General features: G+C 36.2%; 6 protein-coding genes across 6 annotated transcripts; 4 read left to right on the forward strand and 2 right to left on the reverse strand.

The window, feature by feature from the left end:
* The first annotated feature begins 50,965 nt into the window (after positions 1-50,965).
* On the forward strand, positions 50,966-201,266 carry LOC128214672 (exportin-2-like). Its single transcript, XM_052921266.1, has 27 exons — positions 50,966-51,027; positions 51,230-51,320; positions 60,793-60,938; positions 61,411-61,512; positions 68,682-68,827; positions 87,226-87,316; positions 91,712-91,819; positions 92,279-92,371; positions 97,404-97,571; positions 101,517-101,646; positions 115,056-115,121; positions 115,536-115,645; positions 125,268-125,360; positions 133,904-133,988; positions 136,148-136,209; positions 142,093-142,229; positions 147,619-147,722; positions 150,948-151,045; positions 167,731-167,881; positions 168,167-168,366; positions 177,901-177,998; positions 181,592-181,677; positions 183,856-183,937; positions 197,296-197,439; positions 197,574-197,671; positions 198,965-199,098; positions 199,525-201,266. Exons 2-27 carry the CDS (start codon positions 51,236-51,238, stop codon positions 199,612-199,614), a joined length of 2,907 nt encoding a protein of 968 aa, XP_052777226.1. The 5' UTR covers positions 50,966-51,027; positions 51,230-51,235; the 3' UTR covers positions 199,615-201,266.
* A 14,436-nt stretch (positions 201,267-215,702) lies between these two features.
* Positions 215,703-218,457, forward strand: LOC128215307 (innexin-10-like). Its single transcript, XM_052922007.1, has 3 exons — positions 215,703-215,984; positions 217,474-217,658; positions 218,217-218,457. Exons 1-3 carry the CDS (start codon positions 215,703-215,705, stop codon positions 218,455-218,457), a joined length of 708 nt encoding a protein of 235 aa, XP_052777967.1.
* Positions 218,458-228,961: 10,504 nt separating this feature from the next.
* LOC128215308 (uncharacterized) lies at positions 228,962-230,536 on the forward strand. The gene is made up of 3 exons (XM_052922008.1): positions 228,962-228,969; positions 229,147-229,246; positions 229,881-230,536. The coding sequence occupies exons 1-3, from the start codon at positions 228,962-228,964 to the stop codon at positions 230,421-230,423; spliced, it is 651 nt and encodes a 216-aa protein (XP_052777968.1). The 3' UTR covers positions 230,424-230,536.
* Positions 230,537-234,748: 4,212 nt separating this feature from the next.
* On the reverse strand, positions 234,749-239,062 carry LOC128215309 (uncharacterized). The gene is made up of 2 exons (XM_052922009.1): positions 238,950-239,062; positions 234,749-237,523 (listed from the first exon to the last, which is right to left on the reverse strand). The coding sequence occupies exons 1-2, from the start codon at positions 238,950-238,952 to the stop codon at positions 234,749-234,751; spliced, it is 2,778 nt and encodes a 925-aa protein (XP_052777969.1). The 5' UTR covers positions 238,953-239,062.
* Positions 239,063-246,119: 7,057 nt separating this feature from the next.
* LOC128215310 (uncharacterized) lies at positions 246,120-247,931 on the forward strand. The gene has a single exon (XM_052922011.1). The coding sequence runs from the start codon at positions 246,120-246,122 to the stop codon at positions 247,929-247,931; it is 1,812 nt and encodes a 603-aa protein (XP_052777971.1).
* Positions 247,932-252,142: 4,211 nt separating this feature from the next.
* On the reverse strand, positions 252,143-254,221 carry LOC128212798 (uncharacterized). The gene is made up of 3 exons (XM_052918116.1): positions 254,110-254,221; positions 253,433-253,532; positions 252,143-252,798 (listed from the first exon to the last, which is right to left on the reverse strand). Exons 1-3 carry the CDS (start codon positions 254,157-254,159, stop codon positions 252,256-252,258), a joined length of 693 nt encoding a protein of 230 aa, XP_052774076.1. The 5' UTR covers positions 254,160-254,221; the 3' UTR covers positions 252,143-252,255.
* Positions 254,222-259,602: the final 5,381 nt, after the last annotated feature.

Consider the following 259,602-nt stretch of genomic DNA (forward strand, 5'->3'; position numbering starts at 1 on the left):
TTATGAACGCATCTCCGCCGCCTACAGCGGACCGTTACATGACCTTCGCCTCCGAAAAGACTCGTCCCCGAGTCTTGGTCTGGAAATCTTATGAGTAAGGCAACTTCGTTCCGGCAGTTGTATGTATGTATGTACGTTTGTATGTATGTATGTATGTATGTATGTATGTATGTATGTATGTATGTATGTATGTATGTATGTATGTATGTATGTATGTATGTATGTATGTATGTATGTACCTATGGATGGATGGATTGATAGATGGAAATATGTAAGTATGTGCGTATGTGTGACTGTATGTATGTGTGGATGTTTGTATGTATGTCTGGATGGATGTGTGTATGTATGGATGTGTGTATGTACGGATGGATGGATGGATGAACGTATGACCGTATGTTTGGATGTTTATATGTATGACTTTATGACTATATGTATGAATGGATGGATGTTTGTATGTGTGTATGTGTGTATGTATGTATTGCAATTTGCGACGCCAATTAAAAACCTGATAGCCGAGCTTTCTTGCTTAATGAAACACCAACAGATCCCTTCAGGGAAAAGCATGCTCGACCCTGAAGTGGTCCACTGGTCTTTATATACATTAACCTCTCTATTCTCACATCGCCCTGGCTTTGCTAATTTGCATATTACGAACCAAGTTTACATCCGGTATGAACGTACTTCCTTTTTATACGGAATATTATTATGAACGCATCTCGGCCGCTGTAGACCTCCGCCGAGTACAGCTGACCGTTAAAATTCAACGAACAGGAAAGCAGAGCTTTCTCTGAAAGACTGTTGCAGTTCCAACTTACTATATCTCACGGTATAGCTGAGCTTTCTAGGAAGATCATAGAAATGGAGACTATGAACGCATATACGCCGCCTACAGCGGACCGTTACATTACTTTCCCCTCCGAGAAGACGTGTGGAAAACTCAAGGGTAAGGCAACTCCGTTCCGGCAATTGTCAATATCACACTGCAGCCACTATTTGTAACGTGCGACGTCAATGAAACACCAGATTGTCGAGCTTTCTGGCGTAATGAAACACCAGCAGATCTCTTCAGGAAAAAGTATGCTCGACCCTGAAGTGGTCCACTGGTCTTTATATACATTAACTTCTCTATTCTCACATAGCCCGGGCTTTGCTAATTTGCATATTAGGAACCAAGTTTACATCCGGTATGAACGCATTTCCGTTTTATACGGAATATTATTATGAACGCACCTAATCCGCCTACAGCGGACCGTTACATCACTTTCCCCTCCGAAAAGACTCGTCCCGAGTCTTAATCTGAAAATCTAATGAGTAAGGCAACTTCGTTCCGGCAGTTGTATGTATGTATGTATGATTGTATACATGTATGTATGTACGTATGTATGTATGTACTTATGGATACACTATAAGCGGAGCGTTATATTACTTTCCCCTCCGTCTACAGCGGAGCGTTATATTACTTTCCCCTCCGAAAAGACTCGTCCCGAGTCTTGGTCAGGGAATCTTATGAGAAAGGCAACTCCGTCCCGGCAGTTGTATGTATGCATGTATGAATGTGTTGATGTTTCTATGTATGTATGGATGGATGTGTGTATGTATGTATGGATTGATGGATGGATGGATGGAAGAACGTATGACCGAATGTTTGGATGTTTATATGTATGACTGTATGACTATGTGTATGAATGGATGGATGTTTGTATGTGTGTATGTATGTATGTATGTATGTATGTATGTATGTATTGTAATTTGCGACTCCAAATAAAAACCTGATAGCCGAGCTTTCTTGCTTAATGAAACACCAACAGATCCCTTTATGGAAAAGCTTGCTCGACCCTGAAGTGGTCCAATGGTCTTTATATACATTAACCTCTCTATTCTCACATAGCCCGGGCTTTGCTAATTTGCATATTACGAATCAAGTTTACATCCGGTATGAACGTACTTCCGGTTTATACGGAATATTATTTTGAACGCACCTCGGCCGCTGTAAGACCTCCGCCGAGTACAGCGGACCGTTAGACTTCAACGAACAGGAAAAGCAGAGCTTTATCTAAAAGATTGTTGTAGTTCCAACTTACTTATGCCTCACAGGATAGCTGAGCATTCTAGGATGATGATAGAAATGGAGACTATGAACGCATATCCGCCGCCTACAGCGGACCGTTACATTACTATCCCCTCCGAGAAGACTTCTGGAAAACTCAAACGTAAGGCAACTCCGTTCCGGCAGTTGTCAATATCCCACCGCTGCCACCATTTGTAACGTGCGACGTCAATGAAACACCAGATAGCCGAGCTTTCTGGCTTAATGAAACACCAACAGATCCCTTTAGGGAAAAGCATGCTCGACCCTGAAGTCTTCACTTGTCTTCATATACATTAACTTCTCTATTGTCACATAGCCCGGGCTTTGCTAATTAGCATATTACGAACCAAGTTTACATCCGGTATGAACGCACTTCCGTTTTATGCGGAATATTAATATGAACGCACCTAAGCCGCCCACAGCGGACCTTTAAACTAATCCGCCGCATACAGCGGACCGTTACATTACTTTCCCTTCCGAAAAGACTCGTTCCAAGTTTTGGTCTAGGAATCTTATGGGTAAGGCAACTCCGTTCCGGCAGTTCTCAATATCCCACCGGTGCCACGATTTTTAACGTGCGACGTGAATGAAACACCAGTTAGCCGAGCTTTCTGGCGTAATGAAACACCAGCAGATCCCTTCAGGGAAAAGCATGCTCGATCCTGAAGGGGTCCACTAGTCTTTATATACACTAACTTCAGTATTTTCACATAGCCCGGGCTTTGATAATTTGCATATTTCCAACCAAGTTTACATCCGGTATGAACGTACTTGCGTTTAATACGGAATATTATTATGAACGCATCTCCGCCGCCTTCAGCGGAGCGTTACATTACTTTCCCCTCCGAAAAGACTCGTCCCTAGTCTTGGTCTGGAAATCTTATTAGAAAGGCAACTCCGTCCCGGCAGTTGTATGTATGTAAGTATGTACGTTTGTATGTATGTATGTATGTATGTATATATGTATGAATGTATGTACTTATGGATGGATGGATGGATGGATTGATAGATGAAAGGATGTACGTATGTGCGTATGTATGACTGTATGTATGTGTGGATATTTCTATGTATGTATGGATGGATGTGTGTGTGTATGTATGGATGGATGAATGTATGACCGTATGTTTGGATATTTTATTTTTATGTATGACTGTATGACTATATGTATGAATGGATGGATGTTTGTATGTGTGTGTGTGTGTATGTATGTATGTATGCATGCATGTATGTATGTATGTATGTATTTATGTATGTATGTATGTATGTATTGTAATTTGCGACTCCAAATAAAAACCTGATAGCCGAGCTTTCTTGCTTAATGAAACACCAGCAGATCCCTTCAGGGAAAGCATGCTCGACCCTGAAGGGGTCCACTGGTCTTTGTTTACACTAACTTCACTATTTTCACATAGCCCGGGCTTTGAGAATTTGCTTATTTCCAACCAAGTTTACATCCGGTATAAACGTACTTCCGTTTTATACGGAATATTATTATGATCGCATCTCCGCCGCCTACAGCAGACCGTTACACTAATCCGCCGCCTACAGCGGAGCGTTACATTACTTTCTTCTCCGAAAAGACTCGTCCCGAGTCTTGGTCTGGGAATCTTATGAGAAAGGCAACTCCGTCCCGGCAGTTGTATGTATGTATGTATGAATGTGTGGATGTTTCTATGTATGTATGGATGGATGTGTGCATGTATGGATGGATGGATGGATGGATGAACGTATGACCGTATGTTTGGATGTTTATATGTATGACTGTATGACTATATGTATGAATGGATGGATGTTTGTATCTGTGTATGTATGTATGTATGTACGTTTGTATGTATGTATGTACTTATGGATGGATGGATGGATGTTTGTATGTGTGTATGTGTGTATGTATGTATGTATGTATTTATTTTTGTATGTATGTATGTATGTTTTGTAATTTGCGACTCCAAATAAAAACCTGATAGCCGAGCTTTCTTGCTTAATGAAACAACAACAGATCCCTTTAGGGAAAAGCATGCTCGACCTTGAAGTGGTCCACTGGTCTTTATATACATTAACCTCTCTATTCTCACATAGCCCGGGCTTTGCTTATTTGCATATTACGAACCAAGTTTACATCCGGTATGAACGCATTTCCGTTTTATACGGAATATTATTATGAACGCACATCGGCCGCTGTAAGACCTCCGCCGAGTACAGCGGACCGTTAGACTTCAACGAACAGGAAAAGCAGAGCTTTATCTAAAAGATTGTTGTAGTTCCAACTTACTTATGCCTCACAGGATAGCTGAGCATTCTAGGATGATGATAGAAATGGAAACTATGAACGCATATCCGCCGCCTACAGCGGACCGTTACATTACTATCCCCTCCGAGAAGACTTCTGGAAAACTCAAACGTAAGGCAACTCCGTTCCGGCAGTTGTCAATATCCCACCGCTGCCACCATTTGTAACGTGCGACGTCAATGAAACACCAGATAGCCGAGCTTTCTGGCTTAATGAAACACCAACAGATCCCTTTAGGGAAAAGCATGCTCGACCCTGAAGTGGTCCACTTGTCTTCATATACATTAACTTCTCTATTGTCACATAGCCCGGGCTTTGCTAATTAGCATATTACGAACCAAGTTTACATCCGGTATGAACGCACTTCCGTTTTATGCGGAATATTATTATGAACGCACCTAAGCCGCCTACAGCGGACCGTTACACTAATCCAACGCCTACAGCGGAGCGGTACATAACTTCACCCTCCGAAAAGATTCGTCCCGAGTCTTGGTCTGGGAATCTTATGGGTAAGGCAACTCCGTTCCGGCAGTTGTCAATATCCCACCGCTGCCACCATTTGTAACGTGCCATATCAATGAAACACCAGATAGCCGAGCTTTCTGGCGTAATGAAACACCAGCAGATCCCTTCAGGGAAAAGCATGCTCGACCCTGAAAAGGGCCAATGGTCTTTATATACACTTACTTCTCTATTCTCACTTAGCCCGGGCTTTGCTAATTTGCATCTTTCCATCAAAGTTTACATCCGGTATGAACGTATTTCCGTTTTATAGAGAATAATATTATGAACGCGCCTTCGCTGCCTACAGCAGACTGTTACACTAATCCAGCGACTACAGCGGACCGTTACATTACTTTCCCCTCCGAAAAGACTCTTCCCTAGTCTTGGTCTGGAAATCTTAAGGGTAAGGCAACTCCGTTCCGGCAGTTGTCATTATCCCACCGCTGCCATCATTTGTAACGCCAAATAAACACCAGATAGCCGAGGTTTCTGGCGTAATGAAACACCAACAGATCCCTTCAGGGAAGAGAATGCTTTTCTCTAAAGGTATCTGTTGGTGTTTATTTCATTTGCTCGCACGTTATAATATGTATGTCATGTATGACTGTATGTATGCATGTATTATGTATGTTTGTATGTATGTATGTATTGTAACGTGCGACGCCAAATAAGCAACAGATAGCCGAGCTTTCTGGCGTAATGAAACACCAACAGATCACTTCAGTGAAAAGCTTGCTCGACCCTGAAGGGGTCCACTGGTCTTATATACACTTTCATCTCTATTCTCAAATAGCCCGGCCTTTGCTAATTTGCATATTACCAACCAAGTTTACATCCGGTATAAACGTACTTCCGTTTTATACGGAATATTATTATGAACGCTACTCAGCCGCTGTAGACCTCCGTCGCCTACAGCGGACTGTTACACTTTCTCTGAAAGACTGCTAAAGTTCCAACTTACAGGATCCTAACAGGATAGCTGAGCTTTTTAGCAAGATCATAGAAGTGGAGATTATGAACGCACATCCGCCTCCTACAGCGGACCGTTACATTACTTTCCCCTCCGAGAAGACGTCTGGAAAACTCAAGGGTTAGGCAACTCCGTGCCGGCAATTGTCAATATCACACTGCATTCACTATTTGTAACGTGCGACGTCAATGAAACACCAGATAGCCGAACTTGCTGTCGTAATGAAACACCAGCAGATCTCTTCAGAAAAAAACATGCTCGACCCTGAAGTAGTCCACTAATCTTTATATACATTAACTTCTCTATTCTCACATAGACCGGAATTTGCTAATTTGTATATTACGAACCAAGTTTACATCCGGTATGAACCTACTTCCGTTTTATACGGAATATTATTATGAACGCACCTCTGCCGCCTACAGCGGACCGTTACACTAATCCGCCGCCAACAGCGGACCGTTACATTACTTTCCCCTCCGAGAAGACGTCTGGAAAACTCAAGGGTTAGGCAACTCCGTTCCGGCAATTGTCAATATCACACTGCATTCACTATTTGTAACGTGCGACGTCAATGAAACACCAGATAGTCGAGCTTGCTGTCGTAATGAAACACCAGCAGATCTCTTCAGAAAAAAACATGCTCGACCCTGAAGTAGTCCACTAATCTTTATATACATTAACTTCTCTATTCTCACATAGACCGGGATTTGCTAATTTGTATATTACGAACCAAGTTTACATCCGGTATGAACCTACTTCCGTTTTATACGGAATATTATTATGAACGCACCTCTGCCGCCTACAGCGGACCGTTACACTAATCCGCCGCCAACAGCGGACCGTTAGATTACTTTCCCTTCCGAAAAGACTCGTTCCGAGTTTTGGTCTAGGAATCTTACGGGTAAGGCATGTATGTATGTATGTATGTATGTATGTATGTATGTATGTATGTATGTATGTATGTATGTATGTATTGTAATTTGCGACGACAAGTAAACACCTGATAGCCGAGCTTTCTGGCGTAATGAAACACCAACAGATCCCTTAAGGGAAAAGCATGCTCGACCCTGAAGTGGTCCACTGGTCTTTATATACATTAACTTCTCTATTCTCACATAGCCCGGGCTTTGCTTATTTTCATATTACGAACCAATGGTAGCATCAAACGAGATTGTCCTAATGCAAACGCAAAGACGGATGTTTTTTAAACCAGGACATAACAGCGGTGAAAGTGCAAGTCTTCTTTTGCATTCTGGATCCATACGTACATACATAACGGAACGATTGGCAAAGATATTGGGACTGTAATTTGAACAAGACCAAGACATTAAACTTGTAACTTTTGGCAAAGCTAAACCCAAAATAAAGTCAACACAAATTCAAATCAAGTTGATAAATGGAGATACCATGACAGTGACTGCTAACATTTTTCCGACAATTAGTGGTAAATACCAATCAGTTGTCTCCTGAAATATCAAGTCAAACATCTAGTCAAAAGTGTACACCTTGCGGATTCAATTCCTGTTGAAAGAGAAATATCAACCATTGATATACTGATAGAAAGCGACTATTATTTATTATTATTTACTATTAATGGCCCAGAAAATAGAAGATAAGCCGGGATTGTATCTATTGAGTTCAAAATTGGGATGGATACTAAGTGGAAGAACATTTCACATGTGATGATGAAAATGAATCGGATACAAATATGCTGATTCTTACAGATGGTTCAAACATTTTAGAAAATCAAGTTTATGCAAGTGTTGATAGTGCCATTCAGAAAAAAACCTGACTTGACCTATTTTTGGAATAATTAATCTATTGGAATCACTGATAAGGTAAATACACCCGACGACGAGGTTGCCTTAAAAAGATTTAACGAAACAACCAAGAACGTAAATGGAAGATATGAAGTAGCATGGCCATGGAAAGAAGAAAATCCAAATTTACCTGAAAATCGAGCTCTTGCATACGGCAGATTGAAATCATGTGTGTGTAAACTACAAGATCATCCTGATGTATTGAAAAGGTATGATTCGGTGATTCAGGAGCAACTCAAAAAAGGTATTATTGAGAGGGTAGATGATACGATGGATTGTGGCCAACGGCACTATATTCCAGATTCCTATAACACCAGAGTTTTATCTACGTGTAGTGCTTCGACCAAGATGAAAAAGGAATAGAAATCGTTAAATGAGTGTTTGTTCAAGGGCCCTGTAATGCTGCATGATCTTTGTGGTTTACTGATCCGATTTAGAATTAATGAATGTGTTGCATTGATAGCTAATATTGAAAAGGCATTTTTGCAAGTTGGGCTCAAACCGGAAGAAAGAAATGTGACCAGATTTATGCGGATTAAATCTTGTGAGATACTGTCAACGGATTATGGAAACATACAGGAGTACAGATTTTGCAGGATTCCGTTCGGTGTTATTTCAAGTCCGTTCTTGCTTGGAGCTACTATTGAGACATTTAGATTTATACAATTCAGACATTTCCAACAAAGTGAAAAAATTATATAAACGTAGACAACCTTGTTACAGGGACAGATGACATTAAGAAAGCCATTGCCTTGTACAAAGAAACAAAGAAATGTTTTAGCAGCGCCTCCATGAATTTGAGAGAGTGGGAATCAAATTGTGATGAATTTAACAAAGCAATATCCCAAAACGACCTAGCATCTTCTGGTGAAACAAACGTTCTTGGACACCGATGGAACAACACAAGTGACACGTTGTCAATTAAAGTAACGGCATTGAATACAAATAATGACAATTTCACGAACAGATCAATGCTTAGAGTGATTGCGTTGAAGATATTGAGGTTATTTCAAAGTGGATAAAGATACGTTATAAGTTAGGTGAAATTGAAAAGTGTAATGTACAAAGGTGTTTTGCAATAACTGAGTGTAGTGAGGTGAATATGATCTATTGTGTTTTTGCGCCGCATCTACGTTAGCTTATGCAGCTTCCGTATACTTGCTCCAATACGATGAAAGAAATTTTCGAACGGATATCATATTTGCAAAAACTCGCCTTGCACCAACGAAAAGTTTGTCTATTCCTAGACAGGAACTAATGAATGTAGTGATTGGTTTAAAGTGTTTGAAATTTGTGAAGGAACAGTGCAAACTACCTCTCAAAAAGTTGTACTTATGGACATAGAGATGTGTGTACTTCGTTGGTTAAAATCAGAATAGAACCTACCAGTATTTGTGAAAAACAAGATTAAGGAAATCAAGAGCCATAGCGATGTTATCATTGATTATGTTAGATCTAACCAAAATCCCGCAGACATTGCCACTCGTAGTATGAATACATCAGATCTGTGTCCGAATACGCTTTGGTGGAGTGGTCCAAAGTATATCAAAGAAAGATATGTGGCCAACAATAAGTGACAACGAACGAGTGTGTTGAAAGATCTTCGGAAATAAAGAAATTAAGTTGTGAACTGCAATGTCATGTGGAGTGTGACGGTGAAATAGAAAGATCGCTGTCGAGCGTAGAACTAATCACCACGAACATTATCCCGCCTAAACCGCCAACCAATAGCCATTGGTCACCTGACTTTTACACCCGATTAAACCGCGCACTAATATTTGCGCGCCAAATGAACTACGTAAAGCACAGAACTAGTTATTATGCCTAGGGAGATTTATTGCACAAAGAGGTACTCCGAGAGAAATAATAGTGATAATGCTTCACAATTTAAATCTGCAACTAACACAATAAGTCGGTACATAGACTTTCGTCACACAGAAATTGAGGCCGGTAGATGGCACAAACCTAAACCTATTTCTGAATTTGAAAGGAAATGTCAAGTTTGCCATAAAATAGTAGATGAGTTTCATTTCCTATTTGAATGTACTTTATTTAGTTATTGAAGAAGACAATACAATGCATACATAAAAGCTATTTAAATAGACCAAATATAACCAAATTTGTTGAACTTTTACAAATACCAATACAACTATTCAAAGGAAATTAGCAATGTTTATCCACAAAACTTTTTAATTTAGAGTCCCTGTTGTACTTATAATGATGCTAGTTAACTCATTTAAATGATATTTGTATTCACTGTCACCTCACTTTGGTTATATTATATTGTGCAGAGGCCGTTTGGTTCGCGTTGGTAATGCTAAAAATAGCACTATAATGAAGAAATCACATGACCGGTCATATGATTTAGAAAAGGTCAAGGTCATCGGAAACGGATGCGGTGCATTCTCTCGAATGTTCCAAGGGAAAACCCCAAATTTTTCTCAACATTGCAAAAAGACTGTTTTCAAAGCGCTCTGCTTGTTCTTGTCATAACGTTTCGATTGCCGATTGATCTTTATAAATACTTAATCCTTCGTTACGCATTAAAAGTTTTGTGACGCTCTCCTTTTTTGAAGTCTGTCAATTCAGTACTAAAAGTCTTGTATTTTCGCGATCGAATCTAGATTTTTGAATTTCTCCGCGTGCTGTTTGCTGATATTAAAATCAAATTATATCCGTACACTTTGCAAAATTGCTGTTTAGTTTATTTTAAGCTTATCATGGAAGGTGTTTTGGTGGCTGGTGACTCCAATGTCTACAGACTCCGAGATTCGAGCAACACTCGGCTTGGCAACGTGAATATTTCATTCCTGGCCGTCTCAGGTAAGTTTCATTATACAATATACTGACAGTAAGCTAGCAGCCAATAACAGCAGCCAATAAGTACAGCAACCAGTAAGGGACTTAGCAGCCAATAAGTACTTTTACCACTAAACACGAAATATGAAAGGAATCTACTATTTTCTAGCAGCCAATGAAATCACCTGCCACACAACAACAATGTTTCAATGAAAATATCATTAACGCAAATGGTTTATATAAATAAAACACGATGAAACATAATCAAAAAGAACCAGTACAAACAAAAGTAAACCATAAAATGAATATGTATAACAGTACTCAGTAGAGGCTACCCGCGGCTAAATAGTATCCGGGATAACCAGCTAATATGTTGATAACACATGGGAAAATAATTTAAATTGGATTTATTTTTGGCCCCAGATAACATAAACATTTAAAATATTACATCAGCTTTTTAAAATATTATTACTGGCACAGTTAACCCCCTTCCCCCAGTAATTACTTTACTTGATAATATTTGGTATTTGGTTTTTAATCCGAAACACCCGCAATATTAAGTAAAATATGAATAGTGTTCTCGTAAAATTTGGTATCAAAATATTTTAGCAACGTTCTTCAAACGTTTTACCATGAGTTGCGTTCTGGTTGTGTATTCAGTATTTATATAAGAGCCATGCGATTGTTTACCCTCGCAATCAAGTGAAATCATGTCCACGAGCACGGTTTAATCTACTTGTTAAATATTCTATTTGTACCACAAATACCTGAACATCGCGGTTTAGCCGAATCACGGCGATATGCCACGCGCATGTATACGGAATTAAGTCGTAAGCAGTAACAGCAGATGATTGCGGTGATGACGCGCACCACCGCGTTGGCTGCCGTGGAAATATCGCCGCGATATTCCGTGATGACGCATTCTCTCCCGCGGTGGCAACGCGTTTTTTTAAAGAAAAAATCCCTGCTTGGTTGATAGTGTGATTAATCTTAGATTCATGCTGATCAAATAAAGACTCCAGAAGACAGGATAAGCATACGCCACAGACCCATTTCAAAAGACTATTCCCTGTACTCATTTAAAAAGCGTAGTACTGGGGTTAGGAAGACCATATGTATCCTCCAAGACGGGGTCAGTGCATGGCAAAGGGTATTGGCAATGGCTATGAACTGGCACCTACAAATGACTTCCATCTTAGGGTCAGCTTGAATAAATTGACCCCAACCTCTTGGGCCCTTTTGATTGAGTTAAACCAACACATTAAACTACTTTGGGTTGATGGTACGACCAAAAGGAGGCGATGTGACGCCCTAAGACAGGTAACTGGCATAAAATGGACATCTGGGCTATCACCTAGCACTGCCGCATGACTTCCATCTTGGATTGTTTAAACACAATTGACTTAAACGTAAGGGAAACTCATACTAGTATTTGGTTAAAACAAGCACACTGACCTACGTTGGGTTGCTGGTACGACCAGAAGGAGGCGATGAGACGCCCCAAGACCGGGTACTGACACGAAGGTGACATCCAGGGCTATCACCTAGTACCGCTCAATAACTTCCATCTTGGGGTGAGCTTGACCAAAATCGACCCCAAACGTCCAGGACCCCCTATTTTGGTAAAACAAGCACACTGACCTACTTTGGGTGGCTGCACCGACCAGATGGAGGCAATGTGACGCCCCAAGACCGAGTACTGGCATGAAGGTGACATACAGGGCTATCACCTAGCGCCGCCCAACAACTTCCATCTTGGGGTAAGCTTGACCAAAATCGACCCCCAACGTCCAGGACCCCCTATTTGGGTAAAAACAAGCACATTGACCTACTTTGGGTTGATAAAACGACCAGAAGGAGGCGATGTGACGGCCAAAGACCGGGTACTGAGATGAAGGTGACATCCAGGGCAATCATCCAGCACCGCTCAATAACTTCCATCTTGGGGTGAGCTTGACCAAAATCGACCCCTAACGTCCAGGACCAACGATTTGGGTAAAACAAGCACACTGATCAACTTTGGGTTGCTGGAACGACCAGAAGGAGGCGATATGACGCCCCAAGACAGAGTATTGGCATGAAGGGGACATCCAGGGCTATCACCTAGCACCACTCAATAACTTGCATCTTGGGGAAAGCTTGACCAAAATCGACACGCAACGTCCAGGACCCCCTATTTGGGTAAAACAAGCACATTGACCTACTTTGGGTGGCTGTTACGACCAGAAGGAGGCGATGTGACGCCCCAAGACCGGGTACTGGCATGTAGGGGACATCCAGGGCTATCACCTAGCACCGCCCAATAACTTCCATCTTGGGGTGAGCTTGCCAAAATCGACCCCCAACGTCCAGGACCCCATATTTGGATAAAACAAGCAAGCACACTGACCTACTTTGGTTTGATGTAACGACCAGAAGGAGGCGTTGTGACGCCCAAAGACCGAGTACTGACATGAAGGTGACATTCAGGGCCATCACCTAGCACCGCCCAATAACTTCCATCTTGGGGTGAGCTTGACCAAAATCGACCCCCAACTTCCAGGACCCCTTATTTGGGTAAAACAAGCACACTGACCAACTTTGGGTTGCTGAAACGACCAGAAGGAGGCGATGTGACGCCCCAAGACGGAGTACAGGCATGAAGGGAATATCCAGGGCTATCACCAAGCACCGCTCAATAACTTCCATCTTGGGGTGAGCTTGACAAAAATCGACCCCCAACGTCCAGGACCCCCTATTTGGGTAAAACAAGCACATTTACCTACTTTGGGTGACTGTTACGACCAGAAGGAGGCGAAGTGACGCCCCAAGACCGGGTACTTGCATGTAGGGGACATCCAGGGCTATCACCTAGCACCGCCCAATAACTTCCATCTTGGGGTGAGCTTGACCAAAATCGACACCCAACGTCCAGGACCCCCTATTTGGGTAAAACAAGCACATTGACCTATTTTGGGTGGCTGTTACGACCAGAAGAAGGCGATGTGAAGCCCAAGACCGGGTACTTGCATGTAGGGGACATCCAGGGCTATCACCTAGCACCGCCCAATGACTTCCATCTTAGGGTGAGAATGCCAAAATCAACCCCCAACGTCCAGGACCCCATATTTGGATAAAACAAGCACACTGACCTACTTTGGGTTGTTGGTACGACCAGAAAGAGGCGAAGTGACGCCCCAAGATCGGGTACTGACATAAAGGTGACATCCAGGGCTATCACCTAGCACCGCCCAATAACTTCCATCAGGGGGTCCTGGACGTTTGAGATCGATTTTGGTCAAGCTCACCCCAAGATGGAAGTTATTGGGCGGTGCTAGGTGATAGTCCTGGATGTCCCCTACATGCAAGTACCCGGTCTTGGGGCGTCACATCGCCTCCTTCTGGTCGTAACAGCCACCCAAAGTAGGTCAATGTGCTTGTTTTACCCAAATTAACTGTCACTAGTGTCAGTACATCAATACCACAACTAACTGCACTAGTGTCAGTACATCAATACCACAACTAACTGTCACTAGTGTCAGTACATCAATACCACAACTAACTGTCAGTAGTGTCAGTACATCAATACCACAACTAACTGTCAGTACATCAATACCACAACTAACTGTCACTAGTGTCAGTACATCAATACCACAACTAACTGTCACTAGTGTCAGTACATCAATACCACAACTAACTGTCACTAGTGTCTGTACATCAATACCACAACTAACTGTCACTAGTGTCTGTACATCAATACCACAACTAACTGTCACTAGTGTCAGTACATCAATACCACAACTAACTGTCACTAGTGTCAGTACATCAATACCACAACTAACTGTCACTAGTGTCTGTACATCAAACCACAACTAACTGTCACTAGTGTCAGTACATCAATACCACAACTAACTGTCACTAGTGTCAGTACATCAATACCACAACTAACTGTCACTAGTGTCAGTACATCAATACCACAACTAACTGTCACTAGTGTCAGTACATCAATACCACAACTAACTGTCACTAGTGTCAGTACATCAATACCACAACTAACTGTCACTAGTGTCAGTACATCATACCACAACTAACTGTCACTAGTGTCTGTACATCAATACCACAACTAACTGTCACTAGTGACAGTACACAATACCACAACTAACTGTCACTAGTGTCAGTACATCAATACCACAACTAACTGTCACTAGTGTCAGTACATCAATACCACAACTAACTGTCCTAGTGTCTGTACATCAATACCACAACTAACTGTCACTAGTGTCAGTACATCAATACCACAACTAACTGTCACTAGTGTCAGTACATCATCATACCACAACTAACTGTCACTAGTGTCTGTACATCAATACCACAACTAACTGTCACTAGTGTCAGTACATCAATACCACAACTAACTGTCACTAGTGTCTGTACATCAATACCACAACTAACTGTCACTAGTGTCAGTACATCAATACCACAACTAACTGTCACTAGTGTCAGTACATCAATACCACAACTAACTGTCACTAGTGTCTGTACATCAATACCACAACTAACTGTCACTAGTGTCAGTACATCAATACCACAAATAACTGTCACTAGTGTCAGTACATCAATACAACAACTAACTGTCACTAGTGTCTGTACATCAATACCACAACTAACTGTCAGTACATCAATAGCAAAACTTACTGTCACTAGTGTCTGTACATCAATACCACAACTAACTGTCAGTACATCAATAGCAAAACTTACTGTCACTAGTGTCTGTACATCAATACCACAACTAACTGTCACTAGTGTCTGTACATCAATACCACAACTAACTGTCAGTACATCAATACCACAACTTACTGTCACTAGTGTCTGTACATCAATACCACAACTAACTGTCACTAGTGTCTGTACATCAATACCACAACTAACTGTCACTAGTGTCAGTACATCAATACCACAACTTACTGTCACTAGTGTCAGTACATCAATACCACAACTAACTGTCACTAGTGTCTGTACATCAATACCACAACTAACTGGTAGTATATCAATACCACAACTTACTGTCACTAGTGTCTGTACATCAATACCACAACTAACTGTCACTAGTGTCAGTACATCAATACCACAACTAACTGTCACCAGTGTCAGTACATCAATACCACAACTAACTGTCACTAGTGTCAGTACATCAATACCACAACAAACTGTCACTAGTGTCAGTACGTCAATACCACAACTAACTGTCACTAGTGTCAGTACGTCAATACCACAACTAACTGTCACTAGTGTCAGTACATCAATACCACAACTAACTGTCACTAGTGTCAGTACATCAATACCACAACTTACTGTCACTAGTGTCAGTACATCAATACCACAACTTACTGTCACTAGTGTCAGTACATCAATACCACAACTTACTGTCACTAGTGTCAGTACATCAATACCACAACTAACTGTCACTAGTGTCAGTACATCAATACCACAACTAACTGTCACCAGTGTCAGTACATCAATACCACAACTAACTGTCACCAGTGTCAGTACATCAATACCACAACTAACTGTCACCAGTGTCAGTACATCAATACCACAACTAACTGTCACTAGTGTCTGTACATCAATACCACAACTAACTGTCACCAGTGTCAGTACATCAATACACAACTAACTGTCACCAGTGTCAGTACATCAATACCACAACTAACTGTCACCAGTGTCAGTACATCAATACCACAACTAACTGTCACCAGTGTTGTACATCAATACCACAACTAACTGCCACCAGTGTCAGTACATCAATACCACAACTAACTGTCACCAGTGTCTGTACATCAATACCACAACTAACTGTCACTAGTGTCTGTACATCAATACCACAACTAACTGTCACTAGTGTCTGTACATCAATACCACAACTAACTGTCACTAGTGTCTGTACATCAATACCACAACTAACTGTCACTAGTGTCAGTACATCAATACCACAACTTACTGTCACTAGTGTCTGTACATCAATACCACAACTAACTGTCACTAGTGTCAGTACATCAATACCACAAATAACTGTCACTAGTGTCAGTACATCAATACAACAACTAACTGTCACTAGTGTCTGTACATCAATACCACAACTAACTGTCAGTACATCAATAGCAAAACTTACTGTCACTAGTGTCTGTACATCAATACCACAACTAACTGTCAGTACATCAATAGCAAAACTTACTGTCACTAGTGTCAGTACATCAATACCACAACTAACTGTCACTAGTGTCTGTACATCAATACCACAACTAACTGTATATATCATACCACAACTACTGTCACTAGTGTCTGTACATCAATACCACAACTAACTGTCACTAGTGTCAGTACATCAATACCACAACTAACTGTCACTAGTGTCAGTACATCAATACCACAACTAACTGTCACTAGTGTCTGTACATCAATACCACAACTAACTGTCACTAGTGTCTGTACATCAATACCACAACTAACTGTCACTAGTGTCAGTACATCAATACCACAACTTACTGTCACTAGTGTCAGTACATCAATACCACAACTAACTGTCACTAGTGTCTGTACATCAATACCACAACTAACTGTCAGTACATCAATACCACAACTAACTGTCACTAGTGTCTGTACATCAATACCACAACTAACTGTCACTGGTGTCTGTACATCAATACCACAACTAACTGTCACTAGTGTCAGTACATCAATACCACAACTTACTGTCACTAGTGTCAGTACATCAATACCACAACTTACTGTCACTAGTGTCTGTACATCAATACCACAAATTACTGTCACTAGTGTCTTTACATCAATACCACAACTAACTGTCAGTACATCAATAGCACAACTAACTGTCACTAGTGTCAGTACATCAATACCACAACTTACTGTCACTAGTGTCTGTACATCAATACCACAACTAACTGTCACTAGTGTCTGTACATCAATACCACAACTAACTGTCAGTACATCAATACCACAACTTACTGTTACTAGTGTCTGTACATCAATACCACAACTAACTGTCACTAGTGTCAGTACATCAATACCACAACTTACTGTCACTAGTGTCAGTACATCAATACCACAACTAACTGTCACTAGTGTCTGTACATCAATACCACAACTAAATGTCACTAGTGTCTGTACATCAATACCACAACTAACTGTCACTAGTGTCTGTACATCAATACCACAACTAACTGTCACTAGTGTCTGTACATCAATACCACAACTAACTGTCACTAGTTTCTGTACATCAATACCACAACTAACTGTCACTAGTGTCAGTACATCAACACCACAACTAACTGTCAGTACATCAATACCACAACTAACTGTCACTAGTGTCAGTACATCAATACCACAACTTACTGTCACTAGTGTCTGTACATCAATACCACAACTAACTGTCACTAGTGTCTGTACATCAATACCACAACTAACTGTCACTAGTGTCAGTACATCAATACCACAACTAATTGTCAGTACATCAATACCACAACTAACTGTCACTAGTGTCAGTACATCAATACCACAACTAACTGTCAGTACATCAATACCACAACTTACTGTCACTAGTGTCTGTACATCAATACCACAACTAACTGTCACTAGTGTCTGTACATCAATACCACAACTAACTGTCACTAGTGTCATTACATCAATACCACAACTAACTGTCAGTACATAAATACCACAACTAACTGCCACTAGTGTCAGTACATCAATACCACAACTTACTGTCACTAGTGTCTGTACATCAATACCACTACTAACTGTCACTAGTGTCAGTACATCAATACCACAACTAACTGTCAGTAGTGTCAGTACATCAATATCACAACTAACTGCCACTAGTGTCAGTACATCAATACCACAACTAACTGCCACTAGTGTCAGTACATCAATACCACAACTAACTGTCACTAGTGTCAGTACATCAATACCACAACTAACTGCCACTAGTGTCAGTACATCAATACCACAACTAACTGTCACTAGTGTCAGTACATCAATACCACAACTAACTGTCAGTAGTGTCAGTACATCAATACCACAACTAACTGTCACTAGTGTCAGTACATCAATACCACAACTAACTGTCACTAGTGTCAGTACATCAATACCACAACTAACTGTCACTAGTGTCAGTACATCAATACCACAACTAACTGTCACTAGTGTCTGTACATCAATACCACAACTAACTGTCACTAGTGTCTACATCAATACCACAACTAACTGTCACTAGTGTCAGTACATCAATACCACAACTAACTGTCACTAGTGTCAGTACATCAATACCACAACTAACTGTCACTAGTGTCTGTACATCAATACCACAACTAACTGTCACTAGTGTCAGTACATCAATACCACAACTAACTGTCACTAGTGTCAGTAAATCAATACCACAACTAACTGTCACTAGTGTCAGTACATCAATAGCACAACTAACTGTCACTAGTGTATGTACATCAATACCACAACTAACTGTCACTAGTGTCAGTACATCAATACCACAACTAACTGTCACTAGTGTCAGTACATCAATACCACACTAACTGTCACTAGTGTCTGTACATCAATACCACAACTAACTGTCACTAGTGTCAGTACATCAATACCACAACTAACTGTCACTAGTGTCAGTACATCAATACCACAACTAACTGTCACTAGTGTCTGTACATCAATACCACAACTAACTGTCACTAGTGTCTGTACATCAATACCACAACTAACTGTCACTAGTGTCAGTACATCAATAGCACAACTAACTGTCACTAGTGTCAGTACATCAATACCACAACTAACTGTCACTAGTGTCTGTACATCAATACCACAACTAACTGTCACTAGTGTCAGTACATCAATACCACAACTAACTGTCACTAGTGTCTGTACATCAATACCACAACTAACTGTCACTAGTGTCAGTACATCAATACCACAACTAACTGTCACTAGTGTCTGTACATCAATACCACAACTAACTGTCACTAGTGTCTGTACATCAATACCACAACTAACTGTCACTAGTGTCTGTACATCAATACCACAACTAACTGTCACTAGTGTCAGTACATCAATACCACAACTAACTGTCACTAGTGTATGTACATCAATACCACAACTAACTGTCACATGTGTCAGTACATCAATACCAAAACTAACTGTCACTAGTGTCAGTACATCAATACCACAACTAACTGTCACTAGTGTCTGTACATCAATACCACAACTAACTGTCACTAGTGTCAGTACATCAATACCACAACTAACTGTCACTGTCACTAGTGTCAGTACATCAATACCACAACTAACTGTCACTAGTGTCAGTACATCAATACCACAACTAACTGTCACTAGTGTCAGTACATCAATACCACAACTAACTGTCACTAGTGTCAGTACATCAATACCACAACTAACTGTCACTAGTGTCAGTACATCAATACCACAACTAACTGTCACTAGTGTCAGTACATCAATACCACAACTAACTGTCACTGTTGTCAGTACATCAATACCACAACTAACTGTCACTAGTGTCAGTACATCAATACCACAACTAACTGTCACTAGTGTCAGTACATCAATACCACAACTAACTGTCACTAGTGTCTGTACATCAATACCACAACTAACTGTCACTAGTGTCAGTACATCAATACCACAACTAACTGTCACTAGTGTCAGTACATCAATACCACAACTAACTGTCAGTACATCAATACCACAACTAGCTGTCACTAGTGTCTGTACATCAATACCACAACTAACTGTCAGTACATCAATACCACAACTAACTGTCACTAGTGTCTGTACATCAATACCACAACTAACTGTCACTAGTGTCAGTACATCAATACCACAACTAACTGTCACTAGTGTCAGTACATCAATACCACAACTAACTGTCACTAGTGTCAGTACATCAATACCACAACTAACTGTCAGTACATCAATACCACAACTAACTGCCACTAGTGTCAGTACATCAATACCACAACTAACTGTCACTAGTGTCAGTACATCAATACCACAACTAACTGTCACTAGTGTCAGTACATCAATACCACAACTAACTGTCACTAGTGTCAGTACATCAATACCACAACTAACTGTCACTAGTGTCAGTACATCAATACCACAACTAACTGTCACTAGTGTCTGTACATCAATACCACAACTAACTGTCACTAGTGTCTGTACATCAATACCATAACTAACTGTCACTAGTGTCAGTACATCAATACCACAACTAACTGTCACTAGTGTCAGTACATCAATACCACAACTAACTGTCAGTACATCAATACCACAACTAACTGTCACTAGTGTCAGTACATCAATACCACAACTAACTGTCACTGGTGTCTGTACATCAATACCACAACTAACTGTCAGTAGTGTCAGTACATCAATACCACAACTAACTGTCAGTACATCAATACCACAACTAACTATCACTAGTGTCTGTACATCAATACCACAACTAACTGTCACTAGTGTCAGTACATCAATACCACAACTAACTGTCACTAGTGTCAGTACATCAATACCACAACTAACTGTCAGTACATCAATACCACAACTAACTGTCACTAGTGTCTGTACATCAATACCACAACTAACTGTCACTAGTGTCTGTACATCAATACCACAACTAACTGTCACTAGTGTCTGTACATCAATACCACAACTAACTGTCACTAGTGTCAGTACATCAATACCACAACTAACTGTCACTAGTGTCAGTACATCAATACCACAACTAACTGTCACTAGTGTCTGTACATCAATAGCACAACTAACTGTCACTAGTGTCAGTACATCAATAGCACAACTAACTGTCACTAGTGTCAGTACATCAATACCACAACTAACTGTCACTAGTGTCAGTACATCAATAGCACAACTAACTGTCACTAGTGTCAGTACATCAATACCACAACTAACTGTCACTAGTGTCAGTACATCAATACCACAACTAACTGTCACTAGTGTCAGTACATCAATACCACAACTAACTGTCACTAGTGTCAGTACATCAATAGCACAACTAACTGTCAGTACATCAATAGCACAACTAACTGTCACTAGTGTCAGTACATCAATACCACAACTAACTGTCAGTACATCAATACCACAACTAACTGTCAGTACATCAATACCACAACTAACTGTCAGTACATCAATACCACAACTAACTGTCACTAGTGTCAGTACATCAATACCACAACTAACTGTCACTAGTGTCAGTACATCAATACCACAACTAACTGTCACTAGTGTCAGTACATCAATAGCACAACTAACTGTCAGTACATCAATAGCACAACTAACTGCCACTAGTGTCAGTACATCAATACCACAACTAACTGTCAGTACATCAATACCACAACTAACTGTCAGTACATCAATACCACAACTAACTGTCACTAGTGTCAGTACATCAATAACACAACTAACTGTCACTAGTGTCAGTACATCAATAGCACAACTAACTGTCACTAGTGTCAGTACATCAATACCACAACTAATTGTCAGTACATCAATAGCAAAACATCAAGCAATAAAGCAAAAAACTTAAATAGTTGATTTCATGCAAAACTTTTTTAGTAACAATAGCATTCACTAATAAAAAAAACTTTACATATGTTTCGATATTATTCTTACCCGAATCAAATTCGGTTATGCCATACTAAAATAAATGACCAAAACATGCGGTACATATATATTTATCCGTTTTCAGTTATAAACTGATTGAAACAAGCGTGTTATAATCTCTAAGAAGTACGATTTTCTCAGGTAAGAGTTTCAACACATAATATATTGAAAATAACTGATATGTAACCATCGTTAAATAATTCCATTTATGATAAATAAATTAATTAACAAATATCAAGTAATCTCTATATGTGGTCATCTATACGAAAAGGAAATATAGATAGCATTAAAGAACAATTATTTAAATAATACGTAAATGATTAAGTGAGAATATTTTCGAATTAATTGTATTATTGATATTATTAAACACTTCGCATATAATTAACTTTACATCTTTGCGAAACTTACACATGCACTATTTGGTTAAATACACAATATCATATTAAGCAGCATAAATGTTAACTGATCTCATAAAAAGGCATTATATACAAAGATACTAAGTTTTCTTAACAGGTCTTCATTGTTAGATGTAACTAAATGTATAAACTTTTGCATATTTGGTCTCATTATATATATATATATATATATATATATATATATATATATATATTATATAAATATATATATAAATAAATTGGATCTACTTTTCTCCAACCTCAGATAAGTAGATCCATTAATTTAACCATGCTAGAAATTCTTATCTTGCCCACGGGCGAAGATAAAATGCCCGTATGGAACTTCTTTTAATGGTCACCACATTGTAATTACCTCCCTTGTTGAAGACTGTCGTCTGTAGCGCATCATGGAAACCTTGTCTGGTGGCAATATTTAGAACGCGAGTTAATTATTTCTCGCTTCAAATGTCACCAGAAAACAGTTTTCACGCACCTTTCAAGAAAGAATGCTTCACTCTTTATTAGAACGATTTAAAGACCGATCAGACCATTTACATACTCTGAATCACTGCGCGAATATCCATGACAACCACGAATTATTGCATATCCGTACGCAATTATTTTCACTAAGCACAAAAGAGTTCCGGCAAAAAATACATTTTTACTTAATTTTGTTTAACTGAGGTTGGAGAAAAAGCATCTACCATAGCCGCTCGTGTAAGATAGGTTCATCCCGACACTCGCGCAGGGTGTTTTGCGGAAACTCGGCAAGGTTTGTGTTACTACTTACAAACGTTTCTACTACTATTTCTACAATAGCTGATGCTAATATAGCTGCTTCTGCTACTACTACAACAACAAAAACAACAACAACAACAACAATAACAACAACTACAACTATTACTACCACTACTACTACTACTACTACTACTACTAGTAGTAGTAGTAGTAGTAGTAGTAGTAGTAGTAGTAGTGGTAGTGGTAGTGGTAGAAAACAATGAACACCATGCATTACTCTATGGCACGGTGTGTATCCATATCGGTACCCTCTTTGCGAAATCTACTTCGCAAAAAAATTAAGAGAGAGAGGTTACCTGTGGTATAAAAAAAATCAATAGCAAAGAGGTTACCCATGCCGCTGTGAAACCGAAAGTAGGGTGTTTTATTGAATTTTACTTATATTTTTGACAAATTATTGCAATTAGTATGAACATGATATATCGATGAATCCATGTAATATGGTGTGTACATAATCAAACCAGTGGTTCATTTAAGCCCGCAGAACATGCAGAGGCGGTGGGCGAGGCAAGGCATATCGATATTGTGTAGCTTATCGTGGAGTTGCAGTAATTGAAAAGTGGGCACATTACAAAAAAAGACATAACTATAACATTCTAGTGTTCCGTGGTATACTTCTTTTGCACATGACATACCTCCTTTTATCAGTAGAATGAACATTAACTGGATTGTTGTCCATCACCGATTTGTTTTCAGCCGAGAATGACCGGGGCATGTGCAAAAAGGGTACCGTTTCAGTAGATTTCGCAAAGAAGGTACCGATATGGATACGCACCGTGTGGGGGTCATTCGTTTTATATTGCACCGGCTAGAAGCGTAGCAGTTGTTTCGAGTAGTGGTAAATAAAGCTTACGTAAAAGGCAAAGGCAAACCTCTTATGTACCTGTTATGTCCATTTTAAGGCAATCCAAGGCAGTAGAAAAAAAACACGATCAAAATAGTTATTATTTATAACTAAACAGATGTTTAAAAATAATTACCCTTATTTATAACTAAACAGAAATATAAAAATAATTTACCTCTTTCCTGTTTTTGTTTCTCTACTTTCTACTTGCATGTCTTTTAAATAAGTATTCAGTTTTCCAATATTAAAGCTGGCACAATAACGCAACGTACACCCACCGAACTAGGAAATGTTGCTGATAATCCCACGTTTGGCGTGGAATAGGGAATAATTTAGTAATTGTTGTAACTTGGTATTAGATTTACTTTAAACCTCTGCAATTAATGCATACTATCTACACTCTTGCCATTTCCGTGTATTTGTTATGTTTCTCGGAATAGAGAAAACCAGACAAAAAAGTTATCTTCAATACCGTAGTCATAACAACCACAATTTGGGTCATTTATGGACGAAGAGAAGAAAACACTATAAAATATGTTGGTAATTTATATAAATTATTACACATGTCTTGATTTGTACAAGTGCACGGCACATAAATATAATGAATTATTTGTGGGAAGCAACTTTGCATTATCATATTAAAAATAGGCTTTTGTTGAGGAAATCCATAATCATATTGAATTGTCCAAAATATATGTCAAAACGTATAGATCGACGCATCCAGACAAATACGTATTACAGAAGTTGTCCATCACTCACCATGGTAAAAGTTCTGACAATTTGACAAGCACAATCTCATAATTCTAAGACCTATTTACCCAATATCAGTACTGGAAATCAGAATATGACCTACGTAATACGTAAAATTCAAAAAATAGCAGTAGGTGTTTTCAGCACTGGGACCAAGAAATGTTATTTTGATATTGACGCCTGGCCGAACGGCATTCACTAGTTAAGTGATAGTCAGGTCTAGCTAATGCAGATGGGAGCTAGTAGCGGACCGACTGTTAAAGCCTCAGCGCCACTTTGGATTAAATCATTAGAGAGAAGTAAAAGTAAGTATATAACTATGATAGAGTCTCATATATTGTCTGATTAATTCCCGAGGTCCACACGATGCTTTATTAAAAATAAATTCCAAACAAACTGGTCCACTGACTTACTATATGCTAATGAGGAAGATAAGTGGGGGAATACCATCAATGTTGTTTAACGAAAGATCGTAGATAGGTACTCGCTCATGTTTAGGTAAAATGCACTTTATGTGTATGCCGAAATAAAGTGTGGCAAATTATTAGGAGTGTTAAAACTAAGAAACTTAAAGCTGGAACTCTTCAGCAAATGCTGATATTTGCTCAACTATCGTCTTTGAAGACCACAATATTCAGGTATTCAGAAAGTCACGTGATATGCAAAGTTCGTTAAGACGACTTGCGTGCCAAATTAAGAGTATACTTGAAAAAAAAGTTTACATCACTAAAACATAATGGGACTTTAAGTGTCCTGAATGTGGCTGTCGAATTTCTTCAAAGCGAAAGCACAAAACAACGATCGAAATATTGATGCTTCTCCAAATATTGTATCGGTAATCCATATGCTCTATATTCAGTACCAACCTTGACACACGTTCCCTGATTGGCTTAGTTTAAATAATGTTTTGTGACGAAAAATATGTTAACTTTAAGGTTTATATAACTTTCTTCACAATATCACAATTCATAGTGGTTCCGTAAAACGTCGGATAATTTTGGTGTTTAACGTCGCGTGGCCAATTACAACATCATTTTACTACTCCATTTCAAATGAAAGAAAGTTCAGTCTATGACGCTTAAAGAGCCCCGCCTTCGTGTTATTACCTGTGTTTGATAAGGTGATTAATTTCATCAAGCACTTTGACAAACCTGAAGTATTCGATCAAAGTTAGATTACATCAAAGATGAGCTTATAGACTTTGACATTTTGTGTTTCACGGAGACACATCTTTCTTCTGATATTAATGATGATTTCCTACAACTTGATGATCATGAATTCCTGTTCCGAAAAGACAATTCTTTCCATTCGGGCGGTTTCTTAATTTATGTTTCGGCTTCCTTTAGACCTATGCGTAGACTAGACTTAGAATTATATCTTCCCGAATCGCTTTGGTTAGAAATTAGATACAAGACTGAATGTTTCCGTATATGCTTATTATATCGCAATCATCATCTTAGAATAGAATTTTGGGACCTGTTGATATTTGCCTTGAAAAGGCTTCTGACTTGTGTGAGAATATTATTCTTCTGGGTGATATTAACGAAGACCAGCTGAACCCCTCAAACCACAAATTTAAAGATACTATGCTACTTAATAATCTACATAATGTCATAAACACGCCGACTAGAGTAACGAATACTTCTCGTACTTTATTAGACCCCATCGAGGTATCAGAACATATTAGTGTCCTAAATTCAGAAGTTTCTGAAACTATTTAACACATAAGTGATCATTTTTCGACACACGCATTCATCAAAAGTAATTTCGTATCAAATTCTTCAATTAAAAGAAATGTATGGAACAATAAAAAAGCGGATTTTAACCAAACGAACGCTCTCATTTCAAGCACTGATTGGCGTATATTAAACGAGGGAAGTATTGACGAAGCCTCAAATGAGTTCACTAGTATTTTCATCAGAATAGCTAAAAGATGCATCCCAACATACTTTGCAACTATACGAAATTTGGATAAGCCTTGGTACAACTCAAAAATTAGAAAACTAACACACAAGCGTGAGAAGCTAAAGAAAAAGGCCACTTTATCGAACAAACCAGACGATTGGTCCGAATATAAGAACATAAGGAACAAAGTAACTAATATGATAAAACATGCATAGGAATTATTTTACAGTAACTTGGAAAATGGATACTCGCAAAAGTTATGCCTCTATTCAAAAAGACGATAGTACCTGTTTATCCAATTATAGACCTATATCTCTGATTAGTTGGGTAGGAAAGATACTGGAACGTATCGTTTACAAACACGCATACAACTATATGCATCATAAATAATCTTATTTTCAAAAATCAGTCAGGATTTATACCTGGCCATTCTACAACATATCAGCTTATTGATATCTACAATCAAATAAGCAAGTCATTCGATGATAAACTAGCAACTACCTTAGTTTTCTGTGAGATATCCAAGACATTTGATAAAGTTTGGCACCGCGGACTAATTTTTAAACTTAAAGAGTATGGAATTACCGGTAATGTAATCAACTGGATATCCCATTACTTACAAAATCGAAGTCAACGAGTGTTCATTGGCACATCCTTTTCCTATTTCAAACCCATTACTGCAGGTGTACCACAGGGCTCTGTATTGGGCCCTCTACTCTTTCTCATATACGTTAATGAGATACTGACGCACCACAAAGTACAACTATTAGGACACACACAAGCACTTAGGGGTTACTCTAAGTTCTGACGGAATCTGGCATCAACATATTGAAAACATAATTGCTTCTGCAAAAAAGGTTCTTGGTTCAATGCAAGCTCTAAAATTTAAACTTCGTCGAAATTCTCTCAATCAAATTTATCTTTCCTACTTAAGACCAATCCTTGAATATGCTTCAGTAGTATGGGATAAGTGTACTGAATATGAAAAAGAAACACCCGAGAAACTTCAATATCAGGCAGCTAGAATTGTTACAGGTCTTACACGGTCTGTGTCAATTGCAAACTTGATTAAAGAAATTGGTTGGATTTCCTTATCGGATAGGAGAACAATGCAAAAACTCATCCTAATCTATAAATATAAAAGTGGAGAACTACCATCTTATCTATCGCAGCTCTTCCCAGTGACAGTAAATGATTCTAACCCTTATAATCTACGAAACAGTGAAAATTTAGTAACACTTAATAGGAGATTAGAAATCTACGGTCGTTCAACAATTCCTTCTGCCATTTCATTGTGGAATAAATTCGATGTAGACACAAGACACTCGCCTTCACTCTCGTCTTTCAAGCGCAATTTACAACAAGGGTTAAAAGGGCCTGATGTTCCATCTTTATTTGTTTTTGGAGAACGTCGCTGGTCGGTTTATCATGCACGCATTAGAAATAACTGCAGTGATCTCAATTCAGACTTGTTTAATCAAAGTGCTGAAAGCACTGATGGACTAGGGCTTCATTTAGGGGAATGTTAATAACCATGTTCTAAGCATTAAACAAATCGGCTCACATCACAAGGGGTCACTGTTTAATGGGCTAGCTTAAACTTTAGACTAAAACTGCTTGCAAGCTGCAAAGGAAATTTTAAAAGTGTGGGTAGAGGGAGGGGGGGGGGGCTAAAGTGTTTAATCAGATAAGGTCATAGTTCTTTTGAAAACCTCAATGTCGTTATATCAGACCTAAACAAATTAATTTACGTGGTTGGCATATGTTAACCAAAGTACATATACTTGTTTAATTTGATTAAATCATTTTATATCAAAGGTTTGTTATTTGCAGTTTCAGAGAAGATTTTCAATGATGTAATTATATCCTATATACAAAACCTGTCACCTCTTTTTCAGGGGAGCTTTAAACCACAGAGCCATACTTTGGATAATATTTGTAAAAGACATCAATAAATGCAACAGTAGGCCATTCTTGTATTGTCCTCTGTCTCTGTCCTGATAGCTCCCTATTTCAATAGTTGCAAATGGTTGTAGGTTCATGATTCTCCTGGTCATTGGTCATACAGAAAGATGTTGAATGTAGAATCAAGAAGCTTTTATTTCAGGCATTCCGAATTGAATAGAACTGTAACATTTGGAGTGCCTAGAATTTTTAAGATTCCTAGGCAACATGTATCAGGTGTTGCAGTACATTTACTTTACTACAAATACTTTTACCCGTCCTTGTAAATCTAAAAAGCTTTCATTTCGCAAAAGTAGTTCATATATTAAACTATAATAAGGTTGCTAAATCAGAGTTTGAATAATTCTGATATCTAGATGTGCCTTTAATCGCAGCAATTTAATGTTCAACTCATGATGTCAATTGAGCTGGTTAAGCAATACTGCATTTCCTTGGTGTGGGGATTGCATTATATACTTGAATAAACAAACAGTTTTTGCGTTGGAAAGTACAATGTATTGACAATGTTACATGCAATTTTCTTGACCTTCTCCATCCAAGCCTTAAATCTTAGATCAACATGTACTTGGGGCTATGTGTTTTATCAATGAGAACTATAAATTATGTTCAATTTAGTGCCACTTATGATATATCATTCCGAATACAAAAACACTAGCATTTTCTTTAAAACCACTAGCATTAATATCCTATGTTATGATACAACCATTGCCAAGGTGGTAATTTGAAAACACTAGAAATTTTATCTGGTCAGGGTTTGACATAGTCTTTCTAGGCAGCTGGACTTGTTTTGCAGTTACTTTAAAAATCTTCAAAAGCTAAACTGATCAAGACTGGAGCAAAATCCTCACAATACCAAAATGGATTTTAAAGACTTACGAGATCATTCTCATATCACCAATACCATTATTTTTTATCTACAAACTTAAGTCAACATAAAAATGTTTTACATTAATATTGCAATGAATAAAACATATTGCAATAACATAGCAATCAAGCCTAAACATTATATTTCAACATTTTCCAGATAAACAATAAATAAGTTTACTTAATAATTTTCTCGATACTTACACAAGCTGGAAAATGGTCTCTTTTTGAATACTTCACATATTTCATGGCTTTCATCATTCAAACTTACATTTCGCTTGTTATTTCAATATTCAATGATTTGGTAAACATTCATAAATGATGGTTAAAATTAAAATTCATACTAATCATGCCTACCAAAAACACCTGACTGACCAATTAGAATCCAATTTCGGCATGGCTTATTGGTGGTTCAGTGAAATCAACCATGACCTCCCACAATCTGCACTGATCAACAGTAAATGCATTGTTTCCATCGTTCTTATTTTCATAAAGTTAGAAAACAACTGCAGTGAATAAAATTTATTCCTTATCACTGAGAGAAAGTTTAGAATGAACGAAGCCGACGGTTACATTTAGTGGGATATCAAATCCTACAAATGTATTCATCATTTTATGTAACCGTATTTAGTATAAATGTTAAAGTTTTGAAAGTCTAAAAAGTTTCAATTTTTGTATATTTTGTGCTTCATTTAATTTCATTGAAATTTGTTTTTCTTAGTGTTCAATCCCAAGCATACTTGTTCACATTTAAGTGCAAGAAAAGTCTCTAAATTATGATCTGAATAAATTTTTATATTAATGTTAGGTCACATAAAAGATAAACAATGTATTGTGCTTTTTAAAAATAACAGTTTTTCATCTGTTTAAAATTATTTCAAATGCTGTGCATTGAAATTTGATTATGAGTTTAAACTATGACAGGAATAATTCAAGGGAATGTTGTTGTTTTTTATTTCTAGCATTTAAATTGTCTGAATCGCATGAATATTTATAAATTACGTAAGGTACCGGGTATTCTCAAATTGGTCACACTTGTTGAACTTTGTACTGTCTTCTTTTTGTCTGTCTCAAATTTAATACAGCATTGGCTTCACCTGTTGTTTATTAAAGGGACTGTACACCAAAATGGCACCAAAAAGTTGGATTTTTTTCTTTAACGAATCTAAGGACAATTTTTTAATAAACTATTTTACTCTTTGATATCGTTATTGTAAATAAAATACCAAAATGTAAAAAAATTGCAGTGCAGTGTCGAATCCACTATGCTATGAAGACTGGGTGGAATTTCCAGATATATACCTAACTCGCTTAAATCACGTAATAACATCAACGGCAGATTAAGCATAAGGAATGAATTATACTCGGTAGACATACAATGTACTTAGTAATCTTTTTTAATGGAAAAACACGAAATTACTGCTATTAATAAATCATTTGTAAACTATGTGCATCATCAGTTAGTAAGTTTCAATGCATTAATTCGGTACACATCGATACCAAGTTAATGTCAGGTTTCTATAAAAAAGAAAGTTTTTTTTTCTTTTTCATTATTAACTGAGTACAGCCCATTTAAAATGTACCTTATAATGTCTGTGACTTATCAAATATTTAATAGTAATGGTCTGCAACCAAGATTTGTTTGAATTATCAAGGTTTCAAACTGCATTGTGTATGCGATTGGAAAGCTAATCTTGAAAGCTCCCTTAGTATATTTTTTTTTAAATAACATAGACCCTGCAAGGTACTCATATTTGGATGATTCATAAAGATTTGCACAGTTATTTATGTATAATTGCATTTATTGATACAGGTTACCTTTTTCAAATCTATGATTTAGATTGCAAAGTATAACTTATATAAATAAATATATATTCTTAACTTCTAATAAGTAATTAGTTAATTTGTCAACTGCGCACCAAAACACTGAATCTGTATGTATACGCAAGCTTATGCATCAGTCAATTAATTGTAACCATGCACCCCCCCCCCCCGGTCCAGGGAATAGCGGGGACTTTTACTTTCGGTCCAGCCAACCCAAGCTAAATCCCCGCCCTGCAGGGATGATCTGATGGCAAAGTCCCCACCAAATCCCCCCAGCACCCAAGGGACATTAGGTTAAGCCACATCCGCACTGTATTTTCCACGAAGACCCGATACTGCGGGGCCACCTGAAAGGTAAAAACACGGCCCATTTCCCCGGTATACCCCCGGATGTGGGGGCCCTGGTTACAATTGACTGGTGCATGCTGATCCATAGTAATCCAATCTCATGCCAAGACGATTTCTGGTCTGACATCTCCAGGTAAGTTATTATAAAGCATAAAAAAGCCTGGACAGCATTTGAGAAAGACTGTTGTGATGTTAAATCTGCATTACTTCACTATGCCACAACATTGGGTGATTACTGATTTTCATTCTTGGCGAGGAAACAAAAAGTGAGCTCAAAGCGTCTTCAGAAAAAGAACTTTATGCACCAGTCAAATGTAACCACGACCGCCCCCCCCCCCTCCAGGTCTGGGGAATACTTTGACTTTCAGTCTAACCAATCCCCTATAAAATCCCTGCCCTACCCTGCGGGAACGAACTGGTGGTAAAATCCCTGCCAAATAACATCGCACCCCAGGGATCTTAGGTAAGGGTAATTCCCCGCTATATTTTGCGGGAAGACAAAACCACCGCAATCATCAGGCACTGCGAGGACACCGCTGAAAGGTGAAAACACTGCCCTTTTCACTAGTATACCCCGAGGGGGTGGTAACAATTGACTGGTGCATAATAAGAGTAGAAATCAAAAGAAAGCAGGCAAATGGCGATGGTTTATCACACAATGTCATTGAACAAAATGTACTTACACTGAGAATGGCTCCAAGACATTTCTATGCACATAGGTAAACACTCATCATATTCATAAGCCAGATGATATGCACATAATTTATACATTTGGCTTCATTTAAAATGAAACTTTATAAATAAGTATGCGCATATTTGATATTTCTTTTTCTCCATTTTGCAAAATTGAAATCACATGATTTTATCAAACGAACTTGTATTGCTTGAAATTCTACGTGTCAAATTAAACATGCTATCCACGGTAAGATGACAATAAATCCGTTTGATGGTGGTAATCATTCAATAGCGACTTTATTGATAAATTTTTTCAATATAACACGTATAAAATTCACATCATCAGCATCCGGAAGTAATGATAACATACATGTCTGAATCATTCGGCCGCTCTAATCAGAGTAAAACAATCTTGCCTGCTCAATTTTGATTTCCTATCGTATAATGCACCAGTCAATTGTTACCACGGCCCTTTAGGGATATACCGGGTGATGGGGAAGTGCTGTGTTTAAACCTTACAGGTGTCCTCGTAGCTAAAGAACTTCAGCGAACACATTATATATTACCTTTTTGGACTTGTTGTAAACATAAAAAAATTAAACATCTACATTAAAGATATGGAAGCCTGAACTAGTGTCCTCGCAATGCCGGGAGATTGCGGTGGTTTTGTCTTCCCGCAAATTATATCAGGGAATTGCTCTTACCTTAGATCTCCGGGGTGCGGGGTTATTCACGGGAATTTACCACCAGTTCGTTCCCGCAGGGCAGGGATTTTACCGGGGACTGGCTGGACCGAAAGTCTAAAGTACCTGCAGTTCACCGTGGGGGGGGGGGGTACAATTGACTGATGCATACTTTACCAGTTCTTTTTCTGAAGACGCTTTGTGCTCACTTTTTGTTTTCTATCCAAGAATGAAAATCAATAATCAGTCAGAGATACACTATGGTGATACATTGTTGTTGATATATCAATATAAATTTGTGAAATATTTGAGGGAAAGGTATTTGGTTATATAATTTACAAGTGTAACTTTTGAGTTTTATTTAACTATGCCGTGCCGAATATTACGGAGATAGAATTGAATAAATTTTTATTAATAAGTTGACTTGTGGCGTTTAGGGAACAAATTAAAATCAAAATATTCAATAAAGTTCCATTATCACCCAATTATGTTGTGGTATAGTGAAGTAATGAAGATTTAACCTCACAACAGTCTTTCTCAAATACTGTCCAGGCTTTTTTATGCTTAAGAATAACTAACCTGGCAATGTTAGAACAGAAATCATCTTGGCATGAGATTGGATCACAAGGATCATTATGCACCAGTCAATTGAAACCACGGCTCCCACATCCGGGGGTTTACCGGGGATAGCCATGTTCTTACCTTTCAGTATGCCCCGCGGTGCCGGGTCTTCCCGGAAAATACAGTGTGGATGGGGCTTAACCTATTAACATAATGTCTCTTGGGTGCGGGTGCATTTGGTGGGGACTTAACCACCAGATTATCTCCGCAGGGCCGGGAATTCCCCGCTATTCCCGGACCGGGGGGGGGGGGTGCATGGTTACAATTGACTGATGCATTAGCTTGTGTATTCAGATTCAGGGTTTTGGTGCGCGGTTGAAAAATTAACTAATTGTCTAATTACATATTAAAATCTAAGAATATATATTTATTTATATAAGTTATACTTTATAATCCAAATCAAAGATACATTGTACTATCCAACGCAAGAAATGTTTGTTTATTAAAGTAAATAAACAATCCCCATACCAAGGAACTGCAGTATTGCTTAACCAGCTTAATCGACATTATGAGTTCAAATTACTGCAATTAAAGGCACATCTAGTTTTCAGAATTATTCAAACTCTGATTTAGCAACCTAAAAAAGTGGTGAAAGTATTTGCCAAATGTACTGCAACACCTGATACATGTTGCCTACGAATCCAACAAATTCTTTGCATTCCAAATGTCCAGTACTATTCAATTTGAAGTGCCTGAAAAGAAAGCTTCTTGATTCTACATTCAACATCTTCTTTCTGTATGACATATTGGGCCAGGGAATCATGAACCTACAACCTTTTGCAACTATTGAGATAGGGAACTATCAGGACAGTGACAGAGGACAATATATGAATGGTCAACTGCTGCATTTATTGAGTTATCTAATGCATACAAATTAAGACGGAGAAAATAATTCTCATTTTTTTCAAACTACTTCCTTAGCATCTTGTATGTAGTCTGACATGTAGTTGTCTTTTACAATGATTGTTCAAAGTTACAATGGCCCTGTTGGTTAAAGATGCTCTGTCCATGGGGTAACAGGTTTTGTACATAATAGGGTTATAAGTACTGCTTACAATGATTGTTCAAAGTTACAATGGCCCTGTGGGTTAAAGATGCTCTGTCCATGGGGTAACAGGTTTTGTACATAATAGGGTTATAAGTACTGCATACAATGATTGTTCAAAGTTACAATGGCCCTGTGGGTTAAAGATGCTCTGTCCATGGGGTAACAGGTTTTGTACATAATAGGGTTATAAGTACTGCAAACAATGATTGTTCAAAGTTACAATGGCCCTGTGGGTTAAAGATGCTCTGTCCATGGAGTAACAGGTTTTGTACATGATAGTGTAATATGTACTGCATGCAAACAATGATTGTTCAAAGTTACAATGGCCCTGTGGGTTAAAGATGCTCTGTCCATGGGGTTACAGGTTTTGTACATAATAGGGTTATAAGTACTGCATGCAAACAATGATTGTTCAAAGTTACAATGGCCCTGTGGGTTAAAGATGCTCTGTCCATGGGGTAACAGGTTTTGTATATAATAGGGTTATGAGTACTGCGTTTTGATCCAGGAGGTTGTATTCGACTCAAGTAGATTTTTGCAGATTCGGTTTTCACAAGGCACAGCCGAGTAAAATCAAAATCTACAAAAAAACTACCAGAATCGAATATGACATTCCGCCATATCCGGATCAAAACGCAGTACTAATAATCCTTTTATTATATACATTACTGATTAGATCACTTAGAAGCCACATCTTTGCATAATAAATTGCATTTTAAGGATGCACTCATTGGTCAATTTAATATTGCGCAACATACTTGTTATGACGTGACGTCACAAGAGTGGTATATGGCCGTAATACACTGGAGCGGAATATGGGTTAAAGTATTTTGTGATACGTATTGCATGTGGATTGATGATGGGTATATAATAAAGAATATGATTATGATTGGTATTCCATTCTCACTAGCAGTGTGATGAACTGCTGACACCATGTTATGAAATTTGATGGCCAATGTATATAATGAATATCGTTTATCAAGTATGAAATATTGAAATGTCTTTTAAATACATTGTATTTAAAAGACATTTCAATAGTTCATACTTGATAAACGATATTCATCTCATCTTAGTCTACTCAACTTGCTTTGTACAAAAGTCTGCAGCAGTAATAAGAATAGCATGAGACAGAAGGCAGTGCATAATATTTATCAACAGCACTAAGTTATCATGGTAACATTTTATATTAATTGAATACAAAGCACTAATAAAGAGGAAATAATTCTTCACTTTTCAAATAAAAACTACTTCCTAATAGCATTGTGCATGCAGTCTGACGTACGTGTACAATGTAGATGTCTTTTACAAAGAGTGTTCAAAGTATGGCCCTGTGGTTTAAAGCTGAAAAAGAGGTGACAGGTTTTCTATATAGTATATAATTACATCATTGAAAATCTTCTCTGAAACTGCAAATAACAGACCTTTGTTGTAAAAGAATTGACCAAATTAAAAAGTATGTGTACTTTGGTTAACATACGCCAAACACGTAAATTAATTTGTACAAGTCTGATTAAACGACTTTAAGAAGTTTAAAAGAACTATGACCTTATCTGATTTAACGCTTAAGCCCCCCCCCTCACTATACACACACTTAATGAGATTTTTCAAATTTCCTTTGCAGCTTGCAAGCAATTTAAGTCAAAAGTTTAAGTTAGCCCATTAAACAGTGACCCCTTGTGATGTGAGCCGATTTTTTAAATGCTTATAACATGGTTGTCAACATTCCCCTAAATGAGGCCCTAGTCCATCAGTGCTTTCAGCACTTTGATTATTGGATGTTTTCATTGTAATCAGTTCTTGTACTACTTTGATTATTCAAATTTGCTAACGGCAATCCAATCAAAATACAGCCTATGAATACATTACGTCAGTGAACCCCCAGATTCGGCTTGAAAATGCAGACATCGCGAATACGGCTATGAACTAGGCCACAAGTGCCCTAGTCCAAAAATCACCTTAGAGACTCTCCGTTATGTGGTCACTGTAATACTGAAGAAAATGCCGAACACTACTTCTTTAACTGCTCACTATTTATAGTCGAAAGGCAGAGACTTCTTCGTAACACTAGACAATTTCATCCTCTGAGTACTAACAAACTACTTTTCGGATCATCTAACCTCTCTAATGATGAAAATGTTGTAATATTTACGGAAGTGCAGCACTATATTAAGTAGAGTAATCGCTTCTTAGACACTCCACAGTAAGCACAAGGAGCACTCCACCTCTCCCTCCCATCTTTCATTTTTTTCTCTCTTGATATCTCTAGCTCTCTCTCTTCAATCTCATTTCTTACACTTAGCTAATCTTCTACTTTATATATTATTATTTATTGCATTACTCGATCTATTAATTAGAAATCATTTTTATCGTAGTAATTTGAAACATTATTCTAATTCCTATGTATATGAACATTACATAAATGCATGAAATATTACATTTGGTTTCATAGTTTATGTGACAACGTAATCTTTTTTGCTTTTCATGTGACATTATGGAAAGGGCCGTAACTGATGTTGGAAAAACTCGTGGCCCAATCCCTTTGCATGTCTTTTTTATATGAACGCAAGCTTTGTTACATTGCACTGTTTCTGTTTCCTTGTTGTTATCATCATCATATAATGTGTAAATGTATCGTCATGCAATAAAATATGTTTAAACTAAACTAGACAAACCTGTTTCCAAAGTAATGTTTGACAGTGTTTCGTCAGACGGCCGTATTATGAAAAGGTTTGTCGAAGAATTTTAAGAATCTACAATCTCAATCAAACGCTGGTAAAAGACCTAAGGCGGGGCTCTGTAAGCGGCGTAGACTGCGCTATGTTTTTTTAATGGCGCAATTTATCACGTGGTATACACACACTGTGTAGTGGCCCTTTACCAATATTGTTTAAATTATGTCCCTGGGTTCGAAGCCCGCCAAGCCTATATACTCTTGTAGTAAACACTTTCTAAATCGTTTTCTCTGAAACTGCAAGGCAAAGACTTTTGATTATTGGCTTGAAGCCTAAAGAAGTGGCTGTTTACAAAAAAAAATGTTTTAATTAGTCTCTGGGTCTCTGGGGTCAAAACTGGCACTGCCCCTGGGATCCCAGGTTTTCTATTGACTTAAAAGGTGAATAATGGGAATCTTCTTCTCTAAACCACAAGGTTAAGGCTTTTGTTAATTAGTTCGTAGCCTCGTGTAATGGTTGTTAACTAAAATTGTTAAAATTATGTCCCTGTGGTCAAAGCGTGCTTCGCCCTAGGGGTCCCAGGATTTCTATATACTTATGCGGTAAAAAAAACTTTGAAAATCTTCTCTGAAAGTGCAAGGCGCAGACTCTTGATATTTGATATGTTGTAGACTCATGTATTGGTCCATTACAAAGTTTGCTCAAATTATGTTTATGTAGTCCATACTGGCTCTGCCCCTGTGTTACCATCTTTTTTTATATAGTTATGTAGTATAATTTTGAAAATCTTCTCTGCTCCAGCCCATTGTAATTTTATATCTAGCCTCATGTAGTGGCTTTTACCAAAATTGCTCAACGAATGTCCATGGAGTCAAATCTGTCCACGCCCCTTGTCTGGCATTCATTAAAGATCTCCTTAAATTTCCATAGTCAAATTTAAAGTAAAACACAAGGGTTTTTAGCATGAAGGTATGCAAATGATACTAAAGAATCTAAGATAACACGTTTTTTTATAGATAGTCATTATCAATGTCGTTGTCGGACATAATATTTTATGGATGTGATTTAAACATTTGTTTTACTTCAAGTTTAATAAATTTTGCGAAGAAATGGTGACTTATAATAATAAAAGTCAGTTAAATGAATTAACAAAACTAAAAACACTTTTGGGTCGAAACTGGAATTGAAGACTTTGTACTCCTTTTTTCAGGCTTTGTCACACATTATTAAGTTAATTTATCATATGACCAGTGAGATACTTAACTTTAAAACGGACAAAAGTTAGGAAATGACTTAAGTTGTTTTATGAAAACCGGTCCAGAGGTTCCAGGTTTTCTATATACTAACATAGTTAAGTCTTTGAAAATCTTCTCTAAACCGCAAAGCTTTTTTCAAGACTTTTGATAATTAATCCATGATATTGGTATGTAGCCTCATGTAGTGCTTAGAAACTACCGAAATCCATAGCAAACAATGACTTTCTTATTAACTGTTTACTTAAACATTATATAATGATTTCTTTAGCAACCAATGACTTCCTTAGCAAACACTTTTTTCTTCAGGCTCCTTAGCAACCAAGGAAATCATAAGCAGACAATGAATTCCTTAGCAACAACTTTTTTAATAAAAAACCCCTAAGTAATCAATGACTTCCTCAGAAACCACTTTCTTCCTAAGCAACCATTTACCTCCTTAGCAACTACTTACCTCCAATTCAACCAATGACCTCCTTGGCAACCAATTGAATAATGAAGCGACTGCTTACTTCCTTAGCAACCATTGACTTCCTTAACAACCAATGACTTTCTAAGCAACTTCTTAATCACTTAGCAGATACATACTCACATAGCAACCAATCACTACCTTAGTAACAAATGATAATCTTGGAAACTATCTACAATTATTGAAACCAATGACTTCCTTAGCAACCAATGACTTCCTTAGCAACCGTATAATTCCCGACCACCCACTTACTTTCTTAGTAACCAATAAATTCCTTAGCAAGCAATGACTTCCTTAACAATCTTACTTTTTAGCAACCTAAGACCTATGACTTCCTTAGCAACATTTACTTCTAAGAAATTACCTAAATCGATAGAAACCAATTACCTCCTTAACAACCTTAGGGTTTTTTAGCGACAAATAACTCCCTTAGAAACCAATGACTTCCTAAGCAAGCAGTGACTTTCTAAGAAACCATATAATTCTCTAGCATCCACTATTTAATTAAAAAAGAGAGACTTCCTTAGCCACCAAAAACTTTTTTTTCTTGAGCAACCACTTTTTTTGCAACTACCTACATCCATATCAACCATTTACTTCCTTAGCAACCACTGACTTCCATATCAGTCGGCTTCCATTGCAATCACATACGTTGTCCCAGGGAACAATCAGCTGACAATGTATATTAGCAATATCAATATCAGCCATGACATTTCTCGGCAACCACTTATCTCCTAGGCAAGCTTAATAACCACTGAATTGTCGGTCATTTTTTTAATTAGGTGAGCGATATACATGTAGGGTCATTTCCGACCTTTTGTTTTTGTTATATTAAAGTTCTGCTGGCCTGACAAACATTATTTCACAAGCAGAATCGAACGTCGAACCAATGTTGAAATTCATGGATTATAAGTGTTATTTGCAAGTATTCATACTTGATGTAAGTCTAAAACTAAAGTTTAAGTAACTTTAAATTACACAACAAACCGTTGTTTAAACGTTGAAATCTCAACGTCTACAACAATTTTATGGAAATATAATTTGGGTACACTGAGTGCCATATGTGCTGCGTTGCAATCTAAGTATAAATGGAAATTTAATCCACAAAAAAAATGCTGTATCCACAATATTTCCCAATCCGCGAAGCTACAATAGACTCGCCGTTTTAAGAAATTTGACACCTTCAACCCAGGGTCTGTGCTACGAGTAGAAAGTACTGCCAGTGAATCTGATCGCCTCCGCACGAAGTTGAGGCTCATCACTGGGAAATATACGCTCCAAACAACTCGAAAGAATTTTAACCAATTCTGAATAGATACAACATGCCAGTTGTGTGGTGCAGGACCCGAAACAGAGCGCCATTTTGTCCTTAAGTGTTTGTCGCTGAACGTTGTTCGTGGTGCAATCCTATCAAGTATAGCCCTTCGTACTGATGTGAATTTGCAGATAATGGTCAACTGTTGGCCCGTGATTACTAAAAACATTAAACCTGTTATGCCTGAAGCAATACACATGTTTGAATCCGAAGCTGGACGTTTACTTTTAATCCTAGATAGGGCCAGACTCCTTATGCTTGGTAGTGCTACTCAGCGGTAACCCTATTGCAGTTTTATAAATATATAACTCAAAGTATTTGAGTGAACTTTTCTTTTAATCTGGACACATTTTTTATCACTGTGGAACTTTATTAACGACGGAAAGTGTATATACATATCCAACTGTATATATATATATTGTGTTGTGCCTGCTGGATCATTTATTAAAGTATGTATGTTGGCTCAGTATTTTATCCAGTCAATGTTTACATACTAGTATTATCGAAAATTTGAAATTCTGATGTTGCTATTTGAAACAAGGGTTTTGAGATTTTTACTTTAAAGGTAATATTAATTTCGCTTGTATTCAACAAACCATCGATTATAAAAGGCATTGCCGCATTCAGCACTCTCAGTGCTTTGATTTCTTAAGGCGGGGTCCCAGTTTATTGAAGCTCGCAGAGAATATACCGCATTCAAGCCAGCAAAGAGAATAATGATTAGTCATCAGCATTCGCTAAAATGAAATCAGCAGGGAATATGAAATGTTTTCTCTGCAATAAGGAAGTCACTTCGCCTGAGATTGCAAGGCAGAGAATGAAAAGCAGGCAGCAACAACGAGAAATGAGAGACATCGACCACACAGAGCTCTGCCACGTTTATGTCAGTCTTATTAGAAATGAAAATTGAAGATTGTCATATGAAGTCGGTCAGTTGGTAAACGGTACTGCTGATTAAGGGCTATGTACTGTGAATGTGTTAGACAGTACAGGGAGTGAGCCAATAGCTGTAAGACAAGAATTGGTCAATGAAGACAAGTATCTACTGAAAAAGTATGTCATGATCACCATAGACGGGACCGTCAAGATTGTACCAGAAGCTCGAATAAAAGTAAATACTGTTCCATTATGTCCAAATACTCATTACATAATGTCAAACAGGTTATAACTATTCATGTATAAATAAGCCCGCATGGTGATGGTCAAAGCATGCAGTTCTTATTGATAGTTGCACAACATAGCTAGTATTTCTATTTTAGATATATTGTGTTGTAATCTAATCGTCACTTGACTATATAAGTTCACAATCATCATTACAAATACTCTTTACTACAAATGGGAACTCGAGGTGATGGTTCCGAGGTCACTCATCCGTTACCTAGTTATCGGCAACGTGAAAAAGGTTAAAGATACACCTGATAAATCTTGTTCATCTGCAGCACAATGGCGAGAAACAAATTGATGGCGCTGTCGTCATCAGAGTACACGCACAGAAAGAAGAGAAATCGTCGCAACAACTCAACGTGCCAGTAGCGTCGGATGGCCACAAGACCGAGCTGGGTACAGATGAGCTGGTGCCAGGTCAAAACAAAGACCAATCTCACTAAAGAAGTTTTGGCAGTAGGCCAAAGAAAATGTCAAGTTTGCCACTAGACGTTAATTTATATCTGATACAAAAGGAAATATTGTACCGGGTGTTTAAAAGAGCTGGGGTCCAAATACCATGACCATGAAACAGATAGTTTCATAGTCATGATATTTGAACCCCACTTCCCATATCAATCACAGTAGAATCGCTATCTGAGTTACAGCACTGACCGATACACGCATTGAAGGAGAAATGGGGCTAGGTTTAAGTTCCAGAATTAAGAAATACCTACGAATACGTTCCTGATCTCCGCAACATCCATGAAGAAACCTGCTTTATAGCCAGGACGAGATCATTTAAGCAGGAAAACGCGCTCTGTTACGACAAAAAAAACCCAGACGAAGCAGTTTCGTTGTTCATGACAAAGGTATATTGCGACGGATAAACAACTCACTGCATATACAATGAAATGAAACATGTGGGATTACTGAGGTTACCTCGTTCAGGGTATGATAGGCCTTAAGCTTTTTGCCTTTAAGCAGAGTCTTTGCTATTGTTTTGGCAACTGCGCGTATCCCTGTAGTTTCATATAAATGTTAAATCCGGAAACAAGCATTTACTGTACTGATCAACGTTAGCGTAGTAATCCAAAAGTTTTCCGTCCGCAGCAGGATTCGACCGCAAGTTCTCTGGCACAAAGACTGATATCTGCACTAGCGGATCCAGCGCATCCAGGGGTGGGGTGCGTCCGCCCCCCCCCCAAAAAAAAAAGAATAAATAAAAAAAAATATCGTCAAGGTTTACTTTTTATGTCAATATCGGAAAGAAAATGCTCAATATGCACCATTTTTTTTGTAAGAAACTGTTAAAAAAAAATGGGGGAGTACCCAAAACCCCTCCCCTGACATCATTTTAAACTATTTAAATTTGGGTTCTGATGGAGGGGTACATAACAAAAGGTTGTGCCCCTAAGTTACGCCTCCTCTAATGTCAATTCCTGGACCCGCTCCTGATGTGCGTTAGGTTTCATATAATATATGAAAAACTTTCATAACTACGAGTGAGCTTGACATCATTGCAACGAAAATGTCAAAATGATATTTTCTTTTTATTGTATATTTTCATGATTTAGAACTAACTGATCGTTTTCTTTTAGGTAATTTGGTAATAAGAATCGTTTATTCAGTAAAATGGGTTTTGATAAAGGTAAACAGAATATTGAAATGATTATCTCGGTCTGTTCATTTCTATAATACAAAACAATGTGGTCGAACAAATGTGTCTCGTTCAGTCAAATATCAAAACCAACGATAAAGTTCGTCACACGGTGTAGTGGTGGAACCCGGGAATGTATAAGTACTTTCAGTATTCAGAGTAAAGAGTGACAGTGATAAGCTAAGTTAAAGAACAAATATGCATATGAACAAGTGTTAACAAATACATACAAACTGATTCAAGGTATGAAGTTTGCTTGATAGCAATGGGGCAATTTACAGAGTTTTTAAATCAGATACCGCAACATGTCCGTTAGCACTCGCCTATCACCTCTCGATCAACATCGTGCCAACGAGAGTGACTCAGCAAAAGTTAATATAACTTTCTTAAGTACACTTATATTAACGCACGCTTATTCTGATTCTGCAACGAACAAAAATCTGCATAAAACTACAACGCCAGATATAAAAGGGTGTTTAAACATACAAAATTGGCCGTATAGTGCCCAGGTTAAGCGCAAAAGCCGTCCAACAGAAAAGAATATATGCAAAACTCAATAAAAACAGCTAAAATGGGAACAAAAATGGTACACTTTCACTAAATACACAGTTTCAAGTCACGCAATTTTCTATTTTCACTTTGTGAACAAGCAATCGTTTTGCTTATACTTTCAATAACTTTTTTGTTAAAGTCTCTAGAAACGTCGGTTGAAAAAACGAGAAAAGCGTTTACGTCCGGCCTCCGGGTAGGCGTATTTATATTGCGATAAAAGTGATATACACTTACTTACCAGGTCAAAATATCCTCCTAAAACACCAAAATACTTTGACGAACTGCCATTTTGATCCGCATCTAACATCTCCCTCACTTAAATTTCCGCAAACATAAATTACGTTGGACCCCCTGTCTAGTAGATATTACTAAAATATTAAAGGAGTTAAAAGTGTTGAGAGTCAATAGTAGGTAATATGTTGACCGACTTAAAAGCCTTTTTGAAATAATCGAAAACCTCGATTCTGACAACGAAGAGAAAAGTCGTGAGGTCATATAGTGCTTAAAATGTGCATGCTAAGAAACTCAAAGCAGAGGAGGGAAACTTAATAAACCAATTTTATAATAAAATACTTTGGAACGACATTCAGAATGCTTCAATTAACTCCTTAATTTATTTTTTTGAAGGGGTCATTTAAAACCGCTCCAAATGCAGGATAGAATTTCCCTAATTCGAAAACTGACAAAGATTTAGAAAACCATTCGAATTGGACACATTTTAGTTTACTAAATATGGATTATAAAATAGCAACGAAAGCAATATCAAAGAGAACAAAACAAGTTTTGCCAAAAAGTATTGACCCTGAACAAACAGGTTTTATCAAGGGAAGATATATTGGTGAAAATGTTCGACTTATCATTGAGGTCATGCAATATCTTGACAAAAAAAACTATACCTAGGCTCTTATTCTTTCTAAACTTTCAAAATGCATTGATAACTATTTTATAACAGTCTTAAAGCGTTAAACTTTGGCATACATACAATGGACCAAACTATTCTTTAGCGATATACAAAGTATAATTACAAATAATGGTCATTTGTCGGAAGCATTCGAAATTAAAAAAGGAGTACGACAAGGTTGTGCACTTTCTTCAAATTATTTTATTTATGTCTACAAATACTGTCAAGCTTTATTAAGCAAAACCCTGATACCAAGAAAATCATGTAGATAATGCGGAAATTTAACAATCTCTTTTCGCCGATGAAGCTACTTATTTTAATGATATCTCAAAAACTTATTTCTAATCCTAGATAAAATCATAAATTATTCTCAAAATGTTCAGGTCTTTACCAAAATTAATATACCCATTTACCGTTTTATCGAATCCAAGTAAAAAATTGTTGAAAATATTATAAGAGCCATATTCAAATTCCCGTGGGATGGTAAGCCAGCTATAAAAAAAATATTGTACCAAAACTATGAAAAGGATGGAATAAAGCTTACAGATATTGCAGTTTTCCTTGCCTCTTTAAAAGCTGTTTAGGTTAAAAGGTACCTTGGTGACAATATAAAAGTAAATGGAAATCTTATTACTTATGGAAATAATATCATATTTGAAAGTGGAATGGGTAAGCGTTTCAGTATTAAGTGTCAGAAAACGCTCATTTTTAACTATGTTCTTGAATCATGAAACAAAATAAAAACAAACATACGACTCTAATAAAATATTTAAAAAACAACAACAAAAAAGTGATGTGGAATAATTGTTCGTATAACAGGAAACACTATATTCTATAAAAGTTGTATAAAAAGGGTTACAGTATGCGTTTTCGATTATAGAACAATTACATGTTTACAAATTTCAACAAATTGAATATATATACGGCATAAAGTGTTCATATTCCATAAGATACCAAACTCTCAGTTAATCAATCCCGGTGTAAACGAAGATACAGCTTACTAAAGATGGAATTAACCACACTAACAACACATCGTTAAAAGAAAAAGATGTACAATCGAAACAATGCTACAAGCTGTCTATACTTAATATTACTTCAAACAACATTAACGCCAACTTCAGAAATAAAACGGACAGAAACCTTTGTAAGCCCTTTGTAAGCGCAAATGAACAATTGGAATGGATACGGGTGTATGGTAATATATACAAATCAACAACGTAGCTTTTATTACAAGTTCCTTTGAGAATAATACCAACACATACATTACTTTTTAAGTTCAAACGCAAAGTATGTACATTCTGCCATTCAGGTGTTGAATCCATACAACATTTATATTGGGAGTGCTATGAAACACAACAGTTGTGGAACAAATTGAATATTGTTATTCAACAACAATATTAACATCGTAATCAATAAATGTGAGGCTTTATTTTGAATAGTATGTAAGAACAAATACAGTAATATTTGCAATTTCCTTATTGTTTTAATGAAATTTTATTTAAACTCTAACAATTGAAATAAAAGACATCTATCCTTACGAACTTTTAAGTTTAGGGGACATCGCTGTCGTGTGTGTGTTTGAGTGTGTGCGTGTGCGTGTATGTGCGTGTGTGTGTGCTTAACCATATGTATAAAAAACCATAGAAAATGTTACATTATTTAAAGATGAACATGTTTGTATTTATTTGTACTCAATGCTAAAAATAAATGAGAAAAAGCACACAATATAATACACATCTTGCTCAAAACAAACATCAACAGTTCTAACACATAGGTCATGTTAAGTATTTAAATTATTTCAAACGATACAATACACTATCACACACATTTTCCATTAAACCTACACTTCTTGCACATAACAAATATCAACAGTTCTAACACATAGGTCATGTTAAGTATTTAAATTATTTCAAACGATACAATACACTATCACACACATTTTCCATTAAACCTACACTTCTTGCACATAACAAATATCAACAGTTCTAACACACAGGTCATGTTAAGTATTCAAGCTATTTCAATTGATTTTAACCTCATCTCTTCAATGCTTTGCATCATCAAAACCAGTCTCGACAGCCACTGTAACATTTCCTCAGTCTCTTAGCACTTTCAGTTTTTAACTACACAACGTTGATTATCCAAGACATCATCAGCGTCTACGCAGCTTCTTGCACCTGTCGTCCTGCAGTTTTTCAAACGACGATCGCCGAAGGTTAGCTCTGCACATTGGTGACCATGAAGGGAATCGTTTGCTGCTGCAACACATACAAATGGAGTAAAATAATATACACCGTAGATGATATATACACTTGAAGACGAAATATACAATGCAGAGCTCGCCGAATGGGGCCTACCCGAATGCGAAGATAAATAAACGTACACCACCTAATAGTAAGTCTGAGCTAGTACTCGGCGTCAAACAAGTGTGATCGAGTCACTTTGTCATGTGAGTCTGATGGTCACCATGGTTACAACAAAGGCAATTAGTGGTTTCAGGGATCTCCTCTTATTCATTGCGATAGTGTTGGATTTCTGTGACAGAACTAACTGGTGTCCTTTCTAGCTTCCAACGCAGAAAACTTAAAAATATGTAGCGAATAAACTAAACAAATGCCGTAACTTTTCATGTACGCACCGTTTTTGACTGTTGTATACCATCCGAACTAAATCAACTGCACTGATATGATCTAGCAGGAACAGAAACACCAGTAGTGAAACAAACATTTTGAAATATCTTGGCTGGAAAACTATTCGCTCAAGAAGGAAAAAACAGCAGCAAATTGTGTTGTACAAAATAGTTCACCCGGAAGAAAATTTTCTCGCCAGGTCACGTCTAATGCTAAAAACTTAACATAACACCATTTCCAACAATACAAAGCGTCTACATACTTGTACAAGTTAAGCTTCTTCCCAAGAACCGTATTCGGATGGAATAAAATACTAGCCACAGGTGGCATCATTTAAATCGGGGCTCTCAAATATCACCCTTAGTACTAGGGACATTTTAGCCTAATATTGAAGCAAAATTAAATAAGAACTATGTCGGGAGGTATTACAAAATGTAGTTCCTAGGTAATGACAGGGAAATTGGACTTGTCATGTGCTCTGATGGTTAAAACGTAACTGGGTCAAATTGATCTCTTTTTATGCTCCCGAGGGTGGGCATATTAAAGAATGCACTTTCCGTCCATCCTTCCGTCCGTCTTTTTTCCATATTTGGGATGTAACTTTGTTATGCAGAGTGTGATTTTGAAATAACCTGGCACATATTATAGGCACGCGAAGGTGACAAGTTGAGAGCAATTCTCATAAGTAATCAATATGGAGTACATCATATGTGTACATAGATATTAGGCTGCCATGTCTAGGCTGAAACATTGTCATAAACAGGGGAATTTCGAATTATTTTGACACATACATTTTGCACGAACAGACGACGTGTCATGTGCAGGACCCACGTCCCTACTTCGAAGGCCAAGGTCACAGTATGAGGTTAATCATAATGAAGTGCTGCATATATGCACATACAGTAGAGGGTGCCGTGTTCGGTGTACCTTTAGTCATGTTTTTTTTTTAAAAATAACATGCCACAAGTGTTCGGCACATACAACTGATGTGTCGCCCACAAGACTTATGCCACTGCATTGAAGGTCAATGAGGTCACACAAATTCGTCTGCTGCAAATATGCACACACAGTATATGTGGTCATATCCGGGTTGAAACTTTTGAACTTTTGTAAGTTTTGAAATAACATTGCACAAGCGTTCGGAACATAAAGGCCACATGTCATGTGCAAGACCCACGTCCCTACCCCAAGGTCACACTTAGGGGTGATTGATTATCGAATGTTGAATATATATGCATTGACTAAAGAAAATCGTGTCTGGGTTTTACTGCTGAATATATAAACATAGAGTATAAAAATTAATGGTCTTGTCCGGGTTGTACATTTGTCACTCACGAGGTGAGTGTGAGATAACCTGGCACAGGTATTTGGCACAGTCTGTTGATGGGCAGTAAAACAGACGTGCCATGTGCAAGACCGACGTCCTTACCTCGAAGGTCAATGTCAAACTTTGAGGTTAATGATTATGGAATGTTGAATAACTGCGCATTGAGTAAAGTTGATCGTGTCTGGGTTTTAACTTTGTCATGCATGGTTGATTTTTAAAATAACATGGCACAGTTGTTCGGCACATAAAGGTGACGTGTCGTGTTCCTACCTCGTACACCAAGGTCTGACTAAGAGGTTAATAATTATGGAATTCTACATATATACACAAAGGTGGTCGTGTACGGGCTGTCACTTTGCCATGCGCATGGGCTTTCGAAGCAACAGTACACAGATGTTCGGCACATTAAGGGGACATACCATGTTCAAGACCCGCGCACAAAGTATTGTAAAAGTTGATAGTTTAACGTTCCATACTGATGTATTTAAAGTTTGATTTGTATTTTTCGTGCGTTAGCACATTTTTGAATTTTGCAAAATCACGCCCGAGCATTCATACTCTGCATAAATGGGGCAGTATGAAAAAAATACAAAACAATCCTTATAGTAACATTTATCTAGGTCATATAGGGATGGCAACGAGTACTCGAGTATTCGATCAATCATCCGAGTACCAAATCACTACTCCAGTACTCGAAAAAATATATTTGAGTCAGTTTTAAAGTCAATCAAAGCTCAACACGCATGTAATAGATAATATATGTGACAGCAGTGCACCGCTGAAATCAGAAGGGATTACACACAGTGATCCGAAAGCCAAAGCCACCATTTTAATCAACCAGTTCACGAATATATTTACGACAAAAGATAAGTCGTTTATTCCACCAATGCAGGATGAACATTGCCCGGACATACACAAGTTTACAGATTAAGTATGCCGGTACAGTATGTGACCCACATATCAAAACCAACATCAACCAGATTCAGGCTGTCCAACGGCGTCCTGCTGGTTTGCCATGGATGACTACAGGATAATTAGTAGCACCAGCCAGATGCTGAGTTATCTGGCCGGCAACATATCCAAAAACGTTGCTCACTTGTACGTTCTACCATCCTTCAATCATGAGCATCAGAGATCGCTCCCTGAACTCCCTTGTGCCCTTCTGCAGGTCGACTCCGTAGAGGCCTTCAAGAAAACCCGCTGATTTTATCACTATAGCCTGTATATACTTGTGTCAAACTTTTAAACGTGTACAATACACCAGAAGAAGAAGAAGAAGAAGAAGAAGAAGAAGAAGAAGAAGAAGAAGAAGAAGAAGAAGAAGAAGAAGAAGAAGAAAAAGAAGAAGAAGACGAAGAAGAAGAGGAAGAAACGGTTTATACATGTACAAAGAATATGAAATTATAAAAGAATAGTAAACTTCACAAAATGAGAAAAACGACCAACCAATATTATAAAATATCAGACCACCTCTCAAAATTAATGTAAAAGTGTGAATGTTAAAGCAACTGGAGCTGCCATGCAATTACTAGTGAGGCCAATACTTGAGTTTGCCAGTAGTACTGTACAGAATGGAACCCGTATACCCAAACCGATATGAACCAAATTAAGCCTGTTTAACGGCGTTCTGCACGGTTTGTCAATGGTGACTATATGACAACCAGAAGCATCAGACTTTGACCTACCATATGGGTAAAAAAATCGCCTGATGCCAGAAGAAGTGTCGAAATACAGATGCACCTCTAAATTTATAGTTTTCGAAGTTGTTGATGGGCTACAGGATTGACTTGTAAACACTCCTTGTACCTACAACATCCCTAAAGCGTTCTACCGACACAAATCCTGTCCTTCGGGTAAACGATTGTGGAACAGCCTACCAGAGCGCATCAACACAGGCGACTTCCTATAGTCCCTTCAAGGGAACGCTGGCCAATTCACTGTAGAGGCACGCAACGATTTAGCCTTGTAGTAGTAGCATACTCCAGAAGTGTTAGATAATGTCACCGATCGGAATTTTGTTCTGTAACGAAAGAACAAGAAGAAGACAATTTCAGAAATGAATAAAATTTATGCCAAGGAAATAAAACGGAAAGGAGTAAACTTAGAACACCGGATTTAATGTGCCGGTATGACTAATCACAACCTTTGCTATTTTCGCAAGGTATTTATTTTTACTTCACCGCCGTAAAGTGCGCCATCGCACTGTGCCTTTAATTTTTACTTAGGTATGCATCACTGTTAGGCGTATTACAATTGTTTGTCTTTATATGTGTTTATTAGTGTCCAGTAAATCGGTAACGGTTTTCAATGAATCATGTTTTTGTTATTTAATTCAAACATGCTATGTCTAAAATTGAGTTTTGTGAAATTGTTAAAAAAAGGAAGATCCGAATCGGGTGTGCGTTATAACCTTTTTTAATATTTCAGGTCAGAATGGAGGTTACAAACGAGAACCTAGCAACTCTTTCTAATTTTCTTCAACAAACGCTCTCGCCTGATCCAAATGTCAGAAAACCAGGTAAATCATTTGTCCTGTTTTCCATTCACAGAGCTTCAGATAGGACCGATTTCTTTTAGATATTTGATCAAAAATTGAATATAATGACGAAAAATATTTTTTTGTTTAATGAGTATTGATTTAGGTATCCTCGACTAACCATTGTTCCTGGATGTAATTAGCATGAACCATTGATTTTTTAAATATTTGAATATTTTAACGAAATTTTGCACACCTAAGATTCAAATTAAGAGAAGTTCAGAACAGTTTAAATTTCCAAAATTGACCAATAAATGAATTTTTAATGATTTTTATAAAATCGTTACCAACACTCAACAAAAAAACCCCCTTAGTTTTCAACCCGAAAACTGGTAAATTGGCCTAAAACAGCTGTAAGATGTTGTTAACCAGCTATATAACTGTTTTCTGCAACTCTTTTATGTAATAATGGTATTATAAATTCTATTCAACCATCTTTGGAAAAAACAATTGGAAGATATTTGTCTATGAAAAGCATTAAATGATACATTTTATATATAGAATATTGGTGAATTGTCAACTTGGAAATGAAAGTTACATGTAATTGCAGCTTGCATGGACTTTGCAATTTCGATCTTAAATGCAGGGTTGTCATTATGTTTTTCACAAACCGATTTTTTTTATAAATCTAACAGATCTGGCCAGGGGTCAAGGGGGCCGCCTAGGCCCCCTTGTTAGGTCCAGGGCAACGCCCTGGTCGGGGGTTCAGGAGACGAAAACGAATTTTAGACATTCCTGAGGGTCTAAAACCTGTTTCACTGAAAGCAAAATTGACTGTTTAGAAAACATTTATTCAGACTATTCTACTTTGAAAACAATATAAATGGGCCGGAATATCCAATTTTGGATTATGTGGCTACACATCTGGCTCTAGAATCTCTTGTTATCTCCTGCAAATCAAATTGTTCTAAATAGTAATCAGAGCTAGATGACTGATGATGTGGGTCTATTTTAGTTTGGCGAAACTATGGGCCCAGACTCAATCATTAATGGAATGGAAATAATTTACATTAACACTTAGATTCTTCATAGATTGAATAATAAATCGTTTGTCTTACCTTGATAACAGCTAACAACAGAATGAACTTGAAGCAATGAAATCACCTCCTACCCGGAGATCGCCGAGAAAAATAAAAAGTGGGAAGAATCTAGCTTAGCGGACCGCTGAAATCGCCGACCATAATATCTTACATTTTGTTTCAGAATGTTCGCTAGCTTTTCATAATGAGTAATCTTAGCGGGGGTTTGAAGGTATCAGCACCAGACATTATCAGAAACGACACATTGATTTTATCGCGATCCGCTAGACTAGATTTGTTCCGTAACAGAAAACAAACACATTTTATTCAACAAAATGGACATTTCAAGCAGGCGCCATGCATCGATCGTAACTTAAAAAGAACAACAAACAATGTGTTTCCAATTTGCATTTTCGTTCTCACCGGTTCTTTGTTGGAACCCAAAATTAAATAGACTTTTAAACTTTTTTGATTTCGGCTGCGCCATTGTGCATGTGTTGTTTGTTTTTTTGTATCGCGGCACATCATTGGTCGCTCAAAACTGGAGTAATCAATCAAACGCTGTGTTATTTTTTTCAAGCGTTTGTACTACAAGGAACGGTGTCGCTATACAGTGTTCATCGGCAATTAGTACGGCGATTTTCTTCGTCTTTTTCGGACATTTTTTTTCAATCTCAATTTTAAAATTCCTGAAAAAGCAACCGATTTTTTCACGATTTTAAAAGATGGATTCGATCGGCAATCGGTTCATAATGACAACCCTGTAAATGTTACTATATCTTGAACAAGAGAGAAGCAAACAAAAACAATTATTGGAATCACCTAATTTTTTTAATTTTCTGCTTGTAGTATGAATATAAATTGATATATGTCATTTTGAAATCTTAGCCACAATATTAGTATTACTTTACTAACCAAACTCTTCCTTTAAATACATTAAATGTTGATACCAGAATGATGCTATGAATAACACTTGATGAAAATTAAAGCATTAATGTAAGTTCCATTAATCTAAAATATTACCTTAATTAATTTTATTTAACTGAATTAGAATACCGGTTCTTTTAGAAAAAAAAACATTATCCATAAAATAAAAACATCATACATAATTATAGTTTTAACATAAAGCTTTTCATAATGTCACTTACAATATATAACAAAAATAATCAGCATCAAATTCAATCAAAACAAAGAAGATAAATTGAAACATCCCTTTAGCGCATGTATACGAGATAGGCCGACATAGCTCATTAGCAGATGTATACGCATCTGGCTGACCGTATCCATTACTGGATGTAAACGCATGGCCCGCATATTTCAATAGGGTCATTTCAATATTTCAATTTTGCATCTTTCTTTTTGTAAACAATATCACGGATGTTTATAAAATTAAACTTTAACCTTTTGTGTATTGATTTTCCCTTGAAAATAACGTCTGCTAAATTGAGAAGGTGTTTATACTCCCAATCGCAGGTGTGATATCCCATTGTGACGTAATAAGACCACGAGCTGAGTACTGTATGGAATTTCCCCCAAATTCATTGATGCGTAAATCATTAAATATATTACGTCAGTTCAGTTTACCATTAAAATCAATTGAGATTATATTTACTTAAAGGTAATATTTTGTTTACAAACAAAAGAAACAATTAGTAAATGAGAAAATGATGGGTAAATTTTCTGTGAAGCTGATATAATGTCCATCATAGTTTTGGCTGTTAAATAGGTCATGTGCAAGCGTTTTGTTTGATCTAGATCTTTTTATTCATACCGGAAAATCATTTATCGGCTTTCTTTTTTGTAAACAATTTTATGAGGGGGTAATAAAGTTAAACAGACACCTTGGACTGGATCTCTCGGCTGGATGACACCGGATATTCCTGACATATTTCTGTGTATTATACACAAGGACATAAATTGTCGGCTTTTTAATCCAGATGGGTCTTTTTTATGATAGGGGTAATAAAATTTAGATCGATCCCAGCATTTTATTACCCTTTGATTTAATGCAATTATGACATTTCAAAGAAATGTTACAATTCCATCTTGGAAATACATTCACAGCTGAAATAAAATAATTTAATATTTCATCATTGACACCATTTATTAGATAATTTAATTATCTATAAAATAATTTACAACAGCATTGTTATTTATTAGAATATGTGCACTAGATTGAAAGTTGACAAACAAAAGTCCCACATGTAGTCAAGAGTCATAACAGTGAAATTAACAACTGAAATAAAGAATACATACCAATTGACCTGAGTGCTTTCATATATCAGTTTATCACAAATCATCCAATAGTGGTATTGTCATGTTTCTAATCATAGTTCATATTCACCTGATCTAATGATCATTATTTTACTTCACTAATCCCTTTAATATTAATTTGTTTTAATTGGTGTAAATCCATTTATTAATTAAAACATCATCAATATTCTTTTAATGAAATTCCAACAAAATGGCTACCAGTAGCTTTGATTTGAAATTGGCTCCCTAAATTTGGTAGTCATTACAAGAAACTTAAGGAATAATAATTCTATAAATGTTGTAATTACATGCAATTGATTCTTGCCTATAAGTAAAATGTGTTCTTTTGATTACACAATAAATAAGAAATTATAATATATTTTTGAAATAATCTTTCTTTTTATTTCATTATTATGCCCCCCTTTGAAGAAGAGGGGTATATTGCTTTGCACAGGCATGTCGGTCGGTCGGTCCGTCGGTAGACCAAAGCTTGTCCGAGTGATAACTCAACAATGCCTAGACCTATCATATGGTAATCAAACTTGATATGGAAATTTGGGCCTGACCAGTAGCTGACCCCTATTGTTTTTGGGGCTCATCGGGTCAAAGGTCAAGTTCACAGTGACCTTGAATGGTAAAAGGTTGTCCGAGTGATAACTCAACAATGCCTGCACCCATGGCCCGCATAATTATGCCCCCCTTCGAAAAAGAGGGGTATATTGCTTTGCACAGGCATGTCGGTATGTTGGTCGGTTGGTCAGACGGTCCGTCGGTAAACCAAAGCTTGTCCGAGTGATAACTCAACAATTCCTGAACGTATGGTCATCAAACTTCACATGAAGGTTGGGCCTGACCAGTAGATGACCCGTATTGATTTTGGGGGTCATCGGATCAAAGGTCAAGGTCACAGTGACCTTGAATGGTAAAATAATTTTAAAGCTTGTCCGAGTGATAACTCAACAATGCCTGCACCCATGGCCCTCAAACTTGACATGGAGGTTGGGCCTGACCAATAGATGACCCCTATTGTTTTTGGGGGTCATCAGGCCAAAGGTCAAGGTCACAGTGACCTTGAATGGTAAAAGGTTGTCCGAGTGATAACGTGACAATGCCTGCACCCATGGTTCTCAAACTTGACTTGGAGGTTGGGCCTGACCAGTAGCTGACCCCTATTGTTTTTTGGGCTCAATGGGTCAAAGGTTAAGGTCACAGTGACCTTGAATGTTAAAAGGTTGTTCGAGTGATAACTCAACAATGCCTGCACCCATGGCCCTCAAACTTGACTTGGAGATTGGGCTTGACCAGTAGATGACCCCTATTGTTTTTGGGGGTCATTGGGCCAAAGGTCATGGTCACAGTGACCTTGAATGGTAAAAGGTTGTCCGATTGATAACTCAACAATGCCTGCACCCATGGCCCTCAAACTTGACTTGGAGAATTGGCCTGACCAGGAGATGACCCCTATGGTTTTTGGGGGTCATCTGGCCAAAGGTCAAGGTCACAGTGACCTGGAATGGCAAAAGGTTGTCCGAGTGATAACTCTACAATGCCTGCACCCATGGCCCTCAAACTTGACTTTGAGGTTGGGCCTGGCCAGAAGATGGTCCCTATTGATTTAAGGGGTCATTGGGCAAAAGGTCAAGGTCACAGTGACCTTGAATGATTAAAGGTTGTCCAAGTGATAACTTGACAATGCCTGCACCCATGGCCCTCAAACTTGACATGGCGGTTGGGCCTGACCAGTAGATGACCCCTATTGATTTTAGGGGTCAAAGGTCATGGTCACAGTGACCTTGAAAGCAAACTCGACAATTCTTGGACCTATGGTCATCAAACTTGACATGAAGGTTGGGCCTGCCCAGTAGATGACCCCTATCGACTTTGGGGGTCATCAGGCCAAGGTCAATGTCACAGTAGCCTTTAACACAAAAAGTTAACAAATCTTCCCCCACTGATATCTCAACAATGCCTGAACCTATGATCATTAAACTTGACATGGATGTTAAGCCTGACCAGTAGATCAGCCTTATTGATTTTAGGATTTATAGAGCCAAAGGTCAAGGTAACAGTGATCTTGAATGGTAAAAGGTTGTCTGAGTGATAACTCGACAATGCCTGCACCCATGGCCCTCATAATTGAATTGGAGGTTGGGCCTGACCAGTAGAAGACCCTTATTCTTTTTGGGGGGTCATCGGGCCAAAGGTCAAGGTCACAGTCACCTTGAATGGTTACAGGTTTTCCGTGTGATAACTTGACAATGCCTGCACCCATGGCCCCCAAACTTGACTTGGAGATTGGGCCTGACCAATACATGACCCCTATTGTTTTTTTGGGTCATCTGGCCAAAGGTCAAGGTCACAGTCACCTTGAATGGTAAGAGGTTTTCCGTGTGATAACTTGACAATGCCTGCACCCATGGCCCTCAAACTTGACTTGGAGATTGGGCCTGACCAGTACGTGACCCCTTATGTTTTGGGGGGTCATCAGGCCAAAGGTCAAGGTCACAGTGAACTTGAATGGTAAAAGGTTGTCCAAGTGATAACTTGACAATGCCTGCACCCATGGCCCTCAAACTTGACTTGGAGGTTGGGCCTGACCAGTAGATGACCCCTATTGTTTTTGGGGGTCATTGGACCAAAGGCCAAGGTCACATGTACCTTGAATGGTAAAAGGTTGTCCGAGTGATAACTCGACAATGCCTGCACCCATGGCCCTCAAACTTGACTTGGAGGTTGGGCCTGGCCAGAAGATGGTCCCTATTGATTTTACGGGTCATTGGGCCAAAGGTCAAGGTCACAGTGACCTTGAATGATAAAAGGTTGCCTGAGTGATAACTTGACATTGTATGGACAGATTTTAAAATAACTTGCCACATGTGTTCCACATACCAAGACGACGTGTCGCGTGCAAGACCCGTGTCCCTACCTCAAAGGTCAAGGTCACACTTAGTGTTATTCACAATGCAGTGCTGCATACAAGGACATAGGGTATAGGTTGTCGTGTCTGGGCTGTAACTTTCCCTTGTAAGGACAGATTTTTAAATAACTTGCTACATGTGTTCCACATACGAAGACGACGTGTCCTGTGCAAGACCCATGTCCCTACCTCTAAGGTGAAAGATACACTAAGTGTTTATTCACAAGGGAATTCTGAATATAAGGACATAACAGTGTAGGTTGTCAAGTATGGGTGGTATTTTTTTATGTTCAGAGGAAATTTAAAATAACTTGCCATATGTATTTGACACATAAAGGCAAGATCAACTTTTCATGTACTGACCTTGTTCGTAGGTCAATGTCACATTCGGGGGCATTCGTCACATACTGTGACAGCTCTTGTTCTTTCAAAAACAACGCCTTTAACTTTCCAAGGGATGTTACAATGGACACCAAACGGTCATTCACCATGACACTTGTGAAGCGAAATTACATACGTGTTCACATTTTGTCGGACTTCAATTTACTTTACATACCGGAATACAGTGGAAATCATATGAAAGTAAAACATAGGCTGTTACAAGTTTATTGAATATAAAATTTTACAAAACTTGGAAGAGCTTAACTGTAAACATGATTGAAATACTTATTTTAACGTCCATCGGTGTATGAACTACATTTGGGCTGTTCTATGTGGGTGGAGTCCGAAGGAATTCACTGACACTCTGGGCCGATTACCCTGATGGACATTAAAAATAATTACATAACATTTATATTTGAATATTCTGTTTTCTAAAAGAATTAAGTAAAGCCTTGAAATGTAGCATGAGCCCATCAATGTCCGAGGGTCAGTTAACAATGTAGCTGTGACGTTGCATGCATGGGACACTGTGTGTGAGTAACTTCGCGCCATCCTTGGTCAAACAATTAAAAACAATGACATAATGCGGGAAATTATCGTGAATATTCATTAATTGAATGAACTAAAACTGACGCTATCTGAAAATGATTGCCATCATGCGGTGAAGAACCTGTGTTCATCGAAGAAAAATGTATTGTAATGTAAATCTTTTTACATGTAAAACCACATGTTATTGAATGTTAAATTTGTTTAATTAATTTTTAAAATGTCCAGTTAAAATGATATAATGGTGTTTTTTTTAAATAATGTTCGGTTAATGATGTCCTGGATACACTGTATGGGTCTTTAACAAATCTTGATGAAACACAGACTGTTTTCCAGTTCTTGTATCACTGAAGAAGTATATCTGAAAAAAAGAAACAAAAAATCCTTACTGCCTGCCCGTCTTAAGACAAACAATGTCCCAGGGTTATTTCAACAGATTGTACATTTTAGATTGGTGGTGGAATCATGGACCAAATGATGTTATAGAATAAACTTAGCTTGTGAGAATGCAATGTTAATAATTTAAAATTAGATCCAGAACATGCAATACAAGTCTTTATCTTCTTATAAACAACATTCTAAAAACAGTACCTGTCAATTTATACAGAAGCCTGCTTCCACACATAATGATGTCAGGAAGAACGCTCTTGCCCTGACATCCATGGCCACTGGACTCTAGAATAGAATCGGTGTCCAACATTCAGCATCAACAATATTTTCTGAAAATTCACAATTTCAACAAATCAGCTGAAATCTGTAGATATTACATTAAGTTGGGTGTTATTTGTTACATATTAAGCCTACAAGTTTTGAAAGCCATGCCTATAATTATTTTTTGCAACTGTTTTTGTTCTTAGATGTAACACTAACTGGAAAGTTCTTCGACTGAAGTAACGATCTTAGTGTCAATGTTATGTCACAAATGAAACAGAAACTACTTGTTCAGATAGATTTAGAATTTATTTTAAATACTTATAACTGTAATGCTTCTAAAAGTTATTGCACATGAATGCGTATGAATTAAATGAAAATGCATATACATAGATGTTTTCTTGTTTATTATACCAGATGTAATGAAGACCACTAAATTTGCATCTTTATTTACCGTCAATGTTAAGTCTTTTAGCAATCTCAGATTTTTTATAAACATTTCTGTTGTTTTCATTTCAAATGATAATATGTTACAAGTGTTTATTTAATCAATTGTGTTTAGCACCAAAAATAGCATAAACCATCTCAAAAAACAAAGTATCATTTCTCGGTGTTCGATACGTAAATAAGACACAATAGGGAAAATGGGCTGTCCAACTTTCTTTAACAACAACACGAACTCAAATGATTTCATGAGCATGTCAACGGGTGAGAAATGTCCTAAAATGCACTCTTTTCCGCTAGAACACCAATTGTATCGGAATGGTGTAATAGTTTGTCTCATAAAACAACCTTTTTAACACTCAATCGATGCGTTCGAGACGTAACACGATGAAAATACTCGCACGTGTTTGTTTTGACAGTCCTCCATTTTTTTCCAAAAATAGCCGAAGTCTCGGAAGTGCCTCGATTTATGATGCTGATGTCATATGTAAATAGAATAACAACACTGGGAATCCCCCATCTGCGCGCACCTGCTAAATCTAAGCCTATACAGTGAAAGTTCAGTTACGTAACATTTTGACGGAAAACGCGCCTGCCGATTTCGGAATAAAAATAAGGATACACCTTTGTTTGAAAAAACACAACAAATACGTGTTTCCTGTTTATTACAAGACCTATGTTTTGATATTATTTCAATAAAATTAACCTTTTACGCACAACTGCTTGGTAACTTCGTCCAGGAAAGACGTAACCAAAATTGACACAAAATGTTACGTCATTATTTTCTGCTTGAAATTTAAGTTTTTTTTTATTAAAAACGACCAAATAATTATTTCTAGACACCTTTGTATTGTATAATGGACCATCTGTGATTAGTTTCTTGCTCCTGTTTGATGTTTATTGAATACATGCGTTTTTTGTTGCTGTGTGAAAAAGGCCTACATGAAAAAGTGCCTGGCAATTGTCCACAAAAATCGGACTTGTTCTTCGTTTTAAATATTAATCAAATTCAAGGAAATAAATGAAAAACTCGAGACTGTCTCCCACATAAATGATCTTTTTAAACATGCATATAAATAACATTTAATAAAACAAATAATAGGAGTAAATTTGGTTTGTTTGGGATGTAACAGGAATGTGCTGGACAGTGAATTTTTGCTCATATGTAAACAATTATAAATAATCATCAATGCCATGATTTATGTCACTACGTCTGTAATCTAAAATTTGGTTTCTTGTGCAGCTGAGAAGTTTCTGGAGTCTGTGGAGGTAAACCAAAACTACCCTCTCCTGCTACTGAACCTGCTAGACAAGCCCAATGTGGATCAACAGATCAGAGTCTCATCAGCTATCACATTTAAAAACTATGTCAAGCGGAACTGGAGAGTTGTGAGATCATTGTTTTCTTTTACTTATATATCCCTTGCCTTTAAACCTTTAATATAATGCAATTTTTGAGTGTTTTCCCAATATTTAACATCTACAGGCGGAATTTGCAATCTGACAGATAAAGGTCTTTACGAAAAGGCCCTAACAGACATGTTTAATAAAAGCCTTGGTTATCCTGCTGTGATCTCTTTCTTAGGGGCACTTAAGTTCAGAATTAAACCTGAAAGTAGGATTGAGGGCTTTTGACTATTGTTTTTTGTACATATATATTTTGCTTGGACATTTGCATCAAAAACAGAAGGAAGCTCCATGAAATGAATATTAATGACTTTGGAAACAATTTCAAAAAAGGGTTCTTAGAAGCCCCTATTACCCTGCTTTGGGAATGAATCCCTCATTCTCAAGCAGACTCATACTTTTTTCAGGATTGCAGTTATCAGCTGTTAGAATCCCTGTCTACAAATATTTTCAGATTGAAGACATGCCAGATAAAATACATGAACAGGACAGATTAACCATAAAACAGCTGATAGTTGGTTTGATGTTAAAGAGCCCAGAACAAATACAGAAACAGGTAAGAAGAACTATTAACATGATGCTATAGATTGCTGTAGATCAGTCCGGTTTTTCAAGCTGTTACTTGGTCATGGAAGGAGGGATTTTAAAATTACTTGGCACATGTGTTTGTAACATTAAGATGATTGATGTGTGGCATGCTAGATCCACATACCTACCTCAGAGGTCAAAGTTTATCATTATACAGGCTTTCAAGTGGACCCTTCTTTTCCTACTTTTCTAGTCTGATATGTCAGAGGAAAAGCACAAACAGTGCTCCAGAATCTTATTAATAGTCAGCCAACATCCAACCTGAACAATCACTTGCCCAGAAGGTTCCATCACTCTGCATGATAATGGCACTTTCAAAGTAAATCAAGCAGAAAATCTACATGTACAGTTATCCAACCTGCAAGTGCTGAAAAATATGCAGCATTCAATGAAAGTTAATTCCATTTCATTTTACGTCACACTTCATTCTGCTCAATAACTAAAGAACTCTTGGACCCAGAAACTTCATTCTTGGTATGCAGGTTGGTCATGACCAGTAGATGACCCTGATGTTTGTTCCTCTCCATTCCAAAAGTACAAATTTCATGTCCATCATAAATTATTACTCACCTACGACCAAACAATGAGGGAGACCAGCGCTTTTTCAAAAAGCAATCTCTAGTTGATATTGAATTATTATCCCCCGCTGAACCAAAGGTTTCGGGAGAAGGATATTGTTTTGGCGTTGTCTGTCTGTCCGGCATATCTTGGTAGGCATTGATCAGAAAATGTTCAAACTTGGTCAGAATGTTCAAATCACGACCACTTGTTAAAGTGGGTCACATGGGGTCAAAAACTAGGTCACTAGGTCAAATCTTAGAAAAAAATATTTGGAACAAACTAGAGGCATTATACATGGTCAAATATTCATGAAACTTAATCAAAATGTTTTCCTTGTTGAACTCTTGGACGTATATAAAAGTGGGTCACATATGATTGAAAATTAGTTCACTAGGTCAAATCTAAGAAAAAATATTGTCAGGAACCATATCATGGTAATGATTGGTCAGATTTTGTTTAAACTTGGTCAGGATGTACCCCTTTATTAAATATTGACCGCTTGTAAAAGTGGGTCACATGGGGTGAAAAACTAGGTCACAAGCTTAAATCTTAGAAAAATCTCTGGAACACATTAGAGGCATTATTTATGGTCTAATATTCATGAAGCCTGATCAGAAAGTTTTCCTTGATGAACTCTTTGACATGTTTAAAACTGGGTCACATGTGATAAAAAAATTAGAAAATTGAGTCACATGTGATAAAAAATTAGGTTACTAGGTCAAATCTTACAAAAATCTTATCCGCAACCATTTTATGGTAGTGATTGGTCGGATTATGTTCATACATGTATGACTGAACACATGATAATAAATATATGTATTTAATGATGATTTACTTCCAGGGCTTCTAAAAACCGGCAATTTGCCGGTCTGGACAGATTTTGACCAAGCCAGACCAATTTCAGTTTAAAAAAGTGTAAAAATCGGTCCGAAATTTTCTAATTTTTTTTTGTAATTTCGGTCCAAAACGACTAAGTCTGTAAAAGATGTAGAAATTGTAATACACAAACATTCATGGGTCATTCACACATTCAAAACTACATCCAATAGGTCATAAAAGTGTCTTGGTTACCATGAGACCGATGCGACCAGCTGCTTTTTCTGCTACGCTGATCACTCTATAGCCTATCTGTTAATTAGCAGAAGCTTGTAATCGGTCCAATCACGTGTTTTGGTATAAGCACAATTAAACAAACTATGTGTTAATTATCTGCTTGCAGCTTTCCTGATTAAGTGTTAAAATCGGTCCATATTTTCACATGGCAATATGCTATATGTCGTCGTCGTCGATCATTACATGATATCCGTTTGTTGATTACAAAACGGTTAAATTTAAATTGTTATAAAGAACCATTGCTGGTTAAAAAGCTTTAAAGATAAATGCATGTCATCGTAAATCCCTGAAAGCATTAAAATACAGAATTAATTAACATAATAATATATAGGATATCAACAGCGATACGCTTGATTAACTACATAGTCTGACAGCTGAGTCCGCCACTTACTTCATATTTATTTGCAGTAATGAAAAAATCGTTGTCAATATCACACTTTAAGCTTGTTGCCCTGATCATAAATCTAGATATATTGCCCTTTGTTACTTTTTTCTTGTCCTGAGCATAACTTGAAAACTACTGGATAGAATGTAATAAACTTTTAAACAATGTTTCAGCACAATGAGAAGGAGTTCATTGTACATGAATCATTACACTATTTTAGCAAATTACAGAGTTATTGTCTTTTTCTCTGTTTTTTTTTTTGTCATCTTTTTGTCCGTACAGTAATTTGAAAACTACTAGATGGAATTTCATAAAACTTCATACAATGATAAATCATAATGTGAGGCGACGTTCGGGGGTATTTATCACCTTCAGTGATAGATCTAGTTTACTATATATTTAAAAGGGATGGAAACCGGATACCAAATCGGTATCCGGATATTCGTATCAAGTATTCGAATACTATCCGGATACTCGTATCAAATTGTTTTCATAATAAGTAAATTTCCTATTGTATGTCACCAACCTGTTATTTGACATAATTGTCCACTTAATTTATAAATCGTCATATGGCAATTTCATTTTTTCATTCATTCTTTCTCAGTCTTAATAATTTATAATGTTATAATCAAAGCTAAACAACTCATTTTACGTCATAAAACTCATGATGAATACCACATAAACACCTCGCGAATTTGATAGTCACTTCGGCCGAGGTGGTTGCTTGGTTACTGCCACGTGCTTTCGAGTTTGTTATTTATCAGCAGGTTTCATGTTAAATGACGCTTTGATTATTTGATAGTCGATTGTAATTTTATTTCATTACATTGTTTGATTTAATGCAATACCTACAATTTCTGCTGTGTTTTGTAATGAAGGATATAATTTCGGAAAAGATAAGAAGACAAAAAGACAATCTGATTTTTCTTTATTTACATGCGTGTACTTTTTTTTTATCAATAAACTAAACATGGATTAATGATCAATCCGTTTAATATCAACTAGTGCCAATTAGTGTCAATTAAGCACATCTGAGATCATAAAACAACACTTGTCATTGTAAACAAGGTCATAGAACTTCACAGGGTGCTGCACAAGGACACAATATCACGCCTTGTGCAAACACCCAATTAGTCCTTAGCAGACGATTTGTGACACACACCCGCTTCGCGACAGACATTGTTGATCACCTGAAATATTTCATCTGAAAAGTTTATGACCATTGATTACTACGGATAAATTAATAAATGATAAAAAGCAAACATGAAGAAAAAAGACAGGTTAAACAAACATGTAAATAAAATGTAAAAATGATAATTTTCTATGTATTCGGAGAGCGAAAAAAATAATTAATTTATGGTGTCCGAACTCTTGTGAATTACGGTATTCAATATTATTTTGAATAATAAATTGAATTAAACAATAATCAAACTTACATATAAAAAAGCAAAGTTGAGCAGTCAAAATATTTTTTGCATATAACATAACTTTTCATTCTCGACAGTATGGTTTTAAAGATAACCATCGGCATTTTCACAATTTTTTTTTTTTTTGTCACTGTCAACAAACATGGTGGCTGAAAATGCTGGACGATTTTGACATTTTTTCTATGTGTCTTTTAAACAAAAACATAGATTAAAAGTTTTTTCCTCTGACTTTTCACAGATTTTTTTCCCTGCGTCTAATACCCCCTATCGTCTTATACCCAGTCATTTACGGTAGTTCATTATTCTTAAGTTTCGGTATTGTGTGATAGATTTTACGTAGAAGAATTCTATATTAAAATTATAATAAATAAACATGCATACTGTGACGTGGTATTATTGTGCACTGTCCATGTGTGAAGGTGTGAAAAACGCCATCTGCTTTACTATATATACATACCAAATTACACTTGACTTTATTCAGAGTTCAAGGTCACACTTTGAGTTTAATCATGATGGAATGGTGAATATATGCACATATGGTATAGATTTTAGAAATGGGTACACAAATAAGATGTGTCGGGTGCAAGACCCATGTCCCTACCTCTTACTGCATCATTCGTCTACACTTGACGTTAACCATCATAGGGGCAGCATATGCTGAAAGCTCTTCCTGAATGTAGGCATATTAGTAATTGCATAATCTATTGAACTAGATGGCACTTCTGAGGCATTCGTCACATACTGTGACAGCTATTGTTGTATTTTCCTTAATGTCTTCCACCAACAGTCTTTGCCTTAATTTCTTTTAAGCACTTGTCCTTTTCTAGCAAGTACTGTGAAGTCATTAATGTTCGTGGGACATTAATGTTCGTGGTTTTCGTGGGTGGGGTGATCCACGAATTCAAGATCCCACAAAATATAGTCCTTTTATTCACCTTTTCAATTACCTTGTTATGTACATACTATGTTAGGCCAAAAAAAATAATATGTCTGGTTCAGGAAACGTTGTCCCAAAAAATTAGGAGGGTAGGCATTTTTTCCATTTCTTTTTTTTTTTTTTTTTTTTTTGGACGTATGTTGTCTATGTGTAGACGATGCACAGAGCAGTCAGATCACTTTGTAACTCCCAGCATGTGGTATTGTGATGTGTGCTTGTTTCAATGCAGTCATTTAACCACATAATAACAGAGCATTTCAACCCTGTATTATCTGTAAGGACCACAATGGAAATAAGGTTTTATTTTACCTCTTTTTTGTGTTATCCTTGACATAAATGTTATATATGTTTATACATGTTTAAATTTGTATTTGTCATGTTATATGCAATTTTTATGTCGAATAAATCTATCTAATCTATCTAATCTATCTAACCATGTATCATCTTTGTTTATTCACATTATTTTCCTTTTCTATGCTTGCTGTTTATGTACCCTATGCCTTTTAGTCACCCTCTGTACAATGCTAACCTGCACAAAGAGTTCACAAAAGAGATTCATGTACAACCTAGTATTTTATAAAAATTCCATTTTTTAAAGATTTCTGTCGACAATTTTGTTTAAAATATCTTGTAAAGATAAGTCACTTTAATACATCTCTTTTGTGAATTCTGTCATTGTAACAAATGCACATTGTGAGTGGTGTTGCACAAAATCATATAAGGCATTAGCTAGGCAACCTTAGTGCACTGAGGACCTAGGGGTCCAGGTTAGAAGAGCAACAAAAGTATTATCCAATACTTTGTGAGTTTAATATTATTAATTGACTGTTGATATATTTCCCAAACACAATTATTAAAGTACAAAATGCGTACATTCAATGACATGGCAATTTTTTCACTGATATATATTTAATGACATTCACTGAAAATCTTCTGATACTTTTACTTAAAGGGGTTGGTACTTTTTACTTTATATAAGTTTTCAAACATATGACAGTGTACAATTCAACACTCCAATGATAAAATGTTTGCCAAAAAATCTAGCAGTGATAGATACAGTTACTAGTCACTGCATTTTCAACTACATGTACTGACAGAAAGCACATTGAAAAAATCTTAAAAAGAGTTTTACAGTTTAACATTTGCCCATTATGTATTCATATTCTTCAATACATACACCGGGCCTAAACTAGTTGCGGCTTCATATTTGGTGGCAAACAGTTTGGGGTTGGTTGGCCCATGGAGCTCCTCGAATACTTCCGAAGCTGTGCAACCATGCTGGACCGCTTTCATGACCTGCCGCTCTGCTCCATGTTCACATTTTTGGAGTTTTATGGCCATCAAAGTGGCTGGTGAACACGCCATGGGCGCCGCCATTGTTGTGCGCTCTATTAACCCAAAGATCGATATAAACGCGCTCTATTAACCCAAAGAGCAATAACTACAGAAAAGAAAATTTTCAATACGCAGTATAGCGGTTTTCGGCCGCGATTTCGAAAAAAAAGTTTAGGGTCGGCGGGTAAAAAATAGGGTCGGTCGGGTTTCCTGAACCAGACATATTTCTTTTTTTGGCCTTATCTACGTACATAGTATATTCTTTAGAGAGGTCGCGGTATACAGCGGAAATATACCGAACACACTGTATATCTTACTATTATTGTTTTGTTAATATATTATATTTGCTTTTAACAAATAACAAACTAAATCAATTCATTGTTTTTTATGAACCAAATAACAGTAACATGTGCTGTGACGTGTGCTATTCATGAAAATCTCCAGGTTTACAAGATGTGCGTGTTGAATGTCGGTACTCAATTTTTTTCTTTTAAGAAATATTTAATTGATTACATTGCTTGTTTACTCAAATATATGCACCTTCTCGGTGTTTTCACAGTTTGCAAAATTGGTATTCAATGGCTTCGCTGATCAGGGTGCATCTCCTTTTATGACCTTAAAATTCAATTAAAACAATAATTGATATGGGTATATGCACTAATTGGCATGTTTTACCACTATTGCGAGTGTCATAAACTGTATGACCTAGCAGAGGGAAATCATGTGCCCAGCACGTTGAGATAATGCAGATGATTTAGGACGATCGCAGTTTCGAATTTTTTTTTTCAGAAATGAAAAACCACAAATTCATGTACTCACGAAAATGTTAAATTTCGGAAAACCACGAAATTTCATGCCAACGAATATAAATGATTCCACAGTAATTGAAGAAAACCACTTGCCCAAAACAGTTTTACTTGTCCAAAATAACCAATTCATGCGTAAATGTACGAAACCCAATATTTTCAATATAATAATAACGTTCAATCAGGATTTGGGAATTGTTGCTGAAGAAATTATGAAAACAGAGGGATCTAAATTTCGGATAAATGCACTTGCCTGTAAGGGCAACCACCTGGGAATTTTGACTTGCCCGAAACAGTATTTACTTGTCCCGGGCTTCGGGCAACCCAGTTAGGACGAAGACTCCGCCAATAGTCCAAATTTGAAATTGGTAACCATTAATTTCTGAGAAAGCGTTTAGCCACAGACAAAATGTCCTTTGCGCTTAAAAAGTTTGGAAAACGCCACCAACATGACTGTTTCTGCTGTGTATCCATTAATCTTGTTGAAGATTTTCACTTATTTAATGTTCTGTAAATTTATACTGTTATTGTGGTCATAAAGAATTTAGTTAATACAACACTTTCTATTTTCAGTTGTCCGATGCCATCAGCATCATAGGTCGGGAGGACTTCCCCAGCAAATGGCCAGACTTGCTGGCCGAGATGGTGACCAAGTTTCAGTCCGGGGACTTTCATGTTATCAATGGCGTGCTTCGGACTGCACACTCAATATTTAAGAGGTATTAATTGTGCCTTTCTTTAGGAAAACTTTGTTAATCAGAGCATACATGTGTATATTAAACATGTCTGGTTAATAATTGTTAATAGCAAGGTGAGTCTAACACTGTATATTTTAAACAAAAATTAATGTATATTGAAGATGACCCTCCGTTCGATAACAAATGGAGTAAACATTCGAAGGTTTTGAGAAATGTGATTATCTAAACAGTTCGATTTTTCGAGTAAATGCCCCAAAATTGTTATACAAATTTATTATACCTCACTTTTGTCTACAATGGTAAAATCCCATTACCCGAAAAAAAGATATTTTGACTATCAGAAACATTTTCAACCTTTTTGACACATGACAAAGCGAAAATTCCCTGTCAGGTCATGTGACCGCAGTGATATTTTGAATGTCATATAAGGGCAAATAACTGCTTCAATATTTTAGCCAAACGTGATTGCCTGCCTTGTACACATACAGCAGTGACGTCATTATTCAATGTGAACGTACACAAAACGTCAGGCAACGTGAACTGTCAACAGTTTTTAAAGGAATTTTAGTATAATTAACGATGGAATTTTGTCTAAATATAATTTTAATATGTTATATTTTGTTTACCTCAAGTGTTAAACTTGTTTAATTTAATGAATTTAAAAAGATTTTAAAACTTTTTTATGTACTTAAATTTGTTTGGTATAATAGAATAACTATCATATGGCAGCATGTGTGACATTGATATTGTCAACCCTCGAAACAGAATGTCACTCTCGGCTAAGGCCTCGGGTGACATTCTGCTCTCAGGTTGACGATATCAATGTCACACATGCTGCCATATATTTATATAATAACAGCATATGCCCAATAAGTTTTTTCATTTTCAATATTCAAAACCGTTTTGAAACTACAAGTCTTGAAAGTATACCACTGACATCAATATTGAGACTTCATTTCTTTGGTATTCCAGCTGCATTGGCTGATATTTTCACCAATTCCCCCTCAGGCCACACCAAATTAATGTTTAGTTCCTTTAACCAAAAAAAATTGGAGCGAGCGAGCGAAAAAATAAATATTTTTTTTTTTGTCAGTTTTCATTAGGCCTAAAAAAAAAAAATGTCCCAAAATTCGAAAAGTCAGATTTTTAGCGATCTCTGGCCTATGATGACAACGATAATTTAAATATTTTGGTAGTGTCCGAATCGTTGCATAGTTACAAACGTTTCCGATTTGGCAAGTTGAAACAATGGCAAAAACCTTAATGGCTGTGACATTAAACTGCAGGGCTTTCAATTGACCCGAGCTCCCGGGTTTTGACGCACAGGAATCGTAAATGACCCGAAATCAACGCATCATCCATTTGTAATATGCATCAGTTTTGACACGGGATATTTCAGTGCGAGAGTCGGTATCATCTGAAAGGAGCCTCAATGCATGATCTGAATGTTTGTTTAACCCGCAAGAGCAAATTACACCCGAAGTGACAAGTGATTATCGATCTGAAATCTGATCGGTAACCTTGTCAGTTAGCAGCACTCAAACTCAATGACGTAATATTAACTCCGCCCATTATGCAAATTAACGGATACCTTCCGCTTTTTCGCTAAGTGCAATGGTTTTGAAAAACAACAATGCTAGGATATATTTTGTTCATTTATTTTAAGGTTTTTTTTATTATATCTCCAGTTAATTAAAAAATATTCTTATAAGTTTTTAATGAGTTAACAGAAAAATAAACATTTTTCATACCACATGGTCTAAAAGGCACGGAAAACAGGTGCACGCTAACTTCCTGTCAATTTTAATGAAAGTGAAAGGAGAACTACGTAGATCGTTGTTAGTGTTATAGTTTAGTTCTATCACGGACCTGGTTTATAGGTCCGTGGTTCTATAACAAAACTGTTATGGTTTTGCCATTTATGAAAAATACGATGTTGCAATACTGGCAATAGGAACTTTAAATGTTTTTGTTTACTTCCGGAAAAAAAAAGATAAACCTGAAAGTGAAAGTTAAAGTAAGAAAGATGTCGTTGCAACTAAACAATCGCTGGTGCATATTGGAATTTGACAAGGATGCACTGGATTACATAACGAAGATGCATTAACTAAATAATATGTTCGTCAGAGTCAGAACATATTTTACCAAGTTTTGACTGGGAATGTTTTAACCCCCGTAGTCCAGTCAAGTCCAGAAAAGGAAAAAACAATAAGGTATTCTATTGAAAGTTACATTGATTATCGTGCTAGAGATTTTTACAGAATGAACAGTGGATCTAATACAGCAGATCTTTTTAAAACACTGAAAATTGTTAAAAAAAATAAGTTGTGGAAACTATTTAAGGTACTGTACGTGTACTAGTTTTGCTGTTTTACTGTTTAAAAAAGAAAATGGTATTACTTTTTATTAGTCAGTCTAAGCTTTTTAGATACTGATTCTAGTCTATTTAAATATATTCCAGTCCAATCTGTTATTTTACACTGTTCGCTGTCGAGTCAGCAGGTAAGGTTTAAGTGTCCAAGCAGTGAACGGCGTAGACTATGGGTCTACACTGGTCCCAAAGATCTGTACAATTCTGACAGCCTCTAAGAGTTAAATGGTTTAGTCATTGATTCTAGTCATTTATCAATCGAAGTATTGATTTATATAAAATTATGTTTTGTGGAGATTCTTGCCTGTTCTTGTTGTAACAGCATTTTATTTTATAATAGTTGTCATGTACATTTAATTGTAATACAACTTGATATTATTACACAGTCTATCTTAAAATAGTCTGTGCAATAATATCATGTTTTATTATTAGAAAATGTATGCATTTTGAAAGTTTTGTTTAAAACATTTGCAAAAAATAAATTGTCTAAATGTTCTTTGATTCACTCTTTCACTGGGTTATATTTGCAAAGTCTAAAGATGAACTGCTTCCCTGGTGAACATACTGACAATGCTCAAAATTGCACATAATGTTGCCACCGCTGGGAGTCGAACCCATGGCTTGCCCTTCAACAGGATGCATTCTACAACTGAAATACATGTACCATGGCTAAAAATAACTGATAAACAATGCTGTTTCTTTGTCAAGCTTCACCTATATATAGATGTGAAAAATGCACTTAGTCTTGATTTATTTCAATGATGATGTATTTTATGTTTTGATGGCTGTCAAGCTAGCAGTTTTAGCTTATAAGTGGCAGAAAGATTGAATCTATATATCACACTGAATTCTTATTAAAATAATTCACCTGAAATAAACTTGAATATTGGATCATTCTGACATTAAAAAAAAAAAAAAAAAAAAAAAAACCCTACCTACCGACCCATCTTTTTTTCAGCATGTTACAGGAAACAGACATATTTTTTTTTTAGGCCTTAAAACCGAAGCGAGCGAAGATATAAATAAGAAAGATTGCTCAAAATAATTGCCCTTAAACCCATTTTAATGCCATCTTGAACTGAACCTCTAATGGACATTGGGAAAATGTCGGAATACATACTATTTATTCATCCGTGTTTAGTAGAAACATTATATGGATAAATCTAATTATGCCCCCCTTCGAAGAAGAGGGGTATATTGCTTTGCACAGGCATGTCGGTCGGTCGGTCCGTCGGTAGACCAAAGCTTGTCCGAGTGATAACTCAACAATTCCTGGACGTATGGTCATCCAACTTCACATGAAGGTTGGGCCGGACCAGTAGATGACCTCTATTGATTTTTGGGGTCATCGGGTCAAAGGTCAAGGTCACAGTGACCTTTAATGGTAAAATAATTTTAAAGCTTGTCTGAGTGATAACTCAACAATGCCTGCACCCATGGCCCTCAAACTTGACTTGGAGGTTGGGCCTGACCAGTAGATGACCCCTATTGTTTTGGGGGGTCATCAGGCCAAAGGTCAAGGTCACAGTGACCTTGAATGGTAAAAGGTCGTCCGAGTGATAACTCGACAATGCCTGCACCCATGGCCCTCAAACTTGACTTGGAGGTTGGGCCTGACCAGTAGATGACCCCTATTGTTTTGGGGGGTCATCTAGCCAAAGGTCAAGGTCACAGTGACCTGGAATGGTAAAAGGTTGTCCGATTGATAACTCGACAATGCCTGCACCTATGGCCCTCAAACTTGACTTGGAGGTTGGGCCTGGCCAGAAGATGGTCCCTATTGATTTTAGGGGTCATTGGGCTAAAGGTCAAGGTCACAGTGACCTGGAATGGTAAAAGGTTATCCGAGTGATAACTCAACAATGCCTGCACCCATGGCCCTCAAACTTGACTTGGAGGTTGGGCCTGGCCAGAAGATGGTCCCTATTGATTTTAGGGGTCATCAGGTCAAAGGTCAAGGTCACAGTGACCTTGAATGGTAAAAGGTTGTCCGAGTGATAACTCAACAATGCCTGCACCCATGGCCCTCAAAATTGACATGGAGGTTGGGCCTGACCAGTAGATTACCACTATTGATTTTAGGAGTCAAAGGTCAAGGTCACAGTGACCTTGAAAGCGAACTCGACAATTCCTGGACCTATGGTCATCAAACTTGACATGAAGGTTGGGCCTGCCCAGTAGATGACCCCTATCGACTTTGGGGGTCGTCAGGCCAATGTCAATGTCACAGTAACCTTTCACGCAAATCTTCTCCCACTGATATCTCAACAATGCCTGAACCTATGATCATTAAACTTGACATGGATGTTAAGTCTGACCAGTAGATCACCCTTATTGATTTTAGGATTCATAGAGCCAAAGGTCAAGGTCACAGTGATCTTGAATGGTAAAAGGTTGAGAGTGATAACTCAACAATGCCTGAACCCATGGCCTTCAAACTTGACTTGGAGTTGCATCTGACTTGTAGATGACCCCTTATGATTTATGGGGTCATTGGGTCAAAGGTCAAGGTCACAGTGACCTTGAACGAAAAAAACTTGTCTGTGTGATAACTTGACAATGCCTGCACCCATGGCCCTCGAACTTGACATTTAGGTTTCTGGTGACCAGCTGATGACTCTGGATTTTGAGTTCATAGAGTCAAAGGTCATGGTCATAACACAATCTATCCTCACACTTTAATGGTCATAATCTTAAAACTGCCTTAACGGCAACAAATCAGCTGTCATTTCGGTCCATGCATATTTCATTCAATTGTCCATATAATCCTGACAACATGGCGCTCAGGGGGGGGCATAATGTTTGACAAACATCTCTTGTTTCTTATATAATTAAAACATACTTTAATATGACAATCATTCATAATAATAAATAACCCTGCTTTTAGTTAAAAGTTTGAAATGACTTATATAAATCTAGGTTTAACATAATAATAATGCAACTGTATTTAGACATAACTTAGGATTGATTTTGGATTTGTAAAAAATGATCACTTACACACTGGCATCATCAAACATCAGACTCCATATAACATAGACTAAATTTTGTTTTTATTATCACAGGAAATGCAATGACATGTGCTTATTAAAACAAAAAGAACAAGGGTATTTTTCAGAGTACTTTTTGGTTATTTAGATGTTTTTATGCACCAGCCAACTGTATATGCCCCCCCCCCCCCCCCCCCCCCCCCCTAAGTCTGGAATAGCAGGGACTTTGACTTCCGGTCTCTCAAAACCCGGGTAAAATACCGGACCTGCAGGGACACACTGTTGGTAAAATCCCTGCCAAATGGCCCCCCAACCCTGAATACCTATGTGAGGCCCATTCCCAACTATTTTCAATATGAAGAGAAAATCACATTCACTAGGCACTGCAGGGCCACCTTAAAGGTAAAAACAAAGCCCATTGCCTCTGCTGTCCCCGGTATACCCCTGGAACAAGGGCGAGGGGTGGGCGGGGCAGTTGTTACAATTGACAAGTGCATTACAATCCCAGATTATGTTGCAAATAAAAACAAAAAAAAGGTGATAAACTTAGGCTTACTTATGTTGAGGTATATCCAGACCAGTGTTTATATCGCTATTTGTGAAAAGATATTTGTTCAAAACTGTTGTTTTGTCAGAATTTGATCAAAAATGAGCTTGATACATCAATTTGGACCAAACAATGACTCATGTTCCAGTTAAGTTGACCTGTGACATCTTCAGCATCGTCGTAACGAGGTAAAATTTTGGTCCCTTTGTATTATGACTTGAATAAAATAGTACTAAGTTGATCAGATGGATTCAAAACGAGTCACTAATTACGCAATATAATCGCTACCAGTCTCAGATACACCTGCTTTATTGCATATTGATTGCTTTAAATAATGATCCTTTAGTGCATGAGACGATCAACAATGACTTCAAGCATGCTCAAAACATATTTATTGTCAAAAATAAGATTTAATTTCCAAACTTCGAGCCACATTGTTTATACCGGAAGCGGCCATTTTGATTGAATTTATTGAAACTAATGCTAAACCGATCGATATACAGTATAAAAACACTACGCATCGGTAACTTCCCTTTACAAAAACACGAAAACTAGCGTAGAAAAATTATACTTGATTATTTTTAGCCTTTTAATAAATTATTACCTTAAAAAATCTGCTTGGCGATCAAAATGGAGGTGCGGGCGCACAAAAAAAATAAAAATATTTATGCCCCCTTTTGAAAAAAGTGGGGTATATTGTTTTGCACATGTCGGTCGGTCGGTCGGTCGGTCGGTCTGTCTGTCGGTCGGTCGGAATACCAAATGGTTTCCGATCAATAACTTGAGAACGCTTTGACCGAGGGACCTCATACTTGGTATGTGTATTGGTCATCACCAGCAGATGAACCCTATTGATTTTGAGGTCAGTGGGTCAAAGGTCAAGGTCAGTGTGACCTTTACATGAAAAACGGTTTCCGATCAATAACTTGAGAACGCTTTGACCCAGGAACCTCATACTTGGTAGGTGTATTGGTCATGACCAGCAGATGAACCCTATTGATTTTGAGGTCAGTGGGTCAAAGGTCAAGGTCAGTGTGACCTTTACATGAAAAACGGTTTCCGATCAATAACTTGAGAACGCTTTGACCCAGGAACCTCATACTTGGTAGGTGTATTGGTCATGACCAGCAGATGAACCCTATTGATTTTGAGGTCAGTGGGTCAAAGGTCAAGGTCAGTGTGACCTTAACATGAAAAACGGTTTCCGATCAATAACTTGAGAACGCTTTGACCCAGGGACCTCATACTAGGTAGGCTTATTGGTCATGACCAGCAGATGAACCCTATTGATTTTGAGGTCAGTGGGTCAAAGGTCAAGGTCAGTGTGACTGTAAGCTGAAAAAAGGTTTTCTGATTGTCCATATTTTATTTTCTTATATAGTAGACAGTAGAAATTTATATGTCACTAAATGCATGAGTTGAAGTATCAGTTTTCAGTGAACATCTAGTTTAATTATGCCCCCCTTCGAAGCAGAGGGGTTATATAATTGCTTTGCACATGTCGGTCGGTCTGTTGGAAGACCAAAGCTTGTCCGAGTGATAACTCAACAATTCCCGGACCTATGGTCATCAAACTTGACATGAAGATTAGGTATGACCAGTAGATGACCTGCCTCATATGCATCCAATGACAAATCAGCTGTCATTTCAGTCCATGCATATTTCATTCAATTGTCCAAATATTTCTGGCAACTTGGCGCTCAGGGGGCATAATGTTTGACAAACATCTCTTGTTTTTTTACATTTTCAAAAAAATAGGAGCGGTAAATCCGCGGAACGAAATATCAATTTGGTGTGGCCTCAAGTGCGTATTGTGCAAATGTTCATAGATATGTATTTGTCTTTCTCTTGTTTTACGTTTTTAATGTGTCTATAACATCGTGTTACGCTGAAAAAAGTGTGCCTATATTTAAATTTTGAATAAACTTTTTTTAAACCTTTAGCACATAGTCAAGTGGCCAGATAAGACCTCTCAGTCAATAGCCATCTTCCTCATAAGCAGTCATTATTTGTATAGGTCCTTATGAGGGGAAAATATATACCTGTAGGACCTTTAGATCAATATTACTCATATTAATTGTGGCCAAATCTTGTTCTATTTGAAATCATTATATACAGATGATTAAATTATCAGATGATTAAATTATGATATGAATTGTTATTTCATCTGTAAATGCAGTTCAAAGATGAACTTGTACTATAACTTAAAATTTAATAATTTGATTCAACCAAATGGTCAAATAATGCTGGGATCAAGCAAATGAATGGTAAATGCTAAATTTTATTACCCATATCAGAGACAATGCGAATGTCCGTCGGACAGTCAGACATGTCAGGTATATTTCCATTTTGACCAACAAAACTTTTGTTTTGGTCGGTCACAATGTCCGGTGAAAAATTACAGTAAGCACCGTTAATTTTCGGAAAAATTACCCTTCAGCTTCTATTTGATAGTTTTCAATAAATGTTAAGTGTTATTTTTAACTATTGTACCATGATTATTCAGCGTGTTAATCGGATAATTTATTACTCCACACTTGAAAAAAATTGGTATCTCACCAGGGTTCGAATTTAACTTTTTTTGATACTCGCAGATTTTGCGACTGCTTAAACTTTCGACTCGCAAAACCAGACACTCACTCGCATTTTAAAGACAAACCTTTGTGTTTGCTAGGAAAAAGTATATATTGTATGGAAAACAATGGTTTAAGGTATGGCGTAATTGTTTTATTGAATGATCATGTAATTGTACATTGAACGATATCATCATATATGTAACACTGACAGTACGTACTGAGGAAGTCTGATCAGGCCAGTATTGGTCTGTGCAAAATATTTTGATAACGTTCCTTTTGTCATCTGTATTGAGGGTCAGTTTAATGTTCAACTCCCTCTTCCACATCGAAACAGTTTAAACGGACGGATTTCATTTTGGCTTCTTTTTTTGGAACTAATTGATCATTGTCATCGGACGTCAGCGATTTTAAAATCAACACGCATAAAAAAACACTTTTTTTTTTGCTTTTCATAATTATACCATGGTTTGCACAGTCCTGGAAAAGTCCTGGAATTTGGTTTCGTCCTTGAAATGTACTTGAATTTAGGGGTACCTTGAAAAAAAGCCTAAAATGCACTTGAATTTAACTGAAAATCCTTGAAATTTGACAAATGTCCTTGAAAATAGACCTAAAAAGATTGACGATACTTTCGCTTTTTATTTAAAAAAAAATAATTTTTTGGCAAAACTCTAAGCCGCCATTTGCAAGAAATTTCGGACATACGGGGACCCGGGTACGGTACGGTCCGGTATTTATCATGTGCGCAGGTGCGTATTACGTCATCAGTTTTTGTACAAGATGGCCGCACCCGAACAGACAGCGTCTTCCAACTCGAAAATTTGATTGATAAGTCGACAATGGGAAAGTTTGGGAGGAAGTGTAGCTTCCAACACAAATGGATGGAAAAGTATAAGTGGGTAAAATCAACAACAGACCCCAAGAAAGCACGTTGTACTGTTTGTTTGAAAGATTTTGATGTCTGTAACATGGGTGAAAGTGCCCTTTCCTCGCATGCACAAGGATCGAAACATAAGAAGAACGAAGAAATAAAAGATTCGATGGCATCAACTGGAATAGCTTTTCTTAAGGAAGAAGGAACAATATCAAACAAAAATGAAACAACACCCACAGATTTGAACAATAATGTTGATTCCAGTTTGAATATTCCACCCCCACCCACTTCTAGTCAAAGTAAGCCAATGACAATGGACTCATTTGTTTCAAAAGCAGACACCAAAAAAGCTGAGATCTTGTGGACACTGAATACCATCTGCAATCATCATTCATACAATTCCAACACAGATATTGAGAAATTGTTCCGTACAATGTTTCCGGATAGTCCAATAGCGAAGTCCTTTTCATGTGGGGAGCGTAAGACCGCCTATCTTGCAGTTTTTGGAATTGGATCATATTTCCTAGAGGATCTCAAGTCCAGTATAACTGGACCCTACTCCGTCATGTTTGATGAGAGTTTGAATAAGAAAGACCAGTCCAAACAGATGGATATACATGTACGTTATTGGATTGGAGGAAAAGTGGTTACCCGCTACTAAACATCACAATTTTTAGGTACTTGTTTATTTTGTAGAAAGGTTAACATTTTTGTGATTGTCTGTTAATAAAAGAAATTTGCTATAAATGATTTATGCATATTAAATTCTGATCATTAAACTTCCTTGGCTTAATAAGTACTGAAATTGGTGTATATTAAATGGATGTATGGAGATTAGCGTGCTAGTGGTTATGGTATATTGTTGTGATCAATGAGCTGGCTAGTACCTTTGTCAATATCTGTTAGCCAGTTGAAAATGTGTACAATTATATTGTGCAATGTAATAAAATAGTGCATTTTTTTTAGGCCATGCAACTGCGAAGGACATGCTGGAGCATTTCAGTACAGGTGTGCTAGAGAGTGGGTTGAAGCCAGGGGACATGGTACAGATCTCCATGGATGGACCCAGTGTAAACTGGAAGTTCTATGAGCTGATTAAGGAGAAGCTTCAGGTAGATATATAGGCTTTAGGGATGCAAATTTAAATTCTTATTTAATGTTGAAAAAGAAAACTTTATATGTTTTTTTTGTATATATGACAGTATCGAAACACACAATGTGAAAATAATTTCTGTAGATTTTTTTGTCTGTATTATTTTTATTTACCTTCTATCCCTGCTATTAGAAAGCTGTTGTGTAATATTTTATTTTAATTTTTGAACACCTTTTGAAAGGCAGCTTTAAATCTTTACCATGTATCAATTCTGTTAATTTCTCTACTTCAGGGTCAGTATGACACCAAGCTGTTAAATGTTGGTTCTTGTGGGCTACACACGGTACATAACAGTTTTAAAACTGGGGCTGAGATAACAGATTTGCTTTTAAGTTTCACTTTTTATTACATAGCATTACATATAGAGCTATCTACTGAACCAACTTAAATTCTAAATTCAGTATACATGAAATCAGTGAGTTTAAACCATAGGTCAAATGCCTGTTGCTTCTGAACTTGCCAGGGGATATATTTTCATGCATCATGGTTATACTTAAACAACAAAAATAATGATATATTTATTATTTAACTGTTTTATAAAACCCCTCAATCCTTCCATGAAATCAATTTATATAAAATTAAATTTTAGGATGGGGTATCGATGATGTACTGGGAAGTATGTACTACCTATTCAAGCACACACCTGCAAGAAGGGAAGATTACCTCAAGGTACACGTTTTGTTAATAAAAGTCAAATAAAGTTAGAGGAGGGCATATTTTGCCCTTGTCCATCCAAGGTTAATATGTGCATGTCTGTCACACCTCAACTGTCAAATTTTTTCGCACAAAACTTGAAAAGTATTGAAGCTTGAGCTATGACACTTTCAGTGGGTATCAATCACGTGTTGTAAGACTTGTTTGCACTTTGGGTTTTGTACACACAACTTTTATGGAGTAATTGCCCTTGATTAACAAGTGCATTAAGTGGGGTCATCTGTGTCCTATGGACACTTGCCAAGTTAATATTAAGGTTATTTTCAATTTCATTCTAAGAAATAAAGCAAAACTTATATATCAAACTAAAATGATATCATTAAATAAGAAGCTATTTCTTTCAAGAAATCAAGCAGATTTAAACATCAGGCTATTATGTTTTCAGATAACTGGCAGCTCAAAGTTTCCATTGAAATTTGTGAATCACCGATGGCTAGAGAATGTTAGAGTATCTGAGAGGGCAATTTAAGTATGGGACTTTGTTGTTGCCTATGTTAAAGAAGTGGAGTCCAACAAGAAATACACAAAGCCCACATGTAAGTCATATGGCATCATCAAAGCAGCTGTCAATGATCCACTGATGCTAGCAAAGCTCCATTTCTTCAAAACTGTTGCCAAGCTATTGGAACCATTCCTTGAGGATTTTCAGTCATCCTCACCGATGGTCTGTTTCCTTGCTAAGAATTTGGAAACAACAGTTGTGAGCCTTTTTCGTTGATTTATTCGACCTGGTGCAACTGAGGCGTCTCGGATCATCGATATAGATCCAGATGACAAGGAATTGCACGTAACCTATTCCCAAGTTGACATTGGTTTTGGGGCTGAAAATGCTATGAAGCAAGTTACCAGCAAAGTCTCAGAAAGACAAACCATGGAATTCAGAAATAAAAGCAAGGACTTTCTGATAAAAACTTCCAAAAAAGATGCTTGAAAAATGTCCATTGAAATACCTATTGGTGAGGAATTTGTCTTCCCTTGATCCAAGAGTTATGGCAGCTAACCCTGAATTGTGTAGGAAACGCTTTAAGAAAGTTGTACATGCAATGAACCAAAGCCACAAAGTGAAAGACAATGACTGTGACACAGTATTTGAAGAATATTGTAACCTAGTTGAAAAAATTCCAGTAATTGGAACTTTGAAATTTTCACAATTCTCACCAAAGAAGGACAGGCTTGATAGGTTCCTCATGGACATTCTTGATGAAGAGAGCTTTCCAAAGCTGAGAAATCTAGTCAGAATAGTATTGGTCATCTGCCATGGCCAGGCAGATGTTGAAAGAGGTTTTTCTGTCAACAAGGAAATGACTGTTGAAAACCTTAAGCAGGAATCTCTTGTAGCACAGAGAATTATATGTGACCATGTGAAAGTTGCTGGAGGTGTTTTGCATGTCAAAATAACACCTGAACTCATGGCATCCGCCTCTTCAGCCTCTAGAAAATACCAAGAGTATTTAGAGAATGAAAGGGAAAAAAAACTTACTGCCGAGAGACTGGAGAAACGTAAGAAGGAACTTGATGTTATTGATGATCTCGAACAAAAAAAAAAACGACTAGAAGAAGATATCTCAGTCTTGGAGACCAAGTGGGAAAGACTTCTAGAAAAAGCAGAAGAGACGGGAAAAATTTCATTTGTCACTGAAGCGAATGCGCTTAGGAGATGTTTTAAAGAGAAGAAAAGAGCAGTTGGAGACCTTGACATGGAACTTTCTAATAGAAAAAGTGATTTAAAGTAGATTGTAGACTGTTTGATTGTAGACATGCCGGATGATGATTATTTTGTTGTGTCATGTTATACGTTAAAGAACATTAAAGTGTTAATAAATGTATTGTTTTACTCTGTGTTTTTCTGGGTTATAATAATGTTGAAGCTACAAGGTTAGTTAATATTAACTGCAATATTGAGGATATGCACTATAAATACTTTGTCATTAAATATTAAAATGGTACACTTTCAACCGCATAAAACGTCCTGGAAAAATCAATTTTATCCTTGAAAAGTCCTGGAAATGTACTGGAATTTTGAAATGGAAATTCTGTATGAACCATGTATACAGACTGTGTCTCTATACTATTATCGCTAAATACCGCCGCCAAAAATGAAAACGAAAGACCAGTCTACTAAAATACATAGTAACGAGTACCTGCCACATAGTAACAAGTACCTGCCTGTGTGCATAACATTATTCTACATCATCAATTTCTGTGTGATTATCGGAAAACAAAAGTAGGCATATTTAAAATTAGTTTTCTATCTACAGGGATGATAAAATTCCGGATTAATCCAGAATTCCGGATTTAAGGCCTCACGGATCGATTTTGAGATTAATGTAAATCGGTTGAGTTTTTTTCTAGGGGGGAGGGGTACAGGGAGCGAATCGAGCTCAGTTGGAACAATATGGGTACGAAAGGTGAGTTTTCCAGAAGTGTAAAGCCGGAAATTAACGAACCTATTTACGTCTTGGCAATCGAGCTATACGATTGGTTAAGATAGCATCCGGCGATTACGGAAATTACCGATGGAACTGGAAGACAGTATCTATTGGTCGTATCCGGATATGACAGACAACGAAGACGAATAAAAGAGCATTGGAAAATTGGAAAAAAACCGACCACCACCAACTTTTAAAGACATTGATCCGTCGATTTTAAGGGTATATTTGACATTTCTTTTTCTTTTTAAGTTAATAGAATATGATGAAACTGAGAATGAATTTTGCGCATGTAGCAATATTTCGGACATCCCGATTTGGATTGTGTCATAATAATCAGTTTATTTTACAAATTTTATTTGGCCGATTGAAGTGTACGCTGTTAACCGTTTCTTTATTTTTCTCATAATGTTTGAAGCATTGTTCTCAATTAGAAGTGGCTGTTGACCATAATGCGAGGTTCAAATGAAAATTGAGATGAAATATAGAGAAAGAAATAGTGTTGAGACATTTGGCCTTCTTAAAAATCACAAGGGCTGATCCTGAATCAATTTTCATAGAATTTGAAAGCCTGTTTGAGAGACTTGAACTGCCGTGGGACAATCTAGTTTGTGTGGTACTCATGTAACACCATGAGGGGGAAAATCTGGCTTAGGGACCAGAATTCGTCAAAGTCCACCATGTCCTCAACGGCTACGCTGCCAAAGCATTTAAGTCCCGTTTGGATATTACAGTCAAACCTGTATTTAGTGGCCACCCTTGGGAAATGATCAAAGTGGCTGCTTAAGACAGATGGCCACTTAATCCAGGTTTGACATTTCCGCCACTTTAGCTTTATTCAGAGATGGAGTATGTATCTTAACCACCACCTCACACCACAATCAATAACATTTGTATCAATATTATTGAAGAAGGTTGAATACAAATGCATGCGTATAGATAAAAACTTTATTTCAAATTTATAAATAAAATACATTAGATAAATGTTGATACAAGGCATAAACAAAACACACCACATATCAGTCTACACATTTACACAACAACATGAACATACACATTTTTAGTTCACTTTTTAAAGTAGTCCGTATATTAAATAAATGTTGATGCATAGCATAAACAAAACACACCACAGATCAGTCTACACATTTACACAACTACATGTGCATACACATTTCCTGTATGTTTACTCTGTCTTTTTGCGTTTGGATTTCCATTGCTTTCATATTCCTCCACAATTTCACGCTTACGCTTAATTAAGAAATTGATTTGAGTCCGTTCACAGTTAAAATACTTCACGCCGTCGAATGACAATGCACACTGTGAATTCATAATAACCGGTGTTTTTGTCGGTATTTAATAATTAACTTCTTAATTTTTTAATTATCGTATTAATTGTGTCATTAATTGTGTCAATTTTGATCAAAACATTCGCCGACCTGTTATAAACATGATTTCTCGATGAGTAAACACGCATGGCAATCGTGTGATGCAATATTCATTTTCATCGGATGGCGGAGATACCCGAGGCCGTCGTTCTTTTCCGTAAACTTCTATACGCAATTAAAGCTGTGTATTGGAAAAAATTATAAGCGGAAGTGTCAGTGAAAAGGGATTAGTGGCCGCTAATAAGTGATTATATGGCTTCATGGGGACGAAAATTAGTGGCCGTGGCCGCGTTAGGCAGTTGGGCGCTTAATGCACGTACATTATATAGTAAAAACGTACGGGGGGAATTTGGAGTGGCCCGTTAAGGCAGGTGGCCATTTAAAGCAGGTGACCGTTCAACCAGGTTTGACTGTACTTGGAATAATATATATAATAATTAATAACATTATATTCTCATCAAATGTATAGAAAATGGAATAAATACTCTTATTATACATAAAAATTGAATAAATAACACTTTAACAATAAACATTTGCAAGCATGATAATTGATATGTTGTTCATTATTATAAATCAAACATCCCACAGTGTAGACTGTTCATACACAGGCATTTGATCATAGCCAGTTGAGTTTTATGGGAAGTGGACAACTGAACCAAAATGTTAGGTACATGTCTAATGCCTGTGACTCCAGGTAAAAAGAAGTAAATTTAACTTTGTTTAAAGACAAAGGTGTTAAACTTCACTGCTAAGATTCCTGATAATTGTTCTGACTGTGGATGTCTCGTGTTGAACATAATTATATCTACCAAACCGAAAGGTGTACCCCTTGAACACTATTCTAAGGCAAAAAAAAGGGTATTAGAAACCCTGAAATACGATAAGCTTGGGGGGCTTTGCCCCCCTTGTCCCCCCACCAGGGCCCCCTGGCAACTTGGCTCTGTTATCATCCCTGTATCTACTGTGCAGGAATTGATCACCGATTATGTTCATATCTAGTTCGATGATTGCATATTTTCTGCTAATTTTGAACTCGCAAATATTTGCGAGTGTCTTTAAATTCAACTCTCATTTTTCAATTTTGGCTCGCATTTTGCGAGTGTGCGAGTGCTTAATTCGAACCCTGCTCACATTAATATAAATGAGTATTTCAAGTTTCTATTATCCCATCGTTTTGTTTTTAATTGAGTTATAAACAACAATGAGCAATTGTCTTTTATTAATGTGATTGGAAACAATAACTGTTAACAGCTAAATGAGTGAAACTGAGTGTTCAAAGGTACTGTATAGCGTATAGTTCACATTACAAAATAAAAAAATAATTTCAAAACAAACACATTTAACACTAACTATAAACTAAAAATGACTAGAACAACTATGTATGACAAACTGATAAACAATTGGATCAATTATTGACCTTTCGATGCCTTTAACATTGCACGACAGCACGAATTCTGAAATTAATGTATTAATGTATCCACTATGTCACCAACTATGTTCGACAATGATGGTGGGTTAGACTAAGTTGGTAATACCTTTTTCGACCTCTTTTTCTTGTCATATTCGCAGGAAAGCTTGCATATGATGAACAGTTCACTTAAACCAATCAAATATTTGTTGATACGTCATGTTATTGATTTTCTTAGCGCCACCTTGCCGATGGCCCGAGATGGTTATGACCGTCTGGTTTAAAAGCAACAATGTTTAAAATGTCTGGCATTGTTTGTTCAATGCATATATCAATTACTTTTTAACTTCTTTAATGCTTAACAAGATTTTTCATAATTATGTCGCCTTTTCAATCTGATTAAAACAAACTTATTTCATTTGATCAGGGACTTCTCTACGTACATTCTGATTGGTTGACCATCAATAGCTCCGCCTACTGGCGATGTTTTGGTAATTGGATGACACGGCCCAATTATCGGATTAGGAGATTACATAATTTTATGAATGGCTAATTGCGGTGTTTTGACTAATGTGACAGTGGCCAAAGACTGCTGATTGACAGATTTACAATGTGCTATTTTTTTCGGCGAAGTCAATGTCGTTTTGATGATACAAATGGGCGAAGTCTGGGAATTTTAGGCAACCACTTCGCCCAAGTCGCCCCCTCGCGAGAGCCCTGATTGTATACCATCGTATTTACTCGATTTTCATTGGAAAGCGTCTTTAGTCAAACCCAAAGTATTCGATTATTTCTGGTTTGCTTTTGGAAAATGATCAACCAATTACAGAAACCATAATTTATTTTTTACTGAGTTAAATGAATTGACCGAAACGAGTCGCCGAATTGGACGAAATCAGTTTCCAACCATTGCGTTTTCTATGATTTGACATGCGTATTTACGCAAAGACGCTGCTTATTTGTAACTCTGATTTTAAGTAACACGAAATTGTTATTAGATTGAAATACTGAAAACAGATGCCAGTTCACACAACCAAGAATATATGCTCGATATATATAAAATCGACGATCGCCGTCTTTGCAACAATGACCGTGGGAAAAAGGGGTAATACAAACATTATGGGGATGCGAAGTATTAATTTTTAATTGAAGGAAACATTTTACACCGATTCAACAATTCCGAATAATGGGAACTTTCTGAATATATAGAAAAATAATAAATGTTTCTTTTAAACGATGTCTAAAACTCATTAGACTGATGACCACATAAATACACCCATTTCAAACATGAGATAGTCCGATATGACTTAGTCAGGTGCCTGGTGCTTAAGAAATTTTTACCGAGTCGTGGGGAATACTTAGCCGTTGATCGACTATTTACCGGATAGTTTTTTTTGACAGAACAATTTATTAGAATCGGCAGAAAAAATAAAAAGAAAATTTCGGTAGTAACATTTTATTTTTTTTCTACTTTTTGGTAAAATACAGTTGTCAGATTTGTAAATCAATTCATATAAAAATGCTGGCCTTAGTTGTATATGTTCAAGACTGGTAGTTTCAAAATGGTTCAGAATATTGAAAAATGTAAAAACAGTCCTTAATTTGACATAAGCTGTTTTATTTGTACACCAATTTTTGGACTTTAATTCTTAAAATAGCTCAGGGTCCAATCCACCTCAACTTCAAATAATCCTTACCTGATGGAAGGTATTGTTACCTGCTGGGTTGTTTCATGCACCTGATTAATATTCACCTGGGGTTGGTTCTGTTTAAAAATCTTGAGTGTCTAGAAACTAATCCCATCAGAGAACTGTTCAGCTGCTGGTATCCTTTATTCATTTAAACATGAATTGTTTCATATACATAATGAATGCCAGCGTGTTTGTCTAAAAACTGCAATGAATGCTTTGAACTTTTAGTAAGTTTAGATAGATTATAAAAAACCCACATCAGTGTTGTGTTTGTGTGATTTCAGGTATCGACATGAGTTCAAGTCTCAGGAGTTGTGGACTGAGATAAAATTTGTACTGGAGAATTTCGCTGTGGCCTTCACTCAGCTGTTCAATGTGAGAAACTATTTGCATTTTATTAGAATGTAACCCGGGCCCATATCTCTTAAGCCCCTTGATAGATTTTCATGAAACTTATTTATGGTTTGTTTCTATTTACCAAGTCAGACTTTGCTTACTTTCCTAAGAGTATGACTACAAAGAGAAAACGGTAATTTAGTAACCATGAGTTAAAAAAACTTTATTTGTGTGTCTGTCATATCCACTCTGTTTCTGTTATAAGCCTTCAATGATTTTCATAACATATTTTTGCAATGTTTATCTCATTGACACAACGTCAAATATCAGTGAACGGAATGGGACAAGCATGGGGGGAGACACCTCTTTTTGTTTCAAAAATCAATTGACTGGCTATCGATTGAAAAGATCATTTTAAAAAAGTTGGAAAGGCAGTTAAATGATTAATTCAAGTTTTTAAAACCAATGGATAATTGCTTGGAAATGGCAGATTTTGTAATGATGACGGTAATTTTGCAAGAAAAATTATGTTATCAGTACAAAAACTGATCATTTTCAGAGTTCCCACAGACAGGGAAGAGTCAGGCAATTTTTAAATTGGTCAGGAAAATTTGGGAAATGGGCAAAAGTCAGCGAAATTCGGAATCCGAGATCTAGGGCTGTGGAAGCAATTTTTAGCTTGACTATTCGAAGAATAAGGATAGATACTACTCACTCAAGCGTCGACAGCGTCGGCAGCGTCGGCGTCACACCTTGGTTAAGGTTTTGCATGTAAGCACCTTTAGGTCATTATCTCAGCAAATGCATCATGTATTGCATTGAATCTTAGATATGATGTATTCCCCACTATCCAACCTACTTAATTAATCATGTCAGATAACACTAATTTGAATACAATGCAAATTATGGGCCTTTATTATTTGACTTGGAAGTTCTGGTTAACCCTTTAGCACATAGACAAGTGGCCAGATTACACCTCCCAGTCAATAGCCATCTTACTGATAAGCAGTCCTTATCTGCATAGGTACTTTTCTGGATATTTGAAAATAAGAAAATGAATACAGCAGTATGACCTTAAAATCAATGTTACTCCAAATAATTGTGTCCAAATCTTTTTTATGTGAATTCATTTTTTATAGATAATTAAATTATCTAATAAATGGTGTCAATGATGAAATATTAATTTATTTTATTTCAGCTGTGAATGTATTTTCAAGATGGATTTGTAACATTTCTTTGAAATGTCATAATTGCATTAAATCAAAGGGTAATAAAATGGTGGGATCGATCTAATTTTTATTACCCCTATCATAAAAAAGACCCATCTGGATTAAAAAGCCGACAATTTATGTTCTTGTGTATTAATACACAGAAATCTGTCAGGAATATCCGGTGTCATCCAGCTGAGAGATCCAGTCCAAGGTGTCTGTTTAACTTTATTACCCCCTCATAAAATTGTTTACAACAAAAAAAAAGCCGATAAATGATTTTCCGGTATGAATAAAAAAGATCTAGATCAAACAAAACGCTTGCACATGACCTATTTTACAGCCAAAACTATGATGGACATTATATAAGCTTCACAGAAAATTTACCCATCATTTTCTCATTTACTAATTGTTTCTTTTGTTTGTAAACAAAATATTACCTTTAAGTAAATATAATCTCAATTGATTTTAATGGTAAACTGAACTGACGTAATATATTTAATGATTTACGCATCAATGAATTTGGGGGAAATTCCATACAGTACTTAGCTCGTGGTCTTATTACGTCACAATGGGATATCACACCTGAGATTGGGAGTATAAACACCTTCTCAATTTAGCAGACGATATTTTCAAGGGAAAATCAATACACAAAAGGTTAAACTTTAATTTTATAAACATCCGGGATATTGTTTACAAAAAGAAAGATGCAAAATTGAAATATTGAAATGACCCTATTGAAATATGCGGGCCATGCGTTTACATCCAGTAATGGATACGGTCGGCCAAATGCGTATACATCTGGTAATGAGCTATGTCGGCCTATCTCGTATACATGCGCTAAAGGGTTAAGGGTTTGCATGTAAGCACACATAGGTTAATATCTCAGCAACTTTATACAATGGTACGCAACCATCCAACCTACTTAAATAACCAAGTTAGATAACTCTATTTTGCATAAAATTTACTTAAACTTACTTAATAAATCAAGTTAGATAAATCTTTATTATTCGACTTAGAAATTATGATTTAGGTTTTGCATGTAAGCACTCATAGGTTAATATCTCAGCAACTACTTGATGTATTGTTTTAAGACTTTATAAAACGCTACTCAACCATTCAACCTTCTTCCTTCTTAATTAATCAAGTAAGGTGTAAACCTCTTTTCCGCAAAACACCCTGCGCGAGGGTCGGGATGAACCTATCTTACACGAGCGGCTATGGTAGATGCTTTTTCTGCCACCTCAGTTAAACAAAATTAAGTAAAAACGTATTCTTTGCTGGAACTCTTGTGCTTAGTAAAAATAATTGCGCATGGATATGTGATAATTCCTGGTTGTCATGGATATGCGCGCAGCGATTCAGATGATGTTATTAGTCAAATCGGTCTTTAAATAGTTCTAAGGAGAGTGAAGCATTATTTCTTGAAAGGTGCGTGATAACTGTTTTATGGTGACATATGAAGCATGAAATAATTAATTAGCGTTCTAAATATTACCACAAGAAAATAGTGCTACAGACAACAGTCTTTAACAAGGGAGGTAATTACAATGTGGAGACCATTAAAAAGAAGTTCCATACGGGCATTTTATTTTCGCTCGTGGGCAAGATAAGAATTTCTAGCATAGCTTAATTATTGGATCTACTTATGGTGGGAGAAAGCTCTATCTTGCATATGATATAAATTTTGCCCCTTTATTATTCAACTTAGCAATTATGGTTAAGGTTTTGAAGGTAGCACATTAAGTCAATAACTCAGCAACTACTTGATGTATTGCATTAAATCTTGATACAATCAAGTTTGATAACTCTACCATATTTTCTCGACTATAAGACGGGGAAATTGGGTCCCGATTTTTACCCCCAAAGTTGGGGACCCGTCTTATAAGCGAGTCGATAAAATATTAAAAAAAGATTCAAGTCAAAATCAGTAAAATTTTACATAGGGTATTTGTCTATCCAGTATATCGTCTGCTGATACAAGTATGGGGCAATTAAGTAAACAACAACACGAAATCTCTTCACCGCGCGTGCTCTGACGTCACACAGTGTACCGTTATATCTACATTTTTTCTCGTGGCGCGTGTCAGTATAATTAGTTTGACAGATATATCAAATCAATAAATTGGAATCTTAATATGATGTAGGTACCTAACTGTCAATTTGATTAAGCAAACAAATGACAATGCGAATATGAATCCTTTATGTTCGTCGCCAATCAAGGGACAATATTGCCTAAAGCATTATTGCTAAACAAACACCTATTCATGCCTCGGCTTTTCGCAGTTATGTTATTGAAGCCATTTATTTTGCCGAAGAACTTCATTGGTGTCTTCAATAAAAAAAACTAAAACAAACATATGTTGTTATTGATTAATTATTACAATTCCGATAAGTAATGACCTGTCCTGCAAACTTATGTACTCATTTTTAACCCACCTCCAAATAGAGAGCTTACAGTTGACCGCCATTTTCTTTGAGTAAAACAAAAACAGTTACTGCGAAAGTCGATAATTGTCCGTTGAGCTTGATCATTCTTACACATTAGGAAGAATTTTAGCATTTTAGATTTGCTTAAAAATTGACCCCGTCTTATAAGCGAGTCGAAACAAAAAGCACCAGATTTCATGGGCAAAGTTAGGGGGCCGTCTTATAAGCGAATCGCCTTATAGTCGAGAAAATACGGTATCTTGCATATAATACAAATTTTGCCCCTTTATTATTTGACTTAGAAATTCTGGATAAGGTTTTGTAATTTAATCTTATTTTACAGTGATCCATACATGTTTCACTAAAATTTTGCAATTCTTATCTTAAAAGAGGCGGAATAGTCGACAGCTCTGTGACAGCTCTTATTAAAATAGCAATATGACGGAAATAATGCTACTGCAGTTGATGCAAACAAATAGCTTAATGTTTAGGTTGAAATTGAAATAAGTACCATTTAATTTTTTTTTTTTAATAATGAAAAAAGATTAATTGACAGAAAAGTGTTAAAAAAAGGTTTTATAGTGTTGCTTACTTCTATGGTAATTTATACATACAGGGTGAAATTTACATATTATGACGAAAAAATGGATGAAAATGATGTATAATTTGAGATTTGTTAATTTTGCTTTTACGGATTGTGGTAGAGCCCAATTTTGGCCCCATTTTAGGTAGAGAAAAATCACTTGAGACAAACATTTTCAAAGAAGAATGTACACATATGTTTGTTGTCTTAAAGAGTACAATGGAACTAGCAAAGACTCATACCCAGGATCCAAATGCCTTGAAGGTGATATTCAGCTCCATTGTACTGGAGTGCAAGATATTCTACAGCCTAAACTTCCAGGTAAGTCGATTGTCTGGTTAGTATATAACTATTCATGTCTGTGATGCTTCCAGCTTTAAAAAGTTTTTTGTCACCACAATTCTATGATAAAATTACTCATTAAAAATGATTAATTCGGACTTTGTTAGTACATAGTATATAACTTAAAGAGCATTTTTGTAATTTTACATATATATATATGTATATATATGTATATATATACATATACATGACTGTATATAATCAGGGCTTTTAAAAACCGACAATTTGCTGGTCTGGACCGATTTTGACCTTGTTAGGGGGAGGGGGGGGGGGATTTTTATTTATTTTTTATTTTTATTGAGGTTCCGAACTTTTAGAAGCCGTGTATATCATTATATAGAAACATTGTAATGCAGTTTGAGTTTCTTGCAGTGTTTTGATATTGATAAAAGTGCTTTCATATTTGCAAATTTGCATAGAATATTTGTATGTATTCAGGACATACCAGAGCATTTTGAGGACAACATGCAGATCTGGATGACCAACTTCCTACAGCTTCTCTCTATTGATAATAAGCTACTTCAAACTGATGTTAGTATAGAGGTCGTGCACCCATGGTTTTGTTTGGGATTTTGTACATTCTAGTAGTTGTAAAACCAGAGACACTAGTGTCGTGCATTCATTGTGTGCATTTATTGTGTAAATTCGCTTTGTAAATATTTGGCCTGGACACATAACTTTATATAGTGTTCAGCATAGCAGTTACCAGGGATTTCATAGGATATTTCAATTAAAAAGCAGGGATGATAAATTTCTGGATTAATCCGGAATTCCCGATTTAAGGCCTCACGGATCGATTTTGAGATTAATGTAAATCGGTTGAGTTTTTTTCTAGGGGGGAGGGGTACAGGGAGCGAATCGAGCTCAGTTGGAACAATAGGGGTACGAAAGGTGAGTTTTCCAGAAGTGTAAAGCCGGAAATTAACGAACCTATTTACGCCTTGGCAATCGAGCTATATGATTGGTTACGATAGCATCCAGTGATTACGGAAATTACCGATGGGACTAGAAGACAGTATCCATTGGTCGTATCCGGATATGACAGGCGACGATGACGAATAAACGGGTATTGGAAAATTGGAAAAAAATGACCACCACCAACTTCTAAAAACATCGATTCGTCGATTTTAAGGGTATATTTGCCATTTATTTTTAAGAGAAATTCCCGAAACTTCTTTTTAAGTTAATAGAAAGTGATGAAACTGATAATGAATTTTGCGCATGTAGCATTATTTCGGATATCCCGATTCAGATTGTGTCATAATAATCGATTTTTATTTTACAAATTTTATTTGGCCATTAGAAGTTTACGCTGTAAACCGTTTCTTTATTATTCTCATAATGTTTGAAGGATTGTTCTCAATAAGAAGTGGCTGTTGACCATAATGGGAGGTTCAAATGAAAATTTGTTTGGTTCAAATTAAAAAAAAAATGAATAAATATTTTGTAGTAGTAATACATATTACATAGAGGCAGTCATTTTATTTTCTATTTGAGACAGTTCAACAAAACTTCTTGAGGACCCAGTTTGAGTGAGATATAAATTCTATAGTTGTAATTTGTATTTCCAGGTATGTTGATGGTTACAAAAGTCAGGGATGAACAGACACCTCAGCCAGTGCATCCAGTTGTTCCTGTCAATGACTGACAATTCTATCCAGAGGCCATGATACTTGGATTTATGGCTGAACATGCTCCCTGGCATAAGTAGTGTGTCTTACTTAAGACACTTGCCAAAGATACAAAAGCTCTCAGCGAATTAAAACTTCAAAGGTATACAGCATCATACAAGATGGCTAGCCATTTCAATGATGAACATGTGGAGGAGTTAATGGATCTCGGTTTTGTTTCAACTAAGACAAGTCATCAAACACAATGAGAAAACTTTTGCAGCTATTTTTCTGCTATAGAGAAAGAAATAGTGTTGAGACATTTGGCCTCCTTAAAAATCACAAGGGCTGATTCTGAATCAATTTTCATAGAATTTGAAAGCCTGTTTGAGAGACTTGAACTGCCGTGGGACAATCTAGTTTGTGTGCTACTGGACTCGTGTAACACCTTGAAGGGAAAAAATCTGGCTTAGGGACCAGAATACGTCAAAAGTCCACCATGTCCACAACGGCTATGTTGCCAAAGCATTTAAGTCCCGTTTGGATATTACTTGGAATAATATATATAATAATTAATAACATTATATTCTCATCAAATGTGCAGAAAATGGAATAAATACTCTTTATATGATACATAAAAATTGAATAATTAACACTTTTACAATATACATTTGCAAGCATGATAATTGATATGTTGTTCATTATTATAAATCAAACATCCCACAGTGTAGACTGTTCATGCACAGGCATTTGATCATAGCCAGTTGAGTTTTATGGGAAGTGGACAACTGAACCAAAATGTTAGGTACATGTCTAATGCCTGTGACTTCAGGTAAAAAAAAGTTAATTCAACTTTTTTTAAAGACAAAGGTGTTAAACTTCACTGCTAAGATTCCTGACAATTGTTCTGATTGTGGATGTCTCGTGTTGAACATAATTATATCTACCAAACCGAAAGGTGTACTCCTTGAACACTATTCTAAGGCAAAAAAGGGTATTAGAATCCCTGAAATACGGAAAGCTTCAGGGGCTTCGCTGCCCTCGTCCCTGGACCCATCGGGGGCCTTAAGCGGCCCTCTGAACCCCACGTAGACATTTTCAGGATTGGCAACTTGGCTCTCTTATCATCCTTTTAAAAAGACATAAGGTAGCAATAACAACATAAAAAAATGATTTCATGTGGTATATATCAAGTGATATATCATTTTAAAGGTTACATCATTACAATCTCAAATATGTATATTTTTTTAGAATCCATCAATTTTTGACGGAATTATGGTTGTTTGAATTTTTCATTATTATTAAATTAACTGCCAAAATAGGTAAACTTCAAAATCTGAATTGCAATTAATTATAATATAAAACAACACATTTTGTTTATTTTCTATAAATTTAATACACATTTCTATCTATCAGAGGTTAAAAAAAATAAAAAATTTATTTATGATGAAATTTTCAATGAAAATTGAGTATTTTTAGGAAATTTTAAAAATGCTGTATATTTTGAATAAGAACAAGCAATAAGGTAAAATACACAGAACATTTATTTTCAAACATTGACTGATTAATTGTTGCATTTTCACAATGCATAGTATAATGAATAGGAAGATTAAAGGCAAGCAAATTTGATTGCCATGGCAACTGTTCAATTAAAATAAAAACAATTCTAAGAAATATTTTTTTTGTTAAAAAGTAGAATTCTGTAAGTATATCTTGCATTAATTTGCCTGACAATTGTTCAAAAGGTAAACTTATCATCATCAAGCAATTTTAGACATATTTTATAAAGTTATAAATATAATTGTATACACAGTATGCAGGCGTGTAGGAAGAAGATTGACTTTGGGGCCGCGGAAGGGGTGGGCCCGGGAGGGGTGTCCCCTCATTTCGAGATTTTTTTCAATTTTGAGCATTGAAAGACTCGATTTTCAGTGAGTTCAGGTTTTACTTATACTATCATGTTTTTATCGACACCCTTTTCGGTTAAAATAGTTGATAGATATAAACTATTATCGTTTAGTAGCATTTATTCATATTTGCGCAGTCTCACAATGTATGTTAAATTAGCACAGTTTACCTCTTCATAGTGAAGCCACGAGTGACTTTGGAAGCATTGCTAGTTGAAAGCCATGTGTTCAGTCTTTTAGTGCCAAACGATCTCTTTGGAAATGAAAAATTTTTAGGCTGATTTTGAACGTCCATTTAAAAGTAAAACTTTAATGTGACGAGTTAGAAATAATACACATAGCTGGCTATTGAATGACAATTCTATTTTAACGAGTAATTGCAATTATCACAATGAACTTCAGTTTTTGAAAGATCAAAAACGATAGAAATAATTATTGTCTTATTGCCTCTTCTTCCACTTACCCGTCTTTAATAATTTTCACGCCATTCACACGCCAATTAGCTAGATGGTTACAGGTTTAATTATGACATGGTGACATGTTTATTAAACATCATGTTAGACTGGTATTGATCTATATGCGCGTAGCTTTATTTAAGATACGATTATTAAGAAAATCGGTATCAAATATTCGCGGCCCCAATGACATTACTAGCCAGAATATTGGGGCCGCGACCGCGGCTCCTGCGTCCCCAGCTCCTACGCGCCTGGTATGACCAAATGAAAAATATTAACAGAAACCCTTATTTGTGTGAAGCCTACATGCTCCAAAAGTATCACATTGAAAATACTAAAATGGTGAGACAGGAATTAACATTATTTAAAGGTGTCCAAACTCTTAAGGTGAAATACGGTAGATGACTTTTTTTCGGCCACAAACAGCCACTCGTAAGTATGAATAATTAAATACCATTTAGTATTCATCCATTTATTATAGACCTATTGCATAAGTTAGCGTGATATTTTTCTTTTTAGTTTATATATTTGATCGATTCTTATTTTGATTTGTGTGCAGGAAAAGAAAATGGTTTAAAAAATTGGTCAGAAATGTGTTCTTTTTTCTAATTTTTTTATGATACAGACACTGACAGTGACTTGTCAAGGTCTTTCTCTGAATGTATGCTATGTATGACATTTCTCTATATTGTATGTGAACTTGTGTACAAAACAGTATTTTTATCGAAATTTTGCATTGTTGTTCACTTCAAAACTTCTAGAAAAACAGTACTCTAAATGGCTCAGAATGCAGGAAATTGCATTTTTGTTTTAAAAAAAAGTCCGGAGGGGGGGCATGACCACGGACCCCCCTAGAAAGCCTGTTACAAATTCAATTTGCCCTGTTCAACTGAAACATTTTGAGAACCCTGCATAAAGATAACCACCAAATTCCGTTTAGTCATCAGTTAATTTTTTAGTGGTTCAAGAACACATCCTGTCCAGAATAAAAACACTTGTGGACTCAGTCATTTTGTTGAATGCCCTGTTCATGCCTTGTTTTATTAAGTGAAGCAAAACTGATTGATAACCATCAGTAACTCTTTGATATTGATTGATTTTTTTAGAACCTTTAACCCGGTCTGTTGATTTCTTGAAAACAGATCACACTATTCAAAATCACGATGAAGCACAGCTAGCAGATTACAAAAAATGATTGTGAATGTTTTTGCTCGTTTTATTTTAAATTAAATTTAAAATTAGATAAAACTCTTACCACAGTGGATTAAAAAATTATTCATGATTATTTTGGTACCATTTTCGGCAGTAAGTATGAATGTTACGGTAATAATATCCTGTAGTCTGACTGGTTGCATTAGCATTGTGCAGAATAGGGAAGCGGAAAATACAACGTCACGCTGTTATTGCTACATAAGGTATGGCCATTGACAATAATTTATGGGCCACACTGCTATACTGTGTATCACACCCTGAATAGGATGCTGTGTGCCTGGTACACAGTATAGCACAGTGTGGGCCACAATGTCTCCGTATACATGTCTTATTCATGGTATTGTACTCATTTCTCTGTTCTGTTGTGTCCAATCTCTAGGATGAGGAAGAGGCGGGCCTACTGGAGCAAGTCAAGTCACAAGTGTGTGACAACGTGGCCCTCTATGCCCAGAAGTATGATGAAGAGTTTTCCCCCCACCTTCCAGGCTTTGTCACAGCAATATGGAGCCTCCTGGTGTCCACTGGACATGAGGTCAAGTATGACCTGGTGAGTGCTGTCTTTTCTTTGCATAACACTATGTAAAGTAATTGACTTGTTTTGGGAGTTGGTCTGATTTTGGATCTTGTCTGAGCATTACTTGAAAACTACCAGATGGAATCTAATAAAACTTCATACTTATTACTATGATAGAGAACAATGAGAGGAAGTGCAGTGTACAAGAATCATAGCTCTATTGTAGCCAATTCCAGAGTTATTGCCCTTTTTAGCTCAACTATTCGAAGAATAAGGAGAGCTATACTACTCACCCAAGCGTCGGCGTCAGTGTCACCCCTTGTTTAAGGTTTTGTGTGCAAGCACACATAGGTTAATATCTCAGCAACTACTTGAGGTATTGCATTCAGACTTTATACAATGGTACAGCACACATTGGTTAATATCTCAGCAACTACTTGAGGTATTGCATTGAGACTAACGATACAATGGTACTCAACCATCCGACCTAATTAATTAACCAAGTTAGATAACTCTAGTTTGCATTTAATGCAAATACAGTACACTCAACGAGTTAACCCCACTTTCCCTGCCCACTCCGAGGGATAAAGTCGATGATCCCGGGTTTCCTCCGAGGGTAAAACTGTTGCCCTCGCTAAAATCCCCCCGAGTTCCTCCGAGTGGCTGGCTTACCGCCGAGTTTAATATGAACGATAGCGTTGAGAATCATCTGATTTTATGATCCTGCGGCGGAACTCCCGCGAGTCTAATCAGATAAGCAAGAAATCATTCTTGTTTAGAAGTTATTTCTTTTTATGCTTATGCACATTGTTAAGCGTAAAAGATTCTTACATGTACATGTACCAACGTTTAATTTGTATTTATGTCCGTAAATGCCATTGAATATTGTCTTGAATTATTAACATTGAATCATTAAAGTATATCCACTAAGTTATTGCATCATAAAGCAGCCGACTATTTACACAATTTTGAACCATGACCTCTGACGTCAAGCGCGTGATCAATACAATGTAGAATATACTATTTATTATTGGTGGTTAAAAACAGCTATGACGTTTCATGGAATTTTCCACAGAAAACGAGGCACGAAGGCCTTCAAAACCATGCGCTGTGAACTTTGAATGCGTGTTTGACCTCCTAATTTTCCGAAAATGTTCAACCTAGAATTTCTCGGAAGAAATGTGTTTATCAGTCATTAGCAAAAACACGTTTATAAGATGCATGTGCAACTAGTGAAATACGACTGCATTCTTGTGGTAAGCTAACTTCATGCAAAACGGGCAGAGGAAAAAGAATAATAGCAATTTACTGGAGCCGTCGTAATCGGTTGAAAATTTTAATAAAATAAATATAACTTTAGCGTAGATTCTTATCTATTGTCCGCAGAGTTTCGCGGAGTTAACCCCTCCGAGGAACGCCGAGTTCGTTATTCTTTGGTTGACTGATCACCCTCCGAGGGCTTTAAATTCAAACTCTGAGGAACGCAGACAGTCGATAAAATCATTGTGTTGGCCGCAATAGCAAAAATCCGCGGAGGGAAACGGAAAGTGGATCTAACTCGTTGAGTGTACTGTACTGTAATAGGCCTTTATTATTTGACTTAGAAATTCTGGTTAAGGTTTTGCGTGCAAGCACACATAGGTTAATATCTCAGAAACTACTTGTTGAGGTATTGCATTGAGACTTGATACAATGGTACTCAACCATCCAACCTACTTAATTTACCAAGTTAGATAACTCTAGTTTGCATTGAATGCAAATAATTGCCCTTTATTATTCTACTCAGAAATTCTGGTAAAGGTTTTGCATGTAAGCACACATAGGTTAATATCTCAGCAACTACTGGATGAATTGCATTGAGACTTTATAAAATGGTACTCAACCATCCAATCTACTTAAATAACCAAGTAAGATAACTCTAGTTTGCATTAAATTCAAATAATGGCCCCTTTTTTTATTTAACATAGAAATTCTGGTAAAGGTTTTGCATGTAACAACTTTTAAGTCAATAATGCTTCAGCAAATACATGTAATGGATTGAAACTTTACACACTGGCTCCCAACCATTTAACCTTCTTATTTAATTAAGTAAGATAACTCTTATCTTTTATATTATATAATTATACCACCACAAACGAAGTTTGAGGGGGTATATAGGAGTGAGCTTGTCGGTCGGTCTGTCGGTCGGCCAGTCTGTCGGTCGGCCGTTCTGTCTGTCTGTCGGTCGGTCGGTTGGTCGGTCTGTCAGTTTTCATGGTTTCGGGACGATAACTCATGAAAGGCTAGACAGATTTGAAATTTTTTTGGTACACAGGTGTAACATCAGAAGATACAGGTCAAGTTCGATATTGGGGCTGGTGGGGCCAAGGTCAAGGTCACTGTTACTAAAAATAGAAAAACGGTTTCCTGACGATAACTCATGAAAGGCTTGACAGATTTGAAAATTATTTGGTACACAGGTGTAACATCAGAAGATACAGGTCAAGTTCGATATTGGGGCTGGTGGGGCCAAGGTCAAGGTCACTGTTACTAAAAAAAGAAAAACGGTTTCCGGACGATAACTCATGAAAGGCTAAACGGATTTGAACAATTTTTGGTACACAGGTTAAACATCAAAAGATACAGGTCAAGTTCGATATTGGGTCTGGTGGGGTCAAGGTCACTGTTACTAAAAATGGTTTCCGGACGATAACTCATGAAAGGCTAGACGGATTTGAACATTTTTTGGTACACAGGTGTAACATCAGAAGATACAGGTCAAGTTCGATAGATCCTTCAAAAACTAAATGAGCAAATATTTACCTTAAAAGTAATTGACACTTGGAAAGATGAACAAACAGAACAAATCCAGCATGCTTCATTTGAACCAGATGCCAGTGGAATACCAGCAGAACTTATGTATGGCATATTTGCCACAGTAGTGCTTACTACAAATATTGACCTGTCAGATGGACTTGTTAATTCGGCTACAGGAACAGTCCCGGGATTTATTCCCAGGTGGATAAGGATGCATTCAAGCCCAAATATGTAAATTTGATGATGATCGTGTTGGAAGAAAAGCTCGTGAATGCTCTAGATGTCTTATTCCAGAAGAGATCAGCTAGAGCATCAGCTAGTTTTTCTTGTCAGCAGTGTAACTTCTAAATTACTCAACAGATTTAAATAAAACAATACATGCATGATAAAAGAAGATGCAGTGTGCAGTAGTTATGGCCTCTTTTCAAAGGAATGGTTTGCCATTCCTGTGTCCAGGCGGCATTTGGGGGTATTCGTCACTCCTGTGACAGCTCTAGTTTTTGTCCCTTTATTATGCGACTTAGAAATTCTGGTGAAGGTCTTGCATGTTAGCACACATTGGATAATATCTCAACAACTACTTGATGTATTGCATTGAGACTTTATACAATGGTTTTCAACCACCCAACCTAATTGAATAATCAAGTTAGATAACTGTGTTTTGCAAATAATGGCCCTTTATTATTACACTTAAAACAATTCTGGTTAAAATTTTGCATGTAACCACATTTATGTTAATATCTCCGCACATCATGTATTGCATTGAAATCTAATCTAACAGTGATCCATGCATGTTTCGCCAAAACTTTTCAATCCTTACACTGAAAAGCGGCGAAATAGTCGAGCGCGCTGTCTCTGTGACAGCTCTTGTTTGTATTCAAAGTTTTGTCCGGACAATAACTTGAAAACTATTGGATGGAATTTATTAAAATTTCATAGAATGGTATAGCACAATTGAAGTGGTGTGAATAATAACCATAACTCTAATTAAGCAATATATGGAGTAAATGCCCTTGTAACTATTCTTGTCTGTAGCATAACTTGAAAACTTCTGGATGGAATTTGATTGAAATCATTAAAATGGTAAATCACATTCTTTCCACAGCATTATATTTTATACTTTTGAATATTTTGAAGAGAATGTATTTATCATTTTGGTATTACATTGTTTACTTTTCCCAGCTGGTAAGCAATGCAATCCAGTTCCTAGCCTCAGTGGCAGAGAGGCCAGCGTACAAGCACCTGTTTGAAAATCTGGAGACACTCAAAAGTATCTGTGAGAAGGTCATCGTACCCAACATGCAGTTCAGAGGTAGGATTAAGGGAGGAAAGGAATAGATTAGTGGCACTTTAGGCCACTCCTTTTATATTTTTAGCTCACCTGAGCACAAAGTGCTCAAGGTGAGCTATTGTGATCGATCTATGTCCAGCGTCTGTCATTCGTCGTCCGTCGTTCGGTGTCAACAATTGGTTATAATCAACGTCTTCTCCTAAATGGCTTGGACAATTTTGATGAAACCTCATAGGAATGATCCTTGGTTGGTGCTTTTTCAATATTGTACAAAGAAATGAATTCCATTCAGAACTCTGGTTGCAATGGCAACCTAAAGGAAAATGTCAACAATTTGTTATAATCATCTTCTTCTCCTAAATCGCTTGGACAATTTTGATGAAACTTCATAGGAATGATCCTTGGTTGGTGCTTTTTCAAAATTGTTCAAAGAAATTAATTCCATCCAGAACTCTGGTTGCCATGGCAACCTAAAGGAAAATGTCAACAATTGGTTATAAACATCATCTTCTCCTAAACCCATTGGACAATTTTAATGAAACTTCATAGGAATGATCCTTGGTTGGTGCCTTTCCAAAATTGTTCAAAGAATTCCATGCAGAACACTGGTTGCCATGGCAACCTAAAGGAAATTGTCAATAATTGGTTGTAATCATCATCTACTCCTAAACCGCTTGGACAATTTTAATGAAATTTCATAGGAATGATCCTTGGTTGGTGCTTTTTCAAAATTGTTCAAAGAAATTAATTCCATCCAGAGCTCTGGTTGCCATGGCAACCTAAAGGAAAAGCCTTAATAATTGTTTATAATCATCATCTTCTCCAAAACTCCTTGGACAATGTTAATGAAACTTCATAGGAATGATCCTTGGTTGGTGCTTTTTCAAAATTAATCAAAGAAATAAATTCCATGCAGAACTCTGGTTGCCATGGCAACCTAAAGGAAAAATTACATAACTTTTTTTGGCAAATACTATGAAGCCTAGTGCTTAAATATTTGGTGTCACCTTGTGTAACATTGTCAATTGGTTATCTACCATGTTGATTCAAATTATGCCTCTGGAGGAAAACTGGCCTCAGCCCGTGGGCTACAAGTTCATTATAAATACATTTTGTTAAAATGTGATAATTATGTAAAGTTTACTCTTGAAGCAAGGGCAGCAAGTCTTGCTATATGATCTCCCTTTTTGTTGGAGATTCCACTTCTTCTATTTTTAGTAACAAGGGAATAGATTTTAAATTTTATTAAGTCTTTAACACAGTCACCTCTGAGGTAATTATTGTTCTTTTTTTAGGTTCATAGATTCAAATAATTATTATACACTTTATTCTTTAGAAGAAATTTCATTTTTACTTAATAATAAATTTAATAATCAGACTTATCCATTGAACTTCATGAAGATTATTGTTCATGCAGATGCTACATTCTTATCTTCTGTGTGGATAGTGTTATTCACGAATAATTTATATGAAGAAAAAAATTATTATTAAAATTAGAAGGAATGTGATGTTGTCCTAGATGGGTAAAGGTGATAAAAGGTGAAGGTGTTGAATGTGATCTCAGTCCTAGGCATATGTACCAGAGAGCGACTGAGCCTCAGCAAGGGCTTATCAGCTAGTAAATCACTTATAACTGTTAATCTCCCATTAACTTCTGCTGAAATCCTAGCCATCACTAATTGGCCCTCTTTGATTTTATCTGGGGCTGTGAAGTTGATTTCTGAAGGGTCAAGTTAATTTCTTTAGATGTAGTTCTTCATAATATATTTTTTAAAAGTGAAGACATTTATTAACTAGAAAGTAGAAGAGTTTTATGCTTTATATACAATTGAAAGAAAAATGAATGAAATAATAAGGCAATATGGATAAATTTTGTATATTTAGCTCACCAGAGCACAAGAGTGGTACCTTGAAACCCCTCTCATAATTCAAGTTCTCTTCAAAGGTGTCATAAACAAGTTGACAATAAAGCATGCTGATGACAAACAATCATTTTTGTGAAGAAATATGCAATATTATGTTGCCAATGCGACATGTTTTTGATTGAATGAAAAATAATAATCATACGGAAATGTTTTAATCATTTAATTATTTATTTATTAAGTTCATGTGTAATGGCTATATTCAAGTTTGGCATTGATCATTACGTCATGACAATTCACAATGCAGTTTTGTCAGTGTGCAGGCAATTGAACAAAGTCCTGTCAGTGTGCAGGCAATTGAACAACGTCCTGTCAGTGTGCAGTCAATTATCAAGTCCTGTCAGTGTGCAGGTATCTATACCAAGTGCTCTCAGTGTGCAGTCAATTATCAAGTCCTGTCAGTGTGGTGCGAGACAACTGAACAAAGTCCTGTCAATGTGCAGGTGAGAATCAAATTCTGTCAGTGTAAAGTCAATCATCAAGTCCTGTCAGTGTGCAGTATGGACATATTTTAAAATAACTTGCCATGTGTGTTTGACATACTAAGACGACGTGTCGTGTGCAAGACCTGTGTCCCTCCCTCTAAGGTCAAGATCACACTTAGGTGTTTATTCACAATGGAATGCTGCATATAAGGACATAGTTGTTGTGTCAGGGCTGTAACTTTGTCTTGTATGGACATAATTTAAAATGACTTGCCACATGTGTTTGACATATCAAGACGACATGTCGCGTGCAAGACCCGTGTCCCTACCTCTAAGGTCAAGGTCACAATAAGTGTTTACAGTGAAACTGCGTTCCCTCGAACAAGCGGTCGCTCGAGAACCGGCGTTCCTTCGAGGTCGGAGCTTGGTCCCGAACATTTTTCCTTCTATTTTCATATAAAATATACCCACGCTGCTTCGAAACCTAATTATGTCGAGCAGTCGAGCAATATCCTCGGTCCCAAGTACACAAATCGTGCACAAAACCTTATGGCTCCCTCGAGGTCATAATTTCACACTTTTTCCCGAACGCGTGTTCCAAAATAAACAAACAATTGCCAGGTGTTAAAATTTTCGCAAGTTGTAAAAATTGCAATGACAGTTAAAAGGCAATTTGATAAGGTGTGAAAAACCATTTAGCACTTTTAACGCATGACCGATATTAGTTGATATGGGCATTAGAGATGATAATTATGACAAGTTAATGACGAGAAGTTAATTGTGAGAAATTTAAATGAGTAATAAAAAAATGATTAAAACACTACCATATCGATCCAACATCGGAATCTCCTTCTTGTCACTTAGCTTTGCAATATGGCAAATGAGAAAGAACTTACAAATTGTCGAACACCTGAGCAATCTAGTGAAGGACCCATGACTGGGGGGATAGCTAGATCGGGTTTCTTACTTTCAAAATGTCACACCCAGATGAAAGAAAATAATTGTCAAACACCTGAGAAATCTAATGAAGGACCCATTACTTATACCAAGACACCAACACGCCCACTCACGTCCTTTACAGGAAAGAATCGGTGTCTTAGTAAACAGTCTGTTTGACGACTTAAAATACACTGAAAGATATTTCATATCAAACTGGAAAATTGAAAATCGGGTCGCTCGAAACATCGGTTCCCTCGAGGTTTTGTCTCGGTCCCTGGCGACCTCGAGCGATCGCAGTTTTACTGTATTCACAATGGAATGCTGCAAATAAGTACATGGAGTATAGGCTGTCCTGTCTGGGCTGTAACTTTCTCTTGTATGGACAGATTTTAAAATGACTTGCCACATGTATTCGACAAACCAAGATAAGGCCTAAAAAAAATAAATTGTGTGGTTCGGGTCACCCGACCCTTAATGGAAAATATCGCCGACACTACTGTTTTTTTGGTGCGACTTGCGAATGAAAACAACACTCCAGAACGCCAGGAGTTTAAGTTCATAACACCCAAGATGAGTTTTGGAGATGTAGAGATAATGTTTTTGTTCGAGCCGGGATCTGTATCCGAGATTGGCATGTCAACATCCGACAAGAGGCCATGGACCGGTTTGTATGAAGAACAGCTTTACGATATTCTTGTCGTACAATTTATCGGAACATTCTCCAACTTTTCGCTCTTTTCGAGTTAGGTATATACAATGGAACAAAATGTCTCTGGATAATAGTATAAGTTTTCCCACACATAAGATTGAATGCCGGTCTAATTTTAATATACCCCACCCACCACTGCAGGACAAGGCATGACTCTTCACTTGTCATGTTGTCAGATGCAATCATAAAAAAAAAGTTTAAATAAAATAGCAGCTAATTTAGGGCAAACATACTACTAGTATAGAAAGGAAATATTAAATACTGGGAGTTCTGACCAAGCAGCCACAACAACGTTAAAGCAACGTCGAAACAACAGTCATCCTTCAACATTGAGAAAAGGTTGAAATATGGTTGTATTTGAAAGTTGTATTGACGTTGTGATTTCAACGTTGAAACAACTTTGCGGTTTAAACGTTGAAACCACGTTGAAATGAGGTTGAAACAACGTTGAAATGAGGTTGAACCAGCGTTGCAGTTTCAACATTGAATAGACGTTGCAGTTAAACCGCTGAAGGGTTAAGGTAAGGTGAAAACTATAAAGAACACAGTTTGGTTTGGATTACATTTATACAGTATGTACATGAGATGGTAAAATGAGTTTAAATTTAATAAGAGTCATACAAAAGATATAATTTGCCAATGTCTCCTCATCCACTGCCCCATCAACAATGCGATGTGCCACGTCTTCTTCATCCATGCTGAAATGTAAAAGATTAAAACAATAAATGTAAATAAACCATCCTTTATAAACATAATAGATGCAAAGAAGAGTATTGTTAGTAACAATGCAAGATCACCGCTTGATATGAACATTTTTCACCATAATTTGAACAATGGAAATGGTATCCGAAATCCCGTCGTATCCGAAATGCATGATTTTCAACAAACATAATTTTTTGACATTTTGTAAATAAATACCAAACGTACTTACTCGAATGGAACCGACTGTCACTTCCCACACGTAGTAAGCTTGAACTAATGGAATTTACGATAATTTTAAAGCTCTGCTGTAACTGATGATTTGTACAATCAATATTTTTTGAAAACTGACCGGAACTACGCAATACGCAAGGTGCGCAACTCGTTTAGAACTTTCCAATCGGGGTAACTCTGTTTTACGGTAGATGGCCATTCAGCCTAAAAAAAGAAGTCTACTCGTCAAGCATGAATGGCTCTCTATAAAAAATTGAATGTGGAAATATTAATATAATCAGAACAGAATAACGATCTATATTCGAATGTCATGACAACATCAATATGACAACCATTTTTCAACCATCCTCAATGTTGAGGTATCGACAGAATTATGTCTCCCCCTCTTTGGGGGAGACATATTGTTTTTGCCCTGTCCGTCAGTCCGTCCGTACGTCACACTTCGTTTCCGATCGATAACTGGAAAACCGCATGACCTAGGATCACCAAACTTGGTAGGGAGGTTGGTCGTGAGGTGTAGAGGATCCCTATAGTTTTTTTGGGGTCACTAGGTCAAAGGTCAAGGTCGCGGCGACCCCCAATATAAAAAACATTTCTGCTCAAAATCTTGAGAACGGTTTGACCTAGGTTCACCAAACTTGGTAGGGAGGTTGGTCATGAGGTGTAGAAGATCCCTATTGTTTTTGGGGTCACTAGGTCAAAGGTCAAGGTCGCGGCGACCCCCAATGTAAAAAACATTTCCGCTCAATATCTTGAGAATGGTTTGACCTAGGTTCACCAAACTTGGTAGGGAGGTTGATCATGAGGTTTAGAAAACTCCTATATTTTGGGGGGTCACAAGGTCAAAGGTCAACGTCGCTGTGACCTCTAATGTAAAAAAATATTTCCGTGCAATATCAGGAGAATGCTTTGATCTAGGTTCACCAAACTTTGAAGTGAGGTTGGTCATGATGTCTAGATGATCCCAATTGTTTTGGGGGTAACAAGGTCAATAGTCAAGGTCGTGGTGACCTTCCATGTAAAAATTTGCGTGTAATATCTTTATGTCTCCCCCATTCATGGGGAGACATATTGTTTTTGCCCTGTCCGTCAGTCAGTCCATCAGTCTGTCAGTCAGTCAGTCAGTACGTCACACTTCGTTTCCGCCCAATAACTATAGAACTCTTAGACCCAGGAACTTCATACTTGGTATGCTAGTTGGTCATGACTAGTAGATGACCCCTATTGAATTTGGGGTCACTAGGTCAAAGATCAGGGTCAACGTGACCTTGAGGTGAAGAAACGGTTTCCACTCAATAACTAAAGATCCTTTGGGTCCAGGAACTTCATACTTGGTATGCTAGTTGTTCATGACTATTAGATGACTCCTATTGATTTTGAGATCAAAAGGTCAAAGGTCAAGGTTACCTTCAGGTAAAAAATGTTATGTTGGCAGTGACCTTAAGCTTAAAAATGGTTTCTGCTCAATAACTAAAGAAAGCTTGTACCCAGGAACTTCATAGTTGTTCATGACTAGTAGATGACTCCTATTGATTTTGAGATCAGTAGGTCAATGGTCAAGGTCACCGTGACCTTGAGGTGAAGAAACTGTTTCCGCTCAATAACTAGAGAACGCTTGCAACCAGGAATTTCTTACTTGGTATGCTAGTTGGTCATGACTAGAAGATGACCCATATTGATTTTGAGATCACTAGGTCAAAGGTCAAGGTTGCCATGACCTTGAAGTGAAGAAAAAGTTTCCGCTCAATAACTAAAGATCCTTTGGTTTCAGGAACTTCATACTTGGTAAGCTAGTTGTTCATGACTAGAAGATGACCCCTATTGATTTTCAGATCAAAAGGTCAAAGGTCAAGGTTACCTTCAGGTAAAAAATGATACGTTGGCGGTGACCTTAAGCTTAAAAATGGTTTCTGCTCAATAACTTAAGAACGCTTGTACCCAGGAACTTCATTCTTGGTACGCTAGTCGGTCATGACTAGTAGATGACCCCTATTGATTTTGAGATCAGTAGGTCAAAGGTCAAGGTTGCCATGACCTTGAGTTGAAGAAATGGTTACCGCTCAGTAACTAAAGAACACTTGCACCCAAGAACTTAATACTTGGTATGCAAGTTGGTTATGTAGATGATCCCTATTGATGTTGTGATCAGTAGGTAAAAGGTCATGGTCACGATGACTGTGAGCTGAAAAATGGTTTCCGATCAATAATTGAATAACGCTTGCGCCCAGGAACTTCATACAATGCAAACTTCGTTTACATTTTCCATGATTAATCAACAACACTTTCTTCTCTTCACTATTTAATATAATCGAATAAACCAAACTTCACTGTTGGTTTGTCTCCAGTCCAAAGTTACAAATTTCATGTCCATCATTTATTTTTTCTCAGCTACGACCACACAATAGGGGAGACAAGCGCTTTTTCAAAAAAGCAATCTCTAGTTTCAACGTCGTTTCAATGTCGAAATGTCGACAATTTTTCAACGTTGAAGCTTTGACGTTGTTTCAGCGTTGAAATATTGTTGATTGACGTTGTGACCAATATTCAACTATATTTCAACATTGAAACAACGTTGTGTGCCTGCTGGGGACATAGGCTGGTGCCTGACAAATTGTGACTTTCTTTTAAACTGGGACTGAAACCTGGGTCTGTTGCCATTTGTACAGTTTATTAAATATTCCTAACTTTACTTCTTGGAGAATGGCAGAGAAATGTTTTTGAGATGCTGAAGCAGGTCATTATTGTCACATTTAATTATCAATATGTTTTGCTTTCGGAAGTTGTGTGACGAATGACAACAAAACAGGCAATGACACACCACATAACTGCAGCAATGTCCTTATATAACTGAAATTTTGTTGAAAAATGACAAAAAAAATGCAAACAAACCTGTACCAAACTAAAAAAATTTAAAAAATCCCTACCTTCCCTACCTATTCTTGGGGGCCCTGTTACCCGAACAACACAATTTATTTATTTAGGCCTAACGTGTCATGTGCAAGACCCATGTCCCTACCTCTAAGGTGAAAGATACACTAAGTGTTTATTCACAATGGAATGCTGAATATGAGGACATAAGAGTGTAGGCTGTCAAGAATTGATGGTATTTTTTTATGTCCAGAGGTGCCATATGTATTTGACACGTAAAGGCAAGATCAACTTTTTATGTACTTGTTCATAGGTCAATGTCACATTCGGGGGCATTCGTCACATACTTTGACAGCTCTTGTTCAATATTCTTTGAGAAACAAGCTATATTGATAACAAAGGTTAAACTATTTTACTCCGGTGAGCGATTTAGGGCCATTATGGCCCTCTTGTTTGGATTACAAAACCTTCGATCGTAATTTTTAATAACGGAAAAACACAAATCTCATTTTCGCTGTTTTATTTTTAGCTCACCAGAGCATGAAGTGCTCAAGGTGAGCTATTGTGATCGGTCTTTGTCCGTCGGTCAGTCAGTCATTCCGTCCGTTCGTCCGTCCGTCAACAATTGCTTAAAAAACATCTCTGAAACTACCTGGCCAAATTCAATGAAACTTCACAGGAAGCTTCCTTGGGTGTCCCTCTACAAAAATACAACAAGGGGTCTCGATTGATTAACAACAACAACAAAAAAATGGCCGACTTTCTGTATTGCTTGAAAACATCACCTCTTAAACTACCAGTCCAAATTCAATGCTTCATTGCATGACCCTCTACAAATAAAAAAACAAGGCATTGTCATCAGTAAAGATATGTTTAAATTGCAACATTTTTATTGATGCTTTATCACAGAGTTGTGGCCCTTTGCTTTGGTGAGCGTTTTAGGGCCATCATGGCCCTCTTGTTTATTTTGTTTCCGACCTCTGAGGCCCCGTAAATATACCAGTTAGTGCCCGGGTTTCTTCTAGAGCCTAGAAATACTCTTAGCGCAATCGTCATTCATTTACATCTTTTGATTGCTCAAAGCCTTACATCTAGTTCAATCAAATCGCTTGTTATACTGAGAGGCCAAAACAATGCTGAAAAAGTGAACATTGAAACAGAGCAGCTGAATTATGTTGATTAAAATAGTAGAAGCAAATTTAAATGTGATTGACTAGAAACATTATTGAACGGCCATTCTTAATGCCTATAAAACATGGTACAGTATATGTCATCTTGCATCCGCAGGGTGACATTGACGTAAAAGCAAAATGTGTGGTTTTGATCGCTTCATCAGTAACCAGTTTGTTGTTTAACTGTTATTTATTATTTACCTCTAAGGTCAAGGTCACACTTAGGTATTTATTCACAATGGAATGCTGCATATAAGGACATAGAGTATAGGTTGTCGTGTCCGGTCTGTAATATATTACAGTGACCATGCATGGGTCTCATGTGGTTTTTCAAAACATCAATGACAGGTAATTAGTGTTTTTACAATTATTCCACTTGTTCATAAGCATTCCTTGCTTTATATCTTTATGAAATGGTGCATATATGCACATAGATTTCATAACCGGGCTGTAATTTTGTCATGTACAAAAACTTGGCACATGTGTTTGGCATATAAAGAGTGTGTGACGTATGCAAGATCCACATGCATACATCAAAGGTCAGTGTTTGATCTTTAACATTTCATGTACTGACCTTGTTCATAGGTCAATGTCACATTTGGGGGCATTCATCAAATACTGTGACAGCTCTTGTTTTGTTTTATTATTTTACTAGTTCCCAAGTTCGTTTGGTCTTTCCATAGTTATATTTAGTAAAGAAAAATCCCAGAACGAGTCTGCTCGTCCTACAGAAAACCCCTGGACCTCTGTTATCTAATAACATCATTAAACTGGGAATTTACAATCATCGCATGATTTCACATTGTTTAAAAATGAATGCAGTGGAATTGAAATTATTGGATTTTGTGTTTTGTTTGTTCAAAATAATACATTTTGCCTTTTGTTGGGATGGGGAATTTCAGAGGCTAATTTAGGCAAGAATCAGGATCCATGGCGTATATCAGCTACAACAAAGAAGTGAACAAAGGTCTCGGCTGTAAATATAGCAAATAATAATAATTTACTACAACTTCTAAAAGATTCATTTTGGTAATCAAATATTTGAATATTTGATGGGAAGAATAAGCGAATATTGGAATATCATTTTTGCCATTCGTTTGCATCCCTAGTATATATATACTAAGCTAGCTTGTGGTTTAATGAAAAGTATGGTATGAAATATGGATGTGTTGCTTTGCAAATAAATTTAGTTGTTACTTCATTTGTCATAAGTATTGACACTCCAGTTTGTTTCAAAATTGAAGCCAGGAGAGCCCTCAAAACAGCTTTTAAAAAGCCAGTTTTTCTTTAGCATACTAATGATATGCTTACACCTTCTACTATATCAGTGGTTGTACAATTTGATATATTCGGTTCAAGAACAGACATAAAATAGATGGTGTTATCAGTGTGAATGAAAACTATCCTTGACTGCAAGAAATACACACAAGTGACACACATACTTACGCACGCACGTACATACGTACGCACGCACGCACACCACAACACAACATACATACAATCATACTTGACATCATGACACAGGATGTAAAATAACATTCCAAATGCTGAAAACAGTCTTAATGAGAGATTTTTCATAGAATAACATGACTGTTTTAACTGAGTTGGTAGGAGCGCTGTCCTTGTGAACCGACAGTCCTCAAGTCCAACATAGGTGCACTTTTTTCTTTCATGTTGCTTTAGATTTGTAATTGTAAAAAAAGCATAGATGTTGTCTGTTTTGGCGTTGTTGTGCAAAACATTAACCTTGGGCATAATTCAGAAACAGTCTTGATATTCAAGTTCACTTTAGCATTACAATTAATAAAGATAATAATAATTAAAGATCGAAAATAAATGTCCCTGAGAATATTATTTATAAATATGCTATGAAGTTTCATACATGTCCAGCATAGTTCCAGCATTAAAAAGGGCAGTAAATAAACAGGACTTCCAACTATTAGAGACTTGCATGGTCAGGATGAAAACCGAGCTATTCAGGCTAGAAATATCAGTCTTAAGCTTTCTTATCAGAAAGGGATGCTTTTTTGTGAGGGGGTCATAAATGTAAAACAGACACCAAGGACTCGATCACCTTGCTGGATGACATTGGGTATTTCTGCCAGATTTCCGTGTACTATACCCTGGAACATCAGTCGTCAGCTTTTTAATCCAGAGATGGGTCTTTTTTTATGAAGGGGTAGAGCATTGTTTACCGATTGTTCTTACTGGTAGAATCAAATTATGAAATTGAAAGGAAAGGTGAAAGTCCATCTTCAAACTGCATTTACAGATAAAATGAAATCATTGAATATTTTATCATTGATAATTTAATTGTCTGTAAATATATATTCATATAAAAAAGGCACAATAAATGTAATATTGCTATAAAGTTTGTATGGGATCTTAAATTAGCACTTGTCCAATACCCCTAAAAAGGGTCTACACAAATAAGGAATGCTTATCAGGAAGTTGGCTATTATTGATTATTGATAACCTAGCCAATGACAGAGGGCTTATCTTGCCACTTGACCATGAGCTAAAGGGTTATATGAATCAAATCAATCTGTCTGATGACATCTTGAATATTTTGGGAATTAAGCTTTAAAAATGGGCCCTCTATAAACCAAGTGAGAACTTATCAATATTTCTCCCCCAATAAATTGGGAGACATATTGTTTTTGCTTGAGTTTTATGTCTGTTTGTCTGTCTGTCCCTCTGTCTATCACAAATTGTGTCTGCTCCAAAATTCTTGAACCTTTAAGGATTTTGAAATAACTTGCCACAAATGATCACCATATTGAGACAATGTGCAGAAAGCTTGTCACTACATGTCTGTCAGTCCATCTTTCTGTCTGTCACAAATCGGGTCCCACTGCAAATGTTGAGAGGATGTGCAGAGAGCACGTTACAACAAGCTTGGTTCAAGGTCAAAGTCACACTTAGAGATCAAAGGTCATACTATAATTTTACTATTTTTCGTGTCTGATGTTGACCATATTGAGACCATGTCCAGAGCACATGTGACAACCAGCTCAGTTCAAGGTCAAGGTCACACTTAAGAGGTCAAAGGTCATGATAACATTTAGTGTCTGCTCCATATCTCTTGATGGATTTGACTTGCCACAAATGTCCACCATATTAAGACCATATTGAGACAATGTGCAGAGGTGGAGACATATGTACCAGCTATGTCCCTGTATGTACCAGCCATAACCCCGTATGTACCAGCCATGACCCCATATGTACCAGCCATGACCCCATATGTACCAGCCATGACCCCGTATGTACCAGCCATGTCCCTGTATGTACCAGCCATGACCCCATATGTACCAGCCATGACCCCGTATGTACCAGCCATGTCCCTGTATGTACCAGCCATGACCCTGTATGTACCAGCCATAACCCCGTATGTACCAGCCATGACCCCATATGTACCAGCCATGACCCCGTATGTACCAGCCATGACCCCGTATGTACCAGCCATGTCCCTGTATGTACCAGCCATGACCCTGTATGTACCAGCCATGACCCTGTATGTACCAGCCATGACCCTGTATGAACAAGCCATGACCCAGTATGTACCAGCCATGACCCTGTATGTACAAGCCATGACCCTGTATGTACCAGCCATGACCCTGTATGTACCAGTAATTGTACCAGTAATGACCCTGTATGTACCAGTAATGACCCTGTATGTACCAGCCATGACACTAGCCATGACTGTATGTACCAGTAATGACCCTGTAATCATTATCCTGATGTACCAGCCATGACCCTGTATGTACCAGCCATGACCCTGTATGTACCAGCCATGACCCTGTTTGTACCAGCTATGACACTGTAGAACCAGCCATGATACTAACAGCCATGACACTGTTTGGACCAGCCATGACACTAAATGAACAAGTCATGACCCTGTTTGTACCAGCAATGACCCTGTATGTACAAGTCATGACCTGTGTTAACCAGTCATGACCCTGTATGCCAGCTCTGACCCTATATATACAAGCCATGACCCTGTATGTATCAACCATTACCCTGTATGTACCAGTCATGACCCAGTATGTACCAGTAATGACCTGAATGTAACAGTAATTACCCTGTATGTACCAGCCATGTCACTGTAGCCATGACCCTGTATGTACCAGCCATGTCCCTGTATGTACCAGCCATTACACTGTAGCCATGACCCTGTATGTACCAGTAATGACCCTGTAATTATTACCCTGATGTACCAGCCATGACCCTGTATGTACCAGCCATGACCCTACTTGTACCAGCCATGACACTGTATGTACCAGCAATGACCCTGTATGTACAAGCCATGACTCTGTGTGTACCAGTTATGACCCTGTATGCCAGCCCTGACCCTGTATATACCAGCTATGACCCTGTATGTTTCAGCCATTACCTTGTATGTACTGCTAATGACCCTGTAGCCGTGACCCTATATGTACCAGTCATGTTCCCACAATTTCAGCGTCAGATGAGGAACTGTTTGAAGATAATCCAGAGGAGTACATCAGGCGAGACATCGAGGGTTCTGGTAAGTCAAATTTTGGATGAAGGTGAGGATCAATGTTAGAGAATACATTAAATGAAATGAGAAATATTTATGTATGATATTGTGTGTACATATATGTATAATAGTATTATGTTTTTTTCATGCTAATGGGAAATTGATTGATTTGAATGTAATAATTGTCACTGGTTATGGGTTTACATGTAATAGATTTTGAGTGCAGAGGGGGATTATTTTTTTTACTTTAATGTGCCGATGATGCAAACCATCTGTCCTGTCAAGTTCAACATGATAGCTTGTAGAAATTACCAAATAGCCCATATGAAGTACTTAGCTCATGGCTGTTATAGTACATATGAAGTACTTGGCTCATGGCTGTATTATAGCACAAAGAATGCTCTAGCTTCACTCCCTTTACAACTGATGTTTTCCTTACAGATGTTGACACTCGTCGTAGAGCAGCATGTGACCTGGTACAAGCCCTATGTAAGGTTGTTGAGGGGCCTGTCATACAGAACTTCTCACAATATGTTCAGGCACTTCTGGCGGTAGGTATCACTACAAAATGTTTTGTCATGTATATTGGTGTACACAAATGTGTGCTGGGCAATTATTGATAGTCTGAAATGTTTTAAAAGAATGACTGCTTAAAAGGATTGTGCACAGGTTGTAAACTTAAGACCCTTTTAGGCCAAAAAAAAAATTACCTGTGTTTCCGGTAACCCGACCGACCCTATATTTTCCTCCCCGACCTTAATCTTTTTTTTTGTTTAACATAAAAATAAAAAAAGAGAATTCAATATATCGTCATTATTTTCGTTGATTGTCTGTCTCTGTCCCCGGCACTGATGGACTAGGGCTTCATTTAGGGGAATGTTGATAACCATGTTCTAAGCATTAAACAAATCGGCTCACATCACAAGGGGTCACTGTTAAATGGGCTAGCTTAAACTTTAGACTAAAACTGCTTGCAAGCTGCAAAGGAAATTTGAAAAGTCTTGTTAAGTGTGGGTAGAGGGCGGGGGGGGGGGGGGACGGGGGGGGGGCTAAAGCGTTGAATCAGATATAAGTCATAGTTCTTTTGAAAATCTCAATGTCGTTAAATCAGACCTATACAATTTAGTTTACGTGGTTGGCATATGTTAACCAAAGTACACATACTTCTTTAATTTGATCAAATCATTTTATGTCAAAGGTCTGTTATTTGCAGTTTCAGAGAAGATTTTCAATGATGTAATTATATCCTATAAAGAAAACCTGTCACCTCTTTTTCAGGGGAGCTTTAAACCACAGGGCCATACTTTGGACAATATTTGTAAAAGACATCAGTAAATGCAACAGTTGGCCATTCTTGTATTGTCCTCTGTCTCTGTCCTGATAGCTCCCTATCTCAATAGATGCAAAAGGTTGTAGGTTCATGATTCTCCTGGTCATTGGTCATACAGAAAGGAGATGTTGAATGTAGAATCAAGAAGCTTTCATTTCAGGCACTCCAGATTGAATAGAACTGTAACATTTGGAGTGCCTAGAATTTGTTGGATTCCTAGGCAACATGCAGTGTTCTGCCAAGGATTGAAAAAGATGGGCCCGAATGGCCCAGCAGTCATGAAAATTAGGGGCCATTTTCAAAAGTGAAGGGCCATGACCTTTTCCAGGGGAAAAATGAAAACTTTTAAATGAAAGTGTTTTATTTACCCATTATATACATGGTGTAACATCCACATGACATCAGTATTCTCAAATATTGGACAGATTAATTTAACATTTAGAAATAAACTATAAACATGGCACAAATGAGACACAATGATATATGTTAATGAAGAGTTTCACATGTCAATGTGTTGTTATGCTTTATCAGGGATGTGATTGACCTGGCAGCTGGAGGGCTGAAACCATTTCAGTCATTGGGGCAATTTTGGGGTCAAAAGCACACTGCCGTAGAAGAAAAACTGGCCCAAAAGCAGACAAGTATCTTTATTAATCAGCTAAAAAAATTAAAAATCTTTTATTTTTTTTTATTTCTTATTTTTTTTTTGGGGGGGGGGGGGTCCTTGGGGCCATTAGATCCGCGGAATTCTGCGAATCCGCGGACAAATCACATCGCTAAATTATAACCCTCCCCACCCAGGAACATTTTCCTCTGTTTTGCATTCCTCTAATGCACCAGGGCCTCATTGAAATTGAATTTGTTTATATCTCCCCCCTCTAATTTGAGTTGTTTTCTTTTTCTCAGCCATGATGATGACATTGAATTTGTTAAAAAATATATACTACCCCTTGCAGTTGGATAGTTACATGTATACGGACCAATGAAAATCGTTGTTTTATCGAATGAATGCTGTGCTGTAAAACTTTTGAAAAAGAAATCGATTGAATCAAAACGACTCTTTAAAAATTCAATTAAGTCAAAACGGCTTTTCGAAAAACGGGCGCGCCGATCGGCCCGTCTACAGGTATTTCATTGCGCCATCCCGATTTTTTCTGCGCCAATGGCGCAAGGGCGCATCCTTGGCAGAACACTGAACATGTATCAGGTGTTGCAGTACATTTACTTTACTACAAATACTTTTACCCGTCCTTGTAAATCTAAAAAAGCTTTCATTTCGCAAAAGTAGTTCATATATTTAACTATAATAAGGTTGCTAAATCAGAGTTTGAATAATTCTGATATCTAGATGTGCCTTTAATTGCAGCAATTTAAAGTCCAACTCATGATGTCAATTGAGCTGGTTAAGCAATACTGCATTTTCTTGGTGTGGGGATTGCTTTATTTACTTGAATAAACAAACAGTTTTTGCGTTGGAAAGTACAATGTATTAACAATGTTACATGCAATTTTCTTGCCCTGACTCCATCCAAGCCTTAAATCTTAGATCAACATGTACCTGGGGCTATGTGTAATATCAATGACAACTATAAATTATGTTCAATTTAGTGCCACTTATGATATATCATTCCACATACAAAAACACTAGCATTTTCTTTAAAACCAATAGCATTAATATCCTATGTTATGATAAAACTAATGCCAAGTTGGTAATTTGAAAACACTAGAAATTTTATCTGGTAAATGTTTGACATAGTCTTTCTAGACAGCTGGACTTGTTTTGCAGTTACTTTGAAAATCTTCAAAAGCTAAACTGAACAAGACTGGAGCAAAAAACTCACAATACCAAAAGGGTTTTTAAAGACTTATGAGATCATTCTCACATCACCTATACCATTAGTTCTTATCTACAAACTTAAGTCAACATAAAATTGTTTTACATTAATATTGCAATGAATAAAACATTTTGCAATAACATAGCAATCAAGTATGATCACTATAAGCCTAAAAAAAAAGATTTCAACATTTTCCAGATAAATAATAAATAATTTTACTTAATAATTTTCTCAATACTTACACAAGCTGAAAAATGGTCTCTTTTTGAATACTTCACATATTTCATGGCTTTCATCATTCAAACTAACATTTCGCTTGTTATTTCAATATTTAATGATTTTGTAAACATTCATAAATGATGGTTAAAATTAAGATTCATGCTAATCATGCCTACCAAAAACACATGACTGACTAATCAGTATCCAATTTCGGCAGGGCTTATTGGTGGTTCAGTGAAATCAACCATGACCTCCCACAATCTGCACTGATCAACAGTAGTAATTGCATTGTTTCCATTGTTCTTATTTTCATAAACTTAGAAAACAACTGCAGTGGATAAAATTTATTCCTTATCACTGAGAGAAAGTTTAGAATGAACGAAGCCGACGGTTACCTTTAGTGGGATATCAAATCCTACAAATGTATTCATCATTTTATGTAACCATATTTAGTAAATGTTAAAGTTTTGAAAGTCTAAAAAGTTTCATTTTTTGTATATCAAAGATATTTTGCGCTTCATTTAATTTCATTCTTTGAAATTTGTTTTCCTTAGTGTTCAATCCCAAGCATACCGTAAATGACTGGGTATAAGACGATAGGGGGTATTAGACGCAGGGAAAAAAAACTGTGAAAAATCCGAGGAAATTTTTTTTAATCTATGTTTTTGGTTAAAAGACGCATAGAAAAAATGTCAAAATCGTCCGGCATTTTCAGCCACCATGTTTGTTGACAGTGACAAAAAAAATTTTTTTTGTGAAAATGGCGATGGTTATCTTTAAAACCATACAACCATACTGTCGATAATGAAAAGTTATGTTCTGCAAAAAATATTTTGACAGTGCCCAACCTTGCTTTTTTATATGTAAGTTTGATTATTGTTTAATTCAATTTATTATTCAAAATAATATTGAATACCGTAATTCACAAGAGTTCGGACACCATAAATTAATTATTTTTTTCGCTCTCCGAATACATAGAAAATTATCATTTTTATATTTTATTTACATGTTTGTTTAACCTGCCTTTTTTCTTCATGTTTGCTTTTTACCACTTATTAATTTATCCGTAGTAATCAATGGTCATAAACTTATTTATTACGCCTATAAGTGTAAATCCTTCATGAAGTTAATTAAAACACCATGCACTGAACTGAATAAACACATTCTATCGGCTTAAGATCAAAGAGTCACACTGTGTGACGTCACATAACTTACAGTTATACCCACGAGGATCTCGTGGAGAGCATGGACATTGCTATGCAGGATTAATGTATAACTGTACGATTATTGCTTTCTATAAGTTTGAAAGCTTATTGGCAGATCGTTTTACAAACATGCCATGTCGATGTTTTCTTAATCCCTAGATTGCCCTTGTTGTTTGTTTAATCCTCAAATAAATATATCACACTTCCTTTTCAACAGGCAATAAATCGTTTAGGATGGGTAGTAACTAATTAAATTGTCACAGTGGTGTATACGGTTAGGTAATCTAGCCAGGCATTGTAAAGATAAAAATCAATAATCTTCGTCTGTGAAACTTGGTAACTATGAAAGTTATGATTGATGTCCTTTGGGTGTCCGAAAATTAGGTACGCAAAATAAATTATTTTGGGAAATAATTATGGGTGTCCAAATATTTAGAGTGTCCGAACTCTTAGGTGAATTACGGTAACTTTAATCGAAAAATATTTTTGTTGAAATTATAAACGTCTTACGATATACCATATCCCGATCTTCAACTGCCGTTTTAACCCGTATATACTCGATCAATATGACGCGAGTAACATCCCTTTCTACATAAATCTAAACAAACTCTCGGCTTGAAATTGACCTCAGAAAAAAAGTTCAAAAAATTGTTACTGGGTATTATATGCAGGCATTTTTTTGCATCAAAATCTGAGGGAAAAAAGTGCGTCTAATACCCAGTCATTTACGGTACTTGTTCACATTAAAGTGCAAGAAAAGTCACTAAATTATGATCTGAATAAATTCTTATATTAATGTTAGGTCACATAAAAGATATACAATGTATTATGCTTTTTAAAAATAACAGTTTTTCATCTGTTTAAAATTATTTCAAATGCTGTGCATTGAAATTTGATTATGAGTTTAAACTATGACAGGAATAATTCAAGGGAATGTTTTTTTGTGATTTCTAGCATTAAAATTGTCTGAATCGCATGAAAATTTATAAATTACGTAAGGTATTCTCAAATTGGTCACACTTTTTGAACTTTGTACTGTCTTCTTTTTGTTTGTCTCTATATTTAATACAGCATTGGCTTCACTTGTTGTTTATTAAAGGGACTGTACACCAGATTGGCACCAAAAAAGTTGTTTTTTTCTTTAACGAGTCTAAGGACAATTTTACTCTTTGATATCGTTATTGTAAATAAAATACCAAAATGTAAAAAAATTGCAATGCAGTGTCGAATCCACTATGCTATGAAGACTTACTCTTACTGGGTGGAATTTCCAGATATATACCTAACTCGCTTAAATCACTTAATAACATCAACGGCAGATTTAATACACATATGATATAAAAATGAATTCTACTTGGTAGACATACAATGTACCTAGTAATCTTTTTTTAATGGAAAAACACGAAATAACTGCTATTAATAAATCATTTGTAAACTATGTGAATCATCAGTAAGTAAGTTTCAATGCATTAATTGTACACATCGATACCAAGTTAATGTCAGATTTCTATATAAAAAAAGTTTTTTTAAAGCCCATTTAAAATGTACCTTATAATGTCTGTGACTTGTCATATATTTAATAGTAATGGTCTGCAACCAAGATTTGTTTGAATTATCAAGGTTTAAAACTGCATTGTGTATGCGATTGGAAAGCTAATCTTGAAAGCTCCCTTAGTATAATTTTTAAAAATAACATTGACCCTGTAAGGTACTCATATTTGGATGATTCATAAAGATTTGCACAATTATTTATGTATAATTGCATTTAATGATACAGGTTACCTTTTTCAAATCTATGATTTAGATTGCAAAGTATAACTTATATAAATAAATATATATTCTTAACTTCGAATAAGTAATAGGTAATTTGTTAAATGGGCACCAAAACCCTGAATCTGTATGTATACGCAAGCTTATGCACCAGTCAACCCCCCCCCCCCCCCCCCCCCCCCCCGGGACATTAGGTTAAGCCACATCCACACTGTATTTTCCACGAAGACCCGGCACTGCGGGGCCACCTGAAAGGTAAAAACATGGCCCATTTCCCCGGTATACCCCCGGATGTGGGGGCCCTGGTTACAATTGACTGGTGCATAGCGATCCATAGTGATCCAATCTCATGCCAAGATGATTTCTGGTCTGCCATCGCCAGGTAGTTATTCTTAAGCATAAAAAAGCCTGGACAGCATTTGAGAACCACTGTTGTGAGGTTAAATCTTCATTACTTCACTATGCCACAACCTTGGGTGATAAGGGAACTTTATTGAATAAGTTGATTTTCATTTTGTTCCCTAAATGCCACAAGCCAAATGATTTATAATACAAGTTCAATTCTTTCTCCACAATTTTCAGCACTATCAACAATGCATCACCATACTGTAATTCTGACTGATTACTGATTTTCATTCTTGGCTAGGAAACAAAAAGTGAGCTGAAAGCGTCTTCAGAAAAAGAACTTGTAATTTATGCACCAGTCAAATGTAACATCCCCCCCCACCCCCAGGTCTGGGGAATACTTTGACTTTCAGTCCAACCAATCCCCTATAAAATCCCTGCCCTGCCCTGCGGGAACAAACTGGTGGTAAAATCCCTGCCAAATAACCTCGCACCCCAAGGATCTTAGGTAAGGGTAATTTCCTGCAATATTGCAGGAAGACAAAACCACCGCAATCATCAGGCACTGCGAGGACACCTGAAAGGTGAAAACACTGCCCTTTTCCCTAGTATACCCAGAGGGGGGTGGTAACAATTGACTGGTGTATTATAAGAGTTGAAATCAAAAGTGAGCAGGCAAGATTGTTTTACAAATGGCGATGGTTTATCACAATGTCATTGAACAAAATGCATGGGTGAAAGTTTTCCGTATTAATACGGAATTCCGTATTTTCGATCTTCTCAGGGGTCATTTTTCTAAATCATGTAAATCCGGGGAGTTTTTCGGAGGGGGGGGGGGAGGGGGTACCCCAAACCCCATCATCAGCATCGCGATCTACTCAAAATCGAAGATAAAACAAAGTTAAATTTTCTGGTTTGCCAATTTCGTTCTATAAATAGCGTTGTAGTCGTTTCTTTTCGTAAAAAAGCATTGTCATTCAAATGTTCTCCAAATAATCTCGGCAGTTTCCGAGCCAACAAAAACTTGAATGACGGAAAAAGCCGGTTTTTGCCGAATATTTACGGTCAGTATCCTTTACGACTTTTACGACATACCGCAAATTGGAGGCACAAATAAACGATGAAATAAATCGAAAAACTGCTGTCAAAATTGAACTCTGAAGTGTGTACCCTTAGGGAATAATACTCAAGAGCTTAAACAGCCTGCGAAAAACAAATGGAGGTGGAAAAGGCTGTCAAAAGTCGATTCGAAGAGTGTGAAATGGTCAGATTGGTAACTTGATCAAAATACAAAACACTATTCAATATATTTCTTTAATTGTATTCTGTTTTTCATTTTTTAACTTTTATTGAATGAGTTACAGAGTTAAATGAATTCTTGATTAATGAGCAAGAATTAAATTATTGAGGGATGTTTCTGTCAGGGGCCTTATGTACATGTATGTCGACAAAAGCTGCCAGAAATATTATAAATATACAACATAGATTTGATTCGTTAAAAGACAGGAAAGGCTTTGAAATGTGTTTTAAAATGCTTAATTCCTGGAGCTTCCGGGGGCCTCTGGCCCCCTGGACCCCTTGCCAGGGCTTTGCCCTGAACCCACCAGGGGCCCTGCGGCCCCCTGGCCCCCAGCTTAATTTTTCAGTATTTTTAAAATTTGCAACTTTCACCCATGAAAATGTATGGTGCCTACTTACACTGAGAATGGCTCCAAGACTTTTCTATGCAAACACTCATCATATTCATAAGCCAGATGCTGTGCACATATTCATACATTTGGCTTCATTTAGAATGAAACTTCTTAAATAAGTATGCGCATATTTGATATTTCTTTATGATTTATCTCCATTTTGCAAAATTGAAATCACATGATTTTATCAAACAAACTTGCTTGAAATTTTACGTGTCAAATTAAACATGCTACCCACAGTAAGACGACAATAAATCTGTTTGATGGTGGTAATCATTAAATGGCGACTTTATTGATAAATTTCTACAATAAAACGCGTATAAAATTCACATCATCAGCATCCGGAAGTAGTGATAACATGTACATGTGTGAATCATTCGGCCGCTCTGATCAGAGTGAATGAGTCAATACAGTAGACTGGTACCCGAATTTACTTTTCCTAAAAAACACAAGTTATAACGTTATACAGGTACGCAGCATATGGTTTTTATTTTACATTAATAGTATTTAAACAATCAATACCAAAAATCATGCTGTATTTAAAAAAAGTGCTGAGTGCCATGCAATGATTAGTTAAAAAATAAACTTTGTATTTGAAAAGAAAATGTCACGGAAACATGCAAATTATGTCGAAAAAAAGAACAGCCCTGTTAATAAATTAATACCAACATTCTATACAAAGGATAACAATACTATTTTTAAAACCAAATATCCTGGTTGTTTACTACTTAGACCGCACGCTTGATTCGGTTTACTTACCCACAAGACATTTCGAATGCGTGACGGGCACCGTGGTTAGCTGATACTGGTCTCTTTTCAGATAAAAGAGAAAGCGGCTACCAGTCTATCAATAAAGAGCATTGAACGGAAAAATATCGATGCATACTTTTCCAATATGTTCATATTCTTATTGCATTTAATCTGACCGTATGCAAGAACATTCATGTAGTTAACCCGATTAACTCACTCGCTATTTATCCATTTCTTGTGCTTCATTAAAAGAACATACAATTAGCTTGTCTTGTAAGGAGAACTATTTTTATTGGATGTTTTCATTGTAATCAGTACTGGTACTACTTTGATTATTCAAATTCGCTAACGGCAATCCAATCAAAATACAGCATATGAATACATTACGTCAGTGAACCCCCAGATGCGGCTTGAGAATGCAGAATGCGTGTTTACAGCTATGAACTAGGCCAGAAGTGCCCTAGTCCAAAAACCTATCGCCTCTTATAAACGAGTATTGTATACAAAAAAATAAGAATGCATGGGCAAAAATGGCGGTAAAATATGGTAGTCGAAGGTAAGGAAATGATTTCAGACATTAAACAATGCTGTTTTTTTCTGACTTTTTGTTAATTATGAAACGCTTAGATATAACGTAATTGATCTGATGCAACAGAATATTGCATGAAATCGAAACTGTAAAAAAAAAAAAAAATCCAGACTGACCGACCCTATTTTTTTTCGCCATGTTACCGGAAACACATGCTGTAATTTTTGCCTTATGTCAGTGGTTTAAATAAGCACAAGGCCGCTGGATTTTATACAACAAGGCTTGTTAAGAAATTCTGGATTTTATACAGCAGGGCTTGTTAAGAATGTTGATGCACTAGTGTCGGCATTCGGGCTTGTTCACCCAGTTGTAATTTCGATGACTGGTATGTGCTTGAAATAAATAATAATGTAGGATTACTCTTGCACATTTGAACTGGCCCATAATGTGGATTAGCTGATTAAATGTGAATGGTTCAAAATTATCTTATCATTTGTAGGAGTACGCAGCAGACCCAGGCCAGAGATGGAGAAGTAAGGATGCAGCCATCTATCTTGTCACCTCTCTTGCTGCAAAGGCTCAAACACAGAAGGTAAGGCCTCCTTGTGGTAAAGGGAACAGGTGCTTTTAAGTCTGCTCTGAATGAGAACCTCTATCATGTAAAGTGCAAAACTAGAATGTAGCATGTATATGTATATTTATGCCCCCCTTCGAAGAAGAGGGGTATATTGCTTTGCACAGGCATGTCGGTCGGTCTGTCGGTCGGTCGGTCCGTCGGTAGACCAAAGCTTGTCCGAGTGATAACTCAACAATTCCTGGACGTATGGTCATCAAACTTCACATGAAGGTTGGGCCTGACCAGTAGATGACCCCTATTGATTTTGGGGGTCATCGGGTCAAAGGTCAAGGTCACAGTGACCTTTAATGGTAAAATAATTTTAAAGCTTGTCCGAGTGATAACTCAACAATGCCTGCACCCATGGCCCTCAAACTTGACATAAAGGTTGGGCCTGACCAGTAGATGACCCCTATTGTTTTGGGGGGTCATTAGGCCAAAGGTCATGGTCACAGTGACCTTGAATGGTAAAAGGTTGTCCGAGTGATAACGTGACAATGCCTGCACCCATGGCCCTCAAACTTTACTTGGAGGTTGGGCCTGACCAGTAGCTGACCCCTATTGATTTTTTGGGCTCAATGGGTCAAAGGTCAAGGTCACAGTGACCTTGAATGGTAAAAGGTTGTTCGAGTGATAACTCAACAATGCCTGCACCCATGGCCCTCAAACTTGACTTGGAGGTTGGGCCTGACCAGTAGATGACCCCTATTGTTTTTGGGGGTCATCTGGCCAAAGGTCAAGGTCACAGTGACCTGGAATGGTAAAAGGTTGTCCGATTGATAACTCAACAATGCCTGCACCCATGGTCCTCAAACTTGACTTGGAGAATTGGCCTGACCAGGAGATGACCCCTATGGTTTTTGGGGGTCATCTGGCCAAAGGTCAAGGTCACAGTGACCTGGAATGGTACAAGGTTGTCCGAGTGATAACTCGTTAATGCCTGCATCCATGGCCCTCAAACTTGACTTGAAGGTTGGGCCTGGCCAGAAGATGGTCCCTATTGATTTAAGGGGTCATTGGGCCAAAGGTCGAGGTCACAGTGACCTGGAATGGTAAAAGGTTATCCGAGTGATAAACAATGGCTGCACCCATGGCCCTCAAACTTGATTTGGAGGTTGAGCCTGGCCAGAAGATTGTCCCTATTAATTTTAGTGGTTATTGGGCCAAAGGTCAAGGTCACAGTGACCTTGAATGATAAAAGGTTGTCCAAGTGATAACTCAACAATGCCTGCACCCATGGCCCTCAAACTTGACATGGAGGTTGGGCCTGACCAGTAGATGACCCCTATTGATTTTAGGGGTCAAAGGTCAAGGTCACAGTGACCTTGAAAGCAAACTCGACAATTCTTGGACCTATGGTCATCAAGCTTGACATGAAGGTTGGGCCTGTCCAGTAGATGACCCCTATCGACTTTGGGGGTCATCAGGCCAAGGTCAATGTCACAGTAACCTTTAACGCAAAAAAGTTAACAAATCTTCCCCCACTGATATCTCAACAATGCCTGAACCTATGATCATTAAACTTGACATGGATGTTAAGCCTGACCAGAAGATCAGCCTTATTGATTTTAGGATTTATAGAGCCAGAGGTCAAGGTCACAGTGATCTTGAATGGTAAAAGGTTGTCCGAGTGATAACTCAACAATGCCTGAACCCATGGCCTTCAAACTTGACTTGGAGTTGCATCTGACTTGTAGATGACCCCTTATGTTTTAAGGGGTCATCGGGTCAAAGGTCAAGGTCACAGTGACCTTGAACGAAAAAAACTTGTCTTGATAACTTGACAATGCCTGCACCCATGGCCCTCAAACTTGACATTTAGGTTTCTGGTGACCAGCTGATGACTCTGGATTTTGAGTTCATAGAGTCAAAGGTCATGACGGTCATAACACACTTTATCCTCACACTTTAATGGTCATAATCTTAAAACAGCAACAAATCAGCTGTCATTTCGGTCCATGCATATTTCATTCAATTGTCCATATAATCCTGACAACATGGCGCTCAGGCGGGGGCATAATGTTTGACAAACATCTCTTGTTCTGTTTATTACGCTCCCCATACATCCTTCCCTAAAGAATAACTTAAAGTTCAATGAAACTTGAAACATGGGCAGACGGCAAGATGCACAATTGCAGTATGCAAGAACCATATTCCTAGCTTTAGTCATTGCTGAATTATCTCACCCTTTCACTTTTACAGTATGCACTAATAATGAAGCTGCTTGCATGTACCATATCTCAAAAAATATTGAAAGGACTTAAATGAAACTCTATTTATACTTTTCACATTCGCATACATAATTTCAAACCATTTCAAGCTTTGTTGTAGATGTTTCATATTAAACATTATATGTCAATGGTAGAAATTGCCTGTTTGGGTAAAAAGGAATTCTCAGTGTTTCCCAATCGGGAATATCCATTTCCCATCAATAATGCTGGGGCCGAGGCACTTACTTCAGGTTTGCAATGACCAGTAGACGAACCCTATCGATTTTGAGGTGAGTGGTTAAAGGTTAAGGTCAATTAAAGGTGAACTGAACTGTAATTTCTAGTTCTTAATTTTATTGATTGTTTCTACTAAACGCGCGTAATTTTAATATAAGAATCGTAAATTTCGTTTCTATGGTCTACCGTTTCTACAGAATCCGGCCTCTGTTATGCCCATTCTATGGTTGCTAGATAAATTAATGCCCTTGAAATGAGTGGACACTTTGTTGTCTCCCTTTGTTTTAAGTGCGCATGCCCAGCGAGTACCATAATGCATTGCACCATTTACCACACTGCATTGCTTTAGTTTCCTGGATTTTTTTTAGGTATTTCTAGGTTTCTGATATCGGCAACATATTGATATAAGAATTAAACCTACACAATCTACGAAGTCGGTTTAAATACGAAGTGTTTTTATATGAAGTCAGTCTGTATCCTTGCGATAAATATAAACGTGTTACTCCCCTTAGATTAAAATAAGCCATGTAAAATGGAGGCCATGGCAACACTACTTTCAGAAACCGTCAATGACAGACAAGTCAGTGGCACAAAATAAGGTAGCGATAATGTTATGACAGGGGTCGACACTAACCATTTTTCCAAGGGATCCCGAAGGGACACCAACATTTGAAATCAGGTGTCCCTTCCTGAAATTAGGAGTCCCTTCCACTTTTTAATTTTTTTATCGTTGTTGAGCCTGTTTTAATATTTAATTCAACATACTGTGTCTTTTACTTTTCAATTTGTAATTCAAGTTTACACCCTATTATACATGTTTTAACAGCATGTAATGACAAGTTAGTAGCACTGAATGTCAGACATGTGAACCTCTGGCAATGGCAGCGAGGTGTATTTGGGTCTCTTACTCGGTGGATTGGGTTCAAAAGCGGTAAAATGTCCCAGTCAAAAATAAAGCTGAATACAATGTAAACAAAAACTTGATGTTGTTACTATTTTTAGATTTTCGGGAAATACGCATAAAATACATCATGGTCCAGGGTCTTGTCATATGTCGGTGCCTTTCATTGAGAAACAGTGGGAATATGCGATGGTAATGTGTACGTAGTATGTGCATCCGTGCGTCCGTGCGGTCGTGCGTCTGTAAACAATTGCTTGTGAACACGATACAGTCTTCAGTTTTGATTGTATCTCGATGAAACTTGTACAGTATCTAGATATCCATTAGAGCTCGGTTCCTTTCGAAAACCAGCAAGATCCGCCCATGAATGCCTAGATTATGGGCCATGAAACTTTTAAAGAAATGCTTTCTATTTTTAGCCAGGTCTGCATGAGCGAATTCTATTTTTAGCCAAGTTTACATGTATATGTTAATTCAAGTCTAAAGTTAAGGGAGACAATTTGCAAGTCTAGGATTTTGAGAGACAATTTGCTTTTTGCTTCTGCAGTTGATTTTGTGAATTACTCTGCCTTGTTCTTGTTGAAAGCCCAAAGGCCATTTTTTAGCTTTAAGTTCTGTAGTTTGCGCATTCATCTTAACAAAATTGATTGTGAATGTTTAAGTTATGCACCTGGTGTCATTACTGGCCACACCCAGGGTTCACAGGTTTGGTAAACATAAATCTGGAAAGGTTTGAAAATCTTTTTGTGTGTTCGTGCATCCATCTCAGCACAATTGATTGTGAATGTTTGTTCAAATTGATCAATGTTGTCCTAGGATGCCCTTGACTTTGACCTTTTGACCAACTTTTTTTAACTTTTTAAACTACAGAAAATTTTACTATGAGTACAGTTTTGAAAGCATTTTTTTTTTGTCAGATGACTTTTACTTGGCACATATTAAAATAGTTCATGCAACTAATCTGCTTACAATACTTTCTGGTCTCAGATGTTGAACGTGCTACGTTTTCAGGTAACCCAAACACAAAACATAAACTATATGTCTGTTGCCTTTTACCCATACATACATGCTCTGGATTGATATGACCACAAAAGCCATGCCAGTAGAGCATAGGCCCTTTTGGGCCTCTTGTTAAAATGATGCCCTCTTACAGCTGTGGCGCAACACTTTTATACAACAGGCAGTATGGAGTACAAAACAAGTGTGCACAACTTGCATTGTATAAAAAAGTCAAAAAAAAAAGAAAAAAATATGGAAAATCCATCTTATTTTTATTCTTTTTTCTCGATGCTCATTTTTCGACATCTTTTTCTTATTTTATTCCCTCCTCCTGGTGCTTATTTTTGAAAAAAAATCCTGTCAACGAAAAATAAAAAACTCTGGCCTTACGTCATTTTAATTCGCAGTAATGAAAAAAATCGTTGTCAATATCACACTTATAGCTTGAAGCCCTGATTATAAATCTAGATATATATTATTATTCAAGGTTATCAGTTGAATGTTGACCCACTGTAGAAGCATTAAGAAAATAAATCATAATACTGTTTCACTTTTTGTCGTCTGACCACTTCCCGCCAACCACAGTTAATTACGATCGCAGTTGTTCTTGTTAGAAACACCGAAGAACTCAATGAAAATCTCATTTGAATTAAGCTTGCAGGGTTCGAATTTAGACTCGCATACTCGCAAAATGCGAGGGACATTTGCAAATTGCGAGTGGCTTTTATTCAAGCTCGCAAAATTCTGCGAGTGGCTTTTTCTAGACCTCAAAATGTTAAAAGGAAAGTAGAATAAACATGAACTTAACTTCGCTACAAAGTCGAGTGTAAACAACCTATAAGTGGCATGTTTACACTACCAGTAAAGAGAAGGCAGTACGGAGTCACGCTCTAGTAAGTGTTTAAAAATAGAACGGAAAAGGCCGGATTTTATCTCGAATCTTTCCAGGGATGCTACGAGGCGTGCATTATACAAAGTGAATACAAATGAGTTGACATGACGTAATCACCTAGCTCAATGATTGGCTAAATTTAGTGTTTTTGCGCACTATATGTAAACCCCATCGACCTTTGAATATATCCGCTCAACTGCCAAAGTGTTCTATTATGAAACAGACTATAGATCTATTAATACTTGTACCCTTGCTTAACCACTGGACTTCACTTGTAGAATAAACTTAGTAGCAGACTCACGTCTTGTGTTTGTCTTTCACTACTATAAATTGAATACTTTTCAACCAAAACATACAACACAAAGTGAATAGACTTTTGATATATTTTATAGTCCAAAGCATCCACGCTACATTTACTGTTGCTTTTATTTATTCCAAATTTTAAATGTTATTGTTTTTAAGACTTAATCAGTTAATGAAATCTGTAGCATACTTGCCGAATGGGAATTACCCGATGGCGAGGGTAAATATACACCCCTTAAAGTGAACAATGTCAAATTATTGGACAGCTCTGTAATCAAAAAGTGGCCAGCATCCAATGAGTCATCTGTACCCCCCAAAAAAATAAGCCATCAACAAGTTCTTGTAGTCGAGTCACTCAAGATTGATACTTTTTAATATTCATAATATGTCTTGGGTGTAAATATCAATGTTAATTAAACAATATTATAAGGGAATAAATATAATAAAATTGCAATTTGATTTTTCATGTTGCGAGTTGCCTCAAAAAGCACTCCCAAAATTTTGTGAGTACTCCTCAAAGTTAAATTCGAACCCTGGCTTGTATCAATAACTATAATGAATCGGCTATGCTGGCTCTAGAGCCCTCTTACGAATTGCCACATCGCAAAAAAAAATTCACAGAAAAGACGTCGGGAAAATGTGTGACATTTCTGTATAATCAGACTTATGAACAGGTCTTTCATTTTTTTATACGCCCGAAGGGTCGTATTATGTTATGGCCTCCATCGTCTGTCCGTCCGTCCGTCTGTCCGTCCGTTAGCAATTCCGTGTCCGGGCCATAACTTGGTAACTAATAAAGCGATTTTCAAATAACTTTATACAAATCATCACTACATTAAAAGGATGTGTCGCGCGCAATTTCCAGGTCCATACCTCAAAGACTAGAATCACCATAGGGGTGCGTTAGCAAATCCGTGTCCGGGCCACAACTTGGTCACTAATAAAGTCATTTTCAAATAACTTTATACAAAGCAACATTACATTAAAAGGATGCATCCCGCGCAATTTCCAGGTCCATACCTCAAACACTAGAATCACCATGGGGGGGGGCGTTGGCAATTCTGTGTCCGGGCCACATCTTTGTTACTAATAAAGTGATTTTCAAATTACTTTATACAAATCATCACTACATTAAAAGGATGTGTCACATGCAATTTCCAGGTCCATACCTCAAAGTCTAGAATCACCATGGGGGGGGGGGACGTTAGCAATTCCATGTCCAGGCCATAACTCAAAGACTAGAATCACCAATGGGGGGCGTTAGCAATTCTGTGACCGGGCCACATCTTTGTTACTCGTCCGTTAGCAATTCCGTGTCCGGGCCATAACTTGGTAACTAATAAAGCGATTTTCAAATAACTTTATACAAATCATCACTACATTAAAAGGATGTGTCACGCGCAATTTCCAGGTCCATACCTCAAAGACTAGAATCACCATGGGGGGGCGTTAGCAATTCTGTTTCCGGGCCACATCTTTGTTACTCGTCCGTTAGCAATTCCGTGTCCGGGTCATAACTTGGTAACTAATAAAGCGATTTTCAAATAACTTTATACAAATCATCACTACATTTAAAGGATGTGTCACATGCAATTTCCAGGTCCATACCTCAAAGTCTAGAATCACCATGGGGGGGGGACTTTAGCAATTCCATGTCCAGGCCATAACTCAAAGACTAGAATCACCATGTGGGGGCGTTAGCAATTCTGTGTCTGGGCCACATCTTTGTAACTCGTCCGTTAGCAATTCCGTGTCCGGGCCATAACATGGTAACTAATAAAGCGATTTTCAAATAACTTTATACAAATATCACTACATTAAAAGGATGTGTCGCGGGCAATTTCCAGGTCCATACCTCAAAGACTAGAATCACCATGGGGGGGCATTAGCAATTCTGTGTCCGGGCCACATCTTTGTTACTCGTCCGTTAGCAATTCCGTGTCCTGGCCATAACTTGGTAACTAATAAAGCGATTTTCAAATAACTTTATACAAATCATCACTACATTAAAAGGACCTCAAGCCGAATCTTCTTCGGGCGTATAATGCTCCGTTTCGCGGTGCTCTTGTTTTTGAGGGGGGGGGGGGCTGTCGCCGGGTCCGGACCGATTGAGGTTCTAAATTTTTAGAAGCCTGAATATAATCATATCTCTGCTATCTATTAACATATTCATTATTTAATATCAATTCTTATTTTATGTTCTTATTAATAGTACGGTGCATTCATGTATTTATATGTTCATCATTTAATCCCAATGCTCTCTTATTCTATAGTTTTCTTTATTATAAGTAAAGTACATTCTTGCATTTTTAATTACATGCACTATTGTTAATTGCAAATAAAAATCAGCTCTATTTTTGTGTTATTTTATTAAATTTAAGAACCATTCTCTCTCAAAATTTGAGACTCTGCACAGTACAGCAATTTTCGCCATTTATCACCTTTCAACTCTATTGTTACAACACACAATACATTTCCCCAACCCCGACCTCAATTTTTATAGGAAAAATTAGCAGTTGGGAAAGTGGGAACACACCTTTTCAAATAAGTATATTTGTAAACTGTGAAAACAAGGTGTTAAATAACTAATTAATCAATTCTACATAATTGATCAGAGGAACAAACTCAAGTGGCGATGCTCAAACACACAAGGTCAATACATGTCAAACATAACAACTGAATTCTAGTTCTAATTATTGACTAAAATTTATTATCATTAAGGTTAAATAATATATAACATATTAACAGTAAAATAAACAATGATTGAAGATCGGTTGATTATAAATGCAAGTAAAAATTTCACTCAATATTTAACTGAAATTCTTGATCATACATCATTTTGCTGTATGTCTAATAAGATGGCAGTTGAGGTTTATGTTTCGAGAAAAATTACAAATACTTGCATTCTTAGCATGACATTACTCAGACTAACGAAATGGTTTATTGAATAAAGTAAAATAGTACTCTTTGTTTTCAGCATGGCATTACACAGACGAGTGAGCTGGTGAACATCACAGACTTCTACAACTCCCACATAGCTCCTGACCTGCAAAAGGCAGATGGTAGGAACAATTGTGCTTAAAATGTGATTTTTTTTCTGCAGTAGCTTTTTAGCTGCTTTAGATGTGTTCATGCTTGTGAACTTTAAATCATTATGGAAAATTAGAAATATCTCTAAACAATTGTTTAACTGTTTTTTCCATTACAGTTTTATTAGCTCAGGTGATGTGGGCACGCGGTTGGCTGCATCAGCGTCTTTGGATGCAAACACTTTTTAATTTTGTCCATGACTCAAAATTGATTATAGCCCGCCAGATTTTTGGAAAAATTGTTCACATTGTGGTACAAGCACATGGAGATTTTTTGGTCTACTTATTTGGAAAATCCCGTTAGTCATGGGAAATTCAAAATGGCTGCTATCTTTATCTCTGAAACTACCACTCCAAATTCAATGAAACTTTACAGGAAGCTTCCTTGGGTGACCCTCTACAAAAATACAACAAGGGGTCACGATTGACGAACAACAACAACAACAAAATGGCCAACTTCCTGTTTTGCTTTAAAAAAAAATCTCCTCTAACACTACCAGTCCAGTTTCAATGAAACTTTTAACGGAAGCTTCCTTGGGTAACCTTCTACAAAAATACAACAAGGGTTGTGATTGATCAACAACAACAACAACAATCTGGCCAATTTTCTGTTTTGCTTTAAAAAACATCTCCTCTGAAACTACCAGGCCAATTTCACTGAAACTTTACAGGAAGCTTCATTGCATGACCCTCTTCAAAAATACAACAAGGTATTGAGATTGATCAACAACAACAACAGCAAAATGGCCAACTTACTGTTTTGCTTTAAAAAAAATCTCTGAAACTACCACGCCAAATTCAATGAAACTTTACAAGTAGCTTCATTGCATGACCCTTTACAGATATAAAACAAGCCATCGTCATCAGTAAAGATATGTTTAAATTGCAACATTTTTATTAATGCTTTACCACAGAGTTGTGGCCCTTTGCTTAGGTGATCGTTTTGGGGCCATCATGACCCTCTTGTTTAAGATGGCCGCCATTCTAGGTAAATCGATTACAGTTGCACCTGCCATGACATTCAGATAGTAAGCTGTTGGCAACTCTGAGCAATTGGCGGAAGTGCAGTCCAAAAGATTGCCACACGTCATCTTGCTGTTTCAACCCCAGTCAGGAGGGCTTTTGGTTTCCATTTGACATGTAGTGATTGGTCTCATATGCAACCTGCTTAGTATGCAGCAGGCTTAACATGTTGAATAAGAGATGTTTGTGTTGGAGGAATTGATCCATATGCCCTCAGTTTTCGGGCATACAATTCCAGTCTTGCTTCATCAATACTATTATTGGCTGGTTCTAGACCTGTCAAACATAGTGACTTAGAACCTCTCAAGAACATTATGATCTTCTTCGTCAATTGTTGGTGGGTACTGACAGAGTTGGACCCCTTGATCTTACTGGGCCAATTGACATACTTATATTATGTATGGGAATCCACCTAAAGTTTTTTCCTTGGCCAAATGCGACGCACAGCTTTTCTACACCAAGAAACTGCAGAATTGGCAGAACACTGACCGCAATGACAAGGACATCTGTGTTGTTGGCTTTCATCATAATGATTGTGTAACCATCTGCTGTAGCGTGTTTTGCATGCAAGAAGATTCATGTGTCTGCTTCCTTGTGATTGTAGTGTATTAGTCAAGACTTATTGACTGATTGCAGACAACACCCTCTATATCTATACGGTACTATTTGACCCCAAAACCATTAAGATGGAACTACTAAGTCAACTTTTGTATGAAGAATAATTTCTTTCAATTGGGATTGGCGGCCATCTTGAAATGGCTGTTAAGAAGAGGATGCTAACAGGTTTTTTCAAACAATTATCCTAAGAGGAGTACCTATGAACATTTTGATGCTTGTATCACAAACTGAATGATTTTTCTAAATATTAACTTAATCAGCCGGGGCTATTTTCAAATGAAACTTTCTGTAACACATGTTGCTAGAGATAACTGCCCATGTAGAGCTAAGCCTAAAATGCCAGCCTCAATATTTGTCAAGTTACGGTGTGCCCTTCTTTGACTGAATAATACAGACAATCTAATGTTTTTTTAACTTTGATAATTCTGGAGATAAATTTTGAGGTTTTCAGGACTATACATTTTAACAGATTTCATTATTCTTGTTTTCAGTTAACTGTACCCCTGTGATTAAAGCTGACTGTATTAAGTACTTGATGGTCTTCAGAAATCAGGTAAGCATTGAAAGTGTAAGGTGCAAGCCAAGGAAACAAACACCAGATAGCAGAGCTTTCTGGCGTAATGAAACAAACACCAACAGATCCCTTCAGGGAAAAGCATGCTCAACCCTGAAGGGGTCCACTGGTCTTTATATACACTAACTTCTCTATTCTCACATAGCCGGGGCTATGCTAATTGGCATATTACCAACCAAGTTTACATCCGGTATGAACGTACTTCCGTTTTATACGGAATATTATTATGAACGCACCTCTGCCGCTGTAGACCTCTCCCGCCTACTGGGAACCGTTACACTTCAACCATCAGAAAAGCAGAGCTTTAAAGATTGTTGAAGTTCCAACTTACTATGCTTCACAGGACAGCTGAGCTTTCTAGCAAGTGCATAGAAGTGAAGGCTATGAACGCACATCCGCTGCATACAGCGGACCGTTACAAAAGAGAGGTTTTTGGGGTCTTGAGAATGTGTTTAAGATAGCAGGTTTAAAGATGAAGAATATTATTTGAGAACTTACTGTTGTTATGATCCCTTGTAAGGTTTGCACAGGTCTTGAAAAGTCCTTGAATTTGATGCCCACTCTTCATACATGCCATATTACCCGGCGGGCGGAAAAATCCCCCATAATATTGAATAAAGTTTTTTTCATGTACGCAAATTTTATCACAAGGTTGAATTTTATCAGCATATTTACAGTAATAATGCCCTTCCTGCCATGAAACTTTATTTGATTATCAACTGATATTCTGACAACTGGTGTGTAAAACTAACACTATATCAATCAGCAAGGCACAGGTGTTGCATTGTTTTGATTGATACTGATAGAAATTGCATAACAAGTGTTTTAAGTAGACTGATCAGATAAAAGGTGGATTTTCATTGGTTGAACTACATTTTTATTCCAAACAGAGAGCATGTAATGTATGAAAAATTCTTCACAATGTATTAAAAATAAATGTCATTTTAAACAAAATGATTAATAATTTAAAGGTGACAATAAATGATTCGGTACAGAATGAGATTAAAATAACTAATAGACAATGCTGTGCTTTGTCCTTCTTCACCTATATGTTTTACATACATGACATTGACCTTCATCGCCAATATCGGAAGATGACAAAAGTGAAACTGAAAGAAAACATCTCAGAAAAAATGACCAAGTTTTTATTTACAGTGAAACTGCGTTCCCACAGACAAGCGGTCGTTCGAGAACCGGCGTTCCATCGAGGTCGGAGCTTGGTCCCGAACTTTTTATGCCCCCAAAGGTGGGCATATTAAAACCGCACCGTCCTTCCGTCCGTCCGTGTGTCCGGCTTAATAACTCGTGTCCGGGCTGTAACTTTCCCTTGTATGGACAGATTTTAAAATAACTTGCCACATGTGTTCGGCATACCAAGACGACGTGTCGCGTGCATGAACTGTGTCCCTACCTCTAAGGTCAAGGTCACACTTTGGTGTTCATTCACAATGGAATGCTGCATATAATGACATAGAGTGTAGATTGTCGTGTCTGGGCTGTAACTTTCCCTTGTATGGACAGATTTTAAAATAACTTGCAACATGTGTTCGGCATACCAAGACGACGTGTCGCGTGCAAGACCTGTGTCCCTATTTCTTAGGTCAAGGTCACACTTAGTGTTTATTCACAATGGAATGCTGCATATAAGGACATAGAGTATAGGTTGTTTTGTCCGGGCTGTAACTTTCCCCTGTATGGACAGATTTTAAAATAACTTGCCACATGTGTTCAGCATACCAAGACGACGTGTCGGGTGCAAGACCCGTGTCCCTACCTCTTAGGTCAAGGTCACACTTAGTGTTTATTCACAATGGAATGCTGCATATAAGGACATAGAGTATCGGTTGTCGTGTCCGGGCTGTAACTTTCCCTTGTATGGACAGAATTTAAAATTACTTGCCACATGTGTTCGACATACCAAGACGACGTGTCGCGTGCAAGAACTGTGTCCCTACCTCTAAGGTCAAGGTCACACTTAGGTGTTTATTCACAATGGAATGTTGCATATAAGGATACAGAGACATAATTTCACACTTTTTTCTGAACGTGTGTTCCAAAATAAACAATTGCTAGGTGTTCAAAATTTTCGCAAGTTGGATAAATTGCAATGACAGTTGAAAGGCAATTTGATAAGGTGTGAAAAACCATTTTTCACTGTTAACGCATGTCACCCTCTGTACGCTGTCACGTCACATTACGATTGAACAGTTTTGCGAAACCGACAAGATGCGCCAATCACAATCCTTGATTTTGCAAAACTTAAATCTGACTAATGCCATAATATGTACTGTCATTCAGATGTTGCTTGTCACGAAAATGTGCTTTTATGTTAAAATAAACATTTCTATTTATTTATTAATTGTTTTTTCTTTTGCGTTTTACATTTGGTTTACGTCAACCTTTGAACATATTAGCGATTTCGACAACGCAACACATAATCGGTGTCTTAGTAAACAGTCTGTTTGACGACTTCTAACTTAAAATACACTGAAAGATATTTCATATCAAAATGAAATCAAATTGAAAATCGGGTCGTTCGAAACATCGGTTCCCTATTTTGATGAATGCCAAAAAGGAAACATGTTTATTAACACTAATTTACTTTTTGATCAAATAAAACAAATCTGGCTGTTTTGGAAAATGAAAATATTGATATTCATTCCATTCTCTATATGAGTCTGAAAGTCTTCATTTCTAATGGTTAGAAGATCTTTTTATCCACTTAAGAGGAAGGTAAGCCCATTTAATTATCTCCAAAAAATATTTTTCTATGGAATATTTTGTTATGCAAGTGAGTGCTTTTATTATTCAGTATGACAGTGTCTCATTAAAATATAAATGGCTTCAAGAAGTGTATATAAAATACTTCTGAATGTTGCAATAAGGGGGGAAAAAGTAAAATGCTACCTGTGCAAAATCGCTAAATAGCCGTGATGAAAAGCTCCTGGTATGTGATTCAAATTCCTTGGAATTCTGAACAAAATCCCCTGGGGAGCCTTTCAAAAGTATGGTAATTGTATGACTTCTAATCAAGTACTTGAATTTCGAAGAAAGTATCAATTTAAATTGCTTAATTGACCTTTAATTTTTTTGTTGGTGATAAAAAATGAGGAAAAAATAGCAAACAGATCCAAAATGACGAAAAAACAAATAGAATAAGAGCGCCATCTTTAATAGGCCTTCGCCCCAGTAAAATTCAGCGGTTTACCACTGGAATACATGGGGGTATGCCAGTGGTAAATTTTGGTGGCATTCCACTAAAAGTTTACCGCTGGTATTTCAGTGGTATTCCACTGGTACTCCACAATTTACCGCTGTTATGCCAGCGGTACTCCAGTGGTATTCCAGTGGTGAATTTTGGTGGTCTTTCACAAGACCACTGGAATACCAGCAGTAATTTTTTTGAGGAATATCACGAATATATATATCGCTGGTTTACCAAAAACATATACATTTTTTTACTTATAAGGAAAAGTGTTGAGTTGAAACACATTTTTTATATAATTCTAAAATATTTTCCTTTTATTGTCTGCTTAGCTCAAGTATAGAGTCAAAACATATTTTTATAACTCTAAATGTCTGCATTGGGCAAGATCTGTGACATTAATTAGAAACAATATCCATATTACATGTTCAAACTTATTTATTTCCAGGTCAATTTAAACAACAGAACAAAATCTTACAGAACAAAAACATTTGAAATTTATGCAATTGAACATTAATCTATAACACCAATTCACTAAATGTTTTATAATGGTTTAAAAATTTATAATGAAACGAGACCAATCATTACAAAATATGACAGTTCTATGGTTTTGTCAGGAAGTCCAGAGTCCATTTATAACATTTTTCACTTTTTATGACACATAACACAATTGTGAGTATACTCCTTGCCGAGTGATGCAATCATTATAGAAGATGATGATGATGATGATGATGATTCTTCTTCTTTAGGGTTCTTTTGTAAGTTTCAAATTTCAACTGCACGTTGAAACATATTTCGCTAGTATTAATTGTTGGTACAGGGCGATTCACATAAGCCTTAAAGTAAAAGTAAACTAATTGTAATCGACCGTCAAGTTCTTGAGTCATATGACTGCTACGAAGTTGACAGTTGAAGGGCATTGCTCTCGGAGTAAAATAGCTGTGTTTGAGAGAAATGGGTCCTCCTGGGAAAATCAATAAATGTATGACTTTGGATAGACAGCTAATTGAATCACTTCTTTCAAATATATATAGTTTTTTTCTAATGAGATCAACAATGACGCTTTCATGATAAGAAAAAACGTCATAAATTTTAAAATCTCTTAAATAAGCCCCTTTCTGGTTACTCTATTGTCATGAACAAGTGAGCACCTGCAGAAATTGTACAGGGGAAAGTTGACATCCTCACTTTTGTCACATACCTGAGTAACTGGTTGTGTATTACTTGTTAACCAGGTTTTCACATAGTGAAACCTGGTTATTAGAATGACGAATGTCGTTGTTCGGGCGGGCGGCCGGGCGGCGTCAAATTCACCTATGAAACTGAATAACTTTAGTAAGGGTTGACATATCTTGACCAAACTTGGTCTATAGGAAGAGTTTATGGAGACCTTTCATGGGATTGTGTTTTGGGTCCCTACGGTCAAGGTCAAGGTCACTGTTACTAAATATCGAAAAACGGTTGAAACTGAATACTTTTAGTTAGGGATGACATATCTTGACTAAACTTGGTCTATAGGAGGAGTTAATGGATACCTTTCATGGGATTGCGTTTGGGGTCCCTAGGGTCAAGGTCACTGTTACTAAAAATAGAAAAATAGTTGAAACTACATAACTTTAGTGAGGGTCCACATATCTTGACCAAATCAGGTATAAAGGAAGAGTTTATGGAGACCTTCCATGGGATTGCGTTTGGGGTCCTTAGGTTCAAGGTCAAGGTCACTGTTACTAAAAATAGAAAAATGGTTGCAACTGAATAACTTTAGTAAGGGTTGACATATCTTGACCAAACTTGGTCTATAGGAAGAGTTAATGGATACCTTTCAATCGATTGCATTTGGGGTCCCTAAGGTCAAGGTCACTGTTATTTAAAATAGAAAAACAGACACAGGCTGAAGTTCTTCTGTCAATCATTAAAAACCTGGTTTCGTCACATTGCAGCGTTTCTTGTCTCCATTGAGTCTAAAATGGACAATTATTTTAGTGAATATTATGAACAATTATGAGTAAGATGTTTTCTACACCCAATCACCCAAGAACATTGAATGAATGAAGTCACATATCATAAATTCTAAACTGACACATATTTTCGCGACTTCTTTAAATTGTCTCTTTTCGGACGAAATAAAAGTATTACACAAGTAAAACCATTTAAAAATGATGAAGCAAAATTACAGTAAGCGCTAATGATTTTTTTGTAAGAAAAACATATTTTATAATTAGAAAATTAAACCCGACGATTGACATGCTCTTTCTAAAATTACAGTCACTTGATATTGTCATTGAATAACATTGTACATTTAGTAAGGAACTAAAACCAATTTAGTTCAAAAATAATGTTTAAGTGATAGGTAAATACTCACCAGTTCGTAATCGAGCTCAAATGACCTAAACAAAACTTTAAAGGTTCATCCATTATCGCCTGCAGAAATGTACTTCTGGTTCAAATTCAAAATGGAGGCTAATTATTGTCTTTCAGCTATGTTTGCAAATTTTGTCAGTGATTAAGACAACTAATGGACTTTTTATTGGTTAGAGGGTAGAAATCACATCTATTTATGATCATACCAGCTATCAGCCAGTGTGTTACACCCTACTATCATTCTATGCAAACTTTAGATCAACTTCTTATATATTGAATCTTTTTCCAATTTTCAGCTGCCCCGAGAGTCATTGATTTGCAGTTTTCCACTCCTCATTAGTCACCTGACAGCTTCCAGTCACGTGGTGCACACGTACGCGGCGCACTGTATGGAGAGGCTGCTTATGGTGCGATCACCACAGGGACAGGCTGTGTTAGTTCTCAATTTATTATTTTTAGCTTGTCTGTTTTTCTAAGAAAAAGTCAGAGTTTTGAGCCTTGCGATCTATGGCAAAACTTTAACCTAGGACATAACTTAAAGACCGTTTAAATGAAACTTGGTGTACACATACAAGCTTGTTGAATTTACTGATGAAATATTTTATTCAGATATAAGAATGACCCTTTTGCACAAACATATTGTAATTCTGCTTGCTGTTTTTTTATTGTGCTAACGGCTGAGATGTGCAAAACTTAATGCAATTTTTCAGTTGTTGAAATAAGCACAAGCCCTCAAAAAATGCTTTTAGTGTTTGCTCAAATTCTAATTTTTATATAGCGGCTCTTGTTGATTTTTTTTAAATCAAGTACAAGTGTGAGAATTAAGGCTTGTTCTTCTAATACTCCAATTTCATGACTGAACCTCAACTCAGACAGTATTTAAGATAACTTTGTACATCTGACATTAACAGTAGGAACTGGTACTGTTGATATTTTGGATCTGGGTCTGCATTACAGAAGCATCTTAAGAAAATTTTATAATGTTTTAACTAACTGTATTATAAGTTGTGTATAGGACGTTAGCATAGATAGGACAGAGGCAAATGAAATATGTAAAAAGCCGGGTAAGAAACCTTAATATCATAGATAGGACGCAGTGAAAAATGTCTAAATCAGCAGCCACCATATTCAATTGATCCTTGAAAATGGCAAAGGTTATCAAGGTGAATATGCAATAGCAGCTTTTGATATTCTTTACATATACATCCTGTTGCAAAATTGCATTTGTCAAATGAAAAATCTGGTTTTAAAAATTTAATGCGCTTCTGCATTTACCCCTTGTTTAAAAAAATATCAAGGTGATGGTTTAGACATGAACTTTTATAAATATAATGATTAGATATAAATTAGAAAGAAAACATCTTCTGGCAGTAATATTCAACCTTGGTCTGAAGTCAGACACCATTATCCTTTACACCATGATAAACAGTTACTCAGAGAGGATTTAATGTGAGATATCATCACAATTTAAATATTGTCAACATTGAAACAGAAGTTGTCAACAATTGAACATTTATTGTTACTGTTTTGTAAACTGTGGGTTGTAGGAAGATACTTTAAAATAAAGTTATCTTTTTTGTCAACAGTTTTTAATGAGGTTAATTACCCTTTTATTAGTCGGATTTTTCAATGAAAAATTACAGGTTATAGAATGGCGAAAACCGGGCGGGCGGGCAGTTTGTTAACAATTCTGCGTTAAAAGTTTTTATTTTATGTAATAAAATCAAGAGTTTTTATCCAATGGTTATCAAACTTGGTCAGACTATGTTATCTTGAATATATATGAATATGGGTCATCTCGGGTAAAAAACTAGGTCACTAGGTCAAATTTTTAGAAGAAATATTTCATGGTAATAAATTCAACAATTTTTATCAAATCTTGATGAAACATGGTCAGAATGCTTGTCTGCAGTATTTCTTGTATATTTTTTGATATGGGTCAACCCTGGTCAAAATCTAGGTCACTAGGTCAAAACCTTAATATCATAGATAGGACGCAGTGAAAAATGTCTAAATCAGCAGCCACCATATTCAATTGATCCTTGAAAATGGCAAAGGTTATTAGATTGTACATCAAGGGAGTTAAGTCCCTTTGAAGTAAAAAATGTAAACACACACCTTTTCTTCCATTTATTATGCCCCCCTTCGAAGAAGCACATGTCGGTCAGTCGGTCCGTCGGTTGATCAAAGCTTGTCTGACTGATAACTCAACAATTCCTGAACGTATGGTCATCAAACTTGACATGAAGGTTGGGCCTGACCAGTAGATGACCCCTATTGATTTAAGGGCTCATTGGGTCAAGGTCACAGTGACCTTTAATGGTAAAATAATTTTAAAGCTTGTCCAAGTAATAACTCAACAATGCCTACATATATGGTCATAAACTTGATATGGAAGTTGGGCCTGACCAGTAGATGACCTCTATTGTTTTTTGGGGTCATTGGGCCAAAGGCCAAGGTCACAGTGATATTGAATGGTAAAAGGTTGTCCGAGTCAAAACTCGACAATGCCTGCACCCATGGCCCTCATACTGGACATGGAGGCTGGGCCTGACCAGTAGATGACCCCTATTGTTTTTAGGGGTCATCGGGCCAAAGGTCAAGGTCATAGTGACTTTGAATGGTAAAAGGTTGTCATCTGATAACTCGACAATGCCTGCACCAATGGCCCTCAAACTTAACTTGGAGGTTGGGCCTGACCAGTAGAAGACCCCTATTGTTTTTAGGGGTCATCATGGCAAAAGGTCAAGGTCACAGTAACCTTGAATGATAAAAAGGCTGTCTGAGTAATAACTCGACAATGTCTGCACCCATGGCCCGCAAACTTGACTTTGAAGTTGGGCCTGACCAGTAGATGACTCCTATTGTTTTTGGGGGGTCATTGGGCCAAAGATCAAGGTCAAAGTGACCTTGAATGATAAAAGGTTGTCCGAGTGATAACTCAACAATGCCTGCACCCATGGCCTTCAAACTTGACTTTGAGGTTGGGCCTGAACAGTAGATGACCCCTATTGATTCTAGGGGGTCAAAGGTCAAGGTCACAGTGACCTTGAAAGCAAACTTGATAATTCCTGGACCTATGGCCATCAAACTTAACATGAAGGTTGGGCCTGACCAGTAGATGACCCCTCTTGACGTTGGGGGTAATCAGGTCAAGGTCACAGTAACTTTTAACGCAAAAAGTTAACAAATCTTCTCCCAGTGATATCTCAACAATGCCTGCACCCATGGCCCTCAAACTTGACTTGGAGTTGTGTCTGACCTCTAGACGACCCCTTGACTTTAGGGGTCATAGGGTCGAAGGTCAAGGTCACAGTGACCTTGAGCGAAAAAAGCTTTGTCTGTGTGATAACTTGTCAATGCCTGCACCCATGGCCCTCAAACTTGACATTTAGATTTTTGGTGATCAGCTGATGACTCCTATGGATTTTGAGGTCATAGAGTCAAAGGTCATGGTCATAACACACTATTCTCACACTTTGAATGGTCATAATATTAAAACTCCCCCAACAGCATCCAATGTCAGTGACAAATCAGCATCATTTGGGTCCATGCATATTTCGTTCAATTGTCCATATAATCCTGACAACATGGCGCTCAGGGGGGGGGCATAATGTTTGACAAACATCTGTTGTTTCTCTATTAATGCAAACTCAGCCAGAAATCCACTACAAACAAATGTCAAAAGCCTAATACTTAGACACAAGGATTTTTGAAATTGAATTTTAGGGCCAAAACATGCCTCCTTTACATGGTATAATATGGTAAGTTTTAAATTTTGCAGTGTTATTTTTGTTTCAAAAACTTAAAATATGGAAACTATGACTTTTTAAAAATGAAAACACCAATTTAAATGGCAGAATATACACTGAGCATAACTCTTTCTACCAGTAAAATAAAACAGTTAATGAAATTGTTGAAATTAAAGAAAAAGAACAATTTTAACTTAAGATGCTTCTGTAATATAACCCTTGAAGGTTTAGATTTCTGTTATGATTCTGTAATTATAACTTAAAGCTAAATAAAAAACACACACCTATTATTGATAAATAGTGTTCAAGAAGACAACTGTGAAAAATAACAGCATAATTATGAGGTAAGGAATATTCTTTTTGTGTTTAAAGTGCCTATGATGCGAACAATGTGTCCTGTCAAATGCATGCTAACACATGAAAGTGGTGAAATAGCATATCTGAGGTATTTTACTTTGCTGTCAGCCAGATTTCACATTTTTGGGATGGTTTTGGAATTTCCCTTAATATCATATGTTGTTATAGTCCCAACATTGGAAACAATGTGTCCTGTCAAGTTCATGGTAATACAATGACTAAATAAAACGTCTGAGGTACTTTGAATTTGATAGGTATTGTGCTTGTCCTGTGAATCAGGGCTCTCGTGAGGGGGCGACTTGGACGAAGTGGTCGCCTAAAATTCCCAGACTTCGCCCATTTGTATCATCAAAGCGACATTGACTTCGCCGAAAAAATAGCACATTGAAAATCTGTCAATCAGCGAGTATTTGGCCACTGTCACATTAGTCAAAACACCGCAATTAGCCATTCATAAAATTAGGTAATCTCCTAATCCGATAATTGGGCCGTGTCATCCAATTACCAAAACATCGCCAGTAGGCGGAGCTATTGATGGTCAACCAATCAGAATGTACATTGAGAAGTCCCTGATCAAATGAAATAAGTTTGTTTTAATCAGATTGAAAAGGCGACATAATTATGAAAAATCTTGTTAAGCATTTAAGAAGTTAAAAAGTAATTGATATATGTATTGAACAAACAATGCAAGACATTTTAAACATTGTTGCTTTTGAAGCAGACGGTCATAACCATCTCGGGCCATCGGCAAGGTGGCGCTAAGAAAATCAATAACATGACGTATCAACAAATATTTGATTGGTTTAAGTGAACTGTTCATGATAAAATGAAATGATAAAAAAATATTTGTAAACACAAAAATATCTTCTTTTTTGCTTTATGTAGTGTTTACTTAAGTATTTTTCTCCTGTTGATGACTTTAAAAAATCGGCGAGATCGCCATTTTGTCAGAACATTTTTCCGAGTTATATTTTTCAACCTCCCATTATGTATTGGTTAAAATTTCATCAAGAACAGTGATTTAAATGTCATTTGGTTCTTAAATGTCAGCATATTGAAAATTATTTAGCCAGAGACAAGCATATAACAGCATAGCTGAATGTGACATTCGTACCCATCCCGAACGTACCAAAATAAGATTCGTCCCCCTACTATATTGACAGTTCATTTAGAAGGTCATTTTGATTGTTTCAAATCCTTAGCTGTCTTGGTGTTTGATTCATTTTATATGTAATTTGGAGATAAACTATGTGACATTGACAAATACACTTTTGCTGAGCCAAAAATGATACATTATTTGTGAACATTTATATAGTTATAGCAATTAATTTGAATGTGAATGTAAACTTAGGTGTGTGGTATGGCATAGTTTTTGTATCAGGTGTTACGAAAAGTATCACTTCTCCCTAAAGTCTCCCCACTTCTCCCTAAATTGACTGAAGGGAGAAGTCACTTCTCCCAAAAATTTCAGCCTAGTGAGAGCCCTGGTGAATAACTCATTTTGGACATCACTTAAAAAATACTCATATGGATGTCAGTATGCAATGTAATGTTGACATTTGTAAATTGAACATTGGCACCTGGATGCATTGCTTCCTGTTGTAAACTGGGCAATAGTCTTGGAATATCTTCAATAAGCTAATTTAGGCTAATATTTCATGGGGAAAAAATAACATCCATTATCCTGATATACTAGGTAATATCCATTTTCAGCATCACCTACACTGACGTCCAGACGTGTGCTACTAAACTAATAGAGAATCTTTTGGGTGCAATGAACCTGCCAGGTTCCACCGAGAATGAGTATTTGATGAAAGGTGGGTTGACTTCTGTTTTACAAGTAAACTTGTCAAAGCAGAGTAGATAGCACAATGAACAATAGATGTTCACAACCATAGAAATTGAGTATACAGCACAATGAACAATATTTGTATTTGTTCACAACCATAGAAATTATCTTGCAGTACTGCATTGCCATTTTTACCCCGCCTGTTTTTCAAAAATGTATATCCTTTATGTGACATCAGCATAGATTTGTCATCCTTCAAAACTTGCTGATGGTCTTATCCATCATGGAAATTTGAAGACTTAATTATAATAAAAGACCCATAAGCTGTTGTTTTTTTCAGCCAGATTTCTCAAAATAATAATCTGTGTTATATATTGGTGAAAACCTGTTTGTATTTCAGGTGTCGTTAAACAATTTTTCTTTCAAATCTTTTTTCAATGTCATAAATACAAGTTCTTATCGGATCTTCCTGAAACTTTGTAAAAATATTTGTCAGCATGACATTTAAGACCAGTGTGAATATGGGCTATCTCTTGGGGGAAAAAAACCCAGGTCAAATATTAAGACAAAATTTTGTGTTAAAGTTTCTTATTCCTTTCACAAATTCCTCAGTGCTCATCTACTTTTCAAGAAACTCAGTCAGAATATTTCTCAGCATGAAATCTAGGACAATTGTGAAAATGGGTCAAATTTTGTCACAAGGTCAAATAAGAAAACATTCATAAATTCAACAGTGTTTATCCAATCCTCAAGAAACTCAGAATATTTCTCAGCATGATATTTAGGACCATTTGGAGTATTAGACATCTTGGGTCAATAACTAGGTTGGACTAAGGTGAATATGCAATAGCAGCTTTTGATATTCTTTACATATACATCCTGTTGCAAAATTGCATTTGTCAAATGAAAAATCTGGTGTTAAAAATTTAATGCGCTTCTGCATTTACCCCTTGTTTAAAAAAAATATCAAGGTGATGGTTTAGACATGAACTTTTATAAATATAATGATTAGATATAAATTAGAAAGAAAACATCTTCTGGCAGTAATATTCAACCTTGGTCTGAAGTCAGACACCATTATCCTTTACACCATGGTAAACAGTTACTCAGAGAGGATTTAATGTGAGATATCATCACAATTTAAATATTGTCAACATTGAAACAGAAGTTGTCAACAATTGAACATTTATTGTTACTGTTTTGTAAACTGTGGGTTGTAGGAAGATACTTTAAAATAAAGTTATCTTTTTTGTCAACAGTTTTTAATGAGGTTAATTACCCTTTTATTAGCCGGATTTTTCAATGAAAAATTACAGGTTATAGAATGGCGAAAACCGGGCGGGCGGGCAGTTTGTTAACAATTCTGCATTAAAAGTTTTTATTTTATGTAATAAAATCAAGAGTTTTTATCCAATGGTTATCAAACTTGGTCGGCTATGTTATCTTGAATATATATGAATATGGGTCATCTCGGGTAAAAAACTAGGTCACTAGGTCAAATTTTTAGAAGAAATATTTCATGGTAATAAATTCAACAATTTTTATCAAATCTTGATGAAACATGGTCAGAATGCTTGTCTGCAGTATTTCTTGTATATTTTTTGATATGGGTCAACCCTGGTCAAAATCTAGGTCACTAGGTCAAATCTTAGGAAAAATATTTCCACCTCATAAATTCAACATTTTTTTTTTCATATCTTGATGAAAGATGTTCAGAATGCTTTTCTGCAGTATTACTTGTATATTTTTTGATATGGGTCAACCCTGGTCAAAATCTAGGTCACTAGGTCAAATCTTAGGAAAAATATTTCCATGTCAAAAATTCAACATATATTTAACCAGGTTTTCAACTAAAAATAGTAAAACGGTTTCTGCCCAATAACTTAAGTACGCATTGATAGATATTGACGAAACTTGGTGTGTAAGTTGTTTGTGTGAAGAGCTAGCTTGGGATTGCTTTTGAGTGGGGAGGGGCTAAGGTCAAGGTCACTATTACTTAAAATAGAAAAATGGTTTCTGCCCAATAACTTTAGTTAGCATTGACAGATATTGACGAAGCAGTGACAGATATTGATAAACCTTGGTGTGTAGGTAGCTTATGTGAAGAGCTAGCTTGGGATTGCTTTTGAGGGGGTGGGGCTAAGGTCAAGGTCGCCTGTTACTAAAAATAGAAAAATGGTTTCTGCCCAATAACTTTAGTTAGCATTGATAGATATTGACGAAACTTGGTGTGTAAGTTGCTTATGTGAAGAGCTAGCTAGTGATTGCTTTTGAGTGGGGAGGGGCTAAGGTCAAGGCACTATTACTTAAAATGGTCAAGGTCACTGTTACTTAAAATAAAAAAATGGTTTCTGCCCAATAACTTTAGTACGCATTGACCGATATTGATGAAACTTGTTTTTTATATCTTGATGAAACTAGGTCAGAATATTTGTCTGCATAATTTCTTGCTTATTTTCTATATCGGTCATCCAGGGTTAAATTCTCGGTCACTTGTTCAAATCTTAGGAATATCTTTCCACGTCATAAATTCAACAGTTTTTGTCAAATCTTTATGGAACTTGGTCAGAATATTTGTCTGCATTCTATCTTGAAATTTCTTTAATATGGGGCATCCCCTGTCAAAATCTAGGTCACAAGGTCAAATCTTAGGAGAAAGAATTCCACGGTCATAAAAATTTATTAATTTTTGTCAAATCTTTATGAAACTTGGTCAAAATATTTGTCTACATGTTGTCTTAAACATTTGTGAATATGGGTCACCTCATATAAAAAAACTAGATCACTAGGTCAAATCTTAGAAATTATTTTCCCGATATCTGAGATGATAAAGTGTCATCTAGGGTCAAAAACTAGGTCTCTGGGACAGATCTTATTGGAAAAGCTGATGTTATTATAAAATGTTCATTTTTCCTCTCACAAATGGAATAGTTTCTGTTGATCAGGTTATTTGTATGAACGATATCTCAGGTAAGTATAAATATGGGTCTTTTTGGTTTAAAATGTCACTAGCTCAAATCCTAGGTTTGCAAAATTGCAACGTCAAAGAAAAAATCAGGCTTTAATGCAGCATTGCTGCATTGGCGTCTTGTTGCTAGATATAAAAAAGTGAACACGCCGAAGCCGAGAATGCCTCTTTAAATATTTAGCAAAAAATTTACAAAATAGATATTGTTATTTACCATATGAATGAACAGATACTGAGAGAAGTTTAGATATTTTATTAATGTAAGATATTTCTTATATATTTTAGCAATCATGCGGAGCGCATCCATGATGCAAGAGAATCTCGTCCCGCTGGTGGGGGTTATTCTAAAAAGTCTCACTGAAAAACTTCTGCTTGTTGCGAAGGTAAAAAGCTCTTATTTAGAAATCAGCTTTACAATCTTACACATTCTACCCTCTGTTTTTGTGATACATGGGGTCATTTCAGGAGCAACCACACCTTTTTGAAGTTAAATATATTTTTTATCTCTACTGGCCAAATGCCAGAAGAGCTTATGCGATGGTAATTTGTACATAGTATGTGCGTCCGTGCGTCTGTAAACAATTGCTTGTGAACATGATACAGTCTTCAGTTTTGATTGTATCAATGTTGTCCTCTGATGTCCTCGACTTTGACCTTTTGACCCAACTTTTTATTTTTAAAGCTACAGAAATGAAATTTTGACCATGAGTACAGTTTTGAAAGCAAATATTTTTTACCCTCAGATTACCTTTACTTGGCACATATTAAAATAGTTCATGCAACTAATCTGCTTACAACACTTTCTGTCCTCAGCATTTTTAGTTAACTCGAACACAAAAAGTGAACTATATATTTGTTGCCTATTCCTCATGCTTACACAAGCATTTTAAATTCAACATTTTTTGATGGCTTTTATGCATTTTTTGCACTTTAAGTCTTATAAAATCTTATACAATGATTCTCGTTATGGAACTAGTTATTTGCTCTATTGGCCAAAGGCCAGATGAGCATATGCAGTGTCCGTCACTGGTATGTCTGTAAACAATCGCTTATGAAAGCAAAGTCTTCAATTATGATTGTAGCTCAATCAAACTTATACAATTGTTAGATATTCATGAGAGCTTAGTTCCTTTGGAAACCCAGCAAGATCCCCCATTGCATAGACATCGTCAAAATTGCTATGCTACAGGTTACACACCACCATTGTTATTCCCTATATAATTCAATGTAAAATTATAATTTTCAGACAACATTTAAAGGCATTTCGAGCGAATGCAGGCTATGATAACCACATATATTCTTAAAGTACAAGCTTTAAATTATCTTTTAAGCCAATAAAAAAGGGGGGGCAAGTTATTCCTAAGAAAAATCACTCCACTTGAAAAACAAACTCTAAAATTTGCACCGTCCGCCATGACAGATCTTCCAAAATGACCTTTCAACTATAGGGCAGCGGTTTATGCTTTAATCTCTACTCTAAATGAGAAATCAAGCAAGAATAGATACTTAAGGTATAAAAGTTTCAGGAATAATGATAGTTTTGATTTACAGTGTATTGAGCATGTGAAAACATGTTTATCAATCATAAGAACATTTTGTTTTTATCGAGAATTTTCCACACAACGAAAGTACATATGACGTAATGGTGACGTCATTCCTACAGCCTGTGAACACAATAGAGCCTCCATTTTTTATCAGATCTTCACCAAACTTAATCATTTGTTAAATATTAATGAGCCAGATCTGCCCATTCATGACTGGATTATGGCCCTTGAAATAGTCAAAATGGCTATAATTGAGCTTGATAGTGCCATAGAGCCTCTATTTAATTTCAGATGTTTACATAAGGGCTGTTCCATGAAAAAATGTAATGGGGGGCAGGAACTGAACATCGAAAAAGGGGGACCACCAAGACAATTATAATTCTGTTTTCACCCCCACCACCACCATAAATATAGGGCAGATACCCCCACCGCCAAAACTAGAATAGGACCAACACTCCCCACCGCCACAACTAGAATAGGGCGGAACACCCCCACAATTATTTTCATGTTTAACAGTGCATATTTTTAACTCCCCATAAAGTTTTTACATTTGCAATTATTATCTTGTTTAATATGTCTTAATTATTTAAAAAAATGGGTGAAGCTGTCAGTGTCTTTTTATTTTTTTGCAAAACAGAAGAGACAGAATTGGTTCAAAAACAGAGATAAATGAAGTGTGTCAATATGAATGAAAACTTTCCTTGACTGCAAGGACTAAAGAAATGCACACAAGTGACATAGATTTAAATGTTTGGTACAAAAGGTAGACGTTTTGAACTTGAAATTATGACACAGGATGTGAAACAACACTTCATTGCTGAAAACAGTCGAACAAGAGATTTTTCAAAAGAAGCAAATTGGGTTTTTAACCCTTGGCAAATGAACCTTTAAAGGTATATCAGTTAATCTGTGTGATTGCAGTTTTAAAGATATAGGCCCCTTAAGGTCAGTTGGCAGGAGATCTCATCAAATTAAATGAAGAATCATAAATTGATGCGAAAAACCATTCAATGATGCAATTCAACTTCATTTTGATGAAAATCAGCATATAATGAACTCTGAATTTTTTTCTGTGCAAATTTTTATGACAAATTGATCATTTCTGTTGAAAATGTTTGATACTATCATACAATTTATAGTAAAACAAACATGAAGTGGTTGTACAGAATTAATATTTATTTAAATATCTATAAAAAAAAAAGTTGTTCATAGAATAAAACATTATGATGCACATTGTAAATGTAAAACATAATTAAAGTACAAGGACATGTAAAAATATTTAGTTATATATATTAATATGATTATTGAATAATAATATCTCTAATTATAATAATAATAATAATAATAATAATAATAAGTGTTGAATACTAAGCACTTAACATAATTATTATACATGTATGAATATCAATAATAGCTTCCTTGGGTGACCATCTACAACAATACAACAAGGGGTCACGATTGATCAACAACAACAAAAGCAACAACAACAAAATGGCTGACTTCCTGTTTTGCTTTAAAAAATATCTCCTTTGAAACTACCAGTCCAAATTCAATGAAACTTTACAGGAAGCTTCCTTGGGTGACCATCTACAAAAATACAACAAGGAGTCTCGATTGATCAACAACAACAAAAGCAACAACAACAAAATGGCTGACTTCCTGTTTTGCTTTAAAAAAACCATCTCCTCTGAAACTACTGCTCCATATTCAATGAAACTTTACAGGAAGCTTCTTTAGGTGACCCTCTACAAAAATACAACAAAAGGTCAGGATTGATCAACAACAACAACGAAATGGCCAACTTCCTATCTTGCTTTAAAAAAACATCTCTAAAACTACCAGTCCAAATTCAATAAAACTTTCAGAAAGCTTCCTTGGGTGACCCTCTACAAAAATACAACAAGGGGTCATGATTGATCAACAACAACAACAACAACAACAAAATGGCAAAAATGTTAAAATCTGATAGTTATGAAAAATTTACTCTTGAAGCAAAGGCAGCAAGTCTTGCTATATGGTCTCCCTTTTTTGTTGGAGATTCCACTACTTTCTATTTTTAGTAACAAGGGAATAGATTTTAAATTTTATTTAGTCTTTAATATAGTCACTTCTAAGGTAATTATTGTTCTTTTTTAAGGTTCATAGATTCAAATAATTATTATACACTATTCTTTAGAAGAAATTACATTTTTACTGCATGATAAATTTAATAATCAGAATTTTCCATTGAACTTTATGTAGATTATTGTAAACTTCATGTAGATTATTGTAAACTTCATGTAGATTATTTTAAACTACAATCTTATATTTTGTGTGGATAGTGAATAAGCCTTATATAAAAAAGAATTTGATTTTAAGTTGTTGATGGAAGGTGATGTTGTCCTAGATGGAAGATGAGATAATATTACTGGTAGTTGAAAGTGCAGAATGCGTATTGATATTTTGATATTTGATTTTTAGAGCTTAAGGCAGTTTATTGATTTTATTGGATGGTGCACTGTTTGTTGTTTGTGTGTCTATACTAAAAGTTATTTCAGTGTGTCAGCAATTTAACATGTATGAATATCAATAATAGCAGTCAAAAAACAACTGTTCAACTAGCAAAAGAGATCCTTCAAGTACTAGCAATGGAAATCTAACCAATATGACCTGACAACCTACAGTGGCAGTTCAATCATCACTTCATTTAGGTCAAATCAGGCACAACTAGATATCCATCCATTAAATGCAATCCAACCAAGACTTGTGGTCAAACCAACACTTCTTGTCCATCCATTAAAAGTTGTTCAACCAAAATTTGTTAATCAACTGATTATAGCTGTCCAACAAACAATATCTGTCTATCCAACAGTGATTCAATCAACACTAGTTGTCCATCACACATTCTGTCCAGCAAGCAGTCCAAACAACACTGGTGGTCCAACAAACACTTACGGTCCAACCATTCATAATTGTTCAACCAACACGTATGGTCCATCCAATATGGCGGTCCAATAAGCAATAGCTGCCAAACCAACAATAGCGTGTCAACAGGCACAAGCTGTCCATTACGTTGCTGCCCAACCAATTGTAGTGATGTTCTTCATTGAAAGTAATGTTTTCAAAAGATAACATCAGCATATTTGAATCATATCTGTAAAGAAAGGAATGGAACATAAAAAGCACAAGTTTATTTTTAGCTAACCAGAGCACGAAGTGCCCAAGGTGAGCTATTGTGATCTGTCTTTGTCCGGCGTCCGTCTGTTTGTCCGTCCGTCCGTCAACAATTGCTTAAAAAACTTCTGCTCTGAAACTACGTGGCCAAATTCAATGAAACTTCACAGGAAGCTTCCTTGGGTGACCATCTACAACAATACAACAAGGGGTCACGATTGATCAACAACAACAACAACAAAAGCAACAACAACAAAATGGCTGACTTCCTGTTTTGCTTTAAAAAATATCTCCTTTGAAACTACCAGTCCAAATTCAATGAAACTTTACAGGAAGCTTCCTTGGGTGACCATCTACAAAAATACAACAAGGAGTCAGGATTGATCAACAACAACAACAACAACAACAACAACAACAAAAGCAACAACAACAAAATGGCTGACTTCCTGTTTTGCTTTAAAAAAAACATCTCCTCTGAAATTACTGCTCCAAATTCAATGAAACTTTACAGGAAGCTTCTTTAGGTGACCCTCTACAAAAATACAACAAAGGGTCAGGATTGATCAACAACAACAACGAAATGGCCAACTTCCTATTTTGCTTTAAAAAAACATCTCTAAAACTACCAGTCCAAATTCAATAAAACTTTCAGAAAGCTTTCTTGGGTGACCCTCTACAAAAATACAACAAGGGGTCATGATTGATCAACAACAACAACAACAACAACAAAATGGCAAAAATGTTAAAATCTGATAGTTATGAAAAATTTACTCTTGAAGCAAAGGCAGCAAGTCTTGCTATATGGTCTCCCTTTTTTGTTGGAGATTCCACTACTTTCTATTTTTAGTAACAAGGGAATAGATTTTAAATTTTATTTAGTCTTCAATATAGTCACTTCTAAGGTAATTATTGTTCTTTTTTAAGGTTCATAGATTCAAATAATTATTATACACTTTATTCTTTAGAAGAAATTACATTTTTACTGCATGATAAATTTAATAATCAGAATTTTCCATTGAACTTTATGTAGATTATTGTAAACTTCATGTAGATTATTGTAAACTTCATGTAGATTATTTTAAACTACAATCTTATATTTTGTGTGGATAGTGAATAAGCCTTGTATAAAAAAGAATTTGATTTTAAATTGTTGATGGAAGGTGATGTTGTCCTAGATGGAAGATGAGATAATATTACTGGTAGTTGAAAGTGCAGAATGCGTATTGATATTTTGATATTTGATTTTTAGAGCTTAAGGCAGTTTATTGATTTTATTGGATGGTGCACTGTTTGTTGTTTGTGTGTCTATACTAAAAGTTATTTCAGTGTGTCAGCAATTTAACATAGTTTTGTCAGTCTGCAGGATATTGGACGAAGTTCTGTCAGTGTGCAATCAATTAAACAAAGTCCTGTCAGTGTGCAGGCAACTGTGACAAGTCCTGTCAGTGATTATCCAGGCAACATATCTGACCAGTATGTTTTTCAATATACTAACAATGCCAGTGTGAAAGTAAGAGGTTCTGTCAAGTCCTGTTAAAGTGCAAACAAGAAATCATATCATAATGCAGGTAAGAAGTCTTGTCAGTGTGCAGGCAAAAAGTATGCAGTCAAATACAAGTACACATTGCAAGACTTTGCTGGTGATAATGATATGCAGTATAATGCAATTTTGTCGAATATGTATCAGGTCAAATCATTCTTAATTGAAATAAAGACACAAGAATTATCCTGTTTGTGGTATATATCAATGATTTGATTACAAATATATCTTAATGTTCCACTCTAGAAGAAAATATTTGATTAAGCCGTGTCAGTTGGTAAATTAGCAAACATTAACAACACAGCCACTACACCCTTTGGCAATACTTATTCATTATTACTTTTACACCAAAATGCATTGCAATTAACCATCAATTTCATTTATCCTCTTAAAAAAAACAGGTTTAAAATCTTCACTCAGGTGAGCGTTTTAGGGCCATCATGGCCCTCTTGTATGTAAAAAAAAGTAAGTAACTCTCAGACTTATTTATGGATGGGTTTTAAGACAATCCGGACCCCGATCTAATTCCAGGCCTGGGTGTATGCGACTAGTCTGGTGGCCGTCATAATATTTTAAACATAACTGACTAGTAACAAATCATTTAGAAAACTACACAGGTGACAGCATGACATGATTACTCTTTTAAGTAAAATGTTTATTACATAGTATTAAAATACACACAGCAGTATAAATATAATAATTTATATTGATGATGAATTATATATGTTCTTTCATAAGACTATTACATAGTTATACCTGGTAATGTACGTACAGATTCCTAATTAGATTATGGCTGTCAGACAGTAAAACAGACTAATGTATTAATTGTGTTATTTTCAAAACAAATTTTTTAACGGGTACATCATTACAAACTCAAATATGCACATTTTTTAAAAATCCATCAATTTTTGACAGAATTATGACCCTTTAATTTTAATGAAATAAATAATGTAAAACAACACATTTTGTTTATTTTCCATAAATTTAATACACATTCCTAAATATCAGAGCTTATACAATGTTTTAAGCAAATTATTTCACGTTAAAAAAAAATGATGAAAAAACGTCTATTTTTAAGAAATTTTAAAAATGCCATATATTTTGAAGAATGAGCTAGCAATAAGGTAAACGTCAAAGAACATTTACATTCTTCCATTCACTGCTTGACTGTTGCATTTTTACAATTAATAGTAAATAATAAAACAATAGTATTAATTGTGGAAAATCTTATGTGGGAGTAAGAGTGCATCTTTAAAAGAACTGTCTTTTTTTTAAATTGACATGGAAACTATATACACAAATTATACCTCTTACTGTTTAGAAACAAACAAAATGACAATATTTCAGTTTCAAACCAAATTTAAAATACTTTTGTGGTTAATTATTGGAATCAAAATGTGCATAGATTTGGAATCAAAATGTCCATGCATGTATTTGTAACCATTCATAACATGTGAAGTTTTACACATAAAAAGACAACATTTTATATGGAAACATTTTCACTATAATCACTCAAAAAATGAAGGAACTGTTCATGCAGGGTATTTGGAAGTGCAGATACTTCTTATTGCAAGAAAATCAATCCTCTTTGCACTACGCTTTAATCTTGGATATTACAGGAATTGAGAGAGAATCTGTGAGACACTTCATGGTATGACTGTTGCATGATAGAACCACTGTCAAATACTGAAAAATACTAAAATTACACCAAGCTGATTTTTTCTCAGAAACCATCATGAGCCTGAAAATATAAAAAAGGAATGTGTTGATTTCAATACACATGTACACAAAAGAAACTACATGCATTCAGTTTATATGGCAACATACATATACAGATGTATACATACAGTGTAAAAAGGTTTTATCACAATTAATTAAGGAAAAACATTATATTAGCAGATATTGTCTTAATAAAGTTGACATATATACAGAGAGAAGTAAGGATTTTCTAATTTAAAACTTCATTCTGTTCAACATATTTGTCCACTTTTTGTACATAGCAAAAAAACATACTTTTTCTTTATAATAATTTATTTTTGCTTTCCAAATTATTTCTCAAAAAGGTCAACATTATATTTTTAAGAGCAAAAAAGTACATACAATCAGGGATGATAAAATTCCGGATTAATCCGGAATTCCGGATTTAAGGCCTCACGGATCGATTTTGAGATTAATGTAAATCCGTTGAGATTTTTCTAGGGGGGAGGGGTACAGGGAGCGATTCGAGCTCAGTTTGAACAATATGCATCCGCAAGATGAGTATTCCGGAAGTGTAAAGCCCGAAATTATCGAACCTATTTACGTCTTGGCAGTCGAGCAATGTGATTGGTAAAGCTAGCATCGGGTAATTACGGAAATTACCGATGGGACTAGAAGACAGTATCCGGATATGACAGACGACAAAGACGAATAAACGTGTATTGGAAAGCACGAAAAAATGACCACCACCAACTTCTAAAAACATTGATTCATCGATTTAAAGGTATGTTTGCTATTTATTTTTAAGAGAAATTCCCGAAATGTTTCTTTTTAAGTTAATAGAACGGGATCAAACTGAGAATGGCTTTTGCGCATGTAGCAATATTTCGGACATCCCGATTCGGATTGTGTCATAATAATCGATTTTTATTTTACAAATTTTATTTTGCCGATTGAAGGTTACGCTGTAAATCGTTTCTTTATTGTTCTCATAATGTTTGAAGCATTGTTCTCAATAAGAAGTGGCTGTTGACCATAATGGGAGGTTCAAATGAAAATTGGGTTGGTTAAAAAAAGAATACAAATTTAGTAGTTGTAATATATAGTAAGTAGGAGCAGTCAGTTTATTTTCTATTTGAGACAGTTCAACAAAACTTCTTAAGGACCCAGTTTGAGTGAGATTCAATTTCTATAGTTGTCATTTGTATTTCCAGTATGTTTATGGTTCCAAAAGTCAGGGATGAACAGACACCTCAGCCAGTGCATCCAGGTGTTCCTGTCAATGACTGACAATTCAATGCAGAGGCCATGGTACTTGGATTTATGGCTGAACATGACCTTCCATACTCCCTGGAACCACATGTAATGAGTCTTACTTAAGACACTTGCCAAAGATACAAAAGCTCGCAGCGAATTAAAACTTCAAAGGTGTAATCATCATATAAGATGACTTACGGAGAGGCAAGCCATTTCAATGATGAACTTGTGGAGGAGTTAAGTGAAACTCGTTTTGCTTGAACTTAGACAAGACAACAAACACAAACAATGAGAAAACTGCTGCAGCTATTTTTCTGCTATAGAGAAAGAAATAGTGTCGAGACATTTGGCCTCCTTAAAAATCACAAGGGCTGATTCTGAATCAATTTTCAAGGAATTTGAAAGCCTGTTTGAGAGACTTGAACTGCCGTGGGACAACCTAGTTTGTGTGCTACTGGACTCGGGTAACACCATGAGGGGAATTTTTTTTGCTTGGAGACTAGAATACGTCAACGTGTCCCTCACCTCATAGACATTGATGGTGACACAGTCCACCATGTCAACAACGGCTACGCTGCCAAAGCATTTACAATCCCATTTGGATATTATTTGGAATAATATATATAATAATTAATAATATTATATTCTCATCAAATGTGCAGATAATGGAATGAATACTCTCATGATATATAAAAATTAAATAAATAACAATTTTACAATAAACAGTTGCAAGCTTGATAATTGATATGTTGTTCATTATTATAAATCAAACATCCCACAGTGTAGACTGTTCATACACAGGCATTCGATCATAGCCAGTTGAGTTTTATAGGAAGTGAACAACTGAACCAAAATGTCAGGTACATGTCTTATGCCTGTGACTTAGGTAAAAAAGTAAATTGAACTTTCTTTAAAGTCAAAGGTGTTTAACTTCACTGCTAAGATTCCTGATAATCGTTCTGATTGCGGATGTCTCCTGTTGAACATAATTATATCTACCAAACCGAAAGGTGTACTCCTTGAACACTATTCTAAGGCAAAAAAGGGTATAAGAAACCCTGAAATACTGAAAGCTTCAGGGGCTTTGCACCCCTTGTCCCCCCACCAGGGCTTTGCCCTGGACCCATCGGGGGCCTTTAGCGGCCCCCTGAACCCCACGCAGACTTTTTCAGGATTGGCAACTTGACTCTGTTATCATCCCTGTACAATTAGGTTACTGAATCTGCATCAGTCAGGTGAGAGTGAAACTGAAAGTAAAAAAGAAACATATTAAAGATAAGTATGTATTATTCAGAGAGGGACAACTATGTATATATATGTAATGAGGTTTGATGTCTTTACACAGTTTGGTTTTTATCAGAATCAATTTAAGAATCAATTCAACTTCACAGCTCAGAAAAATGTCAAAAGCATTTATTTTACAAATAATAAAATGTGTCATCATACAAATTGTCACAGTTTATAGAGTTCTCAATAACTTACAACAAGGTATAGTTCCAAAGAAAATTAAGCAAGGAATATCTTGTTAGCACTCTAGAGGTGACATTTATGATTGTATGTTCATGTAACTTAGTCAGAATGTTTATATTGATGAGCTCTAGGCCAAGTTCGAATCTGGATCATATGCGGTCAAAAACTAGGTCACCAGGTCAAATTTTAGAAAAAGCTTGTTAACACTCTAGAGGCCACATTTATGACCATATGTTCATGGAACTTGATCAGAATGTTATTGTTGATGATCTTTATTGGGTCATGTGCAATTCAGGCCACATCTGACATTTAAAAAGCATAGTACACATGCTCATGTCTGCGTTATAACTTACTTATGCATTGATGGATTACCTTATTACTTGGTACAAATGTTGTCCTCATTGAGATGATGTGCATTGACCTTGACCCAGGTCCATACCTCAATGGTCATGGTTAGATCTGACATTTAAAGGTCATAATACACATGCTTGTGTCCGGGCTATAACTTACTTATGCATTGATTGATTACCGTACAAATGCTGTCCTCATTGAGCGACCCACTTTTTGGAAACTTTTGTTGTGACAAACTAATCCGTCAACTCACGTATAGGGAGGAATGATCGACCATGTATACACAAACTTCGAGGCAAACTCTGGAGTGATTCTCTTGCCTTATACAGACCTCTCTTTACATGGATTGTGCTACCACAGTGAATTATTGTAATTGGTCAATAGTAGTTCGAATAATTGCAATATCACAACATAATTTAGCAGTGTAGACATGTCAATTCTTACTGGATTTATTGACCTTATACATTTATGTACTTTTAGCAACAATTACTGAATTTGATCCAAGAACTCGAACCAATTGCAACTTGTGCCAGTGATCCATCATCAAGTTTTGGGTCCATATTATGACAATGCTAAATAGAGGATAAGATATAAATGTTAATTGAAAGTGTTGAACAAGTTGCACAGATTGATACTTAGCACACTCTACCAAGCATTATCATTATGTGCAACAAGTTCAATATTTAAAAAAAAAAATGGACACAAATGTGATAATATATTTATAACATGTGTTTTCTCTTCAAAAGCAGTAAAACAATGTTATGACGTCACCACAATATATATGTATCACTTTATTGAAAATACTTAAGGCTATTTCATCGATGTTATAAATCAAGGACTCATTTTTCTTCATTTTTAGCTCGACTATTCGAAGAATAAGGAGAGCTATACTACTCACCCAAGCGTCGGCGTCTGCGTCACCCCTTGGTTAAGGTTTTGCCTGCAAGCACACATAGGTTAATATCTCAGCAACTGCTTAAGGTTGAGACTTGATACAATGGTACTCAACCATCGAACCTACTTAATTAACCAAGTTAGATAACTCTAGTTATACCCCCACAAACGAAGTTTGAGGGGGTATATAGGAGTGAGCTTGTCGGTCTGTCGGTCGGTCTGTCTGTCGGTCGGTCGGTTTTCATGGTTTCCGGACAATAACTCATGAAAGGCTAGACAGATTTGAAAAATTTTTGGTACACAGGTGTTCAGAAGATACAGGTCAAGTTCGATATTGGGGCTGGTGGGGCCAAGGTCAAGGTCACTGTTACTAAAAATAGAAAAATGGTTTCTGCTTCATAACTTTAATTGGGCATAAGATCTTGTGATTGGAAATGGGGCCAGTGGAATAAAGGTTTTTGTGCACTGTTACGAAAATAGAAAAACGGTTTCTGGACAAACAATACAAGGAGCTATTGCCTCTTTTCAAAGGAATGGTTTGCGATTACTGTGTCCAGGCGGCATTTGGGGGTATTTGTCACTCCTGTGACAGCTGTAGTTTGCATTTAATGCAAATAATATGCCTTTATTATTTGACTTAGAAATTCTGGTTAAGGTTTTGCGTTCAAGCACACATAGGTTAATATCTCAGCAACTACTGGATGAATTGCATTGAGACTTTATAAAATGGTACTCAACCATCCAATCTACTTAAATAACCAAGTAAGATAACTCTAGTTTGCATTAAATTCAAATAATGGCCCCTTTTTTATTCGACATAGAATTTCTGGTTAAGGTTTTTCATGTAACCACTTATAAGTCAATAATGCTTCAGCAAATACATGTAATGGATTGAAACGTTACACACTGGCTCCCAACCATTTAACCTTCTTATTTAATTAAGTAAGATAACTCTTATCTTTCATATTATATAATTTTTGCCCCTTTATTATGCGACTTAGAAATTCTGGTTAAGGTCTTGCATGTAACAACTTTTAAGTCAATAATGCTTCAGCAAATACATGTATTGCATTGGAACTTTACACACTGGCTCCCAACCATTTAACCTTCTTATTTAATTAAGTAAGATAACTCTTATCTTTCATATTATATAATTTTTGCCCCTTTATTATGCGACTTAGAAATTCTGGTTAAGGTCTTGTAGCACACATAGGATAATATCTCAGCAACTACTTGATGTATTGCATTGAGACTTTATACAATGGTATTCAACCACCCAACCTAATTGAATAATCAAGTTAGATAACTGTGTTTTGCAAATGATGGCCCTTTATTATTACACTTCAAAATTCTGGTTAAAATTTTGCATGTAACCACATTTATGTTAATATCTCCGCACATAATGTAATGCATTGAATTCTAATCTAACAGTGATCCATGCATGTTTCGCCCAAATTTTTCAATCCTTACACTGAAAAGCGGCGGAATAGTCGAACGCGCTGTCTCTGTGACAGCTCTTGTTTTTAGCCACAATAACCTTGACATTGATCTTACCTACACTACACACAATATGAATAACTTTAACAAATATCCTTTTATAATATGTTCTTATATCCAAGAATATTAAGGTTACTGATCAAACAATTTGTACTTCCTATATACCAGTGGTTGTGTACAATTTTGGTCAGATTCAACGTACCAGTCAGGTTGCGAGAAAAACAAAATATACTAAAAAACAACGGCGGGGGAAATTGCCGTCCTTTGAACTGCCTTGTGAGAAATGGCGAGAAACTAATCATTCTAAAACTAAAATTAACATTTTAAAAGAATTGGTTTATAAAAAAGTTTAACATATTTTTAATGTAAAAAAAAAAAACTGATGCAAAATGCATGTTGTTGGTTTTTTTTATTAGTATGTAACCATTTTCCATTGTATCACATGATACGTATTTGTTTATACTCTTGCTTTTGAAGTCTGCATAAAGCAGATTGAAATGTTTCAAAATAAAAGTTGAAAACACTTAATAAAAAAGCACATGGATAGAATTAGGGAATGAATCTTCCTTTTATGGGGAAGTCACACCTCAGACTGAATAACAACTAAAGAAATGTTGGAAAACTTGGATAATAATAATAATAATAATAATAATAATAATAATAATAATAATAATAATAACAATGATAATAATAACTGAATCCAACTGGCTGTTGGCTGGGAAATACATATCAATTCTCCAACCACACTCTGAAATGAACCTGTGGCGTAGAACATCAAAGCTGCCTTAAATTTCAGCCAGGGAGAAATTGCAACAATCCAGTTTGCTGGGCGTTAAAAAAAGCATGAAGCGAAGCAAATATGTGATTGGCGCAGCCTTTTGAAAATTTGATTTTTATAGAAGTCCACGATATTGAAGTACTCCAATGGATTATCCTGATCTTTTAAATATTGTCTGAGAATGAGGATTTCCCTTATTTTTTGCAAATCTATATATCTGATATATTCCATCTTTTCTACTTGCCATGTACATTAAACACACTCATTCAATTCGTAGACACAGCCAGTCCTCGAGGATGGTACAAGTGGCCTGAGCACTCACAAATGTCCCACCTAGCAAAAACACGTGAGTTGACACTCACACCTGTGAATACGGATAGATCTTTCACTTGAACATTTTTGAACCGTTCTGTAATTATAGAGGATTAACTCATTGAGTGTGAGTGAGAGTGGTTGTTCTGAATTCGACCCTTTCCGTTGGCTGCTCTTGTTATACTATTGTTTTTTTACTTCCCTCCATAACTTTATGTTAATGTGGTATTGACTTTCTGTACAAAAGAAACATTATTATGTGTAAGGTCAATTTGATTAAAACTGTGCTATGCTTTTAAAAACTAAAAAGGAAATTTCATGCCTTATTTCCCCGATATTTTAGTCCTTATTTCTAGCAGGGCCATTAAACCAGTTGATGCCTTCTCTTCATCATTCAGCATTCAATTAGCAAACATCACTCTGAGTGATACTTATTACAAAAAAGGTAGTGTAGTTGATTGAAAATCCATTAACATATAATAACGTTATTAATTATGTGCAGGCTCAGGCCAATACAGTTGACCTCGAAAAACTAACTGTGCCAATCTGAAATAACCTAATTAATGAGTATTTTGTCATTTAACTTTTACGTAGGCTACAACATTTTGGTTAAAACATTCTATTACCTTACCTTAAGTTATTATTGAAGCTTCATCATCGGATACCCCCGATACACACTATGCTATGCTTCGTTGTGTACCATGGGCAATAATTGGCTAGGAAAATCTCGTAATTATGAATGATTAATGAGGCAGTTTCATTGGTAGGCATAGTATCAGATGCTTTACGGTTGAAAAATATTCTGGCGATTGCCGGAGTTGAACTGGGTCGGCCTTCTCAGTACAATAATATTTGGCATTAGTCAAGACCACATGGCCACAGAGGCTTCTGACCCTGTAAAGTCATTGAACAATATTTGAGCGTAACATGCAAATTCATTGGAAGAATAGTTGTCTCTACGGCCTCAAGTATATTCATTAAAACGAGATTTTGTCAGTCATTTGTCCCACGGTATGTATGAGGTGTAACGGAAAAAAATACCGTGGTTGCCAACAATGTTGAAGCTTGTATCCCTTTTTCATTTCTTGATTCTGCTTTTCTAAACGGGACTTTGCTGATTTTGACATTGCACAGACTTATGCAGGGTTCGAATTTAACTTTGAGGAGCACTCGCAAAATTTTGCGAGTGCATTTTGAGGCAACTCGCAAAATGACAAATCAACTTGCAATTTTATTATTTGCTTTATTCCCTTATAATATTGTCTAATTAAAGTAGAAATTAACACCTAAGACATATTATGAATATTAAAAAGTATCAATCTTGAGTGACTCGACTACTAGAACTTGTTGATGGCTTATTCTATTTGGGGGTTATGGAAAGACTCATCTGATGCTGGCAGCTTTTTGATAACAAAGCTGTCCAATAATTTGACATTGTTCACTTTGTATATTTGCCCTCGCCATCGGGTAATTTAATACCCATTCGACAAGCACGCTACAGATTTCATTAAGTCTATAAGTATTAAAAACAATAAAATAATAAATTTAAAATAAAAAAGCAACAGTAAATGTAGCGTGGATACTTTGGACCATGAAATATATCGATCAACGAAGTCTATTCATTTAGACAGGATGATGGGGTTTACATATAGTGCGCAAAAGCGCTAAATTTAGCCAATGACTGAGCTAGGTGATTACGTCATTCGTATTTACTTTGTATTATGCACGCCTCGAAGCATCCCGGAACGATTCGAGGTAAAACTCGGCCTTTTCCGTATTTGTTCTATTTTTGTAAACCTACTAGAGCGTGACTCCGTACTGTCTTCTTTATACCTGTAGTGTAAACATGCCACTTATAGGCTGTTTACACTCGACTACATAGCGGAATTAAGTTCATGTTTATTCTACTTTCCTTTTAACATTTTGTAGTCTAGAAAAAGCCACTCGCAGAATTTTGCGAGCTTGAATAAAAGTCACTCGCAATTTCCAAATGTCGCTCGCAGTATGCGAGTCTAAATTCGAACCCTGTTATGAATAAAGTCGATTGCACTGTACATCTTAAGGAAGCATATCTTTTTGTGATTATTTCCTAAATTGTTTGCCAAACATTCAAAAATTGTTTTCTCCTCGTCGTCTATTTTGTCGATTTACAAAAGCATAATTTTAGTAAAATCCACCAACAGGTTTAAATACAACTGTAATATCAAACTGTACAAATAACCAGAAAAATAACAAATCCTACTCCCAGACAGGGCACACAATTTTCAAAACAGTCAGTAAAATGGAAAAAATAATGGCTGCCTTTTGAAATTACTTACACCATTCTCATGTTAGGGCATGTTTCAACAGCCAATGAAAATTGTCCATTCCTCGAATCTCGTATTTGGCGAGTTTAGTCGCCACTCAAAATGGTAGGAACTCGTATGAGCCGACTGTGCTTGATGTTGGGCAAGTTTTGGCATATTTTATTGTGGATTGTTAAGTTTTAGTATTAAGATATTGTGTCAAATACATTATAGTTGATTTATAAATATATATATCATCTAACTATGTATATGTCATATTTAATACCAGAACCCAAGCAAGCCCCACTTCAACCATTACCTGTTTGAGACGTTGTGTGTGACGATCCGCACCACATGTAAGGTGAACCCTGTCACTGTTGCTGAGTTTGAGCAAGCTCTCTTTCCACCATTTACTGAAATACTCCAGCAAGATGTCCAGGGTAAGGTTATATGTATGTTTTATATTATGTTAAAATTTTGACCACAAGCAAAATTAACTCTGCCAATGTCACTGGAAATTATTGTGTTTATCATGTTAGTTCTTAATGCAAAGACCTGTCTCATTAAATGTTGTTTTGTTACTTTTTAAAGAAAAGTAAAGCTGCATGACTCCAACCTTTTTATAAAACACTGTTATGTTAGTTTCTATGAACAATATTTTGATTTCTTGCTTGGTATTAATACACATATCAGTGTCATAGAAATAATGGTTTTACATATTTCAGAGTTTATACCATATGTGTTCCAAATTCTCTCCCTGCTTATTGAGCTACACACGGACGCCATTCCAGACACATACATGCAACTGTTTCCACACTTACTTGTTCCGTTGCTATGGGAACGCCCTGGAAACATTCCACCTCTTGTGCGTCTTCTTCAGGCATACATTGAGAAGGGAGGACAGCAGATTGCAGTTGACAAACTGGTAGGTTCTATATATTTTTATGCTCCCAAAGGATGGGCATATTAAAATTGAACCATGTGTGTGTCCTGCTCAATTTCTCGTGTCTGGACTGTAACTTTCTCTTGAATGGACAGATTTTAAATTAACTTGCCACATGTGTTCGACATACCAAGACATGTCTCGTGCAAGACCAGTGTCCCTAGCTCTAAGGTCAAAGTCACACTTAATGTTTGTTTATTTTAGAATTCTGCATAAAGGGCATTGGGTATAGGTGGTTGTGTCCGGGCTGTAACTTTCTCTTGTATGGACAAACATGTCTTGTGCACGACTCACTTCCAAGGCATTTTCAACTGACAGTTTTAGCTCTTGTTTGTCCCTGGTATGAAATTGCAATTTACCTTGTCCAGAGGATAACTTGAAAACTACTGAATGGAATTTAATGAAACTTCATATGATGATAGAACATAATGAAAGGAAGTGCCTTGTACTTTAACAACAACTTTTTCTTTTGGTAAAGCACAATGAGATGGAAGTCCAGTGTACAAGAACTATAACTCTATTTTAGCTGATCACAGAGTAACTGCCCTTTGTTTTTTTGTTCTTCTCCAGGGCATATCTTGAATAATAATGGGTGGAATTTATTTAAGTTTATACAAAGGTTAAGCACAATTAAAGAAAGTGCAGTGTAGAAGAACCACAGCTCTATTTTAGCTGATAACAGAGCCCTTTGCCACTTATCCTTGTCCAGAGCATAAGTTGAAATTTAATTCATGGAATTTTATTAGCTTCATACACTGGTGAAGCACAATGAGAGGAAGTGCAGCAAAGTATTCAAGAAGAATAACTCTATTATAGCTAATTCAAGAGTTACTATACCTTTTATCATTTTTTCTTGTCCGGAGCATAACTCGAAAACAAATGGATGGAATTTAAATGTAACTTTGTACAATGTTTAAGCTCAAGAGAGGAATTACAGTGTACAAGAAAAATCGCATTATCATGCAATAACATAAATTTTATTGTAGAAGAAGCACATGTTATTAGCACTTTGTCGCTCAATAACAAATAATTTTTTATTGACAAAATATATAAGTAAGTATACAAGGTGCATTCAAAAAGTTCCCGTACTGCCTTTGTACTTCTGTCAGTTTTTGGATTAGAAAAATAAAAATTGCATCCAACTAGAGCAAAAACTATATTCTACTAGACTGTACATAATTATAATATGAACTAAGGCGCTGCCTCTACAGGCTTGAAGTGTTATTGCCGGAATCGTAGTTCTTTTTATGAAACACGGGTTCTAAAATACATCGCGGCCGGCATATTTGGCCTCTCAGGCCATCAAGAACAACTAGCTGTTTTATATAGACAAGTCAAAAAACTTTTCAGTACATGTTCTTTAAAGTTAAGCACAGAGCCTTAATTTATGAATATTCATATGGCATGGACGAAGAGGCTTTTTTGAATGTGCTTTTCGGCTGTATACTTATTTTGATATCGGGTCTACACTCCAGTTACCAAAAAACCATTTTTTTGAAGAAGTAAAAGATACAGACCATTATTTGTCCATAATTTAATGAATACTATTATGATAATACAGGCATATCTCTATTGTTCACCATCTTCCTTGCCACATACTTTGCATGATCTCTCAGTATTTTGATTAGTAATTAAGACCATAGTGAAAGAAATCGGCTAAGTAGTGTGAAGGAAATCGTTCCTATTACCAGATGTAAAGTATTGGTCTTTCACACCTTCCATAAAGCAAGCAGTAAGTATTACACAGTTTATTTATGAGTCCTTAATTTACATAAATACACTATCTATATACATTTATAAACTAAAGCTATAAAATATGAGATAAATATGCACATGGCCATTGTAAATGAGTAATGTGATATTCGTACAGTTATATTGCAGTAGACAAATTATTAATTATTATAACAAAAACTAGGTATAATGAGAATAAAACATGAGCATTCAGCTGATACTGAAGACATTTTTAAAAAAAAGTAAAAGATGAGTATATTATGGTCACCTTAGTGCAAGAACTCAATATCTGCTGCTATATCTACATGTATATGCAGTTATTGAGTTATTGCACTAAGGTGATTTATTATATTCTTGTAACAATAACATTCAATACTCTTATTTGAAGATTTATCTTCAACACTATCCATTTCATAAAATATGTCAATTTAACAGCAACATCAGTAAAATATTCCTTTGACCAAATGCATGAGTATAATCCCTCATTAACAGTAAATAAAACAATTATTTTTAATATCACATGTCAAAAGCATTATCACATTTGAAAAAAACTATATTGTTTACACAGAAAAAATAAAAATAAAATAATAGTTAAGGAAAAATATGAATGCAATAAATTGCCTATTGAGGTCAAACATAAGAACATTACTCAACTTATATTAAAACTTCATTTTTTCAAACCAAAAGATTTAAGGGGTTTACTTCCATTTTCAAAAACTAGTAACTAGTATATTTTTTAAAGCACATTTCAATATCTGCAATATATTTCCATCACATAAGTGTTTTGTTTATAGTCAGTATAATTGTAGAATAAGTCTGTAATTAGAAAATAAATATATAAAAAAAGTAACAGAAAAAATGAATGGATTTTTTTTAAATTGGAAATGAAAACAAAAGTGAGCCTTACAATTTTCAACAAAAGTGTTTTATCATTTAAATGTGGAAGGCAACATAAGTGAATGAATAAGTTAATGCTAAAATATATTTAAGGCTTATACTAAGAATAACTGACAATCTATTGAAAAATAATGGATTGAAAGTAACTACGTATACATGGTCTTAATTAAGCGGTGTAATGTACATGTTTGTCAAGTTTAGAAGTTGTTAATAACTTTCCTGTTTGTACATGAACTAAAGCAAGTACTTTTTGCTTTTGATTGTTTTCCTTTATAGCATTGATATATAATAAAGAAAAGTCCACCAATTTGAGGTTGTCATTTCTGCACACACTTGATTATGGAGGAAAATATCAAAATGCCATTAAAGTGTTGCTTTTACTTAAAGCTGCACTCTCACAGATTTACTGTTTTGGCAACTTTTTTTATTCTTTGTCACGTTAATCTGTGAGAGTGCAGCTTTAACATCAGATATCACAATAAATGGAAAAAAAACAGGTATCACACATGTCAGAAAATATATTACATAAAAAGCTGTCATATTAATACAAAAACAGTAATCAAAATATTGCGCAAAAAATGAGACATACATGAATACATTGAATTCTGTCTAATGCCTGCATACAATAGTGTCAAAATTAAACAATACAATTATGAAATTATGAGATAAACTTAAAATAAATGGGAACTCAAAAAATTATACATTGTCAAACCTAGGTTACTATCATACTTTATCTTAACTCCAGCCCGTCAAACCTAGGTTACTATCATACTTTATCTTAACTCCAGCCCGTCAAACCTAGGTTACTATCATACTTTATCTTAACTCCAGCCCGTCAAACCTAGGTTACTATCATACTTTATCTTAACTCCAGCCCGTCAAACCTAGGTTACTATCATACTTTATCTTAACTCCAGCCCGTCAAACCTAGGTTACTATCATACTTTATCTTAACTCCAGCCCGTCAAACCTAGGTTACTATCATACTTTATCTTAACTCCAGCCCGTCAAACCTAGGTTACTATCATACTTTATCTTAACTCCAGCCCGTCAAACCTAGGTTACTATCATACTTTATCTTAACTCCAGCCCGTCAAACGTAGGTTACTATCATACTTTATCTTAACTCCAGCCCGTCAAACCTAGGTTACTATCATACTTTATCTTAACTCCAGCCCGTCAAACCTAGGTTACTATCATACTTTATCTTAACTCCAGCCCGTCAAACCTAGGTTACTATCATACTTTATCTTAACTCCAGCCCGTCAAACCTAGGTTACTATCATACTTTATCTTAACTCCAGCCCGTCAAACCTAGGTTACTATCATACTTTATCTTAACTCCAGCCCGTCAAACGTAGGTTACTATCATACTTTATCTTAACTCCAGCCCGTCAAACCTAGGTTACTATCATACTTTATCTTAACTCCAGCCCGTCAAACGTAGGTTACTATCATACTTTATCTTAACTCCAGCCCGTCAAACCTAGGTTACTATCATACTTTATCTTAACTCCAGCCCGTCAAACCTAGGTTACTATCATACTTTATCTTAACTCCAGCCCGTCAAACCTAGGTTACTATCATACTTTATCTTAACTCCAGCCCGTCAAACCTAGGTTACTATCATACTTTATCTTAACTCCAGCCCGTCAAACCTAGGTTACTATCATACTTTATCTTAACTCCAGCCCGTCAAACGTAGGTTACTATCATACTTTATCTTAACTCCAGCCCGTCAAACGTAGGTTACTATCATACTTTATCTTAACTCCAGCCCGTCAAACGTAGGTTACTATCATACTTTATCTTAACTCCAGCCCGTCAAACGTAGGTTACTATCATACTTTATCTTAACTCCAGCCCGTCAAACCTAGGTTACTATCATACTTTATCTTAACTCCAGCCCGTCAAACCTAGGTTACTATCATACTTTATCTTAACTCCAGCCCGTCAAACCTAGGTTACTATCATACTTTATCTTAACTCCAGCCCGTCAAACCTAGGTTACTATCATACTTTATCTTAACTCCAGCCCGTCAAACCTAGGTTACTATCATACTTTATCTTAACTCCAGCCCGTCAAACGTAGGTTACTATCATACTTTATCTTAACTCCAGCCCGTCAAACGTAGGTTACTATCATACTTTATCTTAACTCCAGCCCGTCCAACCTAGGTTACTATCATACTTTATCTTAACTCCAGCCCGTCAAACCTAGGTTACTATCATACTTTATCTTAACTCCAGCCCGTCAAACCTAGGTTACTATCATACTTTATCTTAACTCCAGCCCGTCAAACCTAGGTTACTATCATACTTTATCTTAACTCCAGCCCGTCAAACCTAGGTTACTATCATACTTTATCTTAACTCCAGCCCGTCAAACCTAGGTTACTATCATACTTTATCTTAACTCCAGCCCACTTCTCTAAAGCCTGATCAAATGGGAAGTCATCTACCTTTCTTGTGTCTAGGGAAATCCTTATCAACTTATATAACCTACAAACTGACTACCATTCTCATACAACAGAGTGATGATATACAACAGTGATGATGCTGTGCAAAAACACAGTTAGATTCATCATCATCATTCTTTTGATGAATGAGAATGACTGACAATCTATTCCTCAGGCATGTCCCATGTGTTTTGTTTTAGTGATGTAAACTTATTTATTTGTATGCATACCCAAATGACTTTTCTTTTGACCCTTTTTAAAAGCCAGCATGATGCATTTATCGCAAATTCTATGATTTGCATTGTGTAACTAAGAAGTCAATCACACAACAACAAAGCTGATGAGCTTATTTTATTTTTTTGCTAGTATGAGCCATAATAATTAAATGATGTCATTGTTAATCTGTGAAAGCAATAAGATTCCGAAATTAAGAAGTTAAGAAGTTGGCCATGACTGCATGCCCCAATTATTGGATTTGTTGTTACTACAGCAGATGTGCTTTATTTATTGCAGTGAATGAATTGATTATCATGGGTGCTGCTTACGTTATTTTAAGAAAATATTTTGAAAAAAGAATCATAGTTACCATAAAATCGTAAAATTTGGGTAGGAACTTTATTGATTAACTCAAGTTTCAAGTCTCAAGGCATTGTTTTCAGTGTTCACTAATTTGCCATATGTCATAAAATGTTAATGAAGAGTGAATGACTTAGTCTAAGAGACGATTGTATTTTCTGAACAGCAGGTTTGTAAAACGTAGAATAGAAAAACCATGTTGACTGAAAAAATTACTGGCTAATAGACTGAATGGAATCACTGAGGCATATCTAAGGGAAAGGCCACACCAAATTTATGTTTTGTTCCTAATCAATATAAATAAGATAGATTGTGTAATAAAAGTGCCCTAAAAACCAATTTGAATACAATCTTGAACTGAACCTCTAATGTACATTGGAAAAATGTCCAAATGCATACTATTTATTCATCTGTTTATATCACACACAATATATGGATAAACCAAATTTTACTATTATCAAAACATATTTTAAGTATGACGATCATTCATAGTAAAAAATAACGCTGCTTTTAGGAAAAAGTTTGAAACAACTTAAATAAATCTACTTGAATCTCTTTAACATAATTTGCAACTGTATTTATACATTTAAATTTCTTGACTTAATTTTGTTTTGAATATCACAGTAACTGCAATTGCATGTGCATATTGAAATGAAGAGTACAAGGGTATGTTCAGAGTACTTGTACTTGTACCATGTTCCTTGTTAAGTGAAGCATGGAGGTCATAAGGTTAAATTCTCTGATCACTTGTACTATGACTTTAATCAAATAATACAGAATTAAGTCATTGTTCATCATTCTGATTTCCATCCAAATTTTTTTTCTAATATAAGCACTATTTTAGCTACCAGTATCAGATACACATGTTTAATTGCATAATTATTGATTCAATTAAGATCCTTTAGTGCATGAGATGATGAACAATGACTTCCAGTATGGTCAAAACACATTTATTGTCAAAAATACGATTAAATTTCCAAATTTCGAGCCACTGTTTATACCGGAAGCCACCATTTTGATTAAATTTATCGAAACCAATGCTAAGCAGATCGATATACAGTATAAAACACCACACATCGGTTACTTCCCTTTACAAAAGCACTTAAACTAGCGTAGGAAATTTTTTATTTTTTTATTTTTTTTAGCCTTTAATAAAAATATATCCACAAAACATCTGGTTGGCGATAAAGATAAAGGAGCGGGTGCACAAAAAAATGTTGTTTTTTTACATTTTCAAAAAAACAGGAGTGGCTAATCCACGGAACGAGACATCAATTTGGTGAAGTCTAAGAATAATATTGAATACTTGCTCCAAGTCAAGTTCCACTTAGGTAACAATCCACCAATGTTCCACTAAGTGCTCAAGTTTAGCTATTAGGATCGGTCTTTGTCCCAAGTCCGTTTGTCTGTCAACAATTGCTTGAAAGACATCTTCTCTGAAACAATCAGGCCAAATTCAATGAAACTTCACAGAAGGAAGCTTCCTAGGTTGACCTTCTACAAAAACACAATAAGATGTCTCGATTTACCTTACAACAACGAAATCAAAAAGGCTGACTTTCTTTTTTTCTTTTTAAAAAAAAATCAATGAAACAATTCATATGTCAAAATCATTGAACCTTCAGGAGAAACTTTGTTGTATGACAATCCATCAAAATACAACAAGGTGTTTCGATTAACCTACAATTACAGCAAAAAAAATGAGCGACTTCCTGTTAAAATTACTTTTAAAAGTCTATTTGATATATCCATTTTCTCTAGCTATACATAAGATAGTTTAATGTACTTATGTTAACTTCTCTTTATTATGTCATTCAATTTAGTAATTTCACGTTGTAATTGAAACACGGAAGTAAAACAGTTTGTTTTGGGGCTGCCTCTTTTACTTGAAATAATCTCTATTCGTAAAACATGCTTTAGAGGTAAATGCTATACCTCTGTCATGGTTATGGTTATGTCAAACCATACTTTAAACTGTTAACCTCATGCTGGATCATGCTTACGTGAATGGAGTTTGTATCATAGGGATTTCGACTGGATTCTGTACGTTGCACTACATTTGATGTGGTGGTGGACTACAATCTACGGATTTTCCGGTCGGCTTCTAATTGGATGAGATTGGCCATTTTGGATTTACCGGGTTTCTGATTGGTTTTGGGGCAAATGATTGCCATGACCTCATCACCAAGTATCAGGGTGCGGGAAAGTATAAATACAAGAGTGCGCAGCAGACCCCAGCATTTACAACTTTTCAGCCTTATTTGAATCTTTAAAAACATAACTTTTTCAAATCTTTTTGTACAAGTTTATCTAACAAGAAAGAGAGAGCTACCCTGCAGCAATGTAAATATTGTATTATATCATTCTAGATTATAAATAAAGGAATGTTATCATTAAAAGAACATTTACAAGTATATATAGTAATATTATAAGTGTTACAGTATCTTATTTGTTTGCAAGGATTGTTTATTTATTTATGAGTAAATAAAAGTTATTACACATGTTACAATTGTTGGTCCTGTATCTAGTCAATTAAAATGTCAACTGGAGCATCTGCTGTCCTTTACCTATGAAATAAGGTAAACAACAAATAGAACACATAGATTGAGTCATCTATGTTAGGGTTCACTTTACAATATCAAATATAATAGGGGCCCTCTTAGGGAACCAAGATGATTAATGACATACTGCGAACAAACAAATGTTTATAAGCAGTGTTTTTCTTCACATATCTAAGGTGAGCAATTCAGGCCCATGATGGCCCTCTTGTTTTAATTATTTGACAAAAAAAAAGTTGGGCTGAAAGAAAAAGTTTACCATTTGTATGTCCAGGCAGAATGCGAGGGTATTTGTCACTCACGTGAAACCTATAGCTATGTCTCCCCTGATGAAAGGGGAGACATTGTTTGACATTGTTTTTGCCCTGTCCCACAGTCAGTCAGTCATGAGTCAGTACATCACTTCGTTTCTACTCAATAAATTGAGAAGACCTAGGAACTTCATGATTGGTATGCATATTGGTCATGACCAGTAGATGACCTATATTGATTTTGAGATCAGAAGGTCAAAGGTTGGGGTGACTCTGAGGTTAAGGAACTTCATACTTGGTATGCAAGCTGGTCATGACCATATTAATTTTAAGATAAGTTGGTCAAAGGTCAAGGTTCCTCTTACCTTTAGGGAAAAAAACACTCAATGACTTTAGAACACTTGCACCCAGGAACTTCATACTTAGTTTGCCAGTTGGTCATGACTAGTTGATGACCCCTGTTGATTTTGGGATCTCTAGGTCAAAAGGCAAGGTAGCAGTAAAGGTCGCAGTGACCGTGAGTTAAAAAAAAATCCTCAATTACTAAAGAACGCTTTCACCCAGTAACTTCATACCTGGTTTGCCAGTTGGTCATGATTAGTAGATGACCCCTTTTGATTTTCAGGCCAGTAGGTTAAAGGTCAAGGTGAACTTGAGGTAAAATAATGGTTTCCGCTGAATAACTTAATGCTTGGGTCCAAGAACATCATACTTTGTTTGCTTGTTGGTCTTGATAAGTAGATGATTTTGAGGTCACAGTGACCTTCAGGTGAAAAACAACTTGTTGTTCACCAGTCTGTATGTCACATGTCTTTCCGCTCAATATCTAAAGAATGCTTAGACCCAGAAACTTCATACGTGTTACCCCTATGTTTGTACATCTCCAGTCCATAAGTACAGATTTTATGTCTATCATTGATAGTTCTCACCTATGATCACACAATGGGGGAGACCAGCACTATTTAAATATAGCAATCTCTAGTTACACTTTAACTTTCATAGAACATCAAGAAGGCTGGCTAGCACTTCAATTTTGTTTTGCAGAATGGGCTTCTGGGAATCTTTCAGAAGCTAATCGCATCAAAACAGAACGACCATGAGGGCTTCTATCTGATGAACTCTTTAATAGAACGAATGCCAAGGTAAAAATTATCTATTTTGTCATAATACCCCCCAAAAATCAATGTTTGATGTGGGGGTATATTAGAGTCACAATATGGTTGGTCTGTTGGTAAAAATTTGTGTAGAAAATTTCTCCTATGACAGTTTAAGGTATTCTACCTGTATAACGTCCTTCAGTGTTGTTTATTTCAAAATAACATCTGATTTATGCAGCTTGCTTCATGGAATACCTGATCTCAAAATAAAATTATGTCTAATTCCAGAGACATTATCTTTAAAATTGTACATTCAGGGCTCGACATTAATGATCTACCGAACAAAATTGAATTTCACTAGTAAATTGATTGTCCGGTCTATGTATGTATGTATGTATGTATTTCTTTAGACCTTGCGGTCAAGGATAATCCGTGAAAGTGCAAGCACTTATTTCCAACGGGGTCCTTTGTTTTTTGCTGAAGGGACAGCACGCTGAAGAGACAGTGGTGGGATACAAGGAAGTTCGGGTGCGATACCCAAGCTCTTTTTTGAAGAGACCCCTTGGTTCTTTCACGTGCTCGGTGTAAAGCACTGATACACGGGGTACAACTTTCCTGGGTTAAACCAGTACTGAGTACACCACTTTTCCAAGCACTACCCTTTAAATGCCGAGCGCCAGGCAAGGGAGCTACTTGTACCAACTTTGAACGTCTTTTGGTATGACGCTGCCAGGGATCGAACCCAGGACCTCCCGCTCTGTAGGCGGATGTTTAACCACTAGGCCACGGAGACGGTTATCAATATCCAAATCTAGCTTTACTGACTGGTTGTATTCTAAATCCCCGAAATTCGGTCTTTCAACAAATAAAAAGCACAATATAACAGTCAAAATACTGACGCTCATTGAATCAGTTCTCTGAAAATATGTTTGGAAACCCGAATGTACTATATTTGGTAGCAACTTTAACACATTCTCTGATTGTCTAGTGTATTCAGATTGAAACTTTTGGGCGTGCACATGCCAAATATATAATTGCGTTATTCTTCTTGTAAAGCCAGATGAGCTTGTTTATTTCTTGATTTGACTGCTCATTTTCTTAATGTTTACAAAGTTATTGATTTACGTGGTAAAAAATGTAACGGATGTAAGTTAATGCATGAATGCATTTATCAAGACAAAGCCTACATGATGGGATCCCGAGTATTACGACAACTGACCATTTTCGTATTTGTTTACATGGCACATACATTGTATCTCTATGAACCTTGTACAGTATTGAGATATCCATAAGAGCTTGGTTCCTTTCGAAAACCAGCCAGATCCGCCCTTGCATGCCTAGATTATGGGCATTGAAAGTATATGAAAAAGCCAAGTCTACATGAGCGAAGTCTATTTTTAGCCAAGTTTACATGTAAAGTCACAATTGCTTGTGAATGCTTGTTCAAATTATGCCCCTAAGGTCATTACTGGCCACGCCCCCTGGTTCACAGGTTTGGTATACTTAAATTTGGAAATGTTTGAAATTTTTTTTGTCTGAAACAGCTATGCAGACCCTTGCTATTTTTAATAAGGCTTAATTTAGTGGTCCGCTACCATGGTTGTTCAAATTATGCCCCTGGGGTCAAAACTGGCACTGCCCGGGGGTCACAAGTTTCATAGAGACTTATTTAAGAAATATTTTCAAAATCTTCTTCTTTAAACCACAAGGCTCATACCTTTGATATTTGTTGTGGAGCATCATATGATGACCGTCTAGCAAAACAGTTGAAATTATGTCCCTTGGGCAAAAGCTGGCCCCAACCCTTTTGACCTACTTTTTTATTTTTAAAGCTACAGCAATGAAACTTGGACCATGTGTACAGTTTTGCAAACGAGCATCAATGTTGTCCTAGGATGTCCTTGACTTTGACCTTTTGACCAACTTTTTAGCTCACCTGAGCACGAAGTGCTCAAGGTGATCAATTGTGATCGCCCTGTGTCAGTCGTCGTCATCCGTCATCAACAATTTGACTATCAACACTCTAGAGGTCGCAATGTGGCACTATCTTAATGAAACTTGGTCTGAATGTTACCCTCAATAAAATCTTGGATGAGTCCCATATTGGGTCATCTGGGGTTAAAAACTAGGTCACCAGGTCAAATTAAAGGAAAAGCTTGTTTACACTATAGAGGTCACATTTATGACTGTATCTTTAGTTTTAAACATTTTGTAATTATTACAATATGTTTGAAATTATTAAACTGTTCATCTAAGTCTGACTGTGTATGTTCTATACAATATCACATGTTTTACACTTTGGTCTAGTTAAGTTTAGGTCAGGTCTAGAAGTTACTTGACCATTGGTCCAGCTCTCAAAAAAGTTCAAGCTAACACTGTATATTGACACAATTCTTTTCAAATCTTTTCTCCTTTTCAAAGGAGGCATTATACCTTGATGGCAAGAGGTATTTTCTTTACAATTAAAGTATTAAATTAGTCAGTGGAGTCTGTTTTTTATGCCTCCCATAATGTGGCATAAAATGATAAGACTGTCTGTCAAACCCAAGGTTTTATATGAATAACTTGAAAACCCTTACAGCCCAGTCATATCTTAAAATAATTTTGTCACGATATGACTGGGCAACTAGGCCCAGGGACCTCAAATTTAGTTCGCAGGTTAGTCATGACTAGTAAATGAACACTACTGATTTTGAGTCAGTTTGTCAAAGGTCAAGGTCTTGGTATATGGATAGATGGCAATGAGAAGTGCAGTTCACAAGAACCATAATCCTATCATCCATATCAATCAAGAAGTCTCCCCTTTACCATTTTTTTTCATAATTGGTGCCATATCTTGGAAAATACCAAAGGGATTAAAATAAATAATGCCATTTCATAGAAAATGGGCATAAGCATCCATCGTTTCCAGCAATATTCTTGTTAAAAACATGCACCCATAAATGTGAGACATCACTTTTCAAATGAAAACATTCCAGTTGTACCTCAAGAAAGAGATATGTGGGTTCTATATATATAGGAGTTGTGTCCCAGCATTCCGTAACTCCAGGAGTATTGCACCCACATTCATGAAATATAATTGTATATCAGTCAGCCTGGGCTGTTGTGCACCTTCCAATTACATGTAGTTTACATTTTTTCGGTCCAACAAGAGTAATGGCCATTGAATTAGTAAACAAAATTCTATAAAACTTTGCATTTAGGGCCAAAAGAATTGTACCTAGTACACTCATGAAACTTCATGAAGGAATGTTGGTCAGCATGGGCTGTTGTGCACCTGTCATTTCTGTTAACAATTTGTTGGTAACAATTCAAGAGCTATGGCCTTTTTTTTAAATAAAAAATGGTCTAATACCTTGTCCTATGTAGCACCAAAAGTATTGTACCCAAACATGAACCTTCATAGGAATATTGGTCAGCATAGGCTGTTGTACACCTGCCTTTTCACATTTCAAATTTTAATTCCTCAACGCAACATTTGACCATTCCTATGTCAGGGGGTACATTCATTACAACTATATTAAGCTGTAGTTGAAGTTGATGTTAAAGGATGTATATTTTAATGGCTGGTTTTATATCCTACATTGAATTAATTTTAGTTGATTATTGTCTCATTGTTCACTTCTTTCTGTTTTCAGTGAAATATTGCAGCCATATATGAAACAAGTATTTGTTCTCCTGTTCCAAAGACTACAGAGCTCAAAAACTACAAAATACATTAAAAGTAAGCAACAATTAATGGATGCTATCAAAAAGTTAGTTTTCTAACTTGTCAGGTTTGTCATGTTATAATTGTTTCAATGATTCATTGACATTGTAAGTCTTAATATAAATCCTCCATTACATTATAAAGTTTTATCATATTTACACTATTTGCATTTACAATTTTTCTATGTGAAACAATAACATATACATACATGCCATATTTTTACCCCCGTTGCAATTTATCTTGTCCGGAGCATAACTTAAAAACTACTGGATGGAATTGGATTAAACTTCATACAATGGTAGAGGGTAATGAGAGGAAGTGCAGTGTACAATAACCATAACTCTATTCTTGCCTATTACTGAGTTATTGCCCTTTGTTACATTATTTTGTCCGTAGTATAACTTGAAAAGTACTTGATGGAATTCATTGGAACTTCATACAATAGTAAGCACAATGACATGAAGTGCAGTGTTCAAGAACCATAACTCTACTTTAGCTAATTACTGAGTTATTGCCCTTTGTTTTTTTTTTGCTGTCAATTTTTTTTCCAGATATTAACTAGCAACAATATGGAATTTATTGAAACTTCATACAATGGTAATATAAAGCACAATAATCATGACTCTATTTTAGCTAATTACAGAGTTATGGCCTTTAATACTCCTTGTCCCGAGCATAACTTGAAAACTATGGGATGGAATTTAATAAAGCTTCATACAGTGATAGATCATAATGAGAGGAAGTGCAGTGTAAGGAAACACAATCCTATTTCAGCTAATTACAGAGTTACTGCCCTTTGTTACTTTTTCCTGTCCGAAGCATAACTTGAAAACATTGGATGGAATTTAATAAAACTTCATACAGTGATAGATCATAATGAGAGGAAGTGCAGTGTACAGGAACCGCAATTCTATTTCAGCCAATTACAGAGTTATTGCCCTTTGTTACTTTTTTATTGTCCAGAGCATAACTTGAAAACTACCGGATGGAATGTAATAGAACTTTATACAATGGTACAGCGCAATGAGAAGGAGTTCAGTGTACATAAATCATTGCACTTTTTTTAGCAAATTACAGAGTTATTGCCTTTTTATGTGTTTTCCTTTCTAAATATGTTTATATAAACCATTACTTTTAAACTACTGGTATAAAAAAGTAACTTAACTCATTTATAGATGGTCATAAACAATCGTATATTCTGTGCTTTAGAACATCACATATATCAGTATTAACATCTCAGTATTAGCATCACTGATATTGTTTAAAGCCTTTTTTCTAACTTTTAAAAACATAATCAAAAAATGAATAACTGATGATAGTCCATAAAATAAAGTTGTCATTTATAGGTTGGCTTTCCAAATAGTTGACTGCAATTTCATATCAGGGCGGCGTTCGGGGGTATTAATCACCTTCAGTGATAGCTCTAGTTTTGAAAGGCTTCCAGGGCTTTTTCTATAGAACCCACGGATCTGATTATCAGACCCATTCCTAATGCAAATTATATGATATTTTTCTCAATCTTTAGAAAAATCCAAATAATTGAATTCAAACATCATTGATTTTCATCACATTCAGGAATCAGTATGAAATATTATCTGTCATGATTTATTGCATAGATATTTACACCGCAAGGATTGATCTTTCAGCCGTTTTGGGTCCTTTGAAAGGGAAAAGAAATTAATATTTATTAATTTCCTCATTCGCAGGCGACTCAAAAGCTTATTCTTTTAACTGTAAAATTTCCCAATTTCGGCATATTTATGATGCAAATTTTTCCAAAATGTCGAGGGTCTTTTTCCCAAAATATGCAGAAAAAGCCCTTACTCCCCAGGGGATTTTGTTCAGAATTCAAGGGGATTTGCAAACCAAGGGATTTGAGTCATCGCAATTAAGCGCTTGGCACAGGTACCAGAAGTTTTTTATTTACACTCCTCAGTCACTTGTATTTTTATCTGACACTGAACACTGATTTGTATATATCATGTACAAATATGACCAGGGAATGGATAAAAAATCTTGGGGATATGGCATGTATGACATATATGATGGCTGGATTTCTTTCATTTTGCACCTGAAAACCATTAGCTTAATTGTGCAAAATTGTTTTCCAAATAACTTAACTGACAAATAAAATGTAAATGAACGCATTCTTAAGAAAAAGTCCATAATAAACAATTACCATTGTTTTTCCAGGTCTGCTTGTGTTTTTCTGTGTGTACATGATCAAGTACGGTGCTCCAGCTCTCATTGAAATGATCGACGCTATACAAACAAAGTATGTAACTTTATTATTAAATTTAGGTAGGAATATGTATGATTTAAAAGTGGCACAAAATAGGTATCACTTGTTAGATGCCAAATTTTTTTAATTATACCCCCACAAACGAAGTTTGAGGGGGTATATAGGAGTGAGCTTGTCGGTATGTCTGTCTGTCGGTTTTCATGGTTTCCTGACGATAACTCATGAAAGGCTAGACAGATTTGAAAATTTTTTGGTACACAGGTGTAACATCAGAAGATACAGGCCAAGTTCAATATTGGGGCTGGTGGGGCCAAGGTCAAGGTCACTGTTACTAAAAATAGAAAAACGGTTTCCGGACGATAACTCATGAAAGGCTAGACAGATTTGAAAAAAAATTGGTACACAGGTGTTCAGAAGATACAGGTCAAGTTAGTGAGCTTGTTGGTCAGTCAGTCGTTTTCCATGGTTTCCTGACGATAACTCATGAAAGGCTTGACAGATTTAAAAATAAATTGGTACAAAGGTGTAACATCAGAAGATACAGGTCAAGTTCGATATTGGGGCTGGTGGGGCCAAGGTCAAGGTCACTGTTACTAAAAATAGAAAAACGGTTTCCGGACGATAACTCCTGAAAGGCTTGACAGATTTGAATTTTTTTTGGTACACAGGTGTAACATCAGAAGATACAGGTCAAGTTCGATATTGGGGCTGGTGCTTAATAACTTTAATTGGGCATGAGATATTGTGATGAAACTTGCTGTATAGGCAGCCTCTGTGAAGACAATGCTTGTGATTGAAAATGGGGCCAGTGGAGTAAAGGTTTTTGTGCACTGTTACGAAAATAGAAAAACGGTTTCCGGACAAACAATACATGCATGATAAAAGAAGATGCAGTGTGCAGTAACCTTGGAGTTATGGCCTCTTTTCAAAGGAATGGTGTGTCCAGGCGGCATTTGGGGGTATTCGTCACTCCTGTGACAGCTCTAGATCATTTTAAGGTCACACCAAAATTATTATTTTGCATGATAAAAGAAGATGCAGTGTGCAGTAACCTTGGAGTTATGGCCTCTTTTCAAAGGAATGGTGTGTCCAGGCGGCATTTGGGGGTATTCGTCACTCCTGTGACAGCTCTAGTTCATTTTAAATTCACACCAAAATTATTATTTTGTTCCCCAGATTTTGCAAAAAAAAAAATTGAGTGAGCTAGTAAAAAAATAAATAAAATGCAATACGGTGTCAACAATTGCTTATAAACATCATTTTCTCCGAAACTGCTAGGACAATTTTGATAAAACTTCATAGGAATGTTCATTGGGCTCTTAAAAAATTGTTCAAAGAAATGAATTTCATGCAGAACGATATTTGGTGTGTAATATAGTAGTTGCCAACCAAGTTTGTTCAAATTATGCCCCTGGGGTCAAAATTGGCACCACCTTGTGGGAAACAAGTTCCCTATAAATACATTTTGTTAAAATCTGATAGTTATGTAAAGTTTACTCTTGAAGCAAGGGCAGCAAATCTTGCTATATTGTCTCCCTTTTTGTTGGAGATTGAATTATTGTCTATTTTTAGAAACAAGGTAATAGATTTTATATTTTATGAATGCTTCAAAATAGTCACTACTAAGGTAATTATTGTTCTTTTTTGCAGGTTTATAGGTTCAAGTTATTATATTTCTATATTTTTTAGAAGAATATTTGTTTTTATGCCCCCCTTCGAAGAAGAGTGGTATATTGCTTTGCACATGTCGGTCCGTCAGTAGACCAAAGCTTGTCCGAGGGATAACTCAACAATCCCTGGACCTATTGTCATCAAACTTGACATGTAGGTTTGGCCTGACCAGTAGATGATCCCTATTGATTTAAGGGGTCAAAGGTCAAGGTCATAGTGACCTTTAATGGTAAAAGGATTTTGACGCTTGTCCAAGTGATAACTGAACAATGCCTAGACTTTTGGTCATCAAACTTGACATGGAGGCTGGGCCTGACCAGTAGACGACTCCTATTGATTTAAGGGGTCATTGGGTCTAAGGTCAAGGTCACAGATACCGTGAATGATGAGGTTGTCTGTGTGATAACACGACAATGCCTGCACACATGGCCCTCAAATTTGACTTGGAGGTTGGGCCTGACCAGTAGATGACCCCTATTGATTTTGGGGGTCATAAGGCCAAAGGTCAGGTCAGAGTGACCTTAAATGATAAAAGGTTGTCCGAGTGATAACTCGACAATGCCTGCACCCATGGCCCTAAAACTTGACTTGGGGGTTGGCGTGACCTGTTAATGACCACTGTTGACTTAGGGGTCATCAGGTCAAAGGTCAAGGTCACAGTGACCTTTAATGCAAAGAGCTTGTCTGGGTGATGACAAAGCCTGCACCTATGACCCTCAAACTTGACATTTAGGTTGAGGGTGACCAGTTGATGACCTCTATGGATTTTGAGGTCAAAGGTCATGGTCATAACTCATATTCATCTTTAAAATTTTGTCATATTAACTTATTCACTGCTGCTAAGAGGATACACTTTTATCTGCAAATATCTGTCATTAACTGAACATGATTATCAAAGTGCTGATAGCGCTGCATGAACAGGGTTTTATACGGGTTTTCACCATTATGATTCACGATCATGTGTGTATTAATAAGGTGCTGCTATGTAGCACAGTGAATCTAAGAGTCCCCGTGTAAAACAACCACAGGGGCCGGACCGCCCTAGGTTTATTGAAGCATGATGGTAAATGACAAATTTAAATTTTATTGACACTGTGTAAGCAGGCAAACCAGGATGGAGAATGTAACCAATCCCAGCATAACTCCATCCTTTGGTGTTACAATATGAGTTAGCCTTGCCATGGATTTACTAACCAAAGAAATAAAATAGAGATTGGTTGATCATCCAGGGTGAATTTAAAATATACACTAAAACCGTTTCCGGTTGGTAATTAGATGTTGGCATTAACAAAGACTATACTAATTATTAAATTGAAAACGATCCTTTTCACGGCCATTGTTAAAGTATTTTAAAATGATATTTACATTAGGCCACACCAAATTAATGTTGAGTTCCTCGGATTTTTGCCCAAAAAAAATTGGAGCGAGCGAGCGAAAAAAATAAATATATTTTGCCAGTTTTCATAAAAACCGAAGCGAGCGAAGAGCGAAAAATATATTTTTCCCTATATTCAATATAAATAAGAAAGATTGTTCAAAATAATTGCCCTTAAACCCATTTTAATGCCATCTTGCAGACAACGCGAAAACTTTTTCTTCTTCACAGGACATTGCGACAGGTAAACACTGAAAGTTTACCTGTCGCACCAAATTTTTACCTGTCGCAATGTTACAAACAGTATTCAGTTACATCAGTCTAAACCTTGATTTAAAGCCTCTTTTTAAAATAAGTTTTGTAATTCCCCATTATAACAGGTTTAGATCTTTTTGGTTAGATTTGTCCTACAGTACTATAATAAATTACAAAAAAAGCTAAATATATGTAAAAAAATCAATATTCGGATCTTATGTCATAATTTTTTTCTTCCCTTGCCTCCCAAAAAAAACTCATTCGTCTATCCATGGAACAGCTAGATCTTACTCTTTTAATTCATCTTTAAATTAAAGATACAGTACGGTTATAAAATGTAACGAATTGTACTACAAGTCAAACTCAGACACAACATTTATGCAAAAACGAAAGTAGAGTTCTTGTTATTGACAATGTTAAACAGAGCGGAAAGAAAGTCAGCTCGGTATTTAAATTAACACGATTGCAAGGAACCACTTCGCCGAAAATAAATACATACGGAATTTTGTAATTTCCGAACATTTCCGTAAAATAAAAGTATTAGAGTACGAGCTGAAATCGGAACCTTATGCGTTTTATCGGCTTTTACGGAAACATGTCGAAACGGGATTTAAAAATAGTGATACACGGATTAACACGCTGAATAATCATGATATAATATTTAAAAATACCTCTGAACATTTATTTAGAAACTGAAAGTAAATTTTCCGAAAATTAAACGGTGCTGACTGTATTTTTTCACCGGACATTGTGACCGACCAAAACAAAAGTTTCGTCGGTCAAAATGAAAATATACCGGACATGTCCGACTGTCCGACGGACATTCGCATTGTCTGATCTTGAACTGAACCTCTAATGGACATTGGGAAAATGTTGGAATACATACATGTGTTTAGTACAAACATTATATGGATAAATCTTATTTCTTTTATAATTAAAACGTGCTTTAATATGACGATCATTCATAATGATAAATAACTCTGCTTTTAGTAAAAAGTTTGAAACGATTTATCTAAATCTACCTGAATCAGTTTAACATCATATGCAACTGTATTTAGACATAACTTAGGACATGTGCTTATTAAAACAAAAAGAACAAGGGTATTTTTCAGAGTACTTTTTTGGGTTATTTAGATGTTTTTATGCACCAGCCAATTGTATATGCCCCCCACCCCCCTAAGTCCTGAATAGTGGGGACTTTGACTTCCGGTCTCTCAAAACCCGGGTAAAATACCCAACCTGCAGGGACACACTGCTGGTAAAATCCCTGCCAAATGGCCCCGCAACCCCGAATACGTATGTGATGCCCATTCCCGACTATTTTCAATATGAAGACAAAACCACATTCACTAGGCACTATGGGGCCACCTGAAAGGTAAAAACACAGCCCATTGCCTCTGCTGTCCCTGGTATACCCCTGGAACAAGGGCGAGGGTTGGGCGGGGCAGTGGTTACAATTGACAAGTGCATTACAATCCCGCATTATGCTGCAAAAAAAAATAAAAATATAAGGTGATAAACTTAGGCTTACTTATGTTGAGGTATATCCAGACCAGTGTTTATATCGCTATATCGCTATTTGTGATAAGATATTTGTTCAAAACTGTTGTTTTGTCAGATTTTGATCAAAAATGAGCTTGATACATCAATTTGGACCAAAACAATGACTCATGTTCCAGTTAAGTTGACCTGTCATCTTCAGCATCATCATAACGAGGTAAAATTTTGGTCCCTTGTATTATAGTACTAAGTTGATCATTCCGATTTCCATTCAAAACGAGTCACTAATTACGCAAGCAGTCTCAGATACACATGCTTACACATGCTTTATTGATTGCTTTAAATAATGATCCTTTAATGCATGAGACGATCAACAAATGACTTCAAGCATGCTCAAAACATATTTATTGTCAAAAATAAGATTTAATTTCCAAACTTGGAGCCACATTGTTTATACTGGAAGCGGCCATTTTGATTGAATTTATTGAAACCCATGCTAAACCGATCGATATACAGTATAAAAACACTACGCATCGGTAACTTCCCTTTACAACACGAAAACTAGCGTAGAAAAATTATACTTGATTATTTTTAGCCTTAATAGTTTGTTACCTGAAAAAAATGTGCTTGGCGATCAAAATGGAGGTGCGGGTGCACAAAAAAAATAAAAAATTTTTTTTACATTTTCAAAAAAATAGGAGCGGTAAATCCGCGGAACGAAATATCAATTTGGTGTGGCCTTATTTACATAAAAAATGGATTCTCACCCGGGAGGAACAATAAATATAGATAATATACAACGGCTGGTAAATTATTGAAACAGCATAGAAACAAACTACACGAAGCCTTCCTCCCCGTAAATGTGTGGGGTTTAATAAAAGAAAATGAAAATATAAAAAGGGTTAATGCTTGTGCTATTCCCAACCCAACCAAGAAAATGAAATATATACTAATCAAATTTACTCATTAGCAAAAGTTTGTTTTGCCTATGTTTGCCTTGTTAATCACAAAACAACTTCGAAAGTACAACAGATTTAAGAGAAATAGTTTCTTAATTAAAATGATCAAAATTAAAATAATTGATTTCAAACAATTGTAAATGAAACACCTTAAAAGTTATTAAATCCGTTATATTTTCTCATATTTACACCAAACCAGCCAAAAAATATAACTCAATTCATTTCAATGAAATGCCATTTTCAAAAATAAATACACAAACATCCGTCTATACGTACACTATAAAAAGCATATAAAATAAATTAAACAAAATAAGTCTTGAAAAATCTTTAATTTCAAACTTTTTTTTTTTCTTTGTCTGTATGGTCAGCAACTCTCTTCTATTTCTATATCGTCAGCTAACTCATCAACACTTAAGTACGTGCCTGTCAAAATGGCGTGGTTTGTTATTCACACGTGGGCTATCACGTGATGTTTTAAGCGGGGAAACTGTGCGATCATTGTGTCCCATGATGGAATGATGCGCCTTGAGTGGATAGTAATTCTTTGTTTACGTTTTGATGTTCATTTATTTTTAGGCGCAGGGATACACAACTTTAATATTATCTTTATTTAAGTTCAACAAATTAAATGATTAAAATAGATACTGCATTATGATTGCTTCTTGCTTTGTCAAATCTAGCTCGGTTATGGGAAACATAGCTTGCAATTTGTATAGTCCGCACTTTCCTACTGTCCTCACACTTTGAATGGTCATAATCATAAAACTGCCTCAAAGGCATGCAATGACAAATCAGCTTTCATTTCGGTCCATGCATATTTCTATCAAGTCCTGAAATGCAATACTTAACACAATTGCTTGTGAACATCAAATTATGCCCCTGTGTTCAAAACTGGCCACGCCCCGAATTCTTGATGATAATCTTTTTGTCTGAAGCCACTAGGCCCTGCCAGGGGTGTAGAAATGAATTTAAGTAGCAGGGAATATCCCAAAAGTAGACGAATTCAGGGTCTGGGTGTCCTCCCCCAGCTAGGGTCAACAGGGCACTGCCCCCTGTGGGATGAATTTAGGCCTTTTTCAACCAAAATATCTAGTCTACTGGTGCATGTTCATTTTGTAACAGGGAACTTTAACAAAAATGTACTTGAATATGGTACTGAATCTGAGTACTAACCCCCCAAGAAATGTCTGGACACTTTATGACATTTAAAGCGTACAAAACTTACTGCGCTTTTTTGTGTCTGGAGAAAAATTAATCATTTTTCACCCTACATTGCTTCGCAAATCATTATCTTAAAAAAAAAACATTTCCAGAGGGAATGCGACTAATGAGGTCATGTATCGTGCTAATGTCATATTGTATTTGTAACGCTGGAAAACCTAAACTTAACCTTGAACTTGAAAACATCCAAGAGGGGGATGCGGCTAATGACGTCACATATTGAGCTAATGCTGTATTGTAGTCGGGACGCGGGGAAACCAAAATAAACAATACCAACAATCCGGGTTTTAAACAGATGTAAACATAAAAAACATGACAAAAAATTAACAGATTCAGAGTTCAAATTTAACTTTTTTTGCCACTTGCGGTCAATACACAGTATGAATCTCCACATATCTGTTACTTCCCTTTACAAAAACACTAGAACTGCGTTGACAATTTATAATTCATTATATTTCAGCTTTCAATACAGCTAAATACCTTTAAAAAAGATCTGGTTGGGGATAAAAAATATAGGTGCGGTTGCACTCAAAAAAATAGAATATATTTTTTTCATTTTTAAAAAAATATGTCCAGTAAATCCGCAGAACAAAACATCAATTTGGTGTGGCCTACAGCATTACTATGTTTAACCTTTAGCACATAGGCAAGTGCCCAGATAAGACCTCCCAGTTATTAGCCCTCTGATTAGCAGGCCTTATTTGTATAGGCCCTTTTTAGGATATTGTTATCATCTGTAAATGCAGTTTGAAGATGGACTTGTACCATTACTTACATAAATTTTAATCAATCAATCAATGGGTCTAAGAAGCATCGGGTCAATCTAAATTGAATTACAACCATCATAAAAAAGACCAATTGCAGGATTTAAGAGCCGAGGATTGATGTTCCAGTGTATTATAATACACATAAATAGGGCAGGAATATAAACCCAGGTGCCTGTTTTACATTTATGACCCCCTCATAAAATTGATAGCCCTCTTGTGTCATGTAGATGCTTGTTTACTTACCTATTTATATTCGGTGTAACATTAAATTTTGACCCTATTGAAAATTGATGTAATGCTGGATATGAAACTTCATTGTGAATTTATCCATTACATTCTGTAGAAATGATGCAGTGCTGAGAAATCTCTGCACCGCATTATTATCCCCCGCCGAGACGAAGGTTCGAGAGGGGGATATAGTTTTGGCATTGTCCGTCATTCCATACGTCCATCCGGTACCATGGTTGATAGGATTTTTGGGGTTGTAAAATTGAGTTTTAAGGCTTTTTGTTTTTCAAAAGCAGTAGATTTTGTAGGCAGAGTGGTATAATGGTAGGGAAGTCTCAAAGCGGTATATTATACCTGCTGCCAGTAGAGTTCACATATCTGACTTGTTTGTCTTTAAGGATCAACACAAAGAAACGCATATATGATTTGTGTTCAGACAAAAAGTTATTCACTATGTTTTGGCACTTTTTGTGGCCATGTAGCTATTAATTGAAAACCCCATTTACAAAGGCTAATATTTTGATAACTGTACACAAATTCTGCTTTTTTTGTTTTGATCATTAAGTCAAATGAGTTCAACATAATAATGCATTAAAATAAAAATACAAAATATTGCATATATCAAGTGTTAACCTATAGTATGCCCCTTGAAATAAAAATTATCTCTTTGATGTTGGCTACCTAATCATTTTATTGAGTGATTTTCATAAATTAAGCAAAAATAAAGTTTTACCAGAATTTTGCAGGTAAATACAAATGCTCATCATTGAATAATGTAATCAATTCACTAAAGCCTTGGTCTGGTTGATTCAAGTTTTAAAATCTGTTCAAAGCAACTGTATAAACAATTCCTCCTGCTATATATCATTTTAGAAATGATGTTACATTCATAATGATAATAATAAACAAACATAACACACATCTTATTTACAATGTGGCCTGAAATGCTTATAATGAAAACGTAAACATAAATTTATGTTATTTCAAAATGGTACGTATAAAATGTAATACAGAAACATAAAGAAACATGAATATAATACATTCATTTAACCTATCAATGCTTAACGCATTTCATCAATTTGTACCTAAATGTAAACAAGAAATCTCATTGAAATTAATTAACTGAGTAAGTAAGACAGTCACACATGTATTTAACACCTAACACGGCATATATACATAATGTATAAACTATATTCATGGAATTATGCATACAATTCTTACAATGGTTTTTGCAATTGATCATGTAAAAAGAACTTCTTGCAGCAGGCTTTAAATGTCTTTATCGTGTTTAAAGATTTACATATTCCTTCTGGTAAAAAGTTTCAAACTTTCCCACTTCAGCATGCAAACGAATGTTTCTTGTATTGTGTTTTATGTGGAATGTGAGCAATGTCTTGTCGCTAGATTTTTAGAAGATTGTTGACCCCATATCTTGTATTGTTAGATGTCTTAATAATGTCTCCTATTTAACTCGGTGTAAGATTGTTAATAGATTTATATACCATAAAAGCCGTTTGATATTTGCAATTTGTTTGGTACCGGTATTCAAATTGCAATGGCGTTCTAATAGGCTTAAAGAGAATAATGTTTGCAGCTCTTTATTGAAGCGTGGCTATTTGTTTCATGTGGGTTTGCTTACTTTTCCCCCAAACACTACAACAATAGTCAAACATAGGACTAATTTATAAAAACAATTGTTTTATTTTATCTGTTAAAAAGTAATTGAGTCTTTTTAAAAGGGCTATTTTTGCAGTTACTTTCTTGCAGACAAAGTCAACTTGCAGATTCCATGACAATGACAATTCCAAGTAATATCTTCGAAGTTACATTTTCAATAAGTACCGTAATTCACCTAAGAGTTCGGACACCTTAAATTAATTATTTTTTTCGCTGTCCGAATACATAGAAAATTACCATTTTTACATTTTTATTTACATGTTTTTTCTTCATGTTTGCATTTTACCACTTATTAATTTATCCGTAGTAATCAATGGTCATAAACTTATTTATTACGCATAAAAATATAAATCCCATTCAACACCATTTTATACATGCATTGAACTGAATAAACACATTATATCGGCTTCAGATCAAAGAGTCACACTGTGTGACGTCACACAACTTACAGTTATACCCACGAGGATCTCGTGGAGAGCATGGACATTGCTATGCAGGATTAATATATAACTGTACGATTATTGATTCCTACAGTCTATAAGTGAGGTACAAGTTTGAAAGTTTATTGGCAGATCGTTTTACAAACATGTCATGTCTATGTTTTCTTAATCCCTTAATTGTTGTTTCTTTAATCCTCCAATAAATATATCACAGTTCCTTTTCAACAGGCAATAAATCCTTTAGGATGGGTAGTAACTAATTAACTTGTCACACTGTTGTATACGGTTAGGTAATCTAGCCAGGTAACTGTGAAAGTTATGATTGATGTCCTTTGGGTGTCCGAAAATTAGGTACGCAAAATAAATTATTTTGGAAAATAATTATGGGTGTCCGAATATTTAGAGTGTCCGAACTCTTAGGTGAATTACGGTACTTTGTCTACAAATAATTTGAGTGCACATGCATTTTTTAACTTTGCATTTGAACCCAGCAACATGCAATTCGTTTTTAGTGGATATTGCCATGTTGTTATCCCCCGCCAAACCGAAAGGTTTCGAGGGATATTGTTTTGGCATTGGCCATCCATCATTCCCTCCGCCCGTCCATCCGTTTGTCCGGTACCATATCTTGGTAAGTATCGATCGGAAAATGTTCAACTTGGTCAGAATGTTCCCCTTGATCAAACTCGACCATTTGTAAAAGTGGGTCACATGGGGTCAAAAACTAGGTCAAATCTTTGGACCATACTAGAGACATTATACATGGTCAATTATTCATAAAACTTAATCAGAATGTTTTCCTTGATTAAATCTTGGACTTTTTTAAAACTGGGTCACATATGATCGAAAATACGGTCACTAGGTCAAATCTTAGAAAAATCTTGTCCGGAATCATATCATGGTAATGATTGGTCAAGTTGTTCAAAATTGGTCATGATGTACCCCTTGATGAAATATGAACCACTTTAAAAAATGGGTCACATGAGGTCAAAAACTAGGTCACTAGGTCAAATCTTAGAAAAATCATTGGAACATACTAGAGGCATTATACATGGTCAAATATTGCATGAAACTTAATCAGAATGTTTTCCTTGATGAACTCTTGGTCGTAAATTAAACTGGGTAACATATAATGAAAAAGTAGGTCACTAGTTCAAATCTTAGAAAAATCTTGTCCAGAACCATGTCATGGTAATGATTGGTCAAGTTATGTTCAAAATTGGTCATGATGTACCCCTTGATGAAATATGGACCATTTAAAATAGTGGGTCACATGGGGTTAAAAACTAGGTCAGTATATCAAATCTTAGAAAAATCTTTGGAACATACTAGATGCATTATACATGGTCAAAAATTCATAAAACTTAATCAGAATGTTTTCATTGATGAAATCTTGGACTTATTTAATACTGGGTCACATATGATCAATAATTAGATCACTAGGTCAAATCTTAGATTTTGAATGGAAATGATTGGTCAGATTATGTTCAAACTTGGTCATTATGTACCCCTGATTAAATATGGAACGCTTGTAAAAGTATGGCACATGGGGTCAAAACTAGGTCAAATCTTTAAAAAAATCTTTGAAACACATTTAAGGCAATATCAAAATGTTTTCGTTGATGAACTCTTTGACATGTTTAAAACTTGGTCACATGTGATAAAAAATTAGGTCACTAGGTCATATCTTACAAAAATCTTGTCCGAAACCATTTCATGGTAGTGATTGGTCGGATTATGTTCATACATGTATGACTGAACACATGATAATAAATATATGTATTTTATGATGATTTACTTCCATCGACTTCGATTATGATAGGTTATGATAAGTTATAATCAATAATCATCAACATGAAGCTCCTATGAGCTTGAAAATAACACACAGTGAACATGATCATAAGGTACCTTAAAATGTCATTTTCCACTATTTACTGTTATCAATTCAGACATATCTGAACTTTCGCTTTGAAATCATTCAAATTCATAGAAACTATTACAAATGTTACTCTATATACAAAACTTTTATTTCAAATACTTAACTAGTAATTCCAAACAAACTCAAACTTATATCCAACGTTCATAACGGTCCATTTCTCTGCATCCATATTACATGTTAATATAGGAATATTCCACCTACTTTTCATTTCCAATCCATGAACTTTGCCTAATCAGGCGGTGGATATCAATTCAACTAATTTGCTTGTTTATTTTGTACCACTTTGATACCATATCTAAATTTATTTGCAACGTACGTTTCATTTCCTGTGTATTTGAACTTTTTATGCCCCCACAAAGTGGCGGCATATAGGGTTGCCCTTGTCCGTACGTACGTACGTACGTACGTACGTACGTACGTCCCGAAGATTGTTTCCGATCTAATTCTTGAAAACCGTTTGTCCAATCCTCACCAAACTTTAAACACATGTTTGTGACCATAATATCTTGATCAAGTTCGATAGTCATGGAAATCGCTTTAGTCATTTAGGAGTTACGGCCCTTTTTTGCCAAAAATTCCCGAAGATTGTTTCCGATCTAATTCTTGAAAACCGTTTGTCCAATCCTCACCAAACTTTAAACACATGTTTGTGACCATAATATCTTGATCAAGTTCGATAGTCATGGAAATCGCTTTAGTCATTTAGGAGTTACGGCCCTTTTTTGCCAAAAATACTTCAAAAATATATGTTTCCAATCTAATTCTTGAAAAGTATGTGTCCAATCCTCACCAAACTTTACATACATGATTGTGACCATAATATCTTGATCAAGTTCGATAGCCATGGAAATCGCTTTTGTCATTTAGGAGTTACGGCCCTTTATTTGCAAAAAAAGACTTGAAAAATACGTCCCGAAGATTGTTTCCGATCTAATTCTTGAAAACTGTTTGTCCAATCCTCACCAAACTTTTAACACATGTTTGTGACCATAATATCTTGATCAAGTTCGATAGCCATGGAAATCGCTTTAATCATTTAGGAGTTAGGGCCCTCAGATTATCCTGAATAATCATTATGGCTTATTTTCTGTGACAAAAAATCGAAGTGGGGGCATCCGTGTCCTATGGACACATTTCTAGTTGCATATAGTGTAAGTATCGTCAGCATATAAGTCAATCAAGGAATTTTTATTCGCATACATTTTAGCAAGAAATAAACAACACAATTGTTTTTTGTTTATTTCTTAATTAAATAAGAAATAAACAAAAAATACATAAAGTAAATATTTGACTTATGGCCACGAGTTGAAATATTTTGTGATCTTACAATGAAACAAGAATTGTCTATATGGTTTCCAGGATGTTTGGTATGGTTATTGAGAAGCTATTTGTTGCCGACCTACAGAAGGTTTCTGGTACGTCTGAGAAGAAAATCTGTGCCCTTGGTGTGACAAAACTGCTAACCGAGGCACCAGCTATGGTGTCTACATATGGAGAGTACTGGTAGGCTTTTTAGCTATTGAATTTATGTGCTCAATACAATCTTGCCACACACAATCTTTATATCAAATATTTATACTATACCTGCAAACCTCATGGATAGAATGGCATAAACACTACGGTAATACATTTTTCAGGGCCAAGTTGTTGCAGGCCCTTATAGGAGTGTTTGAGCTGCCAGAAGATGACAGCGTCCCTCCGGATGAGCACTTTATAGAAATAGACGACACTCCAGGTAGTGCCATTCATCAGTGGCATAAAAATTGATTTCCCTTTTTGTGTCGCCTGACTAGGCGACATATAGGGGTTACTTTTGTCGACGGCAGTGGCGGCGGTGGTCGCGTCCGGTTTTCACTTGTCCAGGGCATATCTCGTAAACTATAAGAGTTATCAACTTGAAACTTCATATTAAGATAGATCTCATGGAGGGCAAGTGCAGTGCACAATAACTGTAACTCCAGCTTTCTTAGTTTTAGAGTAATTGCACTTTGTTAATTTCCATGCTTAAAAGTTTTGTCCAGGGCATATCTTGAAGAATATAAGAGGTATCAACTTGAAACTTCATAGCTAGATAGACCGCATTGAGGGCAAGTGCAGTGCACAAGAACCGTAACTCTTGCATTTATATGTTTAGAGTTATTGCCCTCTGTTCATTTTCAAGCTTAAATTTTGTCAGGAGCATATATCGTAAACCATAAGAGGTATCAACTTTAAACTTAATAGGTAGATTGATCTCATTGAGGGCAATTGCAGTGCACAAGAACCATTACTCTTGCTTCCATAATTTTAGAGTTATTGCCCTTTGTTAATTTTCGTTGTTAATTTTTGTCCGGCTTAACGCTGTTACCTTCAGTTCAAATGCCACATACACTTTAAAGTTAAATGGCAACATCATTGTCTATAAATGAATAAAATGCCAATCTAACAGCTATAATGTTGACAGTAAATAATTCGTCAGGCGACACATCCGACTCACGGAGTTCTAGTTATATGCTTTGAGTGATTCTAGTAGTATAAAAATTAGTAATAAGTTTTTCACATATTAAGATAAAAATTATTTTCATTAATAGTGTCAGAATTCTGAAAGCAAATGTTTGTGAATTTATGTCAGTGCAAGTAAAAGTCCATATAAAACACTGCGATATGTGGATTAGGAGACTTATCCGATAGAGCAAAGTATTAGGGTACAGTACCAGGTTGGAATACCTCCATCAAATGCTTTCAGCCATCTGAGAAGAATATAGTTGGTAATTGCAATTTCCTTTTATGATACAAATTGAATGTCAACCATTGTTTCCTCAGATGACTATAGTCCTTTTCAAGGATACTGCCTGAAGCCTCAATTAGCATTTCATTGTTTTCCCTGGATAGTTAAGCTACGGATTCAAAACAATGAAATTGTGATTTGAACTATCTAAAAATGGAAAGTCTCCGCAATGTTTCCAGATCACAAACAGCAGCAAAAAGGTCTATGATTCTATAATTCAAAACTATACAGACAATTACCCTGTACTTGTTTTCTTCACAGGGTACCAGACAGCATATTCCCAGCTGGCATTTGCAGGTAGAAAGGAACATGACCTTTTGTCAGAGACCGTACCACAGCTAAAGATGGGCCTTGCCAAGAATCTAGAAAAACTGGGTGCTCAGCAACCAGGAAAGGTAGGTTGACTTTATTTTAGTACTGTGAAGAGTCCAGTTAGTGGTATATAATAGCGGCCTTCAAATATCAAAACTTCTGACCCCATTGTAAAAAATATTAAGAAATATCTGGAAAAAAATACACCCAAGAAACACATTCTGCTCAAAACAATAAATATTGTTTGGTATCCTTTTAAACATTGTTACATATTAACTGACTTATTCCTTAGAATAGTATTGTCAAATGTTTAATACCATAAATATCATACTAGACACATTGGGCATATTTCTTCTTGAGAATACAAAAAGCTGAAATAAAAACCATTTTTCCCATTTCCACAAACGTTAAAATCTCCTTAATTGAATTATCTATCAATCATGAATAAAGTCATAAAATTCAAGTAAGTACCTACTATGGTTATCACAATTAACCATGTGTATTTACAGCTGATGCCTCTAATCAATACTGGAGTACAACCTGAGGCTCAGAAATATCTCCAAGAATATCTGTCTGGTGCAGGAGTGACCCTTACCTAACACTGGACAAATTGGCCTCATCAGTTGTGCTAAGAACTTTTTGGACAAAATGTGTACAGCTCTACAGTTGACAAATGTTGATGTAAAAATAGTCCTTTGTTTTGCTAAATTTTAACAAGGCTCTTTTGAGTAATCTAAAATCTTGAACATAAGTCACTATCTTCAAAACCAATAATTATAAAAAGATTTAAATGAATCTTGGTTAACATGTATACAAATAAATAACCAACAATACTCTGGCTGAAATATTTCTGAGTTAAGCACCAGAGTTATGCCCCTTGATGCTATTGTGAAAAACGGATGAGCTGCAAACAGTTTACTTCTTTAAAGATCTTCAAAGATAATGTTTAAACAAAGCATGAAGAAAAACTGTATTTGTTTTTATCAAATCATGTTCTACATACATATTGCAACCACTTTTGGTAATGGTGTGTAGTTTATATACTGACTTTCAACAACTTTATGTTTGTACCAAACAGTTTGAAACGTACTGTACCACGAATTATGTTAAATATTCAGAACATTTCAGCGACCAACTTTAAGCTTGCCCTAGCGCTCAAGGAAGGGTTAGCTATTGTGGTCCATCTGTTGTCAACAATTGCTTAAAGCAAAAATCTCCTCCTATAACACTTTGTCAAATTCAACCAAACTCTTTCAAATGTGTTCAAAGAAATATCTTCCATTGAGAACTTGCCAATGTTGGAAGGCTAAGAGCTTGAATATTTTGCATGTTGCATTGTTTAGTGGTCCTTGACCAAAATTGTTTAAATCATGCGCCTGGAATCAAAATTAGCACCTACGCGGGAGTCACTTGTTTGCATTGACCAAATAAGGAAAAAGTTTTCAAATCTTCATCTCCAAAATGTCAAGGCCTTGAGGTAAGATATTTTGAAAGTAGCATTGTCTAGAGGTCCTCTACCAAGATTGAACTGTTCAAATCATGCCCCTGAAGTCACAACTGGCCCTGAGGGGGTCACTTGTTTTAAATTTACTTATATGTGACAGAATTGGATGAATATAATGAATTTATTTTTAGCTCACCTAAGCACAAAGAGCTCACCCTTTGTGATAGGGGGATTTTCCATTGTCCATCTGTCGCCAACATTTTCCTTCAAACAACTTTTCCTCATACTTCACAAGAATGTTCTTTGGATGGTCTTCCAGATTCCTTCTGGAATAAATGTGGCTCCATGCAGAACCCATTCACTATGTCCATATGGAAAACTTTGAAAATCTTGTTCTCAGAATCCGCAGACCCAATTTTAAAATAATTCCATAGAAATGATACTTAGGTGACCCTCTATCAAATTTCTTTACCCTATGTTGATTTGTAAAACATCATGGCTGCCAGGGAGCAGGGCTACTTTTGACTACATGTCAATTCGTAAAATTTTGAAGAACTCCTCAGAATCTGCTTGGCTGATTTAAAAACAATTTCACAGAAATGTTTCTTAGTTTACCCTCGATCAAATTCCTTCACCCACTTTTAATTTATAAAAAAAACATGGCCACCAGGGGCGGGGCTGTTTTTCACAATACAGTTGAATCGATATTCTAGGGCCCGGCCAAAATACTTCAAGCTTTGCGAATATCGTGCCAAGTGAGAATGTGTATTTTTCCTTAATTCGTTGAATAAAGTCATGTTTACTTTGTTTGTTACTTTCCTACATTATCTCCACTAAAGAAGAGCATTTATTGAATACCATTTGTTCTTTTCTGATTTATTTACGCAATGAAAATATAAATACATGTATACGAAAAAGAAAACAAAAGACATCGCTTATAAACACAGCGCAATACATAATTATAGATGGCACATTTACATAGTTCAAAGCGTATTCTGCAGAATGCCAAAGTTGTCTGCAATTTGCTTTTTAGATTAATGACCACCCGTCAGCCTCCTCAAAATGCATTGACATTAAACATGTAATGAAATAATGTTGATGTTTTGTACTTGTGCCAATAAAATTAAATTGATGGCATGTTTCCTCAAACTGTTAAGCCAGTTTCATCTAATAATAAACTTAAATAATGTATATCAAGAAAACCTTGTCTATTACACCATGTGCAAAATTGAGCAAAGATGGGACCGCGAAAAAATGACATCAAGCCATGCATACAGAACAAGACTTATTTTCAAAGACGTCGCGAATGTTGTTGAAACATGACTGAAAGGAAGCAGAATGATGCAGTTTACTAGCATACCAAGTTTGAGGTACCTGTATACAAGCATTCTTCTGTTATTGAAAGTAATCATAATTTTTAGCTCAAGGTCAACACGACCTTGATATTAGCCCAGCTGACGTCAAAATAGAGCGCTGGTCATGTATGAGAGACCTATACCAAGTTTGAGGCCCTAGCGATTTTCAGCTTACGGTCATAATGACCTTGACCTTTGGCCCACTAACCTCTTAAGCAATAGGGTTCATCTGCTGGTCATGACCAACCTGCCTATAAAGTGCTGAGGCCATAGTTTTCTTCAGATAATTATCATAAATCGATTTTCAGCTAAAGGTCACCACCAACTTGACCTTTGATCCAATGACTTCAAAATTAATATGGTTCATTTGCTGGTCATGACAAATCTTACTACCAAGCTTCAGGTCCCTAGGTTGGGCCAAAGCTTCAGATGTTGAATGTAAACCGTGAGGACAGACGATCAGATAACTGTTTGCCACCGTTGGGGGTCATAAAATCCAGGTGCTGTAATACTAACTGAGTATATACTTTATGTTTCTAGTTATGAGTTATGTGACACAAGCTTTGGATGAGTAAGAGAAATTGTATACTCTTCCAGTTTATATGGGGTTGGGGGGATATGAGAATAGAAATCGAAAGTAATTATAATAAGTTGAATGATATTTAATATAAAAAATGAGTATTTAGGATATTTAAAATAAAATTCACATGATGTATACTCATTAATCGGTGCGGGGTGATACAGGAATCCAGTGGATTGAAATCTCTTGACTCAAAACGTGAAATCCACTCAGAAGTCATTTATTTTAATTACTTATTATTTTTTATTATATACATATTGGAAAGTGCCTCCTGAAGGGTTTATATTTCAAATTTTACTGAAATTGGTCAAAAAATGAAGAAGTTGAGAGTATTTTTTCGAAAATCGAGGTGAAATCTGGATTTCGACAAGTAATTCTAATATATTTTTGCTTTTTTGTATGCCTATTATTATTTAAATTGGTCAACAAATGAAGTTAGAGCAATTTTTCGGAAATCGAGGTGAAATCAAGATTTCGAGAAGTGAGATCCACTCAGATCTCAATAATTTTAATTAGTAATTTTTCTTTTTTTAGCAAAATACATTATATTTTTGAAATAATAAATCAAGTATATCAGTTTATATTCAATAATGCTTTATTGGACTCATTTCTGTTAAATTTATTTACAAAGACCACACGTATACTCCGCATTTGCCAGCGAAATGTCCGATGGCGCATTTACACAATATTTATGGTACCATTTGTTGCAGTCGTCGCATTGAACCATAACATCAAAACATTCTGGAAGGTTACATATGCAATATTTTTTTTATATTTATGGATTTGACGGGTTTTTTTTCTTTTTCTGCAGACTGATGGTTTTACTTGTCAACGGAAATTTGGTTATACATTCATTTCCTAAACATTGGAGTAGATGAGATCGTAACTTGTTTGAATCGGATATTAATTGGAAACATAACATTTTACGAACACAGAAAGATGTTATAAAAGCAATGGCGTATAGTCCACAATCGACACCATTATTTTGTTTTCATTACGTCCGGAATTAATACATTTATTTTAGCTTTATTTCAACCATAAATTTGTGAAAGTTATATTTTTAATCTATCTGGTATTACCAGATCATCTTTTCGCTCATTGCCCAAAGAATCCGACAAAAAGATATGTTCATTATCTAAAATTGTTAAGACCCAGTGATCATTATGAGTGTGATGAATTTGGATAGCTGGAGGTTACTGGATCCATAGGAAGTTTTAAAATCAACTTCTTTTTCGAGCCGAACATGCACCTTTTCGGATAATTGTAAGCCATGAGTCGAATTGCCAAACGTTTTTTTTAAGAAGAATATTAACATCATGTATATGATTTGACGAAGTACTTCGGTTAAATAATATATCATCCCTGTTCGATTCTTTGAAATTGAGTTGTTTTTTTCCAAAAGTTAATTTCTTCGCCGGTTTCATCATTCCTATTAATGTTCAGTTCTAACATGTCATCAAAGGAAGTTTCGGAAATTTTGGGATTTTTTTTCTATTTTTTCATCATGGAATTGTAATTTTCTTTTATTTTCAGTATTTCTCAGTCTTTTTTTATTTTCATGTTTGGTTTTGACGGCCAAAGAACGCTGTGATTTCGGATCCGATTTATTTGAATTATCGTGATTATGTATGGGATTTGTTTCAACGGGTTCAACTGTTTGCAATATTGTCGGTTCGTTACTAAGTTCAACATTTAAAGATTTAGGTTGGTAAATAACCGCAAGTTTACCCTTGATAATATCAATAATTTGTTCAGAGGGACATGCATATTTTGGTAATTGAATTGTTTCTGAGTCTTTCTTAACATAGCTAAATCTGTTATTATTTAATGACCATTCGCTTTCGCCACAAAATGCGCGCAACAACTCTGAAACATCATTAGTCTGTAAATAATTCAAAAATAAAACTATACTTTCTTTTTTTCCTTTCCTTATATTCAACCAGTCTTTAATGTTGCATAAATACTTTCAGGCCCGTTACCTGCAATTGAAGCATGCTGTGGATTTCTAAAGTATCGACACTATGTTAAAGTAATAATTTGTTGGTAAAACTTTCAATACATTCTTTTTCGGTTTATGACATACCAATACACTTTTATGACTGTTATTATACGGACGCCTGTCAGACATTAGCACCTGTCCCTGGTCAAGTACATGACAAACGGATTAGCACGTTTATTGATAAACACGGACAGCTTCTGTTGGTTCATGATTACGTCTAATTAAGTCAAGCGGACAATATTCAGGTTTATATTAAGAGGAATTGTGCAAGGTTCTTATGAGAAAAACGAAAATATCTGAGTACCAATTAAACACATTTCTAATAATATTTCTGTCCATTTTGTGTTTCAGTGCTAATCTGGTGACCTTGCAGCAAAGGTAGTTCCCGCTCACCAAGGTTATATACTTGAAGACTATAACTTTTGGCCGTGTTTTATGAAGTGTCGACGGTGGATGTCGAGATGTCAATGGCACCAGAATCGCCAATCAAATAATTATCGACCGGAAAACGTTCGGGACCATGGATACGAACAAACCCATTATGGGCATGACAATAGACAGACTTATCAATACCATGACAATGAAAATAACGATCATGCCTCGTATCCAATTGAATCAAATGACATTAACTAATACAAATGTACTTAACAATAATAGCCTACGAGTTTGCACTTGGAATGGCCGAGGTGTTATGTCCTCAGCTGCCAGTCTTTCAAATCTTCTACTAACACATCAAATTGATATAGCTTTTATCACAGAACATAAACTTTTCGATCACTCAAAATATTTTTTCGACACGATTCAGAATGGTTATCGAAATATAACAATATGTGACCAAAACTTTAACACATATAATAACCTTTGTTGTGGAAAAGGGGGCGTCTCTATTATGTATAAATCCAACCTAGACGTTAGCGTTAAACATATTAACGAATCAATAAACGATAGAATTTGCAGAATAAAAATAGACTGTAGAACTGTAAAGATTTTTGCTTTCTGTGTTTACATGTCTTCAGGAAATTACTCTTAACGATGTTTTCGATAATTACATGAATTCTTGATATGCTATATATGATACTTTTTCAGAATATGGTATAGTTATGTTTCTAGGAGACTTGAATGCTGACATTGTTGTAGGAAATAATCAAAGTAATTTTCGAAATGAATGTTCACGAATTTGTACGTACAAATGACTTACTAACCTTAGTACATTTTCCACCTTGTAAAGGTCCAAGGTATACCTACACTACTATGGAATCTATGTTAGACCATATTATTTCAAACAGATAAAAAATCTTATTGAATGTGTAAATATATTAGACGATGTCATGTTTAATGTTTCTGATCACTTGCCTGTTTTTGCAACTGTGAAAGTACCAGTCATAGGCATAATCAATGAAAATGTAAATCGCCACATAGCATGGCGAAACATAAATCAGACACATATCAGAATATCAAGCAAAACTAGGTATAAATTTACAAATAAGAAATACAATTCACGTTGATGAAATGTACGAAGTATGTTAAAGCAATACTATTATCGTCTAACCAATGTCTTCCACAATCTAAATTTAATCGCCATGCGAAACCTTACTGGACGCCCGAAGTGAAACTATCATATGGTTTACAACGCGAACACGACGAGAATGGGTTCCAGAAGGACAGCCAAGAGGATGGCATAACGAATCATACGCGAAATATAAGCGCTGCAAGCAAAATTTTGTAACGACACAAAAAATAGCAATTGAAAACGTTGAAAAGTACTTCAATAGTCAGCTTATCGAAGCAGCTGAATGCGATAGCAGATTGTTTTGGAGCTTAATTAAATCTAGGAAAAATAAAAGACCATCTGCCTGTACCCATCTGTTCTACAAAAACATCTCTGTTAGAGAACCAGGCGATATTTAAAGGGTATTTACAAACTATTTTCGTGTACTCACCTCTTCAATGTGAACACTTTGATAACGATTTCAAAAAGCTTGTAGAGGAAAAAGTTGAACAACTAAAAGTAAAAAACAGTACCGCGAATAGCATTCCAGAAATAACGATCACTATCAATAGCGAAACAATTAAAACGTATATTAAAACGTTGAAAAAAGGGAAGGCCTCATCATACGATGCTATTTTCAATGAACACTTAATATATGGAGGCGATGCATTGCATAAGGCCCTGGCAACGTTATTCAATACAATAATAATCTCGGGCAAGATTCCAAAAATGTGTAAAAAGGGATTAATTATTCCAGCCTACAAAGATAACGGTAAATCAAGAAGTGACCCCGGAAATTATAGACCTATAACGTTATTACCAAATATATATAAACTATTTGAAACAGTCTTACATGACGTAATTTCAAAATGGGTAAAAGAAACCAACATTGAATTTCCAAATCGACAGCAAAACGCATACCAAAAGAACACAGGGGCAATAACAGCGTCTTTTAATTTACAAGAATCCATCTATCACAAAATTCAGCTCCACAACAAAGTATACGTCGCTATGTTCGACACAAAAATGGCCTTTGACACTGTATGGTTAGATGCAATATTTTACAAGATTGCAGGACTTGGAATTCAAGGCAAAATTTGGTCCCTTATCGTTGACGCGCACAGTAATATGTATAGTTGTATCATTGCAAACGGTTTAACCTCGAGTTCTTTCCCGTGTTGCAAGGTATACGCCAAGGGGGAATTATTTCAACTTGGATATATAATGTGTTCATAATTGGACTCTTAGATTCACTGGAGCGAAGTGGTCAAGGTTTAAATGTTATAAACGTAATAACAAGTAACACTACGTTGGCTGATGACATCGCGTTAGCTGCAATTTCACCAAATGGACTTCTGAACATTACATACGATTATATATGTAATAATAGATACATAATAAACTCGACAAAAAGTTTTGTAATGGTTTTCGGTGACACTGCCAAAAATAAAACGAACATTAATTTCTATCTAGGGCCAAACAAAATTGAACGCACAGACAAAATAAGACATGTAGGTATACAACTAAACGATAAAATGGCAGACAATAATACAATATCGGTAGCGTGCAAGAAAGCAGAATCATCGTTCTATTCCCTACTATCAATCAACATCGGAACGTTTCACATCAATCCCCTTACATCAGCATCGTTAGTGTCAAAAATGTGTATACCAAAACTTTTTTTTCGGATCAGAACAATCTAACAAAATCAAACTGCATGCAATTGGAACGTTTTATACGAATGGCGGCATGAACTATTCAACGATTCCCTATTCGAACACGAACCGATATCTGTTTAGCGATGTAATTAGGCTGGAAGCGTATAGAAAGCGAAATAAATTTAAAGAAGCTTATGTTCCTCGAACGTCTATGCAATATGCCGACATCGGTGCTTACAAAACAGATCTTCAATAAAAGACTAGCCTTATTTTCTTGCAGGACTGATAAGTTTATTCAAACAAAGCGCGAGGCGCTGAAAGACTATCTGCGGGCAAATATGTGAGAGTTGCAAAATTTATTTAACTATAGGAATGGGTGAAGGGCACATTGATAATAGTGAATCAAAGCGCGAGGCGCTGAAAGACTATTTCCTTTTATTAACATACACGTTTTGTTTAGGGAAAATCATTTTTTACAGAAAACTTCAGAAATAATTCCATTTAAAATACACAGCTTATCACTTCAGTCGACGTATCCCCATGTATTTGAAGTTACAGTAAATGCTCTTTTCAATCGCGTCTAAAGGATTTTCGATGTTTTAATTAGATAGCATACGTTAGACAAGTTTGATGAACTTACACGTTTTAATTCTTTAAGGAAAATGATTCTATTTTTACGAGCAACTATAGCAATAATACCTTTTAAAATGCAGAACTTATCAGATGGTCGTTTTCCCGCGGTGAGACAAACATGTGGTCATTTAATGTATGTAGAAACTATGTTTAAAATACCGGTCAGTTAATGTAGTTGAATCTATTTTTAGATTATCGGAACTTGTCTGTTTTATGAATGAGAATATGATTGTGCTTTTTAAAGTTTATTGATAATTCTAATGTTATTAATGTTTTATGTAAGTACCTGTGTAGAAATAGTTCTAGTGCTGTAATGAATGCTTCGTACTATTTGGATGTTAAACAGGTTTAAACCGAACTACTTTGCTTCATCAAAAGTATGCATAACTCACTGTCGTATCAGGGCATGTGTGCTTATATAAATTGAAAGCCTAATGTCTAAAACTATGCCAAGAATACACCGGAACGAAGCTTTTATGCAAAAAATGAAAACATCTCATTAGAAATATAAACGCCTAAAATCATAGAATGATAGTATCTTGTTATTGTGTTGTAGGTAAATTACAATGTATAGTATTTGAAGCATTATCAATGCGAAACCTGAGATACAACTATTTTAAACTTAGGCAATTATTTTTGTTTCTTATCTCATAAAAGTAAAAAAAAAAACACCATTACAAATAAGCGTGCTTCAGGTACACGTCAGGTTATAATATGAAACATCATGGGCTAAACTCAGAGTGAATATCAATATGTTTTCTTCCTACCAGAACCTCCTATCTTGACCCTCATTAATCAGATAAATATAACGATCTAAAAATAGTTATATTCTGCTAAAAATAAAACGCCGGGATACATAATTACAGCGCGGAAATAGCCGAACAAGCAAATCTCATACTCGGACTGCAACACAACCAATCTATTTTTATGGTTTCGACGTCATTCTGCTAAACATAGAGCGCATTGAGACAAAAAATGGGCTAAAACGACATGAATAGAAGTAGTTCTTTGAAGTTTGTGGTCTTAAGACTACCTGCGCGCATGCGCAGATAGTCTAAAAATGTGCCGATGGCCAAGAGCGCTTTTGCCCACACTATTTTATGGCGTCTTGTGTAATTTTGTTTATGTAAATGTCACTTCAATCGTCGTAAACCTCCTCCCCATGTATTTAATGTGACAGTGCATGCTAAAGATTTTTCGTTTCTTTTATTAAATATCATACGATGGGAAAATACAATACATCATATATCATTTCCTTTAATGAACATACACGTTTTGTTTAAGGAAAATCATTATTTACAAACAACTTCAGCAATAATTCCATTCAAGATGCACAGCTTATCACTTAAATGGACGTATCCCCATGTATTTACATATACAATCAGAGGCGTAGCCAGACTTTACCGAATGTTACGCACTAAAGGGGGAGGGTGTGGGATGGGGAATATCCCTGAAGTCAGTTGGGGGTTCGGGGGGTCTACCCTGTGGAAAAAAATGGAAAATGGACATGTTGAGCTCTGAGGTGTATTTGGAGGGATTAATAGGTTCGAGGCCGCCGACTTTGTAGTTACCAAGTGATTGATTTCGGCTCAGAAAGCTATCTATCACAGGGAAGTAACGTTTTCTTTGACTGCTCTTCCTTTTATTCTGATATCAATTTTTAGCTTAGCCTTCGACCTTTCATTTTTCAAATTAATGTTACGCACATGCGTTAGTGCGTAACGCTGGCTACGCCCCTGACAATGCATGCCCCTTTCAATCGCTTCTAAAGATTTTCAGTGCTTTGATTATATATCATACGTTATGCAAGTTTTATGAGCATACACGTTTTAATTGTTTGAGGAAAATGATTTTATTTTTACGAATAACTTTAGCAATAATTCCTATCCGATTGAAAATGCAGAGCTTATCAGATGGTCGTTTTCCCGCGGTGAGGGCAAACGTATGTAGAAACTATTTTTAGAAAATCAGTCAGTTAATGTAGTTGAAACTATTTCTAGATAAACGGAAATTGTCCGTTCTAAGAATGGGAATTATGATTGTGCCTTTTCAAGTATTATTGATAAATAAATGTTATTTATGTTTTATGTAAGTATCCGTGTAGAAATAATACTAGTGCTGTTATGAATGCTTCGCACTCTTAGGGTGTTTTACAGGTTAAATCCGAACTACTTTGCTTCATCAAAAGTATGCATAACTCACTGTCGTATCAGGGAACGTGTGTTAGAATAAATTGAAAGGCAAATGTCCAAAACTATGCCAAGAATACACCGGAACGAAGCTTTTACGCAAAAAAATGTAAACATCTTATTAGAAAAGTATACGCCTAAAAATCATAGAATGAATAGTATTTTGTTATTGTACAGCAGGCAAATCATAATATTTTAAGCATTGGCAACGCGAAACCTGGGATACAACTATTTTGACTTTCAGACAATCATTTTTGTTTCTTATCTCATAAAAGTTATATTAGAAATTCACCCTTACAAATAAGCGTGCTTCATGGTCACACAAGGTTATAATAACAAACCCTGCAGGCGATGGTACACTTGCGGTCGGTAATAATTTCTAAAACATCTTGGGCTGAACTAGAGTGAATATCAGTATGTTACCTTCCTACCAGAGCATCTATTATTTTGACCCACACTAATCTGATAAATATAACGATCTATAAATAGTTATATTCTGCTAAAAATAAAACGCCGGAATACAGAAATACAGCGCGGAAATAGCCGAACAAGCAAGAATTCATAATCGGAAAATCTATTTTTATGGTTTCGACGTCATTCTGCTACTAAACATAGAGCGCATTGAGACAAAACATGGGTTAAAACGACATGAATAGAAGTAGTTCTTTGGAGTTTGCGGTCTTAACTGCGCGCATGCGCAGATAGTCTAAAAAGGATTTGTTTCAGACATTATGAGAATTTTGTCAAAATACATGTTATCTGATTTTATTATTAGATATATACAAACAGGAATGTTTCCTAAAAAGTCAATGTGGAAACGTAAATGCAAAATGTTGGTGTATGATATGGAATTAGACGATTGGAAACAAAGAGTTCAAAGTATATGCAAAAATATGCTTTCAGAAAACTTTCCCTACGACATGTGTTCGTTGATTTCGTTTGGTAATGAGGAGGCAAAGTTGCAATATTTGATTGGAAAAAAACATTTAGCTTTTATAGATAAGAAGGTACACAAACATTTCTTGAGAATAGAAATTCACTTTGTCTACAAATGCATAACTATTTTAAAAATACATTTCAATTTCAATTAGCATGTAAACATAAGTTAGCAAGATTTCGATGATGACTCTTATGATTTTTTTTATCGTAAGTGATATTTTACTGCATATTTATGTAATAATCTGTTTGCTGTATGATAATACCGATACAAATGTTACAATAAGTAGATCTCGTAAATGTTCCTTTTTTAAGCTCATTTCATTGTAATAATGTTTGTAAACCTGTTTCGAGTCGCTGCTTGCACAAAAGTTTATCGTGGTAATGTAACATTTATGCTTGTTCGCATATGCATTTTTCTCTCTTTTTTTGATATAAACATATTCTTTACAAATGCACATTTTGTCATAATGTGTGATCTTTCTGCTTGCAAATGTATATCTGATCATATCATTAATATATCTATACATGTACTTATCATGACTTCTTTCTTTCCGTTTATTTTGTTAACACAAGCATTTATATATTTATATGTTAATTAATATATGTATCTCGATTAGAGGAAATAAAGAGCATATATTTGCATCATATTCGAGCATAACATAAACCTTTCTCAACATGCTATTTTCGCAGTCCAATATATTTCTAATCTTTCTGAATCTACAACGAACAAACCTTTCAATGTTATAGCCATTATGCACAATACATTTGATTTACATATTATAGTGAGCATTTATGCATTGAAACTTATTATGAAACAAAATATTATGACAATGTTAAAAGCCATCATTAATTTGAATGGAATAGCTCGTATTCTGTTTAAGGCCTAATACTAGAAAACTTTTTAAACAAAAATCAACAACATGAACAAGTGTTTAAAGTACATAGCGACACCGATTGTACCATGTCAAACACAAAATCCAGGTCCATGAAGTCTTTGATTTTGTATCCTGGATAGCATAATGTCACTATATTTCCAAACACTAGAGCCATGGTTATTCCAAACACAAAGACAATATATATAAAAACACAAGTTAACACAATTAGATATATCCATTTTTTAAACACAAAATTTAATTTGCGAACAGATACCAATATAAAGAACAATTAAGCTATCTTTTATTTCCGAAATTTAACTTACCTTATTGGAAATGCACATTTTTGTATCTGGTCAATACTACCAATAGGTTTTTTAAGATGTAATGTCAAAGAAATCAATTTATTCCTTCTTTTTTAGCACTAAGGGTGATTTTTTTTAAAAAGCTGCGTTTTCCCTATATATACATATTGGCTGCGCTGCTGCGTTTTATACCCTAAAAACGCAGCCTGCATATTGCAGCCTGCGTAAATCGCTGCGTTTTATACCGAACCCAAGAATACAAAGGTCTGAATAAACAACCTGTTCTGTTTTGAAAGGAATGTTAGAATTACAACAGTAGTAGCCAAATACAGTTCGTGCAGGAGGTTCCTGTGGTTCCAGTCCTAGATCTTGACCAGTAGGTCACCATCTGGATTGCGAAACGATAATCTGTTCAAGGTCGGTCAGCCTTGAGGGGAAAACTGGATCATTGTCAATGTATTTAGGTCATCTACAAAGTCATCCTAACTAGGTTGTTCGATCCCGCTCGATTCAAGAACGAAACCGGGTCAAGGGTCGGTCAAGGTTGTAATGACTCTTTAACTAGACCAACAGATTCCCGCCCGAGTCACTCGGTCAAGGACGGTCAATGCTGAGTGTGTTTTCTATAAGTTTAAGGTTAAGCGAATCATGTTGTGTTTGGTGTATATAAGACTAACATTTTAGTAGCTTGCCCACAGTATGGCACAATTGGTATATTTTCAAGAAAAGGGACTAGAAACTGTACAGTGGTCGCCTATTCTTCAACATACTACTTGTACAGTGGACGAAAAACTTTCATTGGCGGTGAAGAAAACAGACCATACATCACACGTTTTATTGAAGAAAGGGACAACTCAAATCAAATTGAGTACGAAACAATTCGAAACTCTTTGTGACTCAAAACAAAGTGTATTTTTGTTAAAATCCTTTCTTGATGGAACACATGGACACTGCTGACTGTATATCTGAAAAAAAATATACAAGTCTTACGACGTTCGAGTGACCACGTTCGATACTTGGTCAACACAGATAGAACCAAACAAGCATCAGTTAGCTAAAGCTGGGTTTTATTATTCTGGCGTTTGTGATAGAGTCGTCTGTTTCTCTTGCAATATCAAACTTCACCAGTGGGAGAAAACAGACAACCCTTGGGAGGAACACCATAAACTTTTCCCTCCTGCGAATTTCTAAAAATCGTTGGCTACTCTTCTAGTGAAGACACTACCGGAACAAATAACACTGTTGGATTAAACACAAATCCTTTTTCATATCATAGCAAACGTCTGTGGTCAAATAATCCGTTGTTTAACACTTTCTCAAAATGAATGAATCAACGGCACACGTTATGGTAATGAACTCATATTTTGATTTCGTATACGCCAAAGCACTATACGAGTGTTTTGGTGGCACAGTGAAAGACATGTGTTATGGATGTGATGTCGATCATCCGTCAAAAATTCCTTCTTCCATGCATTATGTACGACACCCAGGAACATATTGAAATGTACTTTGACCATTTATTGTCTGCTGTCAGTGAGGATGATATCCTTCTATCCTGGAGTGAGATCTTTGATAATCTAAATATTTGTCCCGAACTTCTAGCACTGCAGAAACTGAAATTATTCGATACAGACTGGTTAGCTACGACGAAAACAGAGCAACGGAGAACCAAAATGAAAACAAATGGTGTTGTCTATTTTTCAGTTAGAGAAAATATTATTTCAAGATGCTGTTGAATACACTAGACTTTGTAACATAATTTGTTATTATATTGATGTTCTAAACACTACTATCATTATACATGCTTAAACTGCTTACTGTTGTATTATTTGAAGAATATGCCTTGTCAATATTTAGTTTGTTAAAACAATTTCTGTGTAAATAAACATCAAGTATATCAGCTTACACATGCGTTTGTTTTTATTTGTTATCGTGTTGTAACTGTTAAACAAATGTCTAATGGTATTCTTAAATTATTTACACACACCAAAACAATCAGGATTACTAGTACGTATTTGTTTAACGATTAGCCAGATAACCCACCGTTCATATTAAAACTAGCTCCCGTGGAGAGTATCGATCTTGAAATTTTAATTTGATGACTAGTTAAAACTCACAATGCAAACATTCCATCGTGATTTATCAGTAAACCACACGTCTTAACCTTGTACAATATCTGATGCGGTCAGTAGGTTTATTATTAGCGGGAAACACTACGTCTTAACCTTGTACAAAACCTGATGTGGTCAAAAGGTTATTATTAGCGGGAAGCACTAAAGTGACTTTACAGCGGACGTAAGTGCTTAAACTAGCAGGTTATGACCTGACATAGTCATTCTAACCTCTGAAATCTAGTAACTTTTAATTTGATATACCATACATGATAAAACCGACAATCAAATTCTCAAATAGTTTAAAATGTTATGAAGACAATATTAGAGCATATACTTTAATTGTCACTTAAGTTATGGATAAGCAAAAGAAAGAATCCATTCTTCAGCAGTATTATTTTAAAACAAGCGCATTTACGGGTTTTTGTAACACTGTACAAAATATTAGAGAAAAAATATCCAGGAGTGTTTACTCAAAAATGGGTAAAAAACCAGGGTAGCTATTCTCTTTCTAAAGAACTACTTACCCTCTCTATATATAAATGATTTAAAGGGTCGACAGGCTTCATTCTTGCAAAACACATCACTTTTTAAGTGCATCATGAATTTTAAATCCTATATATCTGAGGCAAAAGCCATAGTTGAACTTTTTCGTCGAAAACAAATTCCACAATCTAGAGTTGAAAAACAACGGACGTCACTCATAAAATTAACATCACCAGTTAAAAGTGCAGTGGATAGAGCTAAATCAGAATTAGATCGTATAAACAAGTCTGAAACTCCTAAGAGTCTCACTTCCTCATCCGACACTCGAGACGAGGTTCACCAGGAAAACGAGCATCAACAGGAAAGAAACTTCAACAAGGAGGAAAAATACATTTAACAAGTTATTGCGCGAAGATAGAAAACAACCAGGGAAAACATCGAATGAAATCACAAGAAAATTGAGGAAAAACAGTCAAAAATCAAAATAAAAACACTAAAAATTCAAAGAAAGTACTCTTTAAAGACATATTCTTGTAGATATCCCTAGATATATTGATATCTTCTCAGACATGAACTCTTGCGACAAATGTGATGCGTCATTTGATAGGAAATACAACTTGGATAGGCATGTACGAAACAAACAAATCAGACACCGAGGAGGACGATAACGCAATGGACACGCTTATGGAACAAGTTTTTGAAGAACTTAACCCTCAATGTGAAGAGAAGGTTCTAGCACGAATTAATCAAGAACAACTCTCGGAAGAGGATGCGAGGAATTTAGTGTTTCAAAGTATGAAAAGTGCTTATCGTAAAGCATTGACTGACCTATTTACAGACAAGCTTCTGTGGTACACGGCACTAAAAGACAGTGGCTTGTTTCAAGCAATCAAGAAAACAGCAGAAAATGTAATGCAGTCAGAAGACTTTGATAGAGAAGAGTCGATAAGATTTGCACTCCACCAGAACGCACAAATTAATGCATTTTGACTTGCAAATTTCCTGTGTACTTGTTTCTTGAGTTTCTTGTGTTATTGATGTAATTCTTTCGTGTGATTATTAAAATATGTAATTTGAAAATAAACATTGTATAAAATATACATAATGTTGTTTTGATTTGATGATAGTGAAAATAGATTCACCTTTCAAACAAGCCTCACACAAGTGCAAATGTCTTCCTATTTGCAACAAAATAGTATATGCACTATCCTTCGGACAGCAGATGACTTAAAACTCTTTTTACTGAGCACTACGTGAGAAATTGCTCTTTTTGCATCATTGCTACTTGTTTCAGTGATTTAATGCCGTTTCCAAACCATTTATTAGTTATAAAGCCCACATCTTTCAATGAAGCACCGCGTAAGAGCATTAGTATATGATCTATCATAACATAACATATATTTATTAGCATAAGCGTTTACAAGTTAATTACCATTTACAGAATGGTAATAACAAGATGACAATAATTGGAGAAAAGCATGCACACATTATATTTACAAACATAGACATAAAGCAATTTAAGAATAAACACCCGCACAGTGTATGAAAAACATGTAAATATATATTTATATATTGTTATTATTTTGAATTAAAGCTGTCTTGTATCAATGATAGAAAACAAACAATCCGTCGGACAGCAGATGTGAGTAACCAATGAGTAATTGCTCTTTTTACTGAGTACCACATGAGTAATTGCTCTTTTTACTGAGTACCACATGAGTAATTGCTCTTTTTACTGAGTACCACATTAGTAATTGCTCTTTTAACTGAGTAACCAATGAGTAATTGCTCTTTTGTGATTTTACAGTTTTTTTGTTTAATTATTTTAGACAACTTTACCTATGTTTTCTAAGAATCATTTAATGTACACTGTGATTATGTAGTGATGTTTAATAAACATTAAAAATTAATGCTTGTGTTATAGTTAGTCTCTATATTAATACAGTTGTGTACAAAGAAAGTTCCCGCTGAAATGTTTCATTACTTAGATATAGATATTTCAACCCCATACATTATTTGAAAACCTTGAACTAGTTTGTATGTCAACGGATAAGTCACTTTGTCCTTTAAATGAATCAAGGAAGACCTACCATCAAGGATGAAATCTATTATCCTTAGCCAATAAGAACAAAGATCATCTCTCAGTCCTCATTTAGTTAAGATTTATGACGCAGTGAAAGTAGTCCAATGTTTTTCCCTCCAAAACTAACACATGAGCTGACATAAGTGAATCAAAATAGAAAAAAAAATGTTGAAACTAGTTTTAGTTAGGGTTGATAATATGGCTGCCATTAATAGGGCATATAATACTTTACAAACAAATCTTGTTAATTGTTATCCATTAACATATTTATGTCTATATTTGTATACGAAACATTTGCTACTGCCTCATTTCCAGGACCACACAGTGCAGTGTGTCCTACCCCTCAATCTATTTAACGAGAAGATCTTCCTGTTTATGTGGTTCTGGTTCGTCTTTGTTGCCATTTCAACTGGGGCAAACCTCATGTTCTGGATCTGGCACCTCATCGTCCGCAGAAATCGGGTCTCCTTCGTGAAAAAGTACTTGAAAATCAAGGGCAGGTAGGTCTTCGTCATTCGTTTTACCATAACTATCTGCAGAGGAAAGTCTTACTAGATGACATATGATATGCACATTTTCGAAGTACCGTATACATGTTCAATGGCTTCGTTCGGTCGCGTCAAATTAGTTTCACACTTTAGTTTATTTAAAGATTGACTTCGTTTAGTGTCCGTGTATTCTATCCAGAGCAAGGGCGGATCCAGTACTTGACGTTTGAGGGGGCGTAACTTGGGGGCGCAATCTTTCGACATGCGCAATTCCCTCAGAACCGAATGTTTATGACATAAACTCTTTGCATTGATGATTGGGGTTAATCCCTCAAGTAAAGTTTAACAATTTGTATTCGGAAATTGCGCTGAAGTATTTTATGAAACCAAATTCTTCCATAAAAATGTAAATAATGTAAATTGGTCGATTTAAAAGGGAGGGGGTCGGTGCCTTCTAAATTCGCAAGTGCAGATTATCAATTATAAACAGATTCTTACTCTACTCTCTAAAGAGACACCCCACAGCAGTTATATTTAAAAAAAGAAGTAAATTGCTGTTCCCTTTACCAGATTAGAAACTACGACCGACAAAAGCCTGTGTACCAAAGTCGGTAACTATCTGCGCGACGACGGAATTTTTCTTCTCCAACTTCTCGCCCGGAACTCTAACCCACTTCACGTGACTGACGTCATAAACGGCCTATGGGACCGCTTCCTGGAAAAATTCATCTCAAAGAAAGTGCTGGCTGACCTACGTCCGCCAAATCTACAGAATAACAACAAGGGGGACAACAGAGCTAGTTATATATGACTTGTGTAGTGGACTATAGGTGCATCAGGTATACGGTTGTGAAATCTGGGGAAATCAATTGCATGCAGAAATAAATGAAATGTATAACAATGAAATTTGCAGTTTGGTAAAATTGTATCAGAATTTTTTAAAACTTTATTTTATTTTCGTAGATTCAGATCAATTTATAATAATAATAATAATAATAATAATAATAATAATAATAATAATAATAATAATATCGATTTTACATATTGATTTTAATCCGTTTTTTGTATATTTTTAAGTCTGCTACTAACTATATATATTTTTATTTTATTCATTGCTTTTATTCATGGCTTGAAATCAGCAAATAGGAAATGTACTTGTACAGACTGGTTGTGGGGCAATTGTGTATGAAGTATAAAGGGGATGAAACAATTCACGCATTTTACCACATTAACTTTTCCCCTCTCTTTCTCTTAATAACATTGAGAAAAACAACTTGATCTTAAAAGTACTCGCCCTTGGTTTTAAAATGCACTTTTGTATTACCGTAATACAAAAGTGCATTTTAAAACCAAGGGCGAGTACTTTTAAGATCAAGATCAAGACCCTCCTTAGGATTTGCCACAGTTTATTTCGTAATAATTACGAAATAAACTGTGGCAAATCCTAAGGAGGGTTAAAACTATGATACTGACAGATGGAGCCCTTAACCAAATGCTGATATTTGTTGAAATGAAAAAAAAAAAAACAGTGTACATTGACAATTTTAGCAAGCACGTTGTTTTCACTCCTTAAATGTTTTAATTTTAATGCTTCTGATCTAAAGTCGAACAATTGTAAGTATTTTATTTGCTTAAATCATGTGTTAATTTGTAAATAGATGTTTTTCTCTCCATTAGTTTAATGCAAAGTCGTTTCTTTTTAAGTTACAATGTCTTATTCTTGTAAATAACTTTGTTCATGCATTTCATGAAGTGGTAAAGTATATGCAGCTATACAGCAGATTGATTAAATATGAAATTATTCATTGTCAACTTCGTGTACAGAAAAAAGTTTATCATTAAAATGTTAAATTTAGTTAAAAAAAACATTGTGAAAATCATTTTTATTAAGGTTCAAGCTTTGAAAATGAATATTCTTCTCTGTATGTGTATATAAGTGTTAACATTATTAACGGTATCTTTTAAACTCTTATATAGACTTTTATTTACTTTTCCCTCCATCAAATGTTTGAAAATAAAGATGAAAACAAGGTTTAACTCAATTTTTCTTGTAACTTATTTTAAATATAACTGGGCAATAGTCCCCAAAAGAAGTTTGTCGTGTATTTCTGTATTAACTGAAGTCATACCCCCCCCCACACACACACACACACACTCCGCACACACACAAACGCTCATACGCATGCCCATACACACGCACACACACGCACGCGCACGCTCACGCACTCATGTACGCTCTCACACGCAGGCATGTATGCACACACGCTTGCCCGCGCGTACACAAACACACACGCACGCGTGCACAGCCATTGTACACACGGCAGAGACATTGAGTGCGGGATATGGTATTTATGTTGGCTTCTGTATCATGGCCATTGAATGCATCGCCGAAAGTTGCTTGTACGCACAAAAAGCTTTGATTGCGTGGTAAAGTCAGGAAAACAGAATAACTCGTTATGGATTAAAACTAACAATACGTTGATTAACAAAATTTAACATTTTACTGCACTAAAAACATTTACTTTAAGATGATCATTTAAGCCATTTGGAAAATATATTTTATCGTAGTGCGCGCGTGTGTGTGTGTGTGTGTGTGCGAGCGCGTGCGTGTGCGTGTGCGTGAGCGTGCGTGCATGTACGAGTATGTGGGCGTATACGTGCGTGCATGTGAGTGCATTTGTGTAAACTATAACAACCCTAAATAAGATGAGATAATAGAAACAATTCAATGTGATCATTTATTATCAGTGGAAACGCAAGTATTAAACACATACGATTTACCACAACTAATAATATTGTTTTAATATGCCTTTAAGATTGAATAAATATCGAAAACAATGGTTCTTATGAAGGATACCGAGTTTAAATTGAAAGAAATGTGCATAAAACACGGTATTTCTACCTTATGAGACCATAGTAAATCCTTAAGCATTCACCAAAAAAATTAATCATTTTTGCGCTTTCTACTATTAAATAAACAGTTACAATCTTGTAATCAGTGAATTTTTTGCATGAATTTATTATTTAGTAAGAAGTAAGGGTTAATCAGTCAAAATTGATGTTTGTTATACATGGGAAATATTGAATTTGAATAAGAGTTTCACTTTAAAATTTTAGTGTGTTTTAAATTAACGCCGATGTAACATTCAATTTTGACCCCGTGATATATTTACCATATGAGTCATTTTCTTTCTGTTCAAAGCATGACCGATCATTTTTTAACATCAAGGACTGACCACCCCCCACCCCTCCCCCAACCGTTGCGTAACAAATGGCCCTCGTTAAAAGTTGTTCAAGAGTTATATTCACTACCAAACTTAGTCAATAATATGGTTACCCCTATTAGTGGAATTTATTCATTGTATATGTTTTTATTCAACGATAACCGATTGGCTACATGAAACTTAGATTCAAAACACTGAACTATATAGTCGCGTATTTTATAGATCTGTATATTATTACATTTTTCTTCGATAGTAACATACAGAAGTAAACTTGGATGATTTAAGGGGGGTGGGAGCGGTTGCACCCTCGCTACTGCCTTGATCCGTTTGTGCTTATTATTACAATGCAGATTTCTGTCAATTATCACTTTTTGGTTGGTAAGTTATATTTTGTAAATGAAATGAGTGTCACACACTGGATTTACTATGCTTTTGCTTAGTTTAGAGCCCTATAACTGCAGATCTCTACTGATACTTATAAAATAAATTGGTAACTAATAAAGTAGTAAAACTGTTTATTGTTGTGTTATTACTGTATATGAATATATAAATCAAAGCGCTGATAGCGTTGCATAAACAGGGTTTTATACGGATTTTCACCATTGTGATTAACGACCATTTGTGTATTAATGAGGTGCTGAGATGTAGCACCGTGATTCTAAGAGCCCCCGTGTAAACCAACCACAGGGGCCGCCCCCTTCATTGACAATAAAGTTAATGTCGCTGTGAAACCAGGATGGAGAATGTAACCAATCTCAGCATAAGACTCCATCCTATGGTGTTACAATATGAGTTAGGCTTGGCAAGGATTTATTAACCAGGGAAATAAAATAGAAATTAGTTGATCATTCAGGGTAAATGTGAAAGATACACTAAACCCGTTTCCGGTTGGTAATTAGATGTTGGCATAAACATAGACTATACTAATGAACAAGTTAAAAACGATCCTTTTCAGGGCCATTGTTAAAATTTCAAATAGTAATTCAAAATGCTATATACATTATTTACATAAAAAATGGATTCTCACCCGGGAGTAACGATAAATAGATACTATGCAACGGCTGGTGAATTATTGAAACAGCATAGAAACAAACTCCACGAAGCCTGTAACTGTAAATGAAACACCTAAAAAAAATAAAATGCGTGATTTATTTTCATATTTACTCCAAACCAGCAAAAAACATAACTCAATTCATTTCAATGAAATGCCATTTTCAAAATAAATACACAAACATCCGTCTTTACGTAAACTATAAAAAGTATATAAAATAAATAAAACAAAATAAGTCTTGTAAAATCTTTAATTACAAAACTTATTTCTTTCCTTCTTTTTCTATATGGTCAGCAACTTTCTTCTATTTCTATATCGTCAGCTTACTCGTCAGCACTTTAGCCTGTCAAAATGGCGTGCGTTTGTTATTCCCATGTGGGCTATCACGTGATGTTTCACGCGGGGAAATTGTGCGCAGGGGATGAGGTCATTATGTCACGCGATTGAATGATGCGCTTTGAGTAGATAGTAATTCTTTGTTTACGTTTCGATGTTCATTCATTTTTGGGCGCAGGGATACTACTTTAATATTATCTTTATCTAAGTTCAACAAATTAAATGATTAAAATAGATATTGCGTTATGATTGCTTCTTGCTTTGTCAAATCCAGCTCGGTTATTGGAAACATAGCTTGCAATTTATATAATCCGCACTTTCTCAAACTATATTTTTGGTGGTAAAGAGGCAGACGGCACTTGTTACTATTAATAGGCATTTTATGTTGTGAGTGTCGAGTTTGTGGCTACACTGAACAGGGTTGAAACAACCCTGTTCAATAAACTGTTAATAATTCAGTTATGGTGTACGTGGAGGTCATCTAGGATACAAAAGATGATCCCAACTGATAATCAAAAGAAGTCATTTAGCAAACGGAACCTACTAACCACTGATAATAACCATTAGAGGCTACATCCGTAAATGAGATGATAGTTTGAGCAACAAATTGACCCAACACTTGAATCATGTAAATCCCCAACTTGTTCAAGATGTCACTTTTTCAACCTTTAACAACTAGGTTAGGACCGGATGCAATAATTAATAAGATATTTAAGTATGTGAACTAAAGAGAAAGATGACTTTATGACTTTTCCTTTAATGTAATTTCACTTCTGACATATTTTGCATTGCAAAAGATTATCACATTAACAACAAAGACAATATAATAAACCTTTATTGTTCAATAACAAGAAGTACATATTCATTTAAAAGCATATATATATATAGAATATTTGTTTATTTCAGAGTAAGATCGTATTTTATTTTACGAGTGTCATAGAAAAACATATTTTCACGAGTGGCGAAGCCACGAGTGAAAATGTAGTTTTTTTATGATCACGAGTGAAATTAAATACAATCTTACACTGAAATAAACAAATTTTCTGTTTCTTTTATGCTTATTTTCGGAGTTTTATTTGTTTTTTATTTATTTCTGAATTACCCCCTTTTTTGAAAAGGGTGGGCTTTACGCCGCTACCCGTGGTGCGCCCCTCATGCATAATTATAGCTGTCAACTTTTCTACTTTCGGTTTGCTGAGAAATAGGTCCCTGCTATTCATTCTTATAGCTTAATATTCGCTCGTTTTTTATTGCAAAGCTTTATGAACAGTAAACAATGAAATATTATTAGTGCACATATGTTCCAAAAATAATGAAAACACTTTTTATTTTAAGATGGACATGAATACATAACCAAATTACTACGCCGCTATTTAAAGAATGAACATTTGGAAGGTCAAATGTGTTAGCAAAACAAATGTGGATACTCATTGGATTTTAACCATTTTTCTTAGTTTAAGACTGCACGTACGCGTGTTTTTATAGTTAGTTAATATTCAGTCATCTTACTGTCAGAGACCAGTCTCTTTCGCTTTAAAATGTTTGTTTTCCAGATAAAGAGTAAATGCCACGCTAGTTTGTTGACACATTTTGAGGTGTGGGTGGGGTAAAAAATATCGGATCTATCTGTAAATTGTTGTGTGAATTCCCCAGGAAGCTCATTTTACGTATTACAATGGTCAACAGTACAAAATAATAACGATGATATAATAATTGTATTTATGTTCGAACAGTTGTTTTTGTCTGTAATTTGTTTGGTATGATTCAAGCAAATGTTCGAACATTCAGCTTCAAAGATCAGTAAAATGTTTGATAAACGGGATAACCGGTAATAAACGGTAAGTTGTTAATTTTCAATTATATATTTATTTAAATTTATAAAACATTTCTTTTATTTTTTTAACATTTTTGACATAATTTATTAAAGTCCAGTGTTCTGTTTTGATCAAGGCAAGTACATGTAACAACAAAGGAATTTAAAGTAGTTCTGAAAGTTGATATTTTCACTCCTTTATTTGCAGTGAAAATATCAAATTGATATTTTCACTGTTGTTATTTCACTGGTAAAACCCCATATTTCATCGAAAAGTATGAAAGAAAAAGTATTATGCAATAGATAATGCATACATAGCTGATATAGAGTTTGTTTGTCTTACTCTGAATCTTTATCATCTAAATATCTAGTTGAATGTTTCCTGTATTTCAAGCCAGGATTTGGTAATACATATAGCCAATACAACTGCTTAACAAAACCAACCGTAAATCTTTATCTGGGTGCTGCATGGTCAAATTAATAACAGCAGCTAAGATTATACCATACACTGCTAATATTTTAAATAGAAAATTTATTTTGTTTTCAGCGATTCTATTGCGACACATGCGTCTGTTCTTTGATAGTGAGTCTACTTCGACATTCATGGTGTTGAAAGCTGTAACTGTCATATTGCTAGTTCATTTAAAGGTTGGCCCTGTTGTGTTGATCCTTTCCGTAATATAATGTGGTAAGTATGCTCTGTCTCTTTCAAGTTCAGCAACAGTTTTTCGTTCACTGTACAACAGATGTGTTGTAAAACGGGTGACCACTGCACAGTCGTAAAACCCTTTTCTTTGAAGTAAGTTAACGTGTCTTCTGTAAACTCAAACTTGTGCCATACTGTGGATTAAGATTAAGGCCTTATATACACCATGAAAGACATACTCACCATTGACCAACCTTGACCTTAGGTGAACAGGTGGTCTTGAACCACGAACATACGCAATAGTGACCTAAATTTAATGACCTTAAGCTAAATAATGACGTCAGGGATGACGCACTAACCCACATCTAGGACTGGACCATCTGGACCCTCCTGCACTAACCGTCATTTGCTACTCTTGAACTGATTATCGTTTCGCAATCCAGATGGTGACCTACTGGTCATGATCTAGGACTGGATCCACAGGAACCTCCTCCACGAACTGTATTTGGCTACTACTTACAACAGAACAGAATGTTTATTATCTTATGCATATACTGCATATCGATATATTAATTTTATGTTTAAGCAATACAACAGGGCCCATATAACAGAAGCAAGAAGGAATAAATTACCAATGTCACAGGGTGTTTTATTTGAGTGTATTGAGATTCATGTAACCCTCATTTGTATCTGTTGAAATAAAGAAACAACTATTTTATTGTCTCTTGAGTTATTATTTCCTTCATTCATAATCAACATTTAATACGTTATAATGTTCTGAACAGCATTGTGTTCACTGGGGTGTTAAGCTACGATAATAAAGTATAGTTACTTTGTCACTTAATACCTGCATGCAAATACCATTGTTATTAACAGTATTATACCCTATACCTTATCACCTTAATACTACAGTTGGTCAAGCGTGAATAGGGTGGATCTGTGCCATTCTATGCTTGACACTTGACGATAACGCATCGTATTCAAATATATATTATACATATATATTGCAGGTATGTTTATCGTTATCATTTTACCACTCCCATTGTTTTGTCATTTGTATAAAATCGTAATGTCATTTGTGTTTATGCATTTTGCCGTCGACAGAACATTATTATTTATATTATTTCGCCATTCTATGCTTGACACTTGACGATAACGCATCGTATTCAAATATATATTATACATATATATTGCAGTCGCTTTGTCCATGCAACCCGTCGTCAATAATACGAACCCGAGCTAGACCTCCGGTAACACCAACATTAAAGTTTTATGAGATTTATTCTACTTCTATATCGTCTGCAGTATTCCAATAAATGATATGTTGAGAGTTTGTTCTATTACTATGTCGTCCGCACTATTCAAACAGATGTACATGTATTGTTAGTTTTTTTCTACTTCTATATCGTCCGCAGTATTCCAATAAACAATATGTTGAGATTTGTTCTATTTCTTTGTCGTCTGCACTATTCAAACAAATGTATTGTTTAGATTTTTTCTACATCTATATCGTTCGCAGTATGCCAATTGATGATTTAAGATATTTGTTCTACTTATTTGTCGTCCGCACCCGCATTATTCAAAGTAGTTAGATTCTCAGCCTCATGTCTGAAATAACCAACGCAACCATGAACTGCTCTTTTTCTAAGGTTTCCCTTTCATCTACAGGTGCACTAGGGTACGCCAGATTCGTCAATCGTCTTATATCTTGCCCTAGTTCCCCTATGGTCTCCATGGCCTTCTGCCGCCTATCACCAAGTTGAACCCTATAAAGTTCAGTCTGGTTTGCAGGCGAAAATCGGTCCTCTAATGATCTGACTAACTCCTTGTAGTCAGTTGTGTTTGAGCTCAGGTTACCAAAGACACCTTGGACATGTCGTCTCAATGATACCGAAAGGTACAGACCTTTGTTCTTCGGACCATCAGTTTAACTGAGCGCATGCCTCAAAATGTGCCTTGTAGTCCGTCCATGCTCATGTGCCATCATATGTAGCAGGCTTCACATGGCACTTATTTTGGCCTGTACTACTTTTAGGTTTTGTATCCTGCCGTTTTATACGCTGGGTAACATGTCTGTCCATGCTCCTGTCAAGGGTCTCATCCGCTATTGGAGACGAAAAATAGCCAGTTTGAGCATCGTTGTTGTTGTTGTTGAGTTTATAAAGGTCTGCCCGCGCCCTATAATGGCTGCATTATGGCTTGACCCCGTCACATCCCCAAGTGTGACTTAAACAGAATTTTGAATCCAAAGGGGGAGTTTTACCCCCATCGGTTGATGGGATATTCGCCAAAGGAGTAATTTTGTACCCAAAATGCCGCGAAACCTGCGATGAATGACATCTAGAGTGGACCCACAGCTCTGAATATTGGATATGGTTTCATTTCTATAGTCTTAACTACAGTTGTAATTTAGATATTGCGTTGTATCTTAAAAAACATTTACGTGTAAGAATGCTATTTTTTTCGAGGATAGGCAAGACTCGCGATCACTTCATTGACAAGAAAGTGTTGTGAGAACAGGACTTTTCGCCCACTATATGAATTTATATTTCTGATATATATATGAACTGACCACTTTGTTGTCGATGCCCAACTATTGCCACACTATTTAATTATTGAAACTTCTTCAAGACCAGAAAGTGCGTTGACATTACTTGTTTTCCCTACATGTTTTTAAGTGTTCATGTACATATACAGAGAGGGTTACTATGGTTTATTTTTTTTTAAACAAACATAAAAATAATATTAATAGAAAGGTTTTTTTTTTTTTTTTTTTTTTTTTTCAAAATCGGCTCGCGCCCGATTTGTTTCCATTTTAATATGTATGTGCGGGATAAAAATACATAGTATACTTTCTATACCCAGTTATGTAGCTCCTGGTCCAGTGCATTCTCTTTTTTATCAATGGGTCGTAACAAAATGTACTTTCAAAACTTAAATATCTTTAAGTGAATGAATGGACTAGGGCTAGGATCAAAAACTGTTTTTCCTATCAATGAACCTGGACCAGAAGCGTTATATTACAACACCGTCACCAAGCATAGCATGTAATATCATCATGGACTTCTAATAGTGCTATGGATGTAACAGTTTAAATCGGTAGAATTGTTAACTCAAAATATCTCTATACAGTTTATACCGATATTGTTTTTTCTCTCCTGACTACTTCGGCCGAACAATTTTTTAACATATCTTTACAATGTATCTAGACCAGAAGCGTTATTAAAACAACACCATCACCTTGCATAGCATATAACATGTATCATCCTGGACTTCTACTGGTACTACGGTTGTTTACGAGTTTTATTTAGAACAATTGATAGGTCTTTGAGCCTTTATAATTTTGATATTTTTTCGATACTGGTTTCTTTTTTTACTATTCCGGGCGCAAATTAATTTGGTTCCGTTTGGCGTTGTGGTGACTTGCATTTAAAGGTTTCTAGTAAGATCTATGTGTTACATCATACTATGGAAGCCTTGGAGGGCCACTTTTGAGTTTCGACTTACGGGTACTTTGACTTTTGACTTTTGACTTTTGACTTTCGACTTATGACTTATGACTTATGACTTTTGACTTATTACGTTTGAGATGCATGCCTCATCTCATGATGGCGGACAAGGAATATTCAGAAGAAGTAAGTTCATTTGTCTTAGTTTTTTCTTGTATTATTTGCGAAATAATTGAAAACAAAACTATGGAAGCCTTGGAGGGCCACTTTTGAGTTTCGACTTACGGGTACTTTTGACTTTTGACTTTTGACTTTTGACTTTCGACTTTCGACTTATGACTTATGACTTTTGACTTTTGACTTAGGCTATGCATTATACACGTGCTCCAGAAGCTGAAGGGAACTAGGTTGATTTCAGGTATGTAACCCCTATTTTAAACGTTTTCTCTGGCACATACACTGTGAATTAAAATGATTTTAATTATTCTTGCTCAAATACTTAATATCGCATATATTTAATTGTGGGTTGTGACGGAGGATTTTGTGTGTGTGTGTGTGTGTGTGTGTGTGTGTGTGTGTGTGTGTGTGAGAGAGAATGAGTTCAGTAATCTGTTGACTATGTTGTTAATGTTTTCATGTTTTTAGTGGTTATACATGTTCTATCTTTCTCAACACAAACTCTGATCTGACAAGTTATATCACTTTTAAGACGTTCACAGAGCCAGTATTAAACATGTATAGCTAGGTAAGAAATAGACTGCATTTTTACCGGGCAAACACAGAACCAGCATTAAACATGTATAGGTAGGTAACTTTACCAAGCAAGCACAGAGCCAGTTTTAAAAATGTTTAGCTAGGTAAGAAATATACCATTAATGAGTACTTCCTTGTTGAAGACATATGGAGTACTTTGGACTCAATAGTGTTACCTATGTTGTACAATGTAGAGAATAATATCATATATATAAACATGTTTTTCAGACACAACTACTCGACTGAAAAATATGAAGATGACAACTTGGATAGTGTTCTGTGTCTGTTTCATAATACTGCTCGGTATTGCCCAAGCTACTGTGCCAAGGTACCTACCACCAACATCTATAACAGACAAAACTCTGCTCACAGTAGAGTACTTTCAGAAAGGCTTTAAGATCTATGAAATTGTTGCATTTTTACTGACACGACATGGCATTATAACGTCATTGAGGACAGTAAAGAGGATACTTAAACGCTTAAATTTGAAACGACGTAATATAATATATACACCTTTGGAGATTGTGTCTGATGTTATAAACAGAGAAATACAAACAAGTGGACAATGCATAGGTTACCGTACAATGTGGCGTCGGTTAATGCTGGATTACAACATGTACGTCAAAAGGGACGACGTCATGGAAATAATGAGAGCGCTGGATCCAGTTGGTGTAGAGCTGCGAAAAGCACATCGTCTCCGCCGGCGAGTATACTTTGCCAAAGGACCCAATTTTGTATGGCATATAGACGGTTACGACAAATTAAAGCCATATGGATTTTGTATTCATGGTGCGGTGGATGGGTTTAGTAGGAAAATAATATGGTTAGAGGTTTCGGACTCAAATAATGACCCACGCTTAATTGCAAGATACTTTTTAGATGCATTGAATGAGCATAAAAAAGTCCCTCGAATACTACGTTCTGATGGTGGCACGGAAAACTGCATTGCTTTACTTTTGCAGCAATACTTCCGGCACGATGCTACTGATCCGTTTGCTGGGGCTCGAAGCGTTGTAGTTGGAAAAAGCACATCGAACCAGCGCATTGAGAGGTGGTGGGGTACATTACGACAAAATGGAATACATTGGTGGATTAACTTTTTCAAAGACTTACGCGATACAGGGACGTTTAATGAGCTGGACGCAATACAATGTGAGAACTTAAAATTTTGCTTTATGGATCTCATACAAACCGAGTTAGACCGGATTGCACAGCAATGGAACGTTCATGAGATAAGGGAACAAACCAATTCTTCGGTTATTGGTGGAAAACCTGACACACTGTTCTTTATACCAGGTCTGTTTGAAACTCACGACTTCGGTAATGCAGCGAACTTGAATGACGTAAATGTTTGCAAAGACATGTATTCGCGTCCAAAAAGACACTGTGAGGAATTCAAAGAATTAGCACATCTTTTGAAGCCAGATCTACAGATGCCATTGGACGCTGAGTCAGCACTACGACTGTATACTGAGTTGAACAATTTAATTTCGAGAATTGATTAAACATAAATACCCATTGTACTAATGAATATTGCATGGGCGTACGTTATTGATAAAACTACTTTAAGGGTACTGCATATCAGTTTCGAAAAATGGCGATTAAAAATCAGAAAATTGTTCTAAACAAGAAAAGGTCTTTGAAAGTTCTACCATTTGACTTGCTTATATAGTTGTTTTAAGGCATAAATAAAGCTGTAACGTGTCTCAGAAACTGCTTATGCGGCTTCTTATATGGTAGGTGCACTGTAGTTACATTAACCCTTTACTCCATATATGCATTATACTCCTGTCTACGCCTGCTTTCTGGTCAGGATACATCTTGTTTGCAAATATGGAATATCATAGAAATTAAATCTTCAGATTCGGCTATGACAATAATATTCATTAGTTTATGTGCTACTATAAAGATATATTCAATTATATACTCATGGTAGGTGGAGACTTGCTTGAATATTCATATAATAAAGAGTTCAATCATAGTTGCCTCCATAAAAACGCATGCAGATCACTGCGAGTGCGCCGGGAATCGCATTTGTTCAGTCTGTGAATGAATTGGGTCAGTCTTTACTCCTTGAATATTCAAGAAAGACTCCGCCCACCATGACTATATAATTTAATATATCTCTATAATGGTACGTACTTGTTATAGCCAATTGTGATGAATTATTTCTAGGATATTGCATATTTGCAAACAGGATATAACCTGATTAGGCAGCCTCTGTAGGAGCGGCGTGATCTGGGTATACCCTGTTTGCAAATGAATAGAAATAGTACATATGGAGTAAAGGGTTAAGGTTAAAACAACAGTATGTCTAAAGCGAAAGTCTCGTGGTCCTTATCCTATATCACGAAAGAGTTCAACTCCTTTCATGCTAACCGCGGCCACAATAATGTAAAATAAGTATGTAAACAGTTTGGATCGATATCAGACGCCGTGTAATTCGGATTCTGATCAGGATTCAAGCTGCTTGATACTCGGCCAACAGTTCTTTTAAATTGGAAGCGAACTGGACGACGTTGAAGTAGACGAGATTACCAGATGACAAATAAGGGTCAAAGCAATTGTATGTATAGCTAAAGTCTCGTTTGAATTTGATTGGCTGTTTATGTCGTGGGAACGAGATAAAAAAACACTTTCGTTTTCCCCCGAGTTAAAAAAGAAAATCGGGATCGTTTTCCCGAGGTTATTTTTAATTCGAGAAAAGAAAGTTCGTTTTCCAGAGTTATGTTTTTGGTATATCCCCCGCACAGTCCCCACCCACTCATTCTCCCATTCATTCCGTATGCAACTTGCATACGGAATGAACGGAATAATGAGTGGGTGGGGACTGTGCGGGGGATATTCCGGTATATTGCCGGTATATCGTCAACCCCCCCTCGGGATGTCATTAAGTCCATTTCGTTTTCCCGAGGTTAATCTTTTAAAATATATTGCACATGTCACCTCAGTGCCACCGTAAAATCTAGATCACTAGGTCATTTAAAAAATTTAAAAAATGCTTATGAACACTCTAGCGGTTGTAAATATGACCCGATCTTCAACACACAGCATTTAAATCACACTCTTAAACTTCCAATACTACATTTACTTGGTACTTTATACACAAGTGAGTTATGAGTTGTGAGTTATGAGTTGTGACTTGTGAGTTACAACTTAAGATTTTATTCTTAAATGAACTAGAAATATCACTAAATTTGATTAATACCCCCCACAGCATCCTTAAGTAGATAAGGGCAAGGTTTAACAATAAACATAACAAATATAGAAAGGACAATAACTCCGTAATTAAGCAAATTAGAGTTATGGTTCTCAAGTACTGCACTTCCTCTCATCAAGGTCTATCTTCAGACGAAATTTCATCAAACTAGCAGCTTAAGTATAAGAGTTATGCTCCGGACAAAATCAAAAGACCAAAAACAACAAAGGGGAATAACTCCTTTAAAAGAGCAAGCATAGTGATGGTTCTTGTGCACTGCACTACCCCCTCATCAAGGTCTATCTACATATGAAGTTTCATCAACATAGCTACAGTAGTATTAAAGTTATGCTCCGGACAAACTTTTGTAGACCGACCGCCAGACCGACCGACCGACCGAAAGGGTGACTCCTATATACCCCCCCCCCCCAAATTTCTATTGTGGGGGTATAAAAACTTTATTATGCCCCCTTCTGAAAAAAGTGGGGTATATTGCTTTGCACATGTCGGTCGGTCTGTCGGTCGGTCTGACCCCTATTTTTATTGGGTCAATAAGTCAAAGGTCAAGGTCATCAAGGTCATTTAATACTGTAATTCTGACCAAATGGTTTCCGATCAATAACTCGTCCATTCTTTCATCTCCAGTCATCATATTTGCTAGGGAGGTTCGTGGTAATGAGTAGAATACCCTTATTATATTTTGTAACAACTTTGTAAATAAACAAATTTGGTCAAGTTCAAACATTTCAAGAGAAAATTGGTTGTTTACAAAGTCGTTTTGTGCGATTCTAGGTTATATCAGTTTCTTTTACAAAATCTAACTCTCGTTGACTCTAGATAGTGTATCTGTCTTATATTATCTAGTGAGTTTTTTATTGATACCACTGGGGTGAGGTAGATGTCCTGCAACTGCCGGAAGCTATTGTTTTAGCTTGTCCGGTAGTAATTAGTCGTAATTGGAGGCTAACATTATGCAGATACCTTCCATTCAACATTGTCAGGTTGCAGAAACACTGTTTTGGATATTTACTATCGATATCGTAGAACTAGGCTGACAAATTAGAATAGACAGTTTAGGCCAGGGAATATAATTTTCGAATTATGACATAGCCCTTAAACCTACAGTCCTCATATTTGGTAGGGAGGTTCGGGATGATGAGTAGATGACTCCTATTTCTTTTGAGGTCAGTACGTCAAAGGTCAATGTCATCAAGGTCATTCATTACTGTAATTCTGACCAAATGATTTCCGATCAATAACTCATCCATCCTTACAGTCCTAATATTTGCTAGGGAGGTACTTGATGATGAGTAGATGGCCTCTATTTCTTTTGAGGTCAGTAGGTCAAAGGTGAAGGTCATTCAGTACTGTGATTTGATGGCAAGGCTTTTCATGTTTTATAGGTATATATTGCTTGTGACATGATATATGCAAACATACCAACTTTTTTGACCTGTGACCTTGACATTTGACCTACTTTTTATAAGTTTAATCTTGGCCATCTTTGACATACATTAGAAAAGAAATATCTGCTTTTAGGGGGGCATTTGTGTTTCACAAACTCTTGTTTAACTAATGTAACTCAATTGTTTCAAATTGCTACAATGAATTGTTTCAAATTGCTACAATGAATTTCACAAATTAATGGCATTTTGTACAAATGAACCCTTTCCACAACAGGCTTTATTTTAGATCATTTCATCATTGTCTCTACTTTTACAATTTTTAAAGTTAAGTTAAAACTTAAGTAATGATTTGAATTCAAGCATAGGCTCCATATAGTCAAATGCTTCATTTTCGAAAATCTGATATTTCAGAGGCGTCCAGAGGCGCTGGTGTTGAGGAAAGGATCAAATATACAAAACAATATACATGTAAGCCAAAGAGTTTGAGTATTGCTAATGCAGACTTTGACAACATCTACAATAATGCCGATGACTTTGACTGCAGAACAACTTTTAAAAGCTCTCATGGAATAGTCTCAATAGTGTTCAAATGATTTCCAAAAGTAGGTATTTATACAGGTTGTCTCTAAGGTATGTATGGATATAACTCGTAATAACTTTTATGAACTTTTAATGGTCCTTTTTATTTATCTGCAACAAACTAATGAACAAGTCTACTGTTGTATTTTGTATACATGTATTTTAACGATTTCTATGTATACATGTATTTTAACGATTTTAACGGTAACATTTCAAACACTGTATACCTGAATCAAAGGGCTCCTATAAGAGCCAACTGGTCTTGTTTTACACTGTGTGCAAATGTAACAAGTGCACTTTAAATCAGATCTATAATGTTAAAAGATATAACTTTGTGTAAACGGATTGTGTGAAACCTCATTTTAACAAATACCTGCCGTCATGAGAAAATGGACCCTTTTGTCTTTCTACTGAATAACATAAAGGTCACTTGTCTCAAACGTTAATTATCTTTAACACAAAACACAAAGATCTATATAAATCCTTACCAGTATTATGCGATATATGAGGTGTGTTAGGGAAAATAACCTCCAATATAATAGCCAAATGAGGCTACATGTACATTACTAATTGCACAGGGCATTCTAAACAATCGTCAATCTGATAAAGAGGGCCATGATGGTCCTGAGCTGCTCATCACATTTCTTTAAAGTTCATGTTTTAGCGCAACTACAAAGTCTAATGCTGTCGGTCTGTCCTCAATCTGGTATGATAAGCCCTTCTGAATAACAGCCTTCAGCTGCACTGAAAGGGTATGCTCCCTGTCTAAATTACTTAACCCATGTGGCATATCCTTTCTTTGCATTGCCCGGATTATAACCTGGACAGAGTCGTCATTTTCATCATCCTCACTGGTCAAGTCCCATATGGTTTTGGCAGTAAAGAGCTCAACTAATGAACAACAGAGGCTCCAAACATCTGCTTGTGTTCTGCCTCTCCTAGCTTGCAGAAGAATCTCTGGAGCTTGATAAGCTGGAGTTCCTGGCTGTGTCTCTCTGCGATCTGCAACTGTTTTGGTCATGGTATTCATTACCTTCACCTTAGACAATCCCATGTCACAAAGTTTTGCCGTTTCCAAATTTCTCGTCAGCAAAATGTTTTCAGGCTTAATGTCTCTGTGAATAACTATTGGATTATGATTATGTAAATATGCTACACCCTGACATACTTGCAATGCCACTGCATGTTTTTGAGGCACAGTAAATTCGTACTCATTGTCAGCAAAAAGCACATCATCCAAATTTGGACCTGCAATGAACTCTGTGAGAAGATAGAGACAGTCAGTATTGATTGAGTAACCCATCAGTAGAACAATGTTTGGATGCCTAAGATGACTGTTTGTGACAACTTCTTGCAACACTGACTGTTTCACAACTTTCATGCGTTTTATCTTAACTTTCTTCACTGCAATATCTGTTCCCAAATATTCACCTTTGTAAACCTCACCAAAACCACCCTCCCCTATTTTTTCCAATAATTTGAAGTCTCCAAACCTTACATTTAAGTTGTCAGTATTAGCATCCAACTGTGTAAACCCTTTTTTAACTGGTGGTTGCTCTGCAACTAAATTATCAGAAGAACCCATACTCTTTCTTGAGTTTTTTCCAGTAAGCTTAGCTTTAATATCATTTTCATTTTCATCCTTGTCCAGTCTGGTTTCCACAGAATCCACAAATCCTGTTGAAATATCTAAGAATTCAGTTGTAACATCACCCAAAAAACTTGTTTCTGTAACTGTTGAAATAGCATTTGAACATGTACACTCATTTTCGATCAAAATACTTGTTTCGGTAACTGTTGGTGCTTTGTTTACTGCTGCACCATATTTTTCACAGAAATAACCTGTTGAAACGGTGTTTGCATCTGAACCATCTTTTTCAAAGATTACACTTGTTGCAGGAATTGTCTGAACAGTCTTTGAACATTTGCCATCTTTTTCACAGATTACATCTACTTTAGGAATTGTCGAAATAGTATTTGTTCCTGTACCATTGTTTACACACATTGCACTTGTTTCAGGAATTGTTTCAGGAATTGTTGGAATAGCAGTTGCCCCTGTGCCATCTTTTTCATGGATTACACTTGTTTCAGGAAATGTAAGAACAGCGTTTGCACCTGTGGCATCTCTTTCATGGATTACACTTGTTTCAAGAAATGTTGAAACAGCGTTTGCACCTATGCCGTCTTTTTCACAGAATACACTTGTTTCACAAGCTGCTGATACAGCATTTGCACATGTGCCATCTTTGTCACAGATAAAAGTTGTTGTTGTTAAACTGTGTGTACCTTTACCATCATTTTCACCCAAATCACTTGTTTCAATAAACGTTTGTGTAACCATGTCTAGGCTAGAATCTGTAGCTGCTGTATTAGAAACGCAATCTTTCAAATCAGCAGTTATGCCAAAGTGTGTGGTGTTCAGATTTTCAGTAACCTCGCTGTCGATTCGCATATCCATGTCATATCTATCTGTAGTTGCGGGCAAAGCTATTTCAACACTCTCTTCAAAGGTGTACAACGTTTCGCCTACTTGGCATTTTACATTATAGACACCAGTGTCATTTGTATGTATCAACATGAGATTAATCCCTGCTGCATATATGCTTTGATCCTTATACCATGTGTAATTAACGTTTTCAGAACAGTTTGTTACTACGCCTAAAACAACTTTGCCTTCATTCATTCCACATATCTCATTAGGTCCATGAAATATATATGCACTGTCTTGTCCAGCGACGTCTTGTGGAAAACTGAGGCCAGACGAAGTTCGCTCCATGTAAACCTTATCATTTACAGCCAGATACGTTACATTATAACCATCTTCAAGAGGGTCGTAATCGTCTATGTCATCAGGAATACCTGATAATTCCCTGCATTGTTTTGTGCTATGACATGTGATAATTGAGGTGTCTCCTGAATATTCTGATGTTTCATTCTTAGTATACTGTACATGCAGTCCTTGTATTGTCTTCCTGTTGGCAAGATAACTCGTTTCACTTGTTTCTTCCAGTGGCTTTATTTTATCATAGGTAATGCTTTTCGTCGAAAGATAAACATGGAATTGAGACGAGTACCTTCCTGTTGACTTCAAAAATTCTTGAAATGTACACGGTTGTTCATCTATATTGCAGAAGCGTTCAATTTTCTCACCGCTGTAATTAGTTAAATTCACTTCCATATCATTTAAATTTCCAAAAGAATTTCTTCCATTCGGAAAAAATAAACGTTTGCCGACTTCAATTATTGATTCCACTGACTGAGGCTCCGTTATATTATATTCCATCTTCCGAATGCCCCCACCTCGTCTTGATGTAATTTGTCTAAAGTCACCTTGACAGTAATGGCGCCATCCGATATGTAGCTTGTACATAGTATGACGGCCGCTAGGTTTCTGTTTTCTCTTTTCCTGTCCTGCAGCATCCTAAATGAAATAAGTAGAACATGTAGTCCTAAATGAAAAAGTAGTAGTAGTAGTAGTAGTAGTAGTAGTAGTAGTAGAAGTAGTAGAAGCAGTAGCAGTTGTAGTATGAGTAGTAGTAGTAGTTGTTGTTGTGTTGTTGTTGTAGTAGTAGTAGTAGTAGTACTAGAAGTAATAGCGCTAGTAGGGCTAGTAACGGTAGAGGGTGGAAGTAGTAGTAGTAGTAGTAATGGAAGTAGTAGTAGTAGTAGTAGTAGTAGCAGCAACAGCAGCAGTAGCAACAGTAGTAGTAGTACATGTAGTAGTAGTTAGCAGCAGCAATAGTAGTAGTAGTAGTAGTAGTATAATTGTAGTAGTAGTAGTAGTAGTAGTAGTAGTAGTAGTAGTAGTGGTATTAGTAGTACTAGAAGTGAAGTTGTAGTAGTACTAGTAGTAGAAGTAGTAGTAGTAGCAGAAGCAGTATTATTAGAAGTAGTAGAAGTAGTTGTAGTAGTAGTAGTATCAGCTGTAGTAGTAGTAGTAGTAGTAGTAGTAGTAGTAGAAGTAGTAGTAGGAGTAAAGGTTATAGTAGTAGTAGTAGAAGTAGAAGCCGCCGCAGTAGTAGTAGTAGTAGTAGAAGCAGTAGTAGTACAAATAGTAGTAGTTGTAGTATTAGCGGTAGTAGTAGTACTAGTAGTAATAGAAGAAGTATTAGAAGTAGAAGCCGCAGCAGTAGTAGTAGAAGTAGTTGAAGCAGTAGTAGTAAAAGTAGTATAAGCAGTAGTAGTATTGGTAGTAGTAGTTCTAGTAGTAGTAGAAGTAGTAGATGTAGTAGCAGTAGCAGAGCGATAGCAGCATCAATAACAGTAGTAGTAGTATTAGCAGTTGTAGTGAAAAATCCTAAGAAATGGCATATTATATATGTGTTATAATAACTTCTATTATAGATCAATTGTATGCAAAGTTCTACAAAACAGAAATTAACAAGATTGCAGTCTGAAGGACAACTATATTCCCCACCGCCATGTATAAAGTTATATGAAATTCCATCCAGTAGTTTTCAAGTTATGCTCCGGACAAGAAAAAGTAACAAAGGAAAATAACTCAGTAATTAAGCAAATAAGTTATGGTTCTTGTACACTTCACTTCCTCTCATGAGCTCTACCATTGTATGAAGTTATATCAAATTCCATCCAGTGGTTTTCAAGTTATGAAATATGTTATATATATTTGCACCGCTTACAATCTTCTGTTTAGATAAGGAGATAGTGCATGTTTCTACCTGACTTTGCCAACGAACGACATTCATTAAAAGTTGCAGTGTTAACAATTGCTCCGCTTTTTCATCAAAAAATGGAGCTAATAAAGTGGTTTCCAATAAAGAATACCTTGTTATTGTAAGTCGTTCCCCTGCCAGTACCAAGACAAATCTATTTTTAGACATATTTACCATTTTTTCCTTTTCTTTTGGCTCACTGACTTTTTTAGTAGCAGGCACCAGAGCTTTCTTCTTCAGCTTTTTACTACGAGTACGAATATTTTCAATTACTGCTTTAATCCGCTCTCCTCTTTCCTGCAAAGTATGAAGTGTATTAGCTGTACATCTGACATTCAACAAGAATCTGAATTCTGAAAGAAACGACCAGTTACATGTATATATAAATTATTATTTTATTACACAACACGCTCCTTTCGGTTTCTTCGGAAATATAAAAAAAGAGTAAACTATTCGAACTATTAAAGGCATATGCTACAGACCAGCCACGGTTTTCCTAAAACAACATAGGTAAACGTTGTGCACCGCATCATAATGCTTTAACCTGACGAGGAAGGTAATAACGAGAACGGTTAGTCCGAGGTTTATTTGTCGTAAAGCTTAAAAAAGAAAGAAATGCACATTTACCAGAAAGCCCGATAACCTATTAAATATATACTATAAGGGCGCATAATCCCCAATGCCCGAAGCTCAATATGCTGTAATAATCCAATTAAAATGGTGTTTAAGCATATCAAATGACTAAATAAGTCAAGTACATAGAGGTATTTATCTATTGATAGTATCAATAGTTTCATAGATCTATAAACAGGACTTAAGGAACCAAATTATACTCAGTTCACATGAAAAAGCATAGTACACTAGTACACCACTGTAATCCACCTAAATAAAAGGGTACTAACAACATCTAGGACGAAACAGCAAAATATGAATCGCGAACGAAAGGTCGAGGATACGAATATTGCATTCTGGTTACGAAACTGACGAGGACGAAACTATTTCCTTACAAGTAGCAGACTTATAACAAGTACTGAAAATTTAAGTGTAGACTCTTGAAGAAGCATATAAATTTACATTATATTCATATATAAGGGACTACAAAACATAGAAATTCTCACATCTATGGCCTTTTGAAAGCGAACAATCGGAAATTTACCTTCACAAAGAGCGAAAGACCTCGGACAAAAGATTAAACCGCCCCAATACTATTTCGAAACAATGCTAAACTGTTCCCCCTTTAGCTTTATTTCATTCCTCATCAACTTGATTAAGTGTGCATTGTCACACCCTATAGAGGTCCCATCGAAACGAGTTACACGGGATCTCGATGAACTTCAACGAATAGTGCTGTCTTTAAAAGGGAGCTCTATTCGTTAAAAACATTTGAAAGCCCACATACAGCTTATTTGATAGTTGTCACATATGGCTGGGACGTACATAATTTAGCAAGGACGTGTTTATACAGCATTAAGTGTGAAATAATGGCCGGAACCGTTGACAGTGTTCGTGTTATTATCATATATTTTTTGGATCAAAGGGCTTAGGGGACCAAACGCGGCCTTAGGAACCCAGTCCAAAAACAATTGAGTGCGCTATAATTAAATCTATCTAGTTCCTTATGTAGAGCTTTCTTTACAGGCGCTTCAGGTGAACATTTTTACCAGTTATTGAGCAGAACCCGATTTCAAAATCAGCTCACGATGACCTTTGACTCAGTGACCCATTTTCAATTAGGACCAAGTGTCATTGAAATCAATACATTATTTCCAGTGAATATACGACGATTTCAAAGGTAGGTCAATGTGACCTTGACCATTGACCTAGCAACGCTATTCTAGCAACTAATATGGTACTGTATGATGGTGGTCACGCTTCATTGAATTATACTCAGTAGTTTCTTGCGACTTGCGGGTTGCGATACCAATAATTTGTTAAAGAAAGGACTGAAGGACGGACGGACGGACGGATGAACCACGGATGAAATGCGATAGTTTAAATTACAAATTTGAAACTGCAAACGGCAACAAACAATGCTGATCTAAGTGGGTTTAAAACCCGATCCAATATTTAGGCTTTTCATTTATAGATATGTCAGATTGAGCTTACACATGTAGCAAAGATTCCCTGTTCCTGAAATGAATATGTTACAGAAAGGCCTACATTGTGCACTTTGTGACAGAAGAAAAACACGGGGAGCTCTATTCGAGGGAAGCTCTATATGGAGTGACAGTGCATACAAGTCAAAGTATTCAGTGAACTTTGAATTCTGCCCAAATAGCGTTGTGGAAAAGGATCCCAAGTGTTCCTTTCTAGTACATTAGAAATAAAAACCAAACACCATTTGTGCCGGTGTTTTGCATGAACGGTGCCATGCAAACAAAGTGTTTTCGACTCTTCTTTCCGAATTAATTGCAAATTAATAACACACTGTTCGCGGACGTGTGTATATATGTTTTGTTTTCAATTATTTCGCAAATAATACAAGAAAAAACTAAGACAAATGAACTTACTTCTTCTGAATATTCCTTGTCCGCCATCATGAGATGAGGCATGCATCTCAAACGTAATAAGTCAAAAGTCATAAGTCATAAGTCGAAAGTCAAAAGTCAAAAGTCAAAAGTCAAAGTACCCGTAAGTCGAAACTCAAAAGTGGCCCTCCAAGGCTTCCATACAAAACATATATACACACGTCCGCGAACAGTGTGTTATTAATTTGCAATTAATTCGGAAAGAAGAGTCGAAAACACTTTGTTTGCATGGCACCGTTCATGCAAAACACCGGCACAAATGGTGTTTGGTTTTTATTTCTAATGTACTAGAAAGGAACACTTGGGATCCTTTTCCACAACGCTATTTGGGCAGAATTCAAAGTTCACTGAATACTTTGACTTGTTTGCACTGTCACTCCATATAGAGCTTCCCTCGAATAGAGCTCCCCGTGTTTTTCTTCTGTCACAAAGTGCACAATGTAGGCCTTTCTGTAACATATTCATTTCAGGAACAGGGAATCTTTGCTACATGTGTAAGCTCAATCTGACATATCTATAAATGAAAAGCCTAAATATTGGATCGGGTTTTAAACCCACTTAGATCAGCATTGTTTGTTGCCGTTTGCAGTTTCAAATTTGTAATTTAAACTATCGCATTTCATCCGTGGTTCATCCGTCCGTCCGTCCGTCCGTTCTTCAGTCCTTTCTTTAACAAATTATTGGTATCGCAACCCGCAAGTCGCAAGAAACTACTGAGTATAATTCAATGAAGCGTGACCACCATCATACAGTACCATATTAGTTGCTAGAATAGCGTTGCTAGGTCAATGGTCAAGGTCACATTGACCTACCTTTGAAATCGTCGTATATTCACTGGAGATAATGTATTGATTTCAATGAAATTTGGTCCTAATTGAAAATGGGTCACTGAGTCAAAGGTCATCGTGAGCTGATTTTGAAATCGGGTTCTGCTCAATAACTGGTAAAAATGTTCACCTGAAGCGCCTGTAAAGAAAGCTCTACATAAGGAACTAGATAGATTTAATTATAGCGCACTCAATTGTTTTTGGACTGGGTTCCTAAGGCCGCGTTTGGTCCCCTAAGCCCTTTGATCCAAAAAATATATGATAATAACACGAACACTGTCAACGGTTCCGGCCATTATTTCACACTTAATGCTGTATAAACACGTCCTTGCTAAATTATGTACGTCCCAGCCATATGTGACAACTATCAAATAAGCTGTATGTGGGCTTTCAAATGTTTTTAACGAATAGAGCTCCCTTTTAAAGACAGCACTATTCGTTGAAGTTCATCGAGATCCCGTGTAACTCGTTTCGATGGGACCTCTATAGGGTGTGACAATGCACACTTAATCAAGTTGATGAGGAATGAAATAAAGCTAAAGGGGGAACAGTTTAGCATTGTTTCGAAATAGTATTGGGGCGGTTTAATCTTTTGTCCGAGGTCTTTCGCTCTTTGTGAAGGTAAATTTCCGATTGTTCGCTTTCAAAAGGCCATAGATGTGAGAATTTCTATGTTTTGTAGTCCCTTATATATGAATATGATGTAAATTTATATGCTTCTTCACGTCTACACTTAAATTTTCAGTACTTGTTATAAGTCTGCTACTTGTAAGTAAATAGTTTCGTCCTCGTCAGTTTCGTAACCAGAATGCAATATTCGTATCCTCGACCTTTCGTTCGCGATTCATATTTTGCTGTTTCGTCCTAGATGTTGTTAGTACCCTTTTATTTAGGTGGATTACAGTGGTGTACTAGTGTACTATGCTTTTTCATGTGAACTGAGTATAATTTGGTTCCTTAAGTCCTGTTTATAGATCTATGAAACTATTGATACTATCAATAGATAAATACCTCTATGCACTTGACTTATTTAGTCATTTGATATGCTTAAACACCATTTTAATTGGATTATTACAGCATATTGAGCTTCGGGCATTGGGAATTATGCGCCCTTATAGTATATATTTAATAGGTTATCGGGCTTTCTGGTAAATGTGCATTTCTTTCTTTTTTAAGCTTTACGACAAATAAACCTCGGACTAACCGTTCTCGTTATTACCTTCCTCGTCAGGTTAAAGCATTATGATGCGGTGCACAACGTTTACCTATGTTGTTTTAGGAAAACCGTGGCTGGTCTGTAGCATATGCCTTTAATAGTTCGAATAGTTTACTCTTTTTTTTATATTTCCGAAGAAACCGAAAGGAGCGTGTTGTGTAATAAAATAATAATTTATATATACATGTAACTGGTCGTTTCTTTCAGAATTCAGATTCTTGTTGAATGTCAGATGTACAGCTAATACACTTCATACTTTGCAGGAAAGAGGAGAGCGGATTAAAGCAGTAATTGAAAATATTCGTACTCGTAGTAAAAAGCTGAAGAAGAAAGCTCTGGTGCCTGCTACTAAAAAAGTCAGTGAGCCAAAAGAAAAGGAAAAAATGGTAAATATGTCTAAAAATAGATTTGTCTTGGTACTGGCAGGGGAACGACTTACAATAACAAGGTATTCTTTATTGGAAACCACTTTATTAGCTCCATTTTTTGATAAAAAAGCGGAGCAATTGTTAACACTGCAACTTTTAATGAATGTCGTTCGTTGGCAAAGTCAGGTAGAAACATGCACTATCTCCTTATCTAAACAGAAGATTGTAAGCGGTGCAAATATATATAACATATTTCATAACTTGAAAACCACTGGATGGAATTTGATATAACTTCATACAATGGTAGAGCTCATGAGAGGAAGTGAAGTGTACAAGAACCATAACTTATTTGCTTAATTACTGAGTTATTTTCCTTTGTTACTTTTTCTTGTCCGGAGCATAACTTGAAAACTACTGGATGGAATTTCATATAACTTTATACATGGCGGTGGGGAATATAGTTGTCCTTCAGACTGCAATCTTGTTAATTTCTGTTTTGTAGAACTTTGCATACAATTGATCTATAATAGAAGTTATTATAACACATATATAATATGCCATTTCTTAGGATTTTTCACTACAACTGCTAATACTACTACTACTGTTATTGATGCTGCTATCGCTCTGCTACTGCTACTACATCTACTATTTCTACTACTACTAGAACTACTACTACCAATACTACTACTGCTTATACTACTTTTACTACTACTGCTTCAACTACTTCTACTACTACTGCTGCGGCTTCTACTTCTAATACTTCTTCTATTACTACTAGTACTACTACTACCGCTAATACTACAACTACTACTATTTGTACTACTACTGCTTCTACTACTACTACTACTGCGGCGGCTTCTACTTCTACTACTACTATAACCTTTACTCCTACTACTACTTCTACTACTACTACTACTACTACTACAGCTGATACTACTACTACTACAACTACTTCTACTACTTCTAATAATACTGCTTCTGCTACTACTACTACTACTTCTACTACTAGTACTACTACAACTTCACTTCTAGTACTACTAATACCACTACTACTACTACTACTACTACTACTACTACAATTATACTACTACTACTACTACTACTATTGCTGCTGCTAACTACTACTACATGTACTACTACTACTGTTGCTACTGCTGCTGTTGCTGCTACTACTACTACTACTACTACTACTACTACTTCCATTACTACTACTACTACTACTTCCACCGTCTACCGTTACTAGCCCTACTAGCGCTATTACTTCTAGTACTACTACTACTACTACTACTACAACAACAACACAACAACAACTACTACTACTACTCATACTACAACTGCTACTGCTTCTACTACTTCTACTACTACTACTACTACTACTACTACTACTACTACTACTACTACTTTTTCATTTAGGACTACATGTTCTACTTATTTCATTTAGGATGCTGCAGGACAGGAAAAGAGAAAACAGAAACCTAGCGGCCGTCATACTATGTACAAGCTACATATCGGATGGCGCCATTACTGTCAAGGTGACTTTAGACAAATTACATCAAGACGAGGTGGGGGCATTCGGAAGATGGAATATAATATAACGGAGCCTCAGTCAGTGGAATCAATAATTGAAGTCGGCAAACGCTTATTTTTTCCGAATGGAAGAAATTCTTTTGGAAATTTAAATGATATGGAAGTGAATTTAACTAATTACAGCGGTGAGAAAATTGAACGCTTCTGCAATATAGATGAACAACCGTGTACATTTCAAGAATTTTTGAAGTCAACAGGAAGGTACTCGTCTCAATTCCATGTTTATCTTTCGACGAAAAGCATTACCTATGATAAAATAAAGCCACTGGAAGAAACAAGTGAAACGAGTTATCTTGCCAACAGGAAGACAATACAAGGACTGCATGTACAGTATACTAAGAATGAAACATCAGAATATTCAGGAGACACCTCAATTATCACATGTCATAGCACAAAACAATGCAGGGAATTATCAGGTATTCCTGATGACATAGACGATTACGACCCTCTTGAAGATGGTTATAATGTAACGTATCTGGCTGTAAATGATAAGGTTTACATGGAGCGAACTTCGTCTGGCCTCAGTTTTCCACAAGACGTCGCTGGACAAGACAGTGCATATATATTTCATGGACCTAATGAGATATGTGGAATGAATGAAGGCAAAGTCGTTTTAGGCGTAGTAACAAACTGTTCTGAAAACGTTAATTACACATGGTATAAGGATCAAAGCATATATGCAGCAGGGATTAATCTCATGTTGATACATACAAATGACACTGGTGTCTATAATGTAAAATGCCAAGTAGGCGAAACGTTGTACACCTTTTGAAGAGAGTGTTGAAATAGCTTTGCCCGCAACTACAGATAGATATGACATGGATATGCGAATCGACAGCGAGGTTACTGAAAATCTGAACACCACACACTTTGGCATAACTGCTGATTTGAAAGATTGCGTTTCTAATACAGCAGCTACAGATTCTAGCCTAGACATGGTTACACAAACGTTTATTGAAACAAGTGATTTGGGTGAAAATGATGGTAAAGGTACACACAGTTTAACAACAACAACTTTTATCTGTGACAAAGATGGCACATGTGCAAATGCTGTATCAGCAGCTTGTGAAACAAGTGTATTCTGTGAAAAAGACGGCATAGGTGCAAACGCTGTTTCAACATTTCTTGAAACAAGTGTAATCCATGAAAGAGATGCCACAGGTGCAAACGCTGTTCTTACATTTCCTGAAACAAGTGTAATCCATGAAAAAGATGGCACAGGGGCAACTGCTATTCCAACAATTCCTGAAACAATTCCTGAAACAAGTGCAATGTGTGTAAACAATGGTACAGGAACAAATACTATTTCGACAATTCCTAAAGTAGATGTAATCTGTGAAAAAGATGGCAAATGTTCAAAGACTGTTCAGACAATTCCTGCAACAAGTGTAATCTTTGAAAAAGATGGTTCAGATGCAAACACCGTTTCAACAGGTTATTTCTGTGAAAAATATGGTGCAGCAGTAAACAAAGCACCAACAGTTACCGAAACAAGTATTTTGATCGAAAATGAGTGTACATGTTCAAATGCTATTTCAACAGTTACAGAAACAAGTTTTTTGGGTGATGTTACAACTGAATTCTTAGATATTTCAACAGGATTTGTGGATTCTGTGGAAACCAGACTGGACAAGGATGAAAATGAAAATGATATTAAAGCTAAGCTTACTGGAAAAAACTCAAGAAAGAGTATGGGTTCTTCTGATAATTTAGTTGCAGAGCAACCACCAGTTAAAAAAGGGTTTACACAGTTGGATGCTAATACTGACAACTTAAATGTAAGGTTTGGAGACTTCAAATTATTGGAAAAAATAGGGGAGGGTGGTTTTGGTGAGGTTTACAAAGGTGAATATTTGGGAACAGATATTGCAGTGAAGAAAGTTAAGATAAAACGCATGAAAGTTGTGAAACAGTCAGTGTTGCAAGAAGTTGTCACAAACAGTCATCTTAGGCATCCAAACATTGTTCTACTGATGGGTTACTCAATCAATACTGACTGTCTCTATCTTCTCACAGAGTTCATTGCAGGTCCAAATTTGGATGATGTGCTTTTTGCTGACAATGAGTACGAATTTACTGTGCCTCAAAAACATGCAGTGGCATTGCAAGTATGTCAGGGTGTAGCATATTTACATAATCATAATCCAATAGTTATTCACAGAGACATTAAGCCTGAAAACATTTTGCTGACGAGAAATTTGGAAACGGCAAAACTTTGTGACATGGGATTGTCTAAGGTGAAGGTAATGAATACCATGACCAAAACAGTTGCAGATCGCAGAGAGACACAGCCAGGAACTCCAGCTTATCAAGCTCCAGAGATTCTTCTGCAAGCTAGGAGAGGCAGAACACAAGCAGATGTTTGGAGCCTCTGTTGTTCATTAGTTGAGCTCTTTACTGCCAAAACCATATGGGACTTGACCAGTGAGGATGATGAAAATGACGACTCTGTCCAGGTTATAATCCGGGCAATGCAAAGAAAGGATATGCCACATGGGTTAAGTAATTTAGACAGGGAGCATACCCTTTCAGTGCAGCTGAAGGCTGTTATTCAGAAGGGCTTATCATACCAGATTGAGGACAGACCGACAGCATTAGACTTTGTAGTTGCGCTAAAACATGAACTTTAAAGAAATGTGATGAGCAGCTCAGGACCATCATGGCCCTCTTTATCAGATTGACGATTGTTTAGAATGCCCTGTGCAATTAGTAATGTACATGTAGCCTCATTTGGCTATTATATTGGAGGTTATTTTCCCTAACACACCTCATATATCGCATAATACTGGTAAGGATTTATATAGATCTTTGTGTTTTGTGTTAAAGATAATTAACGTTTGAGACAAGTGACCTTTATGTTATTCAATAGAAAGACAAAAGGGTCCATTTTCTCATGACGGCAGGTATTTGTTAAAATGAGGTTTCACACAATCCGTTTACACAAAGTTATATCTTTTAACATTATAGATCTGATTTAAAGTGCACTTGTTACATTTGCACACAGTGTAAAACAAGACCAGTTGGCTCTTATAGGAGCCCTTTGATTCAGGTATACAGTGTTTGAAATGTTACCGTTAAAATCGTTAAAATACATGTATACATAGAAATCGTTAAAATACATGTATACAAAATACAACAGTAGACTTGTTCATTAGTTTGTTGCAGATAAATAAAAAGGACCATTAAAAGTTCATAAAAGTTATTACGAGTTATATCCATACATACCTTAGAGACAACCTGTATAAATACCTACTTTTGGAAATCATTTGAACACTATTGAGACTATTCCATGAGAGCTTTTAAAAGTTGTTCTGCAGTCAAAGTCATCGGCATTATTGTAGATGTTGTCAAAGTCTGCATTAGCAATACTCAAACTCTTTGGCTTACATGTATATTGTTTTGTATATTTGATCCTTTCCTCAACACCAGCGCCTCTGGACGCCTCTGAAATATCAGATTTTCGAAAATGAAGCATTTGACTATATGGAGCCTATGCTTGAATTCAAATCATTACTTAAGTTTTAACTTAACTTTAAAAATTGTAAAAGTAGAGACAATGATGAAATGATCTAAAATAAAGCCTGTTGTGGAAAGGGTTCATTTGTACAAAATGCCATTAATTTGTGAAATTCATTGTAGCAATTTGAAACAATTCATTGTAGCAATTTGAAACAATTATGTTACATTAGTTAAACAAGAGTTTGTGAAACACAAATGCCCCCCTAAAAGCAGATATTTCTTTTCTAATGTATGTCAAAGATGGCCAAGATTAAACTTATAAAAAGTAGGTCAAATGTCAAGGTCACAGGTCAAAAAAGTTGGTATGTTTGCATATATCATGTCACAAGCAATATATACCTATAAAACATGAAAAGCCTTGCCATCAAATCACAGTACTGAATGACCTTCACCTTTGACCTACTGACCTCAAAAGAAATAGAGGCCATCTACTCATCATCAAGTACCTCCCTAGCAAATATTAGGACTGTAAGGATGGATGAGTTATTGATCGGAAATCATTTGGTCAGAATTACAGTAATGAATGACCTTGATGACATTGACCTTTGACGTACTGACCTCAAAAGAAATAGGAGTCATCTACTCATCACCCCGAACCTCCCTACCAAATATGAGGACTGTAGGTTTAAGGGCTATGTCATAATTCGAAAATTATATTCCCTGGCCTAAACTGTCTATTCTAATTTGTCAGCCTAGTTCTACGATATCGATAGTAAATATCCAAAACAGTGTTTCTGCAACCTGACAATGTTGAATGGAAGGTATCTGCATAATGTTAGCCTCCAATTACGACTAATTACTACCGGACAAGCTAAAACAATAGCTTCCGGCAGTTGCAGGACATCTACCTCACCCCAGTGGTATCAATAAAAAACTCACTAGATAATATAAGACAGATACACTATCTAGAGTCAACGAGAGTTAGATTTTGTAAAAGAAACTGATATAACCTAGAATCGCACAAAACGACTTTGTAAATAACCAATTTTCTCTTGAAATGTTTGAACTTGACCAAATTTGTTTATTTACAAAGTTGTTACAAAATATAATAAGGGTATTCTACTCATTACCACGAACCTCCCTAGCAAATATGATGACTGGAGATGAAAGAATGGACGAGTTATTGATCGGAAACCATTTGGTCAGAATTACAGTATTAAATGACCTTGATGACCTTGACCTTTGACTTATTGACCCAATAAAAATAGGGGTCAGACCGACCGACAGACCGACCGACATGTGCAAAGCAATATACCCCACTTTTTTCAGAAGGGGGCATAATAAAGTTTTTATACCCCCACAATAGAAATTTGGGGGGGGGGGTATATAGGAGTCACCCTTTCGGTCGGTCGGTCGGTCTGGCGGTCGGTCTACAAAAGTTTGTCCGGAGCATAACTTTAATACTACTGTAGCTATGTTGATGAAACTTCATATGTAGATAGACCTTGATGAGGGGGTAGTGCAGTGCACAAGAACCATCACTATGCTTGCTCTTTTAAAGGAGTTATTCCCCTTTGTTGTTTTTGGTCTTTTGATTTTGTCCGGAGCATAACTCTTATACTTAAGCTGCTAGTTTGATGAAATTTCGTCTGAAGATAGACCTTGATGAGAGGAAGTGCAGTACTTGAGAACCATAACTCTAATTTGCTTAATTACGGAGTTATTGTCCTTTCTATATTTGTTATGTTTATTGTTAAACCTTGCCCTTATCTACTTAAGGATGCTGTGGGGGGTATTAATCAAATTTAGTGATATTTCTAGTTCATTTAAGAATAAAATCTTAAGTTGTAACTCACAAGTCACAACTCATAACTCACAACTCATAACTCACTTGTGTATAAAGTATTAAGTAAATGTAGTATTGGAAGTTTAAGAGTGTGATTTAAATGCTGTGTGTTGAAGATCGGGTCATATTTACAACCGCTAGAGTGTTCATAAGCATTTTTTAAATTTTTTAAATGACCTAGTGATTTAGATTTTACGGTGGCACTGAGGTGACATGTGCAATATATTTTAAAAGATTAACCTCGGGAAAACGAAATGGACTTAATGACTTCCCGAGGGGGGGTTGACGATATACCGGCAATATACCGGAATATCCCCCGCACAGTCCCCACCCACTCATTATTCCGTTCATTCCGTATGCAAGTTGCATACGGAATGAATGGGAAAATGAGTGGGTGGGGACTGTGCGGGGGATATACCAAAAACATAACTCTGGAAAACGAACTTTCTTTTCTCGAATTAAAAATAACCTCGGGAAAACGATCCCGATTTTCTTTTTTAACTCGGGGGAAAACGAAAGTGTTTTTTTATCTCGTTCCCACGACATAAACAGCCAATCAAATTCAAACGAGACTTTTGCTATACATACAATTGCTTTGACCCTTATTTGTCATCTGGTAATCTCGTCTACTTCAACGTCGTCCAGTTCGCTTCCAATTTAAAAGAACTGTTGGCCGAGTATCAAGCAGCTTGAATCCTGATCAGAATCCGAATTACACGGCGTCTGATATCGATCCAAACTGTTTACATACTTATTTTACATTATTGTGGCCGCGGTTAGCATGAAAGGAGTTGAACTCTTTCGTGATATAGGATAAGGACCACGAGACTTTCGCTTTAGACATACTGTTGTTTTAACCTTAACCCTTTACTCCATATGTACTATTTCTATTCATTTGCAAACAGGGTATACCCAGATCACGCCGCTCCTACAGAGGCTGCCTAATCAGGTTATATCCTGTTTGCAAATATGCAATATCCTAGAAATAATTCATCACAATTGGCTATAACAAGTACGTACCATTATAGAGATATATTAAATTATATAGTCATGGTGGGCGGAGTCTTTCTTGAATATTCAAGGAGTAAAGACTGACCCAATTCATTCACAGACTGAACAAATGCGATTCCCGGCGCACTCGCAGTGATCTGCATGCGTTTTTATGGAGGCAACTATGATTGAACTCTTTATTATATGAATATTCAAGCAAGTCTCCACCTACCATGAGTATATAATTGAATATATCTTTATAGTAGCACATAAACTAATGAATATTATTGTCATAGCCGAATCTGAAGATTTAATTTCTATGATATTCCATATTTGCAAACAAGATGTATCCTGACCAGAAAGCAGGCGTAGACAGGAGTATAATGCATATATGGAGTAAAGGGTTAATGTAACTACAGTGCACCTACCATATAAGAAGCCGCATAAGCAGTTTCTGAGACACGTTACAGCTTTATTTATGCCTTAAAACAACTATATAAGCAAGTCAAATGGTAGAACTTTCAAAGACCTTTTCTTGTTTAGAACAATTTTCTGATTTTTAATCGCCATTTTTCGAAACTGATATGCAGTACCCTTAAAGTAGTTTTATCAATAACGTACGCCCATGCAATATTCATTAGTACAATGGGTATTTATGTTTAATCAATTCTCGAAATTAAATTGTTCAACTCAGTATACAGTCGTAGTGCTGACTCAGCGTCCAATGGCATCTGTAGATCTGGCTTCAAAAGATGTGCTAATTCTTTGAATTCCTCACAGTGTCTTTTTGGACGCGAATACATGTCTTTGCAAACATTTACGTCATTCAAGTTCGCTGCATTACCGAAGTCGTGAGTTTCAAACAGACCTGGTATAAAGAACAGTGTGTCAGGTTTTCCACCAATAACCGAAGAATTGGTTTGTTCCCTTATCTCATGAACGTTCCATTGCTGTGCAATCCGGTCTAACTCGGTTTGTATGAGATCCATAAAGCAAAATTTTAAGTTCTCACATTGTATTGCGTCCAGCTCATTAAACGTCCCTGTATCGCGTAAGTCTTTGAAAAAGTTAATCCACCAATGTATTCCATTTTGTCGTAATGTACCCCACCACCTCTCAATGCGCTGGTTCGATGTGCTTTTTCCAACTACAACGCTTCGAGCCCCAGCAAACGGATCAGTAGCATCGTGCCGGAAGTATTGCTGCAAAAGTAAAGCAATGCAGTTTTCCGTGCCACCATCAGAACGTAGTATTCGAGGGACTTTTTTATGCTCATTCAATGCATCTAAAAAGTATCTTGCAATTAAGCGTGGGTCATTATTTGAGTCCGAAACCTCTAACCATATTATTTTCCTACTAAACCCATCCACCGCACCATGCATACAAAATCCATATGGCTTTAATTTGTCGTAACCGTCTATATGCCATACAAAATTGGGTCCTTTGGCAAAGTATACTCGCCGGCGGAGACGATGTGCTTTTCGCAGCTCTACACCAACTGGATCCAGCGCTCTCATTATTTCCATGACGTCGTCCCTTTTGACGTACATGTTGTAATCCAGCATTAACCGACGCCACATTGTACGGTAACCTATGCATTGTCCACTTGTTTGTATTTCTCTGTTTATAACATCAGACACAATCTCCAAAGGTGTATATATTATATTACGTCGTTTCAAATTTAAGCGTTTAAGTATCCTCTTTACTGTCCTCAATGACGTTATAATGCCATGTCGTGTCAGTAAAAATGCAACAATTTCATACATCTTAAAGCCTTTCTGAAAGTACTCTACTGTGGGCAGAGTTTTGTCTGTTATAGATGTTGGTGGTAGGTACCTTGGCACAGTAGCTTGGGCAATACCGAGCAGTATTATGAAACAGACACAGAACACTATCCAAGTTGTCATCTTCATATTTTTCAGTCGAGTAGTTGTGTCTGAAAAACATGTTTATATATATGATATTATTCTCTACATTGTACAACATAGGTAACACTATTGAGTCCAAAGTACTCCATATGTCTTCAAAAAGGAAGTACTCATTAATGGTATATTTCTTACCTAGCTAAACATTTTTAAAACTGGCTCTGTGCTTGCTTGGTAAAGTTACCTACCTATACATGTTTAATGCTGGTTCTGTGTTTGCCCGGTAAAAATGCAGTCTATTTCTTACCTAGCTATACATGTTTAATACTGGCTCTGTGAACGTCTTAAAAGTGATATAACTTGTCAGATCAGAGTTTGTGTTGAGAAAGATAGAACATGTATAACCACTAAAAACATGAAAACATTAACAACATAGTCAACAGATTACTGAACTCATTCTCACACACACACACACACGCACACACACACACACACACACACACACACACACACACACACACACAAAATCCTCCGTCACAACCCACAATTAAATATATGCGATATTAAGTATTTGAGCAAGAATAATTAAAATCATTTTAATTCACAGTGTATGTGCCAGAGAAAACGTTTAAAATAGGGGTTACATACCTGAAATCAACGTAGTTCCCTTCAGCTTCTGGAGCACGTGTATAATGCATAGCCTAAGTCAAAAGTCAAAAGTCATAAGTCGAAAGTCGAAAGTCAAAAGTCAAAAGTACCCGTAAGTCGAAACTCAAAAGTGGCCCTCCAAGGCTTCCATATTTTTCCCTTCTTTTTTTATTTTAGTTTATAGATGTTTTTTTTACTATTTTATATTGTGAGGTTGTTTTTTTTTTTAAATTTATTTGTATTCAGAGAGCAGTCATTGTATTACCACCCTTTTGTAAAGGGTCCAGATAGTGGTTCTCGGCGTATACAATGATCGTGCTCGTTATTTTAAGTTTACATTGAATTCATTACTCTTGCCTGTTTTCTTTTTCCTTTAGTTTATTTCTGTTTTTTGTTATTTTATTTTTTTAATTTTAGTTTGATTTGTGTTATGAACCTTCCCAGATAAGGCAGTCATTGTATTACCACCCTTTGATTAGGGCCCAATTCAGTGGTTCTCGGCGTATACAATGATCGTGCCTTTTTTTGCTCTTTTAAATTTAGTTTGATTAGTGTTATGAACCTAATCAGAAATATATTTATATTTAAAGCAGTCATTGTATTGCCACCCTTTTTATAAGGGTTCAGATAGTGGTTCTCGGCGTATACAATGATCGTGCCTTTTTTGCTCTTTTGAATTTAGTATGATTAGTGTTATGATGCTACTCAGAAATATATTTATATTTAAAGCAGTCATTGTATTACCACCCTTTTGATAAGGGTCCAAATAAGTGGTTCTCGGCGTATACAATGATCATGCCTTTTTTTGCTCTTTTAAATTTAGTTTGATTAGTTGTGTGAACCTCCTCAGTCGTGCTGGTTTATTTTAAGTGTATTACTTGATTATAGCTGCAAATTTGACATTTCGCGTGTCTGTACTGGGCATGGATCATTTGAAATTGTTATATTTTGTGTGGATTTGTTGATTAATTAGTGTTATGAACTTGCTCAGAACCCTGTTCCTAACATATCATATTTTATGTGGTATTAAATCTTGTTTAGGTATTTGATTTCCGACAGGTATGCAAATACTGCCCCTCTTACCTTCTCTGTAATATCAGATGCGGGAAAATTCAGGTGATACCTATCAATTACTGGCATATTTAGTTTTAGAAGTTCTGTTTTGAAGTGTTCCCGTTGTTCCTTATATGATGGGCATTTGAAGAAAATATGGTGAAATGTTTCTCTGTCACCGCATTTTTTACAACAGTCAGTATTTGCATAGTTTTCAGCAGTAAGCATGCTCGTTCCTAATCGTAATCGTGTAAAGACTTTATCTTTAAGTGTATTTGTACTGTATGTTTTGATTGTGGTGTTAATTTCCCCATATTCAAAATTGTGCTCAAGTTTATATACTTCAAAGTCTCTTACAAATTTGTTTTTTGTTAGTTTCTTTATCCAGCTGTATGCTTCAGGGACGCTTAATTTGATGTTTGTTCGTGAACCTTGCCTTGATGCTTGTTTTGCAATTTTATCAGCAATTTCATTTCCTAAGATGCCTATGTGACTAGGAATCCAGACAAATGTAATTGACACCCCTAGATTATGAAGCACTGTAGTATTATTAAGTATTTGCTTCAAAATTTCTGGCCGTGACCTGGAAAAGCATGCTTTCATTGACATGAGGGCACTTAATGAGTCTGATAATATTGTTACAGTGTTGTGTATATTGTTTGCTTCTACTTGCTGGAGGAGCATTTTAAGTGCTAAGTCTATTGCCGCAAGTTCACAAGAGTAGATAGATAGCCTAAATTTAGCCCACAATCAAAAAGGGGGTTGTTATCTTGAGAAAAGCCTACTACCCCGGCCCCGGCCAGATGGAGAGTAGGGCCTTTGCTCCCATCCGTGAAAACCTGCCATGAGTTGTTGTATTTGCTATTTATATGAGTATTTACTATTTGACGGTTAATGTTAGGGTCCTCTTTCTTGTCTATAACTTTTGTTAAGGATAAGTCTATATTGAGTTCTCGTTTATTGATTAGGTTTAAGAAATGAAGTTGGGCTATTTTGTCCTTTATGAGAGAGCATGCCTCCACTAGTGGTTGTACTATCTGGCTGTATGGCATATTAAAGTGTTTAAGTTTGTTGGCTTTGTGTTCAAAGATAGGGTCAATGCTACATTTGTTATTGATTGGTAGGTCATTTCCTTGACGTGAGGATCTAACCCAATATTTTAATATATTTATTTCTCTTTGGTAGTTCAGAGGGAGTTCACCACATTCTGCTTGCAGTGCTATTGTACGTGTACTTCGATAAGCGCCTGTTACTATCCTTAAAGCTTTATTTTGTATGATTTGTAGTTTTTTTAATTTGTCATCTGTAGCAGAGTTATAAACTATACTTCCATAGTCTAGTTTTGATTGGATAAGTGATTGATAGATTGTATAAAGACACTTTTTGTCTGTCCCCCATTCCTTTCCTTTGATAGTTCTAAGGAGGTTAAGGTCCTTTTCACACCGGGCAATAAGTGAGTTTATGTGGAAGTCCCATTTTAGGTATTTATCGAATGTTAGTCCTAAGAATGTAGCTTTTTCTTTATAGGTTAATGTTTGATTACATAGTTTTAGCTGTGGGAAGCTTGGAGCGCGTTCTGGAGGTTTTACTCTCTGTTTGTGTACTAAAAGTACCTGCGTTTAATGGGGTTTATTTTAAATCCTAGGTTTTCACTCCATATCTCAATGTTATTAAGAGTATGTTGGATATTTTTGACTGCTATTTCAGGTTTTTTAGAAACTGTCCATATCGCCCCATCATCTACAAAGTTTGAGCATCATCCGATCGTCCACTCTTTATATCAAACCGTATGCGTGGTTTAAGCTGAGGTTTTGGTGTAGACGTCATGCATGGTGCTGCAGTTATATCGAGCTCCTTTTGCAACGATGAAATTTCCTGCTCCAACCTAAGCCTTGTTATTTTTTTTTTCAAGACAGCACATTCGCCGATCAATCTCGAAACCTCGTTCTGGCTGGGCTGTCCATGCTTCTTTTTGTATCAAGGGTAAGCTAGATTGCTATGAATCTATATTGTCCCTCGTTGGGCGCCAAATTTTGAAACATTTCTTCCCTAGGTAGCTCGGACACGCTACCTTAAATTAAACTACTAACCTATTCTCGGACTACATTGTCCCAAGTATGAAATTAGTAATATATGCACGTGATTAACAATGATTGCTTACAAAACCAAATGATTGGAAATAACTATTATGGTTCAAGAATAAATGTTCAATTATCCCAAAACCAAGAACGCACAAAGAGAAACACTACAACACCTATGCTTTATTTTACATGACCAGCATACAAAACGCTTATAAACCAATCTCACAATATAATAGTGAAACCCACAGCCATAAATGTATAGCTTTTACAGGCAATCAAACCATTGACCTTGTTCCGTCTGTATCGCAATGGTTCAGGCTTACTAAGAGGCCAAACAGAAACCCCACGGATGTCCGAACCTGGAAACAAGAAGCTGTAGCGCAATACTTCACTTTAATTCTCCTTGCCTCCAATAGTTCAGAACCCGCCATAAACAGTACAAAAATATACTTCAAAGCTTCCCTATATATTAACGTCATGTTCTCCCATCGACGTCGAGACACGAACTAACCATTTCCATGCCTTTCGCTGATAATATACCCTAACATCACGTGACCAAAATGGAATAATCCAGGGGCCAGTATTGAAAGAAAACGGATAATATTTTGTTGTTCTATAGGATAACAATTCTTCAATTTGCCTTTGGAGTCGGACGGGTGCCATTACCATATTCTCCTCCGATACCCATCGGTGGGGATAATTATGTTGTAAGTGTACCTTAGATGGGTTAGGGTAAGGGTTATGGGGTCATTATTCTATAGGGGGTCACAATTTTATGTGAGGGTCATTTTTCTACGTGTGGGGCAGTCATAATATTATGACCCCCCCCCCCTCCCTGGTGATAATATTATTACCTCCCCGGTCATATAGAATAGTGACCGGGGGTCATTATTCTATGGGGGTCAGTTTACAACGTTACACCGGCAATAGAAGAGGTAAGTGACAGTTTTGTAGCAGGTAAATTAACCGATTATGTAAACGAATGGCGCAAATCAACAAGTGATGGTAACATTTAGGACATACATGTAGTTGAGCTTGAGAATCTTAATTCCAACTGTTCTCAATATGTATTTAATAAAAAGGAACAAAATGCTATTGAGAAAGAAATTAAAACATTCGAACATTTCTAAATGGAAACTTTTGAAAGTGCACTGACGCTCAATTCAAAAGATACATATATGGGAGAGGCCTGTTGTAAGTTTTTCGGTATCGGAAGTAGAGGATTACCTTATATGGAAAATGCTTAAAATAGCACATGACGAATTGCAAAGGCTACGATCTACGCACACTTCTGGAGAAACGACCCAGAAACTGGTGCTTTCTGTCACGGAAAGCTCACGAGAGAGATTCAATTCGAATTTCTTGAGATTGAAACTGAGATTTAAGCTTGCTTAGATATCATCGCTGACCAAACTTTAAAACAAAATACTACTCGCGCCTTTTTTTAAATATAATTGTGACTGAATTAAGTTCCTAGAATTATTTATCACGTTTTTGCTTGTATTTGAATCGTCATTTGATTTTGCGACTTTATTTAAAAAAAGCCAGTATTTGTTTATATTTTATTTTCTGTCGAGATGCACATCCAGGTCGAAGAGCGTGTGTTTTCTTCCTTTGCAGGTTCAAGTGAATGTCTTGGTAGTGCGCTTGTGGCAGGTGATTCCAACGTACATCGTATCCAAGCAGCGATTCCAAATTGGTCCACTATTCGATGCCTCCCTGTATCAGGTACACACATTTTTAAAAGGCAGATGGATGTTATTTAAATGATAATGGCCAACTATTTTGCTTCAATATTGCATAAAGATGTTAGTGAATGTATGATGACCAAATAATCTGCCACAATATTCAACTTATAGTCTCCTTCAGTGTTGCAGACGACATACTTCATCAACCCGAAGACCTTATTCCTTATAGTATCCATCTTGCTCTGATATATTTGATGGTTATTACTGTAAACACTATGTTATGCACCAGTCAATTGTAACCACGCCCCCCCCCCAGGTTCGGGGTACACCAGGGATAGCCGGGGAAAAGGGCCATGTTTCTACTTTCCAGGTGGCCCCGCAGGGCCGGGTGACCGCGGTGGATTTGTCATAGCGCCAAATTAAGCCGAGATTGGGCCTTATATAGAGTCTCTGAGGTGCGGGGGCATTTGGCTGGGGTTTAACCATCAGTTCGTTCCCGCAGGACAGGGATTTTACCCGGGGTTGGCTGGACCGAAAGTCAAAGTCCCGGCTATTCCCCTGACCCTGGGGGCCATGGTTACAATATTGACTGGTGAATTAGCGTAGCACTATTTTCTCAAGGGTTTTCTGTGAGGAAAGGTGTGTCCATGCAGTGTTGGCTTTCAACCCAG

Source organism: Mya arenaria, chromosome 13 (genome assembly GCF_026914265.1).
Source record: "Mya arenaria isolate MELC-2E11 chromosome 13, ASM2691426v1".
NCBI lineage: Eukaryota > Metazoa > Mollusca > Bivalvia > Myida > Myidae > Mya > Mya arenaria.

Coding starts and splice junctions, on each gene's coding strand:
- LOC128214672 (XM_052921266.1), top strand. CDS start 51,236: ATGGAGGTTACAAACGAGAACCTAGCAACTCTTTCTAATTTTCTTCAA. Junction 68,828..87,225: donor GCACACTCAATATTTAAGAG/GTATTAATTGTG, acceptor GTGTGATTTCAG/GTATCGACATGAGTTCAAGT. Junction 167,882..168,166: donor ACTCCAGCAAGATGTCCAGG/GTAAGGTTATAT, acceptor TACATATTTCAG/AGTTTATACCATATGTGTTC.
- LOC128215307 (XM_052922007.1), top strand. CDS start 215,703: ATGTACGAAACAAACAAATCAGACACCGAGGAGGACGATAACGCAATG. Junction 215,985..217,473: donor TCAAGAAAACAGCAGAAAAT/GTAATGCAGTCA, acceptor CCTCATTTCCAG/GACCACACAGTGCAGTGTGT. Junction 217,659..218,216: donor TACTTGAAAATCAAGGGCAG/GTAGGTCTTCGT, acceptor TCCCTTTACCAG/ATTAGAAACTACGACCGACA.
- LOC128215308 (XM_052922008.1), top strand. Junction 229,247..229,880: donor GCCCAAGCTACTGTGCCAAG/GTACCTACCACC, acceptor TTACTTTTGCAG/CAATACTTCCGGCACGATGC.
- LOC128215310 (XM_052922011.1), top strand. CDS start 246,120: ATGGATATGCGAATCGACAGCGAGGTTACTGAAAATCTGAACACCACA.
- LOC128212798 (XM_052918116.1), bottom strand. CDS start 254,159: ATGCATTATACACGTGCTCCAGAAGCTGAAGGGAACTACGTTGATTTC. Junction 253,533..254,109: donor GGGAACTACGTTGATTTCAG/GTATGTAACCCC, acceptor CATGTTTTTCAG/ACACAACTACTCGACTGAAA. Junction 252,799..253,432: donor GCCCAAGCTACTGTGCCAAG/GTACCTACCACC, acceptor TTACTTTTGCAG/CAATACTTCCGGCACGATGC.